The sequence below is a fragment of the Desmodus rotundus genome, chromosome 10 (genome assembly GCF_022682495.2).
Source record: "Desmodus rotundus isolate HL8 chromosome 10, HLdesRot8A.1, whole genome shotgun sequence".
Lineage (NCBI taxonomy): Eukaryota > Metazoa > Chordata > Mammalia > Chiroptera > Phyllostomidae > Desmodus > Desmodus rotundus.
The window spans coordinates 78,626,323-78,833,487 of NC_071396.1; the positions used below are offsets into that span (position 1 = coordinate 78,626,323).

General features: G+C 37.0%; 2 protein-coding genes across 8 annotated transcripts; one reads left to right on the forward strand and one right to left on the reverse strand.

Moving 5' to 3' along the window:
* Positions 1 to 67,655: 67,655 nt before the first annotated feature.
* On the reverse strand, positions 67,656 to 133,391 carry SS18 (SS18 subunit of BAF chromatin remodeling complex). 3 transcript variants are annotated; one of them, XM_053912413.1, is made up of 11 exons: positions 133,288 to 133,391; positions 129,673 to 129,749; positions 120,526 to 120,610; positions 105,548 to 105,701; positions 102,161 to 102,382; positions 92,797 to 92,964; positions 92,084 to 92,188; positions 89,184 to 89,276; positions 88,347 to 88,469; positions 85,413 to 85,546; positions 67,656 to 69,430 (listed from the first exon to the last, which is right to left on the reverse strand). In XM_053912413.1, exons 2-11 carry the CDS (start codon positions 129,747 to 129,749, stop codon positions 69,404 to 69,406), a joined length of 1,188 nt encoding a protein of 395 aa, XP_053768388.1. In that variant the 5' UTR covers positions 133,288 to 133,391; the 3' UTR covers positions 67,656 to 69,403. The 3 variants fall into 3 exon arrangements, with proteins under 3 accessions (XP_053768388.1, XP_024435973.1, XP_024435974.1); XM_024580205.3 differs by lacking the exon at positions 133,288 to 133,391 and adding an exon at positions 132,691 to 132,824; XM_024580206.3 differs by lacking the exons at positions 89,184 to 89,276; positions 133,288 to 133,391 and adding an exon at positions 132,691 to 132,836.
* On the forward strand, positions 133,275 to 186,572 carry PSMA8 (proteasome 20S subunit alpha 8). 5 transcript variants are annotated; one of them, XM_045187706.2, is made up of 11 exons: positions 133,370 to 133,414; positions 139,751 to 139,842; positions 140,867 to 140,934; positions 141,741 to 141,874; positions 145,563 to 145,978; positions 159,268 to 159,394; positions 171,225 to 171,349; positions 176,196 to 176,318; positions 183,160 to 183,279; positions 183,391 to 183,453; positions 186,014 to 186,572. In XM_045187706.2, exons 5-11 carry the CDS (start codon positions 145,877 to 145,879, stop codon positions 186,104 to 186,106), a joined length of 753 nt encoding a protein of 250 aa, XP_045043641.1. In that variant the 5' UTR covers positions 133,370 to 133,414; positions 139,751 to 139,842; positions 140,867 to 140,934; positions 141,741 to 141,874; positions 145,563 to 145,876; the 3' UTR covers positions 186,107 to 186,572. The 5 variants fall into 5 exon arrangements, with proteins under 5 accessions (XP_045043642.1, XP_045043643.1, XP_024436367.1 ...); XM_024580599.3 differs by lacking the exons at positions 140,867 to 140,934; positions 141,741 to 141,874 and having other exon boundaries at positions 133,368 to 133,414; XM_053912414.1 differs by lacking the exons at positions 140,867 to 140,934; positions 141,741 to 141,874 and having other exon boundaries at positions 133,403 to 133,418.
* Positions 186,573 to 207,165: the final 20,593 nt, after the last annotated feature.

The window sequence follows — 207,165 nt, forward strand, 5'->3', positions numbered from 1 at the left end:
CCTTCTTCCTACCCAGAAAGACTTAGGCTTCATACCTCGAAGGCCAGCAACAAAAGTGGTAGTCGAAGGAAGAGTGAACTATGTTTCATTTCAGTAACTAGGTCATATTTATTTCCTTTTTATTACCAACGATCTATATGAGTCCCCAATCTCCCCACTTACTTTTTTACAAAAATAAATAGTGATTCTCATTAACGGCAGTGGCACCTGCACTGAGGTGGGCAAATCTGGCCACCAGCAGGTCCCCCTGCTGTTTTACTCAAGTGGCAACATGCTCCGGACCCTGGCAGCTGCTTCTGTTTTCTTTCTCCCCCCAGGCAAATAGGAACTTCGCGGATGCTTAGAAATTGTGTTCTTTCTGGAACCAAAACTTTGGTTCCAGAGAGAAGCAGTCAAATTCACAACAGATGACAAACTTTTATATATGTATTTAATTATACACGCAATACATGAATACACTCTCGTAAAAATTTTAAACAACCCAGAAATGTCTAAACTGTGAACACTCTTTTATATTCCACCTCCCCACCTCTCCCACTTTCCGCCAAAAGCGTGAGGAGGTCAGGAGCAACCCCTCTGCTGACATACGGATAAAACTGGACAACGTTACTGAAAACAACTGTGATCACAAGAAAATTATCAAAGGCAAAAAACAACTTGCAACATTTGTCATCTTTTTCCCCAATCCTTTGTATATACCCAAATAAGGAGTTTGGGTTTGCTGTACTTTACAAAAACGGGGTGCTCCTACATGTGTTGCTCTGTGAGTTCTTTAGCTTGACATTGTGTATTGACAAAATTTCTTCACTGAGGCCTACAGACCTTTCTCGCCCTTTTTTAAATTATTGCGCAGCATTGAACAATAGGATGCATCACCATTTATTGGATTACTGTTCTACTGATTAAGGTTGTTTCTAAGGCTTTCTGACTCCAAACAATAGCTTAGTGAGCACCTCGAACTACCCTGCAAACATATGTGAGTACTGCTGTTGGCTAGATATAGAAAACTGAAGCTCCTAGGCCAAAGGATGTGCTAATACTGAATTTTGGAAGATAGTGCAAAAGTTCTGTCAAAAAGGTAGGAGTATTTAAGGTGTTACCAGGCCTTTGGAACTAATCCTAAATGTTAGCCATGGAAGAATCCTTAAAATTGCCCAGTTGACAATCTTTGGGTTTTAATACATTTCTGAACCTCGAGGAATTGATGGGACACTCCAGGGCCAGGCAACCACACTCCAGCCCAGGTTTCCTGGTTTCCAAGCCCAGTACTATAGTATACCATATGCTATGTGGATAAAACGTAGGCCTGAGTTTTAGAGTAATCCTTTCCAGCAAAATAGAGATGTTTTACACATAATTAAAAACATGTTTTCTTCCTTTGGATTTTTCAGTAGTATTGAGAAGAATTGGGATTTGTGGGGTGAATCAAACATTCTGAGTGGAAGTAGAACTCTACAAAGAAGTCAAACAGGAGAGTTCTATATGAGATACAATGCTATAAGTGATATGTGTAAATGGAATCTGGTTTCCTCATTAACTGATGTTAGAAAAGAAGGTTGCAGTTCTATCTTCAGGTGCCCAGTATTTTATGAAAAATATTCCAATTGCCATGCTAAGCTACTCAGATTATCTGTTGTTGAATAACAGCCACCTCCAACTTAGTGGTCAAAGACCACATCATTATATCCCTGATTCAGCAGGTCGGGAATTGCAAAGGGCACCACAGAGGTTTCAGACTACTCATGTCTTAGGTCTAAAGTTTGCTTCCTACAAATAGCATAGAGTTGGATGTTGTTGGGTTTTTTTTTTAATATTTAGTTACTTATTTTCAGAGAAAGGGGAAGGGAGAGACAAAGAGAGGGAGAGAAACATCGATGTACGAGAAAAACACCAGTTGGCCGCCTCTTGCACGCCCCTAATCAGGGACCTGGCCCACAACCCAAGCATGTACCCTGACTAGGAATCAAACCAGCGACATCTCAGTTCACAGGCTGGCGCTCAATCCACTAAGCCACACCAGCCAGGGCTGGATCTTGTTTTACATATAGTCTGACAACCTTTACTATTTGATTCTATTGTTTAATCCATTCAGATTTAATGCTATTATTGATACGGTTGGATTTACATCTGCTACTTTCCTTTTTCTTTTCCATAGATCTTAGGTCTTTTTTATTCTTTTGTTCCTCCCTTACTTCTTTTTTTGCATTAAAAATACTGTCTAGGGTAACATTTAAGTTTTTAATAATGTTTTTCATGATAGTTTTTAGCACTTGCTCAAAAGCTTACCATGTACATCTTAACTTATCAGAATCTACTTCATGTTTATACTAATTTAATTTCAGTGAGATATAGAAATGTTACTCCCAGATAGCTCTACTTCCATGTCCCCTTTCCTGTACTAATATTGTTATACATATTGTTTCTGTATATTACAAACCCAAGAATACATTGTTACATTATTACTTTATATAATTTTATGTTTTGTAAAGAAGTTGAGAGAGTAAATGAAAACAAGTATGTATTTATAGTATTTGTCATGTCAATTTTTTTCCAATTTCTGGTTCTTCTGTTTGTTCTTATTTATCTTAATTATCATCTGATATTATTTTTATACCAGTACACTTTTCTCCCACTCACTTTCTTTGTGCTATTATCCTCAAAGATATTACATCTTTCTATGCTATAGGTCCAACAATACAATTATATATGTCTTTTATAATTACCTTTCTTACACTATCTTTTCACACAGAATGAAAATACTATCTGGTGTCACTTGATTTCAACTGTAGTAACTTCCTTTAGCATTGCTTTCAAGCCATGTCTACTGGCAATAGTTTTTGTTTATCCAGAAATATCTTTACCTCACCTTCATTTTTGAAAGAAAATTTTGCTGGATATATTTTTGGTCGACTGTTTTTCTTTCATCCCACTGAGTATGTCATCTCACTGCCTTCTGGTTCCCATTGTTTCTGCTGAGAGAGCACTTGTAAGTCTTATTGGAACTTCCTTGAGCGTGAGCAAAAGGAACTCCCTTTTGCTAGCTGCTTTCAAATTTTTATTTTTGTTTTTGACTTTCAAGATTTTTACTATAATGTATGTTGATGTGGATTTGTCTGTTTACTTTACTTGGAGTTCATTGAGCTTCTTAGATGTGCCAACTAGTCTTTTTCATCAAATTTGGGAAGTTTTCAGCTATTATTTCTTAATATGTTTTCTGACCCTTTCTCCTTTGCCTGTCTCTTTCATGTGCATGATTCTTTGAGGCTCAGCTCATTCTTATTTGTTCTTTTTCCTCTGTTCTTCAGACTGCATAATCTCTATCAACCTGTCTTCAAGTTCACTAATTCTTTTTCTGAAATTTCAAATTTATCGAGCCCTTCTGGTGAAATTTTTATTTTAGTTATTATATTTTCAACTCCATACTTTTTATTTGGTTCTTTTTATATAATGTATATTGAAATTGTATTTTTAACCAAAAAAAACCTCTTGTCATTATACATTTATTACTTCTGCAAGCACCACTTTTTTTTAGTTCTTTAAACATATTTACAATAGTTGATTCAAAGTCTTTGCTAAGTCCAATATCTGGGCCCTCTCAAAGGCTTTTTCTGTTTTCTGCTCTTTTTCCTCCATACAAATCATACTTTCCTGTTTCTTTGGTGTTCGTGATTTTTTTTTCAAAAACTGGGCATTTTCAATAACAGATTATAGCAACTCTGCATACTGATTCCCCATCACTCCCTTTCTGGTCTTGTTTTCTTCTTGTTTGTTTGATTATTTGTTTAGTTACTGGACTGGACTATGTCTGTGAAGTTTACTTGCCAAAGAGTATGTAGCTTCTAATGTCACCTCTCAAGGATACAGCATTAGACACAGTTATAGTAGCCCAGAAGTGAGAGTTATTTTACCAAGACCAACTTTGACTCATTCTTGAACTCTTTTTTAGCTTCTAGTTTGCCTCTATTGGTATCATATTCACCTGTAAACCTTCACAAATTCCTAGCTGATTTCTCTATTATTTTCATCAGTGTTTATGCCACAAACTGTTCCACAGTCCAATCCAATTAAATTCAGACCTATTTGCAGGGAGTCTTTGAAGCTTGTTCCAATCCTAGGAAAGCTCTTCTTAGTTGTCTCTTTCTCTAATCCTTTCAGGTATACTTCTAGCTGTCCAATAGTTTAACTTATTGCTATCATGGAGTTACCAACCTTACCCTAATTGCTGACTACCAAAATTCCCATTGTTTTTAATAGCATCTTTGTTTGAACTTTACCACACTCTACTCCAAACAAAAACAATGCCCTTAGGGAGAAGTATGGAACTCTCTGTTCTTACAGCCTTCCTCTCTCTGGCAAAACCTCTGTGCCACTGCTCTGGAGCTGAGAACAAGGACGGGGTCCTGCTTATCTTGGAGTGACATCCCTGCTTTGCAAGTGGGGCACTGGGACAGAACAGTAACCCTGATCTTCTTGGCTTGCTTCTCCTGACATGGCACTTAGACCCTTTAAACCAACTGGGGTGAAGCCCTGAGTATTCTCAACATGACTGGGATAGAGTTTCTGCAACCTGAAGCTGGGGCTGGGTAATGAGAAATTCTGGCAGCTTGCTCCTCTGAGGAACAAACTGTAGCCCTAGACTGAGAACTGGGTGGGGGTGGGGGCAGTGTAAGCCCTTCTTGGCCACACCCACCTGGAGTAGAGCTCCCATCACACTGAGCTGGGTGGGAAAGGGATGGATAGCCTGTGGATCAAATGCCACAAACTCATTGTTCTTACAGAGATTTAGTGGATCTTTTTAAATAAATGTATCTCTATTTGCTATATGCCCTTAGGACAATTTCTGGAAACTTTAAATGGTTGTTTTTAAATTTTTTCATGAGTTAGAGTTGTGTAGTTGAGATCAGTAGAGGTTCTCAAACTACCATTTTAGATATTTCTTCTATATTCCTTTAACAGATGAGATTCACCTAAGGTCAAGACCCAGCAGAGACCCTCAGAAGAGGAACTGTACCAAAGCAGGAGAATCAAAGAGGAACCTAAGGTTGGAAGCCACCAGGAATGACTTGCAGAGTTGTGAAGATTCTGTATCTGCTCACCAAGCCATGGGCCATGGAGCTGCGTCGACCCAGAAGTGGCAGCACATTTTTCTAACATGTTCAAGCAGAGGGACATCTTTTTCTAACTCACATAAAGGCATCAATGTACTTGCACAGCCCCGGAAGCCACAGAGACTCCAGCTGACAGGTTATGTAGGATGAGTCAACCATCCAGAGCAGTAGTTCCCAATTTTGGCTGCTCATTAGAATCACTTGGGGAGCTGTTGAAAAATACCAATGTGAGGGTCCCACCTAGACCAATTAAATCAAGATTCTCTTAGGATAGAGCCCAGCCATCAGTATTTGTAATAGTCCTTCTGGGGATTCTAATGCACAGCCAGGATTGAGAACCACTGATCTAGAGCCTGGAGCCAGGGGACTGGGATTCCTTGTACCCAAACACCTCAAGAGGATGTAAGCTGATGATGGGGTTCCAATGCCGGAAGCGATAAAACACTCTAAGTAAATAGTGAGTAAAATTGGAAGAGCAAAGTAAGTCAAATTACAGTAATTTCTTTCCTAAAAGAAATCACTAAAGTTGTCCCTAAGTAATAAGAAAAGCAGACAGTGACATTGTAAACATAGTTTCACACCCCTCACTATTAGTCTTAATTGATATGACTCACCCAGGCCCGGCCGACTATGTCCCCTTGTGTCATGACGACATACACAGTGGCAGGGTTGGCCAGCCACGTTGGCCACACTCTACCCCATGCTCTTCTTGCCATAGATAGGATCAGAGGCTGTCTTTACCGAAGCATTAATTCCCAAATTCAAGAGAATACAGCACCTTCCTCCCAGGGACAGGTTGTCCTGCTTTAACAAAAGGGACTCTACTTCATTCCCAGAATGGTCTACCCAAAATATACTCACTACTGCATAGAAATAAATCACTAAAAAAATTGGTGATGAGAGAATTTATGAAATGTTGGGTGATTCTCTAGGTCATTTTTGGCTCTTCCTTCTAATCTTGGTTGTTCAGGTTTGTAGGGAGTTTTCTCTGTGCTCGATAAATATTCTGTTGCCTCTCTTCCTTTTTTCAGAGACCCATGACTTGCCCAAAGAGAACCACAGGACAGTACAATTGAAAGCCAAAAGCAGGAGATCTTCTAAACAAGGGAAGGCATATACATTGCTTATGCGACCCACTCGCCCATCCTTCGCTGCCTCACGTATCACTGATTGATTCACAGCGACCTTTCCTGGGTACCCGTCTCCAGGTAGCCAATCCAGAGCTGAGACATGAGTAGAAATTTTTGCCACCTCTGAATCAAACCAAGACAACTTGGTACAATGGAAAGAGTTTGACCAAGAACCAAACCTGGGTTCAAATTCTAGCCGAAATACTCCAAGCTAACTGACCTTAATGAGTTACCTCATCTCTCTGAGTCTTGTCTGTGAAATGGAAAAACTAATGTCTACCTGGGTTATTGGATTGAATAATCTCAGTGATCCAAATAATCTCAGTGACCCTCAAAGTGTGCCTGGTATATATCACTTCTCCTCCCCACCTCAACATACACACATGCACACACGTGCACATGTGCGTGTACACACACACATCCCTCCCCAGGAAAGGAAAATGAATGAAACCCTCATCAGTTAGTGACACACTGGTCAGTGACAGTTTCAATGAAGGTAGACTCGATCAATTAAAAATAACAACCTCAACTCAGGAAAATATAGCTTTCAAGTGTTACCTGGATTGGTCTAATGAAAAATATGCTCTTCCAACACATCCATATCACTTTAAGAGTCTTAGTGTAGCCTACACACCAAGGGAAACACACTACAGGCCATTGTGTGGAAAGAGTTTGGACTACGCAAGCTTTGCTTTTACGATAACAAAGAAAATTACTGGATTCCTAGGCCTGATGATGAAGCTTATTGTAAGGAATATGGCACATTTTAAACTGTTTTGAAAGATATTTCTCTCAGCAGCCTTAGTTGGGTGTCCTCTCTTATCTGTCAGAGAGCCTGGCACATAAGGAAACACCCCCAGGAATTCTAAAGTCATCAGGAGATCCATGCAGATCTGAGAGCAGCCCTTCCACTTCATCCCCTGCCTTACCCCCTGCATTTTTCTACCTCCCCAGCCCTCCTGTTTTCTGCATTTTAAAAAATTTCTTCATATTTATTCTAGCGGTAGCCTGCCATGCATTAAAAGAATGGGGAAAATCTCATTAAAATTATATCAAAAGGAAAAAGATGGAATAGAGCTTGAAACTCCTGCAATCTACACACAATAACCTAATCAACTAGAACACACAGGTTAAATGGAGCCCACTCTATAGTGAGCCCAGATGATTAAACAACCATCCCAGGGAACTGCTACCTTCAGGATACCTAGTGGTGAACCATATTAAAATGCAGCCCAGAAAATACCTCCCATCTTAGGGCACTTTTAACCTTCCTACTCACTTTCACAACCATTTACCTTACTGACTACTGCACAGGGGCCGGGAGATGAGAAAAGCTATTGCTAATACCCCGTTTGGATAGTTAACATGAAGGAGGCAGTGAGGTTTCTCAGAAGTCACCTACTTAGTGACGAAGCCAGGCTAAAAGCTCAGTTTTGGTTAAAATGGTCCCATGTTGAAAAGATATCATATGACTGACCTGATAATTGTACTAGTATCTTCTCCTTCAGCGTCTCATTCAAATTGGACACGAGCCTGTAAGAGGGGGAGAATGCAGTGTTTTCTCAAAGCTGAATGTTGGGATCCTTAAATCCATTTAGCCTGGAAACACGGGGTAACAGGAGTATCAGAAATCCATGTTCCTAAATGTGTGCTGATTCCTCTCAAAGTTAATTCATACTAGTTTTGATCAGGGTATATTTTCTCAATCAAAGAATAGTAAAATTAGAATTGTGGGGCAATGCAAAGGTTTGGAAAAAATTAACATCAAAAAGAGACCCCAGACTCTGAAGGGTTGTAAATCACCACTTCAGATTATTTCTTTGCTGGCCTTCCTCTCAAAATTCACCAGTTCTGATTTCCATTCCTTAGAGGGCCTAATCAGTGCTTTAAAATAATAGTAAGCTAATATGATTATATAAAAAGTATTAATAATGTAATGCTTATCCTTTCTAGGTAATATAAGTGCATTTTAAAGTGGGCCTTTTTAGACAACACACTTTAAGTTAAAGCAAACTTTGGAACCCACCATTCTTTAGCTCTGACCTCTCGCTTGAGCTCCAGACCTGTATATTCTCCGCTTACTAAACATCTCCACTCGAGCCTCCCAGAGGCATCGAAATGCAATATACCCAAAATTGATCCTCCACTTCTATTCTTTATCTCATTCAGTGACAATACTAACAATCCATTTATCAAAGTCAGAGACCTGGAAGTTGTGCTAGGTTCTGCACCACCCCTCCCCCGGCCAATTGCTGAGTCAATCTACATAACTCGGCATTTCCCAATTGTGTCCCTGATCAAATCAGTTTGGAAAACACTGAGTCAGACAAAGTTAAACCTTCATTATGGGACTTAACAGAGTTTTCTAATATTAATCAAATAGTCTATCCGGGAAAAGTCCAGCCACTGTTAACATAACAAGAATGGTTTGCACGATATTGATGCAACCTGGCAGCCAAGGAGAGTGGACTGGAATGCACATGCGTGAACAATGACAGCCTCACTGTACTAGTCAATGGGGGCAGTAGACACTGTTGAGTGAACATGTGTACTGTGTAGCCGTCGCATTCAAAATGACTGAGTGAGTAGAGCAATGAATCTGCAGCAAATTTTCCATTAAGCTTGAACATTCCTCCACAGAAACTATTTGGATGATTCAGAAGACTTTTGGGGACAATGCAATGAGTACAGTTCAAATAAAAGCGTGGCACAAACAGTTCAAAGATGGTCAAGAATCTGTTGAAAGTGATCCACGCTCTCAGGTGTTCCGCAACAAGCCAAACACCTGAGAACGTTGAACGTGTACAGGGTGCAACCAGCAAGGCTCAGTGACTGACAGTGCGAGAACTAGAACCTGAACTGCAGATGTCAAAACTACCCTGTCCAAGATTTTGATGCAGGATCTTGGCATGAAATGTGTCATGGCAAAATTCGTTCTGCGGCTTCTGCTACCAGAGCTGAAGGAACATCGTACTGTAGTTGTTAATGACTTGATTCAAACTGCTACCAATGAACAAGATTTTTTCAAGAAGGTCATAACCAGAGATGAATCATGGGTCTACAGCTAATATCCGAAAATGAATCCTTTGAAAGGGAAGAGAACTCACACGACTCCTCTCCAGGAAGACAAAAAACAAAATTAAAAAATGGGCAAAAGACTTAAACAGACACTTTTCCAAGGAGGACATACAGATGGCCCAGAGACATATGAAAAGATGCTCAGCATCACTAGCCATCAGAGAGATGCAAATTAAAACCACAATGAGATACCAGTCAGAATGGCCATCATAAACAAATCAACAAACAAGTGTTGGAGAGGATATGGAGAAAAGGGAACCCTAGTGCACTGTTGGTGGGAATGCAGACTGAAGCAGCCACTGTGGAAGACAGTATGGAATTTTCTCAGAAAACTAAAAATGGAACTGCCTTTTGATCCAGAACCCTGAAACACCAATCCAAAAGAACCTATGCACCACAATGTTCCTAGCAGCACAATTTACAATAGCCCAGTGCTGGAAGCAACCTAAGTGCCCATCAGTAAATGAGTGAATCAAAAAACTATGGTACATTTACACAATAGAATACTATGCAGCAGAGAGAAAGAAGGAGCTCCTTCCCTTTGTGACAGCATGGATGGAACTGGAGAGCATTATGCTAAGTGAAATAAGCCAGGCAGTGAGGGACAAATACCATATGATCTCACCTTTAACTGGAACATAATCAACAAAAGAAAAAAGCAAACAAAATATAACCAGAGACATCGAAATTTAGAACAATCTAACAGTAACCAGAGGGGAGGGGGGGAAGGGATAGTGGGGAGAAGGGTTTTCAGGAACTACTATAAAGGACACATGGACAAAACCAAGGGGGAGGGTGGAAGCAAGGGAGGGAGGTGGGTTTGGCTGGGGTGAGGGGGAGTGGTGGGGGGGAAATGCAGACAGGTGTAATTGAACAATAAAATAATATTTTTTAAAAAGAAGAAGAAAAGGAAGAGATTTCACACCATTAATGAGATGCAGGAAAATACGACAGAGCAGCTGATGGCATTTCCAACAAAGGATTTTGCAGAGTGTTTTGAACTGTGGAAGAGATGCTGGGAGAACTGTGTGAGGTCCCATGGTGCCTACTTTGAAAGGGACTGAGGCATCATTGCCCTATGTACAATGTTTCTTGTATCTCGTATCTTCTTCAACCAATGTCTCTATTTTTCATAGTGGGTGGCTGGGTATTTTCTGGACAGACCTCATATTATCACCTATTGTTTCCCAAATTCATTTGCCCAAGGAACGCTTATTTGCTTTGCAGAGTATCCTGCAGTATTTATGTGTAACAGAACATCCTTTGAGAAAGAGCATAAGATAAATTTGACATTTTTTTGTATCATGAACTGTCTCATACAATTTCTGCTGTATAAATAGTACTAAACTAGTATACATATAAGAAAGAGTATTAATTGATTTGATAACCAGAAATGTAGAAGAAAACTTGTCTTCCCAAATATTTTTTGAGAAATATATATCGAAATATCACTGATATTTGGCGGGTACCTGTTCATGAAATAAGACTAAGGGAAAGTCTAAAAGGCGTTTCCACCGACTAATAGGAGTTACCTCCAGGATGTGTTGTTAAAGTAGAAGACGGAGAGCTTGCCAAGGTTGACTCCCCCCAGGTCCGTGTTGTGTGACTTTGTTATTGCAAGCATATATTACTTTTGTAATTTGTCTTCCTGAAAAATCAATATGAAAAAAATAAATATGTACATATATAAAATGCCTGGTGTAGTAAACATGATTTTTTTCCTTTTTTTATATATTTTTTTATTGTTCTAGTCTCTTCTTTTGGTAAGCACTATTTTAAAAATAAATCTAAAAGAATATAAATGCAAGGAGAGGCAAGATATCCCTTAAAAGGTAGAATTATGTGTGAAAACTTGTCTTACCAATTATTATAATCTCCTTAAAGCCACAGTCACCATTAAAGTGAGATAGTGATATGAGTATATAGATGGACAGGCAAGTGTAATCGAATATAAATTCCAAAGAAATGGAATAAAGGAGATGAGAAAATTCAGTGTGGGATTATGGTGGCATTTCAAAGTAATGGAGAAAGATAAACCCAGTAAATTTTATTCAAATAATAGATTAGCTACTTCCCAAATAAATATGCTTGTACTTATAACTTATTTTTATACCAAAATAAATTCCAGATGGATCAAAGATTTGGAAGTTTTCTATGAAGCCATGAAAATAATAGAAGAAAATGTCAATAATTATTTTTATAATCTTGGTTTGAAGGAAGCCTCTTTAAACTAATACAAAAAGCCAGAATTGATAACTTCAAAAGGCAGTACATCTGAAAACATAAAAACTCTCTAAAACAAAAAATCATTGCAAAGTTAAAATAGAAATAGTAACGAGAGGAAAATGTTTGCAACCTACATGACTAAGGGCTAGTATGTTAATATGTAAAGGACCCTTGCAAATCACTGAGAAAAATATGGCTATCAGTGACCCCCAAAATTATAAGCCTCAATTTCTTAAACACAGTCTTAATTAAGATTCACGCTAAAATCAGAGTCACAGGCTTTTTTAGCAGCAAGAATACTGAGAGAAGATTGAGAAAACAAATCCCTGGGCAAGGCTTTGACATTTCATTATGAAGGAAGAAACTTCAGGGTATTTAAAAGTCAGATACTTACTCGTATATGTAAAACTCAGGTACTTCTATTTAAAACTCAGATAAATGTAAGTAATGCAGGATATCTACGACTCTAAGAAACCAAGAATATAAATATCACCCAATGAAGCAAAGTTCTCTCTTATCCTCTTTATACTTAATCGGTGTCTGATCATCACAAAATTGAACCCTGCACCAGTCATTTCCAAGAAATTCTTCTGTGAGGTTCTAGTTCATAAATACTGTTTTGTTACATAACCTTGAGATTAATAAGTACACTTATATGCTTGTTATAAGAAACTTTGTTTATTTTTCATTTGTTTTATGAAAATGAATATAAATTAATTCAATAATGCAATATTTAACCCACTGATTTTTATTCTACTGACATTTTAAATAATTCAAATAGCAAAAACAAAAGGAAGAGGGGGTGGGAGGGAGGGAGAAGAAAAAGAAGAGATTGAAACAGGAAAGCCTGTTTCAATTTTCCTGGATTTAGAAAACCACCTTTTCCTCGTTGCATAAATTACTATGTAAGTAAAAAAGAATGGTACCGCAATTACCAGCCAGAAAACAATGCAGAACTTCAACTTTTGCCTCAAAATGCTTTAACACAAAAATTGAGGAAGAATATTGTATCGGTCAAGATCCTTTTGGTGGAAAGCTACAGAAAATCTAACATTGCCTAAGCAATAAACACACTTAATTACTTCAAATGACAAGAAATCTATGACAGAAAATTCTAGGGATTGATTCAAGTTCTCACTAATATCAACTGGCTAAATCAATATGGCTATGATTCTCTTGCAAAAATCACCTCCTCAAAAAAAAAAAGAAAGAAAGAAAAAAGAAATCCAAAGCAGCTGGGAAGCTTCTGGGAAGCCCTCTCTTCCCGAACATTATTCTACCAAACTCTACCTGTATCCCAAATATTCCCAGTTCTCCCCAGGGTTTAGTCTCTAGAAACCCCTGACACTGTCCCATCCTCCCTTGAAGCAATGACTAAAGGACTTACTTAACTGGGCAGGGCAGTAGGGGCAAGGGGAGAATACTATCAGGGAAAAAAGAAAGAAAAACATCAGTTAATATTTTCAAGTGCCATCACATTTGCACCTGCTATTACCTGATTTGGAACTGTCTTGTTCTTAAATCTCAAAAGACATTAGTGATGGAAAGATGCCTTCCCAGCAGCCTATTTGCCTACATTCTCTGATTATGAGCCTTGTACTTTGCTTATCTTGAGCCTGAAAATATGTTTTACACCTACACCCATTTTTATAGCAACCACCTCTCTCTCTATTATTCCACTTAAGCATTCTTCTGCCTACAGCTCCTGGACCACTTCACATTTCATTAGGTGCTTCATCAGGAAGGGAATAAAGAAGTGGGGTAGCTCAAAATGACTGCCTTCATTTGCTGATTTCTTTGTTTTGCCCCAGAAAGCATTTCTGCATCTCAGTTGGCGTATTCGAGCACAGTCAAGAGAAACCCCTCTTGTCAATTCCAATTCCACCCCATTTACTGGGATACACAGTCGAATGAGTGGTTTAAGTGCGGTTGTTATGAAATAAAATGAATTTGAATTTGCATTACATATTCTTTCAATTATTTATGGATTGGGGTAACCTGTATCAGTGACTTTTCCCCTCTACCCTCCGGAGTCATCAAGAGAATGCAGAGAGAAAAGTAACTTAGCACTTTTTGCAAGGCCTGATTGCTCACTGTGTTGAACTCATCTTCATTAAGGGCTGGTAGCCTGCCTTCTTCCTCCAGCCTTTCAGACCTTTGAAGATCTTTGTGTCTAGGGCCACTACTCTATGGAGGTAGAGGAGACCAAGTGTGATTTGAAAGGTCCCAGCAGATCTCAAGTGTTTTATGCTCCCGAAAACCCAAAATTGAAGTTGATTTTTTGGCTGCTTTCAGAAAAAAAACTCTAATTAGTCACTATTTGAGTGATTCATTGGGGGTTTGGGGAATGCCCCTTAAAGGTCACTGTTGGAATGTATATTTGTGGCCTGCCTGCCAAGAGGCCTCTCCCCCCTAACTTTCTTCCATTATCACTTAACTAACCATTACCTAGGAAGGCTCAGAGAATCTGGCCCTGTTGGGGGCGGGGGCGGTTTTTATAAATAACCTCAAGACTATACCCTATGTGGTAATCAGGATAGGGGTTAGCTATCCATTATTCAGCCACCTGACTATTTAAGTTCATGAACAGACTCCCAGAGAATGTACAAAATAGACACCTACTTGGAAAAACAAATGTCTGTCTTTTCAGTTAAATATAGGAGGTTAAGTGCAAAAGGATCAAGGTATTCACTTCATCAGTCCAGGGCTGGAGCTAGTCACCAAACGCATATTCTTAAACCAGTCCTCTCCTGACTAAGTCCATTCTCACATCGCTTGTTTCCATCCAAGTTTATGCAGACATTTTGGTAATTTTTTTTTAGTTGTTATTTTTTTAAAGATTTTATTTATTTATTTTTAGAGAGAGGGGAAGGGAGGGAGAAAGAGAGGCAGAGAAACATAGATATGAGAGAGAAACATCGATCAGTTGCCTCTCATATGCTCCCCATCTGGGGATGAATCTGCAACCCAGGCATGTGCCCTGACTGGGAATCGAACCAGTGACCTTTCCCTTTGTGGGATGATGCCCAACCAACTAAGCCACACTGATCAGGGAGATGTTTGTTTGTTTGTGTGTTTGTTTGTTTTTAATAAACAAGGGCTATATTGGAAAATCAGGGTAGCATATCACTAAAGAACAAATACAAAATTACAAATTACTGATATGGTACTAAAAGTAGATTATAGAACAAAAGGCTGAAGAAAATGAGCATAAACAAAATTAAAGGGTAGCATTTGGAGGTCCTTTAATTGCATGGTAATTAGGAGTCAAAGCAGAATCTATTTAGAATCCACAAAGCTTATTAGGAGTCCAGAGAACCAATAGCAAGTCAACCAAAATTAGAAAAAGAAAAAGAAATCAGACTTTAATTGTAAACAGAAGACTAATCATTAGCTTTTCCCTTTCCCTAGAGTAAGTCATGGATAGTTGCCTGACATTTTACATTTTACTTTAAGGGAAAAAAAAAAAAGATTACACAAGTGGCCTACTCATTAGCGGGTTTTTCTGTGTTACTGGCCATCAGAAATCTAGCTCAAGTGCAAGATTAAAAAACATCTTCCCAATCCCTCCAAACTGTCCTGTGTTTATTTCGGGTCTATAACTACAGGCAGAGGACCTCACAGTGCGTACGTGCCCGACAGTTTGCCCATGGCTTCATGCCAAGTCACCATCTGACATGCAAACCAATTACACGTGCACCGCAAATACAGTTAACCCAAAGACTTTGGGAAACGTGTCTCACTGCTAAGTAACTAAGAACTCTATTCAGACGTTGCCATGCTCACGTGACAGAGGTAAGAAGGTCTGCATAAGCTACGATCATGTACATTGATATTGATACAGGATCAGATGATTCTGAAATTGGTAACATCTTTTTACAACCATGCTTATTATACAGCAGTCAAATATGATTTTTTAATACTTAAATTAATCCTGCCACAAAACCTATAACTCTATTAGGGCTCCATTTGCCTAATACATTAAAGCAACCTGTTGTACAGTTAGAAATAAAATTATGACAGACATTTTGAAATGGCAGATTATGTTGAAAATCACCAGCTATTAATGTATGCACAACTACCCCAGTCTCTCAACCTTATTTGGTTTTACTTTAATACCTTACAATTCCTTGGTCAGATTCATATACTAATCTTCTCTGTGTAGATTCTAGGAACATATCTATAGTGTAAAAAAAATAGAGACATCTACATTTTTATTTCACTTCTCTAATTATTTATTAAGTGGGTTTTTTAAAGCATTTTTATTTAGGTACAAAGTTCATATCCCAAGGGTTTCATGTTACACAATTTTTAAAAGACTGCATTAAGTCTTTCATTGTTAATAAGCACCTGGTGGGTATGAGGCCCAGTGACGGACTACAAAAATGTACAAAGTGGCACAGGACTCATATAATACAAGTACCGCAGAACCTCAAAGGAGAGACGGCTTCCAGGGGAAAGAGCAGGCAAGGCTTCCTGGAGATGACAGAACAAGAACTAGGCTGAAAAGAGTAAAAAGGATTCTGTTCAATAGCTGAGCAGATATTCCATTCATTTATTGAGTGTATACTTGTTGAGCCATAACCTCTGCTGAAAAATGTCACGGGTGAAGGTGCAGAGGGGGATATACTTATAGATGTCGGCATAACCACCAGCGGATTGGCTAACGTACACATGACGTAGTTTAGGGCTGTGATGAGAGAGATACAGCTCCCAAGGTACCGACTGGACTTGGATTGACTCATGAAGGGCCCTGAATGCCAGCCAAAGGAGTCTGGGCTCCACCTCTGGGCCACATGAAGCCATTAGACGTGTATCACCAAGAGAGAAATAGCAGCATCTTTAACTTGAGTAGAAAGAACATGGAGTCAAAGAAACAAGGCAGACAGCTGCTGGGAGTGTTCCTGGACATCAAGACATGTCAGAACTAGTGTTATCGATTTGGGAGTCATGCATAGGTGGTGTTCAAAGCCACGGATTTACAAGAGATTATCTAGAGAGGGAGATCATGTAGACTAGAGTGACAAGAGAGTAAGATCAAAGAGACAACAACTGGAGAATATAAAATTGAAGCAGTAGACTGGTCAGAAACAGGAAAACTGGGGGAAATGATGTCTCAGACACCCAGAGAGCAGAGTTCTGTCAGGCAGGATGTGAACAACACAGTGTTTGCTACAGAGAGGTTGCACCGGATGAAAATCAGCCCTTGATGAACCCAATATAAGCCGCGTGGTGGTTTTGTGGGAGCAAAAGTCAGAATATTGTGACTGTGTAGAGTGAGTACAGGGAGGAGGAGATGAAAACCAGGCAGAATCCTCTTTTAAGAACTAGGGCTATAAAGGGCTATAGTGAAGAATAGCAGTGTCTTGGCCAAGGAGAGAACTGTTTAGGATGCAGGAGATCTGGGAACATTTATCTATTTCAGGGAAGGAGCCAGAGAAAGGAAGAAATGGAAGATACAAAACACACACACACACACACACACACACACACACTCCAAAGAAGAATCAACTGCTATAGTAAGAATGCACATTCTAGGGAGTAATTTAAGAGAAGCAATCCTAAAATTCACCACCACAGAGTCAGGCATGACATCAACCAGCTGAGAAAAAAAAGGAAACAAACATCAGAAACTCCGATCAGGGCCAGGAAGGTAAGAAATGAAGCACAGTTGTCCAGCACGTTATGATGTCACTTCACCCAGGGTGACCTGAAGAACAGTCCAGGATGATGTCTCTGTGCACCCCGATTGCCTCTACTGCCGAAGCACTGCAGATGTTCCTGACCATAAATGAGTTCTGAAGTGAACGTCAGCCCCTGTATTCAAAGACTGGTGCTGTCGGTGCCCCTGGCAAAGCGCAGGAGGGATATCCCAGCTGTGGGTTCCATGAAGTAACAGGAAGAATGAGGAAGGGTGCAGAGACATCAAAAAAAAACAAAAACAAAAAAACCCAACAATGAAGGGTCGGCTGCCTCAGTTCACCTACCCTTGGCCAAAGTGGTGTAATTCTTGATGGCATTTTAATTAAGTAAATAGAGGAGAATTTGTTAGAATAAGCAAGTAAAATTTAGCGCATTATGCAAATGACTTCCAATAAATTTCTCAAAACATATCCCCAAATATTTCACTGAGAGAGATGCAGATCTCTCAGATAAAGTAAATTTACCCTTAAATTTCTAGGGTGAGCTGCTCTGAGGAGAGCGCTAGTCCCCAGAAAACCTCCCGTTGCTACCACTTTCCAGAGGGCGTCTCCCCATAGACCACTGACCGAGGTTATATTGCAAGAGTCTGGCTGAGAAGGGGCCTGCAAGAAGGGCTGCGGGCTCTTCAAATTATCACAGGGCCTCTTGAATTTGCCTGTTAGAAGGTTAATCCTAATTCCTGTAAATGAACCAGATTTGAAAATAGGTGTTTAGGAGCAGAAGCGGCCCCAATGCCACGGCTCACAAAGCAGCCAAGCAAGTAGCGTGCTCAGCCTACCGTTCAATGATAATAGGTTTACCAAGCAAAATAAAGGCTAAAGTGGGGATAGGGGAAAGCGTTTTACCCTATTTGACCTCTTAGTAAAGTCACCAGGGTGCACTGGGGGAGCAGAATGGATGGGAGGGAAATGTGGACATCCCCCACACCCTGACCCCGCCGTCGGAGCTCACGGTCCCTTGTGACAGAACTGAAACAGAAAAAGAGAAAGTGTTTCCAATCATTTTAGAGTTACGTTATTTGTTTTAATTTGATGTCTGGAGGTGGGTCAGTGTCTGTCAAGTTCTCCTGCCCACTCTCCGCTATTAAGACACAGGGCTGTGTAGATGAGCCCAAAACTACTCCAGGGGCAGCGTCAGCTCCTCAAATCTCCCTCAGCTCCTGTCCCTGTAGTCGCCCTCTGTCCTCACAGACCACAGATGCACATGGACACACCCAGAAGTCCCCACAGCACTTCTACACGGGAGCCCATGTGTGAAGGGCACAGGTGCAATAAATCGTAATTCGGGAAGTCCAAGGATCCACAATGCATCGCGGTTTATTTTACCAACCCCAAAATTCTGCTTTTAAAGAATGCTGAAGTCAATTCATGTACGAAAAGAGAAAATTGTATGGATTATTAATTCTGTTTACGCCTTTTTGCATGAAGATCATTGGGTTTTCAGACCACTGGTTCTGCACATACATCCACACAACACATTTTGGCAGCCTGCATGAGCTGCCTTGCAAATGTTAATGTCTCTTTGTTAATGGTAATTCTTGTAGTGGGTGTATATATGCGCACTACATACAGCTTTTGAGTGATCCTTGCCCTCCTGATTCCCATCATTTTCTAAAATAACATTTTCCCTGTAAAGGAAAGCACAAAGAAGAAAATAAAAATTATTCATAAGCCCCAACCCAGGAAAAAAACTTTCTTATTTTGGTGCATATACTTCTAATCTGGTTTTCTATGCATAAATCCACTTTTTCTTTCAAAATAACATTATACCATGTATACTTATTTTTGAGGTATATAACATTGTAATTTGATATCTGTCTTATGCTATATTATAAACAGCTTTCTATCAATCAATATATTACACACATTTTCTATATCACTAAATATTCTTCCAAGACTAATTTTCAAGAGATATATATTATGCCATACAATGCATATTATTCAACCATCTCCTATTGTTGGGTATTTAAGTTGTTGCTAATATTTTGTTATCATTAGCCAGATTGTGTTGAACATTCTTTTATCCTTGCCTAAATCCAAAATTATTTCCTCAGGGTACAATCTTGTAAATTGAGTTGCTGAGTCATTGGGATTAGGCAATTATTAAAGCTTTCTATATATTGTAAAATTGCTTTTCAGAAAGATTATAGCAATTTACATTCCTACCACTATCAAAGTGCATTTTTCCCCATTTTCCAACACTAGGTTTCCCATTATTTCAACTTTCTGCCTTTTGGACTAGAACTTTTCCTGACCATTGTCTTTAAACCAGTCAATGAATGGCAGATTAGAGTTAAATATGTTTGTTCCCATGACGTCTTTCATAAAAACTGCCCATCAACTTGTTAAATCTGATCACTGAGCACTGTCCTAATGTGGCTCCCAGAGCCTCATTTTTTTATGGCTAATCTGTTCTTTTTCATCCACACAAAATGTTTCTGACCAGATATCTACATGCTCTTAAGTAAAAATAAAGGCAATTTCAAACAGAAATTCCAAATATGGTTCTGTAAAACTTAATGATGTTCTGAATTGTAAAACTCTCTGTTGAGGGGAGAGTTTTCAGCAAGGACTGTGGTGATACTAACAGGAAGATCTAAAGAGTAAACAGCTCAGATTCCTGAACGGACCTCTGAGGAAGGAAAGCTGGGTGAAAGTTAGCAGCAGTGAACAGAACAATATCGGAGTAAATAGACTGTACCTATTCCAAGAGATGAGATTGGTGAAATCCAGTGTAGCACTAATATATCCCACCCGCATAGTTACATAAATAGGATTTGGAAAAGAGCTCATGGAAATGTTGCTGTGGAAGGAAGGAAGGAAGGAAGGAAGGAAGGAAGGAAGGAAGGAAGGGAGGGAGGAAGGAAGGAAGGAAGGGAGGGAGGAAGGAAGGAAGGAAGGGAGGGAGGGAGGGAGGGAGGGAGAGTGGGAGGAAGAAAAGAATAAGTAAGGGAGAAAGAAAGGGAACACAGGCTGTCAGGCCATGGCAGGGGGCTTGTTTCATGTAATAAAAAAACTATCTCCCCAAAGCGTCATCCTAAAACTGGATCTGAGCCTTGTAGGATAATATAAAATGGATGTACTGCAACTAATTGTTTTAACTAGTAATGCTAGTACATATGAAGTTATGATTTACATCTAATTTCTCAGTTGGAATTCAATAATTAATATAAAAGGTAACTTCTGGAAGTGTCTGACAGAGAAACCCATTATTTCTGTGTAAGGCTGCCACCTGGCCTCCATGTCGACCACAGTAGTAAATGAGTCCCAGAATGCTAGGAAAAGCTGACATGCTGAACTAATCTTTAATTTATTGATTTGCTGGCTCACTGGAAAAAAAGTAGTATATCAATAAATGGCTTTAGTTAAGAAGTTAAGGTCCAAGAAGAAACGGTGAAGGCTTGCTGGAGTGCACCGAGTACATCAAAGTTTATTAAAAATAAAATCAAGAGCTTCTGGGAGAAATTGATGTCTGGTAAGGACGCAAGAGCATCAGACAATATGAACTTCAAGATCAACAACTCAGATCTATTTTATAATGTCCTTCCTTTTTTTTTTGCCTTTTTATTGGTACAAAATAAAAAACAACAATAAACTGAAATTTTTAAGATAAACTAATCTAAAAACAGTAAGTGGAATGAATAATTTAGAATGCTAGGATCCAGCGAAATATGACTTTGTAACTTAGGACTTTATGCTTAATTATAATGATCAATTAAAGAAATCTCTGTATGAAAATTAAAAATAGGGAATCCTAAATGATAGAACCAAAAAGAAAGTAAAGAGAAAAGGCAATGATGTAAAATTAAAATAATCCTTAATTCTGAAGATGAAAACGGTCCCTGAACATATTTAAATTACTTCTTGCTCTTATAGTCTTATATTATTCTTTCATAAGAAGAAATTGTAAAAATTTTCCTTTATACTGAGAAAATGTTGCTGAAACAGAGGGTTTATAACATAACATGTTAATAATTTGGAGATATACAAAACTATCTCTTCTTAATAAACATGGGAAAATGAAAGTTAATTTTGAATATGATTTTAAGTAAATTTTATAATTATACATGTGGTGCAATATTTCAGAAGTTTTGATTAATCAACAGAAAAATGACTCATTATGTCATTCTTCAATACACACAATTATTAAAAAACTTGTGTATTGCTTTCTGACATTTTTATTTGAATTAATGTTTATTATATAGTTTTTATCATAGGGTACATAAAATTGTGTATCTTTCTTTTTTCATTTAACAGTATAACAGAAGCATTTCTTTTTCTGTTACCACAGGACGGCTACCAAATATACTCCCAGTGTGCCATAAGTTTTTATTATCTTTGTTAGACATTTGAGTTGCATTATTTTTGCTGTGATACAAAACCATTGTGATGAGCATCTTACTGCATAGGTTTTGACTGCCTGGGTACACTGATTTTGCAAAAATGCCAGCCATTCTTCCCCTTTGGATAAACACACCCTCTTGCCATGCAACTGCAGTGCCCTCCCGCTCTGACTCATCGCTCAGCCATGTGACTTGCTTGGCAAATGGGATATTAGCAACCCTAATGCATGCAAGTGCTTGCACATTGGAGCTTTCTCCCTTGCTCTCCTTGGAACCTGTCACCATATCAACAAGCATGGGCTGGCTTGCTGGGTGATGAGACACGTGGCCCAGCTGCTATCATCCTTTCTGCAGACCTACCGTCCAACCACCAGACATCCTTGGTGACCCAGTCACCAGCCAACTCACTAACCGAACACAAGTTTTAGCGGCCTTGCTGATACTGCAGAGCTGGCCCAGACAAGAAGAAACTCACCACCTAGTGACCCATGAAGTCATGAGCTACATAAATGGGTATTATTTCAAGCTACTTTGTTTTGGAGTGCTTTGTTATACAACAAAAGGTAATTGATACAGACTTCTATACTTCCTTGTGCTGCTTTCCCAGAAATGAATTTACAAAGTCAAAGTGTAAGCACACTTATTCTTCAGTTCACATTTAGTGATGATAACATGTTATGGTAAACAGTCTACCTTCTCAGCACTCACTAGCTCCCCAAACGGATTAGTGACTATGTCACTATTATCTGAGTAGTTCCTACAGTCTTCAAAGACTATTTAGTCTTCAAAGACTATTTTCTTCAGTGATCAGCATGTGCTATCTGAGACGGCAGCGGGCCAAACAAGACCCCTGCTGGGATAATCCTTGAGACTCAGAACTTTAACCCCCAGCCCTGATGGAGACACATTTCCCAGGTCCCAAGTGCACGAGCAGTGTGGAAAGTTTACTGTACCTGGGCACCCTTATTGTCAGACCTAGTGAGATCCACTCTGAAGGAGTAAATCCATTTTATCTCTTTCTTTCACTCATCCATTCAAAACATCTTTACTTAGAGTTTAATAGCTAATGAAGTCGGTGCTGGGAGGCAGCAAGAAAGTGGTTTCTGCCTTCAGGATGCTGAATCTTCTAGAGGAGGGGAGACATGTCTCGCCACACAGACGCTGCAGCAGTCTCTAGACTTCCTATTAAATGCACCCCGAAACATACTCAGCTGACGGCCACCCAGCCCCTACCTTCATCCTAATTTCATTTCTCTTGACTCTGGAAGTAATGTAAAAGTGATTTAGAACACAATAGTTTTTATATTGATTACATGTTGAAATGATAACATTGTGCATATATTGGGTTAAATAAAGTATACTATTAAAATTAATTTCACCTGTCTTTTTTTAATGTTGTTATCCGAAAAAATTAATTTATGGCTCACATAATAGTTCTATTGGATAGTGTTGCCCTAGATAATTTCAAAACCTGGATGAAAAGGATGCTGACTTAAACAAATTAATTGAGTGAACTTCATTGCGATTTGGACAAAAGTGAAGACTCACATCAGATAATAGTCCTGGGTCAAAGCATGGATTTGCAGTTCTCCCCTTGGCATAGAGATTGGAAGACTACCTAAGGCTTCGGGAGGCGACACAGAATGATCACAGAGGTAGGAGATGGGGGCTGTCCTATCTCTGTGATAATATCCCTCCACACCGCCCCTCCCCATCTCCTATCTCTGAGCACATTCTGGCCATGACTTCTTCATCCCATAACCAACCTCAGCTCACCCAGGAGAGTGAATCTTCTACTGGGCAAGTATGTTTTCCAGATTGGGAAAGGCTAGAATAAAATATAATAAATAAATAAAACCCATAGTACTAATAATTGTGTGTTAAATTTAGGGAAAAGGTTTTATATCATTGGGACAACTGGTATGTGTCTAGTATTAAAGTATTTTAATTTTAAGAGAATTTAGCATATTAGGGATTGTGACAGGTTGTTAAGTTTTGTAATTCCAACTTAAAATGTCTAATAAGTTTTAGAATTGTTTTAAAAGAATCAGAATTTTTTGAAAACCTGGTAAATAATGTTGGAATACTTCGGAGAACTTGTTTACCATTTGCTTTAACATATTTGCAAACCCAGTGTAGGAGATTTACAAGACCTGCCCCGTGTAGTAGCCTTGCCCTGTCAGGCACTCAAAGTTCTGTAAAAGAAATTGAAATCTATTAAATACAGTGGTGCATTTTTAAATGTTTAAGGAATTTAATTAAATTAGATTTGTAAATAGGACTGGTTGTTTGACGACATCTGGTTTTTCCAACTTGAGTTAATTAAAGAACTAATCTAAAAAAAGTAGAGTTATTTGTTTTTATTTTAATAGATTTTTATAGAGAACATAAGATTTATAAATCAAAATGAAAAACTTAATAAAGCATTTAATTTTTTAAATTTCTATAAATTATGCATTTAAAACTCAAGCATTATAAATGCGGGGTTTTTTTTTTTCTATGCACAAAAGCCCCACTCAGGATATGGAAAAATCATGCACAGCAGCAAGGAAGGGTATCCAAAATGCTTAAGGAAAGCCAAGTCCATCCTTGTGTTGAAATTATACTTGCTTCCTGGGGCATGTTTCCATCAGAGAATTAAAAAGGCGATCTGTTCTGAGGTCAAAACTTTGTGTTGGATGTCACCTCAGACCCTGTTATCTGCCTCAGGAAGCCAGAATATCTCCATTCTTGGAAGCGCTTTCCCGGTCACACCCAGGAACCTTGGCGGTGGGTGCGGGCAAGACTTCTGTGGGCATCTCGTCCCCCACGGGAGCCTCTGTTTCTGAAGGAAGCAGTCCACCTTTGACAGAGGCCTCAGAAACAGTACCCTCACATTGCTTGAACTGGGAATAAACAGACAATAAAAGCTGAGCAAGGGGTCTCTTGGAGTCCTGAAATTTCTCATTGTTATTAAAAGAGCCAAAATTGGGCATAGTCCAGGAAGAAGAGTCATACCTAATCCTGGCAGTTCCTGAAGTGTCTTTCACAGGCCCACAGTGGCAACCACATTGAAATGCTGGCCCACACGTGCCTCGTATTTTGATACCCCATTCTTTTCCTTCAGAAAGAAGTAAAAAATAAGGCTGAAAACACAGTTTGGGGCCAAATTGTGAAAGGCCCTAGACAAAGACCACAGGGCATTTGCTTTATTTCAAATGCGGTGATGATGACCCCGTGGCGTAAAAGCAGCACATCTGACTCCAGATCAAAGGCAGTGATGAGTTGGCAAAGATTTTAAAGGAGAAAAGTAAATTTATTTTTTTAAAGCATTTTTGAAAGATCAATCTTTTTCTGGAGAATACATTCAGGAAGAGACTGGAAGTGAGAGACCAGCTAGAAAGTATTACAAGAGCCACTCAAGATCTGAACTTGTGTTATAGAAGTCGGAGGGTGACCAATTTATGGCCCAAATAGGAACACTTTAGTGAGTGCAAGACAGTGCTAATGGAATGGGGTGCTGGCTGTAAACCCAGCTATCCTAAGGAAACTGGAGATAATGTCACTCAAGCCAGTGGAAAGACACAGCAAGAAAGATGAGAGAGAAATGTGAAGGATAACAAAAAGAGTTAGTGATTTACCATGTTCAAGACATCCAGAGAAAGGGAAGGGTCAGATATAAGGCTGAGCTCTGGGGAACTGGAGAACACTGGCGCTGTCGAAGAAACAGGACACACCTAGGAGCTGTGTAGGGGCAAGAGGTAACCAGGCGAACCCGTCAACCAAACACCCAATGCCTGCATGTGAAACTAAGGGACGCATCTCCGTAAGAAGGGCGGGAAAAGAAGACAGAGGCAGACAGTCACAGGAATACACATACTGGAGGGGCAGAAAAGGAGGGGAGGACAGTGAAGGAGTCAGTGAAGGGGCAAGAGACACGCAAGGAGGAAAGTCGAGCATTATCACCAGCACAAGGACTTCCCAGTGAGTTCAGAGAAAACAGGAGAAAAGGGGCAAAAGGTAGTGCAGGAGACACCAGGCTGAGAAGAATGGAGCCAAAGATCCCATATCTGGGAGTTCCCAGGGAACAGGAAGCAGGTTCTTTAGAGAGGGGCGCACTAAAGCTGGATTGCAAATAAAGGCAAGTAGTGAGCGGTGATGAGAAAATACTGGGTTGCCCCAAAAGTTCGTTTGGTTTTTTCCTTAAGATGGCTTGAGTAGTGCTTAGTTGTCTTTAACCTCATTGAAAGCAATTTTGTTAGATCGTATTGCGACAGCTGTCTTATCAGCATACATTTTAAAAAACGCTTATCAAAATTGGTGAATTTTTGGGTAGCCATTTTAATATTGAAAATGGAACAGAATAAGAGACATTTTTGGCATACTATGCTTTATTATTTCAAGAAAAGTAAAAACACTACTGAAACGCAAAAAACCCCAATGATTTGTGCAGTGTACAGAGAAGGTGCTGTGACTGACTAAACATGTCAAAAGTGGTTTGCGAGGTTTCCTGCTGGAGATTTCTCACTGGACGATGCTCCACAGTCGGATAGACCAGCTGAAGTTGATAGTGATAACATCGAGACAGCAATTGAGAACAACCAACATTACACCTTAGGGGAGATAGCTGACACACTCAAAATATCCAAATCAATGAAGTTATTGGTGAAAATGAAATGTGTCTTTTATTTTATGAAAAAAACTAAAGGGACTTTTTGGCCAACGCAACAGAAACAGGGAGAGCAGGCTATTCTCCTGTCAACGTTTGCCAGTGGAAGGAGGGGGGAAGACAGACGGGTGCTGGGGGGCAACCCGAACCTGCACAGAAAACATGTTCCCAACAGCAAAATTCTGTAGCTAAATTCAGTTTCCCTGCCCAGGTTAGAGCTATGCGGAAACCACCTGATTCTCTTGGGCTCTGTCTATTCATTTTGGAGAAAGCTCAGCAAAGCCCATATAATAACCTACAGCATGTTAACTTCTGTTTGAAGCCTCTCAATAATTGTAAGTTCTGGATCAATTGTTTTGGTTGAATTCAAGTCAAGTGGTTCTTTGTGTTATTGGAAGTTGGTCAAAAATCTCATTTTTCATTTAAATTTCCATTGTATTGTTATTTAGAAAACCATCTATGTAGCTATGTTCCATCTTAGAAATATAATTTTAATGTGTAAGTTACTCAAATAAAGGTTTACTTTTACCTTAGAAAGATGGAGAGAAAGGACGTCAGAAGAAAATAGACAGGAATGGCAACTCACTGTAATTTTTGTATATAAAAAGTAAATAAAAGTGTCTCTAGATTTGCTTGTTTGAAGACTTGGCCATTAAACAAAACAATAATCCAAGAAAATTAAAATTTATTTACATTATTTATTGTCCTGTCTTGCCCACCCACCCCCAATCTCTAGCCCTTTTCCCTTCCCCTGGGTTAGGATACTACGCCATGTGACTTTTATAATCCCCAGTATCTCTTATTGCAATTATTTGTTTACTAGCTGTCTCTCAACCAACCAGAGGTTGGTGAACTAATGAGTTAGGAACAATGGCTACCTTGTACACGACTGTATCAGCATTTTGTGTACTGCCTAGTACAACGTATGTGCTCAGTAACACTCAACACATAAAGTACATGACTCAACACATGAAGCTCTGACAAAATGGGATCATCTAGCAATTCTGTTTCCGTCTCCTGCTCCTGACAGGCTACAACTATACTTTTGAATTACAGAATCCAAGATCACAGTATTTCAGAGTGACAGTAATAGTTAAAGATGACCTGGTTCAAACACTTATTTTTAGCAATATACTTTTTTTTTTTTTCCAAACACAGTCTTATAAAGGCTGAGGTGGAGGTGGAGGTGGAGGGAAACAGAGGTGGCAGAACTTGTCTGTTCTGCCTCTCATTTTCAAGAAATTGCACGCACACACGCACACACACACCTCACAGAGCTCCTCAGATACATAGGGCCCATGGCCCATGGACATCAGTTTGAAAATCATGGACCAGATTAATATCCACAATATATTAAAGGCATCTGTAAATCAACAAGAAAAAAATGATAAATTAGCCAATAGAAAAAAAGAGTGTGCAAAGGTTATAAAAAAGAAATTAATTGAAGGACATATTTTAATGGCAAATAAAGATATGTAAAGATGATGAGCTTTTCTATTAATAAGGAAATTATAAGTTGAAACAACAGGGGAAAAGACTTTACCCCCAACACCGGTAAAAGGTAAATACTGATGTTATTGAGAAGGTGAGAAAGCACTGTTAAGGAAGCGAAAACTGAGCAACCCCAACTTAAATACAATTTAAATAGATTCCAGAATCTATTCTACAGAAATTCCAAACTTGTCCATAAAGATAAACATCCTTGATCATAGCTCTGTGCATTACTTTTTTTCTTTCTTTTTTTTTTTTTGGCAGAATGAGGCTACTTTATTCAATGATTGATCCATGGAATGGCCACGGCCACTATGAACAGGTAAGAGAGGTGCTTGGAGCTCTCAGTCCCTTCCTCCTTGGACAGACTCTGGATCACTGCCTCCTCCTTGGCCTGGAGCCGCCTGCGAGCTTCCTCGGTCTTAGGTCTTAGACCCGCGGGCCTCAGCCTGGTCAGCCAGCAGCTTCTCGCCAGCATTGTCCGCCTGCAGCTTGTGGCTGTGTTCCCGGGGAATCCGCTTGTTTTTGAACTCATCACCCTTCCCTTTCAGGGGCAGGCTGTGGCACGTGTGGCAGTCAATCTTCGGTTCAGATACCTTCCTAGGAGCCCGCGGAGAATCTTCACCCTCCGCACCCAGGGGCGGCACCTTGGCGCAGACACCTGCCCTCCTGCAGCCCAAGGTGTTTTTCTGGCACCGAGCGGGGACCGTCGGGCACGGGGTGCTGGGTGACCAGCCTGTCTTTGACCCACTTCCGAATCTGCTGACCGGAGGTGGCATTGGCAGTTTCATTGGTCTCATTGGGCACCGACCAGACTTCTTTCTGCCACAGCGGAGGACACTGCAGACGAGCCCCCCGCGAGGGCTGAGCCTGCTCAAGGCCTGCTGCCGCAGGGAGAAGTGCGCATGACTTTTAATAAAGAGAGATTGGAAACCGCCTCGATGGCTGCCAGTAGATTTAAATGAATTATAACATTCATACTATGAAATACTATAAAATTATTTTTTAATGGTAGCTAACAACAAAAACAACAATAACAGTAATAGCTGATGTAAGAGGATGATGAATTAGAAGTTTCCACTGAGGCAGGAAGATATAAACAAAGCCTGCTACTGAACACTTTTTTAAAGACTTTATTTATTTATTTTTAGAGAGAAGGGAAGGGAGGAAGAGAAAGAAACATAGATTGGTTGCCTCTCTCACACCCCTAACTGGGGATGTGGCCCACACCCCAGGCATGTGCCCTGACTAGGAATCCAACCCGTGACCCTTTGGTTTGCATGGTGGCACTCAATCCACTGAGCCACGCCAGCCAGGGCCTGTTACTGAACTCTTAAACATCTCACCCGATTATTCAAAGATACAAAAATATCAACTTACAGGAAATTAAGAGGATGTCAGGAATGCTTCTCTGCTGAAAGCTATTGATGTATGCTGAGTATCACCAAGTAGGAAGGGTTTGGGGTGCTTCCTGTATACCTCAAGTTAAGAGGGAAAAGCTCCAGAGACATTACTCAGAGAAAGAAACATCCCTGGTGCTAAGAGGACAAGGGATACAGTGAACTTGATGTCTGATCCCATGTAAGAAATAGAAAAAGAGAGGCAGGCTGTTCACTACTGACAGATGAATTGAAGGAGAGGTGGGGCTGTGTTGGGGGTGGCCTGCACTGCCAGAGTTTATGGAAGCAAGATTTGAGTGATTTCCTGGGGCCAGATGTGGGTTGTTGGGAAGAATCACCCGGCTTGACGTCTTCTTGGGGCCTGTCAAATTGGGCCAACTGAGAGAGTGGACAGACCTCAGCAGAGAGAAGCTGGAGGTAGCAGTGTATTTCTAGGGAATGTATAATTGGAAAGCAGCCAGTTGGAAGCCAGTTCATCATTCTTTTCAAGAGAAATACAGGTGGGAAGTCCCCAGTGGCTAGGGATATCCCCAAAGAACCCATGCAAACATTCATAAGAAAGAGTTCATTGTTAAAAGCTGCCAGATTCAGAAAGCACAAAATCATCCAACCATGAAATAACTTCCCTGCCTCCTTATAGCAACTTATTTTCCTGTTTCAACCCTGGAAGTGTCAGAGACCACGGAAGATGCCAGAAGAGGGGTATGAGGATAAAATGGAGAAAGGATGTAGAGAAATGACTTGAATTCAACCCACCTTTCCCAAAATGAGGGCTCCCACCTACAGCAGGTCCTAGCTGAATGAGGGGAGAGGTTTGAGGTTTAATTATAAATCAAGTTTAGAGTTTTGTTTCTCATGTGGTTCTGAACTGACACTGTATATACAACTTAAAGTGACTTGAGAAATTTGCATTTCCTGAAGATGCTCAGACGAGGCATGGGACTCCCAGGACGTTCATCCAGGAGCTGGGGTAAAGCAAAAGCATTCCCCACTGAGTAAAGTTTAAATGGTCAGGAGACAATAATTGTTTTCTGATAACAGCCCTGCATGCTCCATGTACAGATGCATTAATATTTATCAAGTGCTAACTTTGCTAAGCAGAGTGCTGAACACTTCATTGCATTATATCAGATAAAATGTAGCTACTGTCATAAGAAGAAGACATCAAGTGAATAAATCAAATTGTGGGGCAACAGAATCCCATTTAAGTTAAGGACAAATAAAATAAAGTGTGTGTGTGTATTTGAAAGTGTTCAGGAAAATGATGGGAAGGTGTATTAGAGTTTTCCAGTCATCTTTAAAGCTAAGCCTAGAACTAGCCACATTTCACTATGTCACATTCTTCTGCCATGTTCCATGGGTCAATCCAGTCCAGACCAGATGTGAGAACCCGCTTGTCAGTGGGGGACCGGGGGGGGGGGGGCAGCGTGCGTGCGCAGGGAGGGAAGGAATCGATGGCAGTCATCTTTGCAGTCGTTACCACAGTATTCCTGACCAACATTCAAATAAAACTGGGGTCCTGTTGACAAGAAAGCAAGTGAAGAAGTCATTGTTGAGCAGGCAACCACTTTAACCTTCATTTGGGCAAACTGGCTCTGAAGGGAAGAGGTGGGTTTATAATTCAGCCTAATCATGGGGCTCCATGACGGATCTCAAACCAGAATGGCCATTCATGAGAAGACTACATAGACTCCTTGATGTGGTCAATCACTCACTCAGTTATAGCTCCCATTGTTCTTTAAAACCTGCAAGATATTTTAGCTGATAGAAATTCAGAGACCATTTTATCCAACGAACCATTTTACAGATGTAAAACCAGGAAGGCAGAGAAATGATGTAGGACACTGACCACTAAGTCTTGAGCATTTCTCAGTCCCACATTCTGCCTCCACGAGACTAGAGTCCACATCTTCAGTTGTGTAGTAGAGTTAATAGAGCTTTGGATTAGGAGTCTGAGACCAAGTTCTATGTCCAGATTTGTGTGACATCGACTGTTAGTGGCCCCTCGGTACTCAGCCTTACCTTTTCCATAGTAAAAGGCCTCCCAGTTTTATTTAGGGCATGCGTTTAACTTTAACACTGCATTTTCTAAACTCCCTTGTAGCTTGTGACAATGTTGTGGCCAATAAGATTTAAGAACAAGTATGTGACTGCCAGGATGCCTCTTTACAATGTAGCCTTCACTCGTGGCCTCTTTCTGCCTTTTCCTTGCCCCTCTCCTCCACCCTGATGCTAGACTCCACTGCAACCGCTGGAGCCCTGGCAGCTATTTTGGGCCACACAGACAAGCCCACACCCTAGGGAAGTAGAGGGAAACCAAGTTCCTGACAACTCTGCACAAGGGCTCAGAAATGATTTTCTTTTCCTCCTCAAATTTCCTCCCTCTCAGTCTCCTCAGTCTCCAGGTGCAACATTACTACCCTCTGAAACAAAACTAGTCATAATTTTGGCATCTTCTTCAGCTCCCTCATTTCTGTCATCAGAAAGCAAATTCTTCACTACATCTTTCTGATTCTTTCATCACTGCATGTTTGGCTCTTCCCTCTGACCTTGGCTCTGCCTGAACAAATATCAGATTGGTAGTGATAGTGACAGCTGCAACTAGAGTTACTTACCAGCCTTGTAGGATAATGCTTTGCTCACTGTCTTGGCTGTATCCTCTGATTTTGTCAGTCACTGTCCATTGTGTTTTCTGCAGGCAGTTCATCTCACAAGGCAGAAAAGAAATGGCGGGGTAAGACCTTCCTTCAATGAATGTACAGCCCTACCAAAGAAAGAGTATGCCATTCATTCATTCATTCACTCAGTCAATTTTTATTATGTGTCTGTTTTGTGCCAGGACGTGAGCTGATGCCAGAGACAGAAAGATGACTGAAATATGGTCCCTGCCCTTGAGGACTACTCCTTCCAGCAAGGAAGACAGTAATGTATAAATAGAAACCAGAAACAAATAACTAGATGAAAATTTATTTTCAAGAAGGAAGTCCCAAAGCCAAGTTTCTGTTTGCCATTCAAGGAAGAACAATGCAAACACCACCCAGAGTCTCTTAGGCCCAGTCTTCACATTTGGAAGAGAGTCCCATAGAGCCCATGCAATAACCTACAGCGCACTAACTTCTGTTGTAATCTTTTAGTGGTTGCAAAATGCCCATCTATCGTTTTAGCTAAATGGGATTTGGGTGATTACATTCCTTCCAGCTCTAAATTTCTATGTTCTATGAAATACATAACTAATGACAGTTATGGTTACCCAGACACATATACATGAGTGCTCAGGGGTGCTTAGAGTGATAGGAGTGTCTGGAGATGAGCGAGTCAATCTAGGAGGGTTTAGCAGAGGAATGCCCACATAGGCACTCCAGTAGGAACGAGAGTGCTTTCCTGTCAATAAGACTTCCAAGTGAGTAACAGCCACAATCAGAATCATCACTTGTGCTAAATATAAAGAGTTTACACATGTATGTTTCATTAGAAAGTACGACAATACCATTTAATAAAATGTTATGGTTTCATTGCACATATTTATTTTCTACACCCTACTGCTTCCAAAAAAAAGGAGTTGAAATCACTTGTAATGAAAAACATCTACACAATAAGAGGACTCTGTAAATAGTAAAAGAGCATGAGAAGTAACAGAAAAAACTAGCATGACTGAATTGATGAAATTAGAACAAGTCCTCAAATAATGTTGTTTTGTTCAGTATCATTCATTCATTATGTGGATGAGATCCTGTAGGAACTTAACTCTTGCTTATATCAGTTGGCCTATGGGAAAATTGATTATGTTAAACATTTTGCCACAGTTTCAACAACCTACAAGTTGACTACATAAAGTTAGGGCTGAACCATATTTATCTCTGAGCATCACGGTAGCTAAGGCAAAATGTAAAACATCTTGGGTTACACCATTCTCATTAACTGATTAAAAAAAGATATCCGTTTATCAGGTTCTCTTCATAATTTTTGAGAACTTATTATATAGAACTTTGCGAAAGGGACTTTGAAAAATATGAGAATATATTCAAGAGCAGATTTTACAAATACCTTAAATCAATGCTCAATAAAACACCAAAGCATATAATCAAATTACAGTCTGTGTAGGACCATCTAATATCATGTGGCTGCTAACAGTAGAAACCTATTTTTAGAAGGAATGAAGTTCCTGTCCTAGAGACTGTTGTGTAAACTGAATGTCCTAAATTCAATTGCCCACCCAGCTATGCCGTCACTTGGCACACATATACTGTGTGACCTGGAACTTCACAACAAGATTTTGAGGGGTACTCTGAATTCTCAGTCAACACTGAATGACCACTTGGCCAAGGTAAGACAATCCAGTCCCCCAAGTACTAGTACACAGACCACAAAGAGTTCTTTGAGAGAAACAGCCTCTCATCCTGAACTTCACTGAAAGCCATTGGCAACACCAGATAACCTTCACAATGGACCAGGTTCATTTCCAGAGTGCTACTTGACAGACCAGGGCTGCTGACGCTTCATTCTCTCTCCAGAAGTTCAAGAGCATGGATTCCTCTAGTTCCCTGGACTTATGCTGATTGGTCCCTTCGACATCTCAGGCTTGGTCCAACTCCACTCACTAGACATCTGCCCAGGGGCTACCTAGCTTCTCATCCCTAAGTAAGGAGCAGCAGTGCTCAGCACCCAATGCTATTCAAAGAACAGCAACCTCAGAAACCAAAGGTGGACCTTCTGGAGTGAGATGGGATTTCAACAACTGCTCTCCAAACTTGGTTACATAAGTATTTTCTGGAGGATTTAGAACTCACTTCTTGCCCAGAAATCTCCAGACTGCCCTAGATCCACAAAACATGCAGAAAGCCCCAGAAGCCCCTAAACTTCTTTCCCTAAATCACTCTGGGCCTCAAAGATCCAATATGCAGCCTACAAGAGAGTCAGGATAGAAGGTTGGGATGGGCCTTTGTATCTTTGTACAAGTTCCTTCCAGCTGGATGGACCTACCTCTTTCCTGTTCATCTGTCAAAATCCTTCAAAACTCAGGGAAGGCATTATCACTTCCGGAAAGACTGCCCTAAAAATTTCTTCTCTGCACGAGAATAAATCATGCCCAGCTCAGTACTATTTTTTATTTTGTATAGACTTTATTACTACTCGTAGCATTTCATGTATTTACTTCTCATGCTTGATTCTAAATTCCACAGACAGATTTTTACCCTCTTTGTAATCCTCAATGCTAGCCAAGGGCTTACCATTTTCTAGGGGCTTAATTAGGGTTTGTTGAACTACCTACACAAGAGTTTTAAGTCTGATGAAAAATTCCAAGTGTTGCAGCAGGAATTTGCCAGGCTCCCTGAGGCCTTCGTACTTCCAATGCCATCTACCACACTTCAAATTACATTCTTAAGACTTGTTAGAGTTAACTTTTTAGAACCAAGACTTGCACTGGTGAGAGGTTGGGATAAGGAAGAATTGTGTGCTCAGTGAGATTACAAAACATATTGAAGGAAAATGTTTTGAAATATTTACTCTATTGTTGCCCGCTTCTCCCTATTCCCACCACAAATGTACTGAATTCTTCTACTGATGTACCAAGACCTTCTTTTCTCTTCAGCTCATGGTCAAAGCCTCTTGCTACAAACTGACAAGGACTCTGCTTGACCAAAAGGTAGTCTGGCTCCTGAGCCTTTCCTAGGCCCATCTGTGTACTTCCTTATAAAATCTAATTTAAGCAAGAGTCTTGCTCACTCAGTCTAGGCAGAACGCCTCACCTTCAATAACTTATCACCTTGATAACTGATTAGGTTCCTCACCCTACATCATCCTCCCTGTGATGTCTGAATGTCTGATCATCTTGTTCTGTCTTCAGCAAGAATCCTGTCAGGTCAGTTCCAGGGGTGTCCAAACTTTTGGTGTGTCTGCGCCACTCTGGAAGAAGAGTTGTCTTGGGCCACACATTAAATACACAAACACTAACGAGAGCTGGTGAGCAAAAAAAAAAAAAAAAGGTTTTAAGCAAATTTATGATTTTGTGTTGGGCCACATTCATAGCCATCCTGGGCCATATGTGGCCTGCGGGCCGTAGGTTGGACACCCCTGGTAACCAGAACCTCCTCTTAGCACCGATGGTTCCTCCTAGTAACCTGCCATCCACTGACCCCCTACTCTGCTCCCTAGTTATAAACTCCCACTTACTCATGCCATATTTAGAGCTGAGCTCAATCTCTCCCTGCCACTGTAAAACCCTACTGTAGTGGTCCCTGTATCTATCACAATGGTCCTGGATAAACTCTGCCTTACCATCTTTAAAAATGTCATCGAGTATTCTTTTTTCTTTAATAGAATCAGAAGAACAAGCTTCGGGCACTTAACCGTGGGGGCAGGGGAGGAAAATCTTCTCATCTGAATCCAAGGAGAAAGATTCAAATGCATACTTGCCAAGTAGGTTATTCTCTTGTTAGAAATGAGAAAATGTTCTCTTTCATCTTCAAATGGGAGAAAAGAAGGGAAAGCGAGCATGCTGGGGGGTGTTGAGGAGCACACTGACCCCACCCTCTCACTCCCCTGACAGCAGCCAGCTGAGCACGGGGATATTCCTGGGTTGGAGTGACCGAGGTAAGGGTGCCAGAATTTTCCCCAGCTATTCTCTTACACAACCCTCATCCCGTGATGGCCCAGGATTTAAGTAAGCTTCTCTCAAAATAGAGGGTGAACACCATCACCTTCAGGATGGTGGCAGGAGGGGAAAGCCCCTAAAAGGCAGGAACCTATGGAATCATTTGAAAGCGGCCACCCAGCAGCACAGCAGTGGGACATATCATCCCCATTAGAACAGCCTTACGATCGTACAGTGCTCTAAACTGCGGAACCTTCCCAAGTCCAACATCGGGCAGCTCAGGACCCAAGGTTCCATTGGACCCTACAGGATTCTAGCTAAATGACCTATGGCTCAAGGTGGGAGCTGTAGTCTCTGTCTCCAGGCGATGTATTTACCTTTGTTTTCCTGATTGTGAGGAGTCTCTCAGATCCTAGCACCCAGCTTCCAGCTAATACTCGCAGTGCTAACATCTTTTAGTACTGGGGGCTCACTTCAAAAATGTGCTTCAAGTTAAAATCTAACCTAAAATATACATTTTCTTACATGGTGACTGAGGTGTGAAATGGAATCATGTGGGATAAGGAAGTGGCAGAGTAGAACAACGAAACAATACCAACAACACAGAAATTAGTGTTTTGTGAGCTCTGGGAAACACATGTTTGAGAAAGTTAATTCCCTGGGAAGTACTTGCGTCTATGTTGTTGTTTTTTTTCTGTTCTACTTTACTACTTCCTTATCCCATGTGATTCTGTTTCCTGGCTCAGCCACCGAACAGAAAATGTATATTTTAATTTTGAAGTGCGAATTCTGAAACGTCTTTGAAGTGTGCGTTGTTGCAACAAAGCTGAATCCCTAGGTCTGACGGATCAGCAACAGAGGTAAGGTGATTGAAGAGAAAGTTGAGAGCGCAACAAGTTGATTCGGCAAGAAAATTCTGGATGACATTAGCTGGCGAGAAGTAAATAAGTGGCAAACTAACCTACTGTTGCTCAGAATCAGGTAAGATTAAAACCACCAAAAAATAATAATTCATGCTCTTCTAGAAGGCAGGTGGTAGTAATTAACAAGAGCACAAAGGGTTTTTTGTGGTTTGTTTTTTTTACATTGATTTGTCTGGAAGAGAAGCTCTGCAATGTTTGAACTCAATTAAGAGAATTCTAACATTAATCGCTTCACTTGAAAAGAATACATTTTTTAAAAAAGGTGTGTACCAAGTTGTTGTTTTTTTTTTAAATCAGGAATGCAGCATTTTAAGTGCCCAGTCACATTTTATAATGGCAAAGAGGACTACAGTTGTTTTTCAAGACAGGTATTCAATAATTCCTACACCGATTGCTGTTCCAGAGGAAATCTTTGGAGAGAGGGAACTGGTGGTTGTGGCGGCACACGGCCTGCGGAAGGTCTAGGACAGAAATATTCCCTCTGTCAAGGTGACAGTTCTCCCAAAGTCAACAGTTACCTGGGGCTTGAATGTCACTCGCTATTTGTGTTTTTAACATTTATTTATCATCATTTCCTTTGCTTTCCAAAAAAAGAAAGAAAAAGAAAGGAGGAAATCAATTTATTGTATCCTGGGAAGTAAATTTTAATCTCGGTGGGAAAGGGCTTTATGCTCATATGTTATCCTAAGAATATAATAATAATAACAACACTTGTATCATCCAAGCAGCCCCCTCCTCAGCTCTACAATAAAAATATTTTTTTCAAGAAGAGACAGGATTAAAGTGCCCGTCAGCAAACGAGTGAATCAAAAAACTATGGTGCATTTACACAATGGAATTCTATGCAGCAGAGAGAAAGAAGGAGCTTATACCCTTTGCAACAGCATGGATGGAAATGGAGAGCATTATGCTAAGTGAAATAAGCCACACAGTGAGGGACAAATACCATATGATCTCACCTTTAATGGGAACATAATCAACAGAAGAAAAAAGCAAAAAAATATAACCAGAGTCATTGAAGTTAAGAATGATCTAACAATAGCCAGAGGGGAGGGAGGAGGGGACAGTGGGGAGAAGGGATTTCAGGAAATACAGTAAAGGACACAAAGACAAAACCAAGGGGGAGGGTGGAGGAGGGGGAGGGAGGTGGCTTTGGCTGGGGAGGGGCGGAGGGGTGGGGAGAAATGCATACAACTGTAATTGAACAACAGTAAAATAATTTTTAAAAAAATAGACTGCAGTTTAAACTACTAAAAAAAGAGAGAGAAATAAAGAATCCCTAGCTAGCAAAGGGCTAGCTGTCCCTCAAAAAGGCTTTCAGTGGATGGCGCATCTTTCCGGACGTTTTCAGTAAACTGGTTCGGTTATCTATTAAATCTCTCCTGAACTTTTCACTAGCAACTTTTCACTCCTATCTGTTACTTAAGACAAAGTGAGACAAATAGCCCAAACAGAAAAAACACAACCTATAATACTGTTCACTAAAATCAAGAACTTAGAAGTTTTCTCTTATAAATGAATCACGAATTTTTCAGCTCATGACTTTGGCCATTTACTATTTTTATTTAAGAACAAAGTGTACAGAATCTGAAGAATGTATACATATGTGCAAATGGCTCGGGAAACATATGTTTAAATTCAGAGATTCAATCTCTTTAGTGTTTCACATAAATCAACACATTTTGAAGTTATGAGTTTCTAGAGCAACAAGAACTTTCCAACTCTTCCAGAATAAATATTTTATACTTTTAAAAATATATAAATAAACCCGAATTGAGAGACACTCTACAAAATAACTGACTTGCCGTCTTCAAAAATGTCAAGGTCATGACAAAGACGAACTGACGGTTCCAGCTTGACGGGGCCTGAAGAGACCTGATGGTTGAATGCAACGCTGCATCTGGATTTCCCTTTGCTACAGAAAGTTATCAGTAAAATCAGCAGTTTGAATAATGTAGATTAGATAATGGTATTATATCAATGTTAGTTTTCCGAGTTTGATGATTGCATTGCGCTGTCCTTGCTTTAGGAAACATACATTGAAGCATTTAAGGGTATAGAAGCCTCATGTCTGTAGCTTACTCTTCAAAATACAGTTCAGAAAAACTAATGTGATGCGTATATGTGTGTATATATACATGATACACACACACACAGAATGCATAAAGCACATGTGGTGTAATATAAAAATCTGGAGAATATGACTGAAGGGCACATGTGAACTCTTTGTACTGTGCTTGCAAGGTCTCTGTAAATCTGACACTGCTGAAACTATGTCAAAATAAAGAACAATTGGAAATAATTAAGTGAAAATGTATAAAATTAAATTTTTTACTATGTGCACTCCTACATCATTTAATTGGAGGAACATATTAAAGGATCAAGGCTCCAGTTAGGGTGTTTTACCTTAAAAATATCTGTGAGGGAGCACTATTTCAAGAAGGAAATATCTAACAATGAGAAGTTTTTTTAAAGCAGGGATCATTACATTCACAGCTTGATAGCTGGGAAGAGATTCTAGAATAGGGACAGACTTCTTATGGGTTAACAATAAATATATTTTAACAGCTGTGGCTTACTTATTTCAGAAAAGGAGAAAAATTATCAAAAAAAAAATTACTCCCATTCACCCAATACCAGCACCTTTGAAAAGAGCAAGATTTCTCCCCATGCTAAACAAAGAGGAAGTTTGGGAAGAGTAAATGGATGGGAATGGTAGGAGCAGTACCCATCATTGATAGAAGTCCCAGCACAAAAAAGCCCTAAGCTGAGTTCATTGGGTAACTGCATCAACAGATGGTTTCCTAGGAGCATCTTTTACACCAGTCAGTGGATGCCTACTTCTGAGAGACGAGATTCACTCTCCCTTGTATTTTAATCTCAAACTGTATAATAGAGAAAAATAACAGAGCAGATGAATGCATTTGGAGCGAAGAAGTCAAGTAATGGCCTTAGACAGTGTGCTAAACCCACTGACAAAACCAAGGAGAGCACACATCTCCTGGTTTATGTTTTATGTATTTAACATTAGTGATTTGATCAGAAGCTTAAGTGACTTTTTACATTTTTTAAATAAATTTATGGGGTGATATCAGTTAATACAATTAGATAGGTTTTAAGTGTACACTTCTATGGCACATGATCTGCATATTGTACTGAGTGCCCACCACCCAAAGTCAAATCTTCTTCCGTTCCCATATATGAGACCTCCTTTACCCTTCACTAGCCCCCTGCCCCCGGTAACAAACATACTGTTGTCTGTGTCTATGAGTTTTTGCTGGTTTGTTTTTCTTGTTTGTTAATTTGTAGCTTTCAGCTTTATGTCCCACATATGAGTTCTTAACATTTTCTGTCTTAGTTCACTTAGCATGATATTCTCAAGGTCCATCCTTGTTGGCGCAAACGGCAGTACTTCATTTTTTCTTATGGCTGAGTAGTATTCCATAGAAGATGTACCACATCTTCTCTATCCAACCACCTATAAAAATGTATTTTGTTTGTTTTCATGTCTTGGCCACCGTGAATAATGCTGCAATTTACATAAGGGTACATATATCTTTGCAAATAAATGTGTTCAAATTTTTCAGGTAGATACCCAGGAGGATTGCTGGGTCATACAGTTTTTTTAAATGTCCCCAGTTTTTACATTAATGTCTGTCTAGGAGAAAAGGGTTGATCTCCTCACCCCCTTAGATAAAGTTCTCCAGACTAAAATAGGAACTCATAAAATATGAATACTATGGCCACATTACCAATTCTATATTTCTTTCAATTTTAGTAAAATTTCAAAGTGCTTCATTTTCTAATCTAAACACTTTATTATTAAAATAAACATTTGCATTTAATTTTATGAGAACAAAAAAACCTCAGTGGAGAACAAAGCCAAGTTAAAAGTTAAGGCAAATGGTGCTTTGTTTCAGTCTCACCCGAGCACCTCTGCAAAGCCATGTGAATTGTCGTGAATTGTCTAAACGTCTGGACACAGGCTTAGATTTTTAGTATTCCCATCTAAAAAATATAGAACCGTTTTTCTTTTAATTTGACTTCATTTTCCTTGCTCAGTGAGAACTCCACTCACATTCAGTTTGGAAGTTTCTGGCTTCAGCTCTTCAAGTTATCTAAGACTAAAAATGTCAGAGCACTGTTTTTAGAGGGAAAAAAATGTGATTTTTCACCCTCACACGACTCAAATATGGCTAGAGTGATCCCACCGAAGCTTTAAAAAGACTCACCTACCAGTTGGTTTGGAAAGTTCTAACCTGGGAAAATATAATCTGTAACCTAAACCCAGACTTTTCAGTAGCATATTCTCAAATTACCTTTATTACATGTTCTATAGCAACTTATGTTACTGTTTGTTAAACTCACAGAGTCTTAAACTTACAGAGTCTTAAACTCACAAAGTTTAAGAATTTAATTCAATTACTGTTCGATTTTTGCAGGCTTAAAAAGGAAGAATCTATTAATGTATTAATAAATTATGTTGTAATTTATTTAATTAAACAAATATGACCAGTGTTCATAAAGTCATGGGGGACTTGTTTTGTCCTCGACTCTCCTCTATTTTTTTCCCTACTGTCCTTTAAGTCAGCCCTGTTTGGAGCTAGTTTTTCCACCTCTTTGGATAAAAGTTAGGGTGGGTTCCATTGCTTTTCAAGATACACTTAGGTAACAAAACTTCCTGCGGGGATGCCAGTCCCCCATTCTCCTTTCATCAATGAAAGGCTCCACCCTTGAAACTTGTCAAATTTTCCAGCAATGCTTAAGGTTCAAGTGTTCCCTTCTGCAGCAAGGCCTGATTCAGGCTGAACGTGAACAGTGGCAAAATGAGCATGACTGACTTGCTTATTTACTCTACCAGCACTGTCCCTCCCCACCTCGCTACCCAACTCAGCCCTAGGTAAGACTTCAGCCCTGTCGAGGTTGAAGGGGAGTGGGAGAGGAGCAGGGGCAGGAACAACATGGTATGACAGTCTCTGGATCCCCAGCACACTGTTATTGCTGCCACTGCCAAACTGCTTACGGTTCTTATGGCCCTACATTTAATAACTGTCTGCTGAATAATTGCACTAATCTCCTGCTCCACAGAATAATAGCTGTGCACTTCGAGGAAAATGCATTCAATTCCATCTTATGGCTGGCCATGGCTTTTCCTAAGACGTTGTCTTGAGGCCCTGGGATAAAGAAAGGGTCCTTTAGGAGGTAGAGCTTGCAGAGGAGTGGCTGTGGCAACACCTAAGAGGACCCAAAGTCCAAAAGTCTTCTTATAAAGATTCCTGTTTATCACATACTTTTTCCTTTTAGTACAGAATTTTGCCTCACAGGAAGTCCCTTGTTCTAATGCCAGTGCACCTGGGTAGGCCTTCCTTCAGTCATTACCGAAGTGGGGTTTCAGAAAGTGGGCTGTGCATAGCCTTTGTCTAGGGCGCTCAGGACAAAGAGCTTCTGATTCCGTTGTTCGGCGGTGGGGCCTGTGTTTCTGCATTTCAAACAAGCTCTCAGGTGCAGTGATGCTGGCCGGAGGACTGCACTTTGAGTGGTCTGCTGAAATTAGCACCCAGGTCTCCAGACAAGACCTAGCAGGGGTGTCCATATTTCGGCATCTCTGGGCCACATTGGAAGAAGACTTGTCTGGGGCCACACATTAAATACATTGTTACAGGTAGTCACAAAAACATCTCATAATGTTTTAAGCACATTTACGATTTTGTGTAAACTTCTACCCATCCTGAGCAGCTCGCAGGCCGCAGGTCAGACACCCCTGTGTCCTAGAGGGAACAGAACACAGGCATAGATCAGGGGGTGGAGGGGGGGGCACCATGAGGCTTCAGCAGGAGCTCCAGATTCAGAAAGGCCAGGTCCTGGGGGGATCCTACTATGGGAGGTAAAAGCAGGGCACCAAAACTCTGTTTTGCTGGAAGCTGCTTGGTTTGGGGAAAACAAAATGTTCAAAGCAAGGTTCAGCAAAGGGAATGGGTGAGTCTTGTAATAAGCCATCTATATGCTTAGCACCCACCTGGGCTCTGATAAGAGCCCAGAGCCCTGGATTGTTTAATAAGACCCACTTACCAGGCTCCCTTGTCTTTCAAGTTAACATCTCACCGAGGTGACTAAGCGATAAGCACGCACTGGAGTCGCACCTAGCTCCGTGGCGGCAGCAATATTGGCTGATTGGAGATGATCTTCATAAAGGCTGGGGGACAGGAGCGTTTGCTAAGTCGGTTTCAGGGAGATTTCGCAGAGCTCCTTAAGCAGTTTGCCTCATAGCAGGCAATATTCAGCCTTCCTCCCTCTGTGGCGTTATGCAGGGGCTTGGAGCTTCATTAGCCCCAGCTTAATTTTTACCAGATCCCTGCTGAGCATACACAGAGGCAATTTTTTTAATTGGCTATTTTTTTATATTTTGTACTTTTCTTTCTTTTTCTCTTCTTAAATGTACACAAATACCATTGTACAAGGGAGATGAGTCATTGGTGAAATCTGAAGTTTTATTTGTTAGGATCATTGTCAGGCAAGGTGATAAAGGATACTCTTCCCTTTTAGACCTAGACAATTGAGAAATATGTACATATTTTTAATGATGGGGGATATCTTGGTATAACAAAATATAGAAAAACTATCTCTAAATATGTTTTCAAATTATTGTATATGTGAAATTATATCATTCCTAGAAATGATAGTTATATATCATGTGCTTATCTTGAAAACATCTTTTCTTTTATTGAAAAAAAAGAATCATTTTAATTATTATTTGTCACAAGCTTGAGACAAAGCAGAGCTAATCTCATTTGTAACTTTCTGAGTTCTTCGACACTAGCTGGCATCTCTGTAACCTAAAAGTTGGGATTGAGTAATGGAGGTGTTTCAATTAGTCAGCAGTTAGTCCTCGTCACACAAAAACATTTTTTTTGGCTGATATTCAGTACATTCTGCAGGGTTTTTCCAGCTCTCATCTTCCCATGTTGAGAAGTCTTCTACTTCTTTTCTATCACTGAAAAGTTAATGTGATTTTAAAACGTCCCCTGTCACTGCCGAGATTCTCCTGAGGAGCATATTCCTTCCCATAGAATGGGCATTTTTGCAACTTAATATCTTACATTTGATTACCACTGGTGCATATTTAAGTGTTGTCTTGCTCATATTGTTTATTACATATATGTATTAAAAACTAATAAAAGCAAAATAATACAAAAAATGAGCATTTCATTTTGGCATCCTCCCTGCTACAAAACCCTGCAGATGTTTGGCTGCCTGTGATATATTTTGGAGGATGGAATTTGCAACTGTTATAATTAAGCAATACCATTAAGTCACCCGAGAGTAAATTAGAAGCTAAACTGGTGCTGTGTGCTCAGGAACCCAAGATTATGGGCTGAGATCTCTATTCAGTGCGTGAAGTCTGCTCCCTTCAAATTGATTTTGAAATAAAAGGTGTTATTTCTATTCCCCACCCTCAAAATACCTAAGTGTATTAAACATGTCCCTAATATTGATTTGGCATGCCGGTTATAATCTTAAATTGTAGGGGGAAAATGTTTTAGTAAATAGAGCTATTTCTATTTTGCTACTACTGTTTCAGTTGTAATGGGCAAGAGAAATGTGTAGGTCTGGATTATTTCCAGGGAGTTGGCTGAGATCCATGAACTCAGTATTGGTTAAAAAAAAAAAAAAATCAAGAGAAAGAAAGGAGTTCTAGTACATCCTATTGCAGTTAAGAGTTAGATAAAGGTAATGACACTTCTCAGGGTTTTCTCTGCATAATAACATCTGTAGAGAGACTATCAATTCCCAACAACTAAAAATACAAGTTGTCAGTAATCTGAATAGGACACTGATACAGCAGTCGTTATCAAAGGTAGCTTAAACAATCTGTAATCCAATATATTTAAAATATTAGCAATTAAAACATGATAATTCACTGCCTAATGAAATTAAAATACATCTAGTCATGAACATGGCACCCCGCTAAACTCGTTTTGACAATAATTCATGCTGCCCAATCTAAGACAATGGCCCAGCAGTCCCTCGCTACTAGCCACTCAAAGGATGGTCTTTGGAACTAGCCCCTGGCTCTCCGAGGTATGATCTTTGAAACAGTATTATGAGTACAGTCTAGCTGTTTGTTATAAATGCTAAATCTTAGTCCTACCAAGTCCTACCGAATCAGAGTCTACATTTTAACAAGATCCCCAGATGATTCCTTCATGTATTCAAGTTGGAGAAGCACTTATCTAGAACCTTTGCTTTCTGCACTTTTCCAGGCACCCAAACTCACAAAGCTTACTAGTCACAGGACAGTTCCATCCCTTCTCTACTTTCCTGCTTGTCAATCTCTTCCCTGATTCTCACGACATGGCAGAATTTCCAAAAGTCACACTCCATTTTGACAGCTTCCAAGAATTCTCCCCCAAAACCACTGGTCTAGAGGATGGAATCCCCTCTCTCCTTTTCAGAAGGGCTGCTCTCACTGAGCTCCTCACAGAAACGTGAACAAGATACTGACGCTATGTATTTTCAGTTTAGTCCTTAGACTGATCTTTCTGCACCTGCGTAGCTGGTAGGATGGATTGCTCTTCTCCCCATGCCTGACATATGTCTCCCCTGATCTCACAATCTGCTGCAACTTGGCAGCCCAAGTACATGAAGTTTTCTATTTTTCTTCCAGCTTTACTTCTTCAGATATTACTCTGCCTTTCTTCTTCATTGGGTTTAATTGGTTTTGATCTGATAGTCTTTATGCAAAAGGAAACTCTTAGTTGAGTGACATCTGTCCTTTCAAGATATAGTCAATCAGGAGTGAGTCCTCCCTAGAATGAGCCCGAAGGCCTTCTTCCCTGGACTTCTCAGGCTCCCACCCTACCCTATCGAGAGCGATGAATGTTCCCATTCCCTATGGCTCTGTTGGAAGGCTGCAAAGGACATCAGTACATGAGGGCATATGCCCTCTCGTGATCTGTAAGGAAAAGGAAAGACAAAAACAGAAACTGCGATGCATGAGACCCATCGCATCAAGTTCATAAAGACACAAAAAGGTTTAATGAAGGCAAAGTCCAATCAATCGCTATGGAAACTAGTATATCAACCAAAAGGCTAAGGTCTGTTTGATACAGGAAGCAGCCTCCGCAGGTCCTTCTCCTTGTCAGCTGTCTCCATGATTCTATTTAATCGAAGACTTCACTGCATAAGGTTTGCTTGTATTTCTACTTGGCAATTGCAGTATTGCTATGGCTTCCACAATCTCAAGATCATGAATCACTTGAGCTAATAATGAGCCAGAAAGCTTAAATCCAAGGGAAATTTCTCCAAAGCTGTCTTCTGATTATTCTCACACAGAGTGAAGTGTTCCTAGTCATCTGAGAAACAGTATCTGGCCAGATTCACTACTTGGCTTCAAATTTCATGCTATTTTAACATGTTAAAATAAACATTCTTTTACTCAGTCAACATCTATTCATGTCTACTATATGCAAGGAACAAAAGAACAAAGGAACAACTCTTACAGCTAAATGGTTTTTCTTATTTCTTCAAACCTGTTCTCCTCAGATCCATCACGAGGGCCTCCCAGCGAACTGAAAGGTCTCTGTGGCCCTCCCTGCGCCGAAACTGCTCACATCAGCCCTGGGAGCAATATCAATTCAGAAGAGGCCGTGAACACTTTTCAACTCCCTGCAGAGGCACTCTCCCAAGCATCTAGAAGAGAGAGCTCTTGATGGCAAATCAAATATAATTTCAGTTAATATGTTTCTTAGTCATCTCAGTTTAATTTTTGTCTTCCCCCCACATGGGCCATTTTTCATACTACTTTCAATGGTAACAATTTCCCAGCCTCTTGAAATTCTGTGTGCTGAGTACTCTGGGACCTAATCAGGTTTTCTGAGCAGCTCCACGCTGTGCTCGCAGCGCTCTGGGACAGTAGAAGACAACTCTAAAACAAACGGGGGGAAATACATATGCTTCCCTTTCCCTACTCCCACCTATGTAGTTGGTTCTCAACAAGTTTGCTTCTGACTGAATAGCCGATCATAAAACCCTATAATCATATGGAGAATCGCCGTCCCCAAGATGCATCCGAAGGCGCTGAGAGACTTCTGATAGCAGATGAGGACTTGCACAGGACAAAGGAGGGGGCACTGAAGAGACCAACTCTCCGCCCTGCGTGCTGGATTTGTATGTCATTGGCTGAGCGGAAAGATGTGCGCCAGAAAATCAGAGCGCATTTTGAAGACAGCCCTACTGGCTTCAGCTACCTGCTCCAGTTTGGGTGGTTTTCCTATTGAAATGTTCTTTAACTTGGAAGAACTCTTCATTCTGTTTTCCTGAATGTTCCCTGGTAAATTCTTGTCTCTTGTATATGGTAAGTTTTTTATTTCCAGAACCTTCCTTTCTAAGCTTTCCTGGAGTTTCACACAACCTCTTTTAGGAGTCACCATAAGAGAAAACACAAGCAAAAACAGTTCAGACAAATGCTGCCTGATTCTAAAATTAAAAACAAATAAGATTCAGCCATCACTACCTAGAAAAACAAACTCTATTAATAATAATACAATGCTTCTGATACATCCCCTACTTCACACTTTGTAAATTAGCCTGCCATTCGCATCAGTCGCCCCTCAGGGTTGGTGAGAAAAGCACTGGCGCCCCAGGTAATATTTTTTTGGCAGCCCCTCCCCAAAACAACAAAGCCAGTCCCCCACTGCTCTCTCCTCTCCATTCCTCAGGTCGCCCCAGTTCTCTAATTGGTATTCATCCAAGACCGAACAGTGCTATCAGTACTTGATTAACAGCCTTGTGAGACCTTGTGCTAGCAGCAAGAGTTGGCTCTTGTAGCCGCCGTTTAAAAGAGATGCTTGAATGTGAGATTGTTGTTTTCAAAGAGGTACAGAGGGATGCCATTGTGTTCCCACCATCTGAATGGCCACGGGAGCAGAGGATGTGTGATGGAGGACACGGCGAACGGTGTCCCTCCCAACACTGCCATACCTTGGGGGACTTTTAAAGCTTGAGCTGATTCTTCATCGCTCAAACATTAATAAATCACTTGACTGTTTAGTGTTACGATAACTCTTTGTATTTCAAAGGGTCTTATGATCTTTGTTCACTTTTCTTCCCTGCATTGATTTTTGTGCAATCCACCTTCCCTCACCCCGGCCGAGCCCAAATTCAGGATTCCTGACCCCCTACCTTGCACCAGTTTCACTGAGTCGTAAGAAATTGGATGATCATCTATACTTACAGACTTACTAGAGAATAACCCAGTCACATGCAGAATTCAACTTCTCTTTTGAATGCTTCTAAAGGTCTCTAGTTATAAAGCATTTTGCTTGTCAAGATTAGGATCCCACCACTTGGGGATCTTTGCTTTGCATTGGAGTTGAGCACATGATTTCAGAAACACGTTTTAGGTCTCATGGAACTACCAAGTATGTTTGGGTTGCACCAGATTTTATAAGCCATGAAGCAAATTTTAAATACTTTTGGATACTGGTGCACATTTTATAAATAATTCTGACAAAGTTTTAACTTGCCAGGACTTCAGGCATTGTTTTATATTCTATGTTTCATTATTTGTTCATTTCCATGTGCCTTTTTTTTCTGCAAACACAACTTCTTGAAAATGGAATTAAGTCCAGATTTAGCAAATACAAAAAGATGATTTGTAACATTTCCCTCGTAAACTGGTTCTGTGCAAAGGCAAAACGAACTCATTTATACTTAGTAAGACATAATTGTAAATTCACATTTAAAAGTGGAAGGGGAAATGTATGTTGTAAATTTCTCCAGTCTCTACAGTTGCTACCCTAACGTTTTCAGGGTGAGCAGGCCTCTCTCTTTTGGTCAGTCTAATGCCCAGAATCCTGCTGGGCCCATATACTTGACTAGAGGAAGCAATGACTAAGTGGCCCCAATGCCTAGTTTCTCGCTACAGAACTGTTTCTTCTTAGAGTGCTTCATGCGCATCACCCTCTGTTGGTTCTGCAGAGTGACTCAAGGACATAGGAAATGGCTCTACTAGCTAATGTTAAAAAAAAAAAATCTGAGTTATTCATACAATTACGTTTCCTCCGCCCTCAGAAGTCTCTCCAGCAGAAGGCACGCATGATGGCTCACTTCCTCACCTCTTTCAAGTCACTCAGTTGTCACCTTCTCAGAGAGGACTTCCCTGGCCACCTATTTAACATTATAACCCCTCCACTCCCAACCCCCCACCCTCCTTCCCTAATTTTCTTTTCTCCAGAGCCACTGCATGCCCACGCCCACATACTCACACCACTAGGATGTGGGTGCCTTGAGACTAGGGACTTTTGTCGTTTCTGTTCACTCCTGTGTCCCCCATTGCTGAATAGGTCTAGTATAAGGAGACACACAGTATTTGTTAAATAAACAAATGAATATAAAATCCATAAACAACAGGTAAACACATTCTCACAACCACGTTACCAATATAAAGCCCACACTCCCATATTCACTTTTCCCCTTGACTTTGCCTCATAGGACTGAGCCTGTGCTTCCTATTCCTTTTAACCTGCTTTCATCTCTACAGAAAAGTTTTAAGTGGGAAGAAATGCATTTCCTGAACCCTACACTTCACTGGAAATAATTAGTCATGCTTCTTATGTTACTAGTCTGTGCCTTTATTTCCTCAGCAGGCTCCCCCTTCAACTCCACAGACTGGACTCTGTGCCCACCACGCTGCACACCAGCGCTGGGGTTCTTCTCACACAATTGCTAGATCCAAATGGACGATTTCACACTTCTTTTCTTCTTTCTCTTCTTTCTTTTCCTTCCTTCCTTCCGCCTTTCTTTCTGCCTTTCTGCCTCCTCCCCTCCCCCTTTCTCTTTTCCTGCCCACCACTTCCCCATGAGCACAGTTCATTCCCACCAGCAACTTACCAGTAATTCCCCGACTGCTCTGCATGCTGTCAACATTCTGGCTTTTGCTCATAACAGAAGCTAGCATTTCCTGGCCTGTTACGGGGCAAACATGGTACCAGACACTTTAATATATTATTTCACTCAGTCCTCAAAATAACCTATCTTAGTCACATCTTTTGTTTTAGGGCAAGGGACAGAAACTAGCTTATGTGAAACAGAGATTTGGCTCTATAAAAGAATACAGGAGTAAAACTGGCGTCAGGCATGGCCTATCACACAGTGACAACCTTGGGGTCCAGTTTCCCTTTCCCACTTCTGAGCTTTCCTTTTCTTGTATTGGCATTCTGTGGGATTCAGCTGGGTATGGAAGTTCTAGCCCAGTATTATTCCAGGGTTAAGACTTCCCAGATAAAAAACTAACTCGAAAGTCTCAGAATTGATTCTTGTTGGTTCTCACGTGCTCATTCCTGAACCAACCATCGCCACTGTGAGGATGCAAAGCACTGAGAGACCCAGGCCCAAGACATGTGCCTCCCCTTGAAGTGAGGAGTCAGCTCTGCCTCAGGAGGCTCACCCACAAATGAGAAATGGGGGTTTTCTCCTAAGCAAAATGAGCATACAGTTATAAGAACAGGAAAGGACACAAGAAATAACAATAACCAACACCTCAAGATTATAAATAAGCCCCTCCACCCGTTTTTCTTTAGTTTTGGCAACTAAAGCTCACAGAGGGTAAGCCAGTTGCTAAGGACCACAGAGAGCAGCTCTCTCTGGTACCGCCATCATTTCTTTAAGGAACACCTTCTGTTCCCTTTTTCTAGATGGGTCTTCCGCTATTTCCACATTCGTCTAATTCCAAAATGTGCTTTGAAACACAGGTCAAGTGTGACTTTCTTTCAGAGCCTTTACAGATGCACCTGCTCCCCTACCCAAGCTGATAAACTGACACTCCTCTGAGCTACCCCCCTTTCCTACACCTTCCTTTCTGTCCCCTATAGCCTTGACTTCTCGTCTGTCTTCACCAGAAAACTGTAGCTTATTCATCTGTAGGTCCCAGGCCCAGTGCAGTACTTAATAAGTTTGTTGCATAAGATGAGCTAACATGGTGCTTTAATGTCACAAAACCACGTGACATAGATTTCAGGCTCCATTCTGCACATGAGGAAACCTGAGACTCAGAATTTATGTGTGACTCTCATCTTCACAGGGTCTTGGGCAAGCCGATACAGAAACCAGGCCACCAACGGCTGGTGCCAGGGCTGGATAACTTAGCTAAAAGAGACTAAGAGTGAGGTAAGTCTGCATTGCGGTGAAGGGTGTTTGAATTTAGGTTATAAAGAATGTTGAGCACTGATTGGTGTGGCTCAGCAGGTGGGGCAACTTCCTGTAAAACAAAAGGTTGCTGGATCAGGGCACATGCCTGGGTTGTGGGCTCTGTCCCATCAGGTCGTGTGCAAGAGGCAACCAATCAATGTTTCTCTGCCACTCTCACCCACCCTTTCCCCCTCCCTTTTCCTCTCCCCCCCCCCCCGCCAAAAAAAAAGTGCTGAGAGTTGAGAGAAGAACAAGACAAAAAAATAAGATGCTTGGGAGAATGTGAACTTAAACCAAGCAAGGGGAATTCTGGATAATTGCCACAAAGCAACAGAGCCAGCGCTGTTCACTTGTCCAATATTTATATTTACTGGCTGTGGGGTGGGACTGTTCTGAAAATACTAGGACTCATGCTGAGGTCCTCTACTCAAGGTGAAAGGCATTGTATAAAGGTCTTGGTTTTCTCAATCCATTTCATGAATTGTAAATGTCATTCTCATCTAACAGTTTAATTAACAACTCCCTGTATAGCTCAATCTTCGAAGATGACTGGAAATCAAGAATATTTATTAAAATAATTTATCTCCATTTTTATCTTAGCAGCAAAAGGGCAGGGGAGGCAGAAAGAGTGTTAGGAGGCTTGTTTCTTCCAATACCAGGGCTATCAGGGTACATCTGTGTTCTCTGAATTCAACAGGGCCATCCCCTACTGCTTAGTCCTGCCAGCAACAGAGGCTCCTTCTTCTCGAAGAGCAGCTCAGAGGGTAGGTGCGTTGTTCTTACTACCCAGCCTTCCAAGAGGGCACTGATGTAGTGGGCAAGAAAACCGTCTTCCAGGACGGGCAAGTTATGGAGGGAAACGACCTCATGTTTCCTGGGAGAAGGTAAAAATGATTCCAAGAAGAGAAACATGAATTAATATGGCACAATGATAATATCTGAGCATATTCATAATGTGATTTGGAGACCTTTTTAATAGTTCCTGTTTTGGGAGAACTATATACAATCTTTCACTGGCCAAGGCAGATCTGGTACTATTAATTAGACCGATTAATTTTACATCTGTTCTAACACAAATAGACAAATTCCTAAAGATCAGTGAATAGCAGTGGAATTTTTTTTTTTTTAATCCTCACCAAAGGATATGTTTTTTATTGATTTTAGAGAGAAAGAAACATCAATGTGAGAGAGAAACATCGATTGGTTGCCTCTAGTACACACTCCAACTGGGGATTGAACCTGCAACCTAGGTATGTACCCTGACCAGGAATCAAACCTGCAGCTTTTTGGTGTATGGGAAAATGCTCCAACCAACTGAGCCACCCAGCCAGAGCTGGAATTAATTCTTGAGTACATATGAGAACATGCTCTCCCCTACTTACAACCCACCATGTTTTTTCCTTACACATGACACTGAAGCAGAGCTTCCATTCAGTTCCCAATTTTTCACTGAGGCTACATGATTTCAAAAGAAAATTTGGACTAAAATGTTTTTGGAGCTTCTAGTACATGAACTACAAAAACTATGAAATTCACCAAAACAGTGATCCTGGATTTGGTTTAAGCTATAATAACAGAACTATTATAACAAACTATCTGTTAATGTTTGGTTTTCTTCATGTGGTTTACCCTGAGACTAGATTCTCCATCCAAATTGAACCCAACTGGAGGAAGGGGATATATATTTTTTAAAGTATTATTTTTCATGAGTTACTTTAGCATGGAATTGAACACTATTCAAATACTAAGAATAGAAGAATGCCACAGGAATCCTAGGCCTTCAGAGAATATGAAGATGAGTTCATTACAGTCCTTGCCCCCAGGAAATTTATAATCTACCAGGAGAATAAGACAGTAGGCAATGATAACTTACATAAGAAAACTTCAAACAAAATATAACACAGATTCAAAAAAATATTGGTTGTAATATGGATCCAAAAGAAAAAGATTGGTTGAGAGATAGAGGTGGTTGCATCTGAGAAGGTTGTTGAAGGGCTATATCAAGGGGAGGGAGAAGACCAGAAAGCTGTGGAGGACACCTCAGAGGGCAGGAGAGCACGGGACCCTCTCGCCCCATTGCCTGTGGTCCTGAACATTGATCTATAGGAACTGCATGACTTAACCTTTTCTGAGAAACCAAACTAAGTATTAAAAACTGCTCATAGATTTTTAAAATTTTGTTATGTTTTCACCATCACAGCTATTGATCATTAATCAGTAAGCAAATTCTTAATGTTATCTGGACATTTCAATCAAAAGAACCTCAATAAATCAAGCTAGTTTAGTGGCTAATTTGAATACACAGGATCTTCTATTTATGATTCACTCTGTTATTTGCCAATTAACCCCGAAGTTGTGGTTCAGAAGTAAACAATGTGTAAGGGGGGCTAAAGTCAGAGCTTGCTCCTCAGTCTATGCAAATATGTTGTTACAGATGGCTACTGCCCCAACTTCACCAATAGATGATCCAGCAACCGTTCCCCTGAGAAATATGTGGAGTGAGTACTAATTTGGGAAGTTTCATTGCCCGATGTTCATCTTTCCTTTCTCGATGACATAGCTTTCCTTTGGAAATGGTGCAGAGAAAAAGTAGGCATGATATGATATATGTGATAATAAACCAGCAGAACCAGAAGAAGAGCTTATTCTAGTACAAAAGAAGTAAGGGCTTTACATGTGAACTTGGACATTCTCAACTGATCACCTTCTATATCTCTTGGGGTTACCCTGCCAGAAAAATGGGGCTAATTCAACTCACCCAGATAACGCATGGACACGATGAGAAGATTAATTATTCAGGATCCACTGGGTACTTTCAATATGAAAAGCACGATGTATGTCACAAACAGAGAGCTGTGACTTCAGGGGAGACAATAAACAGCAGGCACAGATGAACTTTTAAAAAACAAAGGCCCTATTCTCATGTAAATACTCAAGAATAAAGGCTATAAAAAGAAAGCTAGAGGAAAATAAAATATAAACAGAATATTTTCCATGAGGAGTCAGCAGATTTTATCAAGTTAATAAATTATTACAATAGAGTATATAAAATCAAATTCATGCAGAATCAGAGCAGAGAATATAATGTGTGGCTGCTGGGATTATCTGGTGGGAGAGATCTCATTGATTTGCGAGAGCATTGGATCTGGGAGATTTTTAAATTAGGCAAGGATGATGACCCAGTTTGGGTGGGATAAGCTTAGAAAATCCCAAGGAAGAATACTTCTCCAGAAGTCATCTCCGGAGGTACAGTTATTTTTAATTTTTCAAACCTGCATGACATAAAGAGGATTCTGAAAACAGAATACAAAAAAGAAACACTTTAATAACTTTGGTACCCATTCCCCATTGTCATGAGTCTAGCATGGAAATGAAGAGGACAGCCAAAGTTTATTTACACTTAAATAGAAATTTGAGGAAAATAAATTGAGTTTGCTTTTATTTTTACCAGTACATGAGGAAACAAAGTTGGGTGAATTTTCTCTTCAACTGTGATCTGACTAAGAAAACACTACAAAATAAAGACATAAGCATCAAATACAAAGCCTTTTGGAAGTAAGTACGCAGAATTTATCAGTGCAAAACACTTTAGAAGTACTAAGAACTTTTTTTTTAATTGTGTATCAGTTAGCTATTGCCCAAACAATGCTGCATAACAACCAACCATGATAGCTATTGACACAGAACACTAAGCATTTGTTCTCATGGTTTTATGAATCAGTGGGAGGGGTACTGTTTCACATACTAGACTGAATCTGCTCCATGTGTCTCTCATTATCCTTGAAGCACTGAGCTGCCCAGGGCATGTTCACCTCACAGATACTCAAAAGTATAACTTCCACCCTATTCTATTAGCCAAAGCAAGGAGTTTTGCCAAGCTCAAAGTCAAGTAGCAGGGAAGTACACTACATCCATGGCATGAGGATCCTGAGCCAAAAAATTCAAATCACATTTGTTGCAAAGTTACAGACACACACACACAAACCTCTGGGAAAATGGTCCAGTGACAGAGATCAAGATGAACATGAGATACAAAACCAAACTTCTAACAAAACATTTGTCATAATGATGATGCTTTCAATTTCCTTTTCGTCTACATGTATATTTTCACTTGTAATTCTAATAGTTGACATCAACTTACTCTCCTTACTGATAAAAAATCTAAGCCAATTTTCTTTCTAAACTTAACAAATTTTATAATGGCTCTAGAATATGGAGAACTGAGCTTCTTTGAGAAGCCTTCTCCATATACTGGAAGGTTTGAGAGTACCATTTCTGCATCTCACAAGTAAACTCTTAAATTGGGTTCTACCAAGTTATTGTCGTCAACCATAGAGGTGAATTTCACCTCCATGGAGTTTGAAACTAAATGAGGAATGAAGGAAGCAGCCCAGCATTTCGACACCATCTTAACTCAATAAACTCATAACAGGCTCTCAAAAAAGTTAATTACTAAACATATTTTTGAACTCACCTACTCAGAGAATATTTTCCATCTGCAATATCAACAGTCTCGGTATAAGGTTTCATCGTTTATCACCATAATTATTACAAATAGTTTCTTAAAATATAACTTGAATCAGACAGAAATATTGATAAAGCTCTGTGTTGGTAAAGAAACAAGCACTCTTCCGCGCTGCTGGCGAGGGAGCAAATGCACGCAAGTTTTTGGAAAGCCGTCTGGCAATGTGTATCAGTTACCTGGGATGTGAAAATGTCCTATCTTTTAACCTAGGAATTCCAATTCTAGAAATTTATCTAAAATAATTAGCTAAATACAAAGTAAGTCATACATAGAATGTTTCATCATTTATAACAAAAAAGTTGAATCTACTTAAACTCTCTTCAATGGGAAATTTGTTCAATAAGTAACAGTGTTTCTGTACCATGGAATATCAAGTAATTATAAAAAAGGCAAAACTAATCATGTTAATATACTCAAGCCACATTATTGACTGAAAAATAGCAGGTTAAATACCGGAATATTGTATATAATACTTATATATACATTTATATATACAAGGTCTGTCCAGAAGGTATCCAGCCATGAAATATGAAAAATAGAGACATTTACTGAAAAAGATACAAGAAACATTGTACATAGGACAATGACGCCTCAGTCCCCTTCAAAATAGGCACCTTGGGACCTCACACAGTTCTTCCGGTCACCATCAGCGCCCCATCATATTGTCCTGAATCTCATCAATGGCCTGAAATCTCTTTCCTTTCAAAGGTAATTTTAGTTTTAGGAAAAGCCAGAAGTCACAGGGCACCAAATCTGGGCTGCAGGGGGGCTGAATCACCTGAATAATTTGATGTTTCACCAAAAAACCCTTCATGAGATGTGATGCATGAGTGGGCGTGTTGTCGTGATGAAGCTGCCAATCACCAGTTTCCCATAGCTGCGGCCTTCTGAATCATCCAAATAGCTTCTGCAGAGGAATGTTCAAGGTTCATGCAAAATTTGATGCAGATTCATTGCTCTACTCACTTAATCATTTTGAGTGTGACAGCCACACAGTACACATGCTCATTCAACAGTGTCTCCCACCCCACTGACTAGTACAGTGAAGTCATCCTTGTTCACACATGCGCATTCCAGTCCACCCTCCTTGACTGCCAGGTACCACCAATCTCACGCAAACCGTTCTCATTATGTTAACAATGGCTGGACTTTTTCTGGACAGACCTCATACATATAAATTCTAAATGTGCTTGCTTATGGATGTGTGAAAAACTATGTATCAAATTGTTAACAGTAATTATCTCTAGGAAGGGTTGATCTGGTGTAGTGAGGGAATAGTTACTGTTGACTCGGTAACGTAAACAACATATTTCATATACTGTATGTAGCATATACTGTATTCTTACAATAAAGCTAGATAAAATACTAAGAAAATCATAGGAAAGAGAAGAACATACATTTACAGTATTTACTGGAAAAAATCTATATATAAGTGGACTCACACAGTTCAAACCTGTGTTTTTCCAGGGTCAACTGTATTTCCAACATACAAATACAAGACATACACTACCTCAAGAGCATTGATAATCAGAAAAACATAGCCAAATTGTTAGGAAATAATGAGTTTTCAACATTACTTTTATTTTTAATATATTTAATTGTTAAATTCACAAAATTTTAGTAACAGCACCTTTAGTAACTGGCACACAAAATTCCTGCAAATTTCGATTGGCTCTCATGAGCTGGTAAAGCTGGCTGTAGCACACTGCTGGTCCAACGTGAAGTGCAGAGGTCTGGGCTGGGACATCAAGTGTACAGGCAGTAGTCAAACTGGCATACGAGTGGAATTCCCCCGGGAAGAATATATTTAATAAGATAGTAAGAGAAGGCAGTGAGGATGAAACCGTGGAGGAAACCCACATTTAAAGGGCAGGCAGTAAATAGTGAGGATGGGGAGATGATGAGGAAAAGCCAGAGAGGAAGTAAAAATGGAGGCTGCAGAGGCCGATGAGGGGCACCCAGGGAGAAGAGTGATGTAAGAAAGAGGGCGTGGTCAATGGTATGGAATGATACCAAGAGGCAACGACAAAGAATGAAAATTATCTATTCATTTAAGAGATCATTGGTTCATTCATTCAACATTTATAGAGAATTTTTGCTGAGCACTCTGGAGAGGTTGGAAATATAGTTAATTAGAGTGGAACGTTTTGGCCTTACTTTAAGCTGAGGTTCAAAACACATTCCAAATAAGGTGCTAACCCACCTAAACAGAGTTTGCTAAGTAAGCAGCTGCTAAGACTTTTTCCCAACCAAACCTTGAGGGCATAAAGGGAGTAACATTAAAGCGATGTAATTAGATGAGATGAAATACAGTATATTTAGTTCAACCTAGGAGGTAGTATTTCTTTCCGAAGATAATTTTAGATCTGACTTTCCAAATAAGAAGTGATATAACATGGCTTATCCTTTTCAGCCTGAATTTTCATATATCTTCCTTGCTCTGCTATGTCAAACTTATTGATACATCAGCCCAAATGAGAGTGTCCAGGTCCCACACATGCTTACTAAGGTGCTCTTGCTACCTATTTTTCATAGGAGAGAAATTATTACTAATAATTACATATGCCAGGCCAGAAGCCCTTCACCCCTCATGTGAAGAAACTGGCTACTAGATGAAGTTGGAAATCCTTAGAAGGTTTAAAATGTTGATAAAGGAAACAGGATTAACAGGCAGCTTGATTGAACATGGCTGAGTGAATATTATACAGTAAGGAGAGCCACTCGAAATGTAACAATGTGTGGGAAGGGTGGCACAGAGGGAGGGAGAAGAGACACTGGGAAACAGGAGGAGCATTGCGCAATATAAGGGGCATGAAGCCAAGATCATGAGATGTGCAGAGGGGAGGCCGAAGAAGTTCATGATGGGAGGTCATTATATGTATCACACAGTTGGCTACATTGATGAAAGACCAAAATAGCACATATTTTTCCCAGCAAGTTGTAGAATCCTTCCTAATAGTTTTGCTCTGGGCACAGAACAGAGGACAACAGAGACCAAAATAGAGGAATGTTGTAATGTTGTCGTTCTTTCGTCTGCACTCCCATACAAAATTCACTCCCCCAAGGCGACTTTTTTTTATTAACAAAGGGAAATAGTACAAAGTTAGCTGGCTATGCTTACTATTTTTAACCATAAAATTATTGCAGTGCTTTAATTTATTAATAAATCACCAGTATGACCAGGCAAACTACCCCTGGCTTACTTAAATATGAAATCTATTCTTCTATTATACAGATTCAGTATAGACATTTACACAGGCTCACAATCCCTTATCCGCAACTCCTAGGACCAGCTATGTGCATATACAGTATGTGACAGGACACCTCCAAGGGAAGCTGAGTCAGATAAAGACAGACTATAAATAACCTCAGCATAGGTCAGGCCAGATTTTGCAGCCCGATGACCTCAGGATAGGTCAGGATTATAGAATTGTGGAGAAGATATGGTGAACCTGTGTTTAAAGTGACTAATCCATTTGTTTTTTTACTTCATTTACAATATATAAATCCTAAATTTCTGCATGCATCCTAATTCATAACCAACATTCCCTATATGCTTTCTTCCAACCAAAATTCACAGAACTTTCCTCATACACTGGGTATCATTCTAGGCATTGAATGGCCAGCAAGACAAAAACAAAGTCCCGACCTTCCTACCTTTGGGCACTGAGGAAACTCGTAAATGAGCTGCTGGTGATTAAAGACTTGTTTTGATTCCTAAACCTGGTCATGGCTCCTAAAAGGGCCAGAGACCACATCTTATGTCACATCCATTTATATTATTTCATTTTAATGTACAATGTAAGAAGTTCATGAGGTTTGCTATACAGTTCTTTTATGGTACACCTTTAAAACTCGGAATGTACCATATAAATTTGGAGTGTACCATATAAATATATCTCATATTTATAGTCTTTTTCTTCTTTCTCTTTCTAGAATAGCTTACTTGTGTTTTAATATTTTATTTTTGATCAACTTATACCTTTTACTTATTCAAAAAAGACGTGATTCTTTTTGGTAATGTTCTTTGTTATTTCATTAATTTATTCTATTAACTGTATTATTGCGTTCAAATCCTTCCTTATTGTTTTATCTACACTTAATTTTGACTCATCAACATTCCCGTTAAATTTATTTTCCATCTTTTCTGTTTTTATATAAAAGCATTTAATACTATTAATTTACTTCTAAGAACTGTTATATCAGCATCTCACAATTTTTGATGAGAACTTTTATTGTAGTTTAGTTCTAATTTCTTAAAATTTCCACTGATTTTCTCTTTAACCTCATTATTTATTAATAAATGTATTAATAAATTTAGTATTTTTTAACCTCAGTAGCATGTTACTGTTGTCAGAGAAAGTTCTTTATATAACAGTGATTCTTTAAATCGTGATCAGACTTTTGTAAGTTAGTATAAGGTTAATTTTGGAAACATCACTTGTACTTGAAATAACGTATACTATCATGTATAGAAAACTTTTTAAATTGCTTTTATCCATTAGATTTTCTGCATCAAGTCTATGCACTACGGTAGCCACTGACCAGATGTGGCTACCGAGCACTTGAAACGTGACGAATGAACTGTATGAAATAACTAGATTTCTAAGACTTACAATAAAAAAAAAGAACGTATACTACCTCACAAATTTTCTAAATATTGGCACAGCACTTTATATATAGTGGGTTAAGTAAAATATATTAAAAGTTACCATTTCTAATTTCAATGTAGCCTCTAAACTTTAAATCACGTACAGGGCTGGCGTTATACTTTCATTAGAATGGTTCTATACTCTGAACTGAGTTTGTGCTGGAAGTAGCTTGAAATTCTTTCACTATGGTTTTCACTTTACATTTTTGCTTGTAATTCTCAATTTTTGCTTTTGTATTCTAAATTATTATATCATAAATGGCTTTTCTACTTATTACTTAGGATCCTCCTGTTTCGTTATTGCTTTTGCTTTAAATTCTTTGATATTAATATACCTGCATCTATTTTCTACCTTTGTTATACTTTTAGTAATCTCTTAATTAGCTGTTTCCTCTCAATTTAATGTATTTTAATAAATAAGTTTAATCTGTTTACATTTACTGTAACTACTGACATATCTAGATATAATTCTATCATCTTTTTTTGTGATTTATTCCACTTTTTCTTCCTCCCTTCCTTTCCTTGGATTCTTACATTTTCTCTACATCTTCTCCCTTTTCCCTCTCCCTCCCTTTTCTGGCTCTAAATTTCTGATTTGCATTTATTTTTTTAATGTTGACCCTTTCACTTTTATACTAACACTTTTATTACTCTTACAGCTTCACCTAAAAATTTCCCAAAGTCTAACACTTCTCAGTCTATTCTCCTGACCATGAAAGTCCCTTAGCATGCTTTACTGACTCACCATGCCCCCTCACTTGTTTCTCATCGCATCCACCACCTATCAATGCTGCGTAACAAAGAACTCAAAAAGCAGTGACATCCTACAATAAGCATGCATTTTGGCTTCAGAGCCTGCAGTCTAGCTCACCTAGATTAGACTGTATTGCTTACGCACCTGTGGTCAACTGGCTGGTTGGCTCGGAGGCTCTACTGACCGTCACCGGAAGTCAGCTGGTGTCAATTGTGCTGATGTGGTTCTGCCTCATATGCCTCAATTCCTTCAGCAGGTTAGCCTGGGCAGTTTTCCATGGCGAAGGCAGAGGTACAGAGTAGAGTCAGTGTTTTTGTAAGATTCTATTGTGAGTCCCATCTGCTAACATCCCACTGGCCAAAGCAAGTCACATAGCCAAACTCAGAATCAAGGGGCAGCAAAGTTAACTCTGCCTCTTCAGTGAAAGAAACTGCAGTCATTTGGCAAAAGGTATGAACTCAGGGAGAGGTACAGAATTGAGGTTATGATGCAATCAACCTATCAGTTTTACTTTTTTTTTGCACCCAAATAAGTGACGTTTACTATAAATTTTATGTGACAGATTTTATGTAATCTCTCTTCTTTTATGCATCCTACACCTTCTTCTGGATATTTATTTTTGCTGAAATACATCTTTGGGTAACAAACTCTCCTGGTCTTTGCAAATCTGAAAACTTTATTTTGACCTCACTGTATAGTTTAGCTGGTGTAACATTTATATTAACTTATTTTCCCTCAGTACTTCAATCCCCTTTCAATCCTCCTGTCTAAATTTTATTTCATTATAGGTAATGTACCTTTTCTCTCAGGTAGTTAAATTTTAGATTTCTTTCTGAATACCATCATAATGTATCTGGAAATGATATCACTTTGCTTTGCCCTGATTGAATTCAGTGTGAATTGACAGTCGAGTATTCATAGATTCAATTGTGGAAAACTCTCAGCTTTTCTTTCTATCATTTTTAATGTATTGCTTTTTCTACCAATCCTCCTTTTCCTTCTGGAGCTACCTTATTAAAACTCTGCATTCACTTCCGTATCTGTTAAATGTTCGTATTTTTTGAAAATCTCTTTGTTCCTTTGTACTTCGTTATGAGACAATCTCTTACACTACCATCTAATTCACAAATTTCTTTAACTGTCCCGCCTATGTTTCTGCCAATTGGGCTTGTTGCAACAGCTGTTCTTCACATGTAAGATTTCTCAGTAATTTTTATACCTGTTTTACTTCTCCATGTTTTTGTTATTTCATATCCACTTGAGGATCTATGTGAATTAATTGATTCCCTGAGCATCCTAAATATTCCTAATTTTATTATTAGCAGCACACTCTAACCAACTGAGCTAACCGGCCGCCCAACATTCATAATTTTAAATGTCAGACTGTGGAAATACATGTTCTGTCAAGTGATTTTGTTGACATATTTTAAAATTTTAGTTTGTGGGCTTAAATTAGGTGGTTTTGCTGTCTTCTTTTTTTCCCTCTCTCTTCCCCATCCTTTTTTTCCCTTCTGTACTTCCCCTTGTACCCCTGGACCCATATATCGAGTCCAGAACCAAATCTTTGAGAACTTCTTCCCTACAATGGTTATTTTAGAAATATTGTAAACCTATAAATACCAAACTTCAGAATACCTTGGTTCAGCCCCAGATCAAGAGGCATTTCCTAGCATCATTATCTTTAGCTTTCTCAAAACAAGGTCCTAGGTAGTGGTAATCAGGAACAAGCTTTTTTAAGCCTCAGTGGGAACAGTCGGGTAGAGCTACATTCTAGACTCTGACTTCAAGCAGTAAACCTGGCCCCGATATCCAATCTTATATAATATTTTTAGTTTCTACTACATTTTAGAAGCCAATTTCTCAGGTACCACTGCCAGCTTCTAGACTCAGAACCTGGAAGGCCCATGCTTTCAGCCTCACTCACCAATTTATTTTTTGCTCCATTTTTGTTGCATAGAGACGCTCAACCTTGTTTGAGGCTAGCTCTCTTTGGCTTGGTTCACTTTTATTTTATCTAGTAGCAGTAGCATGTGTTTCGAGAGGGTACATCAGAGCATAAAATAGTGGCCTTCTTGATCAGAAGTCAACATGGAATGCTCACACACACACCCCAAAACAAACCAGAAAGCCCCATACGCATCCCTTCTGGCCTTAAGTGACCAGCCTCCTTGCCCATTTTCTATTTCCAAAGAAAATTCCAAGTCAAAAATGAAACTTTTAGTGATAGCAATAATTAAACATAGCTCACATCTCACTGGCTGAACTAGTCTGTCATTATCTTCCAACAGACTATTGCAAATTATAGTACAAAGCCATTTAATATAGGTAGATTTTATTTCAAAAAACCAAAGAGTTAGGTGTTATTGACTTGCAGCTTGCAATTCAATTCTTTGAAAATCCAGTTATAACTTATTAAAATTCAAAATGCTTTTGGGGGGGGTATGGAGGATGGATGACTTTCAGAATAGCCTGAGAATCGTGAATAAAGAAAAACATTGCTGTGTTTATTTAGAGAGTATTACCCCTCGGAACCAGCGTCTGCACTAATGCATTTTACATTAGCGTGCCGCATCAGGAAATCCTGACTTTTTGGTGCCAAGGGGGTAATTAATATCAGTTCATGTTTTCAAAATGGTTGTGTTTATGTGGGAATGAGGACTGAGCAATAACATGTAGAGCTGGAAGTACGAAAGCTTGCTGTGAAGAGAAATCTTGGGAAAGAATGGAATACTGAAATTACTGAAGAGAAAATAGGACTTCCATGGACAGACTGATATCTGTACTGAATAGAAGCCACAGTCACACTTCCTTGCTCTTAATTTATTAATACTAAGCATTAACAGAAATAATTCCCTAGTACAGTCATATTAATAGAATATAAACTCCGTGATAGCTATAAACAGTATTTTGAACCACTGATATCAGTTCTGAAAATTTTTTAAAAATTGATGTGTATTAAATAATATATGAAAAACAATCATTATTCCAAAATGCCCTTCCATAGCTAATATAGATACTCTTCCAGTAGATATAAAATTCTTTATATTGACCTAGGCTGAATAAAAGCCACTATACGTGTAAAGTCAAATGCTTTTAGTACACCTTTTTTTTCCCCACCAAAAAGAAAAGTTGGCAGGGAACTAGAATCAAAGTACAAACTTCTTAGTGTGAAAGTCAGAAAACTAAGGAAACAGCAAGAAAGCAAATGAGAAAAATTCCAAAGAACAAATTAAAGTGATAGGAACCAAAATAGAGTTATAAACCTAAAAGATTTTATGAAGTCCTACCTAACGTAATTCTCAAAAGGAGTACTTAGAAAACATGCTACTTATAAAATTTTTAACTATACAGATGACAAAAAGATGATAAATACTAAGTATATTTTTACCAATTTTTTAAATGAACTAAATTGTTACTAAATACAGTAGCCAATTTATTCAAGTGATGGAAAAGGATGCTCTTACAGGAAAATAAAGAATTTTGTCCTACTTCATTAGTCAGGAATATGAACTGAATGATTATGAAGTACATTACACATACAATACACTAACTTGTCATCCCTAAAAACTATGACTCTATACAGAATACAGCATAGGGTAGTATGAACTGGCTCTCCACTACGTGACCCTTAACAATAGAGTACGGGCTTTGCTGCTGTAACACAGAAGACCTTAATAAGAAGTGCTATTTCTTGTCATGTCAAAGTCCAAGCTGACAGGCAGCACAAGACTGGACTTCACGAAGCAATTCAAGGGACTTTTGAGATTACACTGCCATTCTCTAGAAAATTTTTCCAATCTAGAAGGCCAAAGTTCACCACTAGTATATCGTGTTCCAGCCCTTGGTAAACAGAAAATGAAGCACACTTTTAAGGATGTGATCTAGTAGCTGCACACATCACTCTAGCTCATATCTCACTGGCTGAACTTACAGTCACATCACCACATATTTTACAGCAAAAGAGGCTATAAAATGTAGTCACTAGGTAGGTAGCCAGGTGCCCACCCAAAACTTGGGAGATTATTTTCAAGAGAGGGTAATATTGGGGAATAATCAGTATTTCCTAACAGACTAAAAGCAATGAAAATCTCTCAAGATATTCAGGATTGTTTTACTCATCTATTTCAGCTTCAAATAATTATTTTTAATGTACTGTTTCATGAGAAACCTCACAGTATATTATCACAGTAAAAGATTACAGCCTTTACAAACACAAATGTATCACTCACATACCTAAGTTCTTAAAAACTATGGCTCCCTATAGGAAAAAAAGATAAAATTAAAAGGTACATACACATTTATCCACATATCGACACAACCATGTAACACACATGCACATATACATGCATGTATATGTATACACATGCATGTGTATGGTTTTGTGTATATAATATCCACTTACGATTCTCAAGTTTCCCAGGCAGCACAATAAATTACAGGATCACACAATCTTAGGCTTTTATTGAATTAATACAAAGTATCTTGCATTGTCTATTTCTGAAACTTAAGAGTTCTAAATGATAAAATGATTTATTATTGATTTAATTTTTTGGTGGTAATCAAATTGAGATATTTTGGGGCAGATATGGAGATATTTAGTAGCGTTCAAAAAATTAAAGAGCTTGAAACCTTCAACAAACAATAATCTCCAATGTGTTCTAGTCATTCTATATAAAATTACATTTCACTAATTCTCTATTAAGAAGCCAGTCATTGTTTATACCCTTTGCAGATAATTCTCACCTATTAAAAAACACTTTGCTAGAGGGACAAGAGTCACAACTTTATGTCAATTAAATGAAGTTGTACTTAAATGAATCCAACTAGTCTTTGAAGTAGCATGAATAAAACATGCTTTAACTATAATTAATGTTCAAAATAAACAGAATAAGGTGACATCTCAAATCATTGGTTTATTCAATAAATGATATAACAAGTGACTATGTGCGAGGTCTATCAGAAAAATCCAGCCATTGTTAATATAACAAGAATGGTCTGCATCACATTGATGTAACCTGGCAGCCAAGGAAAGTGGACTGGAATGTGTATGCGTGAAAATGACAACTTCACTGTAGTTTTAGTGGGGGTGGGAAGACGCCGTTGAGTAAGCATGTGAACTGTGTGGCCATCACATTCAAAATGACTGAATGAGTAAAGCGACGAATCTGCATCAAATTCTGCATTAAGCTTGAACATTCCTCCACAGAAACTATTCAGATGATACAGAAGGCCACAGCTATGAGCAACTGGTGATTGGCAGCTTCATCATGACAACACACCCAGTCATGCATCACGTCTTTTGCAGAGTTTTTTGGTGAAACATTGTATCACCCAGGCACTCAGCTCCCCTGCAGCCCAGATTTGACGCCATGAGACTTCTGGCTTTGCCCAAAACTAAAATCACCTTTGAAAGGAAAGAGATTTCAGACCATCAGTGAAATTCAGGAAAATACGATGCGGCAGCAGATGGAGATTGGGAAAACTGGTGAGGTCTCAAGGTGACTACTTTGAAGGGGACTGAGGCGTCATTGTCATATGGACAATACTTATTGTATCTTGTATCTTCTTCAATAAATCTCTCTATGTTTCATATTACATGGCTGGATACCTTCTGGACAGACCTGGTATATTGGCTTCTGTGTGTAAACTGTAGTTGGAAGAAATATATCAAACCTTTAAATTATTGTTATCTTTAAGAAATAAAATTATGGAGAATGTTCGCTTTCTGTATAATCTATTTTTACTAATGTCTTAACTATTTAACATGAATGACTATTAAAATAAAACACAGTGATTAATTCATTCAATTTCTCAGTTGGCTTCTTATTCACTGTTAACACTGAAAATACAAAATTTCAGTAACAGGAAGAGTCCTTAAGTACCAAGGTGTATTTACTTACTGCAATAGTTAAAGGACATAGTGTATTCTTCAACTTGGGGGTCAGAGTACAGACAACACAAAACTGGTCCTGCGATGCTAGGTGGGTAAGTCGGTTACTGGTACATGGCCTCATTATACCATTCTCTCCACTTAGGTATATGTTTGAAAATTCCATTAAAAAGTTAAAAACAAAACCAAAAACAATGTGTCACCACAACTCTTCAAAATAATACTAACATATTCTCAAACAAGTATACTAGCAGAGTTAAATATTTCTAAATATTAATCAAAAACCACCCTGCATTTGTCTTAGTAATATATTGCCTCTGGAATTTTATGGGATGTTAGAATAATTTCTTCTTCATGATAATAAACATTACGATTAAAAAAATTTATTTTTAGAATATATAGTCTATATGGGAAATGACAAATGTGGTGGAAAGGTGCTGCTAAATTCTTCCTAGGTAACAAAGGAGTAGGTAATTTTTGTCACCACCAATTAAAAACTTTTACGAAGTAAGACTGTTATAAAACAATTAAACCTTGCAAATGCACTAGTCTCCAGGAAGAAAGTCCTGGAGGAAATTCTGCTTATTAAAATTGCAATTTTAGTTTCCATTAAAAGGAGAGTAAGACAACAGAAGATGGGTTGGCAAGACAAATTATTTCTTAATGTCAGTTGAGCTTATTTCAAATGAGATAACGTATCTAGACCAGGTTGGGCTTAGTACAATTTTGTCTCCTCAACTCATTTATCTAATTCAGTCATCTTGATTATAGCCTCATGGACTTCATTTTCAGAGAAAGAATTCTGTAACAAACAGCCCACACAACATGCTGATTACTGAACAGTTAATTCTAATTAACTTGGGCATGGCAAGAGAATTTTGATAAAGTCCTAGAATACAAATATAGTCTGCTTATACTGGACTAACTTATATAAAATACCCACAGCATAGTCTCCAGGCAAAACAAGACAGTCAAAGAGATCTAATTTAAAGAAACAAATGAGAAAATTAAAATCACAAATAATTTATTCTTCCGTTAGAGTTGATACAGTTTTAAATAGCAACGAAGTACACAGTGGTGGAAAATTGGCACAGAACCTCTAAGCATTTCAATCACAACAAGGCTGTCCATGCTTTATGTGCTCAAACTTGATGTCCATTTTCTACTGACCAAGTTGAAGAAAAAAAAAAAACTATTCTGCCCTTAAAATACACACTCTTGCATACATACACATAGACACACTGAAACTCCTCCTTTTGATTACAGTATGTTGAGAACAGTACGTTTTGCTTATTCAAATTAATGGCACCCCCCGTTTTGTTTCCAGTTAGAAGTGGGAAAAAACAATGCAATTATAGGGAATACATTTTATTCCGTGGGCATAGGCAACTGTTATGAAAATAGCAACTTACCTTTGAGCTTGATGTTTCCAGATTATGCTTAAATAATTGTGGTTATAAACTTCTCAATGCATGATTTCCTGTCTAATGCAATATCCCTGAATTGAGTTAAAAGAAACAGGCACAGGACAGTCTCAAATATGACTAAATATGCAATGCTAATGAACAAAGTGACCTAGAATGCAGCCTCTATGCTTTTAATACAGATCATAATTAACCTCATCAATAAGCGTTTTCCTAAACATCCTTCTGTGTTGTATTAACCAACATAAAAAAGGGGAAACTTAAAAGTGCCCCTTTATAAATGGTATTATTTCCAGTTAAGAAAGTTGAAATAAAAGTTTGTAAGTCTCCTGAATTATTCTATTTTATAAACCAATTAACCTTCTAATATTAAAAATAAAATTAATCAATGTTGACTTCTTTGATATTGTTTTAAAAATGTTTGGATATTACTTACTAACTTCCCTGATTACTCAAATAAGGTAAAATTAACACTTCCATTTTCACTTATTGCTATTTTAGGAGAGAATTACCATTTCATTTACTTGAAACTGTTACCAAGACTCTTCAGATTCAACATGAAGTAATTCTTATTGCCTCACATTTTAAAACTGTATTATAAATGATCCTTATAAAAGGTTTGAAACCACAAAACTTGAAAGCTTTAAAAAATGTGTTTTTTCTCAAAACTCTATCACAGTGCCCCTGATTATCTAACAGATAAAAGGGATCTGAATTTCCTCTAAAGAACACTAACAGTGGACATATGGTGTGCTTTATCCTCTCCCTCACCTTCACCTTTATAGTACACCATTTTGAGACCAACACAATCAAGCATACACCATGTTCCAATCCACATTAACAGAGGATTTCTGATTCTGTCCCATACGTAGTGTACCGCCTTGCATATTTAGCACATGAAATAAACATAATATACAAAATATTGCTACTGTAAAAAGTGTACATTTCCCTCTTCCCCTTACAAAAGAATCTGTGGAAAAGTATTACATTCCCTTAACCTTCATAAACATACAAAGCTGTTCACACCTTTCAGTCTGTAACAGTCCATTTGAAACACAGTTCCAAATTCACTGAAAATTGGTTATGTCGTATTTTCTGTCCAATGTTGCCATCTAGAGTAGAAATGTGAAATTAAGAGCATTTTTGAGCTACTAAAGCCTTTTAAACAACTAAGCCACAAATGCTGCTTACTGAAGAAACAGCCACTTAGCCACAAGGTTTTTCCAAAAACTAGATGGAATGGAAGGATCTCTTCACAGGGAGGTGTCCACAGTGCTGAGGTGACAATATGGCTGCTAATAGATACTGGCTATTGGAATGTAAGTACTTTTTCACTGCTGGTAATTTCCATACTGTCCCTAAAAAGATAAATTTTAAAATACAATTAGATGATAGTTTGATCGTAATAGTCTGGCACAGAAAATTATAAATAAACTTTAATACCGCCATACTACAAAAGCAACTGCATTTAAAACAAACAAAAATTGTTATATATTTAGATGCATAGTACCTCTGCAATTTCTTCAATACTACACTCATTTGCAAATGTATTTCAGAGTCTTTGAGCATAGAATAGTGCCTGTCGCACAGTAGAAATTTTAATGTTTGGCAAATTTGTTGAACTGACTTGGGCAAGAATGAGTAAGAAGTTCTGGTTCTAAATTCTGGTGTGGTATATATTAGTATATATATTAGTATATAAATTTTATGCTAGTGTAACAATATTGTTGCTATTTACTTTATAATAACTATTAAGAATTAACATCAGAAGTATTTGGGGTAAGTGGCAAGGATGAAAAGGTATCTGGGAGATAAAGGAAAAAGACCCTTCTAAGGCCAACAATATTGTTACATAAAATCAAGGGAAGTTTGTTTTGTTTTTGTTGCTTTTAAAGTAGACTTGAAAGCCTGTCGGCTGACAGAACAGGAAAGAAAAGAGAGTACAGATATCAAACAGAAAATGAAGTAGCAAAATTCTACAAGGGAGGGTTAATAATGTCCAGTGTACAACTGTTAAGTTTAGCTTTTGGAGAAGAAACATCTTTTCCTCTAAAATAGAAGAAAAAAGTTAAAAGAGAAACACTGTAATAGAAAATACATATTTTTATCAAAAATTTCTTAGATGTGTTTAAAATAAGTGTTCGTAAAAGTACCTATTTTATAAAAACACTACTCACTGGAAAGAACATTATCAGGTAATTGTTCCCTTTGGTTGAATTTCCCCCTCCAAGTCACATTAATTACTTTACATCAACAATGTATCATAGGAAATCGTACCCTAAAAATTTACATGTCCATAGAAGTAGACATACTTGAAAATCTGTTGAATGCCACTAGACATCTAATGGATAAATGTACCATAAATAGAATTAAGGTATTTAAAAAATATGAATGTACTTTACATAGTTATTATTCAGCATAATTTAAAGTCAGTGCTCATCTTGAAATACTGGTGGGCAGATATCAAATCTAGGATTTAAGATACTCTGGAAAGAAGAAAATTAGTGTGAGGGCATATAAAACAACACTGGCAAAATGCTGATGACTGCTGAAGTTGATTGGCGGGTACACAGGAATTAATGTTATACACCCCTTTTTACTATTTGTTTAAAGATTACTGTAATACAAAGTTTAAAATAAGAAACATAAGTCAATGCTTATCATACAGGAGCTTGTTTTTCAATTGTTAGATGACTTAAGTCCCAATTCTATTATTATGTTTCTACTTGAGTCTAAAAACTCTACAAGACTCAGTTTTTTCACCTATAAGGTAGGACTATAACACCTCCATCTCTGGATCTCAATTTTCTTTCTATCCATGGCTACATTATTTCCTACCTCATTTGTTAGGACAGAAATTAAATAAGAGGACATAAAACAGGCTTTTTAAAGTTATATGGTATAAATAAGCAAGTCTCAATGTTAGAGGAAAATGCTCCTCCAACAAATGTGTATAAATGAGATATTAATGATGAAAGTGAATTGCACATATTATGAGTAATGTAAAGCAGAAGGGAGGTTACAAACTGCTGTGCCATCTACATACAAGCTATAATTTATCTACTACATTGTGAACTGCATGAGAACAGAGCAGGTCTTACCTATCCTTATACTCCAAGTCTTGAAGAGTGCCTGATACATGACTTCTCCAAATAATGTACACCAAGTACAGGGTGGGGCAGGAGTGTATTAACAGTTATTTGTGTAGAAAATAATACACTAATTTTTTTAAATACAAACATAAACTGTTTTGCCTACTCACAACTATAAGCCTAACTCAGCCTCACCCTGTATTATATTTAAAAAATTATAAACATTTATTGAGTAAATATTATATGCTAATCACCATAATAAATTTGTAAAACACAGAAGGTAAAACTTATAAATAAATAAAGTACAATTAAAGAACAAAGATTCTACAAGAGGTTCAGAAAGGAAGAGGTTAACACAGCTAAAATAATTACAAAAAATTTTCAGACACTATGGCAGCCCTAAGAGAATAGTAAATTTTACATAGCAGAGAAAAGAAAAAGTGATAATTTCAATAAAAGTAATAGCTAAAGCAAAGGCACGGAGAAAAATAGGTATGGAAAGCTTAGGGAAGTGGAAAATTAAAGAGAATATAGAATAATGAAGAGTAGAATTATTTGGTAACACAGAGCATGAAGGTAATGGACATAAGAAGTCTGCCTAATACTAACAACAGCTAACTCTTAATATATCTCAGTGAACTAAGGCCTCACCATGTGTGAGACTCTGCCGTAGGTGCTTTGTGTCCATCCATACCCGTACAGTACATCTGATCTCCATTTCACACCGAAGAAATTGAGGCACTGAGAAAAGTAACTTGACCCACCCCTGATTACAGCGCTAGGTCCAAGTCACATACATCATGGGTAAACCCAGAAACATATGCTGTGTATCTGTTACCAAATTCCAGGGTTAAAAGTATGGGTTTTGGAGCCAGCTAACAATTTCTAACAGTCATAGCTCAGTACCCATCAGCTTCAGAACTTGTCGAACTCCGTACTCGTCACATTTTGACAAGAAAAAATGTTTCAGTGCTTGGTGTTTGCTCAGGACTGGACGCACTTGCTATAACTTGTACGAGCCACAATGCCACCTTGCAAGAGAAAATGCTTCATCTTTCAGGATTTGTCGGTTTCGGTGACTGAAAAAATTCCTGAGCACCAAGGTACCACTGCAACTCCATCAAGCAACAGTTTTTCGTCCTCGAGCAAGTTAACTAACCTTCCTTCCTTTATTTTCTTATCTGTCTAGTGAGAGTAATTATAATCATTGCCTCAAAAACTTACTAAAGAAGAAAAACATGAAAATGCTCTGCAAACTACTCAAGTAATCATGGTATGACTGCAGGCAGCATGGTACAGTCAAAGCTCGAGTTACTGGAGGCTCTCATCTCTCAGAATTTGCCGTCCGGTTTCACCACTTCTTAGCTCTACCATCTCAGATGAATCACTCCAACTCTAGTCTAAACCCCAGCCCCCTCACTCTCTCTCTGCTTCTTCGATTTTTTTTTTTCATTACAAAATTCCTCTGACTAGAGTGTAAAGAATGAATGGGAAGAAGTAAAAAGACAGTATGAGAGGATCCTGCCATGATGAAGCTAAATGCTAATGGTCTCAACTAAGAGAAGGCAGCAGTTAAGTTAAAGAGAAGTGGATGGGTTATTTCAGGAAGAATGATTAACAAGATTCTATCATTTATTAGATGGAGAGAGAGGGAGAAAGATTTAAATATCACTTATGACACTTGGCATTCTAGCTAGGTGATAGTACATTCTCTCTTTGGTAGAGAATGCTTAGAAAGAAGGAATAGTCTTGGGTGGAAAAATTGTGAGTTTGGTTATGTTGGATGTCAAGTAGGCATCTGCTTTTCAGAACAGGGAATTGGACTAGAAATAGAGATAGAAGAGTCAACAGAATGGGAAACTGAAACCATATGAGTAAATAGATTGTCTAAAGTATACTGAATGAGAAGACTTCCTAGACTAGAAACCCGAGCAATACAAACCTTTACATTTCTCCTTCATTCATCTAATCACATAAAAGTCTTAAAATTTTTCTGTCACAATACTTTTCAGGGGTTTCCTTCTCTCTCCATTCTTATGATCACCATTCAAATCTAGGAAGTAAAGTCCTTATTTATTCACTTATTTATACTTTATTAACTGATACGTTCTACTAAGTGAGGAGACTCAGCAATGATAAAAAGACATGTTTTTAAACTGACATATTACGGGAAGACAGCATGACAATAAACAATAACTACATAAAATGTCATATGCAGACAAACGCTGTGCTAAAGAAATCAAAGCATCTATATCATACTTAATGAAATCTGATCAGGAAAAAGGCAAGGATGTACCCTCTCACCACACCTTTTCAACACTGCACTGGAATTCCTAGCATGCGCAGTAAGTAAAGGAAATAAAGGTACACAAATTGGGAAGGAAAACATAAAACTATCTTTGTTCACAGATGACATAGTCATCAAGGAAAAAGATCCCAAAGAATAACAAAAAAACTCCTGAAACTAATAAGCAAGGTCACAGGATAAAGATTAACATACAGAGTCAATCACTTTTCTATACACCAGTAGTGAACAAGTAGAATTTGAAGTTACAAAAATACAGTTTATAACAGAATACCCCCAAAATTAAGTACCTAGGTGCAAATCTAATAAAACATGTATAAGGTCTATATGAGAAAAAACTGTAAAAAACTGATGAAAGAAATAAAAAACTAAATAAATTAAGATGTTCCATGTTCATGTATAAGAAAATCAATACTATCAAGATGTCAGTTTTTGACCTAAAACTTCAACACAATCCCAATCAAAATCCAAGCAAGTTATTTTATGGATATTGGCAAAACAATTCTGAAGTTTATATGGAAGACAGAAGACCTAGAATGGTCATACATTGGAAGGGAAGAACAAAGTTGTAAGGCTGACATTATCCAAGTTCATGACTTACTCTAACGCTACAGCAACCAAGACAGTGTGGTATTGGTGAAAGAACAGACAAATAGAGCAATGGAACAGAACGGAGAGCCAGAAATAGACCCACATAAATATAATCAACTGATCTTCAGCAGGTAAGCAAAGGTAGCATGATGAAGCAAAGACAGTCTTCAACAAATGGTGCTTTAACAAAACATCCACATGCAAAAAAATAAATCTAGAGAGACCTTATACCTTTAACAAAAAATTAACTCAAAATGTTTCATAGACCTAAATGTAAAATACAAACCTATAAAGCTCCAGGAAAATAACACAGGCATAAACCTAGGCGACCTTGAGTTTGGTGATGAATTTTTTGATACAACACCAAAGGCATGATCACTGAAAGAAATTATTGATAAGCCAGACTTCATTAAAATTAAAATTCTCTACTCTGCAAAGGATAGTATTAGGAGAATGAAAAGACAAGGCAGGAAGACAATGCAGTATTTTTAAAAGACACATCTGAAAAAGGACTGTTACCCAAAATACACAAAAATAGTAGTCTTAATACTCAACTACAAGAAAACAAAGAACCCAGTTAAAAAATGGACCAAAGACCTTGACAACTCACCAAACAAGATAGAAAGATGGCAAATAAGCATATGAATAGAGGTCCACATCATGTATCATTAAGGAAATGCAAATTAAAATGAAATAGCACTGCAAATCTATTAGAATGACTAAAATCCTAAACACTGACAACATCAAATGCTGACAAGGATGTGGAGTGATGGAACTACTGCTTATTGCTGGAGAGAATGCAAAATGGTACAGCCAACTATGAAACACGGTTTGGCAGTTTCTCACAAAACTAAACAAATTCTTACCATATAACCCAGCAATTGTGCTTCTTGCAATTTATCCAAATGACTTGAAAATTTATGCTCACACAAAGCTTATAGCAGCTTTATTCATAATTGTCAAAACTTGGAAGTAACAAAGATGTCTTTCAATAAAAGAATGGTTAAACTGTGATATATCCAGTCAATGGAATATTACTCAGTGGCAAAAAGAAATCCACTGTCAAACCATAAAAAAGCCCTCAAATGCATATTTTTAAGCAAAAAGCCAATCTGAAAAGGCTATATGCTATATAATACCAAGTACATGACATTCTGGAAAAAAGAAAAAATATGGAGACAGTAAAAAGATCAGTGATTTCCGGGGTTTAGAGAAATAAACAGGGAGAATACAGAAGATTTTTAGGGCAATTAAACTATTCTGTTCAGCAGAGTAATTACATGCAAATACATGCAAGGAAAACATCCAAGTATGAGAGAAAAAACAGCCAAAAGGATTAGAGGAAGCAAACCTGGTGCCTGCATAGGAACAGAAATAGTATTTATTCCACCACCCAAAGTAAAAAACTTCGTAATTCTCGAGCATGGTGAGGGGTCTAACTTGTGTAGTGAGAATATTGACGCCAGTAATATACACTGCCCTGGTCCTGCCTAACAAATCTTAAAAGCCACCCCCAATAGATCAAGCTGTTTCTAAATTACTTAACTGCATCTCAAAACAAAGCTCAAGAATATTTCTAAAAATAGACCCATCACCCAACAAAGTAAAAGTAATATTCACACTGCCTAGCATCTAATCAAAGATTATCATGATAGAAAAGATGAGGAAAATATGACTGATAATAAAAAGAAAAAAGAAGTCAAAACTGACCCAGATGTTAGAATTAACAGAAAGGATATCAGAAGTTATCATACTTGTATCCCATATGTTCGGAATTTAGGCAGAAACATGGAAGATATAAAAAAGACCTAAATCAAACTTCTAAAGAGAAAAAAATATGTCTGAGACAAAAACCACCTGAGAATTGATTAAAAGCAGTTTAGACAATTAACGAGAAAGATTAGTGAACTTCAAGACACAGTAACAAAAACTACCCAAAATGAAACAAAAAGAAAGAAAAAAAAAATTTTAATTAAAACAAAGGATCACTCAACACGGCACAACTTTAAGCAGACAAATACACATGTAATTGCAGTCTGCGGAGGAGAAGAGTAGAGGGATAAAGGCATGAAAAATACTGGGTCTGAATTTTTCCAAATTTGATAAAAATGATAAGGCCACAAATCCAGGAAGCTATACAAATGCCAAGCAAAAGAGAAACAAAAAAACCTATACCAAGGCGTGTTTAATCAAATTACTGAACAAAATTTGAGCAAGAGAAATTTGTTTTCAGTCAAAAAATCTGACAAAGAGGAAGTCTTAAAAGCAGCCAGAGGGGGAACAAAATTAACTACCAGAGAAGAAAGAAAAAGGTGACGGCAGATGTTTTCTTAGAAACCATGTGAGTGGGAAAATAGCAGAGCCAAATCTTGAACGTACTGAAAGAAAAAAAAAAACCTGTCCATTTAAAATTCTATACCTAGGGAAAATACCTTTCAAAAATAAGAAAAATAAACAGTTTTTAGGATATATAAAAGCTGACAGAATTTATGACCAGGAGACATATATATTATGAGAAATGTTAAGTTGATATCCTTCAGACAAGAGAAAATACCAGGTGGAAATATGAATCTACACACAGAAATGAAGAGCACTTGAGATAGCAATTACATGAGTAAATATTTTTTTATTTAAAATATCTTTAAAGGATGATGGGTTTTTTAAACATAATAAATCCCATATATTAAGAGGTTTATAACATGTAGAAGTATGTATGTGGTACAACATAACACAAAGGTCAAGAGAAGGAAATGAAAGTAAACTATTATACTATATATAAAGCGGAGTAATACCGTTTAAGCATCGATACAATCTATTACATACATGAACCTTGAAAACATTAAACTAAGTCAAAGAATCTAGTCACAAACACCACATACTTCATGATTTCAGGTATTAAACAACCAGAATAGAAAAATCCAGAGACAGAAAGTAAACTAGCTGTTTCCAAGGGCTGGGTATTTGGAAAGACAGAAATATACTTAAAAAAAAAAAAATCCCACTGAATGGTAAACTTTAGAAAGGTGACTTAAATGCTATGTGAATTATATCTCAATAAAAACGATTTTTTCAGAAACAGAAAAGAAATAATTCAAAACAACAGAAGAAAAGGGAAGGAGAATGAAGAGCAGGTAGGGCAAATAGAAAAAGATAGCAAGATGAGAGACTTAAAAAAAGATAGCCTTAACCACATCCATAATCACATTAAACATAATACTCAAAACACCCTATTAAAGGCAGATATTGTCAAAACTGTTGAACAAAGCCAAAACCTAACTATATCTGCCTACATGAAATACAATTTAAACATAAAAACATGAATATGTTAAAAAATAAAAGGATAAAGAAGATTTAGCACTAACCAAAACAAAGCTAGTGGCTATATTAATATTATACAAACAGATTTCAGAGCAAATTATACTACCGGGGATAAAGAAGGTTAATTTAAAATGGTAAAGGAGTAAATTCATCAAGACATAAAAATCATAAAAATGTATAAACCTTAAAAACATAAAATTAAAATACATAGAGCAAATATGGATAAAACTGGAAGGAAAAATAGACAAATGCACAATTATAGTCACATTTAATATCCATTAACAGAATAGCAAAACAATCACTCAGACACAGGAGACTTGAACAACACAAGCAACCCAACTGACCTAATCGACACAGAACACCCTCGTAGACCAGACTCTGGGGTGAAAAACAATCTCAATAAATATTGAAGAATTTAAGACATACCAAGTATGTAGTATAATGATGTAACTAAATTAGAAATCAGTAACAGAAAAATAACTAAGTAGCACACTTGCAAATAACTCTGGGTCAAAGAAGAAATCAAAAGCAAACTCAGAAAGTACTTGAAGTGACTGAAAATAAAAACACAGTATACAAAAATTTGCGGGATGCAGCTTAAGAAGTACTTAGAGGGCAACTTATAGTAGCAAAAAACACCTACATTAGGAAGTAAGACAGTTCTTCAATCAATGGCACTTCAACTCTTACCTTAAGAAACCAGAAAAAGCAGCACAAGTGAAACTCAAAGTAAGCAGAAGAATAATGATCGACCAGCACAGAAATCAATCAAACAGAAAACAGAACAACAAATGGGGGCAGGGTGTAGGGGAAAATCAATGAAACCAAAAGCTGGCTTTTTGAGATCAATAAAGTAGCTAAAAACCTGTAGCCATTTTAATCAGGAAAAAAATAAGAAGAAACAAATTACCAATGTCAGAAATGAAAGTAATGACATCACTATTGATCTCACAGATATTAAAAGAACTATAAAGAAATTATTCAACACAGATGAAATGGATAAATCCCTTGAAAAATATGTTTACACGAAGAAATAGGTAACATGAATACTCCATATGTATTAATATAAATTTGTAATTAAAATCCTTCCCACAAATAAAACTCTAGGCCTAGATGGCTTTACTGGTCAAGTATACTAAACACTTTAGAAAGAACAATACCAACTTTACACAACATCCTTCCAGAAAATTGAGGAGAGATGAATTGTTCCCAACTCACTTAATAAAGCCAGACCAAAGACATTAAAAGAAAAGAGAACTAGAGTGCAATATCCCTGGAAAAAATAGAAGCAAAAATTCTTTACAAAGTATTAGCTGACCACATCCAATGATATCTAAAAAGTACAAATATATCATGACCAAGGGCATTTATGCTATATATGTAAGATTGATTTAAAATATGAAAATTATACAATTTAACATACTAACAAATTAAAAAAGGAAAACTATGATTCTTAACAGTAGCTAAGAAAAAAATCAGTTGACAAAATTCAATGTTCATTCTGACAAAAATTCTAAGCAAACTAGGAATACAGGCAACAACCTCTGCCTGATAAAGGACATCTACAAAAATCCTACATCTTATGAAAGGCTGGTGGCTTTCTCCCTAAGATCAGGAACAAGGTAATTATCCCCTCTTGCACATATATCCACTCTCACTATTTCTATTCAACATTGGATTGGAGGTTCTAGTGAGGGTGGAGGGTAGCAGGGATAGAAGTGGGGGCAAAGGGAAGCATTCAGATTGGAAAAGAAGATGTCTTTATTCACAGACAACATGATTTCTATGTAGAAATTATGATGGAATCTACAAAAAAGCTACTTGAAATAATAAGTGAGATTAGTAATGTTACAGTTGAAATCATTATACAAAAATAAATTATATTTGTATATAACTAGCAGCTAACAAATGGAAATTAAATTTTTTTTTAAAATCTACAATAGTATCAAAAAGTACAAAACACTTAGGGATAAATCTGACAAAAAGCTGTCTTTTTAACACCTGTATACTGAAAACTACATAATACTTCTGAAAAAATATCATTTCTCCCCAACTGATCTACAGATTCAAGGCAATTCCAATCAAAACCTCAGTGGACTTTTTTTGTAGAAACCTATGAGCTGTTCTAACATTCATATGGAAATGAAAAGGACCTAAAATGCCAAAACAATACTGACAAAGAACAAAGTTGAAAGACTAACGATACCTGATTTGAACGCTTACTATAAAACTCTACTAATAAAAATACCATGAAGATAGATAAATTGATGAGTTTAACAGCATGTACTCCAGAAATTGACATTCTTATAGATAACTGATTTTAGCAAAGGCTCGAACACAATTCACTAGAGAAAGATTAGTCTTCTCAACAAATGGTGATGAGAAAATTTGCTATCCCCTTGAAAGAAAATAAAACACACACACTTCAATTTATACCTCACACTATATACAAAAAAATTAACTCAAAATGGGTCAGACTTAAATGTAAATCTTTGTGACCTTGGGTTAGGTAAAGATTAAGTACATATTATACTAAAAGTATAAGCCATAAAAGAAAAACTTGATAAACTAGAGTTCAACAAACTTAAAGTTCCTCTCTTTGAAAGATACTGTCAAGAGAATTAAAAAGACACATTTGATTTTAAAAAAATATAAATTATATTTGATAAAGAACTTGTATCTAGAATATATGACCTCAATATTAACTAGTAAAAAAAAATAGCCCAAATGAGCAAAAGATTTGAACAGCCATTTTGGAGAAGATGCTACACAGATTGGAAAATAGTCCCGTAAGAAGATGGTCAACATCATCAGTCCTTAGACATGGAAAATAAAATCACAATGATAAATCATTATACATATATGTATTAGAATACGTAAAATTAAAAGGACTGACCATACTGAGTGTTGCTAAGGATGGGGAGAACTGAAACACTCACACACCACTGGTGGGAACGTAAAGTGGTACAATCTTGTTGGAAAACAGCTTGGCAGCTTCTTAACAAGTTCAACATATGCCTACCACATGGTCCCAACATTCTACTAGTTAGGTATTTATCCAAGAAAAATGAAAGTCCACACAAAGATTTATATACATATGTTTATAGCACTAAATCTGTTAGAGCCCCAAAACAGAAACCCAAACTTCCATCTATAGTTCAAAGGATAAAGAAATTGTGGTATATCCACATAATGATGGAATATAGCAATAAAGAGGAATTATTGGCACATACAGTAAGAGCAAACATCAAAATAACTATGCTGACTTAAAGAAGCCAGACCAAAAAACAAACAAAAAACTACATGCCACATGATTCAATTTACGTAAAATTCTGAAAAATGTTAACTAATCTATAGTGAAAGATAATAGATTAATGGTCATCAAGGGAAAAAATTTGGTAGTGAGGGGAAGAATTTCAAAGGGGCACAAAAATTTTTGGGGATGAAGAGTATTTCATTACTTTGATTTTGATGGTGGCTTTATGAGTATATACATGTCAAAATATATCAAACTGTACATTTTTAATATATGCAGTTTATTGTATGTCAATTACACTTTAATAAAGCTGTTTAAATATACTAAGAAGAGTAAGAAAACAGAGTGAGGCAATTGAGGGTGTTACTATTTAGATAAATAAATACTGAAGGACTCCTTAATATGATATGGTGACCTACCAGAGCAGAGATGTGAAGAAAGTGAGGAAGCAAGCTTTGCAGGTACAGGGGAAGAGTTTCTAGAGGGAGCAGAAAATACGAAGGTAGTGAGACAGAAAGATGCTTGCACACACGCTCATGTGACTAAAGTGGAGTGAATGTGGGCAGTGAGCAGGAGGGGTATGAACAGAGTTAAGGTGGTGGGCTAGGAAGTGAGGACGAAGTCATGCAGGGCCTTATAGGCCGTTATAAAGTCTCAATTTTACCCTAAGTGAGACTAAAGTTACCACTGGGTTTCCAGCAGAGGGGTGGCATTATCTGAGCAATGATTTTAAAAGATCACTCCAGTTCCTACATAGAGCATATCCTGCAGAGGAGCCAGGATAAAAACAGGAAGATATTACTGCAGTAGGTCAGGTAAGTGGTAGCTGTGACTTTGACTTGAGTGACAGCAGGAGGTTATAAAAAAGGTGAAGGAATTAAGAAGTACAAATTGGTAGTTACAAAATAGTCACAGAGGTATAAAGTACAACACAAGCAATATAGTGAAGAATATTGTAAAAACTAGGTACGTGCCAGGTGAGTACCTGAAATACGTTAGGATATGATGGTCTAACCACTCCACTGTACATCTGAAACTAATGTAAAATAATACTGAATATAAACTGTAATTGAAAAATAAAATTTAAAAAAATGAGTAGATACTAGATACATATTTTATCCTCACCAGAGGACATGCTTATTAATTTTAGAGAAAGGAAAAGGGAGAGGGAGAGAGAAACATTGGTCAGTTGCCTCTTGTACACACGCTGACCCAAGACCACACCTGCAACGTAGGCATGTGCCCTGACAAGGAATCGAATCCATGACCTCTCAGTTTACAGTCGCTCTAACCAACTGAGCCACACCGGCCAGGGTGATACTGTATATATTTTAAAGGTAGAGATGAGATTTGCCACTTGACAAGATGTATGATATGCAAAAAAAGAAGGGAGTCAAGGATTACTCAGGCTTTTGGACTGAAGAATGAGAAGAACAGATCTGCTGTTTACTGGGATGAGAGAGTGATGGAGAAATAGCAGCCCCCTAACAAGGCTTTCTCTCTTAATTTTCTCCCGTTTTTAATTCATCCTGCACATTGCTACACGATTCATTTGCCTAAACCAGTACCATAATTATATTACTGTTGGGTCTAAGAATCTGTATGGGTTTTCCATTGTCTTAACCATGTTGAAGAGGTAAACTACTTCCCCTAAAATAAAGAAACCAATCCGTGTTTGGGTTGAGGGTTACAGATGAGATGAAACACAAAACCAATGTGGAGACTACTGCCACAGAGTAGCGAAAGTGGTCCCCACCTCACAGCCTTTTCTAGTGGGGAAGCAGATGTGGTTGGTCTTTATCTACAGTGTAGTCCCAAGTTCCTAAGAACATCAGGGGTAGAATAATCATAATGACCAAGTAAGTATAGTTAAACTTTGAACAATACGGGGGTTAGGGGCACTACCCTCCTAATGACCAAATAAGTATAGTTAAACTTTGAACAATACGGGGGTTAGGGGCACTACCCTCCTGCACAGTCGAAAATCCACATGTAACTACAGTTAGCCTTCTGCATAGGTAGATTCCCAACTGTGGAGTTCAAGACAGGTTTTCAACTGTGTGGCTCAACTGAACTTCAGTCAACTGGAAAGAATTCCACTTATAACTGGGTCCACGTAGTTTAAACCCATGTTGTTCAAGGAAAGCTGTATATCATGTATCTATCATATACCAAACCTAGTATCATATGTAATGTTTACCAAGGGCCTAATATGGCTTGGAAGAGTCTTCCTTATCTACCCCAATTTATCTCTCCAGTTTGGCCTCTTCTTCCCTATGCTTCTACTTTACAGAATCACACACCTCAACATAGACCTTTGTGAATTACACATTTTTTTGGACTAGAGTACCCTTCCCTCCCCTATGTCTACTTTGCTAATATCTACTCATCCTTGGGCCCCAGTACTTACATAGTAAATCCCTCACACTTACATAATACTTCCCAAGGAATATTTTTTCTGCATCTGGGTTAGGAGCTTCCTTCTACAAAAATCTTGCCTTTCCTCATCCAAATGCTTTTCATACTATATCATTATGTCATCTGCTCAGTTCTAAACCCTATCTAGACTTAAGTTCACAAAGGCAGAATGCAGGTCTATCTTAGTTCCCAATATACTGCAATGTTAGGTATTTGGCATGTAAATGTTGCTCAAGAAAACATTTACTTAATGATGTTACGTTTAGGGTATTTAGAAAATCATTGATTTAGAGAGAAAACAGTTAGTTTAGTCCATGACATGCTAAAGCTGAGGAAAATGGGAAGACACCAAAAGAGAGATGCTTTGTAAATAAGTAGAAAGATGGAGCTGAAGTTGGGTTGAGAAGGGTTAGCTAAGGATACTGAAAATAAAAGGGGGGATAAAAGGGGAGCCCTCCCAAATTGGAATTTATTTATTAAAAACTGTGTATTTGTTCTTACATGTACAAGCTTCAGTCACCTTCAAAATACTCTCAATTTGATGCAATACACCTATTGAGACTTTTTTCCCACTGCTCAAAACAGTTTTTAAACTCGTTGATTTTGATGCATTCTTGTACTTCTGCCTTTTTTTTTTTTTTACCTCTTCCAGATCAGCTAAATGTTTTCTTTTGAGGACTTTTTTTCATCCGGGGAAACAAAAAAGTTGCTACAGGTGAGAACCAGTGAATAGGGAGGGTTAATGCCATTTTTGGTCAAAAACTGCTGAACGCTAAGTGCAGCATGGGCAGGTGCACTCATAAGTCACCCATCATGAAAAGGGCAAATGCGTTGAAAGAGTTCAAAAAAATTCACTGAACACAGCCTCTCCCAACACCACCAGCTGGTACATGGATACAGATGGGGTCCTAGAGTATTCGCCTAGCAGGGGAAGCCTGTATATTACAAGGGGCCTGTCCTTGAGAAAGTAACTCCAGTTTTTTTTGGAGGCCCCCCTTGTATAAGACAAGGTAAATATAGAAAAACACTGAGCCAAGGATTGACAGAATGAAATAGGAACATGTGTTAAATGCCAAAGTGAGGTAAAAAAAAAGATCAAGGAGTGGGGGGGGGGGGGGAATGGGACAACTGTAATAGCATAATCAATAAATATATATTTTTTTTAAATTAAAAAAAAATCAAGATAATAGCTCACTTACTATAGGGACCATGCCTCTTTTACTTATCTAGGATCTAATAAAGTGTTCAACACACCAAAAATTAATAAAATATTTGTTGAATGGGGGAATAAATGTCCAGAACCTCACTTTTTAAAAAGTTAACTTGTGGATTAGAATGAACCTAAAAGTTACCTGCTTAAGAATTCTGCCCTTAAATACTCACTAGCCAAGACTTATTGTGCTTTCAAAATTTAGTAATTCCTCTTCCTAATCCTTTGATTTAGCTCTAGTGTGTTTTTCTCACTATTAGTCATCTATCCTTAGCCTTTTAGTTTAAGTCTCTTATGTCTCTTTTATCTTTGTCACTTAAATAGAAAGTGTCAGTAAAAAGAGGTTGTAGGCTTGAAACAGCATTAGTAACAGAACTGCTCATGCCTCCATTTCTAACTAACACCACATACGAGTTATTCCTCAAACCAAATCGTCTGGCCCTGGAACCCTAACTTACAAAAAAAATAACCCACTTTAGGTAGCTTAAGTGGTAAACAGACCAGGTTATCCTCACCAGAAAGTCATTAGCAAATTTGAAATCAATCTAAAGAAATCGTCAATGTAAAAATCATTTCTTTTATTATTCAGAGTATGTATGAGAAGATCCATAAAAGTATGACTACAGCACAGATTATTAAGTCTGAGAAGTTTACTGTTGAAAAGAAAGGTCCTAAATAAACACTAGGCTCAAGAGAATACAGTTGTCTTAGAGATACACACCTCTACATATTTGAAAGTTGAAGGAAAGGTAATAGGAAGAAAGTTTATTAAGACTTGAGGTAACGGACATGTTCATGAAAGAGACAACAGAGGCAGATAATAAGTATGAATTTAGAAAGACGGAATATCTTTTGTATGTGAAGGAAGTGCAGTGAGGTGGAAGAGAGAAAGAGATAAAGAGAATAGGAATGAGAATGAGAGAATATGAATGAATGCTAAGACATGTTTTACATGTTAGTATATTTATGATCCACTGTGCTAGCATTCTATGAAATAGAATTAACGAGTTAAAAGTAAATACATTTGTGCTGGTTAACTCATATATTGTAAACAGGAGAAGGGGAAAATAAGCCTTCAAGTAAAAATATTTAACCTAATCAAGAATGCACAAACAATGCAATAATCACACAGTTGGCCAAGTTAACTTACCTGGTCATATCCATAAGGCCTCTGCTGTGGTGGCTGTGGTGGTCCAGGTTGTGTTGGTCTATACCCCCCATACTGCTGACCTTGTCCCTGTGGGTAGTTAGGGTACTGAGGACCTGGACCACCCTGTGAAGGACCTGCAAAATAATTAACATAAACAAGAGCCCAGATAAAAATACAATTCCTAAAACTCTAGAAGGGGTTTAAAACTAGACGTTATATTTTTATATCTAAACTAAAAAGGATAGCCCCGGCTGGTGTGGCTCAGGGGATTGAGGGCTGGCCTGTGAAGCAAAGGGTCGCTGGTTCAAATCAGGGCGCATGCCTGGGTTGCAGGCCAGGTCCCCAGTATGGGATGCGCAAGAGGCAACCACACACTGATGTTTCTTTCCTTCTTTTTCTCCCTCCCTTCCCCTCTCTCTAAAAAGAAAGAAATAAAATCTAAGAAAATTTTTTAAAAACATGTTTTTAAAAAAATAAAATAAAATAAAAAGGATAGTTTGATTTTAATATCTTAATTTTCTCAAATGCTTTCTGAAATAAATTCCAAAGGTTATAATAAGAGTGAAAATAATGTAAGAATGCCACTATGCACCAGATGCTCTGACTCAGCGTAACTATCGTGCTTTGTATTGACCACTAAAAATTTACGTCAAAATGAGTAAAAGAGATTCAGAAGTTGTAAGGCAGGTTAACTCCATATTAAGAAAATTCATCCATACCTCTATTAGAAAGTTAACCAGTGTAAGCAAGAAGTAAAAAAAAACAAAACAAACAAACACAACAGGTAAGAAGCAGATTCAAAAACAGTGAACCAACTTCTGAATAAACTTTGGGAATCAATAATATCTATAGCTGTATGACTCTAGATCTGTACTTGCAATCACCAACGAATCAAAAAGAATGATTTTACATGTAGATTCTAGATTTATATTTTCAATCACCAAAAAAATCGTTTATGTCTGCACTGACAAACATCATAATATTTTCAAACAGAAAATAAAGGCAACTTAATAAGCTATAAGTTAAATGCAGAAAGCTTGATTCTAAGATTACAGGCTGTGTACCAATCACCTTTAATACTTAACCTATAAAAAATGAATGATTTCAAATTTCAAAGATGACGAGAGACTAATCTGGCTTACAAAACAAATATGTCTATTTCATAAACTCCACGTTGTCCATTATAAAGCATGCTCTATAAAGCATAACCTAAAAAGTTTTGATACTTGTGTCTGTCAGTCATTCAAAACCTGCCATAAAAAACACTGATTGCAGAGTAAAGTGCCAAAAGAGAACAATAATATTTTTGGCTTAAATAAACTCCAAAAGTCTATTATTTTACTTATTTAATTATACATTCAATTATTAAAACTCTGAATTTTCTATTTGAAGAAAGTTTGGTAGCTGAAGTCAATGTATAAGCAAAAAGGGAACTTCTTTCGGATTCCTGATGTATAACAAAACCATGGTTAGCCACTTAAATCAAAAATATTTCACTTCCTTTCCTTTTTCTTCCTACTTAAAATAATTATTTCTCTTAAGTCAATAAGTTTACCTGATTTAGCCATATATTTGCTTCCATGCAAATATAACAAAACCAGAACATTCTATTTATTCAAAGTACAAATATTAACTGGTCATTAAATGTTGCCATGTGAGAAGAGCAAGAAAGTCTCTGTGTAAAAACAAGAAATCCATGGAATCGTATCTGAAATAAGGAAACAGAAGCTAACATTTATATCCAAATCATATCTGAAATTCGGAAACATATCCTAAAATCATATCTGAAATAAGGAAACAGAACCTAACATTTTAGGGAAAATGCCTGACCCCCCCAATACCTGACTAAATTTCAATATCTTTGTTGAAGGCACAAGAGAATTTTCAGCCTGATCTTGGTTCTTAGGTTTGCTATTACAGTAGAGGGAGGTGTCATAGCAATAGCAGAGCTTAAGTCAATGAATAAAAGTAATATGACATTACTGATATAAGAAAGAGACCATGTTAGCAAGAGATGACATCAGATTAATAAACAGCTAATTTCCTTTCATTGAAACCATATTTTCCTATTTCTAAAATTGTTATAGTAGCCTGAAACTTAAGACTGAGGAATCAGGTCCTTATTCCCCACTCCTTTACCTAATAATAAAGTTATTTAAAGTCAGATATGCAGCTAGAAGACATTTTAGTGAGTACATAATAGGGAAATATGGCTAAAATTACCCCAAACTCTGTAAGATACACAGCTGTAATAAATATACCCCTGTGTATGTGTACGCTGCTACCTAGAGAAAGACAAAAACATTTTCTGTATGCATTCAGACTGAGTCACATTTGTACTTTAAAAATCAGTATTAGCTTTCATAGTAACAGTCATTAGTTTTAGAAACAAATTTGCTAATCAGATAATGTAGATATGGTTTATAAACCATCAATTCATCAGTTTTCCAAGAACATACAAAACTAGTGGCTGGTCATAAATGTCAAATAGGTTTAAGAATTCATATTTCTTGCCCTTTATATGACTGCAAGGCATATCTTTGGTCATCTCTAGTTTCTGTTTATTTTAAAATAGATTAATAGTTTATCTAAGAACTTTTTTAAAAGATTTTATTTATTTATTTTTAGGGAGAGGGAAAAGGAAGAAGGAAAGAAAGATCAATGTGTGACTGCCTCTCACGCACCCCTTACTGGGGACCTGACCAGCAACCCAGGCATGTGCCCTGGCTGGGAATCAAAATGGCGACCCTTTGGTTTACAGGCTGGCACTCAATCCACTGAGCCACACCAGCCAGGACTATCTAAGAACATTTTACATAAACACTAATAAGAGACTGAGGTAAAACTGTGAGTTTTCAAAAATGATACATATATCCACTTCTACATTTCAAAACATGAATCTGTGTTTGGGGAGACAAAAATCAAATGCAGTACCGTAGCCCTGCTGCTGTCCTGGATAGCCCTGCTGCCCGGGGTACTGCTGTTGCTGGGGTGGATATCCCTGTTGAGGAGGGGGTCCTTGGTAGGCATCTTGCTGTTGACCATACTGTGAATTTCCTACAGGATAATCGGAGAAGAGTAAAAAAAAACAAAAAAAAACCTGAGAAGTTTGCTTAACTTACTTTTTCCTCTAAGATGCATAGCCAACAACACAAGAACAAAATAAAAATGCCATATTGATTTTTAAAAGTTAACAAAACAAAGAAAAAACTCAAACCAAACAGAAGGATTTCGGCCAAACAAACTGCAGTTAAAGCCAATTTTGCAAGGTTGAACTGCAGCATTTTCAGCGTCTCTGCCATACGAGCATTACATTTACTGGAACATCACAGTCATAAGATCATGACTATGCTAAATAAAATAAAAAAGACAAAATTAAAGACAGCTACAAGAGCACACACTAGCTACACAAGATCAGCAAGCTGCTTCCTAAAGGCACTATACTTATATGTGAAATTATACTTATGTAAACACACACAAAAAAATTGGATCGATGGAATTAAGTTCAAATAGAAAATTGCCACTGAGGAAAAAATTATTTTTAAGTGTTTTAGTCTTTTTATTGTTGTTAGAAATGGCAAGTCATGGTTACACATTTTAAATATTTGTAAGGAAATTATTTTGATTGTTCTGGGCTCCCTGTAACTTTCAAGACAGCCAGCAACTATTATTCTACAAGAGCTTTGCACGGGTAGAAGTTGTCTTATGCGAGAATTTTCGTTCCTGTAGAAGGGGATATATATGTGTATGTGTGTGAAGGTATATAGATACCTCCTTCGTAGTAATGTTGTGAGGAATCCTCATAAGGCCTATCGTAGCCTTGTTCAGGATACGACGGTTGCTGATAACCGTAATCATTATGACCTACATCAATTCGACAAGAGACAGGAAGAAACGTTAATGGCCACTGAGTGAAAACCCTAAATATATTTAAACTTTCAGATAAAACTGAAAAAAAAAGAAAGAAATGGAAATACATAAAAAATAATTTCAATTGCATTAGCCAAATATTTACCAATGTGATTGTTTTCATATTGAGATAACGTGCAATTTTTTTAAAAGCAAAAAAACAGTAGTTTTAGAAACATTACACTTAGTCTTAACTCTGATAATCCTCATTGAGGGGGAAAAAAACTTTATCTTCTATTTTTTTAAGAGAATGAAAGCATTTAGGCCTTTCACATGTAAATAACTTGAATTAAATTAGAATGAACAAAGGAAGCAATTATCATATTTTGTCAAACACCTGTTCTGCTGGTGCCAATTCCACAGCATATGCTAACAATGCAAAATATAAAAGCGCTCCATAAGTTTTTTACCCCTGAAAAAAACTGAAACAAATTTTTCACATTCTATTTACCTGAATAAAATACATGTATCTCAAAATATTTTTAGATGCAAAAACATATTGCTTATGCTGCCATTCTAGAAGCCTAAGAAAATATGAGTAACATGGACATACATCTCCATAAAATTAATACTGTATTAAGTGCTAGAGTACACCCTTACTTTTCAGACATGATAAATTTTACCCGCAAGATGACTGGACTTCAATGAAAATCAATACTCTAGTCCTTTTAATTGAATTGCACAAATAAAATGCAAGAAATAAACCTTTCAGTTAGCTAAAATCTGGACTACATTTTAGTAGAATGCCTAACTAAGGAAGAAGGAATACAGTTATAAATAAATGTTATACTCAGTGCTCTAGTATTCCAATGTTCCCAAACCATCTCATATATGTCTACATTAAGGGTTAGCAAACTATGGCCTACAGTCTAAATACTGCCAGTGGCCTGTTTTTGTCAATAAAGTTTTAGTGAAACACAGTTGTGCCCACTTATATTTTCTATAGCTGTTTTCATGCTACAAGATTTCAGCAGTTGAGATCAAGACCATGTGGCAAACACTGAAATATTTACTCTCTGGCTCTTTACAGAAAAAAAGTCTGCCAATTCCTAATCTACGTATTTACTAGCATAACATCTAAACATAGTTAAGAAAATATCCAATGATGTCTAAGAAAATTAATTGTTATAAATGGAATAACTATTCTATGTAAATGTTAGACAAATATATTAATACACACCTATGCAAAATGATACCATTTAAAATTTTAAATCCCAATGTGGTAAGATGAACTATTTATAGGACCTTAAAGTTCTGACACATACAAAAATAACACCTATTTTGAATAGAAAGATCCTACTTATAAAAATACAAATTTCACATTTCAGGAAATACTCAGAACCAAAATAACAGTATCAAATTCAACTCAATTACTTGAAATGTATTCCAAAAATCAAACCAATCATTTATATTCAGGTAACTTCATAATAAAATTTAACAACCTAGATTTCACCTTTTAAATATATAGTCTATAAACTTACTTATTATAATGTCTACACGTGAAAAATAGAACAAAGCACTTAATAATTTAGGGCAAGAAAACCTGTTAAAAAATAATACTAATAAGTCATTTTCTAACAAGAATTATCCATATATATCATCACTATCAGTAACAAACATTTATTATATGCAAAATTCTACAGGTGGGTGTTTGCTCTGCCTATATGTACAGGCAAAGCCTCTGCAATACAATTAATGTCCTTATACTGATGTACCTTTATGCGCTATACACTGATGAAAAGTGGCAGGCAAAATGACTTTTTAAAAACACCAAATTATATATTCTTTCTAGCTTACATTAGCTTCCGAACACTTAAACTTTAAATTCTGAGTTTCCCCTTGTTTCTCTTTTTTAAGTAGTTCACCTTAAATATATCACGGGAGCTTACTATATAAATGAAGACCCTGGCAAATCCTTTCATGAAAAGACAAATTATTTTGTGAGGTGACTAACCACACCTCTAATTTATCAAGTTGTATATGTCTGAATTCTTTGTTCTTCACTATTGTATTATAAATTTTTCAAACACAGAAAAACTGAGAAAACGGAACTGTACAGTGATAGCCTACTTGATGCCTGGATTGTTACTAAATACAGCTAATCTTTACTAACCACTTTTTTACATGCCACCTTCCTACTAAAAAAAAAAAATTCCACTGAATCAAACAACTAAAATTGAAATGTGTTTTCCAAATGCCTTTCCTATTCCGCTAACTTTATATACAACTATATTATGAATAAATTTAGCCTCCAAAATTTTTTACAAATACAAATGCTAATTAATGTATACAAACCATAGTTCTTTAAGAAGTACACAACATTAACTAAAATCATAAAACATACAAAAAAAACCTTGAGAAATTCTATGTATTTATACAATGCATAAAAGTAAACCAATAGGTGAACTTTATGGTGTGTGAATTATCTCAATAAAGCTGTTACTTAAAAAAGTAAATCGGAAACATTGGCTTTGGTGGAAGCAAACAATCCAAACATAAAAGCATCCTCTTTTATAGAAGAAAAGATTCCAACAACAGAACGGGATCCCTGACATTATTAATATGGAATATCTAAATAAAATATACTTTGAAATAGATTATATACTAATGCTATCACTGATACTTTAGATTACTGAAGTGAACCAAATTTCGAAGAAACATATTGTTAGTTTCTTCATCCACAATAAAATGGTTTGAATAGCTATCTACATGAATATTGGGCAGGGACAGAAAATAGGAAAGTTAACATCAGGAGAGATTACCATCAGGGTAATATTGCTGGTTCATGCCTTCTGGAGGACCTTGTCCACCATGACTGTATTGGTCCCCATAATAGTCTTCCTGGCCTGAGTACTGCTGGGGTGGGCCTGAAAAACCACAACCGGTCAAGATGTAAACAATTTGTTCGCTAGGTTATCAAAGGTTTTCTTTCTATCTGATTTATGAGAGATTACTCCTCAGCTGTTAAGATTCCTCTCTCATGCTTTGGCATTTCATATACTTTTAACTATTCTTATACAAACATACATAAACACACAGCCAACACCAAACACATTTCACAAAAATCAATGTTAAGACCATACATGCAATATCAAACAATACCAACTCAAAAACAAAACAAAACACTAACTCCTTAAAAAGAGGGTAAAACTAGTAGAATAATTTCCTTTTTATTTTGATATTAGAGCAGTTTGAAATAAATTCAGGTTTGTTTCTGACCATCTATTTAGTACCTTCTCAAAAATAAAGCAGTACTTTCTGCTATAAATTAGCTGCTGCTATAAAATTTTATGGTGTAACCTTTTCTCAGAAAAAGAAAAAAAGAAAGCTGAATACCAAGAAGTCCCTACCCAATTTGTGACCCTTTGTACCTACTATGTCCACTACTGTTCAGGAAAAGAAAATATATAAAATGGAAAGCCTTCCCACTACTGTCATTCATATTCAGCAGGAAATTTTCCAAATGGAACTTTACCCTGTTGAGGTGGTCTATAAGGAGGAATCTGTCTCTGACCCATCATATGATTGCCTTGGTTAACTTGACCCATCATGCCCATTGGTGGCTGCTGGCCTTGGTAATGCTGCCCACCTCCCTGTGGCATATTGTACTGTTGAGAAGGAGGCTGCTGATGCATCATTGGACCTGAAAAGAGACAAAACATTATGCACGTGATTTAGTTTTTTACACAGAATGTTAACATCTTAAGAGAAATACAAAAATCTTGTATTATCACCTAACCCCCAAATATATTATTTATTATAATAAAAATTGACTTCAATAAAAGCAAATCTTTGAATTAAAGTCCATATGTCTAAAATAATATGCAAACAAGGGAAAACAACCAATCCATGGTAGCTGATTTGAAACTGACTGGAGGAATAGTCTAGTAATTTTTTTAAAAAATAAAGTAGATACAATATATGAACATCCTGAGTGTATTTTTTACTCTGTACTATATAATAACTATGAATGTAACCCTTCTAGAAAAGATAGAACCCTTATGCTATGCAAGAAAAATACACCAAAACAAAGTAAACTTCACAAAATCACACAGCAAATCAGTAGTCAAACCAAGAAAAAGCACTCCTAATTTCTGAATATCCATTTTTTGCCCTTTTTCAGTGCCACTCATTACATAATGGTAGATAGGGAAACTATGCAAACATTCCCTTTTCCAACTATAGAAGTTATAAACTACAACAGTCTTTTTGTAATCAAAGGGCTGCAGTGAGCCTTAGTAAGTTCTAACATGTACACAATCTAAAACACCTAGGCAGACAACTGCAATAAGCTACAGACTCAGAAGTCAGAACTACGCAGTTTCCAAAAGTGAGCAATACTGAAGTAGCCAAAGTACCACCACTACAGTGCCCCACTGGCCAACAGTAAAAATATATCACATGAAATAACACAAAGTTCTGTGTACCTTCTAACAATGTACACAGTTCTCACATATTCACTGGGCCAAGTTATGGCATGGGGAGTACATCATTCTACCGCTATAACCACTACTGTCTCAGAAGTATGCACGAGTTATCCCCCAGATTACAGTGCTTAAATAGCTACATGCTCCTCTGTAGTAAAAGGGGACAATTTAGGAAGGCGAAGGTCTTGAGAGCCTAGAAGAATTTTACAGTCAAAATTACCCACATGAGCCAAAAGTTCATTTTAATTTTTTAAATAAAAATTCAAAACAAAACATATACCTGACCTACAGTAGCAGCAACAATGTAAGCAGAAATAATTCAACTGTGTTCCATTTGAAGAACTGTATTCTCTAAAGAAGTACTTTATCAGAGCTAACTCTTTCCTATTTGCTTTCTTTTGTTTTTCTACTACTTTTCACATTCCTTTTTCCTTCTAATTTTACCATGAATATAAGCCTTTCAAAGGTTATTATGGGGTTTTTCTTTCAACAAGGAAATAAACTCTTAATAGTAAATATTATGTGGTACACTGGAGAGTGGAAGGGAAGATAAGATAACCTAACACTGAATGCACTTAACACCGCCAGACATGCTTTCAACATTCATTTCATGTACACCATTAACAACTACTACAGGTAATGATGATAATTTTCAACTTTTAGCCCAGGAGTCCAAAGATCAAGATTATGTAGCTTACAGGTATCAAATGGGAGTCAGACAAAACTTGTTTGTGATTTCAAAGCATATATTTATTCCAGTATTCTTCACTGATTCTTCACTAAATATAACAAATTTAGTAGTTCAGAGGCAAATTATGCAACAAGTTCCAAACACTAATTTAATTAAAGTTACAATGTGAATAATATATTTTGAATATAATAAAAGTACTGAACACTAACATTCATAATTTAATAGGCAACATGATTGGGCATTTGTGTAATGCGTTTTCAGTAAACGAAAGTTGTGCTTTGTCTTTCTTTCATCTCCAACTCTGATTAAAGACCTCTTGTCTTAACAAAATTAACTATAAAACTAAAGCATTTAATATGCATTAAAATCAAAATTGAAAATAAGGGAAGAAGGAAGCAAAAACATAATAGCTGAGGGAAAATCCAAAAGGATACAATGACAACAAAATTCTAAGCTTTGCTCTAAAAGAGAAAAGTATTTCTAGCTTAAGCCCTAGATAGGAAGACCATGCCACCTGGGCTTTATCTCTGGGACTATCAGCAGTTCCAATGCCAGAGCTCAATCACAGCCCTTCTTTTATTCTCCTTCACTTCCCTCCCTCTGAGGATCCTTGACATCATTCAGCATCAAGTCTAAAACCAAACAAAATGGAGGAGGATAGCAGTACTAAAACATGTTTTCCATGTTTTTTTTTTTTAATTGAATTTACTGAGGTAACACTGGTTAATAAAATTACATAGGCTTAGGGTGTTCAATTCTATAATACATGACCTGTATACTGCATTGTGTGTTTACCACCCCAAGTGAAGTCTCCTTCCATCACCATTTACCCCTTTCCTTCTGATAATCACCCTACTGTTGTCTCTCAATGAGTTTTGGGGTTAATTTGCCTAATCCGTTCACCTATTTCACCCAGCCCCCGAAACACCTTCCTTCTGACAGCTGTCAGTTTGTTCTCTAAGAGTCTATTTCTATTTTGTTTATTAGTTTATTTTGTTCCTTAGATTCCACCTATAAATGAAATCATATGGTACTTTCTCTGACTGGCTTATTTCACTTAGCATAATGCTCTCCAGTTCCATCCATGCTGTTGCAAAAGGTAAGATAAACCTTTTTCACAGGTGAGTAGCATTCTGTTGTGTAAATATATCACAGCTTTTTTAACCACTCATCTACTGATGGGTACCAAGCTGCTTTCAAATCTTGGCTGTTGTAAAATAAAGTTGTAATGAACATAGGATGCATATATTTTTCTGAATTATTTTTTCAGGTTTCTTCAGATAAATTCCCCGAAGTGGAATCATTGGGTCATAAGGAAGTTCCATTTTTAATTTTTTGAGGTAACGCCATACTGCTTTCCACAGTGATGCACCAATCTGCATTCCCACCAACAGTGCATGAAGGTCCCCTTTTCTCCATATCCTCCCTTGTTGTTTATTGACCTATTGATGACAGCCATTCTGACAGGTGTGAGATGATACCTCATTGTGGTTTTAATGTGCATTTTTCTAAAGATTAGTGACGTTGACCATCTTTTCATTTCTGTTAGCCATCAGTATGTCCTATTTGAAGAAATGTCTATTCAGGTCCTTTGCCCACTTTTAATTGGACTGTTTGTTTTTTCTGGTGTTGAGTTATATAAGTTCTTTATAAATTTGGGGTATTGTAAATAAAGTTTTTTATGTTTTTCCTTCAAGCCCTATCTATGAAAAAAATATGACTTCAATTCTGATTGTTAAGGAAGCATATTATTTTCCTATGATAAGGAAATATGCTGCACTGGCAAATGTGTGAATATTATTCCTTATAATACTAATAAAAATAAGAGTTAAGTCCTATAAGGTTACCCCCAAATAAGTTCTAAAAACCTGCACTACAGAGCGAAGTAAGATTATAAAGTAAGACTATTAAAACCATTTTCTACAAACAATAACATCACACTAATGTGATGTTATTAATAAACATAATGTTATTTATGTTTAAAGGTTTTCTTCATCTTGTACAGAAATCATTTTGATGCTAAGGCACACCACAAAGTGTGATATTACATACACAAAGATACTACTACTATCTTAATTACCTACAATGTTCTTGAAAAAGTGTTTTAAAAGGATATCTAACAAACATTCATCACCAACATTATTTCTTTCCATTTTGAGTTCTATACTGTAACAGATGTTCTATGGAAACATCCTGTATCTTAAACACATGTAAAATAATCCCAAATCACCATATTTTATATAACTAGAATTCTGTGCTCTAATGAAAGTTAGTATTTAGTTGTATTTCAAGTTACTGGTCAAATTTTTAAAACTTAACTACAGAGATAGCATTGTTTTCATTAATATGTGAATAATTCAGAATTATGTAATTTTTAAAAAATCTACATATAGTCATTTATGTTCACATCTTCAGATACAAACCTATACATCGTAACTCTAATACATCATGTCATTAATCTATAAATTATTTTAAGTAAAATTTAAAAATGACAGCTAGGGGTTAATGAGCACGTCTTATGGGCCTGGCTAACTAAGCTAAGAGCTTTATGTTTATTATTCATCCACCACAAAACCTATGAAACAAGTCAAATTATTGACCAAGTTCACTTTACAGGTAAGAAAATTTAACACTACAAGCATTAAGAATCTTACCTAAAGTTGCATAACTAGTTAAATGGTAAGAACTCTAAAGCCATGCTCTTAACCACTACATGTACCTCCTTTCAAATCATACTTCTCCCACGTAGTATCTCTCAGGAAAACAGTTCTATATAACATCATCACCCTAATGCTAAAATACAAGAAGTTTCTTCATCCCACCTGTATCTATGTTATGAGAATTAGACTATGAAATTTCATAGACAACACCCTCCCCAAGTCTGTTTTCTCATTCATATTTCATTACATACTGATCACATTTTAATACCGGTTGTTTCACGCTGGCCTATGAACCAAAAGGTCACTACTTTGATTCCCAGGCAGGGCACACGCCTGGGTTGTGGGCCAGGTTCCCCAGGTAGGGGCATGTGAGAGGCACCAGTCCACATGTCTCTCGCACATTGATGTTTCTCTCCCCTCCTTTCTCCTTTCCTTGCCTTCTCTCTAAAAAATAAATTAAATCTTTTTAAAAAAACCTTTTTTAAAATTTAACCTCAAAGTAACATGTACAGCTCTCACTTGAAGTTATTAAATAAGGACTTTTATTTTTTGCAAGAAAAAAAATCCCTGTATTCTAACAAACTATTAGCTAGCCCACTACCTATTAAACAGCCATTTAAAATAACAGGATTCTTTACTTAAAAACATACATCTGTGCTCATCAAAAGTTTTAAATAGTTATAATAAAAAATTTATAAATACAATAGCAAGGATAAAAGAACAAGAGCCAAGCAACTAAGAAAACCCTAAAAGCTCAATAAAAGTCATTGCAACTAGTACAAATTTAAGTTTCTAGGCAATCAATGAAAAGTTAGAACCATGATAGATTTTATTTTATTTATTTTAATTTTTTAATATTTTATTTATTTTTAGAGAGAGGGGAATGGAGGGATAAAAAAAGGGGGAGAAAACACTGATGTGTTAGAGAAACATCAATTGATTGCCTCTCATACACACCCCACCCAGGGACCAGGCCCACATCCCAGGCATGTGCCCTGACTAGGAATCAAACCAACGACTTTTCACTTTGCGAGATGATGCCCAACCAACTGAAACACAACAGTGAGGGGTAGCACCATGATAGATTTTAGACAGTAAAACAGGTAGCAGTTCACTTACATAAATTTTTTATAACATGAACGTTTTAGAAAAATTCTCATGAACATATTAAAAAGTACTAAAACCTAAGAGTATCAACAATTTTTGTTATTTTCATTAGTTTCTTTAATAACAAACCATCCTTATCTGTAGTTCCTTACATTAACCACTTCTTAAAGCTGTTACAACTGTGGGCAAGATTTTGCCCCAGAAGGGACATTTACCAGATTGCAGAGATTTTGGTTGTCATAGCTGGCATGGGGGTGCTGCTGCCACCTAGTGGATACAGGACAGAAATATTGCTAAACATCTCAATACACAGCACAAGCCCCCAAAATAATTATTCAGTTCAAAATGGCAATAGTGTCAAGTTAAGAAATCCTGTATCTCAAGGACATAATTGTACATCATAGGCATCTCTACAAATAATCTAGGATTTAAATGATGTATTTAGCTTTCTGGTGACTAAAAAAATGGAAAAGGAATATGTTATGGCTTAACAAATCCAGCAAAATAAGATTACACAGATGCTTAAGGCTAAGACAATCTCTTTTATAGTTTCAGCTACACTATATAATATTAATTCAAAAAAGAACTCCAAAAGCTCTAGACCTATGTGGCACAAGTGACAATCTGCTGTGAAAGTAAAGACCCTATCTTGCCCAAGTAGCAAGCCATGGAGTTGGATGACATTAGAGCATAGTTTTGTGTCACTTGGCACAAGAGCTGAAAAGTGATGAACCATCTAACACAGGAGATATTATGCAGCCCAGAAAAATTCTGAGAGAATAGGCTATAAATAAGCATGACATCAAATGTTTGTTAAATGTAATTTGTAAAATTTAGCCCTAGAGACACTGGTTTAGCAAGTACAGGGTGGGGCAGACAAATCTTCTTTTAACAAGTACTCCTGGTGATCCAGGTAGTCCTAGATCCACACATTGAGAGAGAGTTCTAAGGGAAAGAATAACCGGTCAACCCCTTTTACCATAAAAGAAGCTACAGACTACAGTTTATATAATTTGTTTAATGTTGGAGTAGGACTGCCTCCCACAGAGCACTTAGGGTAGGATGTTAGCTAAAAAATGAATCCAAAACAGTTTATGTTACAAATATGCCAAAACTCACTGAATGATACACTTAATACTTGTGCATTTCACTCTATGTAAATGTTATCTAAACTTTTTCTAAAATTTAAAATGTTGACTTCTAATAACATGCAGCTAAAGTGTTATAGGTAAAGTGTACAGATATCTGCAAATTACTCTGAAATGCATTTGGGAAAATAAAATTCATTGATGGATGAGTAAATTAACAGATGATAAACAAATTTAGTAAAATATTAACTGTAGAGTACAGGTGGCAACTATGCAGGTACAATTCCTTCAACTTTTCTGAGTTTGAAATTTCACATAAAATATTGGGAGAAGATTTTAAATTAATCCTAGAATACTATATAAAGACTTCTCAAAACTCAACACTGAAAAACAAACAACCCAACTAGAAAGAGGGCAAAAGACATGAAGAGACATTTCATTGAAGAGGACACATATGGCAAATAAGTACATGAAAAGATGTCCAAGCCAGTAACCATTAGGGAAATGCAAATTAAGACCACAAGGAGATTATCACTATACATTTTTAGAACAGCTACCAAAAAAAAAAATATTGACAATACCAAATGCTGACAAGGATTTGTAGAAAACAGATCTTTCATACACTGCTAGTAAGACTGTAAAATGGTACAGCCACTTTGATAATCAGTTTGGAGGTTTCTAAAAAAAAAAAACAAAAAAAACCTAAACATACACTTATCGTATGACCCAGCTATTGCACTCCTGGGTATTTAGCCTAGAGAAATGAATACTTATATCCAAACAAAAACATGAATGTGTTCACAAATGTTCATAGCACCTTTATTTGTAAAAGCCTAAAACAGAAACAACCAAAATGTTTCTCAATGTGTGAATGATTAAACAAATTGCGGTACAACCATACTATGTAACACTACTTAGCAATAAAAAGGAATGAACCACTGATACATGCAACAATTTGAATATTAATTATGCTGAGTAAAAAGCCAATCTGACAAACTTACATAGTGCATGATTCCATTTATGTAACATTCCAACAAGGACAAAGTTATAGAAATGGAAAGAAAAGTAACAGTGGTTGCTGGGAATTAGAGATGGTTGCCAGGAGGACACACAGGATCTATTACCTTTACAACTCCTGTAAACCTATAATTATTTTCAAATAAAAAGTTTTAAAAAACAAATTGTAATAATACTGAATTTATATTCTGTTGGACAGAAACACATCTGAATTTTGACTGCCAAACCCAAAAAGTTTTGGTGTAAGTGACAATCATCGTTTGTTGTATCTGACATTTCTTTTTTTGGTTCATTCCTAGAATGACAGTTGATGGCAATACCACAGAGAAGGATGCTAGTTTTCTAATTTGTTATAAAAAGGAAATCTAGCTCATCTAGCTGTCAACAAATAGGATAAAGTAGTGATGGAAAAACCAAGACACAGTTCCCGACGTCATAAAATGTAGAGTCTAGTGAAAAATAATTAAACATAAATTTACAAATAATTATGTAATTAACAAGTACTCAAACTGCTACTGCAACATGTCTAAGTACAGGCTATATAACCTTACATAAATGTACTGTACCTTGTCTACGGAGTAATTTAAAACTTACAGAGCAAGATTATAGATGATTTTTTTAAATTATATGCTCTATGCTCTTCTGCATTTTCCGGATTTTTAAGTACAATGTTTATAACCAAAAAATATTCAAGAAAAAATTACAACCTTGAAAAACTCATTCAAGATGGCAATACTTATCATACGTATAAATGCACTACAATGTAGCTGTGTATCCCTAAAACTCTAACAAACAGAAACCTGCAATACTAGCAATATCACAGTGATTTACCTACTTAACAGTGAAGAGAGATGAGTTTACTGGTACACAATATGACTTATTTTGCAACTAGTACTATAAATTAGCAGAATATTTCTCTTTACTTTCTTAAAGAGTCAATATGATATATTAACGTATATCTGTCCCCTGTATTAATTTCAACCAGATTTCTAAATTACAATGACAAGATTTTCAAACTAGTTACTTTTCCCTCCATTTCATTTTCAAAGCTGAAAGAGAAGGAAGAGAAGGTAAAAATATCACTTCAAAAACTACCACAATAAATCTAGTAGACTTTGACCTGCAATGTTCTGTTTAGAAAACTACTACCATATCACCAGTTAAATTCCCAAATATGCCACTTAAATAATTAATAATAATTATCATTTAATTGTTCCTTTTTAAAACAAAATTCTCAGAATTAGTCTTATTCCATTTTTTGTCACTTGACAGGGGTTTAATATAAGAAATTCCACAAATTTTTTCTTGACTGATAAACCCTATTATTAAAAATGGTAATTAGCTTTAATACTGTTCAGTATCTCTTGACAGAGATATGTTAAAGAATATGCAGATAGCCAAAAGATTCCAAATTTGTCATTAACTCAAAGAACAGCTAATAATATCTCAATAAATGAACCACAGAGTAAATATTTTTAAGGGGTGTACTTGCAACAATAAAATTATATTTTCTCAATTTTCTAGCTCTAAAGCAAATATTTGGTTATTCATTGATTAGTTTATGTCAAAAAAATCCAAATTAATACAGAACCTCAAATAAACTGTCCAAAAGACATAAAAATAAATAAGCTAAAAAAGCTAACCTAAGCAATTTAATTTTTAAATGTAAAAAAAAAAAAAAAGAGTATTTTAAGCTGGTTCCTTAAGATTTCTCAACATTCCTTTTTTTGTATATACAATTGTACTCACTTCAAACTTACACGTTTATGCATCAGCTAACAACTTGAAAAATTTTTTATTTTCAAAAGCTGATGTAGCATTCTAGTCCAGAATAACAAAGTTTATTTACCTTGGTTTGGCTGCATATTCATATTTGGTCTGGGACCATAGTTTCCCATGGGTTGGCCTTGACTCATTGTCATCTGATTCTGTACTGGCATGCTCTGTGATGATGGCACGGAATGGTTGTACCCTCCCATGGATCCATGGCTACTCGAAGGCATGTTCATGGAATTGTTTGTCATATTGAGTTGATTGGGTCCAGGTCCCTGCATAGGCATATGGTTAGGCCCTTGGAAGAAAAATGATCAGAACCAAAATACGAAAGTTAAACAGACAGTCTGTACAAAAGTACCTTAAAAGATTTTTTATTTTTTTACTTATAATAATAATAATAACAAACAACAACTTCAGTATTTCATCAATAGTAAACAAAGAAAATGCTTTACATGAATGATAGCAAATACTATGAGGTGAATGTTACTATTCCCATTTTACAGATTAAGAAATTAATGCTTCTGAAAAGCCAGGAACACTCTGAAAAATAATAGCAATGAGGGAGGACTAGTTTGTAAGAGAGCAAAACATAAAGCTGGTGTAATTAGAGGTGTGAAGTATTAGCACATAAATAAACGAACAGATCAACGAACCCAGAGCAGAGTCTAAAAACCAACCCGAATGGATAAGTTAGTAAACAATTACAGTGGTGGCATCAGTGGGCAAAAGAATGATAATTTAATACATGGTGTTCTGACAATTGAATAGCCATGTGGAAAAAAAACAAGTTGGACCCTTTCCACATTACTTCCATGAAGACTAATTCCAGATGACTAAAAAATTAAGCATTAAAAAAGAAGGGGGTGGGGAGAAGAGAGAAAAAGAAAAGAAACCATAAAAGAATTTCAGGGGAAAAATTTTCAAAATATGAAAATATTAAAATATAAATATAAAAATATAAAACTTTTGTGTGTGTACCTGTATACACATACAAAATAGTATGTGTCTTACGTACTTGTTTGTTTTTATTTTACAGACATATTCTCAGCAGCATAATTTTTAATACCATGACTAGAATAACCTATATTTCTATCAGAAGGGAACTGCTCAAGTAAATTAGAAGCATCCATAAAAAAGAATGCAATGCAGTCACCAAAAAGAATGAGGCAACTGTTTATATACTGAGTGGTCTCCAAAGTATATCTTTATGTACTCACAGTCTCTAAGATACACCTTTAAGAGGGGAAAAAATGATATATTAATACTACCTAATGAATGCTATATACTATTACTTTTTTAAAAAGAATAAGAAAAAATATATATGCATATGTCTTATACACAGAGAATCTCTTTTAACAATTTTTTTAAAAGATTTTATTTATTTTTAGAGAGTGGGGGAGGGAGGGAGAAAGAGAAGGAGAGAGAAACATAAATGTGGGGAAGAAACATCAATCAGTTGTCTCTTGCAGGCCCCCAATCTGGGACCTGGCTTGAAACCCTGGCATGCGCCCCAACGGGGACTCAAACCAGCAACTCTTCAGTTTGCGAGATGATGCCCAACTACTCACTGAGCCACACCAGTCAAGGGTGCAGAGAATATCTCTTGAAGGACAACTAGACACCACTGACTCTGGAACAAAGTGTCTGGAGAGGCAAAGACTATATCGCTTTTGGTACCTTTTGATTTCGGTACCACAGGCATGTGCTGTCCAGTCTTTTAAAACTCAGTTAACCTTTTTTGAAAAGGAGCCTGACACTGAAAGGTTATTTGACCAAGAACAACAGCATATAAATAGCTCTGCAACTTAGGTTGTAAAATATTAAAAACAAAACTAAAATAGTAAAAAGCCTAGATGTAAATGTGCATTAAAGTTGGGTAAATACTAAATAGAACTTATTAAATAAAGAAAATATAAGTGAGTGGACTTCCAACTTCTCCTACCTCTCTACAAATTGTTTTGGAAGCTCCACAGTATTCTGGACCACCTAGGTCATACCTAGTTGAAAATCTCTGGCTTATAAAAATTACGACCACTCCAGATGGCCTTACACAAACCAAAATGTCATGTTAACCATCACTATATTGCTGCTCAACTGGCCCTTCAACCTTAGGCTTGAGTTACATGGAGAGGTTAAGTCAAAATCCTAATTAAAGGTACCATCATAAATACAAAACAAATCACAAAACTTCTCACTTGTTACCCTGTATTTGCACTATCTTTCCAGTCTTAAAAACACTGTCTTAATGAGCCAAATGTTGATTCAGCAAAAATATTCCTCCTGACTTACAACCTAACAAGTAATTATGTCTTTATTCCTAACTCCCTATCACTGTGTGCCACGTGAGCCATTGATTGAGGCAAGCTCTAGCAAGGGAGAAGACAGCCACGGAAACCCCATCTCCCGTCTACCTGATCAGTCACACGCCAATCTTCTATAAATGAGGCTGCCTGTCTTCCTTAGCTCTGTGCTCTCTTTTTACTTCATTGTCTACACCCATCACCCATGGTCACTGATGCTATAAACTGACACAATCAGCTAAGAGGACACTCTCCTAAGGATGCTAATTATTAATTTAAAAAATAAATTGTTCTGTTATTTTAATATATTTTCATTACTACTATTTGTATAATACTTTTCTTTTTTATTAATGAGAATAATCTTTGTCATTAGAAAGTGAATATTCTCTTATTAAATGTAGAAAACATCCCAACAAAAATTATGAGTATGGGCTGTGTCTGTTACAAAAACAAAATAGCTTAAAGATACTTTTCAGATTAAAAATTGAAACTAGCAAAGGCAACTAAATAAGCCTCCAACAGCCTGAAATAGATCCTAGGTGGCTCTAAACTTAAAATGGATAAACAGTAAAGAAAACGGCTCATTATGTAAGAAACCTGACAGTATTTTTCAATTTTAAATTTTGCTTTAATATCAATTTCCATATTTATATTGTTATAAACACAAATCTATAACCAGCTTTAATAGTATCATTGAGAAAACACTAACATACACTTTAAAGATTGTTTTGTTTCTTTTCCCTATGTGTTTTTCCAGGACTACTGCTTCTGAGTCCAATAAATTTTTAATACAAAACTCAGGGAAATGTTATAATATCTTTTTACAAAGAGATTTTAATTCTTAAGCCAGGGCACAATGCCTTCTTTTTTTCCAAAAAGCTTCTAAAACCAGCTGTATTGCATAGTTTCAGACAGACTAAATTTAGCTGGTTCTGTTCATCAGAGGAATGCTGTGTGTCAGCTACATCAAAGCCCAAGGGCAGCCTGATAAACACTGAATACAGGTCACGTAGCTCTGTAGCTAACAAACTCTAAGAGAGCTTGTACTCGGGGGCATTCAAAGCAGTTTTGTCATCAACAATCTAGTATCCCTTGAGCCCCCATGTCGTTTCAGTTGCTAAGCAACTCTGGTGTTAATGTCTTAGAGGAGAAAAACTTACCAGGCATCTGGCCGTTCATCTGGTTCTGCATGTGTGGTGCAGGAGGACCCCCACCTACCATTCCATCTGAAGGCATGCTGTGGGAGCGTGGAGGTGGGGGAGGGCCGCTCTGATTCATCCCTCCAGGACCCATAGGCATATTCTGTGTGGGTGGCTGAAAGGAGACAGTTTAGTAAAATAACAGAAGCAGTTATACAATATATTAAAGATGCATATGGTGTAACAGTTGCCTATATGATTAAATTAAATAGAAACAAAATTTATTTTAATGCATTTTAATCATGGACTTATTAACGCCATATTTTTTATATGCCCCCAAAAGTTCATAATATTGTTAGCATGAATATATCAACTGACCACCTTAGACAAAAACAACACAATAAAAGTATATTTTAGTTTATAAAATCTCAATGATGAAAATAAAAACTTTAACATTTTGTACAAAAAGAATTTTCACTTATTTACATAGAAGGATTTCTAATGTGTCCATTATTGCTGTCATTTAAATTAGGTTTAAAAATTGTCTCCTTTCACTATTATTATATTTGGGTGTATTTGCTATTAATGATGGATTTTACCTGAAAAAAATACTGTAAAAAAATTATTAAAGAACTAAAAGTCCCAAAATCTAATACGCTCTATGCTGTTTGAAGGTAGGGACGGAGTAGTTTTGACGGGGGAATGTTTTAAGTCACCAAGACTCAGTTCAGCCCAGCATTTTTGTGCCGACTGCTCCCATAGACAGGAAACATTACTGATGGCCTCCAAGGGTACGGAGACAGCTGCCTCAAACGGATGCCTTTGGCAAATTTCCTAATGAAAGTGTGAAGAAAATCACTGACTAACCTTGAGAGTTCAGAAAAGGGCGAGAGGAAAAACACAGATACAAGGTGGTCTGCAACACCTGGTTCCCTTCTCGGGGATAATTTGACGGAGAAAGTAAATGGTTAGTTTCTTCCTAAACCCCAATTTTTATGCCTGCAGGGGGACAGTACAGTATTATTCTTTACAAATTTATTTCTGCCTTCTTTCTCTACTTCTTTATGCTCTAAATATAATGTCTATTCCTATAACTTCGGTTATTTTATTTCTCCCCCAGTTTTAGGCGGCCAGTTAGTGACTTTGTGTGTACCATCCAGATACTGTGAACACAAACCACTCTGGCATGGTTAATAGAGATACACTGCACTTTAGCTATCACATGTAAACCCTCAAATCAACAACCCAAATCAACAACCCTTTAATCATCACTAATATTTATAAAAACAACCAAGTACTACTCTAATAGCACTCATTTAAAATTCATAATCTTTAAATTTCTTCCCACTAAATCCAAATATTAATTTCCTTTATCATTAAATATTTTCTCTTTAATTCTCATCTTAAATTCTTTTTTCAATTTGTAGTCTTTAACACTTAATGATCTTGTTCAATTTTCAAAAAAAAATTACCGAACATCAAGTCAATGTTCACCTATCTTCATTTTAAATTCTCCTTCAAAAAAAATTTTTTTATTCTGGCTTTTTTCATTACCATTTATCCCCCTTATACCTCCCTCCCCTGCAATCACATGCACACTCTTTTCCATGTCCATGAGTCCTTTTCCCTTTTCGCTCTATCCCTCCACCTTCTAACCCCCATCCCAGAGCTATCAGCCTGCTATCAATCTATGAGTCTGTCTCTATTTTGCTTGCTAGTTCAGTTTGTTCATTAGATTCCACATATGAGTGAAATTATATGTATTTGTCTTTCTCTGACTAGCTTATTTCACTTAGCATAAAGTTCTCCAGGTCCATCTATGGTGTTGCAAAGGGTACAAGTTTCTTCTTTTTTACAGCCAAGTAATATTCCATTGTGTAAATGTCTACTTTTAGAGTCAATTAATATTTAACAGAGGAAGAAACACATACAATGGACTAAAGAAAGTTTATTCAATAAATGGCGTTGGGAAAATTGAACAGATAGGTGCAAAAAAAAAAAAAAGAGATGAGACCATCACAAAAGAAGAAATTCAGAATTAAAGACTTAAATGTCAGACCCAAAACAATAAAAGTCTTAGAAAAAACATAGGCAGTAAAATCTCAGACATTGCTCATAGCAATACTTTTTCTGATGTATCTCAAGCAAGGGAGACAAAAGAAAAAAATAAGGAACTGGGAATACATCAAAACAAAAAGGTTCTGCACAGCAAGGAAACTATCAACAAAATAAAAAGACAACCCACTGAATGGGAGAACATATTCAGTAATATATCTGATAAGGGGTTAATATCCAAAATTTATAAAGAACTTATGAAACTCAACACGGGTGCGCGTGCGCGCGCGCACACACACACACACAAACCCAATCCAATTAAATAATGGGCAAAGGACCTGAATAGACATTGACATACAGTTGGCCAACAGACATATGAAAAGATGTTCAAAGTCACTAATAATCAGAGAAATGCAAATTAAAACCACAATGAGCTAAACAAGTGCTAGTGAGGATGTAGAGAAAGGGAAACCCTTTTGCATTGTTGGTGCAGCCACTATGGAAAGCAGTACAGAGATACCTCAAAAAATTAAAAATGGAACTGCCTTATGACCCAGAGATTCCACTTCTGGGAACTGATCTGAAGAAACCCAGAATACTAATTCAAAAGAACATAAGTACCCCTATGTTTATTGCTGCCTAATTTACAATCGCCAAGATTTGGAAGCAGCCCAAGTAGGTGGTGAATATATTATCCTTTATCATCCCTCAAACATAGCTGACCTCAACCTTGGTTTGGAAATAAAAATCTTTCCTCCTATATTCGTGTCCAAATTTTCTATTGAAAATTAATATTCTCACTCTCAATAGGTATCAGTTTTTCATTTTCTGTGATTCAATTTATAAAAATCAGTTTTTGCAATTACCATCATAATAAGAGTAGCCAGTATGGAACTATCTCTCCTAATAAACATTATCTAGACAAATGTAAAAACACTTTGAAAACACTGAAGAGCAATGCACGCAGAGAGAAACAGGAAGGGTTACAACTCTTGAAAGAAGCAAAGCATAGAAGATCAGCTCTATAATCACCTTGGCTTTTTCCTTGACTTTCCTGTTTAACAGAAAAATAGAGTCCAAGTAGGAAGTGGCAGTTCTACTGGACTATGTAGAAGACCGTCAGTTTGGGACCAACATAGTGCTGGAAACTAAACAACCACAAAGGGGGAAAATTCAAGAAAAAAGCCATTAGGAAGCTAAAAGGCTAAGCAGAAATTTTTGTTTCTGCCCAGTGCTAGGGAGACAGAGATTAGAGTTTAGGTCCCACCAAAATAGAAGGGCCTTCACTAGCAACTCAAGCTCTCTATTCAAACTTCAAAAAAATGCCTCTGCACAGATTAAGGTCAAAACTGAAACAGATCAACCCTAGAACACTTTATAATCAACCCTCAAAAGATTCAAGGTGATCCTCTAGTACTTCACCTACCAAAGTAAAACTTAACTCTTCGGAGGAAAATAACAGCAAGTAGAGTCCCTACAGCTGTTCATTTATAATGTCCGACATTCTATTAAAAATTACAAGGCATTCTAAAAAACAAGAATAAATGGCCAATACCAATTAGGATAGTTATAACAATTTTAAAAACTACAGGAAGAAACAAGTATTGGCAAGAATTTAGAGAAAAGGAAACTCTCATAAATGCTGTTGGGACTGTAAAAACAGCCACTGTGGAAAACATTTCACAGTTCCTCAAAAAGTTACTCTCTGACCTAGCAATTCTACTCCTTGTATAGATCCAAGAGAACTGAAGATACACATTCACACAAAACTTGTACACAAATGTTCATAGCAGCATTCATAATAACCAAGAAGTAGGGAAAAACTCAAATGTCCATCAACTGACGATAAATAACAAAACGTGGCATATATATTGTACATCCATACAAGGGAGTATTACTCAACCACGAAAACTGAATGAAGTACTGACACAAACTACAGCACTGATAAACCCTGAAAACACTATGCTAAGTGAAAGAAGTCGGACTCAAAAGACTACATTATATAATTCCATTTATATGAAGTGACCAGAATAGGTGAAGCCAGAGACAAAAAACAGGTTGATGATTCATTGCTGGGGAATGAGCAAAAGGGAAATTTGAGATTGACTGTCAACCCAGTCTGGAGTTATAAAAATGTTTTGGAATTTTGGATAGTGATAATAGTTTCACAGAACTGTGAATATATCAAAAACCACTAAACTGCACACTTTAAGAAGTTAAAATGGTGAATTTCATGTTATGTGAATTTCATCTCAATATTTTAAAAAGAGAGTAAAGGGACAACCAAGAGAAATAGAAAATAGAAAGAGACACATAGGCCATTCACATTTTGGAGTTATCGGCGAGAGTTTAGAATAACTGTGATTGATATGTTCAAGAAAAACCATAAGACAGACGGAGAACTTCAGCAAAGTCATAGACTTCTTAAGAGTCAAAGGAAAATTTCAGAACTAAAAAACATCATCACTGAAATTAAGAACTCAGTAGTTTAGTTAGAAAGAACAAAAAGAGAATTGGTGAACTGAAAAAAATATATAGAAAATATGACACTCCAAGAGAAAATAAAGAAGAAAAGTACCCCCAAACAAGGGTAAAAACATGTACAACACAGTGAAAAGGTCTAGTACACATCTAACTGGAGTTACAAAAGCAGAGAAAATTAAATATCCATCATATATGAAAAATACTGGAAAGAATTTTCCAAAGCTAACAAGACATAAGTCTGTAGCAAACAAATGAAGCTCCACAAACCTCAGCATGACATGAAGAAAACCACATCTAGAAACATCGAAGTGCTAAAAACCAAAGTCTAAAAGAAAATCTTAAAAGCAGCCAGGGAAAGTAATATACATTATCTCCAGGGAAACAGCAATAAGACTAACAATTTTTTATTGTAAACAAGCAAAAGAGAATACAATAACATGACACTTTTTTTAAAAATTAAGAAAATAAACCAACGTACCCCGAGTTTTACACTGAGAAAATATCCTCCAAACATTAATATGAAATAATTGTTTCAGAAAAAGAAAAGCTGAGAGAACTTGTTACAAGTAAAGGGAATTCATCTAGCTAAAAGAAAATGACCCGAAATGGAAGCAGAGAACTAGAGAAATTAGTAGAAAGGAACATGTAGATAAATATAAATTAATACTGATATTTAAAATAAGTCACAATGACTTCTATGGTTTTAACATCCGTGTAAGTATAAATATATGATAAAACATAAAAACTAAATAAGGATAAGTGTAGTTAAATTGTTACAAGTTTTTTGCATTTTTTAGCAAGTGTTAAATTTAACCACTTTATTACCTCCTCCTCTGTCACCACCCCTGGCATAAGCCAACATAATATCTCTCATGTTAATTACTGCAACAGCCTCCCAACTGGACTACCTATTCAACCCATCTCTTCTACAGTAAATTCTCCACGTAGTAATCACAATAAACTGGTTAAAATATATCAACTCATCCCTGGCTGCTATGGTTCAGTCACTTGGAGCATCATCCCATACATCAAAAGGATGGGGGTTCAATTCCCAGTCAGAATATGTAGGGGAGGCAACCGATCAATGTCTCTCTTTCACATCAATGTTTCTCTCTCTCCCCCTTCCTCTCTCTCACTCTCTCAAATCAATAAACATATTTTAAAATTTTAGGGAAAAAAAAGAACTGTGGCCCTTCATGGAGGCTGGTGTGTATTTGGCTCTTCTGCTGAAAGTCCTCCAAGAGTTTCCAATTTCAGAGTAAAAACCAAAGTCCTTACAAGATTTAAGAAAAAAAGAAAAATGCTTTTAAGACAGGACCTGTCCACACAAAAGAAGGGGGAATCTGCTCCAGTCACAAAAACTTTCAAGTTCCTTAAGAAGCAGGCACAGTTGGACTTCAGGACCTTCCCACTACTTGTTTCTTCTGCCTCCAACACTCTTCCCCAATTCTTTGCTCAAATGTCACCTTCTCAATAAGATCTGCCCTGATCACTCTATTTCATGTTGCAAATTTCATCCCTACCTCCGACATTCCCAATACACCTCTCCTTGCTCTATGTTTCTCCTTTTCCATAACTCCTATTGACTTCAAACAAGCTATGTATTATAATTAAACTATTTATTACGCCTGCCTTGCTTGCTAGAATATAAAACCAAAGAGAGGAGCAGTATTTGTTTTGTTCAATGATGTTCCAAAAAGTACCTAGCTATTGCTTGTCACATAGTAGATACTTACTATTTAGTAACTAAATTAATGAATTCTCAATTTAAGTGATTTACTGTAAAATTAAAAATAATTCTGCCATGGTTGGTATGGCTCAGTGGACTGAATGCCAGCCTGCAAACCAAAGGGTCACTAGTTCGATTCCCAGTGAGGGCACATGCCTGGGTTGCAGGCCAAGTCCCCAGTAGGGGCACGCTAGATGCAACCACACATTGATGTTTCTCTTCCTCTCTTTCTCCTTCCCTTCCCCTCTAAAAATAAATAAATGAAATCTTTTATAAAATTCTGACAATAAAATTACCTTCAATATTCTTTAAAATACAAAAATATAACTGCTAAATATAATTTTTAGTTTAATAGTTATCTCCATAACTATTGTTAATAAAGTTCCCCACAAGGAAGCACTAAAATGACACATAGATGTAAGAAACTTAAAAATAAGTTTGTTTGAAATTGAAGACACATATACAATACTACCAAAAGATGAAAAAGAAATGACATCTATACACACAAATGAAAGAGCCTTGACCCTTACTTCCTAGTCCTAAATCAATCTCCCAAAAATGACTTCTATATATATCTGAAACAGCTGAGAAAGATCTCCTTGACTCCTCATTCATTCCCACGTGAAATTTCAGGATGTTGTCATGGGTAGGTAGCTTTGAATTGTTCAGGCTTTCAACCTTAGCAACTGATTCCCTCAATTTAATAATCTCAACAATTATCATGTCTTTTTGTCACCTCCTCCCCAATAGCTAATAAAGATTTCAATCCTACTATAAAACCTGACAAGCTAAACTTTCATAACTAATAATTTTCCCACTTGTTTTCACAGCCTGATGATTCTCCAAATTTCCTAAGAAATTAGGACCCAAAATGATTCACCCACTAATATTACTCTCCCCAGTTTTAGTAGTAGGGTATCTATTAAATCCAATCTTTCTGTTATGGAACAGCAAACACTCTCGCCGTAAGTCCAACATTAAATTACCTTAGCTCTGAAATACTATAATGATGTTGTTAATCACCAGTCACTCCAGATCCATAATCTAAAAGAACAGAAAGTAAAAGCCTTCTGCCCTGACCAGGTGATTTGGTTGGAGAGTCTTACCATACACCAAAGGGTTGCAGGTTCGAATCCCTCAATTTCCGGTCAGGGCACATACCTAGGTTGCAGATTCAATCCCCAGTCAGGATGTGTATGGGAGGCTATTGATTTCACATCAATGCTTCTCTCTTTCCCTCTGCTCTCCCCTCCCATTCTCCCATCCTCCCTGCCTAAAATCAGTAAACATATCCTACATCCTTTGGTGAAGATTTAAAAAACAAAAAAAAAGCAAATGTCTTCCTAGACCATTGATGTTTCTCTCTTACATCAAAGCTTCTCTCTTTCCCTCTGCTCCCCCACCTCCCTCCCTTCTCTCTCTCTAAAATCAATAAACATATCCTATACCCTCTGGTGAAGACTTAAATAAATAAATAAATAAATGCCTTCTTCCCAGACCAGGAGAATTCTCTGGAATATATTTCCAAAACTAAAACCCTAATCCACTCTGAAACATGGGGGAGATAAACTTTAAGCCCATTAAAAACCAAGAAGATACATTGGCTTAATCTTGAATGTATTTTTTATATTATTTTTACATCTATACCAATCTGTCTAAATTACAAAAGTAATGTGTAATCATTATAAAAACAGAAAAATGAAAATGGGAACCATTCCTAAAAGCTTCATACACATACCTCAGAAAGTTCTTTAAAATTCGTGTTATTTATTTTTTGAAAGTAGGATCATACTATTCTGTGATTTCTTTTATTCTACTGTCAGCATTATTCTTTATCAGTATATCATTCAACCTCATTCAGAAATGTAGAATTCAACTGCATAAGCTGTACCAGTTTTTACACACCCTCAAAACTGACACTTGTTCCTCATTTTGTCTTTTTCTAATATAAACGATGCTTAAATTATTTTACAACAGCATTGTAAAATACTTTTCTGTACTTAATTCTATGGAAATTAAGAGTGAATTATATAATTTCCAACATTTAGGTTCTTTTTATTTCTTACCTACACAACAAAAATTCTGCTCCTTAAAGAGCTAGATACATTATTTTCAACTTATAACAAAGGGAGAACCCTTATGTTCCCCAGTACATTAAAAAGCTACTTTCACTGATTTAATATAGTTCTGGAAAAAAAAATTCAGATACTCACACACATACATACATACATATAAACATACACACTAACATTTTTATTCCTCGCAGTAAGATGTATCCAATCTCTTTATATATCTGGACTCTAGACAGTCTTAATTTCATATAATATATACTGTCCAGCAAACAGTTAACATTTTTTGTATGACTCTAAAAGGACAAGATAGGCAACAATTCTGGCAAAATGCAACCTATAATATTGTATATTACTCCAAAGATATGTGCCCCATAAATCAATTGTCCACAGAACAAAGGGTTACCTCCCTTGTAAAACTTTCCCTAACACTTAGCTTAACTAATGACTTTTTCTACTACGTTTAAAGTGTACTTACACATACAGTGTTCTAAAATGGCATATATCACACCATTTTTTGAGATGTCTTTAATTTCATTTATAGAACTTACAGGTATAATAAAGATTTTATTTTACATTTTTTAAGGAATTAAATCAGTATCTTCTTTAGTTTTCTCCTTTTTCTCAACAAAGCCTTCCTCACCTCAAAATCAGACAAATAACTGATGCCTTAATTTTTACTACAGGATGGGGCAGAAGAAAGTCTACAGCTGTTCATATGGAAAATAATACAATAATAAATAAATAATAATACGAGCATAAACTCTGTGTTTCACATACTCCCAACTATAAACCTACTTTTGCCCACTCCTATATTTATATTGGCTTTTATTTGCATAAAAAACAGGTAGTAACCCTGGCTGGTGTGGCTCTGTGGATTGAGTGTTGGGCAGAGAACCAAAGGGTCGCAGGATGGATTTCCAAGCACGGCCCATGCCTGGGTTGCAGGGTCCTTGGTAATGGGTGTACAGTAGGCAACCACACATTGGTGTTTCTCTCTATCTCTTTCTCCCTCCCTTCCCCTCTCTCTAAAAATAAATAAACAAAACCTTTAAAAAAATATAGGTAGAAGATGGAGATGGTGGTAGGCTTTTGTATTACCTCTCTGCAGTTTTTGATGTTCTACCCGTATCAAAATATTACCTATGCTAAAATTTAGGTTAAAAGTTATGAAATATATTCTGCTCATCTTTAAGATAGTCCACAGCTCTAAGCATGTGTTCCTTCACTTCACTTGGATCATACATGTAAATAGTAGACTCTACAGTATCAAATTTTAGTCACTAAAATACTGAACAGATGATCTGCCTAACAGATGGCACTGAACCTGAAGACTAACCTGTTATCATTTTTACTGCCGCTTGTATAATGGTTATACAAAGGTTAAACAAGTGCTGCCCAAAGGTTGCTCAGAACATCAAGTAGTCACTGGCATCACCAAAAAATGCAATTTAGAAAATGAAAAATATGTAAAACATAAAAATTTACTATAAATCAATTGTTACTAATAGTACAGATTTTCTTTGTGCAGAACATTTACTAAACAAAAATTATCTTTCATAAATTTAAAGTTTAAGATGTGTATCTAGTTAAATTAGGGATTTTAAAACTTATAATAAATTAAGTGAAAGCCAGGTAAGGAATTCCAATCAGCTTTCAGCCTTCTTTTAAAATTAAGTGACGTGCTTATACACTCAATCTTAGTGAATGGCATCACTATCCGTCAGGTCTCCAAACTTACCCTTCATACATATTCATAATTGAATCCTGCTAGTCTTCTTTCAAACACTCCTGAATCTGACTTCTCCCTCCATTTATACTTTCCAACTATATACTACTTTCTTCTTCAACACCATCAATACTTCAGTACATCAATACTGAGTACTTCCTATATGCTGGAAACCATAACTTACATAATCTCCATAACATTATATAATTAGTATTATCTTTCTCATATTGTGAAAGTAATTCATGGTACAGAACATCAGATGAAGTTGAGACTACAGGAGTAGGAATCATATTTTACTGAAGTTTTGCGTATCTTCAGAACGTCACTGAATATTGCATTTAAAAATCATGAAAATACAAAGTCCTTAATTCCTAGCTGCGTGGCAGAATCACCTCAGAAGCTTTTTAAAATGTGTAGTCAACGTAAAGAATCACTAGGCTATGTAACTATTGAGGTTCTTTCCAGCTCTAAAATTTCTAATATTATATAAATATTTCCAAACTGTATGTCTTAAAATAAACTACCACAATAGAAGAGTTTTCTCCTCAAGTTTTTCCCAAAGAAAAATTAAGTGAACAAATAAAAACTTTTGTGATTTAAACTGTTCTCATAATTCTTTCCTAAACCAATGGCGCCTAAAACTTCTTATATGATAAAATTTATAAATAACTTACAAAACTCAAAACCAAAAAGACAAACAATCCAATGAAAAATGGACAAAAGACCTGAATAGACATTTCTCCAACTAGAACTGTAGACGCCCAACAGACATATGAAAAGATGCTCAACATCACAAATCATAAGAGAAATGTAAATTAAAACCACAATGTGGTATCACCTCACACCTGTCAGAATGGCTGTCATCAATAAATCAACAAATAACAAGTGTTGGAAAGGATGTGGAGAAAAGAGAACCCCCATGCATTGTTGGTGGGAATGCAGACTGGTGAAGCGACTACGCAAAGAGGTTTATGGAGTTACCTCAAAAAATTAAAAATGGAATTAACTGCCTTACGACCCAGCAATTCCACTTCTGGGAACACATCCAAAGGAACCCAAAGCACTAAACTGAAAGGATATAAGCACCCCTTTGTTCATTGCAGCATTATTTACAATAGCCAAGATTTGGAAGCAGCCCAAGTGTCCATCAGTAGATGAGTGGATAAAAAAGCTGTGGTACATTTACACAATGGAATACTACTCAGCTATAAAAAAAATAAGGAAATCTTGCCTTTTGCAACAGAATGGATGGAACTGGAGAGCATTATGCTAAGTGAAATAAGCCAGTTAGAGAAAGAAAAATACCATATGATCTCACTCATATATGGAATCTAATGAACAAATTGAACAAGTAAAATGGAAATAGACTTAGATAGAGAATAGACTGACAGCTCTCAGAAGGGAGGAGAGTTACAGGACTAGATGCAAAAGGTAAAGGAATTAAGAAAAAAAACCTCATAGACCCAGAAAACAGTACATTGATTGTCAGAGGGAAAGAGGGGTGGGAGGAGGCTGCAATAGAGAAAGATCAAAACCAAAAACAGATTCTTTTAAAAGACTTGAAAAAATATATGATAAACACCTGGCATGAGCATCAAAATATATTTTAAAGGAGAAGGCACAAATAAACTATGTTAAAAAAACAAAAAAATCACTATATATCTTAAGGACATTAGAAGTATAAGATTATTTCATGAACTTTATGCCAACAAATTGGAAAATTTAGATAAAATGCTGAAAAACTCAATTTACAAAAATAGGCAATTCATAAAACATAGAAATATATAAACTACCCACTAACAATTAAAAAGATTAAGTGAAAACTTCACAAAGAAAACTCCAGATCCAGATGGCTTCTCTACCAATCATTTAAGAAATAGCAGCTCTATTATGCAAATTTTCCAGATTAAGAAAATACAGAAAAATTCTCTAGCTCCTTTCATGAAGCTAGCATAACCTCATAATAAAGACCAGACAAGGGCTTTATAAGAAAGTTAAAGGTCAACTACACTAATAAACAAAGATATAAAAATCTTGATCAAAATTTTAACAAACTGAATACAGCAATACTTTAAAGGACCACGAACAAAAACAAAAAGATCAATACCAAGTGAGTCATGAAAAAGTATGTTAATTATAAAAATGCAAAATTGAACACTAAAAAGTAAATTAATTAGTTCACCACATTAACAGATAAAGAAGAAAAACTTAGGATCATCTCATAGATACAAGAAAGTATTTAATGAAATTTAACATTCATTCAAGACATAAACTCTTAACACAACAGAAACAAAAGGGAATTTCCTTAATCCAATAAGATGTTATCTACAAAACACTACAGGAAACATCATACTTCAGGGTCAAACAGTGAAAGCTTTTCCCTTTGCGATCAGCAACAAGATAAGGATGTCCTCTATCACCACTTCTACTCAGGAATGTACTGGAGGTCCTAGCCAGAGAAGTAAGGCAAAAGAAAGAAATAAAAGGCCTAAGAACTGGCAAGAAACAAAACCAAATATTCACAAATGATATGTTCATGAATACAGAAAACTGAAAGTATCAACAGAAAAATTATTAGAAATTAAACAACTCTGAGAAATTCAAAATCAACTGGATTTCCCTGTAAACAGCAATCAGAGAAAATAAAACTTAAACCACAAAGACTCCACTTAATTTCTTCAAAAGAACATTTGTTTCAAAAGTACCTAGTAGCATTAAGTCCAATGCAAGATGCGCAAATCCTCTGCAGGGAAAATCATAAAACTTCATTGGTGTATATTAAAGGACTAACTAAATGAAAATATAGACAATGATCATGATTTAAGAGACTCAATATTTTTTTTCTTTACTTTTTCATTTATTAATTGATTTTTTTTAGAGAGACAGCGACATGGATTTGTTGTTCCACTTAATGATGCGTTCATTGGATGATTCTTCTATGTGCCCTGACTGGGGATCAAACCCACAACCTTGACCTATGCGGACAATGCTCTCACCAACTGAGTTACCTGGCCAGAGAAAAAGAGACAGACTCAATACTGTAAAAAGATCAATTCTCCCCAAACTGATTTAGAGTTAATGTAATCTCAATGAAAATCGCAACAGGATTTGTTAGACATGCTGAAATGTAAGTGTATATGGAAACACAAAGCACCAGTAGACAAGTTAATCTGAAAAAAATAAGGAATAAGAACTTCCGTAATACACATTAATATTTATTAGATTTATGACAAGTGTGACAGAATAGTGGAATTTATAAAAACAAACCAATGAAAAAGAATAGAGAGATCAGAAAGAAACATATATGGACACCTGATATTTGATATAGATGGCATAACAAAATGATACTTTTGTTTTTCTACTAGATATTGCTGGAACAGAGAACTACCCATATGCAAACAAATGAAATTGAACCTATTCTTCAGATTATTAACAAAAATAAATAACCAAGTTCATGTCAATAATCACACAAAAAATACTTTGGATTCGAAACTAAATTTACTAATTATATATCCTTAGGAGGATGTATCTTAAGAAGCAGCATCATATTGTTAGTGGTAAACCAGTAGCATTACATTGAAATTCTTTTTATATATAATAGTATATAGCAAATAAACAATTATAATAATGTCATTAAGGTACCAAGATTCTCAGAGTAAGACAGAAGAGATACTAATACATAAGATTAAAGCTAAGTTAAAAAAAAAAAAAACTTCCCTGAAGGGCAAGTATCACTAATCCAGTATTTTATTTTTTTCTAAAATATGAGTTTACTACTACTGTCCACTAAAAACACCCAAGCAACAAAGAAAACCCAGTAATAATGAATACCCCAAATATACAAATTGTGGTTTCTAAGTATCAGTTCCCATTATAAAAGGGCTGCTTGGAAAAATAGCTTTAGCAGAACAGTTCTGGGACAAATAATATAATCAATATATGTCTCTCAAATCCTGAAAGCAAAGAAGCTCCACAAGAATACTAGAATTGTATCAGAAGGACATGAGCCGAATGAAGAGTCTCCCACTGACCAAAGATGAGACAACCTGAGAATCAAAGAATGACTGCAATATATTTAAACATATTAGATTTCCCAACCCTCCTGATGTGGTACAATAGGCAATACACCAAAGAATTAAAAAACACCACCACCAAAAACTAAATAAACCAGAAATAAAAAACTAAACCTAACTCTCATAAAGCCACTAATTATTAGTTTATAGGAAATAAGAGATGAGATGGATAGAACATGTTAAAGGACCATAAGGATAAAATCAGCAAATCCAGAATGTGAGAAATTCTACAAAATGTATAACCCAAAATGTATTGAATGTTTCTTCAATAAATAAATGGAGAACAGAAAAGGTAAACTGATACAGATTGAAAGAGACTAAGACACATCAATCAATGTAACATGAGAACTTTGTTTGGATTTTGTAACAAACAATCATTAAAACATTTTTTTTCATATAATTGGTAAAGATTGAAAACAGTCTGGGCATTACAAGACATTAAGAAATTTTGGTTAATTTTGTTGGGTAGGATAATAGTACTTATCTGACGATGCATACTACAGTATTTATAGGTAAACTTATAAGATATCAAGGATTTGCTTTGAAATACTACAGATTTATTCGTAAATTATTTGTACAATTACAGATTAAAATAAATAACTAAATAGGTAGATTGATGGGTGTGTCAGTGAATGAATATGACATCCTCAGGGAGGGTATCAATTCTAGGTGAATTAATTCGAATTAAATATGAAGGTAAAACATTAAACCTTTTAAGATCATATAGGTAAACAGCTTCGCGTTCTCAGAGGGGGTCAGGATTTACTAAACAAATCTCAAAAATCATTAAACAAAAATATGTTATACCATATGTGAGTCTATAAAGATTGTCTACTTCACAGTATTTTAAAAGTACTTACTGCTGGTAAAAGAGACTGCATATTTTGATTAGAATCTGCTATTGTAGCAAGGTAGACCAAGTTTGTATGCAACATCTGCTGATACCTATTAAAACAAAACGAATAATCAATATTGAAAAACAATTTTGTTCCTATATGCTTAATTACAAACAGTATTATAATAATTTCCTGAGATTAGTAAAAGATTTGTTACCTGAACATCAACAGCATTTCATTTTTTCCTCTGCAAAATAATCCCACTTACTACATTCAAAATTGATGACAAACTCAGAGGTGTTACCATGTGCTAAATATTGTTATAGTTAGTTTTATACTCCCATATCTCATTTAATCCTCAAACCAACACCTTCATTATGAAGTAAAAGTTCTTATTTTCACCATCATATAGATGAGGAAACAGTTTTAGAAAGGTTAGTAACTTGTACAAGATTACACAGTTTAGTGAATACAGTAACTTCAGATATGCTCTGACCCCACACACAGTACATATGCTTTTCTAAGAGGTCTAGAATGAATTCAGTGAAACTGATTATGCTCATTCCCTTCCCTCTGCCATTTTCACACTGTCAAAAGCCTCAATCCCAAGAACAGTCAACACATTCCGCTAAACTGCAGAAACGAGGTGGGAACCACACTTTTTTTTCCTTCCCACTCTTGTTGAAGTGACTAACAATTTATAAAATTTTAAAAAAATTTTAAAATACAGCAGATTCTCATTACTGGAGAGAAATGGTTAAACACATTTATAGTGATCTTGCTTATGAATTAGCTTTGCTCAACTTCTCTTCATAACTTATTTTTAATTTATTAATTTTAGAGAGAGAGAACACTGATTTATTATTCCAGTTACTGACACCTTCACTGGTTGATTCCTGTATGTGCCCTGACCGGAGATGAAACCCGAGACCTCAGGGCACAGAGATGATGCTCCAAACTACTGAGATATCCAGCCAGAGCCTCTTCATAATTTCAAAACCTAATTAAGACCAAACCAGATTAAAATTAGTAGTGATCCAATTACTAGTGTTTGTAAACCTTCAAAATATAAACTTATATCCTGCATCAAACTGTTCAGCTGTTTTAGAATTTTGTTTACGGAGAAATATTAAATACAAATTAATGCAAATAAGTCAACTTTGTTCAGGTAAATAAAGCATTCCCTCATAGATTTCAGACGGAGTAATTTTCTAAAACATACTCCTTAAAAGGAATTTGAGTAAATTCTTTCTTTTTTTTTTTTTTAAAGATTTTATTTTATTTTTAGAGAGAGGGGAAGGGAGGGAGAAAGAGAAGGAGAGAAACATCAATGTGTGGTTGCATCTCACATGACCCCCAACTGGGGATCTGGCCTGCAACCCAGGCATGTGCCCTGCTCGGAATGGAACCAGCAACCTTTTAGTCCACAGGCAGGCACTCAATCCACTGAGCCACACCAGCTAGGGCAAGGGTAAATTCTTTGCTGCATTACTTTTTTCCAGTTAGAAATAACTGATTTCACTACTTTTTTCTTAATGGGGGAAAAAGTTATATCTCACTGACCTTAAAGCTTCCTAAGAAAGTTAGGCTTTTTTGTTTATTTTTCCAGACTTATTCCAGTATAACTGATATACAAAGAACCACACGTAATTGTACATTATTGTACAATTATTGCCTGTTGTGCTTATAGTATCCATCTATTAAGACAATGAATAGGTGTTTCCAATTACATATACATATATGAAATATGCTAAAGCACAGAAATGGAGGAAATAATAGTACACCAACACCATTAAGGATTAATTTTATAGTGAACACAATTATTATAACAGGTAATAACTGTACATTATTGTGTACAATTTGATGAGTTTGGACATAGGCAAATACCAGTGATACCATCATCACAATCAAAAGTATCAATAATAGACATTCAACACTTCCCAAAGTTTTCCTGTTTCCCTTTGTTTTTGTTGTTTAAAAACAAGTTTATGCTCTTAATGGTCCTTCTCACATTTACACTATATTGTTGCTCAATCAGAATGTGATATATTGTTATGATGACCCTTATATAAATAAGGACGAAGAATTATTACACTATAATGAGTTACTCATAACAGTTAATTATGCTGTCAGAATTCTTCAAACAGCACTAACTGGCACCACTAGCTGAACCTACTTCATTATTCCATAGAGATTGCAAATAAAATTTAAGATACAGGGTTCCACAATCTTGCCATTTTTTAAAAACCAGCCAGCTACTTTTAATAAGAACATGAAACCCATTTCAATGTCTACTCCTTCAAGTTTTATTTTCTTCTCTGAGTATTAGTATGGTTGCACAATACTCAGATGAGAGATCTACTGACCACTCTATCAAAAATAAAAATCCAAACCTAGTAAGGGACTATGGTTTGTTTACTCATGACCCTTTAAGAAAAAAATTTAGTCATGCTGATTAGTACTTAGTAAGCCAATATTAAAATACTGTTAAATCTTATCTGCCATGCTCTTAAGGCTTCATTTGTAAAATAATGGTTAAAGTGGATCTCAAAGCCCCTTATGGTTCTAAACATCTACAAATACAGCGTTTTTTATTGAGTACTTTAATCTTAAGCCATTTCCCCAACCATCTTTTTTAACTTTCAGGTTTGAAATTTTAAGCTTACAATTTTAAAAATATAAAGAACCCCAAATATCTTTCTCCTACACTGTACAATAATTAGTATTTTGCCATGTCTTATTCCATCCTAAACATACACACCAACATATACATGCATGCAGGCACACACACGTTTTTCCCAAAATCATTTGAGAGTCAGTCACATAGTATCTCATTACTACTAATACTTCAGTGTCAATTTTCCAAAAACAAGGGCATACCCTATATAACCACTGTACAACCACTATAAAGAGGAAATTACTACTGATTCAGTATTACCACCTAATCCACAGAATCCAGATTTCTCCAATTGTCCCAAAAGCACTGAATCTTTTTACCTAATGTAAGGCAGTAGGTAAAAATGATCATTTTTAACCGGTCTTTTCTAACTGCAGTGGGTTGTATTTTGTTTAAATCTGTTATTTTAACAGCATTCAAATAAGCTTATTCAAGGCCATAAAATGAACATCAATAAAAATAACCATATACTCATATACTTTTGTAAGTTTGTTTGTATGTCACCTAAAAAGATTTGCAAATATTCTAGAAAAATACGGCTTCAGCCAAAGACTGCTGAAATGATAATAAAAAGTAGATTCTCCTACAAATATTAAAGAAATATTTTCCTGAGAAATTTTTTGTTTATTCTGTAAATAGTATTACATTTGTCATTGAAACTATTTTCTTTTTTAATGTGTATGATTATTTCTAAAATAGTCTACATCAATAAAATAAAATCGAGTATATAAGCTAAAAGCAGATACAAAATATATTCAACATTTTGTTTGACGATTCCAAAACACCCATCATTATTAACCTATTAAATGAGAGGTAGTTCACTTCCCAAAGATTACACTAGGAGCAACTATATCAATTACCTTGAATAAGATAAAATAACCACTATTAAATTTACTGATATAATTTAAAGATAAATCCAAAATCAATTTCATTAAAAAAGAAACTTTACCTAAAACCTATAATGATTATGTTTTTAAGACAACAGAAATACAATTTATAGAATAAAAGTCACCTTCCTAAGTAGGAATTTGAAACCACATTCCTTTATATTATGAAGAGAAATTTCTTGCTTGATAATTATTGACAGTACACTCTAAAATTATAGTTGCACTCACTCTAAAATAGAAAAACTACATTTATATTTAAGCAAACAAATAGACTGATTTAGAAAACGCTCAAACCAAACATCACGAAAGAGCAATCTTCATTTTCACATTACCAAAACTTAAAGGGAAGACCGTGCCTATGAGCTCCACAATTGATTCACTGACTCACATGAGTGTAATATGTGAGTGTATGCATGTGTATATGCAAATAGAGATATACAGTGCAATATATAAAAAGATGTCACCAGTGAAAAATGTTTGGTGGCAAGAATATGGTGTTCATTATCTCATTTTTGTGTCTGTGTCTTCTAATTTTCTATAATGTATATACTGCCTTCATAAAAACTTATTTTTCAATTTAAAAAAACCAACCCTGCCAGTGTGGCTCAGTTGGTTGGAGCACTGTCTGTAAACCAAAAAGTCGCAGATTCAATCCTGGTCCAGGCACATGCCTAGTTTGCGGGTTCAGTCCCTGGTCAGGGTGCATAGGAGAGGCACCTGATCAATGTTTCTTTTTTACATTGCTGTTTCTGTCCCTCTCTCCCTCCCTTCCCCTCTCTCTGTTAAAAAACAAAAACAAAAACAAAAAAAAGGCATTTCCCCTTGGGTGAGGATAAAAATTTTTTTTTGAACTATAAATTCCTAGATGGCTGTCATTTACTGATGTTCCTTTTTACTTTTACTTCTCCTACTATGAAAAAACATTAAGATTGAGAGGAGGAATTTTTTTTCTCTTCATTCACAAACCAATCCTGACAACGTAAGAAAAGAAAGAATAACTAAAGAACTCTAGGAATGAGGTAAAATCCATCAGAAAGCATAATTTAAGATTCTACCTAAATCAATTTAAGCCCCTTTTGTACAAATATGTGTAAAAATGAAGTCTATTCCAATACGCAGAGAATGGGGGAAATGATCATATCTACAAAAAAAAGGCTGAGAATATAAAGAATAAAACAGTATAAACTTTTGCTGACACTAGTTGGAAAAGATGGTTCTAGATCGGAGTATTTCCTATCTATGCCATATACTGCCGGGTCCCTTATGAACCAGTCCTGTGCCACAAACCCTTTGGCTCTATTTAGGGTTTTAAAAGCTATAGATGAAAATAATTCCAATTAGAACCTCTCAACTTTTATCATCTCACGGCTGACATCAAGGAGTTAGTAATCTCCTCACCACTGATGATTATCCATAGTTAAACTAAGGAAGTAGATAAGCTAGTTAATTTTCAAATAAACTTTATTTGAAAGAATATTTTCAAATATAAACAGACAAGTTTTATCAAAGAAACAATATGCATAGAAGAAATGAAAATGGTCATATAAAATGCAAAATGTGCTGTGATTAGAAAATAACATATCCTAGCACTCAGACCTAAGTTTCTCCAAACTTAGTTTCTCCAAACATAATTTTCCAAAAAAGAACCAGGGCTTTAAGAAATGAGTGATTCCAAACTGGGGCAGAAACAAGTACAAGATAAACTTTTTAAATGAAAGAAAATAAGAAAAGTGTCAAAAAATAACAGAGACATTAAAAAGCCAATTGAGGGGCTACCAGTGGCCAACATCAGAAACAGTCTGAGAAAGAAAATAAATAATAGAGTAACAGATTATAACCTATGGAACAATAACAACTCCTAAGTCCATTCAGACATAAATGAATGAATGAAAGAATGAATGCAGGCAAGGGATGGAAAATTTCTTCCTTACAGTAGAATTCCAAATAAATGTGGAAAAAATGGTGGATTTAGTCACCATTTGACAACCACCATGGAAATAACTGTTTCATTTAAGAATCACTGGTGGATGCTAACATTAATGTAAGAGAAAGTATGATAAGAAACAGCACATGTGTGTCTCAAAGTATCTCCCCAACAAGATAAATAAGAATTATAAAGCAAAAACAGCAACTTTATAGTGGAGAAACTGGCAGGCACCACCTTAACTTAGTGACCAAAGTTATCACAGATATTGGGACAAATACTGGGACAAATCATATGGCTATCTGAGGATGCACCGAGGACAGAACGTTACATATGTGATACTACTACCAAAAGTGCATAATGTGAATCTAATCAAGAGGAAATACCTCTTAAATCCAAAACAAGAGACATTCCACAAAATTACTGCTCTGTACTCTTCAACATCAGCAGTATCATTAAAGATATCAGTTCCAGATAAAAGTATATTCAAGACACCTAAAAACTAAATGCAGTATCTGTTCTACTTGAGAGCAGACCAGTGAGATCCCTAAAAGACAGATGTGCCCCAGTATGATGGTGAGAATAAAATATTCTAGAGCTATGTTGTTTAAAAACAGTAGCCACTAAGCACAATGAAATGTGACTAGTCCAAAAGATTGTTACTATTTGAGTAAGATGCACAAAAGAATGTAACAAAAGAATGAAACAAAAGAATGTAAACTATCTCATCAATATATTTTATACTGATTATATATTGAAGTGCTATTATATTGGAAATAATGAGTTAAATAAAATAAATTATTAATTTCTCCTGTTTCTTTTTACTTGTTTAATATGTCTACAAGCAAATGTAAAATTACCTATGTGGCTCACAATATATTTCTTTTTTAAAAATTTTATTTTATTTTATTTTTTTTATTTAAATATATTTATTGATTATGCTATTACAGTTGTCCCATTTCCCCCCCCACTCCACTCCATCCTGCCCACCCCCCTCCCTTCCACATTCCCCCCCATAGTTCATGTCCATGGGTCATACTTATAAGTTCTTTGGCTTCTACATTTCCTACCCTATTTTTACCCTCCCCCTGTCTATTTTCCACCTATCATCTATGCTACTTATTCTCTGTACCTTTACCCCCCTCTCCCCCTCCCACTCCCTTATTGACAACCCTCATGTTCTAGTTGTTTGCCTAGTTTGCTCTCGTTTTTGTTTTATGTGTGGCCGTTAATAACTGTGAGTTTGCTGTCATTTTTACTGTTCCTATTTTTGATCTTCTTTTTCTTAGGTAACTCCCTTTAACATTTCATATAATAAGGGCTTGGTGATGATGAGTTTCTTTAACTTGACCTTATCTGAGAAGCACTTTATCTTCCCTTCCATTCTAAATGATAGCTTTGCTGGATACAGTAATCTTGGATGTAGGTCCTTGCGTTTAATCTTAGGTAATGTAATTATGATGTGCCTCGGTGTGTTCCTCCTTGGGTCCAGCTTCTTTGGGACTCTCTGAGCTTCCTGGACTTCCTGGAAGTCTATTTCCTTTGCCAGATCGGGGAAGTTCTCCATTATTTGTTCAAATAAGTTTTCAATTTTTTGTTCTTCCTCTTCTCCTTCTGGCACCCCTATAATTCGGATGTTGGAACGTTTCAAGGTGTCCTGGAGGTTCCTAAGCCTCTCCTCATTTTTCCAAGTTCTTGTTTCTTCATTCTTTTCTGGTTGGATGTTTCTTTCTTCCTTCTGGTCCATACCATTGATTTGAGTCCCAGTTTCCTTCTCATCACTATTGGTTCCCTGTACATTTTCCTTTGTTTCTCTTAGCATAGGCTTCATTTTTTCATCTGCTTTTCGAACAGATTCAACCAAGTCTGTGAGCATATTGATAACCAGTGCTTTGAACTGTGCATCCGATAGGTTGGCTATCTCTTCGTCGCTTAGTTGTATTTTTTCAGGAGCTTTGAAGTGTTCTGTCATTTGGGCCATTTTTTGTTTGTTTGTTTGTTTGTCTTGGTGCGTCTGTTACTTTAAGGGGCGGAGCCTTAGGTGTTCACCGGGGCGGGGTAATGCTGGTCGCTGAGCTGTGACGCTGCAGCTGAGCTGTAGCTGTGACGCTGCACGTGGGGGAGGGGCCAAGTGGGAGCAATGGCGCCCGCCTCACTCTCCTCCGGATTTCAATCTTTCACTCCGATACCCACAATCAAACTGGGCCACTCTGGTGCTGGTTCCCGAGTAAGTGGGCCTGTGCACACTCTAGGCCCCTGTGGGTCTCTCCAACAACCTCTCCTGTGAGGCTGGGAGTCTCTCCTGCTGCCGCCCCAACCCCCAGGGGCGCTTTCAATCAGAGGTTTGAGGCTTTATTTCCCTGAGCTGGAGCCCTGGGTTGCACGGTCTGCTTCGCTGCCCGCCGTTCATCAGGTTTATCTGTGGGCGAATATGGTGCCGCAGGGTGCTACCCGCCACTCTGCCTGCCCCACTCTCCGCCACTCTGAGTCCGGCCCTCTGGGTTTATCTGTGCAAATGTGGGGCCGCAGGGTCTGCTAGTGCTGGGACTGCCTGCGCCATTTGTCCCACACTCCGCCAGTCTCAGTCCCGCCACAGCCACGCGAGTCCTCTCCACCCCAGTGCCGTCTCCGCCCCTCCTACCGGTCTGGATGAATGATTATTTTCTATTTCCTTGGTGTTGGTCCCCCTTGCTGTTCGATTCTCTGTCAGTTCTGGTTGTGCGAGGAGGCGCAGTGTGTCTACCTACGCCGCCATCTTGGATCCCCTTTCATACAATATATTTCTACTGGGTGGTGGCGTTCTAGAGACTTGACAAAATATTCAATTTGTTCTTCTCCATCAAATTTTATTACGGGATACTGTTTACTTCAGATATAACACTTCAAATTAACAAACTGCATTCTTAGGAATGATGACCAATTACTTATTAGATATGACTTTTGCCTTCACAATCACATACATGGATATAACTATATATCCTATATATGTGAAGATGAAGATCTAACTTTTCCACAAATCGGACCATATACAAATTTGAAGTCATTATTTTATAATGCCATATAAGTAGGATAAGAAAAAATTAATGCCCACTCCATCCCAGAGAACAAATTTTTCATTTGTAAACATCAAAGAAGTCACATCAAATTTGTACACTAATATTCACAGTAGCATTACTAAAACAGCCAAGAAGTGAAAACAATCTAAATACCTATTACTGCTGGATAAATAAAATGTGGCATCTAGATAATTGAAATTTTTCAGCTAAAAAGAAAGTACTAATTCATTCTTCAATATGGATGAATCTAGAACATATGCTAAGTGAAAGAAGTCATTCAAAAAAGACCACATATTGTATGAATCCATTTATATGAAATGTCCACAATAGACAAATCTACACAGACAGAAAAATTAGTGGTTGTCAGGGGTGAGGAATTAGGTGTCGAAAATGGGGAGTGACTGCTAATGTGTATAGGGGTTCTTTTGAGGGTAATGAAAATGTACTGAAATTAATTGGAGTGATAGTACAACTGTATGAATAGTCTAAAAACCCTGAATTATATAGTTTAGAATGAGTGAATTGTATGGTAGTGTGAATTATATCTCAATAAAGCTATTTAAAAAAGTGAGAAGTTAACCAACGCAGAAAAATGAAAAATTTTTAAAAACTTCATGTCAATCTTACTGAGAACACTCTGAAGTCTTTCCTTTATTCTGATAGTCCATTATGCACTGAATGAGATGGTTGTTTTCATCCAACATCTGAAATAAAATTAGAAAGAGTTTATTATAAATCTAGTAAATCAAGTAAAATTTTTTTTAAAACCCTTCAGATTTCTAGAAATGTTTATACAGAAACTGAAATTACTCAGGTCTTTTAAATCTTATTTTACACCTCTGGAATAATGGTATGTTTAATCAATAATTTTTTAATTATTCTGATTATTCTCCCTCTGAGTTACTACCCGCAGCCAAGAAGGAAAAATATGGAGTTTCTTTTGCATTCAAACACTTAATTACCTCTACTGTAAGTAACAGAAGCTTTAGCCTGTTAAGACTAAAAGTTGAGTCCAAGTTAGCTTTGTATCATTCTAACACGTTTTAGTAGTAAAGAAAAACTGTCCTTATCCAGAATGAAGAAAATACATGAAAACTTCAGCCCAGGAGGCTTGAGGGGATAGCTGGCTATTTTCCAAGTTTTACACAGTATGGTTTTGTGATTCTCCAAATATGGAATCAAATACAGTATTTTCTGTGTATGTATAATATTTACTGCAGATTTTATGAGCTTACCTTATAATTAAGTTGTCCCAAAAGTTTAAAGACAAAGGCATATCAACTTATCATTCTATCATCTTACAACAATTTAAGGCAATATTGGCTTTAAGGGTTAAATAATTCACCTAACTGAAGTGACATTGAGGAAAGAGTAGAAATGTAGCAAAAGGCCAATTAATTTTAGTGCCAACCTTGCTATACTATACAAACCACTTAAGATCTCAGGGTCTCAGATTTATCTGTTAGATAAAAGGGCAGAAGTAACTGTTTCTCATGTACCTGCCCCACCCTTCCATGAAAGCATGAAGAATAGCATAATCACTCCATCTCAGCAATTTAGTTGATGCAAGACTTTCAATTAAAAACGAAGATACATTTAACATTAACTATGACTTCTTTTCTGCACACGAATCATCATCTTCCTCTGCTGGAAAAAATTACATTAACATGCCCCTCCAACAAGTGCAGTTATTTCTTAAATTAGAACCATCAAGTGCCAAAAAAATTTGTCCTTAAAATGCATTAGTCCAATCTAACGATTTTACAACATACCTTCGCAGTAGATTCCTCAACCTAACAAACTTCATCGTTAGGATTATCTGTCTCATATCTAAAATCAATCCCTCACACTGTAGAATGAGGCACTTAATTTGAAATCCATTTTCCCTTCTCATCTGAGGATTAAACTAATTGATCAGCAAGCATCTCCTGAATTAATCACCCATGAGAAATATCTTAAGATGTAAGAATAACTCTGTAGAAAAAAATAGAAAATCTAAGGACTTTCCAACAGTTCAAAAATAAGTTAACCGCCCACTGCCCCTGCAGGAAATATGTTTCCGTATGTACTTAGAGCTCTTAGCCAGGCTGCAGACTTAGCCCAATACACTATAAGAAAACAATGCATATCCAGGCACTGCCAAGCTGCTCAGTTTATAAAATAAAGCAACAGACAAATGTCAAATGCCACACTACAAAGAATCTTACAGTAAACAGAGCTGAGAACAGACTGACAGCTGTCAGAGGAGGGGGGTGGGGGTCTGGATGAAAAGGTGAAGGGATTAAGCAAAACAAACTTAATTCATTCATAGACACAGACAACAGTATGGTGATTACCAGAGCAACAGGGCGGTGGGGGGAGGTAGCAAAGGACAAAAGGGGAGATAAATGGTGACAGAAGGAGACTTGACTTTGGGTGGAGAAAATGATACAATATACAGATGATGTGTTATAGAATTGTACACTTGAAAACTACATTAACTAGGGGGAGGGAGGTGGGTTCAGCTGGGGTGGGGTGGAGGGATGGGGAGAAAAGGCATACAACTGTAATTGAATAACAATAAAAATTTTAAAAAAGAAAACTACATAACTATTAACCAATGTCACCTCAATGAATTCAATAAAAAAAGAATTTAAATCCACTGGGCATAGGATGGTGCCCTTAAAACTAAAAGTTGACTTTTCTTTAACTTTCATCCTTGCTCCAGTGCACAAAACAAAACTGAAATTGAGCAAGTAACTTTTCAAAGTCTGGCTGAATAAAATTCAGATTTCTGCCTCGCTCGTCGGCAACAAGGGGTAAAGACAATGAAGAACCTTTGGGTCCCTAACTGGCAGTAACACAGCAACAAGAGGCAGCACACCACCCTCTAAAAGGAACGCAGCTCCTTGGGCATCACGACTTCGGTAACTGGTCACGATTATCAGACGTCTCCACCACCAGACTGTAAGCTCCCTGAAGCCAGGGACCACGGCTCACCAATGCAGCCTCAGAGCCTAGACTTGACTCCTTTACATCAATGATGTAAACGGATATGGGGTGAAGCTGGAATGGAGGAGACTCGGAGGTAACTGCTAAGTCCACCGGGCTCTCCCTCGCCCGCGCCTCTGACTCCACTAACGCTCCCTAGAGCGTCCCCCAAGTTCTCGTGGGAGCTCCCCAACTCCGCCAGAGTTTGCAGCGCGGCGGAGGGCAGCGACTTCCGTTCCGCCTCCCGCGACCTCAGGTCTGTTCCACACGAAGCAGCCACGGCGCGATGGGAGGGGCGACGCCAAAGTAACTCCCGAGCATCGCGCGGGGCGGCCGGGGGCGCCGGCCCGGATAAACAGCCCTTCCCCGCGCGGCGCCACCGCCGGGCGCACGCGCCCCGCCGCCCGAACACCGCCCCATCCCTAGAGAAATCCGGCGGCGGCTACTTGGGCTTTTGTGCCTGGAGGAAAGAGCTCCAACGCGTGAAGGTCTCCGCGAGAGGACCGGTTCGCCTTCTTCCGCCACCCACTCCGGCACAGCCGCGCGGTTCGGAGTCCCACTCGACCGCCTCCCAGCAGGCCCGTCTCCGCCCCCGGCCCGGCCGACTCCTAGCTCAGACCCCGGGGTCTCCTAAGGCAGGACTGGCCTGGCATCCCCGAACCCGAGAGGTTTCACCTTCTGGATCGCGGCGGGAGTGATCTCCCCCTTGCCTCGCTGTCTCGGGGCTGCGAACGCCACGGACATATTGCCGCCGTCAGTACTATCGGCAAGTCCGGGGCGCTCCGGGTGAACAGCAAACTGGGGGAAAGACGCCGGCCTCTCGGACTGAACCACCTCGGCAAAGCGGGGAGGGGGGATGCTCCAGTGCCGAACAAACAGGCTGCCTGGCTGGCCTAACAGAGCAATTCCGGCCGAGAGGTGTGATCTCTCGGGGTCTGCCTTGAGAACCAGAGTCCTCAGAGAACTTCCCTGTTCTTTATCGACCTGTCGTCCCTCAACCTTTACTTTTCCGCCTCCCCCGCCCTTTTGAGCTAATGGTAGGGCCGCTCTGCGGTCCACCCTCCGCTTCAGCGATTCAGGAAATGGTCCGGCCGCCGCGGGAGAGGGAGAGGCTCGGGCTGCCCCTGTCACAGGAAATGCGAGCGGCCCGGGCCGGCCCGCCCCTTTCACGAGGGTGCAACTTGTTCCCCGGCCAGCGCGCCGCGGCGTCCCCCCAACTGTGTTTCGGCGGTCGGCTCTGGATCTAGTGCAGTTTTCCAACTTTACGCTCACCCCTCCTGGGAAGAAGTGGCTGCCCGAACTTGTCCCCGTACGCGGGAGAAGGAGGGAAGAAGGCCAGGACCTGGGAATTGGTGTCTACCCGTGGAGCATCTGCCGCGTTGAGGCAGAGGTGAAAGAAGTAGGTAAACGCGGATTCGCTAGTTTAAACGGCTCGGCTACGCCCCAAACGCGCCCTTCGGAGCCCGCAGTCTCACACGCGCACGGTCGTGCCTAACTATTTGGAAGTAAGCTTGACCCAAAATCGGGAAAGGAAGGCTGTGTCCAGTACTCATGGGCAGTCGGCCAACTTGGCTAGAGAGCCAGAGGAGAGGAGTTCGCTTCTCGGGACAAACCCTTAGTAGAAATGTGAGGACGATCGCATCTGACTTGGCGCTTTGGAATTAAGTTTTGAAACAAGGCACCCTCTTTTCAATCACATGTTTAGTGCCTTGTAAATTAGGCCTAGACTGTCAGTCTTCAAGTCAGGGTGAGGAAAAACCAAAGTTCTCAACTTACTGAAGGACCATGGGAAAATGTGGGTGATGTGTTGGTGTGGGGTTTTTTTAATTCTGTAAATTTAGTTTATATAATGAGGCTCAAAATCAATTTCTCAGTTCTATATAAACTGGAAAAATAAAGCGTATTTTACAGTTACCTGTTTTAAATTATTTTCGCAAAAGAAAGTCATGAGTTTAATTAATTGAGCAAATTTGGGTGTATTCTACGTGCTAGGCAACCTCTGATAGAGCTCAACAAACTGGACCCCGGACCTGCTCTCAAGGAGCTTACATTCTGATAGGGCTAACGGATAAGAAACAAATATGTAAAGTTATAAGAATGGCTAGCAAACAAGGGACTGAAAGAATAACAGGGGCCCTCACATGAGTTAGGATGGGAAGTCTTTGTTATATTTATTTAAACTGAGACCTAAATGATGAGAAAACACAAGCCATCCTAAGAATAAAGAGAAGACAATTTACACTCCTACTAGGAGTAATTAATGTAATTGTTGTCTTTCACTATCCTAAGCATTTAAAAAAACACTGGTATATCTGGATTTAATGTAATGACATCAAATTGGAAAAACAACTATTGAACTCAGAACAGAAACTATGTCTTGTCCAACACTAACACTGCATGTCCAACACCTGGCTTTTATAATTTTCTTATTATAAAAGTACCTAAGTAGTTAAGAACAGTTATTTCAGTAGGAAAAATGAAAAATAGTCTTACTGCTCCAGTTCTGCTTGACAGCAACATGAACTAGTAGGACTAGTCCAAATTTCTACTAAAAAGAGGGGGTCAAGGTGGCCTTCTCTGTTTAAATCACTGCTCCCCAACAACAGGAAAGGATATCAACTGAAAACAGGTACCAGGTCAGCCCATGGTGTTTATCCCTTCAGAGTCGCATGGATAACCACAGTCTTTCCTACGATACCATGTGTGCCATAAAAATGCCATTTTTATTTTCTTTGTGGCCTTCACATAAATTCTGTTGGGAAGCATTGGAGTAAGGTCCAGCCAGAAATACAAACCAACCCTCTATGGGAAGACACTAAAAGGACCCTATCTTACTTTCAAGCTTAACTTGAAAAAGAAGAAAATTCAACGAGTGAGAGGGAAGATTGCATCCTAGAGAAACTTTCTTAGAATTCTGGAGTCTTCATTACTGTAAGAGCCCTGAATTAAGGAAAATACTGGGTTGGCCGAAAAGTCAGTATGGTTTTTTCCATAAAAGACACATTTTTCATTTTCACCAATAACTAGTGATTTGGATATTTTGAGTAGATATCTCACACGTGGTATAAGGTTGATTGTTCTCAATTAATGTCTTGATTTGATCACTACCAACTTCATCTGGTCTACTCGACTGAGTAGCAATCGCCAGCATCAAACTTCGCAAACCACTTTCGATACATTATCAGTCACGGCACCTCCTCCATACACTCCACACATCTTTTTTTGCATTTCAGTTGCATTTTTACCTTTCTTACAACAATAAGGCATAATATGCCAAAGTTGTCGCTTATTTTCTTCCATCTTCAATACTAAAATGGCTACACAAAAATTCACCAATTTTGATGGTTTTTTTTTAATGCACACTGATATGACAGCTGTCACAATACAGTAACAAAATTGTTTTAAAGGAAGTTAAGGAAAACTAAATGCTACTATAGTCATCTTACGGAAAAAACCAAATGAACTTTTTGGCCAACCCAATAGTTAGGGGCACCATTATCCTTCCTCACTTCACCATTAGTTTTGAAGAGAAAGAAATTCCAAGATACAAATTGAGTGGTAGTAAAGCTGGAAGGAAAAGGAAAATAAAGAAATCCCAGCATTTAATAAAGGAGAAAATGGATAATAAAGATGAGAAGTTGGCCAAGTCTGAGAAATTACTCTGGAAACAAAAATGAGCTACCCAGGCAACCATCTCCCCCACTAGAAAAATCAGTCCCATTATTCAGACTGCTCTGGATTGAGACATCTAAAGAAGGAATTGAAGTCACATCAGGAAGAGGTTAAAGGTTTTTTTTTTTAGAATAATCCTAATGGAAGAACATATACAGTGGCTCAGACTAAGTAAAATATTTGCATGAACAATCAATTCTTGATTATTTACACCAATGAGTGTAGATACATTTAATCCCAAAAAAGGTATTAGGAAATTTATCCATGTTACATTTTCAAATATGTTTCAAATTCTAATCTGTTTGAATTTGTTTGTATTTAAATGCATTTCACCAAACTGATGAAGTGCTCCAGGATTATGCTCAATATTTAGTGAAACTATATAATGATGGCATTAAAATTATCTTAATCCACAAAAAACATATGCAGATATTGATACAAGCATTTAATACTTATTGTTTAATAATAATGGAATATACATACTATAAAATTTACTGATATTTTAAGCCCCTTCGTTGCCATAAATTCTTGGAATACATTGGGAAGGTATAGACCAAGCCTGTCTGCTCGTAACTAGGCTCAGAGCAAAACCCCTCAGGTAACGTCTTTCAAAATATTCCTGCTGTCTCCAGAGCATTTGATGAGTCACTTTTGAGTTGTGGCTTCCACAGCTTTCAAGACTATAAGGAGAACAGCATACATCCATATTTATAATCATTATTGTAGGCAAGACCAAATCACTTTTCCCAATTCTCCATAAAATATTTTGAATACTCCAGAAGCCTTCACTCAAAATAAACAACAAAGCTTATTTAGGGCATTTCCACCTCTTCTTAGCATTGAAAGAACTAAAGAGGAGCTGAAGCAATTCTATTTTGGGGATATTATAGGAAAGTATTGCTTTAAAAAGCATAAGTTTGCAATAGTTAAGCTCTATGCAGCCTTACGTAACTTACTATGGTGACAAATGGAAAGGTTTGAAGTTGCCAGTTCTTCCGTGTATGACATGATACTGGACAGGCCATTTCTGCACTTCATTCACCTTATAATAAGGTGTTTATTTATTTAGTGTTTATTATGTACAGCCAAAGTACTAAGTGATTATCTTACATTAGATTCTTTGAGATTGCCCCAAATTTTAACAGATGAAATACATAAAAACATGGGATACTGTAAATTAATAAACAAGGATAAGATTTCTTCTTAATAACCTAATAAGGAAAAATATGTATACTTGAAGATTAAAAAAGGTTCCAAGTACTTGATAGTGCAATCTACCCTTGGGAGATTTTCTAGCTATAACTTACAGATCGAGTGATCTTTTTCCAGTTTAAAATGTTCTCTGGCCTTTGTGCATTGATGTGCAGTTACTATGCCCTTTAGTAAAAGAATACAGTAACTGTTCTTGAACTGCTTCACGATTTATAGAGAGGATTGTAGAATACTAATTACCCTAATAATTGTTATGAATTAGCTAATTTTCATATGTATGGATATGGTAGGCAGAATCATTTCATCCTCACAAAGATGACCACCTCCCACTCCAAATAACCTGTGAATATGATAGGTTATATGGCAAAGTGGAATTACAATTGAGGATGTAAATCAGTTAACCTTGACATATGAAGATTAACATGGATTATCTGAATGAGCCCAAAGCAATCACAAATACCCTTAAATGAGGAACAGTTGTTGAAGGGTCATAATCAGACAAATGGCATCTTGAGAAAGATTTGACTGGCTTCGAAGATGGAAGAGATCATGAGCCAAGGAACGTGGATAGCCTCTAGAAGCTAGAAGAGTCAAGGAAGTAGATTCTCCCCCTTAGAGCCTCCGGAAAGAATACCATCCTGCTAAAATCTTAATTATAGCCAGTGAGGCCCACTTTGGACGTCTGACCTCCAAAATGTAAGATAATAAATTTGTGTTGTATTAAGCCCTTAAGTTTGAGATAATTTCTCACAGCAGCAATAGGAAACTAATACAGTGGGTTTTTTCCCATCTAACATTTATGGTTGAATTAGGTAATATGCACTAAAATATTATGAAGTCATTTAATATGTTATGAACTACTGTCCTAATACATATTAAACTAACCTAACAATCACATTTATTATACATTTTCTTAAAAGAAGGATAATAGCATAATATAATGCAGTCCTGTAGAAACCATGATTTCAGCTTTGTGGCCTCCAGAATTGTGAGAAAATAAATTGCGGTTATTTTAAGCCACCAAATTTGTAGTAATTTATTATGGTAGCCATAAGAAACTAATACAGAGGCCAATATAATTCAATGAAGAAAGAATTGTTTTAGAATTATACTGTTTTTAAAGGTGAACTTTGACCTTTTCCTCACGTATACACAAAAGTTAAGGTGAAATAGATTGTAGACCTCAGTTTAAAAAGTAAAACTTTAGCCCTGGCTGGTGTGGCTCAGTGGCTTGAGTGCGGACCTGGAAAACAAAGGGTTGCCAGTTCAATTCCCAGTCAGGGCACAAGCCTGGGTTGTGGGCCAGGTACCCAGCAGAGGGCGCCCGAGGGACAACCGCACATTGATGTTTCTTTCCTCTTTCTCCCTTCTCTCTCTAAAAATAAATAAATAAAAAGTAAAACTTTAAAATTTCTGCCAAAAATATAGAAAATCTTCATAACCTTCAGTTAAGCAAATGTTTCTTAGATATGACACAAGTATAAAAGAAAAATTCACAAATTGGATTTCATTAAAATGATAAACTACTCTTCAAAGATATTGTAAGGAAAAGAAAAGTCCAGACATAGTCTAGGAGAAAACATGAACTTGTAACATGAAAACAAAAAGTTTTATCCAGAATATATAATGAACCCTTACAATTCAATTAGATTAACAACGCTATTAACAAAAGTGGACAAAAGGTTTAGACACTTCACAATGATACATCAGTGGCCAATAAATACAAGAAGGGTTGCTTTGTCACTAATCATAGACATGAAAATTAAAACCACATTGAAAAACCACTTCATACTGACTAAAATGGTTTAAATTAAAGAAACATCAAGCTATGGAGAGTATGTGGAACAACTGAAACATTAATACATTGCTAGTGGGAGTGCAAAATGATACGACCACTCTGGAAAACAACTAGTGATTATTATAAAGTTAAAGATACCACATAACCCAACAATTACATTGTTGGGTATTAACCCTTTACCTCAAAGAAAGGAAAATGTATTGTCCACACAAAGACTTGCACATAGCATGTTTCATAAAAATAATATATACTTGGACACAACCCAAATATTCAACACGTGAATGAATAAATTATGATACATTCATCCAATAGAATACTCATAAATTAAAAGGACCGAATGATTAATTATGCAACAAAATGGATGAATCTCAAAAACAATGGGTTGCATAAAAGGGGTCATATTGTTGATTCTATTTATATAAAAATCTAGATAAAGCAAAATGAATTTATAGTGACAGAAAGTAGGTCATGGTTGACTGGGAATGGGGCTGAGGGCATGCTGACTACAAAGGGGTACAAGGGAACTTGGAGGGATGATAAAAATATTCTATATTTTTATTGTGGTCATGGTTATATGGGTGTTTACATTTGTAAAAACTCGTATAAAATCTAAATATGAAAACAATTCCAAAGGGAAAAAGTGTTGGGATTCTTATTGGTACTGTATTATTAAATATCTAGATCAATTTGAGTTGTCTGACTCATGAATTTGATACATACCTTCTATTACATAGATCTTCTTTAGGTTCTTCCAATATTTTAGATTTTTCTGTGGCCTATATGTCTTTCCTAGAAGTATACTATTATACATGTTATTTTTTATTTTATTTTCTAATTATCTGTTTTTGGTTTACAGAAATATAATTGATTTATTTTATATCAGTCCTGTGTCCATCAAGCTTCCTAATTTCACTTACTAAGTCTAGTAATTACACATATGTGTAATTTATTTTGGATTCTTTATTATGTATACAATTAAGTCATCTAAAAATAACATGCTTTTCAGTTTTTACTTCGCAATTCTTAAAGTTTTTCTTTTTTCTTGTTTTATAGTGCTTAGAAGGATCTCCAGTACAAAGCTGACTACAAGTGGTAACAGCAGGCACTGATCTCAAATGAAAAAAGATCCAACGTTTAACTATCAAGTATGATGTTTTCTGGAAGTTACTTGTAGACCCCCTTTAGCAGATTAAGAAAATTTCTTTCTGCCCAAGCTGGTGTAGCTCAGTGGATTGAGTGCTGGCCTGCAAACCAAAGGGTCACTGGGTTCGATTCCCAGTCAGGACACATGCCTTGGTTGCAGGCCAGGTCCCTGGTGGCAGGCGCGCGAGAGGCAACCACACATTGATGTTTCTCTCCTCTTTCTCCCTCCTTTCCCCTTTTTCTAAAAAAATAAATAAATTTTTTTAAAAAGAAAAATTTTCTATTCTTAGATTATGAATCAATGAGATCGTGAGAGAGATGAATTTTAATAAATGCTTTTCTGCTTTTGTTGAGGTAAATTTTTTCCATTTCATGAGTCAGCAAAGTTATAGAAATAAAGGACCAAGTAGTAAATATTTTAGGTTTTTCAGGCCATCCAGGGTCCATTGCAATTGTGCACCTCCTCATTTTAGCAGGAAAGCAGTGGTAAACAATATAGAAATTAATGGACATAGCTATGTTCCCATAAAACTTTATTAACAAAAACAGGATTAGCAGTGGGCCACATTTGGTCACAGGGAAGTAGTTTGACAGTTCTTGCTTAAATCTGTTAATGTGGTAAATTATATGGATTACTTCCTAGAATAAACTCAACTTGGTGTGATGTACATGTGAGGTGTATATTTGTTTAGGATTTTGCTTATGATTTTTGTATACTTGTTCATGAGTGAAACTGGCCTGCAATTTTCCTTTCTTATACTCAGGTTTTGTTATTAAGGTCACGCTGCTTCAAAAAAGAAGTATGGAAGCAGTCCTTATATTTTTGTTTTGACTTTATGTAAGATTGGTGTTATTTCTTTTTTTTATTGTTATTCAATTACAGCTGTCCCCATTTCCCCCCTATTACTCTCCCCCGCACTACCCACCTCTCACCTCCCACATTTAGTCCTCTCCCCCCTACCTCCCCTGCCCCTGCTATCTTTGTCCATGGGTCCTTTATACAGATTGGTGGTATTTCTTTCTTAGGAGTCACAAGTGATAAAGCCCCTGGGACAAGTGTTTCTGCTTTGCTGTGGAGATTATATATACATACTGTATGTATCTGTGTGTGTGTGTTGTGTGTATATATATATATATTTTTTTTTTCAACTAACTTCTAGTTCCCCACTTTTCTCTTCAACTAAGTCTAATCTGATAATAATGGATTTTAGGGTGACCAATTAGCTCATTTGGTTTGAGAGCCTGGTGCTGATCATAATGAATTAATCCATTTATTGAGCTCTCAATCTCAATCACTGTGGTTTTCATTTCTACAATTTCCAATAGGTGCTTTATTGATAGTTCCAGGCACTGCTGAAAATCTTGATCTTGTCTTTAATCACTTGAATATAATTACCTTGTTTTGAAAATCTGCATTTGATAACTCCATTATCTGGATCTTAGCTTGTTTCCAATGCCTGTTGTTTCTCTTGTTCTTTGGTCTCACCTTTTCTTTTGTGTGAATATTTAATTTTTCATTGAGCACAGGATATTATTGCACATGAAAAACTGCAACAATTATTTGAGGTTCTGCATGGTATTATTTATCTTCCTCTACAGAGGATTTACTTTTGTTCTAGCAGGCAGCTAATCAACCAGCGGCACTAGCAATACTTTATCCCAGTACTTCCCAACTTTTTAGCCTTAGAAACATTTTAACCTATTAAAAATTATTGAAGACCTCAAAAATTTTATTTTGGCTTTTATATATGTGACATATCAATATTTACCATATTAAAAATTAAAAGTAAAATGTTTTAGTAATTAATGCATGCTAAAAATATTAAACTCATTACATATTGACATATTTCACATATTTCCATTTTAAAAACTTATACTTTCCAAATTTTAAAATCATTAGTGAGAAGAATGAGATTGTAAAACTCTTCAATGTCTGGGTTAATAGAGAATACAGCTGGATTCTCACATCTGCTTCTATATTCAATTGTCGCAATATGTTACTTTGGTTGAAGTATAAGGAAAAAACTTACAAAGGTATGTATTGGAATATAGAGAAGTATTTTTATAGCCTTTTTAGCTCACTTCAGATCAATCATTCAGTGATTTCAATCATTATATTTTCTTTGATACTAGACCAACACTCAAAAGGTGATACTTTCTTAAAGTTAAAAGTTATAGCCTAAAATCATGTCAGTGAACTTTTAGTACTCTGTTACATTAAAATCCATTGGTCTCTGTAGCAATTTGAATGTCTCTTTTATTTATGCATGATTGTATATCATGCTTGGTCATTGGAAAATACTGGCCACTGAGTTATGCATATCTTCCAAATGTAGCATTATATTTAAAAAATCACACTTTAATATCAACACCAATCTTATCAGTAAAGTCTAATTGTGGAGAGAAGTCAAGTTCATGGTGATGGATACCAGTCTTCTGAAATTCTAATTTTTGCTCAAAAGCTTTAATTTTATCTTCAGAAGCACATAATGCCTATTGCTTTTCTTGAATAAACGGTAATTATGTTCACTTTCAAGAAATGTCTGCCCAAGTATCTAACTATCAATAACCACTGTGTCAGTCATTCTTTCAAGTATAAATGGTGTTCCATGAAAAAAAGGGGACTGGGTTAGCCAGCAACTCAAAGATTTACAAAAGTGCTTTTACTAAGCTAACCATCTTACTTTACAGGCAGATGTGTCTTATATGTACTTCCTATTTTGTTATTCTGAATATCAAAGATAGGTACTCAAGAGTCAAGATTTAATAAAATTGATATTTTACTGCATATTCAATGACATTCTAAATGAAATTGGCATTTTTTCCATCATTGCTCAGGGTGGTAAAGAATACAGTGTGTACTAGTACAGTTTGGTACTACTGCTGCCTTGATTCCTGGTAAGATTCCAGCCGTTTTACCCATTCCTTGTGCACTGTCAATGTGAACGGGCAAATACAGTTTTAGTATTTTCACTAGAGTTTTGACATTGTGAATCTCTGGAAAGGTTTTTGGATACCTCTGTGGGCCACAGTTTGAGAAACACTGCTTCACCCCAATCACGGATTGAGATGATTCAAACCTTGGGCTTAGTCCCTGTGAGAACTGGCCTATTTCTCGTTCACTTTTACTTCAGGGTTGTGGCCCTGTGGGTCCCAAACACAAGCCTAGTTGTTTCCTGTGACCTGCACACCTTGACAGGCTTTGAGTTCCAATCTTTGTCTATGATAGATCTGCTTTATCTAGGCATTGGAAATAGGCATTCACTACCTCAAGGGGAAAATACTAGGCTTACCCCTATGGGTTGTTCTTCTCCTCTGAATCTTGATACTACAAATTCTCTTTCCTTTTTGAACTCAGCATATATATTTTTCAAAAAAATTGTCCAGTATTTCTAGTTGTTCTCAATAGGAGATTTGGCTCAAACCGTCCAGATTGCCATTTCTGGAAGCCTCAAGACATTAAACTGCTCCTTGATGCGTTTTTACTATTTAAATATAAAGACAAACTATGCTTGTTGCAAAAATTTTTAAATAATACAGATATGCATATAAGATTTAAAACTATAACTTCTCTCTCCCTATCATGTCTCACCATTCAGTTTCCCTGGCCTCCTACAAAGAAAACCACTTTTGTCAAATTGGTGTATGTCCTTTTACTCTTTTCCCTATATATTTAGAAATATATATATTTGTATATATATACATTTTCAAAATATATCAATGGGATCATGCTATTTTTACTTCCCAATTTCTCTTATAGAATAATCTTAACTTTTAGTTAACTAAACGATTGATAATAACAGTTAATATTTTTCAAGTGTCAGGCACTGCCCTAGATGCACTAATACATTATTTCATCTGTTCACCACAACATCCTGTGAAGTAGGTATTCTTACCCTCTCTTCGCAAGTCAGGCAACAAAGTTTTAATGAAGTGAAATATAGCTACCCAAAGCCACACTGTTAAGTTGTATTGTCGATATGAATCCTGATTGTGTCAGTCCTAGTCAGTATTCATTTTAATGCTATCATATATCTGAAATAGGTTCTAATGTATCATAACACTTTTTAAATGCCTTTTAATCAAATTTATACACAATTTTATATTAATGTTACTTCCTGGTGTTGATACTGTACTATACTTATATAAGATACAACAAATTGGGTAAACTAAGAAGGGTACAAGGGTGCCACTCTATACTAGCATTGTAACATCCTGTGTTTACGTAAGTATTTTAAAACAAAAAGTTATATACTGTATGGTTCCATTACATAAAATTTTGAATTGAGATATAATTGACAAATAACACAATAGTTTCAGGTGTACAACATTATGATTGGATATTCATATATATTGGGAAGTGATCAACATAGTAAGTCTAGTTTACATCCATCATCATACATAGTAACAATTTTTTTTCTTGTAGTGAGAACTTTTAAGATATATAAATTTTTTTGAGTTAAATTATACATGTGAAGAACAGATTAGTGGTTTCTGGGGAATATGTAGTGGGGAGAGATTGGTATGACCATAAGTGGGCAGTGCGAGGGGTCTTTGTGGTCATGGAACACTTCTGTATCTTGATTGTGGCAGTGGTTTTGCCAATCTGTACATAGTAAGTTGCACAGAACTATACACACATGCACAATTAAGTACACATAAAACTAGTAAAATCTGAATAAGCTTTATGGATTGTATGAATGTCATTTCATGGTTTGTTATTGTATTATAGTTATATAAGAAATTATCACTGGAGGAAAACTGGGTGAAGGGTACAGGTAACTTCTGTGCTATTTTTGAATCTTCCTGTGACCTGTAATTATTTCAAAATAAAGAAGAAATTATAATTACTTAACAGGAACACCAAATCACTTCTTAAATAACAGCTTCTTGTAAATGTTGGTTTCTTACAATATTGTACAGTAACCTCTTAGAGTGAATTGTTTTGATTAGGAATTACTGTTTTTCTCAGTAGAACCAAACTTTTCAAAAGTTTCTAATAAAGAAAAAAATGGGATGTGTATACAAATTGCTTTCAGTAGTCAACTAAAATCCTAAATTAAGTATTTTGGAATAGAAGGAATGGAGTTTTCCTCATTTGGGGGTAATTATTCTTTTTTTCTTTTCTAATAAAGATTGGTTTAACCAACATTAAGATTCTCCCCAATGGAAAAATAACATGTATTAAACAATACATGGAAATAAAAATACTAGTTCAACTTACCTGTGTAATACTATCCACTTGGCACCATTTTGAATTATTCATGCCTATAAAAACATTTAAGCCTCAAACACTCTGCTACTAATTTTCAGATATTCCTATTTTATTGATGAGAACAAAGAGACAAGAGTTGTTTCACAGGTAGTCATAATTGCACCAGGCTAGCTTTCTACTATAGTTAAATTTGCAGATATCTTTTAAGTAGTATATTTTGGGCTTTTTAAACATTTATTTGATTAAAATAGTATCATCTTAATTCCTGCCATTAAAGAACTATTTTCATTTGCTGTATTTTTATCACAAGGCGCAAAACATAAGAACACAATTTTGAAAGTGTCTTTTCATTATGTTGAAACGATATAAGCTAACGAGAGAGAGAAGAAAATGTAGACTTTAAAGCCGAAGGAATTCAGCTTAAAACAGGTTTGCGAAAGCAAATATATCTGCTCTTTGAAGTTCTCATTGTTAAGCCCTGATCTTTGATGTCATTTTCATAACCAGAGTGACGTGACACCACCCCTGGGGCAACACTAGTGGAAAAACTGGAACACATGCGCCAGGCAGTAAGAGCAGTGGAGGAGTTCTGCCAACCTGCAAAAACAGTCTTGCTCGGGTAGGTGAGCTGGACGACTGTCTGGGCTGGAGCCGAGGGCTTGATGACGTCAACACACCATGTGGAAGAGCGCCTCGGGCACTTCCGGGCGGCTCCTTCAGGCTCCCCAATCAAGCACTTCCGGGTAGCACGTGGCAGCAGGAGTGACGCGGCACTGGGCCTCTGCTGTTGGGAGTCCACCACACAGTGAAAATCGCTGCAGATGGCGGCGCGGTATGACCGGGCAATCACTGTCTTCTCCCCAGATGGACACCTCTTCCAAGTGGAGTATGCCCAGGAAGCGGTGAAGAAAGGCTCCACCGCGGTGAGCGTGAGCGAGCAACGTCTTGACCACCGCCCCCTGCCCTGTGTCGGGCCTTCGGTACCCCACAGTTCCAGCCCAGCTGTCGGTGTAGGTGGACGCGAGAGGGGAGTCTCCCACTTGTGAACCTCGCTTCAGGTTCCTTTTTGTGAGGGAGATGACTAAAATTTTGGCTAGAAGTAATGGCGTAACAGTTGGTAGGTTTCATAGGCTTCTGTTGTGCAACTGTCTTCGTTTAATGATAGCCCCAGGTGCAAAATGTGTGTGTATGTAGGTGCCTTCACAGTAGATATTAATGCTGTTTTTGACAGTAAGGGGGAAAAAAGATTTCTTTCGGCTTCTAACGGCATATCTGAACGCACTTGGTCCACTTAATCAGGAATTCACATATGCATAAAAAAGTAACAGTCTATTCACGTGGGGAGATGTTGTTTAATCATAATTATAATAAAAATTAAAAATTGATCATGCCTGTCCCTGAAATACAGACTAAGTCAATGTAAAATTAAATCCTTGTTGGTGAGGATATACTTAAAATAACTAAACCACTTATCATACACTCACTTGTTAAAAGTTATTGTACTATTATTTGCACCCAAATATTTGGCAGTCTTTTAGGGGCACTAAGCCCCAAGAACCTCTGAGTGTCTTTGGCCAGTTTTTGTTTTTGTTTTTGTTTTTTTGGTTTGGTTTTTAAATAATACTGAAATTCTTGGAGAGATTGTACCCTACTTTAAATTTACCTAGCCACATTTGTGAAAAACTTTTAAATACTCAGGGTAGCTGTGTTACTACTGGCAAGTTTTAGTTATGTTTAATGATTGTATGGTTTATAAAAATTACAAATGACAAAAATCCCCTGATGGCCAAAGATGGATTATCTCAAATCTTCCAAGTATTAGCCTTTGATACAGAATGATCTTTTTTTTTTTAAATCTCTCAAATTTCATGAGCCAGTTCGTTGTGGAATTTTAGACACCAGCTATGAGATACACAGTTCATTTTTAAGTGTAGCACTGACTGTATTTTCTCTCACTTTCCATACTACCTTAGTTATGGGAGGAAATAATAGTTCACTTGTATTATAAATCTATCAAATGTAAAGTGTTAAAAAAAAACCTGAAAAGAATCTTATCATTTTTTAAGTATTTTTCTATTTAATGGGACCCACTAGTTTTGCTTCTGTTTTGTAAGTAATTTTTTTAGAATTGTAAATTTAAGAAAAGCCTGAGGTAGCTTAAACCAAAAGGGTGCCATTTTGATAACAACAAAAAGTTATATAATCCCCAGCTTGGCATGAAGCATATGGTTTGAAAATAATGCCCAAGTTTTAGAGCCTAAAATAAAGGGAGTAATGGGAGAAGACTGGGGTATAATAAGAAACCACATTGGCTCATTTAAAATGTTTTAGAACACTATAGAATTGATTGATAGTTCCTTCGTAATGAGCTGTAAAAGGGTAAGGATATAAAAATACCTATAGCGGGCATTTTTAAAGATACATTGGAAGGATAAAACAGTTTCATCTCAGGATTCTGAAATTATAATTTGCATCTTTGTATGGAGTTATTGATTGTGTTTCCATGAGGGTGCTATGACCTTTTCATGGGATAAAGTTGATAGTGGCACTGTTTATTAAAATATGTCACAAAATAATCTGTCTATAAATGATATTTGATATGAGTTATAAATAAGCCAAGGTTGACCAGTTGTGACCAGTATGTGAATATGATAGTAACTCAGAAAGTTGTATGGGCCACAATTAGAGGCCTTGGGTTTTATCTCCTTCTTGATGATTATTTTACAGCATGAAGTGAGACAAGGGGCCTGTTTTCTTGTTAGTTTTCTATAAATGAAAAAATATCTTTGAGTAACATTTTGGAGACATAAGACCTTTCTTTTGGGAAAAATATGAATCCTTTGTGATATTCTCATGAAAAAGATAAGATTTATTATCATTCCTCATTCTGTCCTTTCCTCGACCCTAAATTGTTATTAGCTCCATATTTCCTGATTTATCAAATCTCAGCTCCATAGTCTGGCCATCAAAGTCTTTCATAATTCTTATCTACCCTCTTTAATTAAGGGCGCTGCTTCACAGTTTCACTAATATATGCCTCTGCCCTTGTAGGAGGGGAGAGGAGAAATTACCTTTCTCTCTCCACTCTTTATCTTTACTTTGTCTCCAAGATTACACTTTCCTCCTCCTTCATAAAGCCATCTCTGATCCACTCTAGTCATCATGGATATTTTTCTCCTTCTGAATTTATAATCTGTAACACAGAGCATTGTACAGTATTTACTAATTGGCCTCATATTCTCTTGAATAGTCTTTTCGCAGCAAGTGGATGGTAAGATCTTTGAGAATCTAGATGGTATAATTCATTTTGTATTTTCACTGCATGGTATACAGTGAAGAGGCTAGGAAGGAAGTAAACAAACATTTAAGTAGTACTTATTTTATACCAAGTATTTTATGTGTATTATCTATGTCCCTAATTATGTACGTCCCTAATGTTAAGGACAGTGCTTAATCCCTTTTTTAAATATGTGCGGAATCTATAATTCAGAACTTTCAAAGTATGCTGAAGGTACAGCTAAAAAGTAATGGAGCCTGTATTCACACTTAAATTTGTCAGTTCCAAAGCCTCTGCTCTTTGCAGTGTCGTGCAGTTTATTCAGTAAACATTTGTATATTAGTTTATCATTATCATGAATGTGAAAACCAAATATGTATCATACAAGGCCATTAACTTCTTTAGGCTTATTTTATTTTAAAGATTTTATTTATTTTAAGAGAGAGGGAAAGGGAGGGAGAAAGAGAGGGAGAGAAACATCCATTGGTTGCCTCTCACGCCCCCAGTCAGGGACCTGACCTGTGACCCAAACATGTGTCCGGATGAGGAATTGAACCGGTGACCTTTTGGTTTGCAAGACTATACCCAACCCAATGAGCCACACCAGTCAAGGCAGCTTCAGCTTCTTTAATAGTAAAATAGGCATCAAAATAGCACCTGCTTCATAGGGTTCATATGACAGATGAATGAAATAATGATGTGTATTAAGTATCTTGCACAGTGTCGTTCACAGCAAGTATTTAATAAGTGGTAGCTATTATTACTATCTCTTTTTCCTTCAATTTTGTCTATAGTTCTTCTAGCACATTCATTTATCATTTTAAGACATTTTGGCTGAACACTTAACATCTGCCAAATGTGGTGCTTGGCCCTAGGATTTCACAATAAGCAAGAGAGACTCCATTCCTGTCCTTGGAGATCTTACTACCTAGCAGGAATGTTAGATAATCAAATAAATAGTCCTAACAAAGCCTAAATTGTTATTACAGTGAGGAGAGTATGGAGCATCATGGGAACTTTAGGTGTTAGGGAGGTCCCCCTGAGGAAGTACCATTTAAGTAAGCATCTGATAGATGAATGAAAAATTTAAAAAGTGGAAGGGAAAAGAGGGAAGAGTATTTTAGACAAAGGAAATGGTATGTGGGAAGACCAAGCAGCAAAAGTCAACTGTTTCTGTGAACTGGAAGGCATTCAGGATTGCTGAAGGAATGGAAAAATGGGACAAGATGAAGCTAGAAACAGGCCGTGTCATGGAATGCCTTTAAGGGAATAATAGGCCCTGAAGAGTTTTGATGTGGTTATTGTCGTTCTCTAGGTTATTGCGATTCTGTCTTTCTAGTAACAGACTGCATGTGTCCCACCACAGAAGTACCCCCATGACCCAGGCAGAATCAGTTTCCATCCTTCTGGCCACAGTGATGAGCATGTGACTAAAATCTAGCCAATATCAATCCATTCTTAGGACTTTTCTAACTAGAGAGAGTAGTAGCTTTTTTCTCTGGGAGACTGTCAGGATGTGAGTCTCAGGTTGCCAGTGGCCATCTTTTTTTCCATATAGAGGAAACCTCTGCATAAAGAATAAAATTACATAGGAAAAAAAAAAGGAAACAAAATATAACCAGAGACATTGAAGTTAAGAACAATCTAACAATGGACAGGGGGGAGTGGGGAGGGGACAGTGAGGAGAGGGGATTACAGGAACTACTATAAAGGACACATGGACAAAATCAAGGGGGAGGATGGAAATGGGGAGGGACGGGGGTTTGGCTGGGGTGGGGTGGAGGGATGGGGAGAAAAGCCACACAACTGTAATTGAATAACAATAAAAATTTTTTAAAAAAATAATAAAATTACAATCCCTAGATGGTTTTGTTTCCGAGCCAGCTCTATGCTTTCTTAATTTTCCTAGTGAAAAATGGTCCTTACTAAGAGGAATGCCACCTTCAGATTTTCTTTTTTTCACATTTTTATTTTTTCAAAGATTTCTCAGACTACAGTATGGTCAGTGAGTGGTTTGGATGAAGTCAAGACTGGAAGCACGGAGACAACATAGAAGTCTATGAAAGTAGTCCAGGTGAAATATGCTAGTCATTTTTTCTAGGGTTCAACAGAAATGAAAATAAGGCAGATTACAGAGAAATTTTTAACAGAAGAGTTGATACAATTTAATGATTATTTGGATGATATGGGGGACAGGGAAATGGAAAGGAGAGAAAGAGGTTATTGAGGAAGGAGGAGTCAAAGATAGTGCTTCCATTTCTGGACTTTGCCTCTCACTAAATGGCACTGCCATTTTAGGGAATATGAAACACCAAGTTTGAGGGGAAGCTAGCTGAAGTTGGACTTGCTGAGATTGAGGTGCTTATGGGAGCTGTAGTAGGCAGCCTTTAAAATAGCCTCCAGTCATCTCCCCCTTCTGGTGTTCATGCCCTTGTGTAATTCTCTCCCCTTGGGTGTGGGCAAAATTATTGACCTCCTTCTAAGGGTCAAAAGTGATGGGATCTCACTTCAGAGATTAGGTTACACAGAGATGGTGACTTATATCTTCCCCATCCTCACTGTCACTTGCTCACGCTGGTGGAACCCAGCTGTCGTGTTGTGAGTTGCCCTGTGGAAGGGTCTATCTGGCAAGGAACTGAGGGAAGCTTCCATTCAACACTTAGTATGGAACTGATGCTCTTAGGCCAACAACCCATGAGAAACTGAATCTTGCTAACAACCATGGGAGTTTGGAAATGCATCCTCCCCCATGAGCCTTAATTTGAGTACAGCCAAGGGGGACAACTTGACTGCAGCATTGTGAGAGACCCTGCTGAGAGATCCAGAGGGCTTAGCCTATATGTACAGATTCCTGACCCACAGAGACTGTGAAGCAACTGAATATGCATGTTGGAAATTCAGGAGATTGTTGTGGGCTGGAGACAGTAATTTTGAAGTGTGTCCTTTCCCACCCCTTCTAAAAACCTATGTTAGACAGTCAAGTAAATGAGTGTTCTTGATTACTCTTCTTCACTCAAGAAGACAAAATATAGACCATAGACTATGTAGAGGATAGCCTACAACCTTGATGGACCTAAGTGACCAATGTATAGTGTACTTTGGCTAAACTGTGGGAGGAATGGGGGTAAAAACCAGGTTGCTGTGAGCTGAGCAATGGTGATAATATTTAGCTTTTGAAGTGTTGAGAGAAAGGGGTAGGACTGAAGTGAAGTGGTCTTTAAGATTTTGTTTAAGATAAGAGAGACTTTACCATATGTTTCAAGGTTGGTGAGAAAAAGCCCGTAGATAAAGTTGAGGTTTATTTGTTTTTAGGTTGATTTGATTTATTTTTAACATTTTATTACAGAATATTTCAAACAAAAAGTATATATAAAGGGAATAGTATAATGAACCTCTGTATACCAGTTACCCAGCTCCAACAGTTGTCAGCATTTTATTGGTCTTCTTTTTTCTTTTCTAACTTTTACCCCTCTCCAATGGGATACTTTTAATTGAAAATGTTATTGAGATAATTTTAGGTTTACATGCAGTTGTAAGAAACTTGTATACTTTGCCCATTATCTGCCAATGGTAACTAACATTTTGTAAAACTATGGTTCAATCAGGATAGTGATATAATATCCTGACATTAATTTAACAATCAGGATATTGATATTGATAAAAGCCACCTAATTTATTCACATTTCTCTAATTTACTTGTCTTTTTGTATGTATATATCTTTAAAGTTTTTTAAAAGATTTAGTTTAGTTTATTTTTAGACAGAGGGGAAGGGAGGGAAAAAGAGAGGGAGAGAAACATCAATGTGTGGTTGCCTCTCACACATACCCTACTGGGGACCTGGCTCACAACCCAGGCATGTTCCCTGACTGGGAATCGAACTGGTGACCTTTTGGTTCACAGGTTGGCACTCAATCCGCAGAGCCACACCAGCCAGGGCGTGTTTGTGTGTACATTAAATTTTATCATATTTTATTGCCTGTGAACCATTTATATGTTCCTCTATCCACGGTCAAGATAATGAACAGTGTCCAACTCCAAAAGAATCCCTCATGTTGCTCTTATGTAACCACACACACACTCCTCTACTCTCCCCCTTTACACCCTCAGTGTCCATAGCTCTAACCTCTGGCAGTATGCATCTGCCCTCCATTTCTAATATTTTGTCATTTCGAAATGTTGTATAAATGGTATCATACTGTATGAACCCTTTTCGGATCTGCTTTTTTCCCTTGAGGTTCATCCCAGTAGTTGCATATTGCTGAGCACGGTATGGATGTATCAGTGTTTAACTGTACACTTGTTGAAGAACATTTGGATTGTTTCCAGTTTGGAGCTATTATGAATAAAGATACTCTGAACAGTCATAGCAGGTGTTTGTGTGAACATGAGTTTTTATTTCTCTGGTATAAATCTCCAAGTGTGCAATTACTGGGTCATATGGTAATTGCATGTTTAGTTTAATAAGAAATTGCTGAATTGTCACTCAGAGTGGCTGTACCATTGTACATTTTCACCAGCAGTGTATGACTTACCCAGTTTCTTACATCCTTTCCAGCATTTGGTGTTACTGTGTTTCATTTTAGCCATTTTGATAAGTGTGTAGTGGTACTTCATGGTTTTAATAAAACTAGCCATTAGTAATTAATGATGTTGAGGGTGTTTTCATGTGCAGTGTGCCATTGTGTATCTATTTCCATGAGATGTCTTTCATGTGTTTTGTCTATTTTCTCATTGGATTGGATTTTTACTGTTAAGTTTTGACAGTTCTTTATATATTGTAGATTCTAGCCCTTTGTCAGATACGTGGTTTGCATACATTTCCTCCCAGTCTGTAGCTTGTCTTTTCATCCTATTCACAGGGACTTTCACAGATCAAAAGTTTGGAGTTTTGATGAGGTTCAATTTAACAGTTTTTCCTCTTAGAGTTCATGCTTTTGATACCAAGTCTAAGAACTCTGCCTAGATCATAACATTTTTTCTCCTGTTTTTTTTTCCCCAAAAGTTTATAGTTTTACATTTAAGTCCATGATCTATTTTGAGTTAATTTTGGTACGGTTTATGTCAAAATTCACTTTTCAGTGGAGTACTTTACTCCCATTTATTTTACATCCAGATAATGTGACATTTCGCTTATTTTATAGCCAGATAACATTTCATCTGTGATTATTTCATTATGCATCTCAAAATATAAAGATGATTTTTGAAACCATTTTCCCTTCTAATAAAATTAATAAAATTCCTTAATATTTTGTAACAGTTTACATTTCTATTTTTCCTTATTGCTCACATAATATATTTTTGTAGTTTTTTTGTTTAAGTCTGAATCTGAAGTCTATGTCTGGCACTTAGCTGTTAGGTATCCATGTTTTGTTCTTGAATAGCATCCCCTCTTTTTTTTCCTGCTTTTGATGTCTTGAAGAGACAGGACTAATTGGGTAGAGAGAGTGTCCCACTTCCTAGATTTGTCCAATTGTTTCCTTGTCCTTACAGAATGTACTATTTAGAGAGGTAACCACAATGAATAAATAAGTAATAACAAATGTACTGATTGCAAGAACATAACAGGTTGCTATAGAATAATAGAGAAGGACTCCTTGAAGTGAGATTTAAATTGATACCTAAATAAGAGAACTGTTCCAGGCAAAGAAATGTCAATGTGAATGCTCGGAGGAAGGAAACAGAATTGTGTTTGAGAAAGCCTTGAGAGAAGGTAGGTGGTATGGCTGGTGCTTGCTAACAACGACATAATATTGAACAGTAGGCAGGGGACAGACCATGCCCAGCTTTATAAGCAAGACTAAGGAGTCTGAAAACATTTTTCTAAGTAAGGTAAAATGCCATGGAAGAGTATTAAACTAGAGAGTAATGTGAGCCTATTGATACTTTTAAGTACTCACCCTGACTGTTTCGTGGAGATGAGACGACAGTGCAAATGGGGGGAGTCGGGTTGGGAGGTGGAAAGGTGAAGAGCTGGACTAGAGACTGGAAAACTCATTGGGTTGCACAGGCAACAAATGATGGTTGCTTGTACTAGATTGGTGATTGTAAGACTTAGATAGATTTTGCATGTAAAATGGACAGAAACTTTGTAACCGATTGGCAATGGATGGTGTGGAAAAGGGAGCTATAAAGGATGACAACTGGTTTTTTGGCGTAAACAGTTCAGTGGATGTTGATTGATTTTCTGAGATGATTTTAGCTGCTAGTTTATAATACTTTTAACAAGTGGTAAAATAGTCTTCTTCCTGATCATCCAGTGTTTTAAAACTAGAAGTGGATACTGAATTTTATCAAATGCCTTTGTAGCTTTTATCATTTACTTTTAATTTTTACTATAGACTGTTTAAGTTGGAAGCGTCAAAAATCCAACTCACAATAATTTAAGCAAAAAAGTGAATCTATTAAATCAAGTACCCAAAGGGAGCAGGGGCAAACCTTGCTTTTAGACTCAATTACATGGCTACTAGGGTCTTAAATGATGTCCACAGAAGTGGCATGTCTCTCTCTCTGTGCCTCTTTCTCCTTCTCTCCCCTTCTCCCTCTCTATATCTTTCTTTCTCTTACTACTTTCACTCTCAGACAAGACCTCCTTTACATGTTGATTCCAAAAATAGACCTAGGCTCCAGGATCACAGCTCTGTTATAGCAGAGAGAATTATCCTCTCTTCCAGACACTTCCAGTAAAACTTTAAGGATTTACATTTTGACTAGACTGGATTATACATTACAGCACCCACTAAAGATTCAGTATTTCTCTAAAAGCAAGTAAAGTGCTTTAATCAGAAGGTCAAAAATAATAATTCTCCATTACCCATTATAACATTTATATTATAATATTTACTTTTATTGATGTTCCTAAAATTCCTAGAATAAACCATACTTCTTTGTAGGATATTATTATTTTTCTGTAACTCTGGATTCTACCCATATATTTTGTTTTGAATTTTTAGCATCAGCTTTCCTAAGTAAAAAAACATTGGTAGTTTTCTTTATTTAGAAAAGGTTATGTTTGCCAGCTTTTTAACATTGTTACATAGCTTTTCTAAAAACAGGAACATTTCCATTTTTATCTGTACCATAGAATTACATAAATAGCATGGAAATTACCCATAACAGAAGATTAGAAAGAATTCATTCATAAACCTTCTAGGACTGACACTTGTTTTGGTGGGATAGTTCTTTTCTGAAATTGTCCCATGTTTGTTTGTGAGACTGAGTTTTTCTTTTTTTTTCTTGAGTGAATATGGGCTGTTTTAAATTTTTCTAGTCTGTTATCCTTTTAGTGAGGTTTTCAAATTTATTAACTTAGGTCTATAATTTTCTAGATTTATATGAGTTGGGTTTGTTTTGTTTCATTTTCTTTAAAAAGAAAAAAGATTATATACAGGGTCTGGCAGAAGTAACACCTGCTTGAATGTGGTTGGTAGGGTAATAATATGGGTGTAATAATTTATAGTTTTAATTTGAACATTTCACCTAAATGTCATATGGTGTGCTTGACTGTGATATTATTATGTTAGAGAACTATATGCTTATGATTTTGTAATAAAAGATTTTGTTATAAAAACGGGTGTTATTTGTGTCAGGCCCTGTGTATAAAATGCTTTGAATTTGGGTCAGCTATGTAAGTAATGGGGTGAGGCAGATGAAGAGGAAGAGGGTAGCCCATGGGGGCAGGGCTTGAGGTGGGGGTCATCAGGCCCCAAAGTGCTTTCACTGCCAGCATGTTTAACTTCCCTTTTTGCACCTCCCCCTGATCATGTAAATCTACACCTCTCTTCTTACTTTTTCCTTCCCTTCCTCCCTTCTCCCTCCCTTTCCTGCCATCTTTGGGATGAGATGGGCTGCCTGTAACTCAACCCTCCAAAAGTCAGCCCTGTACACAGCTCCTGGGCTATGGCAGTGCCTCCTTGAAGAGGTACCCAACCTTGTGATCGACCTGTTGGCAGTTTTAATTTTATTAAGTTGAAAATTGTTTAGGCAAGAGTTATAAAAATTACTCTATTGTCTTGTGATCAGTGAATTTAAATTAATTTATTTCAATTTAGGGGATATTGAGATTTTCTTTGAGTCCTAATATATGTGAAATTGTTATAATGCCCCATGACTTGATAAGAAGGCATGTTCCCTATAGGGCATGAACTTCAACATGTCTATTAGATAGGGTGGTAGTTAGGGAAGGCCTCTTGGATAAACTGACAGAATGGAGTGAGGGAGCAAAAGCTTTGATAAATCGCCTAAGTTTTATTTAATTGAAAGATGTAATCTCGTGTATAGTTCTATGTTTAATCTATTCTGTATTTTTACTGTAAGAATACTAATTCAAAATATACCTCTTTTCCTAGTTACGTTGCATAAAACAGTACAACATAATCACACTTGACCACAAGGCAATCACAAACAAAAATAACAATATCAAAATATTTAGATTACCATTGTAATCCGAACTAAAATTCTCATAGAGGACTTCCGGCCAAGATGGAGGCATAGGTGGATACACTTTGCCTCCTCGCACAACCAAAAGAAGGACAACAACAAATTTAAAAACAAAAAATACCCAGAACTGCCATAAAATCAAACTGTATGGAAGTCCAACAACCAAGGAGTTAAAGAAAAAACATTCATCCAGACCAGTAGGAGGGGCAGAGACAGGCAGCCAGGGTACAGAGGACTCACAGCAAGGCAGAGGGTGGCAGAGCGGGTGGTCCTACATTTGCATGCGGATAAACCCGGAGGAATGTAACAGACCATGCAACCCAGGGTTCCAGCTTGGGGAAACAAAGCCTCAAAACCTCTGCCTGAAAAAATATGTGGGGGGTGAGGCAGCAAGAAAAACTATCAGCCTCACAGGAGAGTTTGTTGGAGAGACCCACAGGGCCCTAGAACATACACAAAACCACCCACCTGGGAATCAGCACCAGAGGGCACAATTTGTTTGTGGGTAGCAGTGGAAGTGACTAAAAGCCAGCCAAGAGCTCAGCAAGCAGCATTGTTCCTTCTTGAACCCCTTCCCCAAAGACAATGCCAGTGCTCTGGGTTCCCCCTGCCCCACCGGCAAACACCTAAGGCTCCGCCCCTTACAACGTAACAGGCACACGAAACAAAAAATTATGGCCCCAGTGAAAGAACAGATCAAAGCTCCAGAAAAAATACAACTAAGAGATGAAGAGATAGCCAGCCTATCAGATGCACAGTTCAAAACACTGGTAATCAGGATGCTCACAGAATTGGTTGGGTATGGGCACAAAATAGAGGAAAAAGTGAAGGCTATGAAAAGTGAAATTAAGGAAAATGTACAGGGAACTAACAGTGAATGGAAGGAAACCAGGATGCAAATGAACAGTTTAGACCAGAAGGAAGAAAGAAACATCCAACCAGGACAGAATGAAGAAACAAGAATTCAAAAAAAATGAGGAGAAGCTTAGGAACCTCTGGGACAACTTTAAACATTCCAACATCCGAATCATAGGGGTGCCAGAAAGAGAAGAGGAAGAGCAAGAAACTGAAAACACAATGAAGGAGAACTTCCCCAATCTGGCAAAGGAAATAGACTTCCAGGAAGTCCAGGAAGCTCAGAGAGTCCCAAAGAAGTTGCACCCAAGGAAGCACACAGCAAGGCACATCATAATTCCATTAGCCAAGATGAAACAGAAGGAGAGAATCTTAAAAGCAGCAAGAGAAAAGGACACAGTTACCTACAAAGGAGTTCCCATGAGACTAGCAGCTGATTTCAAAAGAAACCTTGCAGGCTTAAAGGGAATGGAAAGAAGTATTCAAAGTCATGAAAGTCAAGTATCTACATCCAAGATTACTGTATCCAGCAAAGGTATAATTTAGAATGGGAAGGCAGATGAAGTGCTTCCCAGATAAGGTCAAGTTAAAGGAGTTCATCATCACCAAGCCCTTATTATATGAAATGTTAAAGGGACTTACCTAAAATAAAGATAAAAAATATGAACAGTAAAATGACAACAAACTTAAAACTATCAACAACTGAACCTAGAAAAGCAAAAACTAAGCAAACAACTAGAACAGGAACAGAATCACAGAAATGGAGATCACATAGAGGGGTATCAGTGTGGAGGGAGAGGGAGGAGAATGGGGGGGAAGGTACACGGAATAAGTAGCATAAATGGTAGCCATAAATAGAAAGGGGTAGGTTAAGAATAGTATCAGAAATGGAAAAGCCAAAGAACTTATATGTATGACCTATGGACATGAACTAAGATGGGGGAATGATGACGGGAGGGTGGTGCAGGGCGAGAGGGATAAAGGGGAGGAAAAAATGGGACAACTGTAATAGCATAATCAGTAAAATATATTTTAAAAAATTCTCACAGATTTCTCTCGAACCTTTGAGAATATGACCATGTTTCCCCAGAGGTCCCTGTTTGAGAACTAATACCATTGTACATTATTCTTTAGACTTTTTCCCACTTCCTTCCCAAGAGAAGGTGTGGAAGGAGGAGCAGTAGCGATTCTTGTTATATTGTTGTTTGAATTGAGGTTTTGTTTATCAGTGATCTAGGGTGAGGGTATTTAGTCTTTCTCTTGGCTGCTTATGACCTCCAATCCCCATCCCTTTAAATTAAGAGATACATGGGAGAGCTTTCAGAATATATCTACTCAACCTTCTATACTATTTCTACCACCACCACTACTGGTACTGTCCTTGTCTATAAGGAATCCACATGGATTTCCAGCATCTGTCATTTTGGTTAAAATTGTTCTGTATTAGTTTCTGTCATAGTTTCAGCTTTTGTGGTATATCCATCCAGTTTCTACCTGTGTCTTTGAGTTTTCTTAGAAGTCTTACTTTTTCACTTTTATTAAATGTTTAAGAAAAAGCATTTCCCTCTAAGTCGTGTTTTATAATAATTTGATTTAATGTTAAAACTGACAATTAATTTTATTTTTTAAAATGAACTTTTCAGGTTGGAATTCGTGGTACCAATATAGTTGTACTCGGGGTGGAAAAAAAGTCTGTTGCCAAGCTTCAAGATGAAAGAACTGTGAGGAAAATTTGTGCCCTTGACGACCACGTCTGCATGGCTTTTGCAGGTACTTACAGACCTACAATAGTGATAGAGAGTGTCTCGTAGCAGTAGGGTAACACATCTGGCCCCTCTACAGTTGTGGTGGTGCTATATTTATACAACATGCAGAGTTGTACTCCATTTCTTATTAAACACAAACAATATACCCTGTCTTTTCTGGAAAATTGTAACTCTGTAAACCAGGATTTCTGATAGACATAAATGTCAGAAGGTATTCATTATATTATCTTAATTGTAATTTTAGGTAGCTGTTTCCTTTTTAATTTTTTATTTTGAAGTAAATTAAGACCAGGAAATTACAAAAAAAAAAACACAAATTAGATCTCTTCATCTTTTACCCAGTTTACTTCATTGGTAACTTCTTGAAACACCAGTAAATTCACATTGTTACAAGCCACAGATTTTTTTTTGAGATTTCACCAGTTTTACATGCACCCATTTGCATGTGTGTATAGTTTTATTACATTCATGGAGCCATCACCACAATCAAGATACACAACTCTTTCATTACCACAAGGCTACCCATGCTGTTGCTCTTCTATATCTCTAACCCCTGGCAACCAGTAATCTCTTCCCCATCTCTCTAATTTTGTCATTTTTGAGGATACTATGTGAATAGATCACATGGTATATAACCTTTTAATATTGGCCTTTTCACTAGCATAATTCCATTGCAATTCATCCAAGTCGTTGCATATATGAATAGTCTGTTACTGTTTATTGCTGGATAGTATGCCATAGTATGGATGTACCACACTTTTATAATGAAATAAAGGACATGTTTCCAGTTTTTGCCTACTACAAATAAAGTTGGAGTAGACTTTTGTGTACAGGTTTTCTGTGTAAAAATCCTGAACACAGGTTTCATTGTTCTGGAATAAATGCTCAAGAGTAAAATTGCTGGGTCATAGGATAATACATGCTTTGTTATGTAAAAAACTGCCATATTGTTTTCCAGAGTGGCTGTACTATTTTACATTCCCCCTAGCAGTGTATAAGTGATTCATTTTTCTCTGCATCCTCTGCAGCATTTGGTGTTGTTACTATTTTTTATTTTAGACATTTATATAGGTGTGTAGTGATACCTCATTGTGGGTTTAATTTGCATTTGCCTCATGGCTAATGATGTTGAACATATTTTCATGTGCTTATTTGCATCTGTATAGAAAATAAGACATGTTTCGTGTTGGGGTTTTTTTCTCTCCCTCTCTTTTTTTTTTTTTTTTTTGAGAGTATGTTTATTAAAGCTGAAGACAGTGAAACAAGGAAGGGCTTAAGATAGAAGTAGCTACAAGAGAGAGCCAAGGTAGGACTGCTTTGGCTGTCTAGAAATCTAATAGCAAAGAAATGAGCCTAGGCAGGGCTGCTTTGGCTCACTGAGAAGTCAGAGAAAAGAGGGCCTTGGAGACAGCTTCAGGGGCCTAGCCCAGATGAGCTGCCACTGCCCATTGTTCCCTTGGTTGCAAGTCTCCTGGGTCCTTCAGGGTTTAGTAGATGGGTGCCTGAGAGGGAAGAAAAGGGGGAAGGGAAGGGCACAGGCATGTTCCCAAGGGGGGAGAGTGTGCTTTTTTTTCCTTCTCATTTTTAATTGTTTTTTTCAAGTCATAATTTTATATTGAAGTTTAAAAACCTTACTGAGCAAAAAATAACCTTTACTGTTTTAAAAAAGAAGTTTTCTTGCCACAAAACAAGTCTTAATAAAATTTAAAAGATTGAATAACAGCTCAGAGAGCCCACCACCAAGGATGACACTGGGAGCCCTGTGGGACTTCCATTCCACCACACCCGTGGTGCCACTGACCTGTAAGCTCCTGACTTGAGAACCACACTCACCTCTTCATCTGCAGACATGATCAGAGATCCAGACTTCACCCGGGTGCTTGCTCTGCTCTCTTCTATCACGTAAGCTCCCCCTCTCTGTGTATAACCTGCATATGACTCTTTAGGCTTATTGGGGAGATCTCCCCTTAGTAAACCTGGCATTATGGGAAGACAAAAGAAAAAACAATTAAAATCACATGAAGTATCATTTCTGTCCAAAAGGAATAAAACTGGAAATGAACAGCAGAAGGAAAACTGAAAAATCCACAGATACATGGAAATTAAACAATACTCCTTAAAAACCCATGGGTCAAAGAAAAAAATTACAAGAGAAATGAGAAAATGTCTTGAGAGAAATGAAACTGATAACACAACACACAACATGTAGGATATAGCAAAAGCAGTGTGAAAAGGCAATTTTATAGCTATAAATGCTTACATTAAAAAAGATGACTTCAACAATCTAGTTTTACATCTTTTTTTATTGTTGTTCAGTTTCAGTTGTTCCAATTTTCCCCTGTTACTCTCCCCTACTCTGCTCACTCCCCCTTCCTGGCTCCCATACTCAATCCCTACCCTGCTGTCCATGGCCATGGCTCATTTATACTTGTTCTTTAACTAGACCCTTCCCATTCTTTCCTTCCTTATCTCCCTCTCCCTTTCCCTCTGGTCCCTTGTTTGTTCCTTGTTTCCATGCCTCTGGTTTGCTTGTTTGTTTCATTTGTTCATTAGGTTCCTGTTATAGGTGAGATCATATGGCATTTGTGTTTAGCTGCCTGGCTTATTTCACTTAGCATTATGCTCTCTAGTTTCATCTATGCTGTCACAAAGAGTAGGAGTTCTTTCATTCTTTCTGCTGCATACTATTACATTGTATAAATCTTAAGAAATAGAAAAAAAGAACAAAGAACCCAAAGCTAGCAGAAGGATGGAAATAATACAAATTGGAGCAGTGATATATAAAATAAAGAATAGAAAAACAAAAGAAAAATCAGCAAACCGAAGAGCTGATTCTTTGAAAACATTAACAAAACTGACAAACCCTTAGTCAAATGGACTAAGAATAAAAGACTCAACTAAAATCAGAAATGAAAAAGGAGATGTTACTAATGATTTCACAGAAATGAAAAGGATTATAAGAGCACTGTGAACAATCATATGCCAACAACAATGAGATAACTTAGAAGAAATGGACAAATTCCTTCAAACATACAAATTACTTCAAGTTCATCGAGAAGAAATAGAAAATCTCAACAGATGTTTAATAAGTAAAGAGTAAATCAGTAATCAAAACCTCTCAATACGAAAAATACAGGATCAGATGTTTTCACTGGTGAATTCTACCAAACGTTTAAATAATTAATACCAATCCTTCTCAAACTCTTACAAAAAATCAAAGGACACTTCCAAACTCATTGTGTGAGGCCAGCATTATCCTGATACCAAAGCTAGACAGAGACACTACAAGAAAAAACTGTAGCCTAATATCCTTTGTAAATATTGATGTAAATATCCTCAACAAAATAGCAAACCAAAATTTAACAACTATTAAAGGGATTACTAAACAGACTAACAGGCATTAAAGGGATTAAAGGGACTAACAGGTATTTATTCCTGGAGTGCAAGAACTATTCAACATATGAAAATCAATCAATGTAATATACCACATTAACAGAACAAGAGAGAAAACTACATGATCATCTCAATTGATGGAGAGAAACAAATTCGACAAAATTCAACACCTTTTGTAATAGAAACACTTAACAAACTAGAAGTAGAAGAAAAATTACCTCAACATAATAAAGTCTGCATAGGAAAAACCCACAGTGAACATCATATTCCATGATGAAACACTGAAAACCTCACTCTAAGATTAGGACTAAGTCAAGGATGTCCACTTTTAAGACATCATACTAAGTGAAATGAACACTCACAGTGGGACCATTACTATATGATTCCAATTATATGAGATACCTAGAGTCAGATTCATAGATACAGAAAATAGAATGCAGAGTTTCAGTTTAGGAAGATAAAGTCCTAGAGATGGATGGTAATAAATGCCCAACAGTGTAAGTGTATTTAATTCCACTGGCCTGTACCCTTAAAAATGGGTAAAATGGTAAATTTTATATATATTTACTACAATAAAAGAAAAATACTTTTAAAGGAACCATCTTTTTTAAAAATTATTTTTTACAGTTGTCTGCATTTACCCACCACCATAGCCTCCCACCCCAGCCATCCCCACCTCCCTCCCCTACTTCCACCCCATCTTGGTTTTGTCCATGTGTCCTTTATAGTTGTTCCTGAAAACCTTTCCCCTCTTCTCCCCATTATCTCCTCCCACCTCCCCTCTAGTTACTGTCAGATTGTTCTTAATTTCAATGTCTCTGGTTATATTTTGCTTGCTTGTTTTGTTGATTAGGTCCACTTAAAGGTGAGATCATATGGTATTTGTCCCTCACCGCCTGTCTTATTTCACTTAGCATAATTCTCCCCAGTTCCATCCATGCTGTTGCAAAGGGTAGGAGCTCCTTCTTTCTCTCTGCTGCGTAGAATTCCATAGTATAAATATACCATAGTTTTTTGATCCATTTATTTACTGATGGGCACTTAGGTTGCTCCCAGCACTTGGCTATTGTAAATTTTGTAGCTATGAACATTGGGTTGCATAGGTTCTTTTGGATTGGTGTTTCAGGGTTCTTAGGATACAATCCTAGCAGTGGAATTGCCAGGTCAAAAGGCAGTTCCATTTTTAGTTATCTGAAGAAGTTCCATACTATTTTCCACAGTGGATGCACCAGTCTGCAATCCCACCAACAGTGCACTAGGGTTCACTTTTCTCCACACCCTCTCCAACACTTGTAGTTTGTTGCTTTGTTTATGATGGCCATTTTGACTGGTGTAAAGTGGTTATCTCACTGTGGTTTTAATTTTCATCTCTCTGATGGCTAGTGAAGTTGAGCATCTTTTCATATGTCTCTGGGCCCTCTGTATGTCCTCCTTGGAAAAGTGTCTGTTCAAGTCTTTTGCCCATTTTTTTATTGGGTGGTTTGTCTACCTGGAGTGGAGTCATGTGAGTTCTTTATGTATTTTGGAGATCAAACCCTTGTCCGAGATATCATTGACAAATATGTTTTCCCATATGGTTGGTACCCTTTTCATTTTAATGCTGTTTTCTTTAGCCATGTGGAAGCTTTTTAATTTGATGAGGTCACATTTGTTTATCCTTCCTTTATGTCCCTTGCTTTAGAGGATGTATCAGTGAAGATGGTGCTGCATGGAATGTCTGAGATTTTCCTGCTGATGTTTTCCTCTAGGACTTTTATGGTGTCACAACTTATATTTTAGTCTTTTATCCACCTTGAGTTTATTTTTGTGTATGGTGTAAGTTGGTGATCAAGTTTCATTTTTTTGTATGTAGCTGTCCAGATCTCCCAACACCATTTGTTGAAGAGACTATTTTTACTCCATTTTATGCTTCTTCCCCCCTTGTCAAATATTAACTGACCATAGAGATTTGGGTTTATTTCTGGGCTCTCTATGCTGTTCCATTGGTTTATGTGTCTGTTTTTGTGCCAGTGCCAGGCTATTTCGATTATAGTGGCCTTGTAATACAGTTTGATATCAGGTATTGTGATCCTTCCTACTTTGTACTTCTTTCTCAAAATTGCTGCAGCTATTCGGGGTCATTTATGGTTCCATATAAATTTCTGAAATGTTTGTTCTATATCTGTGAAATATGTCATTGGTACTTTAATAGGGATTGTGTTGAATCTATAAATTGCTTTGGGTAGTATGGACATTTTGATGATGTTAATTCTTCTAATCCATGAACACGGTATATGCTTCCATGTGTTTGTGTCTCTTTAATTTCTTCCTTCAGTGTTTTATAATTTTCTGAGTACAGGTCTCTTACCTCCTTGATTAGGTTTATTCATAGGTACTTTATTTTTCTTGTTGCTATATCAAATGGGGTGTTTTTCCTGATTTCTGTTTCTGATATCTCATTGTTGGTGTACAAAAATTTGATTTCTAAATATTGACTTTGTATTCTACTGTTTTGCCAAATTCATTTATTAGGTCAAGTAGTTTTTTGGTGGAGTCCATAGGACTTTCTATGTACACTGTCATGTCATCTGCAAATGATGACAGTTTTGTTTCCTTCTTTCCAATTTGCATGCCTTTTATTTCTTTTTCTTGTCTGATTGCTCTGGCTAAGACTTCGAATACTATGTTGAGTAAGAGTAGTGAAAGCAGACATCCTTGTCTTGTTCCTGATCTTAGTGGGAAGGCTTTAAGTTTTGGCCCTTTGAGTATGATGTTGCCTGTAGGTCTCTCGTATATGGCCTTAATTATGTTGAGGAATGCTCCCTCTACATGTTCCCACTTTGCTGTGTTTTTATCATAAATGGGTGCTGTACCTTATCAAATGATTTTTCCACATCTATTGATATGATCATGTGATTTTTGTCTTCTGTTCTGTTTATGTGATGTATTACGTTTAGTGATTTGCAAATATTGTACCATCCTTGCATCCCTGGGATGAATCCCACTTGATCGTGGTGTATGATCTTTTTAACATATTGCTGGATGTGGTTTACAAACATTTTTTTGAGAATTTTAGCATCTATGTTCATCAGCAATATTGGCCTGAAGTTTTCTTTCTTTGTTATGTCTTTATCTGACTTTGGGATTAGGATGATGCTGGCTTCATAAAACGAGTTTGGGAGTCTTCCATCTTCTTGGATTTTTTGGAGTAGTCTGTGAAGGATAGGGGTTAGCTCATCCTTAAATGCTTTGTAAAATTCTCCTGTGAAACCGTCTGGTCCAGGGGTTTTGTGTGTTGGGAGATTTTTGATTACTGCTCCAATTTCATCAGGTGTTAAATTGGTCTGTTCAGGCTTTCTGTTTCTTCTTCATTCAGTTTTGGAAGATTATATTTTTCTAGAAATTTGTCCATTTCACCTAGGTTCTCAAATTTCTTGGCATATAGTTCTTCATAGTAATTTCTTACAGTCCTTTGTATTTCTTTGATATCAGTTGTAATCTCCCCTCTTTCATTTTTTATTGTGTTTATTTGGATCCTCTTTCTTTTTTCTTGATGAGTCTACTTAAAGGCTTTTTGATTTTGTTAAAGGAACCATCTTAATATAAATGGGGTGGATAATGATGGGATGATAACTCTGGTAAACATATCTTTCTGACCTTAATGTAAAAATAATTTTAATATGTATATAACTTTTTAGCAGAGCAAAATAAGCATTTACTAATATTTTCCTTACATGTCAATTGATTTTTGAAATTAGAAAATACCTAAATGTTTATTATTGGAGAATTAGTGTAATAAATCATGGTATATCTAAGCAATTGCTTAAAAATGCAGGTTTTAGACTCATAACAACTGAATTCTACACCAGAGTCCATTGTCCACTATGCCTGTGACTGTGGGCAAGATATATAAATATTCCTTGTCCCAGTTTAGTTATCTGATAGTGTCTGCTTATTATAAGGATTGAGTTAATACATAAGAAGTATTTAGAACAATGTCTGGCATATGTGAGTATTTAACAAATATTACTATTGACAGTACTACTACATCGCTGTTATTATTGTTATTATATAGTAGCAGTTTAAAAAGAAGGTGGTAGGATCTATACGTATTGATGAGAACGTATCCATAATATATATTTAAAATAGTAGGTTAAAAATGTGTATGATACAATTCTACTTATACATTATGAAATTTATGGTACCTCTTATTCCTTCTGTTGGAATAGTGTACAGTGAGCACATATCAGAAGGAAATAGAGTTCCATTTTGAAAAAAATTACATTCTTTTGCTGATGTTGTTATATTGTGCTTTTGATGTTTGGGAAAAACCCTTAGGAGAAAAAAATCAAGGAATTTGAAAAGAAATTATTTCATGTAGCAGGTGGAATTCCATTTAATAGTAGAAATTCTACATTAGGATATCTTCAGGTAAAGCTGTGGTATAAATTTAAGAGCACTAGACTGAGGACTCATTTCTTCTGTATTATTTATAAACAAAGTGAAATTACAATATTCAATGCTATCTTTAAATGAAATTTGTTCTCTTTTTCCTAGCCATTTAGTATTGATGAGCATAATTGCCACTTATTATGTTAAAAGCAGACACATACACACAACTATGTTATTCATATGGTTTGGCAAATTTATCACTAATTTTTTACCTTTGAATCAATTACAGAACTACTTCTAAGTCTGATACATTTATGTTTCTCTATTTTGGATAATATTTACATTATAAATGGAAAATACTTAGAAATTTCCTTTCTGATTATATTTTCTAAATGAGTGAAGCTTTTAATTCATAGGATAAGCTAAACCAATCTCATTCCATTTCTTTATCTCAGACAACATGTGCAAAAAGGAGAGAATCAGTTTCCCTTCCCTTAACAGTGATTTTTAATAGTGGCATATTCTGACAGCTTCTTCATTGTTGACTGCTATTAACCATCTTCAGGGACTAGCAATTCTTTCAGATTTCTAGAAACAAGATTTAAAATGATATGGAAGGAGAACAAGAGTTTGTAACTGCAAAATACTGATGGTTATGTGAGAAATGGATGTTTCAAAAACTTTGTGAATGAATTTTTGGGAAAAGAGATTTTTAAGAGCTTGGGGAAAGAAGCAAAATGGCCTTGGAAAGGTCAAATGGCAAAGAAGTCTTTAATATAATAGAAATGTTTGCAACCATTGCATCTGTTTAACGTTTTGGTCACTTTGTTATTTTTTTAACTGAAACATTTTATTTCCTTACAGAAGTGTTAGGAATTAATTACGTGATGTGTTGGCATGACAAAAGTAAAGCAATGTGTTTTCTTTTTTGTTTTTGGGTTTGTTTGGGTTTTTTTTGTCTTTTGATCATTTATTTTTATTTTTCTAAAGACTTTATTTATTTATTTTTAGAGAGGGGGAAGGGAGGAGAGAGAGAGGAAATCATCAATGTGTGGTTGACTCTTGCACACCCCTAGCACAGGCATGTGCCCTGACTGGGAATCAAACTGGCAACCCTTTGCTTTGTAGACGCGTGCTCAGTCCACTGAGCTACGCTAGCCATGGCCCTTTTGATCATTTTTCAGACATGGAACTTCCCAGTTTCCTTGTCCAGACTAGAGCAAAGACCAAATTGGGGAAGTCAAAATAGGTCACAAACCTCATATTAGTCCATTTTGGGAATAATATAATAATTCATCAAACATACATAGAACAGGTCAAAAATTCCCTGTACATTCTTGTTAGAAGTTATCTATCTATTCTCTGCATAATTTTATTTTTCTCCCATGTTCTGCACAGCTTCGTTGTTGCTGCTGGGAAAGCTTCTTTTTTAAAAAAATACATTCATTGATTATGCTATTACATTTGTCCCATTCTCCCCCACTTCACTCCACTCCATCGTGCCCACCCCCTCCCTCCCACATTCCCCCTTACAGTTCATGTCCATGGGTCATACTTATCAGTTCCTTGGCTTCTACATTTCCTATACTATTCTTACCCACCCCCTGTCTATTTTCTACCTACCATTTATGCTACTTATTCTCTGTACCTTCCCCCCCCCTCCCCTATTGATAACCCTCCATGTGATCTCCATTTCTGTGGTTCTGTTCCTGTTCTAGTTGTTTGCTTAGTTTGCTTTTGTTTTTGTTTTAGGTGTGGTTGTTAATAACTGTGAGTTTGCTGTCATTTTTACTGTTCATATTTTTTATCTTCTTTTTCTTAGATAAATCCCTTTAACATTTCATATAATAAGGGCTTGGTGATGATAAACTCCTTTAACTTGACAATAATTGGGAAGCACTTTATCTGCCCTTCCATTCTAAATGATAGCTTTGCTGGATACAGTAATCTTGGATGTAGGTCCTTGCCTTTCACGCCTTTGAATACTTCTTTCCAGCCCCTTCTTGCCTGCAATGTCTCTTTTGAGAAATCAGCTGACAGTCTTATGGGAACTCCTTTGTAGGTAACTGTGTCCTTTTCTCTTGCTGCTTCTAAGATTCTCTCCTTCTGTTTCATCTTGGCTAATGTAATTATGATGTGCCTTGGTGTGTTCCTCCTTGGGTCCAGCTTCTTTGGGACTCTCTGAGCTTCCTGGACTTCCTGGAAATCTATTTCCTTTGCCAGATTGGGGAAGTTCTCCTTCATTATTTGTTCAAATAAGTTTTCAATTTTTTGTTCTTCCTCTTCTCCTTCTGGCACCCCTATAATTCGGATGTTGAACATTTCAAGATGTCCTGGAGGTTCCTAAGCTTCTCCTCATTTTTCTGAATTCTTGTTTCTTCATTCTTTTCTGGTTGGATGTTTCTTTCTTCCTTCTGGTCCACACCGTTGATTTGAGTCCCAGTTTCCTTCCCATCACTATTGGTTCCCTGTACATTTTCCTTTGTTTCTCTTAGCATAGCCTTCATTTTTTCATCTAATTTGCAACCAAATTCAACCAATTCTGTGAGCATCCTAATTACCAGTGTTTTGAACTGTGCATCTGATAGGTTGGCTATCTGTTCACTGCTTAGTTATATTACTTCTGGAGCTTTGATCTGTTATTTCATTTGGGCCATTTTTTTTTTGTCTTGGCGCAGCTGTTATGTAAAGGGGCGGAGCCTTAGGTGTTCACCGGGGGTGGTAACGCTGGTTGCTGCGCTGTGATGCTGTACATGGGAGAGGGGCCGAGAGGGAGTAATGGCGCCCGCTCCACTCTCTGCTGGATTTCAGTCACTCCCTTCGCTACCCACAATCAAATTGGGACCCTCTGGTGCTGATTTCCAGGTGGGTAGGCTTGTGCACGCTCTAGGCCCCTGTGGGTCTCTCCAAAGACCTCTCCTGTGAGGCTGGGAGTTTCTCCCGCTGCTGCCCCAACCCCCACGGATGTTTTCAATCAGAGGTTTGAGGCTTTATTTCCCCGAGCTGGAACTATGGGTTGCGCAGTCTGTTTCACTCCCCTGCCATTCCTCCTGGCTTATCTATGCGCGAATGTGGGGCGGCGGGGTCTGCTAGTGGTTGTGCTGCCTGCCCCCTTCCTTCCACAATCCGCCACCTCTCTGGGTCAGGCCCTCCCAGTTTATCTATGCACGAATGTGGGGCCGCAGGGTCTGCTAGCTGTCGCACTGCCTGCCCCATTTGTTCCACAATCCGGGGCCACCTTGCAGTGAGTCCTCTCTACCCAGCTGTCCATCTCTGCCCCTTCTACTGGTCTGGATGAATGTTTCTTCTATATATATCTCCTTGGTTATCGGACTTCCATACAGTTCGATTTTCTGTCATTTCTGGTTGTTTTTTGTTTTTAAATTATTGTCCTTCTTTTGGTTGTGCAAGGAGGCACAGTGTGTCTACCTACGCCTCCATTTTGGCCAGAAGCCGGGAAAAATTCTTTTTTTTTTAACATTTTTAATTTTCAAATCCTTAATCTTAGACAAAAAGCTAAAAAAAGATATTTCACAGTTATATTGAATGAAATTTGAATTCAATGAATATGTGTTTGATAATGAAGTGTAATATTCATTGTTTTCATAATAAGAAATGCAGCTTACTCTGTTGTTTAAGTAATAAGTATATTGGTTTGGGAGTCAAGATAGACCATCAACCTTTGAACAATCTTCCATTGCTATCTTCCCCCAAAAAAGTTTTTAAAAATATGTCTACAGAGATTTTTTAAAAGATATTTAATAAACCCTAATAACCAGCCTAGCTATTGTGAATGAAACCATTTTAATTTGGGGGAAATAGTTTACTTAACATTACGGATTAACCATTGTTCTTTAAAGCCATTTTCTTCAAAAAGTAAATAAGAATGCATCAAATTAAGGCCTGAAGGAAATAAATCAGAATGTCAAATGGGTGAATTTTGCGAAGTCTTTATAATGGATGTACATTAAAAAAACAAAGGACATCATAAGAAAGATTTTCTGGTAGCTAAACCACTTTTGACAATGAAAGAAGTCATTCTTTTTGTAATGTATCAACTCCTTCTACAGGACTGACTGCTGATGCTAGAGTAGTAATAAACAGAGCCCGTGTGGAGTGCCAGAGCCATAAGCTTACAGTTGAGGACCCAGTCACTGTGGAATATATAACTCGCTTCATAGCAACCTTAAAACAGGTAAGCCAATAAATATAGCAACCAACTGCTTTAAATTTCCTCCTTTATCACTATGGGTCTAGTCATGGAAGTACTTCAATCATTTAGTCTGTTAAATCTACTAGATTCCTTCTTCTTTCTTAAACTTCCTATTCACACTCTTAATCCAGTGGAATGAATTGACTAGGCATCCCAATCAGTATCAGTTGTGAGAATTATATTAAAATTTAAAAGAGCAAGAAATCTAGTATCTTAAGGGTATTTCTTCACTTCTGGAGATAAAGTAATGACAACCATTTTTTAGAGTTTACCAAAGCAGTACCCATGATCCTGTCACCAACAAACCTAAACACAACTGATCAGGTTCAGGTATGACTTCTGAATTCATGAGTAAGTACATTAACATAAGTATAATCATGATATATACAAGTATTCTTTTTCAATTATGTTACATGTTTTTATATATGACAACATAGTCCTTATATAACTAAATACAGGCAGACCTCCTATTGTGCTTCACATTATTGCACTTCATGGATGTTGCATTTATTACAAATTGAAAGTAAGACCCTCCATCAGCAAAAAGATGATGACTTGCTTTATTGTGATAAATTCTCTTTATTATGGTGCTCTGGAACCCAACCTGCAATATCTCAGAGGTATGCCTGTAATATTGTTTTTAGTTTTTATCAGTAATTCTTTTTTTAAGTATATTCTATTGATTATACTATTACAGTTGTCCCAATTTTTTTCTCCCCTTTATCCCTCCTCCATCCTGCACCGCCCCCCCCACTCTCCAGCATTATCCCCCCTTAGTTCATGTCCATGGGTTGTACATGTAAGTTCTCTGGCTTCTCTATTTCCTACACTATTCTTAACCTCCCCCCATCTATTTTATGCCTACTAATTATGCTTCTTATTCCCTGTACCTTCCGCTGCCCATTCTTCCCCTCTCCCTCCCCACTGAAAACCCTCCATGTGATCTCCATTTCTCTGGTTCTGTTCCTGTTCTAGTTGTTTGCTTAGTTTTTGTTTTTTAGGTTCAGTTGTTGATAGATATGAGTTTGTTGTCATTTTACTGTTCATCGTGTTTGATCTTCTACTATTTCTTAGATAAGTCCCTTTAACATTTCATATAATAAGGGCTTGGCCCTCTGGCTGGTGTGGCTCAGTGGATTGAGCACTGGCCTGTGATCCAGAGTTGCAGGTTCTATTCCCAGTCAGTGCTTACGCCTGGGTTGCAGGCCAGGTCCCCAGTGGGGGGTGCACAAGAGGCAACCACACATTGATGTTTCTCTCCCTGTCTTTCTCCCTCCCTTCCTTTCTGTAAAAATAAATAAATAAAATCTTTAAAAAAAATAAGGACTTGGTAATGATAAACTCCTTTACTTTTTTACCTTATCTGGGAAACACTTTATCTGCCCTCCCATTCTAAATGACAGCTTTGCTGGATAGAGTAATCTTCGATGCAGGTCCTTGCCTTTCATGACTTTAAATACTTCTTTCAACCCCCTTCTTGCCTGTAAGGTTTCTTTTGAAGTCAGAGCTGCTAGTCTCATGGGAACTCCTTTGTAGGTAACTGTCTCCTTTTCTCTTGCTGCTTTTAAGATTTTCTCTTTATCTTTAATCTTGGGTAACTTAGTGATGATGTGCCTTGGAGTGTTCCTTCTTGGGTCCAGTTTCTTTGGGACTCTCTGGGCTTCATGGACTTCCTGGAAGTCTTATTTCCTTTGTCAGATTGTGTAAGCTTTCCTTCATTTTTTTGTTCAAATAAGTTTTCAATTTCTTGCTCTTGTTCTTCTCCTTCTGGCATCCGTATGATTCAGGTGTTGGGGCCCCTAAAGTTGTCCCATAAATTCCTAAGCCTGTCCTCATTTTTTTGAATTCTTGTTTCTTCATTCTGTTCCGGTTGGATGTTTATTTCTTGCTTTTATTCCAAATTGTTGGTTGCGTCCTGGTTTCCTTCCCTTCACTGTTGGTTCCCTGTACATTTTCCTTTATTTCACTTTTCATAGCCTTCACTTTTTCCTTCATTTTATGACCAAGCTCAATCAGTTCTGTGAGCATCCTGATTGCCAGTGTTTTGAACTCTGCATCAGATAGGTTGGCTATTTCCTCATCACTTAGCTCTTCTTCTGGAGTTTTGAACTGTCCTTTCATTTGGGCCATATTTCTTTGTCTCAGAACATCTGTTATGTTTTAAGCGGGCCCAACCTTAAGTATTTATCAGGGTGGGGGAATCCTCTTTGCTGTGTTGTGGTGCTGTCCGTGAGGGAGGGGTCAGAGAGGGGACAATGCCAGTGGCTTGCTGTACTTTAGCCGCACTTCCCATTGAATGCTCCTGTGAGGCTGGGAGATTCGCCTGCTGTTGCAACCCCCTCAGTATTTTACAGCTAGTTTTGAGTCTTTAGTTTCCCATTCAGGCAGCCCCAGCTCGCCAGCATGGTCCACCACTTTGCGGTGGATCCTCTCCACTCAGCTGCCTGTCTCCTGTCACCTACTGGTCTGGGTGTATGTTTCTTTTACTCCTTGGTTGTTGGAGTTCTATGCAGTTTGATTTTCTGGCACTTCTGATTGTTTATTGTTTTTAAATTGGTTGTTATCCTTTTTTACGTTGTGCAAAGAAGTGAAGCATTTCTTCCTATGCCTCCATCTTGGCCAGGAGCTCTTCTTTTTAGTTGCTATCAGTAATTCCTTAGGTTGTTTCTAGTTTCCTTCATTTTCTTACTCCCTCTCTGGCTCACAGGCTCTCAATTGCTACTTTGATAACATTACTCTATCTTTGAGACAGTTTTTATTTTTCTTTTTTGGATTACATTGTTAAATTAATTTTCAGTATGGGATTACTAGATTAGAGATTATAATTGGTTTTAAGATTCTTGTTATATATAGCTAAATTACTTTCTAAAAAGACTGAACCAATTTTTATTGTGCAACCAACAATGCATAATTATATCCCTGAAGGATAATCAGCATTGGGTTTTTTCCATTTTTATTTTATTTTGCAAATACGCACAGCATAATGCTTGTATAGTTGTTTTAAATTATTTTTTATAATTAGTGGTGAAGTTTATTTTTTTCACATATTGGTTCATTATCTTCATTCTCCTAAAATAAACCATTTTCCCTTTAGACAGTGTGCCCTCCAATGGTTAAGAATGTGTCCTCAGGAGCCAGAATTTTGGGATTTCAATCCTGGCTCTGCTGCTTCCTAGTTAATCCTTTGGGCAAACTATTTAGTCCATTTTGCCTCAATTTTCTTACTTATAAAGTGAGCATTACAGTAATACCTACTCTGTTGAGTTAGATTAAGTGATTTAATACATTTTAAACATTTAGAACACTTTCTGGCGTGGATTTTACCACTTGTCCATGTAGAGATTCTTTTTAAACACCATGTATTTTACATATTAAAGTTGTAAATTATATACTTATTTAAAAATTGGTCTATTCTTTAAGTATAATTTATGGAGCTGGTAAGTCCAACATTTTTATATTTTTCTGTGTTTTTTAATTTGCTTTGATTTTCCCAGAGGTTATAAAGCTATCCACTAAAAAATAAGGTGTAGAACATTGTGTATACAAGATTCCCAATTGTAATTTTTAGGTTTTCTTGTAGAAATATAAAGTTTATGCATAGCACATTTACAGAAATAGACATTTTAAAACTGTAACAGTGAAGTTGTCACTAGGGAGGGTCCTGAGGTCTGAGCAAAAAAGTTATATAATATAGATACACTTTTGGTACTTTTAAATTACTTTAACTATGTGCATGTTATTACTTTTTATTTTAAAAAGTGATTGATTAAGCAAATAAAGTAAAAGGGTCTGTCCTCTAAGCTATGTTTACAAAGCATCTTCTTCATATTTTCGTATGATCTAGGAACATTAGGAGATACAGAGAAATTAAAACATAAACTCTTTATTTTTAAGAGTTGATTTATGTTTGTGTAACCCAGTTATTTGCATCTATAATTTGAAGTGGCTTATTAAAATACATATATATTAAAATATAAAAATTAAAAAAAGATATAATACATAGACAAGTCCAGGAAAAAAGCTTGGTATAAAGCTATTTCGAGCCACAAAGTCATACACATACCATTTCTAAAGCTGCCCACAAATGTGGTCTTGCGCTTTCTGTCGGGACTGCCGCTGCACAACTTCTAGGAGCACCAGTCTCAGGTCAGTGTGAATTCCACTCTCTGGAGCACAAACGCAGGAAGTTCCTGGCACTGAACTAAAAAATACAATTGGTTTCCAGTGCCCTGTTGTCTGCGAGGGAAAAACATGCTTTTTCTTCGAGAGAAACAAAGATTTCCTTGTTTTCGAACTGAAAGAAATGTTTTAGTTGGGTTTTATGTGGAGATAACTTAGTATATTGTAGACAGAATATACTTGATAATAATAATAAGTAAGAATACTTTATAATATTAACAATTGTGGTGTCTCCCAAAGTAAACTATGGCGTGATTCCAAAGCACAGTTCGCTAAAATCAGCTTTACTGGGAACCAAAATGGTGTGACATATACAGTTCTCTACTGTATTAAAAAGATTGCTATCTGTTTACGTTACCAAAATCTATATAAAAGCAACAAGAAAAGAACTTTAAGAGCATATATCAGTAAACTTAGGATTTTATTTTATAGACTACGTACATTAATTTTTTTGTAATTTCATCATGGATTTGAGGTTAGTCCAGAAAGTCGAGGAAGAGGATCTTAATGATACACAGACTAAGAATCAGTAAAGAAGATCACTTTGGCAAGAATACTTTCCTGTTAGAATTTGTTACCTGATAAGTAATAATATGGCCTTTGTATGGCCTATACAGAAAGTAATTATGAAAAACATTTTATTTTTCAGAAATATACTCAGAGCAATGGACGAAGACCTTTTGGTATTTCTGCCTTAATTGTAGGTTTTGATGATGATGGTATCCCAAGATTATATCAGACCGACCCCTCTGGTACTTATCATGCTTGGAAGGTGAATCATGAATTTTTTAATATATTTTTAAAAGTTGAATAAGCATATTTACTGTAAATGCTTTATCACTTTCAAGGACATGACAAAATTGTTAAATTAAAATGTTGATAGTAGTAGAAACTTTATGTAACCATTTAGCTAATCAGCAATTATAATGGTTTTTGGTGGATAGAGAAACATTGAATACTTTGGCTTATTAATCACAGGGTCTTCTCCTTACACTTGAAAAGATGTGACAAACCTAAGGGTATACAAATGGCCAAATAAAAGAAATATCCAGGTCCTTGTTCATCATTCATTCTTCCAAATTAGTGCTGCATCATATTGTTGCTTGCTTTGAATAGAAGAAGTCTGTAATCTTTCGGCTTTTAACAAAGAATTAAGTGAGCTTATAAACTCCGTACTGAAATCTTTAATGCATCCTCTATTCTAGGAGAGTCAAAGCGCCCCAAACTGTGAATTTATTCTTACTTGTCAGTACATTGCAATTACCTCCATATAATTCCTGGGATATAGTTTGGGTTTTGGTTAAGTCATTACTCTTGTTTCAGTACTCAACTAATAACTTTGTTTAATATCACAAAAATCTAGGACCTAGCAAACCTAGTTGCAGTTTTCAGAAGTGAATTTTTGTATATTCTTACATACAAGAATAAGACTACATTATAGAATCTAAGTCATTTTGACTCTATTAAAAGTTTAAGTACTTAGGCCTTAAAATAGTTTTACGAAGAGTTTATTTTACTATTTTTAAGAAGCAGATAAATTAATTGGAAAATAATTGCCTTGATTTTTAAGCCTGTATTAACTAAAGTATTTGATTTGAGCTGACCATCCTCATAGTTTTATAAACCAAGTAACCAAACCAGCAAAAACAATGAAGTGGATTATATTCTTACCACAAAGATCTGAATACTCGTGTTAGCTGTACATCCTCTTTTAAGATACCTAGACAATCTAATTGGTAATCAGAAGCTATGAATTTACCCGCTGCAAATACCAGACATTTTTGTCATATCGTGAATTTTACTCTGAGCAGGAACCGAAGTCAGTGTTAGCAAAACAGAAACATTAAGTAACTTTTTTGAAAATGATCCTTTTGGCTACCATGAGAAAAGTGCATGGAGAGAGAGCAAGAGTGGATGCAGGTAATATAATAAAAATCCAGGTGATTTGAGGCAGGTGGAAGTGCTAGAAATGGTGAGAAGTGGTTAGATTTCGGTTTCATTTTGCCAGATGAAGAGTGGTATGAGGCCTTCTTAATGGATCTGAGGTGTGAAAGAGGAGTAAGAATGACTGAAATGTTTTGGAATATGTATAGATTTATTAAAATGATATAGTGAAGAGGGAAATTTTAATAACATATAGGAAAGTGGAAACATGTAAGAGCAGAGACCTTAAATAGGTACAAGTCATGGAACTCAGCATGGAAGTAGTTGGGGAGAAGCATGACAGTTTTAAGTTTCAGCTTTCAAATAAATAATTGTTTTTAATGGAACATTTCAAACATATACCTAAGAATACAAAATTTAAAAATCATGCATGTATTCATCAAGTCTAAATAGGTGTTAACCACCTTTTAAGTGAAATATTACAGACTAATGAAAGTAATGTTTAAACCACTCCTGTAACCACCAGCCAGCTTGAATGTTAGAGAAGCTTCCTATGTATCCTTATCTCATTCCCCTCCTACTACATCTCCTCCTACTTGCTCCAGGAAACCGCTTTCCTAAATTTGATGTTTACTTTCCTATGCATATCTTTACACTTTCACTGCACATGGAAGTATCCATAAATAATAGGCACTGTTTTGCATATTTTTAAATTTTATGTAATTAGTATTATGTATATCACTCTACAACTTACAATTTTCTTTGTTTAGTTTGACATTAAGTAGAGGTAAGTGTACTGATGAAACTGAAGTGCTGAACCATGTTCCAGAGCACAAGAGGGAGCTGACTTACATTATGTACAGAGGAACATTTCCCCAAGGAAGTGACACTTATTAAACTGAAACTAAATAACAAGGAGCCATCCGGTCATAATCCTTGACTACATTGGGACAGGGATTTTTCCCAGATTAATTTAATTTAAAAAGATACAATGTTAGAGACTTATAGGTAGGTTATGTGGAATCTATATTGTGTAGGAGTTTTCTTGGCATTACAAGCTCACAGGACATAACCATAGTATAAAGCAGCAGATCTCAAAATGCAGTCTTCAGATCCCTATCCATGAGGTGAAAAGTATTTTCATAATAAACTAAGACAATACTTTGCTTTTTTCACCTTGTGCACATTTGCACTGATGGTGTAAGAGCAGTGGTGGTTAAAATTCCTGGTGCCATACCACCCAGCTATATCCGTACTCTTTCTGTTCTTTACCATTATGCATTTGTAGTAAATGAATTCAACTTTCACGTAAGTTGTCTTTGATGAAACAGTACAAATTATTAATTTTATTAAATCTCAATCTTTTTTCTCATCGCAAGAAGAAAATTTAACTCTGTGTGATGATGAATGTTAACCAGACTTATCATGGTGATCACTTCACAATGTATACAAATATCAAATTAATTATGTTGTATACCCAAAACTAATATAATGTTATATGTCAATTATATCTGTTTTTTTAAATATTATTTAAAAACTCCATTCGTAAGCATGCACATTTTAATATTCTGTGTTATGTACTGGAAGTGTGCTTTATTAAAGCACATCTACTGCAGGTACAGTGGTGGTTTTGAAGAAAAACAGTTACGCAATTGTTTGGGTTGCAAGCTGAACTAGCCCATTTTTTATGAAACTTCATTTTCTTTGATAGAACAATAGATAGAATAACTGTGGTTATTCAGACTTGGAAATTTGGCAGGACATCTTCTCAAGAATGAATGATGCACCCTGGCCGGATAGCTCAGTTAGTTAGTGTCTTCCCAATAAGCTAAGGTTGCTGGTGTGATTGCCGGTCAGGGCATATACAAGAGGCAACCAGTGAATGCATTAATGGGTAGAACAACAAAATCGATGTCTCCTCTTCTCTCTCTAAAATTACATAAATAAATAAAATTTTTAAAAAGAATGAATAATCCAAGCCTTTTACTTTAAGGAAACAACTGATAGTATTTGTAGCTGGTGATAATATTCAAGCTTTCAAACAAAAATTAAAATTTTGGAAAACATATATTTGCCACAGTGAACTTGACAGTTTCTCAGTAAAGACTTCTCTGATGAGATCAGTCATGAAATTAATTAGCATAATTATTTGCTATTACAGAAATCAAGTGAGTCGGTATTTGAAAGATCTTTATAATTCAGTGAAGCAGTATTTTTCAGATGACCAAAGCTTAGTATTACAAAACTACCAATGTTAAAGCTTTTGGAGTCCCGTTTTGCTCTTGCGAGTAGTGCTTCAAAACAGGAACAAAGTTAATGATATATTGTATACTTCAGACAGTGTTTTCTAAAATGTAATTCTTTGATGTTAGTTGGTAAAAGTAAATCAGCTCTCAAATTTGGGGAGATGTTTGTTTAAAGAAATGTACTAAGTTTTATTAAGTTCTGGATCTTCTGAAAAGCATTGTGCATCTTCTACAAGCAGTTAAAGTAGTAACCCCAAGATTACTTCAATTTAGAGCCCTTTCTCATTCTGGTATTCTTTGGAAAATACTGCCATAGAGGCATAGAACCTCAGGACTGAAAAGACTTGTAAAGGCTGTTTAACCATCATTTTTAGGAAGTGTATGAGGAAGACCAAAAAAAAAGGAATTTATTTATAAAAATTGTGTATTCATTCTTCCATGTTTAAACTTCAGTAGTCACCTTCAAAGTACTCTCCATTTGATGCAATACACCTATCAAAATGTTTTTTTTTCCACTGCTCAAAACACTTTTTGAACTTACCGATTTTGATGCCTTTTAGTGCTTCTGCCATTTTTTGTTTTCTCTCTTCCAAATCAGCAAAACATTTCCCTTTGAGGACTCTTTTATCCAGGGAATACAAAAGAAAAAGTTGATTGGGGCAAGATCGGGTAAGTAGGGAGGGTGGGGCACAGGTATCATGCCATTTTTTCAGTCAGAATCTGCTGAACACTCGGTGCCATGAGGGCAGGTGTGCTCGTAAATCACCCATGAAAGGGGCAAACTTGTTGAAAGAGTCTTCAGAAAAAATTCACTGAAGCCCTACACAGCCTCTCATACCAACACCAGCTGGTACACTGATACAGATGGGTTCCTGGAACACTCACATAGCGGGGGAAGCCTGTACTACAAGGGACCCACTGTCCAGAAGATAATTCTGGTTTGGTTTTGTTTTTTGGGTCTCCCCTCGTATTAGAAATGCTTTTAGGATCAGCATTTGTTGAAGGGAAGGGGACAGGATTAGGCAGAGGGGAAAGTTAGACTCAGTAAAGACCTCATCAGCCCTTTGTGAAGCTCTGGATCTGGGGTGGCTCTTCAAAGTTGTTCCAAGCTGGAATGAGAGAACTGGACATTAATAGCACTTTGTCAGTCAGTCACTGGATATTGGCCACCTCTGGAAAAGAGTGCATGACCTTAGGTGAGGCAGTCCTTGTAAACCAAGGCACCTCTCAAAGAAAGTTAAGATCTGAGGGCTCTCTGCCATTGGTGCTTTCAGCACCTATAGGAATAAGGGTTTCATTTCTGAAGGGGGATGGGGCAGTGTGTCACAAGATCCACCGAGAGGTATGTGTGAGGTATTGTTTTTGACTTGTACCAGCAGAGATGTAATGATTCTTAACACATAGGGATTTTTTCTCACATAATGAGAAGTTTGAATGTAGGCACTTGCTGGTGTTTGTCTCTGTTATTATCTTATTCTTTTCCCATGCTCTCAGTGGCTGCTAGACCTCCAACCAACATGTCTGCATTCCAGGCAGCAAAGATCCCAAGAAATTCCACCCAGTTGCTTCCACTTGTATATTCCTTTTGATAATGGGGGCTAGGAAATAGCATCATCTAGAGTCCTGTCACAAAGGAAGAATGGCTATTGGGGGTGGCAACTAATATTCTTTGCCAAAGAAGATAATCATTAGATAGGCAGGAAGGGAAAACATTAAAAAAACATCAAGAGTCTGTTGAAGTGGGCTGGGGTAAGTGATGGAGTTAGGGGGAGGGTGGGAGTATGAGTGTGTCAAGAAGCAGCTAGATTTTAGGAAACAAGTCCAGTAGGTAAGAATTAAAGAATTTTGACATCTGCAGTTGGAAGAATTGGACAGGAAAGTCACCAGGAATTTACAAGGTGACCGGTACAGACTCAGATTTCTTTGGCTAACCCACACTTTATATACTTCCTTTGTGGGAGCAACCAGTTAGTTACTTACTCCCTCACTGCCCCCACCCCCCACAAAAACTAGTAGCTAATAAACTCCAAAATCACACCAAGCTGAAGGTTTTACCTTTGATCTTAGTGAAATTTCAAGGCCACAAAATTGATCTAAAATTTACAGCTATTTTATTTTAACCCCCAGAGATACAAAGGAATAGAAACAAATACTTGAAGTAGCAGAACAATAATGCTCTCATTTAGTACAGAAGATGTACTCACTTCCTAAACATCTTCTTTGAGAATCTTCACTGTAATCATAACAACCACCAATTGGGGCTGAAACATTCCCACCTAATACCAGGATCCTTCAGTGAGAGGAAGGCCCTTTCTACTGGTTCTCTTCACTCTAGATTCATCATAGCAGAGGAGTATGTGGCAGCATAGCGTATAGAGTTCAAAGCTTGGATTGTCAAGTCTATTTGGTTTCAAAGCTCAGCCCTTATGTTTACCCCCTATGTGATCTTGGGCATGATTACTTAAGCCGGTGATTCACAAATAGGGGTGATTTTGTCCCCCTAAGGGACATTTGGCAATATATAAAACATGTGGTTGTCACAACTAGGGTAGGTGGTGCTACTGACATCTAGTGGATGGAGACTGCTAAACATCCTACACTCTGCACAGAACTGCCACCACCACCCTCCCACCTTCCCCCAGAGAAGAATTTTCGGGCCCAAAATGTCAAAGTGTTGAGATTAAGAAAACTCATTTTAACCTTTCCAGACCGTCATTTCTTCATTCATGAATTCGGGTTTGTAATATTACCTATTTAATTGTTTTGGAGATGGTTAGGTTAGGTTAGGTGAGATAATTCATGTAAAATGCATAACACACTACCTGGAACGTAAGTGCTTTATTAATGTAAATTACTATTATCATAACCCTTATCATCACTAGTACTAGTCTGGGATTTAGACTACCTGTAGCCATGCAGCCGGGGAAGTTTGTTTGCTCTTCCTTCACTCGATGAAAAATTCTGAAGAATATAGAAAAATGCAAAATGAAACAGAAGAAACCCTTCTTGCTTATAGAGTTAAAGAAGATGATGAATTAATAATTAGTATACTTTAAGTTCTAAGAAAATGTTGTACAGTTCTATTCATGCAAACAGCTTTCTTCATGTCGATTTTCCCCCTCTTGTCTTTTTTTCGCACCATATTGAAGAGTCATAGCTTCTTTCCTCCCCACATCTTTTGGAGCTTCAGCTTTTTCCATCTCCTCTTGCTATCAAGAACTTGGTAGCCATTAAAGCAGTAGAAAGCATTGACCAGTAGAAAGCACTGGTATGTTTGAAAAATTACTCATGCCATCACTACAGATTATTCATATAGGACCAAACGAGCTGCTGAAATGTTGGCTGAGTTTTCAAACCTACAATTTTCATTTGGCAATTATGCTAACAAGTACTGGAGTAAACTGTAAACCTTTAAACTTCATTTAGTAACCATGATGTCCTTTATATCATAGTGATATTAAAAGTTATTTTCTATTTTCCTAGGCAAATGCAATAGGCCGAAGTGCTAAAACTGTCCGAGAATTTCTAGAGAAGAATTACACAGAAGATGCTATAGCGAATGACAATGAAGCTATCAAATTAGCAATAAGAGCTTTATTAGAAGTAAGTGATCTAATAAAGCACATTCAGAGAAGCACAGTTTTTTTCCTCATTTAATTGTTTATTAAAACACAGAATTTTTTGAATTCTAATATTACACTTGTTCTACATCAGGTTGTCCAGTCTGGTGGCAAAAACATTGAGCTTGCTATAATAAGAAGAAACCAACCTTTGAAAGTAAGTCATTAACCAAATAGGAAGAAATACCTGTAGTATATTTTGACAAAAGTTAAAATATTGACACCTGTGAATCTTCATTATAAGCCTTAAACATCCCTTAGCATCCATTGACACTATGACAATTTCTCTTTTGTTTTTGTAGGCCAATACTAATTTGTATGTGCTTATTGCAAGCAGTTACCCACCTCTAGCCCTTTGTGAAGAACTAGAGGTGCTCTGAAAACCTAGAGGTGCTGATATAGACCAACCCCATTTAGTATATGTTCTTGTAAGTACATATACTAAATGTACTAAATCAGTCCTTAATGGGATCAGTATAGCATATTCCCTATCCAGATTCATTCCTGGCACTGTATGGAGAGCAGTTACTCTTCCTGTATTTTTAGATCTTCTAAAATCAAGATATAATTCCAGCTAGTGTCATTCAACTGCCATTTATATACTTCCTGGCCCTCCAGGCTTCTAACATAGTATTATCTTTCATTATGTAAAAAAATCTCCACCCGTTCTTGGTTTTAATCTGTTTTCTCCACTTTTCACTTAAAAGTGCCTTGAGCCACTATTAAGACTTAAATTTTAACAGCTAGTATGATAACCCTTCCATATTTCTTTGTGACAAGTCTAACACTATTATTTATTTACCTTTTATTATCCATTACAGGTTAAAACTGCTGAACTACAAAATAAATTGTTCAGAACAATGCAATAAATTGCTCTGAATTTTATGATGGAGGACTCATTGGCTAAAGAACACTTGAAACATGGTTCACTATGGTTCATTAGGTAGAACTTTACAGTATAGTTTGCCAAACATCTCTCTTCAGTTGAGAGTATAGAAAAGCACTCAAAGCATAGGAAACTATATGAAAAATGCGATAAGTTATTTTACATATACCTTTTGTTTGGGGGAAATATTTTAAGGGGAAGTAGTATTGAAATGAGTGCTGTGTGGAACAGTGGGGTTTTTGTTTTTGTTTTGGAGGAGGGACTTGTTATTGTTACGATACCACATTCCCATATTTTATTAGTTAACCAATGGATAGGGACATGAGGATAGGGCAGCAGCCAAGTTCCAGTGAATCAGAGAGGTAGGGACAGGGTGATGGGATCTTCCCTACACAGCCCCACATAAATAATCAGGATGCTGAACACAGACTGTGGAGATTGCAGCTGTGCCAGGTTGTCATGCCTGCTGCCAAGGGCCTGGGTATATGTGTGCCAACACAGCAGGGACAAAGAACCTCTGAGACCAGAGTCACCTCTCCAGCCCTATCACGTGTATATACACACCCAGATAGACATACACACACACCCAGCCATATACATGTTTTTTACTTATGAGTGGTAGGTTGGTATGTGTCCTGACAGCAAAGCTATACTGTCCTTCCTCATGATGTTTCAGAACAGGCTGTGTGGCGAATGGAGCACACACTTTGGAAATGGATAGATCTGGATTTAAGTTCTAGCAGAACAGGTCATTTAACAGTATGACCTTGAGCAGTTTGCTCCCATCTTTTATTTTAAATAAAATATTGGGTTGGCCAAAAGTCCATTATGTTTTTTTCCATAAAATAAAAGACATTTTTCATTTTGACCAGTAACTTGATTGATTTCAATATTTTGAGTATGTTGGCTATCTCCCACTATTGGCTTCTTGTGGGTAAAGGCCAGGAGTGCTGCTAAACATCTTCCAATGCATAAGACAGTCCCACGGCAAAGAATTATTTGGCCATATGTCAATAGTACCAAGAAACTTCACAAACCACTTTTGACACATTCAATCAGTCACAGCACCTTCTCCGTACAGTTCACCAATCTTTTTGGTGTTTCAATTGCATTTTTACCTTTCTTGAAATAATAAAGCATAATATGCTGAAAATGTGTATCTTCTTCCATCTTCAATATTAAAATGGCTACACAAAAATTCACAAATTTTGATGATTTTTTAAAAATGCATGCTGATATGATGGCTGTCACAATACAATCTAACAAAATTGTTTCAAATGAAGTTAAAGACAACTAAGCACTACTGGAACTTTTGTACAGAAAAAACAACGAACTTAATGGCCAACCCAATAAAAATGATTTAAATAGAAGAAAAACTTTTTGCCTTGTATTTAGTGAAGGAGTTGTAAGCAAAGCAGTGTAAATCATCTTTTCCCTATCTTTTAGGGCTATTCTATGAGCTGATAAAATAGTAAAACCCTATCCGGGAATCACACAGGGTGGGCTAGAGGGAGTTCAGTGATGAGTTATTTGCTCATGAATAGAGTAAGTCTTGCATTAAAGTGGTTTTAGAGTTGTATTTTATATAGGATATGTAATTCAATATCACATTTACCCAGCTTTCTTTTTTAGCACAATGATAGTGGAAATGTCATAGAGTCTGTTACAAATATGTTGCTGTTGAGCCTTTTGGAGCATTCCATTGTATATTCGAGGCCATAAAGTTACAAATAGAAAACAGAAATGTATAAGATAAAATAGGTTTCTTTCATATGTAAATATTTAGAAATTATTGGTATAATTGCAATTTGTTTTTTTTTTTTCTTTTCAGATGTTCAGTGCCAAAGAAATTGAATTACAGGTCACTGCAATAGAAAAGGAAAAGGAAGAAGCAGAGAAGAAAAAATCAAAGAAGACTGCCTAATTCTTAGTGTGAAGACTGGGAGCTTTTAATGTTTTGTTGTATTTCTTGGAATTATTAAGTGAAGTTTTAAATAAGTTGATTTATGGTATTACATTAATAGTTAATGTGCTGTTTTGAGAATGCCAGATTTGTGGCTCTCTTTAGTCTATTATATGGACATACATATATTAGTATAAAGATTTTCTTTATAAAGATTTTAGTAATTGTTGAAAGCTTCATAATTCCACATAAGCCTGAGATGATACTGTATAACCTGCCCAGCATGTTACACTTCTACATACAGCATGTTCCATCAAATGTATGAGTGCTTATTACATTGTGCTAGGGTATTGAAAGGAACAAAGGGAATGTAAAAATGATCCCTCCCTACAGAGGGAGTTTAATCTAAATGGCGCATGAAAAGAATGTGCTTAATGCCTGTAATGAAGTTATATTTTTGAAAGCAAGGGATATATTAATAAAGTATAAAAAGAAAAGCCCATCTACCTTTATTATTTCAGAGCTTTGTCTTTTTTTTTAATGTTCATTTTGAAAATGGGGGAGAGAGGTTGAATTTTTGCAAAGGAATATAAAGCTCAAAGGAGATGGTTAAATCAGTTTGGAATAAAGTCTAATCCATTGGTGGTTGTAGTGCTCTGAAACAAGAGCAAAGGGAAGAGCAGAATCAGAATTTTAAGAGATACAAAGACCTTACATGGCCATCTCACTGGTATTTGTCATGGGCCAAATTCCAGCGGCCTCCTGGTGCTGCGTGTCACTTAACTCCAACATGAAGACTGTAGGGCATTTTCTAGGATGGAGTGTACAATCTGTATTCCACTCTGCTAATTTCACTGGAACCATGGAATTTCATGTCTCTCTATACCCCTCCTGTTTAAAACTTTGAATTCAAGCCAAATATTTGTTTCCTGTCACCTCCTGGCCCTGCTTAGCTATCTAGAAGCAAAGGTGCTTCCCAAGCAGAAGGCTTACTAAACAAAATTTTAGAACTTTGGGGGGGAAAAAAACAACCCGCAACTTTTGACAATCAGATCAGCTCCCACTGAAGATATGTCTCAATATGACATGCATACAACACAGGAAGGGCAGGATGTCCGCATTGTGCTACTGCAGTAAACCCATTGTAAATCCTTGATACTCTGGATACATGGCTTAGCATCTTCCATATACCTTTTGGCACTCATACTATATTGAAATTATCTGTTTGATCTACCTTTTTGGACAAATATTGAGTGCCTTAAATGACAGACAATGTGTTATTTGCTAGAGGTAGAGCATTAAAGTAGACTCAGTTATTGTCCTTTTTACTGTGTTGTGTGAGAAGGCAGGTATTAAACCCAAATAATTATAATTACAATAGGCATTAGTGCTGTGAAACTTTGTATCTGTTTTCCCTACTAAACTTGCTGTTCAGGAAGCAGGGCTGGAACCCCTATCTGTTTCATCGTTGTTTTCACAGCTTGCCTCTTAAGACATTAATACATACTTGAGCTGGGTTAACTTGCATATATTTGCAGATATCACATATTGAGATGAAGGGGGAGACAGATCATCTACAAATGGTTTCCAATTTACTTATGATGGTTCAACATATGATTTTTGACTTTACGATAGTGTGCTAATGATTCAACAGAAACCATACTTAAGAATTCTCCCATGCTAGTGATAATTCAGTACAATGCTCCCTTGTAATGCTGGGCGGTAGCAGCAAGCACAGCTCCGAATCAGTCACACAGTCACAAGGGTAAACTAATACTCTACTGTATTCATGGTGTTAGATGATTTTTCCTGACTTTAGGCTAATTTAAATGTTCTCAGCATGTTTAAGGTAGGCTAAGCTAAGCTATGATGTTAGGTTGTGTACTGAAAGCATCGTGACTTAATGTTTTCAATTTATGATGGTTTTAGCAGGACAAAACCCTGTCATAAATCAAGGAGCGTCTGTAGTCTAATCTCCTACTTGGTATAGAAGTCAATTTCCTAATCTCTTTGGCCTGAGTTGAACATTATAGTGATGGGAAGACACCACACACACACACACTAACTAATACAGAGTACCTAAAACTGGATTCAAACCCTGGTTAATAAAACGGGGGGCTTCCAGGAAAAGAGGAATTTTTACTGTATTTTTTCCATCACCATTTATCTACCTTATACCCTTTTCCACCTCCACCCACCCCCAAGGAGTTTGTTGTTACTCAACATAAGATGACCCTGGGAAACCTGAAGATGTCATTCCCCTACTATTCATTCCTGATTGAACATTTTTTTTCCAGGTACCAGAACTGAACAAGATATGGACTTAACTTAAAAGAGGTCACACTACAAAAGAATTGAGCCCATTCTTACAAGTTATATGAATAATGAAAACTGTATCTCCCTTACAGTCTGTGAGTTTAATATGGAGCATGTTGCTAATGGTTTCTGGAGTAACTTATTTAAATCTTCTCTAGTAAGCCCTGACCGTTGTGGCTCAGTTGATTGGGTGTCCCACAAAGCAAAAGGTTGCCAGGTGCAAGAGGCAGCTGATCAATGTTTATCGCCCTTCCTCCCTTCCCCTCTGACTGAAAATAAATAAAACCTTAATTTAAAAAACTAGTAAGTGTAGCACACGTGCCAGATCTTGTAAAAAATGAGAACTATTTTGTGTATTGAGAAACAAAAGAAGTGGGTGATACTTCTGTCTCAGTTTCCACCTCTGGTCTAAAGACAGGATATTCTACACCTCTGGATGGATTTAGCTATAAATAGATACAATGTTAATGACTCTTCTGCACCATAGCTCAGCTGTGTGGATCCCATGTTTCTTATCTAGGGGGAGTAGGAACACATCATCCAAATGATATGGTTATAATTCCACTCCTTATTTTTACTAGTACTCACGTAGTACTACATGCCAGATACTGTTTGAGTCGTTTTTAATTTTTACTGAATTTATTGAGATGACATTGCTTAATAAAATTATATAGGTTTCAAGTGTACAATTCTAAAATATATGACCTGTGTGTTCACCATCCAAAGTCAGGTCTCTTTCCATCACCTTTACCCTCTTCTACCTGCCTTTATGCCCCTTTCCTCTGGGTAATCACTATACTATGTCTATGAGTTTTGGGGTTTTCTGTTTGTTTTTGCTTAACCCCTTCACTTTTCACCCAGCTCCCCAACACCCTTTCCCTCTGATGGCTGTCAGTCTGTTTTCTGCATCTATGAATCCATTTCTATTTTATTTTGTTCATTAGGTTCCACATATACGTAAAATCATATGTCATTTGTCTGACTGGCTTATTTCACTTAGCATAATACACTCCAGGTCCATCCATGCTGTCACAAAGGGTAAGATTTTTGTCTACTTCATGGCCAAGCAGTGTTCCATTGTGTAAGTGTACCACAGCTTGAGTTCTTCACAAAAATTAACTTACTTAATTCTTCCTGCTCTTGTTAGACATGTTACCTAGTTTATGTCCATGATGTTAATGCTTCTAGTGCTTTGCCACTATTGAAGTGGTGTCAATCAAAGTGGACACATTTCTCCCAACTCCCTCTCCCAGGCCGTTTCATGAGAGTCAAGCTTTTATGGCTCATGGCTTTATTCCTCCTGTGACAGGCATAAAGGTCTAATGATTGATTGCTTTGTTTTCCTTTGGAAACCTAGATACTACTCTGGCCAGGTTGCAATGATCTACACAAAGCAACTAATAGGAAGTTTTAACCAAAACATACTTAAACATTGCTATTTAAAGTTTCATTTTTACTTCTATTACTGAGAAAAATATCCCAACATGAAACAATTTGTGCCTTTTTTCTTACTCATATCCTCAAGGTGAGATCATCACAAACATTTGGTTTTAGGAATCGGTTAAACAATTTCTCTTTCCATCAGTAGGAAGTGGTTAAGGAGGCAGTCTGAAAAATATTTCTCACTGCAGATAAGGGAAATGCTGGACAAACTCTTAACAAACATCCTTCTAAAGGCATGACTGAACTCATAAGAAGTAAAGGAAATACCAGAGACCAAAAACAGTGACTTGAAAATCAGAGAAGGCATTTGAGCAGATGCTGGTGCCCTGGAGGAGGTTGTATTGGCACAGGGAATAAGCAAACAGACAACAGCCTAGAAACACCTATACTGGGTTACTCGATTTATGGCATTTTGCATATCTGTGGTAAACGATAAGTGGTCATGTGACTACCGGTTTTCCACTTGAAAAGAAAGAACACTGGACCTCTACATTAAATACGATTTCAGGTGAACCGACTTAAACATAAAACTATAAAACTTCTATTTAAAAAAACTATAAAACTTTCAGAAAACCATAAAGAAAAATAACTTTAAAACCTTGGGCTTAAGGGTAGATTTCCTAAACAAGATAGAAAAAGTGGTAACATTAAGGGTAAGACTGATAATTCAACTACCTGAAAATGTAGATTTTTTACAAATCTGTGCATTTTTAGCAGAGGCATATGCCCTTTAGCGAGCAATTCCACTCTAAGAAAGAGCTTACAGAAACTCTAGCACATGTGCATAAAAATAAACATGTACAAAGGCATCATTTGTGAGAGCAAAATATATTACATGTACCTAATACTCATAACAGCAAAATGAATGAATAAATCGTGATTTACTCATACAGTGGCATACCATATTGCAGAAGTCAGAAAGCACTACAGCTTCATGTATGAATCTGTGTATGTCTCAAACACAGTATATTGAGCAAAAGTTTAAAAGCAGCTGTGAGAGAGCATACACAATGTAATTTATATAGAAAGCTTAAAGACCTACAAAGCTAAAAAGTGTTTAAAAGATACAATGTTTGAAGTAAAACTGAAGAAAGCAAGGATGGTTATTGCATAATTCAGGATAGTGATTAGTACTTCTGTTGGAAGTCCTAGAGAGGAATGCACCGGAAACAGTAATGCTTTTTTAAAGCTGCATGGTGAGCACATGTCCACATGGTGCATGTGCACTTCATTATCCTCTAAAATGTACATGTAAGCTCTCTGCACTTATTACGCGTTTCATAATTATGAATCAACAAGACATTCGATACAGAAAAATTAAGAAAATTTAAACATGCATACTTTGTCCTCAAGAAGCACACTGAGAAAAATTGAAAGCACGCACAATTACAGTATGTCGTGTTGTCTATGGATGTATCCATGTGTTTGTTCTTTGGCTAATCCTTTCACCCTCTTTCTTCCAGTCCCTCTTCTCCCATCTCCTCCAATAGCTATCAGTCTGTTCCATTTTTCTACAACTCTGTTTATATTTTGTTCACTGGCTTATTTTGTTCATTAGATTCCACATATAAGTGAGGTCACATGGTATTTTTCACTGACTGGCTTATTTTGCTTAGCATAATACTCTCCAGGTCCATCTATGTTATAGCAAAAGGTAAGAGTTCTGACACTGTACAGGTTCCAGCCAAGATGGAGGTGTAGGTAGAAATGCTTCATTTCCTCACACAGCCAAAAGGGTAACAATCGATTTAAAAGCAATAAACAATCAGAACTGCCAGAAGATCAAATTGCACGGAACTACGAAAACCAAGGAGTTAAAGAAACATTTATCCAGACCAATAGGAAGGGTGGAGATGGGCAGCCGGGCAGAGAGGACCCACTGCAAGGCTGCAGACTGCACAGGCAAGACGTGGCTAGCAGAATGGGAAACTAAAGATTCAAAGTCTCTAGCTATAAAATCCTGTGGGATTTGCAAAGGTGGGAGAAACTCCCAGTCTCACAGGAGAGTACTTAGAAAGTAAGGCTAGAGTGAAGTGAGCTGCATTGTACCCTCTCTGACCCCTCCCCCACAACGCAGCAAAGAGGGTTACTCCTACATCAAAGATTACTCTATCCAGCAAAGCTATCATTTAGAATGGAAGAACAGATAAAGTGCTTCCCAGATAAGGTAAAGGTAAAGGAGTTCGTCATCACCAAACCCTTATTATATGAATGTTAAAGGGATTTATCTAAGACATAGAAGATCAAAAACTATGAACAGTAAAATGACAACAATCTCATTAACGATCAACAACTGAACCTTAAAAAACTAAAACTAAGCAAACAACTAGAATAGGAACAGAATCACAGAAATGGTGATCACATGGTGGGTTTTCAGTGGGGAGTGGGAGGGGAGAATGGTATGGGGAATAAGAAATTGGTAGGCATAAAATAGACAGGGGGGGGTTAAGAATATTATAGGTAACAGAGTGGCCAAAGAACTTATATGTACAGCCCATGGACATGAAGTAAGAGGGGGGACAATACTGGAGAGTAGGGGCATACAGGGCAGAGGGGGGGATTAAACAGGAAAAAAAACATCAGGACAACTGTAATAGTGTAATCAATAAAATATACTTTAAAAAAGGTAAGAGTTTTTCTTTTTCACTGCCATGTAATATTCCATGGTGTGACTGTACCACTGTTTTTTTTAACCACTTATCTAATGGTGGGCACTTGGGCTGTTTCCAGATCTTGGCTATTGTAAATAATATGGCCATGAACATAGGGGAGCATATGAAGGGGGAGGCCCCCAAAAGCAGAATTATCTTCTAGAGGGCAGGCCGCTTGTAATACAGGCTTCCTCCACTAGGTGAGTGTCCTTCTGGGTCTCTTTTTATGGCCTTTGTTTTGAAGTCTGTATTGTCTGATATGAGTATTGCTACCCCAGCTTTTTTTTCCTGTCCATTTGCTTAGAATATTTTTTCCCAACCCTTCACTTTCAGTCTGTGTAGGTCTTTTGTTCTGAGATGGGTCTCTTGTAGGCAGCATATGTGTGGGTCATGTTTGCTTATCCACTCAGCTACCCTATGTCTTTTGATTGGAGTATTTACTCCATTTACACTTAAGGTTATTATTGATTGGTACTTATTCATTGACATTTTACTCTCTTTGTAGCTGTGTGCCTCTCTCTCTCACTCTTTTCTTTTTTTTTTCTCTCGAAACAGTCCCTTTAGCATATCTTGCAGAGCTGGTTTGGAGGAGGTGTGTTCTTCGAGCCTTCTTTTGTCTGGGAAGCTCCTTACTTCACCTTCCATTTTAATCAAGAGCCTTGCTGGATAGAGCAGTCTTGGTTACAGGCCTTTGCTTTTCATTACTTGGAATATTTCTTGCCAGTCCTTTCTGGCTTGCAGTGTTTCTGTTGAGAAGTCAGCTGCTAATCTTATCAGGGCTCCTTTATACAATACTTCCTATTTCTCCCTTGCTGACTTTAAGATTCTCTCTTTGTCTTGGAATTTTGCCATTTTGATGGTGATGTTTCTTAGAATGGGCCTCTTTGGGTTCCTCTTGATTGGGACCCTCTAGGCTGGATTTGTGCATTTTCTCTCATCAAATAAGGAAATTTTCCATCATTGCTTTTTCAAACAGGTTTTGTATCCCCTGCTCTCTCCTTCTCCTTCTGGTACTTGTGTTATATGGGTATTATTACCTTTCATGTTCTCCTGCAGTTCTCTTAACACCTCTTTGTTCTGAGTCTTTTTTCCTTTTCTTGCTCTTTCTGGGAGTTTTTTTCTACCTTGTCCTCCAGCTTGCTGATTTTATTTTCTGCTTCATTTAGCCTGCTTTTGATTCCTTCTACTGTGTTCTTCAATTCAGAAATTGTATTCTTCATTTCCTCTTGGCCCTTTTTGATAGTTTCTATGTCCTTTTTCATGTTGATAGAGTTCGTAGTGAGTTCCTCATAGTTTCCCAGTAGTTTTTGGTAATTCTCAGTGAGCTCATTGAGCTTCCTGATAACCATTGCTTTGAACTCCATCCATATCTGATAGTTGACTTGCCACTATTTCATTTAACATTCTTTCTGAGGGTTCCTCCTTTCCTTTTGTTTGGGGGTTCTTTGTCTTCCCATTATTTGTGAGACTCTTCTTGTTTGCCTCTTCTTAAATTGATCTGTTTTGCCTCCCTGAGTTTGTGGTGTGAGCTATTATGGTAGGAGACCTATGAGATTCAGTGATGCAGTCTCCTTGATCTCCTGAACTTGATGCTCTTGGGATGCCCCTTATGGCATTTATGTTGGCTCTCTGGGTCCTTCCCTCCAGCTGGTTGACTGAGGGTCACTCGACCCACCACTTCTTGTATGCTGTTGTACAGGTGCTGCCTGAACAAAACCACAAAGCCCAAGGAACAAACCCACTTCTGCAAAAATATCTCCCCAATGCAAGCCCACTATCAACAGCAAATGAATCAGTATTAACAAGGGTGTAAAGAGTTTAAGACTATTATAAGAAAGGAGAGAAGTAAACTATAGTACAAAATCTAGTGACTTAATATGCACAAACTTGCTGGACAAGAAATGAATGTTAAAAAGCTATGCAGGAAAGAAAATATCACTAATTATGGGAAGACCACAGTGGATTTCTCTGGCTTGTTCCCAGACAACAGCTTCCAAGGGTCTTACACTTTGAAAGCCCATGTTCTGAGCTGCTCTTCATTCCCCTTGTGGAACTGTACCCAGTGCGGGTATCTGGGGCTTGGCAGGGATGACCTTAACAGTCTCGCATTTAGGGGTGTTGCCGACAAACCCGTAGGAGAGGGTTGGACACTTCTTCCCTTTCCCAGTTATTTCAGGCTGAACTCACAGGGGAGACAGGATTTGCTTGCCTGCAATGTAACCAAGCAGCCCAGCACTCACCCATCTGGCTCCCAGACAGAAGCCTCCCCAGGAGACAGTCTGAAAATCTCCACTCTGTGGGGCTCCCTAACTTGCCACCAAAACAAGCAAGACAGAGCCAAAAATCCCAGCCCTGTGCTGTACTCCAATCTCTCTACATGACTGGTCTCACAGGGCAGGGACAAAAGTCTGCTCTGCAGTGGCTCCTAACCTAGCAGGCTGGAGCTGAAAGTCCCAGCTTAGATCCTCTGCACCACCAAACTCAGCAGCAGGAGTGGTTTAACAGGTAGAGAGAGGGGTGCAAACTGTGGAATTGTGGACTTGGGTCCTCTTTCCCAAGCCACTCAGTTTAGTCACTGACTAGGTCTCCACTTAAAGCCTTCCCAGAAACTAGAAGGCCCTAGGTATGCCAGTGTTAAGTATAGCCAACAGACCTCTCTGCAGTACCTGAGTATGGCAATGCAGCCTTTCCAGCAGTCAGAGTCCATACCCCGAACTTTCCAGGCTGGTGTTGCAACAACAGGAGTGCTCTATCCTGGGAGGGCATGATCTTAGTTTCCCAGGCAGGGTGAGTCCCCACCAATTCCTACCACCAGGTGCTGCACACATTTCTCTTCTTGTTTCTGTTGCTGTGGGTTGGGGATTCCTGTGTGGGGTTAAGACCCCTCTCTCATAGGGGGAGGGAGTTCCACAGTCACAATATCTCTCTGGTTTCTCAGCTGCCGCCATACCTTCATGCACAGGCTTTCCCCCTCCACATCTCAACCCTTGTTATCAGTCTCTATGTAGCATCTTCTGTACTCCTTGGTTATAATATTTCCTATCAGCCAGGTTTCAGGTGGTTGTTCAGGTTGATTGGTCTGCAATTTAGCTGAAAATCCAGTTTGGGTCTAGGAGCAAGTGGATGCAGCTTCTATCTACTTCAAAGCCATCTTGGAATTCCCAAGATATCAGTTCATTTTGAACCATTGTTTAGAAGCCAAGCAATTTTTTTGACCAACTGAAGGCTCTTTATAGGACACTGTCCAAGTGACAATAGAATCAGACATCTACACTTGTAGTTCCAAAGTCAATCCTAGCAGACGAGGCTCCCTGTTTGTGAGGATCTCCTCCTTGCATTCCCCAGGCAGCATGGTCTGTCTGCATAAAGAGAGTTTTGCAACCTAATAATTTTCTTCTTGATCTTTAGAAAAGGGTGTGGTTGAAATAACTACTCTCCAAGTCCACAAAAAACCTACTTAATCTACTCATATTTCATATTTCCTTAGGGCTTTTCATTCCAAGTATTTCCATGCTTTATGTAATTAAATTGAATATACATACACACATATACATTTACATCCTTTGAGATTCCTTTAGAAAGAAATTAAGCAATAACTTTATCATAATTCCACATAAATTTTCAGTGATTATTTAAAGGTCATACAATTACTTAATCTACTTAAAAATTACAAGAAGTTTTTTTCACTGTATTTTTAATAAAGGGCTATAAAGGTACATTGTGCTTTATATACATAACAGAGAAAACAGGTATAGGCTTTTTTCCTTTAAGATCTTCATTTTAAGAGGCATGTATCAGAAACAAACGTGAAGAAATGCATGTAATAGTCTCATTGAAACAAATTTTTATGTTCTTACTCTTAATAAGTAATAACATTCACATGATACATTACTTTTCTTTTAATTACATAGTCAAATATCCCATCTTGTAACAGGGTGCAGCCAGGGGGTCCCCAAATAGGGGTTTGTAATGGGGTCCAGAAAATATTAAAAAATATAGGATGTCCTCACCCCTACAGGTCTGAAGTGGGGGATGGGACACATGGAGTAGGGCCATTGAGAGCTGTTCTGCATAGCAACAGTTTTGCAACTAACCTCAGGCATGGTCATTTAACAAATCGATAACATTTGACTGGTTTCATGGATATGTTAAATAGCTGTGGCCATGCTTTGAGCCAGGGAGATGGGGATGACTTCCACCCAGGATATAACTGGGAGGCAACTCCCCCTAGTTACAGCGCCTGCGTGAGAGCTTGCAGATGATTCGCTCCAAGCCACGAGGCCACGCCTGCTTGGACTTACTATGGCAGCCCAGAAAAGCTGGAAAAAAATACGGGAATGCTGGCAGGTGTAGCTGATTGTGGGAGGAGTCAGAAATGGGGCTGCAGAGGAAGATTGGCACTGGGATTTAAACCTAGGCGCAGCAACCATGCTAGGTTGGGACCATGCGGCTTTGGGGCTCCCTTTGCCACACAGCTTAGGAAGCTGGAAAGCAAGATGTAGCAGCGATGTGGAGCTCTCTCTTAGCAGTTGCAAGAATGCAGGAGAGACGCTGGGGGAAAGAAAGGGGTGAAAGGACTGTTGCTGGTGGGCCATGAGAAGGTGTCACGTCGGTTTTGGTTAAGAACTGGAGATTCCACATGGACAAAATCAAGGGGGAGGGTGGAGGTGGGGGAGGGAGGGGGGTTTGGCTGGGGTGCAGTGGAGGGATGGGGAAAAAAGGCACACAACTGTAATTGAATAACAATAAAAAATTAAAATTAAAAGAAAAAAAAAGAACTGGAGATTGTGGAGGCAACACAGCTGATGGTGCTGGGAACTGAGGGAGGCCTGCCAGCTAAGCACATATTGGGAAGAACCGGGGACTACCTGAGCCACAGACTTCTATTTTTTTTCCTGAGATACGGTACCCCAGACTGGGCAAAGGCAGGAAGGAAGGACTGTGTGCACTTGTCTGTGTTTTAAGGGACTTTGGGATATTAATGAAGACATTAAGTCATTACTCTAAGTCTGTGTAACTTTTGAATAAATAATTCCTTTTCACCAGTCTCTGACATTGAGAGCTATAATTCCCTGTGGGTGGGCAAGAGGAACCTAGTACAGGGTGACCCTGGGAGAAGGGGGGGTCCATTTGGTAATAGTATTTTGTCCCCCGCCATGGGTCCATTCTGTAACAATCTCACTTTTGTCCCCCCCCCCCCGTAACTAAGTTCCTCTTCTCGGAGGACCTATGTTGTCAGTATGTTTCCACTGATATTTTCAGTACATCTCTATTGATATGCAAGCAAATTTGAATATATCTTTCAGTGCAAATATACTATGTATGTTTTGTAGCATGCTTTTTTACTTAAAAAATCTTTGAGGTTTGCCCTGACTGGTGTGGCTCATTTGGGTGTTGTCCCGCAAAGCAAAAGGTCACCAGTTCCATTCCTGGTCAGGGCATATGCCTGGGTTGTAGGTTCAATCCCCAGTTGGCGAGTGCATACAAGAGGCAACTGATTAATGTTTCTCTCTCACATAGATGTTTCTCTCCGTCTCTTTCTTTCTACCTTCCCCTCTCTCTAAAACATAAATAAAATCTTTTTTAAAAAAAGTGTTTGAGGATCTTCTCATATGAGGATGTTCAACGTACAGATGTAACATTAAATTTTTAGCCAGTTTTCTATTGATGAACATTGTGTTGCAATTGCAAATAATGCTGCAATGAATAAACTTTTTTGTCATTTCACATATGTGGAAGTATATTTACAGGATAAATCACTATAATTAGAATTGCAGTGTCAAAGGTATGTTATATAATTATACAAATTTGTATTTCTCCTAACAGTGAGTGAGGATCCCTCCCCTCCACCTTTCCCATTGGAGTTGTGCTGGTTTTGTATGGTGTCAATTCAGCTAACCTGGAACTATTTCCTAGAATTCTCTCTTCTGTATGTATGCTTCTGAGTTCAAGTTGGCCACAAGAGAAGTTTGCACAAGATATGAAAGGAAGAATGGAAGCAGCTCAGTATAGATTACTAGGCACTGTAGCAGGGGGCTCACCTTTTCGGTGTGGGAAGGCAGCCAGGCCCATAGCTACTCCAGTTACTCCAGATCTGCTGGATCTCTTTCTTCAGATTCTTTGGGAACAGGGCCCAGCATACATGCATGCGGCTCCCAGTAAAGGAAACCAGCTTTTCTTGCAGATCACTAGCATCATTCAGGTTGCAAATGGTGAGAAATACATGTGGGTACTGTTTGCCCTCAAGGGTTACAGTTGTTCTCCTCCTTCCCACTTCACATCAAGTATACTATCCTTCCTGACTGCCAGATTGAGCAAAACATAGTGCAATCAGGCCCAACACAGAGGCAACAGTTTTGCAAAGCCTTTTCCATTGTAGAAAATTACTTTTCACAATGGTTTTCTCTAACTGAACCCAAATTGATATAATACTGACTCAAACTTTTTTTTTGCCAATAAACAGGTAAAATCTCAATACTTTTTACGTTAAGTTGTTTTCCAACACTTGATTTGCATGTTTTTTTAATTATAAATTACATTGAACATCTTTATATTTGTTTAAAGGTTTTTTGAATTTTCCTTCCACTAATTGTACATATCCTTTGCCTAATTTTTCCAGTGGGTTTGGATTTTTCTCATTGATTTGTAAGACCATTTTATATATTTGAAAATCATCCTTGGCTTATGTGTTAAGGCAATGCTAGCTACCATAATAAATGAACCCACACAATAGAAGTGAATTTCTCAAAAATCCCATGGCTGATAGAAAGTAGTTCTCAAAGCAAAAATCTAGGAACTAATACTCCTCCCATTTCGTAATTCTGCCAAGTTCAACATTTTCAAACACTCCCAAGACTTCTGTATCCACCAGCATTTAGCTAGCAAATGAGAAAAAGAGTTGTGTTGGCTCAATTGTGATAAAAAACAATCAGTAAACTAAAAGTAGAAGGAGACTCCCTTAACTGAAGTCTATTTCCCATATAATAACTAGAATGATCTTTTAAGAATGTAAGTTACTAAAAAAAATGTAGTTTACTCAAAAAAGAATGTAAGTTACTCAGAAACATCAAATAAATACAAGAGACAACTTAAAGGAGATCCTACTGTCCAAATCTGAGGCAATTTGAGAATCAAAATAAATTATGATAATAGCTGATCACAATTCATTGACTAAAAAAGAATGCATAAATTCATACTGATATATACATGCTAGAATGGAAAAACTATTTCTGGTAGAATGTCAAACAACAATGCAGAAGAAATGATGATGTAGGAAAAAACACCATTTTTGAGCCATCATAGTAATAATTGATTGAGCCAAGAGTCATTAATGGATACAAAAATTAACAAGTCAAAAAGCTTGATGAAGAATAGGAAATTTACATACTCCCCAAATAAACCCACATGCTGCATATTAATTATAAAAAGGAAAAATAGTAACTTCACAGTGAGAAACCTGACAGGTAACGTCATAAACAAGTAATCAAATTTAATGTAAACAATAATTACACAAACTTACATCATGTGTCTCTTAATGTGATACAGAGGATAGAACATCACTCATGCAGTTTCTCTGTCAAAATGCATAACTGGAATTAATCATGAGAAAATAGACAAACACACATTGAGGACATTCTACAAAATAAATGGCCTGTTCTCTTAACAAATGGTAATATGAGCCCTGGCCAAAGTGGCTCAGCTGGTTGGAGAATCATCAAGCACACCAAAATGTCATGGATTTGATTCCCTGTCAGGGCACATAACCAGGTTGCAGGTTCAATCCCCAGTCGGGGAGCATAGGAGAAGAAGGCAACCGGTCAATTTTTCTCTTTCATATCAATGTTTCTCTATCTATCTATCTATCTATCTATCTATGTATCTCCCTCTCTCTAAAAGCAATGAAAAATGTCCTCAGGTGAAAATTAAAAAATGGTAATATGAAAAGCAAAGAAAGGTTGAGGAACTATTTTAGATTCAAGGAGACTAAAGAGATAAAAACTATATGTAATGAATGATTCAGGACTGGATCCTGGACCAGAAAAAAAACTGCTATAAAGGACATTATTGGAACAATTGGTAAAAATTTTAAAAAGATCTGTTGACTAAATAATTATATCAATGTTAAATTTTCTAATTTTGTTTATTGTAAGTGCATGTCCTTGTTAATAGGAAATATATATTGAAGTATTCAGGGGTAAAGGGGCACGTCTGCAACTTTTAAGTAGTTCAGGGAAAAAAGGGTATATATAGTTGATTCTTATTATTTTCAGTAATTATGTTCTACTAAGTCACCAGAACTGAATGAGAAAATTCTCAACAATTGCTTGTAGGGGAAATATAGGGTGAGGGTACTACCAGCCTTCAGTGTTAACATTGTGTCCCACCCATCCATATATAACCTGGTTTTATGTGTTTTCCTGTTTGAAGATACCTTATTTAATATATGTAGTTGATTCATTAACCAACAGCACTATAACTCATGCCTGAATGAAGCTCATCTGTTACATTTTCTCTATGAGGCAGGTCACAATGTTCTTGTGCTTAAGAACATTAGCACTTCATTCACCACTACAACTGGGGTCCTTTTTAAACAGCAAAATCACCAAAAATAGCACAAAAAAATGAAAAATGTCACACTAAATAAGCTGCAAAAAGGACATTGGTTTACAGTATGAGAGCTAAAACAAGAAGGCAGAGCACCATCTTCTTCAACCTCAGCTGGGAATGTGAATTTTTGGTGACTCAAATTTTTTGCTGCTCTGCATGTATCTGCAAAAGACCTTGAAAGCACAGTGAGTATTGATTTGGGGGATACAAGTACATTTTAGCAAGTAGGTGAATATGCAAATACGGAATCTGCAGATAATGAGGATCAAGTGTACATGTATGCAAACACACACACATATACAGAATGAGAGAAAAAGAAAATGATGAACAAATCAAAATGTTGAAATTGGTGAATCTGGATGAAGGCAACATGGGAGTTGTTGGTATTGATTCTTGCAACTCTTCCCTAAGTTTCAAATTATTTCCAAATAAAATGTTGAGAAATGTAAATAAATTTATTTTACTCCTCTGCTTATAACATTTCAATTGCTTGCATTTACATGTCACACAAGACCCTGAAGGGGTCAGGCCCCTCTCTGCCTCTCCAATAGTCTTTCAGGCCACTCTTCCTCTAATTCACTCTACACCTGTCTCGTGGATGTTCTTTTCATTCCTGGAGCACTTCCTTATCTCCCTAGCTAAATTAGATCCTGTGCATTATCCTCTTTTAAAGCTCCTTGTTCTTTTCTTTTGTAGCACTTGTCACAATTTGTAATTATATGTAAACAGTTGTGTTCTTATTTATTAAATACCATTCATAAAATGATAATTATAAGGATGTTTTAGAAATATGAAATTATGCAAGTAATCTGACTTAAATGTTTAGGCATGGAAAATCATTTAGGTAAAGTTGAGTTCTAAATAATATACAAAATCAGAAATACACTTCATATATAGCAATACATAATGAGCAAGGATTTGACAGTAATATGAAAAAATGAGAATTCAGCCAGAATGATGAAATTAGAAATAGTTAAAAATAGAAGTTATTGTCTTTTTAGGTTCCTTTCAGTAAAAAAGAAAAATAATCATAAGCCAAAGAATGATGACAAAAATTATAATGTTAACACTTAAAGGAACATTTTGAATAAACACCTTTCTGATTGCAGAATAGAGAACAGAATGAAGGAGAAGCAAGGCTGGAGACATGGAGGAGACCGGTTAGCATAATTTAAGTGAGCTCACTTGAATATGGACTAAAAGGGTGACAATAGGAGTGAGAGAAGTCAATGGACTCCAGAGATGTTGTAGATATGACACTAAGATTAACAGGATCTAATGACTATTGAAGTAGGGGGGAAAAAAGAGGAAAAATTCAAGGTCAGTTCCTAATTTTACATCTTGGGCAACTGGAAGGAGCTTGACTGGCTCACTGAAATGAGAGAAAAAGCAGGTTTGAAGATGAGATAATGAGTTTAGTTTTGAACCTGTGGGAAATGCAGATGGAAATAGTAAACAGTTGTCTACATAGATCTGGAGGCCAGGAAAGAAATCTGGGCCCAAAATAGATAGACGTGAAAGTCATAACCATATACATAGAAATTAAGCTGTAACTGAAAAAGTTATCACCCAAAGAAAGTATGGCCTGGAAACAGAAAGCTGAAATATTAACCTCCTATTATTATATGGAGAATTGCATTAAGCACCAGGGTTATACAGACAAGACAAATTTCCTGCCCCTAGTAGCCAGTCTAGAGGTTGAGAGTGAGTTATGAGTATCTACTATTAGGTTCTCTCTTCTGATCCTGAGACAACATGACAGCCTCACCTATCAGGAAGTTTAGAATTTAGTAGGAGAGGATACACAGGAAAAACAACTTGAACACTATAATATAATAAGTGCTATGGTAAGGTGCTATGGGAGAAGAAAAAGAGACACTGAATTCATCCCGTGTAGGTTATTGACTTTTGAAGACCAAAATGCAGCTGGCCAGGTATAACATGAATTTCAGAAGGGAAAGGTCTTTGAAGGGAGGTTTGAAAGGATAAAGTTAAGAGTTCAGGATATTTGGGAAATTCTTGTAATCTATAATGGCAATGGAAGGCATCCATGGACCCATAGTAAAGTGATATTGTTTGGACAAATGAGCAAGTACCAGATGGTAATGAACCTTATTACCATGATAGCTATTTGAGATTTTATCCTGTGAGTAATTAGAAGATATTAAAAAGTTGTAAATGTAAGAATTACGTAAGTAGATTTGCATTTTAAGATCAATCTAGAAACGGTGAGAGATGTGGGTTAGATTAAGATTCTGGCCCCTTCTCTTCTCCATTTAAACTCCCTTTCTCCATGATCACACTGAGTCCAATGGTGTTAAAAAATACTATCTACATGCTGTGAATATATGTATGTATATATGTACATATTCAGCCTGGACCTCTTCCTTAAACTCTGGGTTTGCATACCCAGCTTCCTATTCCATACTCTATTTTAAAAAAAGGTTTTTACTTATTTTTAGAGAGAGGGGAAGGGAAGGAGAAAGAAAGGGAGAGAAACATCAACGTGTGGTTGCCTCTCACATGCCCTCAACTGGGGACCAGGTCTGCAAATCAGGTATGTGCCCTGACTGACAATTGAACCTGTGACCCTCTGGTTCCCAGGCCAGTGCTCAATCCACTGACCCACATCAGCCAAGGCTTGTTAAACCTTTCAGATTAAGCACCTAATTTCCCAACCCTTACAGCAGTTATCCCTCTTCCAATTACAAGCAGCTCATGCTCTCAGTTTGCTCAAAACCTTTGAGTCACACTTACCTCCTCTCTTATACTTCACACTTGATCCATCAGGAAAATCTATTGGATCTACTGTTAAATATTCCACGAGTATCACTTTTTACCACTTCCAATGGCATTAGCTTAGTCTAAGCCATCATCTCTCACTGAATTTTTCAGTGGCTTCCTTGTCCTTTTGGTCTATTCAAACAGCAGCCATAGTGAGGCTTAAAAAATATAAGCCACATAATGTCACTGTGTGCTCAAAATCTTCTAATGCCTTTCCATCTCACTCAGGGTAGAACCTGAAAAGTTTACACAGGACCTAGTATAATTTTGCTGACTTCTCTCTCTTCCCTCCTCAACATACCTACAGTATTTCCTATGTTCTTGTTTTATTTTTCTTTTGCTTGACATTTATTAACAACTAATATAATTTGTTTTTTCATTTTGTCTTTTCCCACTGGAAAAATGTATGTCTCGCAGGGATTGGATTTTTTTTAAAGATATTTTATTTATTTATTTTTAGAGAGAGAGGCAGGAAGGAAGAAAGAAAGGGAAACAAATATCAGTGTGATTGGATACATTGATCTGCTGCCTCTCAAACACCCCTAACTGGGGACCTGGCCCGCAACCCAGGCATGTGACCCGACTGGGAGCCGAACCAGTGATGTTTCAGTTCACAGGCCAGTACTCAATCCACCGAGCCACACCAGCCAGGTCTGGGGACTGGATTTTTATCTTTTCTTTTTTAATTGACATATTCTCTATTGCCAAGCACATAGTAAGCATTCAGTAAACATTTGTTATGTGAATGACAGACTGAAGGGAGGGGCGGAGGAGGGGGTTCTAAGAATATATAATTTAAGAAAATGAGTGCTGTAATAGACAATGCAAGTATAAAGTTCTGTGATTGCAGAATCTTCTACAAAATAAGATTATTTCTGGGATTATGGCTTCTTGACCTGTCTTATTACTTTTTCTACAATTAATATGAAATTAAAGGAAGTGAATACTCACACTATTAGAAAATGGTCCATTTTCCTTGGTTAAGGCAGTGTTTGTAGCGAGATTTTGCATGGCATAGCTTGAGCAGGCTAATATATTTGCCTGGCTTCATAAAGTTGAGTGAAGTATCTTGCATGCTATAAGGAGGAAACTAAGGAGTACTTAGCTATACTTACAGAAATGTTTCTAAGAATACACATTTTAAGAAAAAATTGTAATTTTTCATTATGAAAATATTATTAATTCATTGTAAAAAAATTAGAAAATAGAGAAATAAAAAGAAAATGACCACTTACAAAGTCTCCAAACAGAGATGTTCTCTGTTAATAGTTTGGTATATAACCTAGATTTTCTTATGAACATATATTTATCTGCTTATTGGAGAAAAGTTTTTTATCTACAAAAAAATAAAATAATACTTTAAATACTATTTTATAATTATAATCTCATTTTTTAATTTAACAATATATACCATAGTCATTTTCCATGTCAAAAAATGAACCTCTACAAGTGTAAATCTTAATGGCTGATTAGTATTCCATAGTGTGTTAGGATTGGTTGGTTGTATCTACTTTTAAATATTAAAAAATTTAATAAGTGTCTCAGTCTCCATTAAAACTTTAATGAAGGCATCAACATGGTTTCACATTAATACATATATTAACCATTATGTTATACACCTGAAACTAATATGTTAGATCAATTATATCTCAATAAAAATGATAAAATATATGGTAAAATATTGATATTTTAAAAAGGGAAGTCAATAACAAAGTCAAAACTTTTTAAAAGTATAAGCTGCATCCCTTTAAGAGCAATGAAATGACAGACTGGTGTTGTAGAAGTGTGTTGTGTTGCAGAAAATTTTAAATGCTCTGATGCAAAGGCACACAGATACTGGACTACATTCAAGGTATAAAATTTGAAGGCATTTGTTTCTGGATTACTTTGAAGCTGAGGTCATGACTGTCTTAGCCAAATCGTTATATCTTCTCAGGCAGATTTTTCAGCTAATCTCATGTCACAGATAAATAGTCCTTCCTCCTTAAATTCTACAGAGTAGTAAACTTTTATTTATTTTCTGAGACTGTAGGCACTTTAAAAATCATAAGGACAATAAGAATGATTTACATTGTCTGCCCAATAATTAGATTCTAAGCCTTTGGTTTTGCCCAAGTTAAATTGTGTTTGTGTGTGTGTGTATGTGTGTAAAATAGTGAAATATTGGAAATATAAACTTTGTATTTATTTATAGTTTTGTTTCACTATTTAAATTGATGAGCAGAGTATTTGGACAATTAATTATGAAGTCCTTCATTTAAAGTCCTTCATTTAATGGTATGAATGCTGTGTCACTCCCAAATTCAATACTGAACTCCTAACTCCCAAAGAAGATAGTATTAGTAGGCGGGGCCTTTGGGAGGTGCTTAAGTCTTGAGGGTGGAGCTCTCATAAACAGAATCAGTACCTTTTAAAAGAGGCTCCGGAGAGATCTTTTCCCTCTTCTGCCTTGTGAGGTTACCTGGACGAGTCCTCTCTCTGGAAAGCCCTCACCTGGCCATGCTGGCATGCTGGCACCCTGACTTGACTTCTGAACTCCAAAACTGTAAGCTAAATTTCTGCTATTTATAAGCCACCCAGTGTGTGGTATCTTGTTACAACAGCTCAAACAGACTAAGACAGAAAGTATTGTAAATAAATATTTTTCATTATCTTTAATTTTACTAACATTTTAACAGATAATCGTAATAAAATCAAGGTATAATCTTCCTCTTCCATTTTTTCTTTTGTTACATTTAGTGATAAAATGTATTTTGCTTTCTTACATATTCTGTTTTATTAATGGGTTTCTATAGGGAAGAAATATAGTAAACAAAATTATTACTAAACTCTAAATTCAAGACAGTAGTTACCAACTGTGCTGAGTAAGGAGGAGTATATTTTGGAACTAGAGAATTAAAATCCACATCAGTGAGTCCAATTTTAAAACAAACAGTTATGAGAAAAATATGCTAGGCCACCTTAAAGAGAAAGTCTGCAAGCTCTGCCACACCTCTTTGTAACTTGATTGAGGTTATTTACATATCTAAACAAAATAAGTGAGTTGGGAGTGGTGGTGTAATGGAAGTTTGAAGCTGGAGAGCTCCCAGGGCAAACTGTCTTCTTTCCACCAGTGTTTTGAGTTACCCTATGTGGAATGAAAAACACCAAAGCTAAACAATTTGCTTAGCTAGTGAAGAGCAAATCTAGAATTCAAATCCACTTCACTGAAAATGTTGCATGTCTCCACTTAATTAATTCACTTAGCACATATTTATAAAGTACCTTTTATGTGCAAGG

Bases quoted from the DNA above. Each gene is read 5' to 3' on its own strand.
- PSMA8 (XM_024580599.3), top strand. From the start codon at position 145,877: ATGGCGGCGCGGTATGACCGGGCAATCACTGTCTTCTCCCCAGATGGA. The intron at 171,350-176,195 runs GTAAGCCAATAA...TTTATTTTTCAG, and splicing joins TCATAGCAACCTTAAAACAG to AAATATACTCAGAGCAATGG. The intron at 176,319-183,159 runs GTGAATCATGAA...CTATTTTCCTAG, and splicing joins GTACTTATCATGCTTGGAAG to GCAAATGCAATAGGCCGAAG.
- SS18 (XM_024580205.3), bottom strand. From the start codon at position 132,759: ATGTCCGTGGCGTTCGCAGCCCCGAGACAGCGAGGCAAGGGGGAGATC. The intron at 120,611-129,672 runs GTAAGATTGACA...TTGTTTTAATAG, and splicing joins AAGACTTCAGAGTGTTCTCA to GTATCAGCAGATGTTGCATA. The intron at 69,431-85,412 runs GTAAGTTAACTT...TTATCTTTTTAG, and splicing joins GGCCTTATGGATATGACCAG to GGACAGTATGGAAATTACCA.